Source organism: Homalodisca vitripennis, chromosome 5, assembly GCF_021130785.1.
Source record: "Homalodisca vitripennis isolate AUS2020 chromosome 5, UT_GWSS_2.1, whole genome shotgun sequence".
In the NCBI taxonomy this organism is placed as follows: domain Eukaryota; kingdom Metazoa; phylum Arthropoda; class Insecta; order Hemiptera; family Cicadellidae; genus Homalodisca; species Homalodisca vitripennis.
In genome coordinates this window covers 855,040-1,077,072 of record NC_060211.1, presented here as the reverse complement: position 1 = coordinate 1,077,072, position 222,033 = coordinate 855,040, and the positions used below count along the sequence as shown (strand labels likewise).

General features: G+C 34.7%; 4 protein-coding genes across 7 annotated transcripts; 3 read left to right on the top strand and 1 right to left on the bottom strand.

Annotated features, from left to right (window-relative positions):
* The first annotated feature begins 3,390 nt into the window (after positions 1 to 3,390).
* LOC124361716 (elongin-B) lies at positions 3,391 to 43,116 on the top strand. Its single transcript, XM_046815641.1, has 4 exons — positions 3,391 to 3,593; positions 16,694 to 16,787; positions 22,422 to 22,566; positions 42,738 to 43,116. Exons 1-4 carry the CDS (start codon positions 3,591 to 3,593, stop codon positions 42,847 to 42,849), a joined length of 354 nt encoding a protein of 117 aa, XP_046671597.1. The 5' UTR covers positions 3,391 to 3,590; the 3' UTR covers positions 42,850 to 43,116.
* Positions 43,117 to 59,226: 16,110 nt separating this feature from the next.
* LOC124361715 (esterase OVCA2) lies at positions 59,227 to 109,702 on the bottom strand. The gene is made up of 5 exons (XM_046815640.1): positions 109,173 to 109,702; positions 104,492 to 104,684; positions 95,277 to 95,450; positions 77,184 to 77,330; positions 59,227 to 59,447 (listed from the first exon to the last, which is right to left on the bottom strand). The coding sequence occupies exons 1-5, from the start codon at positions 109,194 to 109,196 to the stop codon at positions 59,308 to 59,310; spliced, it is 678 nt and encodes a 225-aa protein (XP_046671596.1). The 5' UTR covers positions 109,197 to 109,702; the 3' UTR covers positions 59,227 to 59,307.
* LOC124361714 (centrobin-like) lies at positions 86,808 to 214,689 on the top strand. 4 transcript variants are annotated; one of them, XM_046815638.1, is made up of 10 exons: positions 86,808 to 86,938; positions 136,242 to 136,353; positions 142,162 to 142,407; positions 161,741 to 161,974; positions 164,387 to 164,590; positions 187,881 to 188,107; positions 188,842 to 189,055; positions 202,996 to 203,217; positions 209,521 to 209,628; positions 214,456 to 214,689. In XM_046815638.1, exons 1-10 carry the CDS (start codon positions 86,922 to 86,924, stop codon positions 214,522 to 214,524), a joined length of 1,653 nt encoding a protein of 550 aa, XP_046671594.1. In that variant the 5' UTR covers positions 86,808 to 86,921; the 3' UTR covers positions 214,525 to 214,689. The 4 variants fall into 4 exon arrangements, with proteins under 4 accessions (XP_046671594.1, XP_046671593.1, XP_046671591.1 ...); XM_046815637.1 differs by lacking the exon at positions 86,808 to 86,938 and adding an exon at positions 131,079 to 133,114 and having other exon boundaries at positions 142,162 to 142,395; XM_046815635.1 differs by lacking the exon at positions 86,808 to 86,938 and adding an exon at positions 131,082 to 133,114.
* Positions 214,690 to 219,372: 4,683 nt separating this feature from the next.
* LOC124363336 lies at positions 219,373 to 220,329 on the top strand. Its single transcript, XM_046818584.1, has one exon. The coding sequence runs from the start codon at positions 219,373 to 219,375 to the stop codon at positions 220,327 to 220,329; it is 957 nt and encodes a 318-aa protein (XP_046674540.1).
* The last annotated feature ends 1,704 nt before the right edge of the window (positions 220,330 to 222,033 follow it).

Here is a 222,033-nt window from a genome sequence, read left to right as displayed (position 1 = left end):
ATTCATTGTCTCGCTGTAAGCCAAATAAGATCTTTTGACCTTTGAACCATTTTTCAAAATGTTGTAAAACCAATCTTTTGTAAGGTTTCGGCCCTCCCTACCGCTTTTACTCAAATCAGGATTATGATCATCGTTTTCACATCTCCTTTGTATGATGTAACATCTTTGTTTGTCACTAAGCTGAGTTGGCCAAGTTCCAGGGTCATTAAAATTAAAATTGTACTCACATTCACTCTCCTGTTCTTCATGGTTAGGCCCTTTTGAGTCTGAAACTAAAACGGCTTCTTGAAATGACGTAGAAGAGGCCCAAAAATCAGTAGCATGCGAAGTATGTGGTTTTTCACAAATAAAGTCATTGTTGTCTTCTTCCTCTGCACAAACGTCCATGAGATCTTCTCCTCCAGCGTTTTCTTCTCCCACCGCATCCTCTTGAACAGACGGTTTATTTCTCGTTGCTTCAGGTTCGGCTTCGTCTGTAAGCAACAGACATAAATGCACACATGACCAAACATTTTAATTTTTTAAGTAGGTTACATGTACAACATAAACAAATTATTACATTGTGTAACGTTTTATAAATCATGTAGGCCTAACTAAAAACGTTACAAAAATATAATGTTGTTAAATAGTGCCAATAATGCTAAAAAACATGCTATCTTAATTGGGATACTATTACAGTACTAGCCTACAGCCTATTCGATATATTAATTGTTTTAGTAGTAAGGGCCAAGGGGATATTATTACAATCAATGTATTGTTAACATCTTAGTACGTATGTTACCGTATTAAAACTATCGTTAATAATAGCATAGAAAGTAAGTGAAAGAAGCATTTTATGTATATGTTTTTTAATGTATTTAGTTCTGAATATTTAAATGTGTTTATGCTACGCAAGGTGTGGTGGGCGTCGGCCGACGAATGTGAACGGGAGAGGATTTTCATTCAAGCAACGAATCTATAAAATATCTATAAACTAAAACTATATTTACAATTAATGATCTATAACCACTATTTTTAACATTAAAACTGAAGTTTGTTGTTATTATGCCGCTATAGCCTATAACTGTTTTGTACTCAAAATGAATCTTAACAAATTAAAATACAACAAAAATTAGTTACCTTGGTCCTTGATATTTTGCAACCATGATGACATTAAAGTTGACGATTTCGCTGCCTCTTGTTGTCTTGCTTTAGCTTTCTTTCTGTGGAAACACCCTGATGGTTTTTTCGACATGTTGATCTATGTTAGTCACAGGTAGAATATTCATACAACTGCGACATGAAATCTAACCTAAAACTCATCAAAAGTTCACGCTCACGTCAAGCGGGAACACTCACGAGTCACTAGTCAGGGGCGGGAGCGGGAGACTTGCGCTTGCGCTTTCTAGTCCTAGTCAAGCCGTAGACAATGTTGCCAACCCACAGCCTTAGTTATGAAAATACCCTGCCGCTTTAAAGATATTTCTTACTAGGCCTATGTTCTTTTGGTTTGCGCAAATATAGTTTACTGAAGTAAGAAATTGTATGTACGTAGACTATATTGTGCTATTGACACTTGACAGTAGAAATGGTAAATGTTTTTTTATGGTGGCCTCATCCCATCATTTGGCGCCCGGCGCGGCGCCCCCCCTAACTCGGCGCCCGGGTCACATGCCCCCCCTGCCCCTCCCTGGATCCGGCCCTGGGCAAATCTATTTCATAAAAGAAAATTAGACAGTGGGGTTTTCTGCATCCACCGCCATTTTTATTTGCGATTTGTATATAGTTTTGTGAATTTTAATTTGTATATCGTTTTTGTAAAATGACGCAGTCAATCCGGTTTTACCGGTCATCGACGGAGCTACCAAGTATCAAGTATTGTTTAAAAATTATTTTACCTAAATGTCTTTCGGAAAAGTGGTATAAGTCAATTTTGAAAAAACAAAAAATTGTTACTAGGATATTGCATAGATTAAGTACGTATAGTTTGATTATTAAATGATACATCAGGGTATGAGTAACTGATTTTAACATAGTTTAAAAAAACTGATACACTGAATAAATTTATAATACTCCTTTGAGCAAACTCATAATTATCTTAAAATTATTAAAATGTGACTTAGACCACTTTTCCTCTCACCAGCTCAAATATGAGGAACAAACCACTTCTAGTTTATTTGGTATGTTATTTATCTCAGCCAGATCGAATATTTCAATCATCCACGATCGTTCTGGACTGCCTAACCTTGAGACAATCATGTAAGGCTAGTTTTAAGAAATTAAAAATTATCACAGTTCCATCCTTATATATTTTAAGTACTTTGCTTCATGTTAAACAGAATATAGACTCCTTTGCTGCTCAAAACTTGAATCATGACCATTTAACTAGAAATAGAAACAACCTTATAACTCCATATGTAAGACTCTCAAAAACTTTAAATAGTCATGTTTATCAACAGCTCATATTGTATAACAAACTACCATTGCCTATTAGAAATCTGCCTTTTAACAAGTTTAAATGTTTTGTATCAGACTGGATTAAAGACCAAGCCTTTTATACTGTGGCAGAGTACAAGGACTATAATTTTTCCGAAATTAGCTAGGCAACTGATTACTATTTTTATACTATAGCCTATAAGTTCTATAAATTGTAAGATCTTATTATAAGTAACCTAATGATCTCAAAAATGCTGTTTGTCTTCTTGTATTTGACGTATCCAATTACATTGTAAAATGTTTTAAAGGAAATAAATAATATTGTCTATTGTCTATTGTCTATTGTATATTACGAAGATTAAAGTGGCACTATTCAGAGGCTTTTTGTGTGAGGTTCTATTGGTGTTATGTAATGTTAATGAAAAGTATATATTTCATTCCTACGTTCATTCTGAACAGTTCATCACAAAAAAAAACTATAACCATTATTTTTATAAAATGTGGTGTATCGGTTCAATTTTGTCGTGGGTAAAACTCGCCTGATGAACATAACAAGTATCATATGTATGTATATAAATGTATCCTACTCAATTTTTATGTGAACATTTTTAATATATTGATACAAGCGCTTTGCTTAGTTTACTTAGTTTCCCATTAAATACAATTTTACAATAATGTATTATTAAATTTGAATATTACAAAAACCCCAAAATTTTATTCCAAGATAACAATGATTAAATTTAATGTACTTGTTATTACAAGTGATTATTATTATAATAACTTGCGTGTATACACCTTATTTAGAATTGTATGGTTCAAATAATCTATTTACAATAATACAGTTGTTAGGATTTACAGATGGTCGACTTAATAATGTTCGATGTCATGTATTTTATATCTTGTGTTTTTATTTTTTAGTGTTGCATGCACTGGTCAATGGATATTATTTTCCTTATTACGGTTGGTTAGCATGATACGGTTGAAATTACATTTTGGATTTGGATTCAATTGTCATTGTGTTTTTGTTACTATTAGGAAGAAGAGGTAAAGTTGATATTAAGAACATTTTTGTAGTGATCATTGACTTGTAAAACAAAATCACAGTGGCGTAACATATACTTTAAAACTCGCTTGCAATTACATTATTTAGCTGCGAGTCAGTTTTCTTCATTGAAATGGTAATGTTTGATTCATACTATACTATTTTCTTTGTTAAAACTATGATAGACCTAATAAAGTTTTAGGAGTAGCCTTTGTAATATGCATAAATAAAAATCTGTTGATAGAGAGTTAAGTAGGTAGCAGTAAAATAGGTCTGACTGATATCTAGGCTATTTGTACATATTCTAAATTTCATGATTTGGCCTTATCTAAATAAACTACAAACAACATGATAATGAAGAACTGGTTACTGATTATCAAGTTCAAATAATTTGGGATTGGCCGAGATAAATATTTTTGTATTAGATATCTTGGTTACTGTTATATTTTTATGGGACATGATTTAGATTTATCGTAGTTTCATTCATTCATGTTGTTTTTATAGTAGGGGTTTTGAGCAGCATCACATAAATATATTTCCAATGTGAGTACCCATTAACCAATGACAACAACAAATAGTTACTAATTTTAATAGATTTTGATGTGATTGACAAGACCTGGAGCTGGGTAGGTGTTGGTTATTCATCAACAAAGGCCATAATTCAAGTGACTGGGTTTCACTTTCTCCATCAACATATGTTGTTATGTTTAGTAATTTTTTAAGGTATACATCAAATAATGATAAATTTCATGGGTAGACTTAAATAAGCGCCCTACACTCGTTATTCAAGTGCTATTATCGAATGGTTTGATTGTTTTTATCCGTAGGAATAGGCTAATTCGATATTACAATTGATTTAACTTAGCATATGATTTGAACTTATTAGTTATAGTAATTTTAATGTAAACAATAAACAGCAAGAAGCAACTAATATTTGTAAACTTTGAAAATAGCAATGAATATGATGAAAATATGAGATATTTCTCACAAGTGACTTTTTAAGTGGCTTAAACATCTGGATTTGGCTCCATTGGCTCATGGGGAGAATTCTTTCCTCCATTTCACTAAAGCGGTTATTCATTGATACCAAGCGGGGTAAGTTGCAACTTTTAAGGTTTCTTTGATATCTAAGTCTAGGCCATAGTTAGTTTTGTAATGTTATTGTTTCTAATATTTTTAAAATTGTGATGTATAAGATTCTTCTTGTTACTGTTATTTATAACTTATTGTATGTGATTTTTACTTATTGAAGTGGAATAGTATATCAAATTATTCGATAACAGCAATCGAATAATGAGTGTAGGCCGCTTATTAAAGTCTCCCCAATTTCATTTGGGCAGATTTTAATAAACAGTCCACACTCATTCAATTGCTGTTATCGAATGGTTCGATTGTTTTTATCTGTAGGATAATTCTATATTAAAATTGATTTAACTGGAAATTATAAGGTTAAAGGCCGACCTGGCAAATCACGAATTTGACTTTATCAACATATTCTGCTCACCCTCCTGAACAAAAATATATATATATATTTTAGGGGGTGCAAATGACAAATAACATGATTTTAGGGGGTATATTCATAACTAGTTAAGTTTCTAATGTTTTAATGTTCTGTTTGTGTGCTGTGTCTGGATAATCTGTTTACTTAAATATTATCTGCGGCCGGGACTAATAGCGTATCTGTTATCTGAGCACTCCGGGGCATGAGTCAGTGCTTCACAAGATAACGTGTACTGTAGGTTGGATCGAGTGAGTGCGTGACAATCATGGATCGACCATCCACTAGTTCGACCAATTGTGGATTGTGTGTGTCGGAGTGTTTTGTCAGGCAAGTAAAGAGTTGTCTATTTGTCTCAACAACTCCATCTGAAACTGAAGGCCGTCCACTTCGGTTTTCATCGTGAATTTCTGTGCGGCCTTCACTGAATTCTCTACACCATTTCCGAACGTGTTGAACAGATATGCAGTTTTCCTCATAAACTTCGATTAACTGACGATGAATTTTAATAGGTGAAATCTGTTTTGCATTTAAAAAACTTATCACAGCACGAATTTCGCATCTGGCAGTAACAACGAGAGGGAGCTCCATCTTCGAAGGCAACTAGGCCGGCACTGTTGGAAGTAGACTTAGGGAACCTTATTTTTCTAATACCTCTCGTAGAACATGGAATTTTTAATAATGAGTTTATTTGTACGTTGTGCGGTTGTGTATTGTTTTTAAACCGGGATCGACTTTGATGTTTCGTTGCATTAGAAAAAGTTGTAAATGTTGTAATTTTTAAAGATGTTGGTAATTCTAAGCAATATATGGGTCAACCTCGATTTTTCTCATATTACAATATAATGTTCCAATAGTCAATTAGAAAAGGAAATGACTCGAATTTCTTGCCAGAAAGCAGTTATAGGGAGCAGGCAACCGCCAGACGGTCATATATTGCTTAGAATTACCTATTGGTGATCAGGGTCACTGACATGACTCTGGGCTTCAAATTCGGAACTACTCGAGTTAATTTTTTCTCTAAAAGATCAAGCAGCGCAAAGCGCTGCGCAGCGGGCAGGCATTGTGCGTGATCCTTTTTTTTAATTAAAAATTACTGATAAATTGTTATTACATATTACAATATAATGTATGTAAAACAATTTTAAACACATAATTACATGCCGGAAAGCAAAGTAAAACCAACCAAAAACCAACAACTAACCTTAATAGTCGTCAACGTCGGAGTTGGAGTCTGGCTCAATGGGTTGTTCACAACAATTCAATATAACATCCAACTTCGATGTGTAAAAATCATACACAATAGGAGTGTTATAATAAATTACCGTAATTAGAAGAATCTCGTACATTACAATTAAACAGAAAAATTTATGGTAACATTACAAAACAACAAAACCAACTATGGTCCAGACTTAGATATATCAAAGAAACCTTACAATATTTATAACTTGCCTAGCTTGATATCAATAACTAACCAACCGCTTTTATGAAATGGAGCAAGGAATTCTCCCCATGTGCCACAAGCCAAACCCACAAGTTGAAGCCACTTAAACAAATCTTGTCACTTGTGAGAAATATCTTATATATTTTCCTCATGTTGTCGTCAATTACAATAACTACTAAGTTGAAATCATAGGGGAGACTTCAATAAGCTACCTACACTCGTTATTTCATTGCTATTATCGAACAGTTCGATTTTATCCAACTTTAATGTATGTAAAAAATCGTACACAATGGGAGTTAAAATAAATTATTGTAACAGGAAGAATCTCGTACATTACAATTTTAAATACATAAATTTTACAATAACATAACAAAACTAAATATGGCCTAGACTTAGATATCAAAGATACCTTGCAATATTTATAATTTGCCCAGCTTGATATCAATAAGTAACAACCGCTTTTGTGAAATGGTGGAAAGAATTCTCCCTATCTTAGAATTACCAACATCTTTAAAAATTACAACATTTACAACTTTTTCTAATGCAACGAAACATCAAAGTCGATCCCGGTTTAAAAACAATACACAACCGCACAATGAACAAATACACTCATTATTAAAAATTCCATGTTCTACGAGGGGTATTAGAAAAATAAGGTTCCCTATGCCGCCGAGACAGAATGTTATATGTTGGGAGAAATCTGGCAACACTGTCTTACTCATCAGCTGTCCCTCTCTCTATCCATAGGTACCACTCTCGCCTCGCTACTTCCAACAGTGCCGGCCTAGTTGCCTTCGAAGATGGAGCATCCCTATCGTTGTTACTGCCAGATGCGAAATTCATGCTGTGATACGTTTTATAAATGCTAAACAGATTTCACCTATTAAAATTAATCGTCAGTTAATCGAAGTTTTTGGGGAAAACTGCATATCTGTTCAACAAATGTTTGGAAATGGTGTAGAGAATTCAGTGAAGGCCGCATAGAAATTCAAATCAAATCTAATCTGTTTTATTGCTGAGACAATAATACATTGTATGGTAAACGTCAATTAATAATAATATCCTAAAATTTCAGTCATTCATACTATAATACACATACAGACATACAATGTTTAAAGTCACACCTCTTTCATTCATCGCCAATGCAACCCACTTCGAACAGCGGTGTCATTCTTCTAATTGGGCGGCCTCCCAGTTGAAAGCCAAAAACTCACCTGCATTATAAAACGCTTGAGACACCAAGAAGCGTTTTAGGCGAGTCTTAAACGCCTTTGGCGTTGGAGCATCTTTGATTGGATAGGGCAGTCTGTTGAGGAATTGAACACCCGCTTGTGAAGGTAGGCGTTCATAAACCACCGTTCTGTGTCTACCAGTTCGGTAGTTTGCTCTGCCACGTGTCTCATACATGTGTATGTCTTGTCCTCTGGTTAAGGTACATTTATTCACACAAAACATAGTTGTTTCCAATATGTAGAGACATGGCAGAGTCAACAGCTGCAATTTCTTGAAAACTTGCCTGCACGACTCTCTGAATTTGATTTTTGCGATGATTTGAATTCCTTTTTTTTGGAGTCTGAAAACTCTTTGGAACTGAGTGTTAGCGCAAGCTCCCCAAAGGATCACTCCATAGGCCAGGTGGGGGTATATCAAGCCATAATATGCCGTAATCAGTACCTGACTCGGGCAGTATTTTGCTAAAGACCTCAGAACAAAGATGCCTGAGCAGATTTTGGCGCAAACATGATCAATGTGCACATTCCATGTCAGTCCTCGATCAAGGTACATTCCAAGGAATTTTGAAGAGTAGACTTCGTCCAGTGTGGAGTCAGCCATCAAGATGGCAGGTCCGCACTGGTTGCCCGCAGAGCGCAAAGAAAAATTTAAAACGTTGGTTTTTGAAGAGTTTATTGTGAGGTTAAGGCTGTTGAAGTATTGGACACAGTTGTTGATATCAACAAAAGCCTGTTGTTCCAAAACTTCGCTCGATATCTTGCATTGAAAAAAAGAGTCGTATCATCTGCAAACTGCACTGTTCTTCCATGCAGAAGCGATGATTCTATGTCGTTGACATAAAGCAGGAAAAGCACAGGACTGAGCCATGGGGGGGACGACTCCATAGCTAAGATCTATTGGCTTGGATGACTTATTTGATATTTGGACAACTTGGGATTTATGGCTTAGAAATAAGTCAATAAGCCATTTGAAAGGCACGCCTCGAATGCTGTGAGACTCGAGTTTGTCGAGCAATATATTGTGGTCAACGCAGTTGAATGCTCTGGACAGATCCAGGAACACACTCATTGTGTGGTTCCGACTTTCAATCCCCTCTACAATCATATCGACAAGACCAACGACTGCGTCGGTTGTCGATTTACCCTTTCTGAACCCAAACTGTTCATTTGAGAGTTGATTGTATTTGTCCAAAAAGTGAAGTATTCTTATAAGGAAAAGCTTTTCAAAAATTTTGCTGAATAAAAATTGAGACAGGCCGGTAGTTATTTATAGAGGCTGGGTCGTCTTTCTTTAAAATTGGGACAACTTTTGCAATTTTAAGGAGAGAGGGGAACACTCCTGTTTGGAATAAATAATTTACTAATTCAGTTAAGGGTCTCACTAAATGCTTGCAGCATTTTTTAATGAGCCATGGGGACATCAGATTGAGGTCGTTTGACTTTTTGGCAGGGAGCTGCTGGATAATTAGGTAAAGCTCATCCTCAACAACAGGCGCCAACACCATTGATGCTGCTGGGCTTTGCCTTCGCGAGGGGCGTACTTTAGGGTCAGATGGCCGAGAACCTTGCCCGTCAGCAACGGATGTGAAGAACTCGTTAAACCGACTGGCAATCTCAGTCTCATCCTCCATAAGCCTATCCCCATCTTTAATTTTGATTTGTTTGTGTGCATTTGTTTTATTGTTTATGATGCCCCAAGTTGTTTCAGAAACGTTTTTGAAGAAAGAATTGATTTGGAGACATCGAGTGCTTTCGCAGCTTGGATCACTTTCTTATATACTTTTTTATAATTCCTGAAAAATATTTTGAACTGTTCATTAGAAGAGTTTTTATACATTTCGGACATAAATTTCAGTTTCTCTCTAGAAACTAAAATTCTTGGTGTGATCCAATTGTTTTTTGAATTTTTGACACAGACATTAATTGTTTTTGTATGGCAGCAGGTGTTAACGTGGAAATTAAGTGTGTCGGTAAACAATTTAAACTGTTGCTCAACGGATTGAGATGAATTTAGAAAATTCCATCTTTCTTTAGAAAGGAAAGCGTTTAGGTGAGCGATGTTTTCTGGCCTTATGTCTCTTATTGTTTGTTTAATTTTGGGCTCCCTTGTAAGTTGTATCCCACTAATGACGGCCTCTTGGCCGTAGTGGTCAGATATAGCTGTATTCACCACAGACACTGTGACACTTGGGTGATTGATGATTATGTAGTCGATTACAGTTTTGGTTGTAGCCGTCACTCTCGTTGGAGATTTGACTAGCAAATCAAGCTGAAATGACCTAAGTAAATCGACCAAAAGAATTGTAGCATGGTGAGTGTTGTCCAACGCGTTGATGTTGAAATAACCCCATAATGACAAAATGCTGATGTTGGTTAGTCAGACATGTCAGTAATTTTTCGAATTTTGAAAAGAAAGTGTCTTCGTTTCCACTGGGAGACCTGTAAATTCCGATCACGAAGAATTTTGATGTTTTTGTTTGTAGTTTGATCCCGACTGCTTAGAAATCTTTTTCGATTGAATCCTGGATCGGAAAGGGGGCAGACGCGAAATTTTGTTTCAGAAAAATGGCAACTCCTCCTCCTCTGGAGTGGGATCGACAATACGCGGAAACCAATTTATAATTTGGAATTTTGCACAGTGCGATGTTATCCTTGTTGAAACCGTTTTCCGTTATTACAAGAAGATCTGCTTTGAGATCCTCGCACATGAGTTGGATTTGATCTAATTTGTTGGTTGCAAATTGGGAATTTTTATGAAGCAGCCTTACTTCCGTTTGTCTGTGAGTGTTTGTGTGTTCCTGATGATTTTAGTAGTTAATTTTTTCCGCTGATTCAAAGTGGGGTCCCTAAAAAAACCAAGTCAATTCCAGCTTGCACAAGATCCGTAGAGCGTCCATTGGTCATCAACGGTGGAGATTTTACTGCCTCTGCGTAGCTGTTGTAAGGCAGCTTCCAAGGCCCATCCAGGACCAAGCGGTACACGGTCAACATCGGCAGCAAATGCTGTTAGCAGCAGAGACGGTGATGGAGGCGCTGGTGGTGATGGAGGCGGTGGGGGTGGGGGTGGCGATGAAGACGTTTGTGGTGGTGGTGATGGTGACTGGTCAAAATTCACGATGAAAACCGAAGTGGACGGCCTTCAGTTTCAGATGGAGTTGTTGAGACAAATAGACAATAATGCTTTTGATCGACTTTTTGCCTCGTGGAACAATATTAAACTCTGACAGATATTGCGACACATTAAGAAAACTGAGATGCGCGATCCAGAACCGCCGGAGAGGAAGATTGTCCAGTGGTGTGAGGCTTCTCCATGACAACGCTCGACCTCATGTCTCACGTCAAACTCAAGAACTGCTGACAAATTTTGGCTGGACTATCGTGCCCCATCCCCCCTACAGCCCAGCCCTAGCCCCAAGTGATTATCACTTATTCCCAAAATTAAAGGAACACTTGGGTGGCCTACGCTTCAGTACCGATGATGAAATCTAGGAAGAGATTACTTGATTCTTCAAAGGATTGGCGGCAGAATTCTACAACAGGGGGATAGAAAAGTTGGAGCATCGTCTACAAAGTGTTTGGACAGAAACGGTGATTATGTGGAAAAATAGTTTAACTTTTAAGTTTAAATTGATGTATAACACTAAGTAGAAATATTGAGCTGTCTATTTTTAAAAATCATGGGAACCTTATTTTTCTAATACCCCTCGTATTAAAAAGGAAATAATCTCGTTTCGGTCAAAACGTAAACTCTTTACGTGCCTGACAAAACACTCCGACACACACAATTCACAATTGGTCGAACTAGTGGATGGTCGATCCATGATTGTCACGCACTCACTCGATCCAACCTACAGTACACGTTATCTTATGAAGCACTGACTCATGCCCCGGAGTGCTCAGATAACGGATACGCTATTAGTCCCGGCCGCAGATAATATTTAAGTAAACAGATTATCCAGACACAGCACACAAACAGAACATTAAAACATTAGAAACTTAATTAGTTATGAATATACCCCCTAAAATCATGTTATTTGTGATTTGCACCCCCTAAAATATATATATTTTTGTTCAGAGGGTGAGCAGAATATGTTGATAACGTCAAATTCGTGATTTGCCAGGTCGGCCTTTAACCTTATAATTTCCAGTTAAATCAATTTTAATATAGAATTATCCTACAGATAAAAACAATCGAACCATTCGATAACAGCAATTGAATGAGTGTGGACTGTTTATTAAAATCTGCCCTTAATGAAATTGGGGAGACTTTAATAAGCGGCCTACACTCATTATTCGATTGCTGTTATCGAATAATTTGATATACTATTCCACTTCAATATGTAAAAATCACATACAATAAGTTATAAATAACAGTAACAAGAAGAATCTTATACATCACAATTTTAAAAATATTACAAACAATAACATTACAAAACTAACTATGGCCTAGACTTAGATATCAAAGAAACCTTACCCAGCTTGGTGGTATCAATGAGTAACCGCTTTAGTGAAATGGAGGAAAGAATTCTCCCCATGTGTTACCAGGAGCCAAATCCAGATGTCTAAGCCACTTAAAAAGTCACTTGTGAGAAATATCTCATATTTTCATCATATTCATTGCTATTTTCAAAGTTTACAAATATTAGTTGCTTCTTGCTGTTTATTGTTTACATTAAAATTACTATAACTAATAAGTTCAAATCATATGCTAAGTTAAATCAATTGTAATATCGAATTAGCCTATTCCTACGGATAAAAACAATCAAACCATTCGATAATAGCACTTGAATAACGAGTGTAGGGCGCTTATTTAAGTCTACCCATGAAATTTATCATTATTTGATGTATACCTTAAAAAATTACTAAACATAACAACATATGTTGATGGAGAATGACTAATAACACACAACAAAAAATAAATTTTACAATAATGTAATACTTGCATTAAAATAATCACATTTTTTCATAATAATGAAATATTTCAATAAAAATCAAATAGGCCTACATGTGGTGAAAAATATAAAAACTGTTTACTAGGATAAGAAAACAAATAAAGTGTAATATGCTGATCTTGATTAGTTTATAAGTTCATAATAAGCACTAGAAAACGTAGCATTCAAAACTTTAGCCACAAAATCGTCATAATCAGAATCATCTTGGTGATAAGCCTTAATTACACAACAGAAAAGAAACAATAAAAACTTGATTATAACACCTAAAACTGGTAACAATAACTTTTGACAACTGTTTGTATAAGGAATGACAACGCAAGAACACTTCCCATAGGCACAATGCGTGCTCCACTGACAGTCGGTAATGGCGGATAGTATCGTCATCGGCGATACAGACGGGAGTGGGAGAACAGCTGACGGCAACAAAACAATTTATTGTTAACCTACTGCGGCCAGCTGACAGCTGCAACTGGATTATTTGGTCAAGCCAGTACATTTACTTAGTATTGTGGCTTACATATTGAGCTTATAAACTTCAAAAACAGTAATAAAATATATTTTTATCATTCGGCGGATTATTCCGTCTACGGTGTGCTAAGGGTTAATGTATTGGATCATTTACCATCAGCTTTTTATATTAGCTTTGGTCCTCCAATGCAAGGTTTAACAATGAATAATTTATCTTCCATAGTTGCGGTTTAGTAATAAAGTCGCCTTCCCCCAGGATGGCGTCTGACCTTTTCTCACTAAGTAGGTTGATAACTTCTCGGGTTATAGGTCTGATTACGGGGTATGGTCATCTGAGGAAGCATCTTCACAGAGTCGCATCATCCGGGAGGATCCGCTCAGTATAATGTGTGATGAACGTAATGAATCTGCTGAACGCCTGTTCTTTGATTGTCCAGCAATAGGAAGGGAGTATGGAAGTATGCCATCTTTGGTAGTTCTGAAATCATAGACTGGTAGGCCTCATGGTGTGCTTCCGGGGTGCAAAAGGCCATTGAGGCTTAAGTGCATGGAAATAGGCCGCCCCATAGAAGAAGAAGAAAGCGTCAAAGCCGGTACCTTCTTTCATTGTTACAGGCATAAAACTTGGTTATTGTTTGTAAATAATTTGCTATATAAGTCTGGACGCAGAAATAAATAAGCTTAAATTCAATGTAACTCCCATAATTTTAGCTCTTATTAGTTAGTTTGTAGTTAACGTTTAAACTCGAGTATATATATATATATATATATATATGAAATTAAATGTGAAAAAAAATATGATCTTAGTATAGTTGAAAAAGAATATAGAATAATTAAATTAGCGGTGGTTGGCTTGGGTGGAAGTTGACGGGATCAGTAACTTTCTTATACAATTGTACCAGACCCAAAACTTCCATTTTTTGTCTTCACTATTTAAAGAAAACTCACTTGATTTACATATTTTTAGTCTCTACGACGCATACGCATTTTAGATTATAGAAAATAATACAACTTTACTTATACTACATTTGAGTAGCATAGTACTTACAATCAATCTAAATTTATCTGGTAGCATTTAAATCATTCCAATCGATATTTCATCCCAAGTGTTGGGTGCTTATCACTGCAGCGAAATAAAATAGTAATTAATTATTATATTATTTTGATATCTCCACTATTTTCACTTTCCCTTTTATGTAAACAAAAAATTAAATACTGTAATATCAATTGTGGATTCCAGTATTTATTTACTTATAAGTACTTCTAATTGTATTATTAATATTTTTAATTAATTACTTTGCTGGCTTCTTATGGAAGAGTAGCCTATATTTATTTTTTATACCTAAATCTGACATGAAACACATTCAGCCAGTTCAATGTTCTGTTCAAAAGTACATATATTTATTTTGATAAATTGTTTAAAAACTCGTTAACCAAACAACTTAATTATATTATAAGGAGTTGCAGTATAATAAGTGGCATCATGACAATCAAATCATTCAAAGACAAAGACAAAATTATCTTTATTGACATGGACATAGAGTACAGTCATGGCGTCAAGAGTTTTTAGCTTGAGGTACATGGTCATTCAATAAGAAGGTCTCCCCATCTGCAGGTATTCTTCAACAGAGTAGAACTCCCTCTCCATTAGCCAGTCAAGAAGAGCTCCTTTAAAATTCTTGTTGCTTCTTTGTGATTTCAGCTTTGATGGAAGGATGTTGAATAGCCTTGCCCCGATGTAGGAAGGCTTTTTTTCATAGGCAGTCAGGTGGTGTGCAGGGAGTCTATAGTTAACTCTGTTCCTGGTATTATAGGAATGGGTCTCCAAGAATTGGTCAAGTCCTTTGTGAACTGCATATATTATTACCTCGCTGATATACAGGTTGGCCGCTGTCTGCAGCTTTAGTCTCTTAAACACCCCTCTGCAGGAATCTTGAAAGCCCAATTCAGCTATTATTCTGATGGCCTTTTTTTGCAGGAGCATTACCCTTTGTAGATTTCTTTGAGATGAAAACCCCCATATAGTCAGTCCATAGCGCATTAACGACTCAAATAGCGCAAAGTAAGCTGTTCTTGAGGTTTCTGTGTCGCTGATGTGTTTGAGTCGCTTAATGATGTATAGGGCAGTGCTAAGATTTTTGCACAATTGATTATACATTGATATTTCTATATTTGTATTCTAAAGATATTACTGGATAGTCATAAGAAACTTCAAGCCATGTACATTGAAAACACCATTTTTCTAAATCAGCATGGTCCATTACTAACACTTCGAAACCCTCGAAATCCACAACACAAACAATAATAGTAGACAGTAATCCAACTAATGATTCTGCAGAAACAGCCATAGATTTAATTTATAAATATATTTCTAAAGTGGCTTCTAATCTGGATTAATATAACACACTGACACTTCTGGCTCTTCTTCTTCTTCTATGTGGCAACCTATGCCATGTACTTAAGCCTTTTACTCATTTAATTGAGAAGGAGGTGACATGCAGTCCAGAGACTGAACCTTAAAAAGTTGTATGATGCCAATGGTATGTCAACATGGCTATTCAAACCTTTACAGCAAGTATGTTTTGAGACGATTAACAAGGCTTGTGAATTTGTTCTGTACATTAGGCATATTCTCAAACGCATTAAAGACTGTTAAGCCCATTCCTGTCTTCAAGAAGAAGGGTGGCCATTATCTAGCAAGCAATTATCAACCGATTGTTGTATTGCCTGTCTTCAGTAAAGTCATAGAAAAGATTTTTTATTGTGAGATTTTCTAGACAAGTTTCAAATATTGAACGAAAATCAATTCTCTGAAACAAATCAATTATTGATGCAATTATAAAACTTCTGGAATGAGTTTTTGACAGCTTGGAGAGACATGTGCTTAGCATATCTATATATTTCTAAGAAATTTGACTGCATGCATCATGTGGTACTGTTACACATTTGGCTCTCATCATATCTAAGCAATAGAGACCAATTTGTGCAGGTGGGTAATGCTCTATCCATAAATGTGTCCTACTGGGAGGATCTATTCTAGTATTATTTCTGATGAAAGTCAGTATTCTGAAATTGTCAATCTAGAATGCAGAGTGTGCAGATGAAACAACTTTCAGTTTTAAAGCACACACAAAATTAGAGTTGGAAATGAATTCTTTTACCTAACTGCATTCATGTATGCAATTTTTTTTAATAAACCTCAAAGCAAACAGTTAAAAATCTTACCCTATGAATTTTTGCTTTCACCAGGAATACTGTGAAACAAAAACCTGTAGTTTTAATGGATGATGGTATTTTATAGGATGTTTACTCTGTGTAGTTCCTAAGAATATTACCTTAATCGAAGTTTCATCTGGGAAACTCACATTGACCTTGGCCGCTTTAAGGTTGTTACTTCATTACATATGCCTTAAACGTAACTTTACAAAATTCTGTTATCGACAAGTTCTAAGGATATTATATTATTGTCTCATACATTTTCACGTAATGTATAGGCTTAGACTTTGGGGTAGCTGTATCAAATACATATGGGACAGAGTATTTAGACTACAGAAGAAAGCAGTAAAAATAATTGTACTGAAAAAATGCAATCAATTTATTATTATTTATTTCATATATCCAATAATTTGTCAATTGTTTCAGGATGTTTTTCTTATGATCAGACGTAAGAAACTAACAATTTTTACTGATGCCAAAGACACAACATCTGTTTTAGAACTAAAAAAGATAATTGAAGGTAAGGCTGTAATTAAAGATATTAGAAAATAACAGTATGTTACGTAGTTAATATTGATATTTAAAAATCTTAACCATTTTGTCATAAAACTTGTAGGTGAGACAATTGCAAAAAGTTGGTGTAGTAATAAGGTAGAGTAATGTGGAGTTTATGGATGGTCTGTATTAAATTTTAATAATGTTATATATGAATGTTTTTGGTAAAATAAGTAATCTATGTCATTCATATGCAGTAAAAAAATTTATAAACCCATAAAACCCTAAAGCGAAATTTATTTCATTGTGTTAGACTTAATTCATGTTAATACATGTTCATATTTAGTTAAAAATACTCTTTCACAAATAGCTTGAGGTAGTTTGACAGGAAGAGACCAATATTTTATTAGGTCACAAACATTGTAAGAAAATAATGTGTATCACTTTGTCATTTTATAAAGTAACAAATGTATGGCAAAATATCAAATAAGATTGACTCTTCTAAAGTCTCTTAACAAATGATATCTTTGGATTTCGTCTTGAACAGTATGGAGGTGTAATTTTGTAATAAGTTTTTCATCCATTTTCTTTCAATGTATTCTTTAGTTTTTTTATAAACTATACTTAATACAATAAAGTTTAGTTATAAGAACAGGATGAATTTGCAATTGAAGTTTTTTCCGGCGAATCTCTAAAACTTGCTTTGTTGTTTTTTTTTTTAATAAAAATAGATTCCAATTCACTTTTTAGTTTTTACATGTCATTATGGGCGAAAACAGTGAATAACAGTTATTTATAATTTTGTAGTATATTTAAAAATTAATTCTTTTGGCTCTAATTAGTGGAATTAAAATTTTTGCTCAAATGCAATCGCCATCTTCAAATTGTTTCAAGATATGGAATTGTTTAGTTATGGGTATGTATGTACACACACACAAGTGTCTTCTGGAAAGTAGGTCCGATTTCTTCTAACAAATAAATACAAAAGATTTTTTAACCTGTATTATTTGATTCCTGATATCTTTCTTTATTTTTCAACATAGTTTCAATTTTTGTTTAAACATTTGTCAGAGCATTTTATGAGCTTTTGAATGCTGATGTTGTAAAAGTCTGCCATGTGTGAGGATAACCAATTGTTAACTGCTTCTTTTACCTTGTCATCAGCCTTGAAGCACATAAGAGAACTCCTTTATGTAGTTAAGCAAGTGAAAGTTGCTTGGCACTAAATCGGGGCTGCTTGGCAGATGGTCAATTTTTTTCCAACCAAATGATCTGGTGATATTTTAGGTTTGGATGGCAGAATTGGGTCTGGTATTGTCATGCAACAAGAGAACTCCAGATGTTAATAGGCCACGTCGCTTATTCTGTATTGCATGCCGAAGTTTAGTAAGAAAATCACAATAAGCGGCTGCATTTATTGTACTAACATTATTCCATTGTTAGTACAATAAATGTCTATCCTGAAACACAGTCACCATAACCTTGTGTTTGTCTTAAATTTTAATGGTGACGTTGTGTGATGCTATCCCATTGACTGGCGTTTTGTTCTGGAGTTATGTGAGAAACTCATGTCTCGTCACCTGTAATAATGCTCTCTAAAATTATATTGCCTTCCTCGTGATATCTGACCACAAATTATTCTTCTCATTTTGTGTTCCTCAATAAGCAGCCTAGGAACCCAACATAAGCACATTTGCGAAACTTCAAATGTTCAGTGACAATTTTGTGCTAATGATGAAATGGTAAAATTCATGAATCTTGTTATCAACGACATTGACCAAATCTTCAATGATCAATGACGGCCAGCCAGATCACGGTTTATCATGGACATTTTCCTGTTCATGTTCGAAAACTGTCACCCACTTCCACACGTCACACATTGCATTAGGGTCGTACATTTCACTTATCTGTCTACTACTGGAACATTCCTTGCTGTCAAAAACTGATTTCACAGTTGGTAGCTTGATCAGTTGTTTTGAACCTTTTCAATTGGTACTGTAAATATCACCCTACAATGATTTCACTGCAAATGGCGTCATTTCGTACGCAATATTCACTTGTTGCTCATTGATCAAATAGTTACCGGGAAATGGACCTTACTTTCCGGATGACCCTTTTGTGTGTGTGTGTGTGTGTGTGTGTGTGCGCGCACATAGTCATGGTAATTTTGGATTCTGGCGGTCGTGGTCAAAAAGAAGGCTAATAAAATCTCCTGGAAATTTCGTCATGAGGGTGATTACAATAGGCAGATTTGTATTAAATCTACCTAAAAAGTTAAGTACTAGTGAGTATTATTTAGGATTTCTAGTGAAGACAATAAATTAAACAAATAATATGTTTTTTAACAATCTTTAATAGTTTATCCCTTATAATAGCTACAATAGTTGCAACAGGTTAACCCTATAAACATTAGTTTATTTTTTTTTTTTTTTCATTAATTTTGAATTCATTTTTACAACAAAATTTTGTGAGGAAACACAAGAAATAAAACGTTACATTATTTTTAATAACTTTTTCAATGTTCAATACAATGTTCCACCAAGTTTATGAAAACTTTGACTGTTGGGCTATAATTTTAATGTTGTTTCTGCTTAAGTTATTTTTTTCATCATGTTTCTTAATGAGGTTATTAATAATTGATTTTGTATCTTTTACCAGGCACTATCTATTTTGAAGTATTTGATTTTTAAGTAGCACTTTTCAAAGTAAGGAAGATACACTTGATTGGTACTCAATGTATTAACATAGAACAAGACGATTTCTTCACGGTCAGCAGTACTTTATTATATATAATTTTTTCATCATGAGTGCAAGAGACTGAATATTTAAAATTCATATTTATTGTAAGCTGTGAATATAAAGCTGCTATACAGGTGGTTGATGTACATGTTAGCATAATAGTTTTAGAGGGTAGATAAACAATTCTTAGTGATATTTCGTAGATATGTTTGTGGGTTTTGGTGTTAACGATATCATATTTTTACATTTAACAAGGTAAACCAAATTTAAGCTTTGGACTTCCTGACCACAGACTCCAAATTCCCACTCACAAACAGTGCATATACAAACCAATTTGGGGATACAAATATTTTAAAACAAGCTGCAAGCTAAATAAATTGTAAGTGTATGACTGGCAATATAGGTCATAGTTATGAAAAAAGTACTAAATTTATTGCATAGTGAAGTAATCATTGTTGATTAATAGATCACCAATCAATTTCTTGGCAAACTGAGTCAATAACACAACAAAATGAATTTTCTATTTAAAAATGCTTAAGACCCAAAATATTTCAGCTATAATACTATGTTTCAATGTTTCTTCTACTCCCCTCCCCATGCCACCCCAACAACTTACCTTTTGAATAGTTGGGAATTTTCAAATCTCCTTTTGGATATATATACGAGGGCTGTTCATTCTGTCCTCCCGCTTAAACAAATGAAGTGCTGGTGGCCAAGCTTAGTGGGGATGTGGAGGAGACATATCATGCGCGCACAGGCACTGTTTTGTATCATGACAAAGCTTTAGTCACCGGCAGTCAGCCTAGTAGTAAACCTCTCTGTTGTGCTTGGCGGTTTTATCAAGTTATAAAATGACAGAAGAACTTGAGCAGCTTTACTGCATTAAAGTTTTCCAAGAGCTTTGCAATTCACAAGTGGAAACAATTCGCAAGATTCAACAAGTTTTGGGGAGTGCCATGAGCAGTACTCGAATAAAAGAGTGTTACAATCAATTCAAAAATGATCAAACGTTAGTGGAAAAGGAATCGTGTTCATGCAGGCCATTGACAAGCCGGAATGTGAATGTTATTGAAGAAGTTCGAAATTTAGTCACCGAGAACCGTTGTCTTACAGTACGAGAACTAGCAGAAGAAATTGGAGTAAGCATTGGGTCAGTAAATTTGATTTTAACCAAGGGTTTGAAAATGAGAAGAGTGTCCGCAAAATTTGTTTCATAGTTACTGACAATGGAGCAAAAACAACTGCCTTGAAATTGCACAAGACATGCTGAACAGTTCAAACAGTAATCCTGACTTCTTGAACACAGTGATCACTAGTAATGAATCCTGGATTTATGGATACAACCAGGAAATCAAAATGCAATCATCACAGTGGAAACACGACATCTCTGAAGACCAACAGAAGCATAGCAAGTTCTCAGCCAAGTCAAGGTCATGTGACAGCCTTCTTTGACTCCAGTGGAGTGGTGCATCATGAGTATGTACCACACGGCCAAACTATCACAAAAGAATACTATATGAGGTTGTTCATGCCTACATGATGCTGTGCGACCCAAACAACCTAATCTGTGGGCAACAAAATGTTGGCAGCTCCATCACGACAATGCACCTGCCCACTCTGCACATCTAATGCAAAGTTTTCTCGCTAAAAATAACACACTCTGGTTCGCCAAGCTCCATGGTTCCCTGTATCTTCTGGCTATTTCCTAAGCTGAGAATGCCCCTATAAGGAACTCGATTTCAAGATAGAGAAGATATTAAACAGAATACAACGGCCGAGCTTAACAGCATTCCAAAAGATGCCTTCCAGAAATGTTTTGAACAGTGTGCATCACGAAGGAGACTACTTTGAAGGGGATTAGAAGTTTGTAACTGTAGTTCAATATATGCACTTTTAATTAACAAAAGTACGATACTTTTTGAACAGCCCTCGTAATAATATACCCTGAGATTGTTTTGATGAATTTTAAAGCTATCCCAAAATCAAGTTTAGGGAGAAACTATCAACGTTTTAAATTTGATGACCTATTGAATGATACTTCAGATTAAAGATCTTGATGAAACAAATAAACAACATCTAGAAAACCAATTGCAAAAATAATGTTCTAGCTAGACTTGGATGCTATGTTACTTTATTGGATGGAGTCAAATTAGAGACCATTAATTTTTTTTCAAGATTATGAAAACCAATAATAACAACAACAAAAAAAGGCCCATTCCTGCCCCCTTTCCTTTTTATTTCCGCCATCTTGTTTTTGTCTGCCGTGACGATTGCCATTGGCTAGTGCCCTCTGGTCAGTCGTAGGTTGTTGGTAGGCGGATGCAGACGTATTGTGACCTGTATTCTGTAGTTCAGTTTTAATGATTAGTGTTGTGTATAGATTTTTATTAAGTGCATGTTTTTAGAGTTAGTGAAGTTGATAAACAATATGGTGGTTGTGATTCCTGACTTAGGCGTGCCACAACGCTTTGGTATGATTTGTTTATTTTAACCTAGTTTTTAATTATGTATTAGGTTAGTTATTACCTGAAGAAGAGATCAGATTGCAGATCTCGAAACGTAGTGTTACTGATTTCTTGTTTCACTGAACAATGGCAAATGTCCGGAAAAATCCTGTTTCCTTCACAATCCTTCCATCGTCAAAAATAACCTTCAAACAAAGAATCTAAATAAATGGAAACCTACCAGAAAGGTCTGTTATAGCATCTTCTTTTTAGCATCTATACTTACTGTCAGTATTCCGTTAACTGAGTCAAGATAATTTATGCCAATCATATTGGTCTAGCTACCCAACAATAGGAATTTCGGAAAATAGAGTCAACTCACCCAAATGACTTTACATATAAAAATGATACTTTTGAACATTCTACCTATAATCGTTACTGGTATTTGTAGTGTTTTAGTACTGGTCTCATTTTAGGTATATTGAAAGTGCCTCCTGCAAATCAGCAACTGTTTAACAAAGATAATCAAGTAATGGAGGATGAAAAGGCTCTTCAAGATTATGGGCTGAATTCATCTTTAGCTAAGGCCCAGTGTCCTGCAGCTGTGGGTCTAGCTGTTAGGTAAGTCAATAAGGATTTTGTATGTTAATTTGTACTTTTACTATATAAAGTAAACTTAAGTATGAGATCAAATTAATTATAGAGTTAACTAACCCATTAGCGTAACAGTGCTGATACGTGGGATTCTAATTCAATTTGTACTTTTACTATATAAAGTAAACTTAAGTATGAGATCAAATTAATTATAGAGTTAACTAACCCATTAGCGCAACAGTGCTGATACGTGGGATTCTAATTCAATTTGTACTTTTACTATATAAAGTAAACTTAAGTATGAGATCAAATTAATTATAGAGTTAACTAACCCATTAGCGTAACAGTGCTGATACGTGGGATTCTAATTCAATTTAACAAAATTTCAGTTGTATCTGAATCACTGAACATCATGCTAATCATTTATGAAAAATAAATCCAAATCTCCATATCTTTTGTTTATATATATATATATATATATATACTAGCTGTTTCCCGCGGCTTCGCACGCTCTTCGTAAGCTTTGCCCGTGTATGAACACTTCTGGTTCAAGCGAATTATGTTTACAACACCGATGTAGATTTCCACGATCAGGAAAATCTGTCAAAAGTGTATGTTTTAATATTTGTATCCTTACATTTACTTTATTATAAAGTGGTCTTCTATTCAATTTTTAAGTTCAATCAATAATTTAGTTTTAAGACAAATATACACCATCTTAGTGCCTTCAAATAGTTTTTGGCTACTTAATATATGTAAATGTGTCGTGATTGCAGTTTATAACTTGCAGGCCCTTTGAAAACTTTTATGTTTTTCAGCACTGTCTGGTGGCGAATTACATCAATGGGCATAGAATATAAACCTTCTCCATGAAAAAATACATATACATACAAATTTTCATAACGATCGGTCAAATAGTTCACGATTCCATAAAGGACAAACACACAAACATTCATTTATATATATATATATATATATTATATATATATATATTTATTATATATATATTAGAAACAGCCACCTCTCTAAAAGTATGCCTATGTTACTTCCAGGAACATGTAGAATCATCACTGTACAAAATTTCACAATGTTTCGTGCATTGGTTCCAGAGTTATAACGGAACATACAAACAAACATTCGCATTTATATATATAGAAGATATCAAGCGAACCATTGATTTATAAAAATTACTTTTTTAAAGAAACCTCGTCTTTTTATTAATTATTTTAAGTTAAAATATGGTTAATTGTAATTTAGTTCAATAGAATACCCCCGGGCTTGGTGGAGGTATTCCCATGTGATGTTTGTGGTCATGTTGTGCTCTCTGATTTATGAAGAAATTTTACTAGTTTTTTAAAGAAATTGTAAACAAAATTTACACCTTAGTGTTCAGTTTGACACCAGGAACAGTTAGAAGTAAATAGTTTAAATCCCTGCAAGGTAATATCTGACAGTTTTATATTTTTCACAATAAGTTTCTGAAAATATTGGCATAATTATTGGAAGCAAGATTAGATGGGTCACAGATAAGAAGGGCTCTCTCTGTTGATAAGACAGTGCTCACCTTTGGACCTGGCTATAACCTGCTACTGATAACTTGACTTCATCTGTCACTCAGAAGAGCTGCTTCTATTTACAATAACAACTGATTGTGACTGATCCTAGCACACTGTGTTTGTTTACTGAATTGACTTCAAATTTTATTTTAAACTATCTTTAAATTCTATTTGTGAATTGACTTGAACTTTATTTTAATATCAATGATGAACTTTTAATTTATGTGCATTTAATTTAATTTATCAAGTTACATACCCTGCCAATATATAAATTAATTATAAAATAAAAGAAAAGCCATAAATACTAACTTTAATCACATACATAATTCAATAGTTTGAAAATATAGTAAATATTAATTTGTAATATATTAATGGATTGACAATAAAATTATGATATGGACTGACTGATGTATATACTGTAAATAAATATTTCTGTGTTTAAGTGAATTAAAAACACCATTTTAATATTTAACAACAGGAAATAGCTAAACCTAGCACAATTAACTTTTTTTAACCTGAAAATGGCGCCTAGTAGGAACAGTCATAAGTGTGGATCGTGTCCAAAATTTGTTACAAGTAAGACTGGTGGCATCCAGTGTCAAGGAAACTGTAAGTTGTGGTTCCATTTTGAGTGCGCCGGTAAATCTAGTAGTGAATATTCTTTTACTGCTGGTGAAGAATCGAACTTCACTTGTGATAAGTGTGGTAAGAAGTCGGACGAGGTTATGTCAATAACCGTAAGTAAGAGCAGCGAGAACTCTGTAGAGATTAATGACAGGGATGATTGTAGACAATGTAGTTTGCATATTAATATTCTGACAGATCAAATTTTTGAACTTTCTAAAAACCAGTCAGAAATGAGAAAACAATTAACACAACTTCAGAAAGAGAATGTAAACCTGATCGCGAAGCTGAATGAGGTGGGTTTATTGGTGGATACGTCTTTAATATCTCAAGAAAAACAGGATTCGTATGCTGACAAACTTAAACAAAACCCTATTGTAAGAAATTCTCAGTTAAATGGTGCTAATAATTCACACGCTCAAACATTCAGTAAATCCGACGGCAATAATTATACAGTTTTGACTTCGGAAGTCTCGATTATTCCAGCAGTCGATAGTCAATCAAGTGACAGTTCAATTTCAAAGTCAAACACAGTAGTTCAAAAAGCTGGAGAATATACCGAGAGACCGGGAAAAAAATGGAGTCGGAGGGAAAAAAAGTCCCTTCATCATAATCTTGCTTCTTCTGTGCAGGACTTGGAAACGATTTCTCCATGTGCCTCAGAAACTGAAATGGCCGACGGTGGCGAACCTCAGCCAAACAAAGATGAATTTATTGAGGTTGAGAACAGAAAGCGTAAACACAACAGACGTTTCAATAAAAATAATTCTGGTTTTATAATTGGACGAGCTAATAGTGATGAAACACTGAAGATAGTGGACAAACTTAGATACCTGTTCGTATCAAGAGTAGGAGAAAATGTAGATAGTGACTCTCTGAAACAATACCTTAAAAAGAAAGCGGAAGGTAACTATGTAATAACCAAGTTAAAAAATAAGCGACCTGGTTACAGTTCGTACAAGGTAGGTGTACCTATATCTTTATGGGAAAAAATCTTTTCACCTGACTTCTGGCCTTCGGGAGCCTTCGTAAATCGATTTCGATATTACCGTACAAACTCTTCTACTAGAAGGGACTCTTCTTTTTTGGAACAGGACCAATATGTGGAACCGAAGAGCTAGACCTAAGTTCAAAAACAAGTGGGACTCAGAGTAGGCCTATGTCTAGTTTGTGTAACTCCGTCAAAGAACACTCTAAATTGTTAGACTTGAGTATAGATAAAAGTGGGACTCAGTGTAGGCTTGGGCCTGGCATGTGCAACTCTGTCGAAGAAAACTCTGAATTGATAGTTGCACATCTTAATATTCAATCAATAAAAAATAAAGTAAATACTCTGGAAGTTTTTCTGAATGATGTCAAGTGCGATGTACTGTGCATTAATGAACATTGGTGTACTCATGATGAGTTGCACACATACTCACCAGTAGGCTACATATTGGCTGCAAGCTACTGTAGAAATGTGTCCTATGGGGGTGTGGCTATATTTGTGAGAGACTATCTTCAAAGTTGTTGTGAGGTTGTGAACATTGACTCTTTGTGCGAACTGAAGCAGTTTGAGGCAGCTGTGATCACTTTCACTTCAATTAACTTATTAGTTGTGTCTGTCTACCGTACTCCGGATTCCTCTGTAGAAATTTTCACCGCAAAGATGTCCAAACTCTTTGACACTTTTGACAACATGGTAAAATATAGAAACTTTAAAATTTTAATCGCTACTGACATGAACCTAGATCCAAGAAACAATGACAGTCAAGTTAAAAATTTTTTAAACATGCTAAAGTCTTATGACTGTTTTTGTCTGAACTCTCAACCAACCCGTAACTCTTCCTGTTTGGATAACTTTATTTCCAACCTGCAGCCTACAACTTGTATCTGTGAAACAACACCCCCTCATCTCTCCGACCACAGTGGACTTCTTCTGAAAATGAGCTTCCTTGGCCTAACTAAGAAAAGTAAAGTGTTCCCATCAGTTGCAGACTGCACACCGAGAACTATAACTTACAGACTATTGAATGAAAATTGTATTAATAGGCTTAAATGTAGGTTAAGTCAGATTAACTGGTTAAATGTATTTTTACTGGCAAGTAAAGTTGACGAAGCTTTCCAGTCTTTTATGCAAATTTTAACTGACAATTTCAATGAATGTTGTCCTTTAAAAACAAAAACTATCAAACAGAATAGCAATGAAAGCCGTAACATGGTAAACAAAAATTGGTATACTCCTTACCTTGCTAAAGTTAGGCTACTCCTAGATATATGCTACGAAAGAAGTAAGTCTAATCCTAGCCTAGTGTGTATCCACAGAAATTTGAAGAAATATTACAGAGAGCAAATAGACAATGCAAAAAGAATGGCAAATGATAAGTATATAATGGAATCCAATAATCACTGTAAAGCTGCATGGGCGGTTATTAACTCTGTTACTGGCCGCTTAAACAAAAAAAGGTCTAAACCATGATACACCTATTACAGCTGGTGAGTTTAATGACTTCTTTGTAAATATTAATGATATTGTAAATAGAAATAGTGATAGTGTAAGCACTGCTTGTCCTATAGATGTATTGAAATCATCGGGTATTAAATCACCCAATTCACCCTCTTTCACTTGGTCTGAAGTGAGCATTGCTGACGTGTGTAATACTGTAAATAAGCTAAGCAATTCTAAATCTGAGGACGTCTTTGGCCTCTCGAATTTTGTGCTAAAAAAAACTATTGAAAACATATCCTGTCCATTAACGTATTTAATTAATTTTATTCTTAGCATAGGCATTTACCCTCAATGTCTAAAAGTTACTGTCACTGTTCCTATCCACAAGAAAGGAGATAGGTCAAATATAAGCAATTATCGTCCAATCGCCCTTGTGGCTGTTATATCTAAAATAATTGAAAGTATTATGAAAAAGCAAATTGTGAATTTTTTTGAGCATAACCACTTGTTTACACCTGCTCAGTACGGATTCAGGAATAACTTGACAACTGTTAAGGCAGTGGAAACTGTTGTATCTCATGTATTAGAAAGTTTTGAAAACAAGGAAGAAGCCTGTGCACTACTTTTAGACTTAAGTAAAGCATTCGATATGGTACCTCATAATGAACTCATAGAAAAGCTAAGTTACTATGGTGTTGAGCACAAGGAACTGTCTCTGTTCATTTCTTACCTGACTGATCGTTTGCAGTATGTGAGGGTGGGCGCAGACCTGTCTAGTCTTAAGCATGTTACTTGTGGAGTGCCTCAGGGCTCCGTCCTGGGCCCCTTCTTGTTTACTGTTTTTGTAAATGACTTGCCTGCCTTTGTGCCTAACAAAACCTTACTCTATGCAGACGACACAACTCTGTTAACATCAGGTAAAGATCGTAACCTGAATAATGTAATTTTGAATTACATGAAAGAAAGATCCCACATATGGTTTCATGCAAACAAATTAAAGGTTAACCAAGAAAAAACAGAAAACATTGTATTTAGTTTAAGTAGTAGACCTAAAGGCTCTGAAAATAAATCTGTGAAACTTCTAGGAATTAATCTAGATTCTAGCCTTACTTGGGGTGTTCATACCAACTCACTCTGCTCTCGCCTTTCTAGAGTTATCTTTTGTTTAAAGAAACTCAAGTTATGTACAAGTCCTAGTATACTTATCAATGCCTACTTTTCACTTTTTCACTCTCACCTTTTGTATGGCACTATTCTTTGGGGCAACTCTGGTGGTGCAAAGGAAGTATTTAAATGTCAAAAAAAAGCTATTCGATGCCTTGTGAACATAAGTGAAACAGATTCTTGTAAACCTTTTTTTATAGAGCTAGGTATACTAACGCTGCCAAGTATTTACATTTTGCAAAGCCTGGTTTTTATCAAAGAAAATCTGACTTCGTTTAGCCTAAGAAACTCTGTACATTCTTATAATACCAGATCTGTAAACTTAATTGATGTGAAATATACTAGGCTGAGCAAATCCCAACATAGCTATATCTACATTGGTACAAAACTATTTAATAAGTTACCTCTCAACGCCAAAACAATGAGCACTAAGAACTTTAAGAATATGTTAATTAAGTGGCTAAAAGTGAAAGCCTTTTATTCAGTTGAGGAAGTTTATTTAAGTGATTTTAATAACATTGAATGTTGAATTTTAAACTAGTTTTAAGGAATTTTAATTAGTTGTAAATGTTGAATTTTAAACTGGTTTTAAGGAATTTTAATTAGTTATAAGAAATGTGACAATTGATGTGGCCTAACTCATACCAGCTTTGACATTGTTAATACTTTTAAGTGGGACAACAATAAAGATTCTTGATTTCTTGATTTCTAGAAAGTTTATTCCTTACAAAGAGATTTTTGTTAGTTTCAAATAAATCTTTTTCCTTTGCAATACAAAAAATCTGTACATCAGCTTTATATTTTCCTGTTACATAAATTACTTCTCAAACTAACAGGGTTAGATTAAAAAACTATTTCTCTTAATTATTTTGTATATAAACTATTTTGTAATCAAAACAGTTGCCAATTATAAAACGTGTATAAAATTAAAGTGTAGCAAAAATAACAACAAATGAAGCTACAATAACTGCTAACACCAAATATAATGAAATAAAGTATTTATTTATTGTTAATGTAGTCAATTAAGTTAAACAAAACTACTACATTTGTATACTATAATTGAAAAGTGTTTTTATAAAAACATGATGTCATTATGGATTTGTCCTGTAATTATGGTATGAATGGGCCACCTGACTTCGCTACGAATCTCTTCCATGATGGTTTGCAAATAGTTTAATCTTATCTTAAGGCTCGATGCACACTCGCGTATTTGCAAGTAGCGTGCACGCCGCGGGCAAACTGCGTATGACCGCCGGCGGTTTAGCAGTAGTGAGTTGTTAGTTAGGTAGTGCACACTCGAGCGGAGCCGCAGCGTGCACGCGACTAACAAGCGACTTGCAAGCAGCGTGAGCTTGGAAGGACGCCACTACTGCCACGCCGCGGCTTGCACAACAAGTCTGGCGGCTTGGCAGTCTTTGCTAGGCAATCAGCGAGTACACATTGACCGCGCGATGGATATCAACGTCGATACTGAACTGTTTATTGCTGCTGTCAAAAACCAGCCTGTCATTTGGGATACGACATCAGAACATTACCATGACAGGATTAAAAAGAGAGGAGCCTGGTTTATCGTTTGTGAGGAGTTATTCGAGGGATTTAATGAGAAATCCGACAAAGAAAAAATGAAATAGGTAATTTTTACAAATTTATCCTAATCAAATTTAATGTAAAAAAACTTGTCATATTTATGGTTTGGTTCAAGTTTTGCTTCAAGTTCATCAAATGATACTACACTCATCCTAAAATAATTGAAAAATTTCTTCTCATCTCGACGAAGATCTTGGAAAAGCGTAACAAACGCCCCTTTTAACAAATGAGCACTAACTAAGGGATGCACCGACATACTTCGCTTTTTGTCATTGTATAAATAATCACACACAGCAAACGCAAATGCAACACGTTGTCTGTGACCATCCATGCTGCTTGGGAGGTGCAAAGAGACTGAAGACGCCGAAAAACCGCTGTAGTGTGTATAGATGGAAAAAACAAGCCAAGCGCACGCAGCTTGCCCGCGGCGTGCACGCTACTTGCAAATATGCAAGTGTGCATCGAGCCTTAGTGTAATCACTTTGTATTTAAAGTTTTTGTTTGTAAAAATTGTCAGTTATTTCATCCAGTTCTAATCTTTCAGTATAATAATGAAACCTGTTGAAATATAAATTAGAAAACTTGCGGTATTATGGCATCGGTTAAGGGTGCTCATGCAGATATTCAACTATTAACAGATGCTGAAAATTTTAAGTAATTTAGTGAAACAATAGCCACTTTTCGCCATAGTAATAGAGTGCGAATTTTAAGTAATTTAGTGAAACAATAGCCACTTTTCGCCAAGTAATAGAGTGCGTGCGATGGCCATCCAAATCACCATGTTTTTACACTCAAATACTATATGAAAACGTACAGGAAAGTACAAAATGGTTACTTATTCTGAAGGGAATTTAATTTTTTAACCATACATATATGTGTGTGTGTGCTTGCGTACGTGTGTGTGGCATGTGAGAAGGCCCACATATTTGTCACTATTTATTTTGGGATTTTAAAAAGATTTCTTGATTTTTATGTGTTTTGACATAACTTGTACTCTCAATTATATTCCTTAACATTTTGTGGTGTTTCAAAAATCTAATCCAATGTAATGTAAAATTCAGTGTTTAAACTATAATTATATTTAATTAAATAAATGTCTTCAGTCTCCAGATAATGCTCTTTATTCTGAAAGTGCAGGACTCCCAAATGAACTACAGGCAATATCGGTCCCAGGCTGACAATCAGGGTTTCCTGCATCCCTCTGAGAGATATAGAGAGAAACTTTATTTTACAGTTGAAAAATTGAAAATTGTGTCATACAATACAAATTGGGTAGTTTTATACACAAATGTATTCATGGGAAGTTGTTTGGCCAGTCCATATACTCTGCTATGTTGTTAAATGGTCTTTGAAGAAGCCAAGCTTGAAAATGTGCTCTGAAACCTCATGATTCAGTTTTCTTGATTTCAGGAGGCAGTGCATTGTAGAATTTAGTACCAGCATATGTAGGCTTCTTATGAAATCTTCCAGCCCTGTGAGAAACCAAGTTGAAATCATTTTCAAGCCTAGTACCATACGAATGGAAGTATGCATTCTGTACAAGGCCTTTTGAATTAACTACGCAAATGGTTTCCTAGCTATAATAGATAAATGGCCAGTACAGTTAATATGTTACCCTTAAATGTGTCTCTGCAGCTTTCTTTTTTTTCCTAGACCATGGAAGCAACCTCACAGCCTCCTTCTGCATTATAAGTACTCGCTCAAGGTGGTTATGTGATGAGGCCCCCAAAGCGCGATGCCATAACTTAAGTGTCCCTCAAAGAGTGTATGATAGCTAGTCTGAGGTGAGGCTATAGCCAACATCCATCTCAAGACAAAAAATGAGCTACCCAGCTTGCTGCATAATTTGTCAATGTGATCAGCCCAGGAAATATGGTCATCCAGTATGAGTCCTAGATGAGTTGACTTAGCACATTATAAATTAGGAAGAGCATGGATGTCATCTCTCTTGCTTCCAAAGTTTATCTGTATGGTTTTACTTTCATTTAGAACAAGATCATTAGAGCTGCAATAGTTAAGAGCCATGTTGAAAGCTATGTATGCCTGCATTCCAAGATCCTTCATAACCTGCAGACAGTCTTTTTGTAATTTTAAAATAATGACTCTTGCTTGTATTTATATATATATATATATATATATATATATATATATACAGGGGGGTGCAAAAGTAGGTATACAGTAATTAAATATGTTAAAGAATAAGTAGGTTTATTTCTACAAAAACTAAACTTTTACAATCTATTTTAAGAGCGTTAAGAAACAGAAATTAACTCTTAAAAGTGTTGTACTTCACCAATACACTTACTTCCTTTTGTGTTCAAATTGTTTGCCTTCACAGTCAACACACTGCTGTAACCTTGAAGTTACGCTTAAACACACTTTTCGGCAAAGTTCTTTATTTTCATCTATGTCTTGGCAAGCTTGGCGAATGAATTCAACCATCTGATTAAGATCACGAGGTTTTTTTTTCGAAAAAACCTTGTCTTTGACAACTCCCCAAAAGAAAAAATCCATCAGATCGGGAGATCTTGCTGGCCATTCAACCGATCCTCTTCGACCGATCCACGAGTTAGGAAACTCCCGATTTAGTAGGTCACGCACGATTGTCGCATAGTGGGCAGGAGCTCCATCTTGTTGGAAGTAGAATTCCTCATTACCCTGCTGGATTTTGATTTGTGGTATAACGTCAGTCAGCATGTTCCTGTATGCATGTTGGTCTACAGTGTTATGAAAAATGACAGGTCCAATGACACCTTTACATGAAATGCTAGCCCAAACTGTTACTCCAGGTTGATTCAGCTGTTCTTCGAATGTCAAGTGTGGATTATCAAAACAGTAATAGACACAGTTGTGTCTATTGACTGCTCCTGACAGCTTAAAATTAGCCTCATCGCTCCAAACAATTTTTTGAATAATTCCCGCACCTTGAAGTTCCTCGTTTAACATTATCTCGCAAAACTGCAGTTGACGATCAGGGTCGTCCTCTATTAGCCCATGAATAAGTCTTGGAATGTACATTTTCAAACCTAACCGTTTCATTAGGCGTCCTAAAGATCTGCGTTCAATGCCCAGTTCAATTGATGCCCTTTTTCTTGACTTTTTTGGGCTTTGAACATAGGTCTGCGCGACAATCATTTCGTTTTCAGGAGTAGTGACAGTGATTGGTCGTCCAGCCTTTGGACCATTGCAGATAGATCCTGTAAGGTTAAACTTATCTCTTAGTCTATAAATACTTAATCTGGTTGGTGGTGGTGTATCAAACTCTTCTCTCCATCTCTCTCGAACTCTTTCACAGTTTTCTGTCTTCCAATATTCTTTCAAAACCCACTTTCGTTGATCGTTGGTCATGTAACCAGCCATGATGACAGAAGTGTAATAATAACAACAGTAACAATGAGAAAACATTGCTGTTAGTAGCAAACGTATTACACAGCTGATCAGGTGGCTAACTTGGGTATTACCAACCAACTAAAACTGTATACCTACTTTTGCACCCCTCTGTATATACAGGGTGAATTTAAGTTAGTGTCGAAAAATTTTTTGGGTGATACTACTCAGTATTATAGACCAAAATATGAAAATAAAAAATCCCTATCTCATCTACCTTTTAACTACGACCAATTTCGCTATTTTGTTAAAAAATCATGTTTTGTTGCAATAAAACTCAATTTCCTCCATTATTTTTAATGTTTTTTTTAATTCTGAATCCATTTTTGAAATCTACACAAAATTTTACATGGGAATAATGGAGAAAAACTGTCTTGAAAATAAGTTTGATACAAACAAATTGCTAATAAATCAAATTCTTAAGTTTTCGGCAAAAACATTAAAAAGATATTAGACCCGAGGAATTAAATGAAGTTAATTCTGAAGAGAGGCCAATACCACAAAAAACTTTCCCATTTTGTGGGCTTTAAAATGACATAATGCAACGTTACTTTTATTTTCATCTTATACTGGTTATTAAAGAATCAGTATTGGAAAACAAGGTCTACTTAAAATATCACGGTGCCAAATAACCAGTCAAAATTGTGTTTGATTCAATAATAAATCAAACATAGGATAAACACATAAAGAACAGTTACACAAAAGAATAATCATAAAAGAAAGTAATCTACAAATTGCTTTCAAATTGCCTGCCTTCGTTTCTAATGCAGGCTCTCGCACGCTTCCTCATTGCCCTAACCGTCACGTTCAAAGATAACTTGTTACGCACTATTTGGGCAGCTAACTCAATCTGGTTTCTTAAGTCTTCCTCAGAGTTTACAGTGGTCGAGTAAACTTCCTGTTTCATAGTCCCCCAAACAAAGAAGTCCATAGGAGATAGGTCAGGAGATCTGGCCGGCCAAGCTACAGTTCCAGCGCGACCTATCCATGTCGGGTAATTGTCCGTTAACCACTGACGCACTTCATTGCTGAAATGAGGAGCACCGTCCTGTTGGAAAACTATGTTGTCCCTCTGATTGTGGTCCATATCAAGTCCATCCAGAAGTGTGGGCAAGGTATGCTGTAAAAAGTCCAAGTAAACTTCACTATTTAAGGTTCCTTGAAAAATGTGGGGACCCACAAGTTGGTTTCCGATGACTCCTGCCCATACGTTGAGATGAAAACGTCTTTGAAAGGAACTTTCTCTTGAAGCCCTGGGATTTTGTTCGGCCCAATGGTGCATGTTATGCGTGTTAAAAACACCAGCCCTAGTGAAGGTAGACTCATCAGTGTACAAAATGTTTCTCAAAAAATGATATTGTTCAATATCACTATTGAGCAGCCAGCGACAGAACTCTACTCTTGGACCAAAGTCATTTGGTTCTAACGCTTGAACCTTTGTAAAGTGATAGGGGTGGAAGTTATTTTCGTGTAAGATTCCTAACACTTTACTCTGAGAAACACCAACTTCTCTGGCAAGTTGTCAGCTGCTGACCTCAGGATTTTCTTGAACTAAATCTAGAACTCGTTCATCTAAGCCAACATCTCGAAGAACAGGACCTACCTCATTACGCTGCCTGTGAACTGTTCCTCTCTCCAACAAACGCTGATGTAGCCTCGTAAAAACTTTATCACTAGGAACTCTACGATCTGGGTACCGAGCGTGGTATTCTCTCTGAGCAGCCAGAGCATTCCCGCCACAAAAACCATATACAAAATGCATCTCTGCATACTCTCTCGATGTGAAATCCATGATAGCTACGACTCAAATAACTATTTTTAAGTGGATAGAGGTAAAGTCAGCTGAAAGACAAAATAAAACCTGAAACATGGGGTATTCCTTCATACTTGTGATTGTAGAGATAAGATAGTCAGGAGTAAAAACTGATAAGATATGACAATCTGGAGGCAGGCAATTTGAAAGCAATTTGTAGATTACTTACTTTTTATGATTATTCTTTTTTGTAACTGTTCTTTATGTGTTTATCCTATATTTGATTTATTATTGAATTAAACACGATTTTGACTGGTTATTTGGCACCGTGATATTTTAAGTAGACCTTGTTTTCCAATACTGATTCTTTAATAACCAGTATAAGATGAAAATAAAAGTAACGCTGCATTATGTCATTTTAAAGCCCACAAAATGGGAAAGTTTTTTGTGGTATTGGCCTCTCTTCAGAATTAACTTCATTTAATTCCTCGGGTCTAATATCTTTTTAATGTTTTTGCCGAAAACTTAAGAATTTGATTTATTAGCAATTTGTTTGTATCAAACTTATTTTCAAGACAGTTTTTCTCCATTATTCCCATGAAAAATTTTGTGTAGATTTCAAAAATGGATTCAGAATTAAAAAAACATTAAAAATAATGGAGAAAATTGAGTTTTATTGCAACAAAACATGATTTTTTAACAAAATAGCGAAATTGGTCGTAGTTAAAAGATAGATGGGATAGGGATTTTTTATTTTCATATTTTGGTCTATAATACTGAGTAGTATCACCCAAAAAATTTTTCGACACTAACTTAAATTCACCCTGTATATACAGAGTGAGTTTTATGTCCTGGCACACCTGGATGTAATTTAAACGGCCCGAGATATCCATGTGAAACCTTGACCCTACCTATTATAACATATTTTTTTTTATTTTTCAAGTTGTTGAAAATTTTGCCTCCCTTTTGTAAAGGGGGGCAACTAAAAATTTTCAAATACAAACCCTTATCATGTGACCCCTCATTTTAAAGGGAATAAAAAAATAAATCTAATAATCCAAACTAGAGGTCTCTACGTTTATTTTAACAGATTTTATTACAAATTTACAATAATAAAATCAGTAACTGTCTTGTCTTGTTTATTGTAACATGAGTCAACACTAAGGCAAATTCTAAAACCAGTTACCTGTTTTAATGTAGCAGGTGTTCAAACTGTTCACCTTCGGCTGTTTGACAGTGTGCTAGACGTGTGTAAAAACTTGAGACATGATAGGGGTTTGTATTTGAAAATTTTTAGTTGCCCCCCTTTACCCCCCCCCTTTTACTCAATTGTAAATTTGTCATAAAATCTGTTAAAATAAACGTAGAGACCTCTAGTTTGCATTATTGGATTTCTTTTTTTATTCCCTTTAAAATGAGGGGTCACATGATAAGGGTTTGTATTTGAAAATTTTTAGTTGCCCCCCTTTACCCCCCCTTAGAAAAGGGGGGCAAAATTTTCAACAACTTGAAAAATTAAAAAAAATATGTTATAATAGGTAGTGTCAATGTTTCACATGGATATCTCGGGCCGTTTAAATTATATCCAGGTGTGCCAGGACATAAAACTCACTCTGTATGGAAAACACTGTCAAAACATTGCAGGAACAGCTAAACAATCAAAGTTCTATGAACGCAACTAGGCCACCCAATTCCATCTCTTCAACACCCCGGAAAACATTCATAAAACCTGTAACGAACAAGAAGAGTACAAGGAAAGTATACAGTACATCTTTACAAGCAGCCAAGTATAGGTCCAAACATCTAGCCTGTAACACAACAGAACATAGTAACGCAGAATTAAATTCAGCCAGCAATTCTGCAGAACCACCGGCTGCTACAAATGCCCCCCAAGATGCAATTTCTCATCAAAGAGGAACATGCAATTTCTCATCAAAGAGGAACAGTTGATGAGGCTGGACTAGGATATATCAGTAAACCGAAACCATCAGTGAAGAAACCGCCAATAACAGCATTAATTCGGTTGGACACAGAGAACCTTGAAGACTTCTTTACTAATCATGTAGACATCTATAAGAAAATTAATGAACACTATCGAATTGGCCATGTTGCACATTTTTTAGAGGCCTGCCATCTGAAAAAGTTCAAGGAGAAATCGAGCAAAGAGGCCTAAACAAAAAAATGACAGTTTCCCATCTCAATGCAGCAAGACGAACAGCTACCTCAAGTTCAGCAAATCCTCTAAATAAACTTTACATCCTACACCAAAACATGCAAGAAATTAGTAACAAAACAAACAGATTGAATCACTTTCTTGAAGAAATAAACCCAGATGTTATCATCCTAAGTGAACATGGGCTAAAGAAAGACCAACTTGAAAGCACTAGAATACCAAACTACTGTCTAATAACACATTTCAGCCGTACAAACCACAAAAAAGGAGGTGTTGCCATATTTGTCAAAGACAAACTGGAAACATTGGTACAGCCTGTTGACATAGAAAATAACCAAGAACTATTATGTGAAATGGGAATGATTAAATTAACATCGGGGAAAAGACAATTGTACATTCTTGGCGTCTACAGAACTCCTGCAGGACAGCTTGAGGAAGCATTAAGCCTACTTTCAGCAACGATTGAAGATACAAAAGCAGAAAATCACCCAATTATAATAATGGGGGACATTAATGTGGATGGGATGAAAACAGATAGGGACAACCTAATGCTAAATAACACCTTAAGCAGCCACAACATCACAAGGCTACCACTCCCTCCAACACGGGTCACCCCCACATCCATGTCATCAATAGATTTTATCTGCACAAATCTGGATAGGGAACAAATAACTTTAACCGTAATTCACGCTGGAATCTCAGACCATACTGCCCAACTCTGTGAAATAAAACACAATATAAAACCGTCATCCCAGAAGAACATGATACGCAGAGTTTTAAACCAAGAAAATTTAAATTTTCTTAAGGCACAGTTGGAACAAGAAAACTGGGAAAACGTACAAAACGCAGACTCAGCAGAAACAGCTTACAACAACTTTTTATCAACCATTGTTGCAGCCATGAACACAGTGTGTCCAAGGAAGATCGTGCGACAAAGGAAGAGGAAAGCACAAATATATTCAGATGAAGAAACTAAACGTCTCAAAATAATATATCTGGATTGCCTCCGAAGATACGAGCTGACAGGAGCACAGACGGATAAAAATCAAATGTGCAAGGCCAAGAAAGACTACGACATCAGGCTAAGAACAGTAAAAAAGAAAGCAGCTGCAGATCACATAGCTACTGCTGGAAACAAATCTAAAGCCTTATGGCAAGTTATAAACAATGAGAGAGAAAAAAAATATCAAAAATCTTCTCAACCACAACTCAACATACAAGGAGAAATCACGACCAACCCCCTTCTAATAGCTAATCACCTCAACGAGTTCTTCACAAATATAGCAGATCACACCCTAAATAAACAGCCAAGAACAAAAAAACAGATCGCAACTCAACTCCTAAGTACAAATCATGATTTAACCCAACTGCCTCTCACTAATAATCATGAGGTTGAGGCTACAATTAACAGCCTTAAGCCTTCAACCTCAGCAGGGCTTGATGAAATCTCAGCAAAAATTCTGAAACACTGCAGCAAAGCCCTGATTTCACCCCTCACCAAAATAATAAACCTATCACTTGCTCAAGGGCATTTTCCATCAGCTCTTAAACAAAGTAAGGTATATCCAAAGCTAAAAAGCGGCAGCCTCTTAAAAGCTACTAACTACAGGCCCATATCATTGATCCCAACTTGCTCAAAGGTAATCGAGAAAGTAGTTTTGAAAAGATTAATGGACCACTGTGAACGGCACCATCTTTTGACAGACAAACAACACGGTTTTATCAAGGGAAAATCCACAACATCTGCCATTATCCAACTTGCAGAATTCATTGTTGATAACCTGGAAAGAAAAAACATGGTCACTGGCATTATGCTAGATTTTAGCAAAGCCTTCGACTGCCTAGGACATGAATTGATCACACAACAACTTGGAGTCAAAGGGCATGCTAAAGAGTGGTTTAAGAGCTATCTAGCGGGAAGAAGCCAGACAGTTGAAATTCAATACACTCAAAAAACATACTTACATACAGTAAGATCAGAGCCCCTGCCTATCAACAGAGGAGTACCCCAGGGATCGGTGTTGGGACCAGTCCTGTTCATTCTCATGACCAACGACATGCAACAATACTTGGGCACACATTGTGCCCCTCTGATGTATGCGGACGACACAACACTTTTAGTGGCCGAATCATCACCTAACAACTTGGCAATCAACTCCTACACTGCACTCAACATGGCTTATCAATACTGTCATGAAAACGATTTAGTAGTCAACACAGGAAAAACAAAACAACTAGCTTTTGGAAGGAGGCATGAAGACATTCCTGCACTGCCTGATGTGTCAATGGAAAGTCACACTAAATTCCTTGGCATGACAATTGATAGCAACTTATCATGGGACAATCACGTTGACACACTTTCCAAAAAGCTGAATTCTTGCTTATACGTCTTGAAAAGAATAAAGCATGCCAGTGATGATGCAACTACAAAAATCGCCTACCATGCGTTATTTGAGTCCCACATAAGGTATGGCCTTACAGTTTGGGGAGGCACAAGTGCAGGTAACTTGAAAAAAATCCTGATACTACAGAAAAGAGCAGTCAGGATCATGTCCAGCCTTGGTCCAAGTGAAAGCTGTAGGGAAGCCTTCCCCCACCATGGCGTGATAACGATTATCGGCTTATATATCATAGAAGTTATAGTCCACGCTGATAGGGAGCAATTGCAACGAGGCCGCGATCTCCACACTTACAACACCCGCCACGCTTCCAATTTCCACCTGCCCCTACACCACTCCGCCCTGTTCGAGAGGAAACCATCCTACATAGGTAGAAAACTCTTCAATCGTCTTCCAGACGACTTACGAAAGCTTCAAGGAAAGAGACTGAAGACTGCGCTGACCAGGTGGCTCTCCCACCGGCCCTTCTACTCCATGGATGAGTTCCTTAATTGTAGGCTTGCCAGACGTCCCGGTTTGACCGGGACAGTCCCGGTTTTGAATTACGATCCCGGTGTCCCGGCCGGTTCACTACGCGTCCCGGATTAATTGAAATTTGATCCTATCCTAGGCTCTTGTACATAAGATCGCATTCATATTAAACAAGAATTTGATGGATTTTATGACAGATGCATCGCATATTTGAACCTTTGGGAGAATAGCTTTGGACACGCTGAGAAATTTTCCTGGGTAGATCTGGCCACACAAAATGTTCTTTCATAGGAAAATGTTGAACGTTCCGCTGAACTTATCAATGGAAGTCTTCCTAATCATGGCGATCTAAAAGTGAACGTTGACTTTTTGTTTGACGAAGTTATTCTTGCCAAAGACTATTTTCAATCCATCTGGGAGAAGTGGACAGAGAAAGAAGCTCTAAGTGATAAGCGTATTCCAAGTGAATAGAAATGGCTGAGGTTGTTTTCTCACTTTAAAGAAAACCATATAACAGCAAACAACCTATTTAAAATTATTGAGTACGTGTTCTGCACGCCGGGGACATCAGCACCGGTTGAAAGGGTGTTCTCCTTGATGAACAATGTGTGGACTGATGATCGTGGTTTGATGAAAGAGTCAACGGTAAAAGGCTTGATGACTTGTAAAATTAACGTTGGCCTCAGCTGTGAAGAATTTTACACCAAAATAAAAAGCATGAAAGAAGTGCTGAAAATGACGAAAAATACAAGCAAAATGTAAAATCTTAATCTTAAACTTATTTTAATGTGTGTTTGTCTTTTGCCATGTTAACGAGAATAACATTTATTCATTTTCATTTATAAATTATAATATAATGTCTAATTTACTTGTTACTAATTTACCTGCATATACCTATATTTTTCCAGACCCCAGGCTCTTCTGATGGGCGGACCCCCCAGCCCCCCCCCTTTTTTGTCCCGGTTGAGCTTTCAGAAAATCTGGCAAGCCTACTTAATTGGAAAAGAGAAGAACAGAACTTTTAATAAAAACTAACTATGTAAAACTTGACACCATTGCATTTCTTGATGACTTGTGAATAAAGAGTTTGTCTATTGTCTATTGTATATCAGAACTTAGTGTTTGTTAGAGAAAATATCAACACCTTTATCTCTCATGAGTTAGTACATGATTACAACACTAGGTTTCGATATAATCTTGTAGCTCCTCAAGTAAGACTAACTCGGACTTATAATAGTTACAATTCCCAACAAACTAGATTGTTCAACAAACAGCTATAAGAGAACTACTGATTAATAAGTTTAAATTAAGGATTTCAACTTGGCTTAAGACAAAAGCTTTTTATTCTGTTGACGAGTACATGAAGTGCAACATGTTTGATCTCTTACAAAATACATCTGGTTAATGTAACTAAATTAGTAGTAAGTAAATTAGTTTTTATGTGAAATGTTTTTTCATAACAAAGGCTATTGTAACTGAAAATGTTATTTAATGGCCAATAAAGATCTTGTATCTTGAATCTTGAACCCAAGGACAAAATCGTCCATAAGTCACAAGGACAGAATCATCAGCATATATCATAATTCAACAGTATTTTTCGATAACATAATGAAGGTCAAAAGTGAAAAGTGTGAATATCACTGTGCCCAGAACAGACTCTTCGGGTACTCCTCTAGAGATGGGAAGTTTGGTAGATCTTACTGTAAATCTTGCTCCGTTCCTAGATTTTTTATCAATTCTAGTAGCTGTACATGACCATCCAGATAACTTCTGAACCAACATCATAATGTTCCTTCGAAGCCAAGATATCCAAGTTTGTCTAAAATAAACTTGTGGCTAAGACAATCAAGTGTCTTAGATGTCTAGATGGATCCTTATGACATTATCACCTTCTTCCAGTTTCTCTAAGATAAATTCAATGAGATCCGCCAAAGCACTTGAGGTTGATGTGTTTTGAAGGAACCCATGTTGGCTTGTTAAATCAAAGTTGTTTGCTCTCAGATGTTCAAAATTCTTACAAGAATAACATTCTCTATTATTTTTGCAAAGGTTGATATCAGCGATATCGGTCTATAGTTTCCCATTACACTTATTTTTCCTTCTTTGTGCAAGTCTATGATATTTAAATTTCAATTAAATTTGCAAGTGCAGATGGTTTACATTTCATTTGTGTTATCAATTCTCTTTCCGAGGAACGTTGTAGCAGTTGAACGTTATCTTGGCATACACAGGAAATGTTTTTCTTACAGCAAGTTTTTCCAGAAGATTCATTCTATCAGGGTCCGGACAGCTTTGTTTTTATTGACAGATCTATCAAGATATTGGTACTTGCTTGTCATCCTAAAGCCTTTAGTATAAGGTTTTTCTAGGTGATTTCCCCTTATCTTCTTCTAGGCCATGAAACAAGTATTTGTCCAGGAATTGCTCTTGTAGATTTCTTGCTTCAGCATCATACTTTTGTTGTACTGAAGTAATTTATGTTGTAAAACTCAATTGGTCAACTGTTTGTGTTTTATTTGTATATTCTATATATTATATTACATATGTTTAAACCACACCATAATTTTCTTTGCAGATAGCCTACAATATCTATGTTGGTCATGCACATTTCAAGTCTAATAATGTTTAATATTTTAATTTAATAAAAAATTTCCAGGCTAGAAAATGGAGAGTTTGAGCAGCTGGAATGTACGCCATATTCATCACCTCCAGATCTACCTTACGTGATGAAAGCTCAAGAAAGTAACGGCCAAGAGCAATCTTCCTGAACGATCTCTTTAATCGTCTGTTCGTAACTAGGATATAAATTTGACTGTAAATATAATATTTACTGTATATCGATTTCAGATCGTTTTGTTTCATAGTTAAATAGCCAACTTTATATTTTTGTTTAGCATGTAATTTTAAACAATTCGTTAACACGTTGTACACATTGATTTTGCCTTTCTCTTGTACATTTTTGTTTTTGAGCTCCAATGAGCAGTTGTGTGATTCTGTGTTTCACAATATCAATAAATCAGTTGTATACATAAAAATTTAGTAAAATCTGTTTTCAACCTTGAAGATTGGAGTAGCCTCTCTCGAAAATTATAACCTAGAATACTTTTGTCCTTTTTTTCCTGGACATCCTAAGTCTGCCGCACACTGAAAACAAATTGAAGTATGGATGAGATCAGCAACAGGATGGGATTTATTTCCTTTCCTGCACACTTCATGTAGGTAGATAGGGCTGCAAAATGGTAATGATGTAAATAATTGTATTTGAAGTTGGGTATATTTGTATTTAGTCTGTCAAAAGATAAATAAATTTATATTCTTGTACTGTTTGAATATGAAATAGTAGAAATCGGACACAACAGACTAACATTAACCCTCCGACTGATAATAAGAAACTCCCAGGATGATACACTGGTTTTTTTGTCTTTGCTCAGCATATTTTTTAAAAATATGTGCTAAATGCTAAGTAATAAGTGTTGTATATCAATTTTTTTATAGAAACCAATAAAAAACGTAAAACAATACAAATATGCACTTACTAGAGTATTGTTTTTTTTATTACTACTGTACATAAATTGATAAATGTTTATTGTAAATATTTTGTTTTCTAAATTTTATTCCATGTAACATTTACATGACACACAGTTTTGTAGTGAACAAAAATATAATAATATATATACACTTATTTACAACACAAAATTTTTTTTATGAAAATGTTAAATATGTACTACTTTTTTGGCAGTACACATCCATATTGGTGTTTGGTGAATTTTTTGGACAAGAGGAATATCAGATAATGGTGACTTGTTCACTGTCACTATCAATTTTCACAACTCAACTCACATTCCACCGGTTTATTATCATCCAGACTACCTGACAACAAATCTGATAAAGAAATATCATCATGCACTTTATTTGCCAATATTTCACTTTCATCATCAGAACTAATATTTTCATCATCCAATAGTTCATGTATATAATTTGAACAACGAGGATCACCCATTTCACAACATAACAATCAATTATAAACATACATAATAACGTAGCAAAAAAGAACGTCAAGGCCATGCAGCACCAAGCGCTTTACCAGCTGCATAGTCTGTCAACTGTATGCCATGCGGCATTACGAATATAAACTATATAAAATGAATTGGTATGTATAAGTAGAGGATTCAACTGGTGCAAGTTGTGGCTTTATAACTTAAACGGTTTTCGCTTTATAATAATAGCGTTGACCAATGACTGTGCCGTCTTAATCAGTTCACAAGCGGTATTGATGAATGTCTGTGCTGTCGGTCATCAGTTGGAGGGTTAATTTCACTTTCCAACTGAAGACTGAAATGTTGAGTGTAGAAAACTTCCTATCAATTACAAATACAGTAAGAACCATCTGAGTGAGCCAGCACCAAACTCCAGCATGCAGCACTTCACCTCTTCAACAATCCTCAACCTAGTTATGTGTAGCAGGTCTAATAATATATATTTTCCTGATAATTCAATTTTAACTCAGTTTGGTCATTGGTTTGAATTATGCTGATCTTCAAATATTAAAGGGGTTATGTCCAGTCAGCATTTGGAATGTGAACGCTTTCACTAGTAAGGTTTGAATTTTAAGAAAAACTCTTATCGCATTTTTAATTGGTTTATCCTGAAATTTCCCTCCAGCTTATGGATTTTGCCTTCTTTGAAGGAAACAGGATTTTTCCGGACATTTGCCATCGTTCAGTGAAACAAGAAAACAGTAACACTACGTTTCGAGATCTGCAATCTGATCTCTTCTTCAGGTAAAGAACTAACCTAATACATAATTACAAACTAAGTTAAAATAAACAAATCTTACTAAAGCGTTGTGGCACGCCTAAGTCAGGAATCACAACCTACATGTTGTTGTCAACTTCACTAACACTAAAGACATGCACTTAATACAAAACTATACAAAACACTAATCATTAAAACTAAACTACGGAATACAGGTCACAATGCGTCTTCACTCGTCTACTGACCACCTACGACTGACCAGAGGGACTAGCCAATGGCAATCGTGACGGCTGGCTAAAACAAGATGGCGGAAATACAAGGGAAGGGGAACAGGAATGGGCCCTTTCGTTATTATTGGTTCATGCGAGATGAACTTCTTAAAACCATATTGTGACTCCGCATTGGTTTATTACAAATATCCGATCCGTTTGATACTTTTGGTTTTCTCTTTAGTTCATTTTTTAGAATTGGCAACCAAAGCGGCCTAATCTCGACTGATGGTTGACTGATTGGTTGGTCTGCCAATTTAATGTATGTTGCCTCAATTAATTTCCTTTTGAAGAAATGTGGTTCCCGATGTATTATGTGGGCTTCATCCCAATTCATATGATGGTCTTCGGACCAACAATGGTGTGCAATTTTTGACTTTTCTGTGAAACCCTTTCTCGTGTTTTCTTTGTGTTCTTTTATCCTTACGTTTAGTGGTCTTTTTGTCTCGCCTATGTATTCCCTATTGCAGCTACATTTTATACTGTAAACACAGTTTTTGGAATCCTGTGTGCCATTTTTTGGTTTTGTTTTTACGAGACTTTGTCTAAGAGTGTTGTGTGTTTTAAACGCGGTTCTAATGTTGTACTTTCTACCTACTCTTCTAATTTTCTCCGATAATCCCGGCACATAAGGGATTGACATAAACGCAAATTTATCACAATTCTGTTTTTCTGACTCAGGAATGATTCTTCTGGTTCGTTTGCACTTATTAATTACTAATTGAGGGTATCCATTGCTTCTGAGATCCGATTCAATTTTCTTAAATTCTTCTTTTAGTCCATCTTTATCTGAGCACAAGCTCTTTGCTCTATCAAACAACGAGTAGGCTACTCCTTCTTTGACAGATTTTTGATGGTTGGATTGATAATTTAAATATTTTCCTGTGTGTGTTATCTTTCGAAAAACAGTTGTCTTAAGGACATCCCTATCTCTTAATACACACACATCCAAAAAGGGAAGCTTGTTTTGGACTTCCACTTCCATTGTGAGGCGGATGGAAGGAGAAATACTATTAATGTGATTCAAACAAAGAATTGCCTTCTTTATCTATTTAGGGCCTCCTGTACAACCTAAAATCTCCACAATGGTCCTTTTCCCAGTTTTTTATATTGTAACTTTCCTTTGGTAGAACCTCAGTCAGATGTCAGATCACATAACAACACTTTGCTGTAGTTCCATGCAAAATTTCAAGTTTATAGCGCATTTCGAAGAGATAAAAAAAAAAATTATTTATAATTACGTAAGATGTGTAAAAATGTATTGGTTTTTGTGTATGTTTTGAAATTTGTTGAGTTAAAATATTTGCTAGAATGTGAATGGCCAACATCTCGGAGCGTTTCATTGATTAGGACTGGTTAACGAACTCATCTAAGCTATGTACAAATACTGTGTCTGTAGGCCTACTACGTTTAGCCTGAACCTTATTAATGTGTTCACAATTATTCTTGTAATGTTTTTGCAATTATTCCTACCACTTACAATTTTGTACGCCTGCTATTTAGAAACCATCATGTGTGGAACAAACATTGTTATAAATAACCTGGGAATCCTAAGAGTTTGGGTTTGCGCTATAATGCCTAATAACTGATATAAAACTATTCCTTTTCCAAATTTTGAATGGCCGCAATCTTGAAACTTAAGAGGCATAAAAAAAGAGAAAGAATAAAAGCTGTTTATAATTGTGTCATTTATGTAAAATACAGGGTGATTCCGATAAAAAGTGCACATTTTTCAGGGTTGATAGAGGATTTGAATACAAACTTTTGTTGTCCAATACACATTGGGTTGCAAATGTTTCATTTCCAAGAAAATTTAGAATTATTGATACGCCTCCATGTAGGCAACACATAGTTATAACAAAAATAAAGAATAAAATGTATTTATAATTTTGTAATATATGTATCATATAAAATGTATTGGTTTGTTTGTATGTTTTGGAATTAGTTGAGTTAAAATATTTGCTTGAATGTGAATGGCCACCATCTCAAAACTTTTCATTGATTAGGACTGGTTAATGAATTGATTTTTCTGGCCTTTTGAGATTTTGTCAGAAAAACGCAAAGCTACTTAAAATAAAATTGTTTTGTTCTTAATAACAAATAAAAGAACCACTGCTGCATGCAAACAAGATTGTGACAAAATATTATTAAGCAGCAGAAGTGGGAGTAAACCCTGACTCTTTCAAAGTGTATAACAGTCGATGTTATGATGAGCTCAGCTTTGCATAGACACAAATGAGAGAAATGTTGATCATTTGCTGTAATAATAATTTTTTAACATTCTTGTCCACATTATGTGTTACTACGAAGGAAATAAAATTTTGCCTACAAGGAGGCGTTTCACAAATTCTTAATTTTCTCGGAAGCAAAACATTTGCGATTCCATGTGTACTGGACGAAAATGTTTGTATTCACATCCTCTATCCCTGAAAAATGCACTCTTTTATCAGAATCATCCTGTTTATTGGTTTGGAATTAGTTGTGTTAAAACCTTGTGAATGGCCGCCATGTTTTTCATTGGTTAGGATTGACTAATTAACTCATCTAAGCTATGTTCAAGTACTTACTGTCTTTGTGCCAAGGTAAGCCTAGACGTTTAAAAAATTACAAAAGATATTGTGTTCACAAGCTCGTGATATATTTATTAAACAAGTTAAAAAGTTACAAATATATTTTCCCTCAAAATACTCTCCTCTTGCAACATTACACTTGCCACAATTTATATAGCTGTTGAAAATTCGTTTGGAAATCACTTTGTGAAAATTCTTTGTTTTTGTCACCATTTCTTTGACATCCTCAGGACTGATGTTTTATTTGAGGGTCGTAGAAAAAAAATACTGTGTTTCATCACCAGTTACAATATTTTCGTAAAATTGGATCTTTATCAGCCATATTAAGTAACTTACTAGTCATTAACTTTGGAATTATTTGCAAACAACTTCGATGCAAGTTGAAATGTTCATGAAGGATGGTGTGGGACTCTATGATGTTATAAATTTACTCCAAATGCAGTTTCATCAATCGTTTTGTCTGCTGTTTGCTTGAACAATTTGCCACACTTACTCAATGTTTGCAGTTGAAGATGATCCTTCCACTGTGAGGATCATCTTCAGTGCTCATGTGACTTACAAAAACGTTTGTGCCTTTCATAAACTTTTCTTCTTTGCATTGTCTCTGCAAGCATGAATTAACATCTCAAAGTCTCATTAGGTAACTTGAACAGGTTAACACATGTAAACACTCCACAAGTAAACAATGGCAAGTTAGCCATATCGTTTTTTTCTTGTTGGTGCCTATTGTTGGCATAGGCTAGGTGTTAAAACCAAAAAGCCTCTTTGAGCACTGAACACTTTTTTCGTGCTTCTTATTATTTTGCACATTGTTATTTCGATTACTGTGGTTGCCTTGATGTTAAACACAGCTATGAACAAGAGATTTTAGTGTATTAGTGAGTCACATTTATTAGTTATAATTTGAAATGTTAGTAATGTTCATTAATATCTAAGTCATATCGTATGTTGTTAGCTTATCTTGTTAAATACCTACCATCGTGTTTGTCTTTAGTTGTTGGTTAGTAAAAGATATCAGGATTTTCTAAGATCAGGGGGTGTTAGGAATGGTTTTGGTTTAAGGTAAGTCTTCTTGCCAGGGGTCCATCAGGCACCTAATTCCGAAAAAGGATGGGACCACGGGAGACAGACCCATGACCAGGTAACATTAATTTATGTTTCCTCTTAATGAGTTTTATATTCAACTATATTTGTCTCTTACATAGTAAAATATATCTATTAATTTCATTATATACCACCATATCCTCTAGGGCTAAAATTTTTCCTAATGTACTAGTACTACTATTCCTAATTTCTACTACTGATTGCAATTATTACTAGATTGCTGATTTTCTTGAAACATTGTATTCTTATATGACCTTTCTCAGTCAATTCCAAAACTATATTATATGCAGACGACACAACCATTTTAAGTAGTAGTAATGACCTGAATGAATTGAAACAAATTTCAATGGAATCCATTCAACAAGCATCATTGCGGTTTAAACTCCAATGGATTTTTGTTGAATGAAAACAAGACACAGCATATAATTTTTAGCCTGAGACAAGTAAATTACAATATTTATTCTGATATTGAATTGTTGGATAATGTGAAGTTGTTGGGTGTTTGTGTGGATGATCATTTAACATGGGGACCCCACATTGATCACCTATCAGCTAAGCTTTCCAGGATTGTTTACCTCCTAAGATGTCTCACGTGTTGTGTGCACACTGATTACCTCAAACGGCATATTTTGCTTTCTTTCAATTAGTGCTCAGATATGGCCTTATTCTATGGGGAAACTGCAGTAGGATGTCAGAAATTTTTACTATACAAAAGAAAGCCATTAGAATTATTGCATGTTGTGAACCATTAGCTCACTGTAAACCAATTTTTATTGTAAATAAAATTCAAACTATATTTAACTTATATACATTTGATATTGTACTCTACATACTCAAACATCCTGAACCTCTAAAGAGATACAGTGACAGACATATGTATAACACCAGAAATAGAGAAAATTTATCCATAGAATTTTATAGACTAAACAAAACTATTAATAGTCACACAGTAATTGCTTTGAAATTATACAACTTTTTAAGACCAATTATCTCGAAATATAGTTTCAATGAATTTAAACAAAAATTTTATTCCTGGCTTTTAGTCAATCCATTTTATTCATTGAAAGAATTTTTTGACTGTGGAACTGACTAGTTGGTTAGTTTTTAGACATAACGTATTTAATTTAATGACTAGATTTTAAATGTTAATGTCATATGTTTTTTATTTATACAAACTATATTAGAAAATTTATCAATGTTATATAATTCTGTTATTGTAATTTCTGAGGCTGTGTTTTACTTGTTATTTGTTACATACATGTTTTAATTTGTTATTTATTTATTTATATTTTAAAATAATTTAAATTGTGGCGTGACTGTTTTGGCAACTTCATGTTTTGGGTACCAAATTTTCCTTGTCTGGACTTATGCTAGTTTTTATATATTTTATACATGACTTGTGTTGATGCTCGTGTAAGCTCTATGACAATAAAAATATTCTTATTCTTATGGTGATATCCAGGGCATTTAAGTATAAAGTGATCCATGTTTCTCTTTGTCCCAAGGTGCATTTTAAACATAAAGGTGTGAAATACTGTTTCATCATATACAAGTTGGAGTTGACATTTGCATGTAGCAAACAAATCCTAATTATGTTTATTATGTCCCTTCTTCTCATGCTGGTATTGGTAAACCAAGGTCGATTATTGAACTCTTGCTGTATGTCCTTGTACCATTTTCCTTTGTGCGAATCTTGTATTTCTTGGTTGAATCTCTCAGTGTAGAATTTCTTTTGGTAAGCTTTGAAATCTTCTTTACCTATATAAAATTCATCTTCCTTGACTCCATCTATTATTGCTTCCTTCGCAAGCCTATCTGCCATTTCATTTCCATAAATGTCCATATGACCTGGAACCCATTGACATGTTACATTTCTGCTTCCATCTAAAATCACTTTTATAATTATTGTCATTACTAGGCCATGTGCTTTATTTCCTTTGTTGGCTTGTTCAGTTGCCATAATTGCCGCTTGGGAGTCAGAGCAAATAACATATACGAGGTGTGTTAGAAAAATAATGAGACTGATTTCATACTAACCAAAGTTTTTATTATTTTCAAACAACAATGTTATCCCCTTCAAAGTAGTTTCCTTGGGCAGCTATACATCGGCGGAGTCGTCGTTCCCACTCTTGGTAGCAGCGCTGGAAGTCTTCAATTGGTATGGCTTTTAACTGGTCGGTCACAGTCTTTTGAATGTTCTCCAGAGTTCCAAAATGACGTCCTTTTAGGACATGTTTCAATTTCGTGAAGAGGAAAAAGTCACAAGGACTTAAATCAGGTGAATAGGGGGGTTGAGGAACAACAGTAATGCGTTTTGAGTTCAAAAATTCACAGATGGAAATGGCCGTGTGACATGGAGCATTGTCATGATGAAGCATCCACTTGTCTGCAATTTCCGGTCTCACACGGATCACTCTTTTCCTCAAATTTTCAAGGACACTTTTATAAAACACTTGGTTGACAGTTTGTCCTGGTGGAACAAATTATTGTTAAACGACGGTCTGATCTCACAAGCGCCCTCACACGATCCATGTTTTCGTCCGTTCTTGAAGTCAAAGGTCTCCCTGAGCGAGGTTCATCTTCAACGTGTTCTCGGCCTTCCAAAAATGATTTGTGCCAGCGGAAAACTTGTGCTCTCGATAAGCACTGTTTCCCATAGACCTGTTTCAACTTTTCAAAAGTCACACTCGCGGATTCACCAAGTTTAGCACAAAACTTTATTGCACAACGTTGCTCTAAATTTCGATGCTCCATTTCTGTGACGCACAATTAAAACACAACTTTACTAATGGCGCTGTCAAAACTAATGTGTTAACTGTACGGAGTTGTAACTCGGACTGAGGAAGTGGAAGGGATAAATAAACAGGTTTAGCGTCAGCCGGTAGACACAACGTTGCCAGATCTCCCGCAGTGTTACCAATCTCATTACTTTTCTAACACACCTCGTATTTCAAACTGTAGAGTATTTATATATAGCACTTCTTTATAAATTGCATATAACTCAGCTGTATAGTTGGACATATTGTTTTTTCAAAGAGTATTTTTGCCTAACATTCAAATGTGGTATATAGAAGGCTGTTCCTGTGCCTCTGTTATCTCTTGACCCGTCTGTGTACAAAACTAGGTGATTCTTGTAGGTTATGTCAAGACAACTAGTGAATGAATGTTTCAGTAATAAATTGTGGTTATGTGCTTTTTTTAATCTCCTGACCATTTAAGGTATTAACACAACTGACAGTTTCTGGAGTCATAAATAAAGGTATATTAAATTCCCAATGATTGCTTGTATGTGTCTTTCCTTGTAGAAAATTGTGGTCAATCTCTTCCATGGTGTTAAGTGCCTCGATAAATACTGGATTTTTGTTTTTCTGCCAGTATGGAATAATGTTGCAATTAAAATTTGTGTACATGATTTTCTCATAGGCTGGATGTTTAATGTCCGTTATGATCTTGTGAACTAGTCGTTCTGTTATAATATTACGTCGTAATGCGAGAGGTAATGTGGCCGTTTCCATTTGAAATGCTAATATTGTTGAAGTTTTGTAAGCTCCTGTACTAATTCTCAGAGCTTAATTTTGTATAGTGTCCAGTTTTTTCAACACATTCTGAGGTAAGTGTCCAAATAAATGACAGCAGTAATCCAATTTTCCCCGTATCAATCCTCTATAGACTTGTACTACTATGTTTGGGTGCGCACATTTTCTCCAACAAGAAATGATTTTCAATATTTTAAGATCTCTTTGACATTGTAATATTAGATTATTTACATGAGGTTTGAAGGATAGCTTAATATCTATTACAATACCCAACAGTCTAAGATTCTGAACAATCGGGATATCTTGTCCATTCAGTCTATGTTGTCTGTTATTTTCATTGATGGACTTTTTCCTGGAAAATATAATTATTTTAGTCTTTGTCACATTTAATTCCAGGCTTAGTTTTGCAAACTTATTTTTTTGTCATATTGTGGGCATTTTGCATTATGTTGTGTATATTATCATATTTCTTGTCCGCAGTGTACAAAATTAAATCATCTGCGTATTGTAATGAATTTACTGTATTTGGTAAACTTATTTATCTCACTTAAATATATTGAAAATAATGTTGGACTTAGAACACTTCCTTGAGGTAATCCCCTACTAGAATGTCTTATAATTGAATAATTTGAATATTCAATTGTTAAAGACCTTTCAGATAACTATCTGTGACAATGCATGATCTAGACAGCTATTTCCTCTGGTTGCTGTAAAAACTAGTTGGTCGACTCATAAGTGTTTGATATGTATCAACAAAATTAGATTGCTTTAAGAGACATAAATTAATATCACCAATAACAACTAAGTTACAGAATGTTCATGAGATAGAGATAAAACAGTATTTAATTGATCAAGGAAAAGGCCCAAGGGCTGTGAGTGTAATCTATAAAGAGCAATGACTGCAAGAGATACGCTATTTTTATTTTTGGAACAAGGACTTTATCAATATTTATTTTTAACATATCAGCTGTCCACAGGTAATTTGTAAACATTTGATCTGACTAACATTATTGTTTCAAATATAAACATACCTTCTATAAATAGTAAAAATTCCCAATTAAAAACACAGAATCCAGGTGCTTTAAATTCAGTATTATTCTAATTGGCTTTTATTAAAGTTGCAGAATGCTTTGCACATATTTATTACTAATGGTCCCATACAACACACAACACCAAAGGTTATATGAGAATGTATGTAGGCATAATAAATGGTTTTCTGAATTTCTATTGAGCCGTTATTTGAACATGGATTCAAGAGCAAATAATCCAGAAGAGATCTCTTTTGCAAAGCCCACGTGTGCTTATCCCAAATAAGGTTCTCATCCAAAAGTAATCCATGAAATTTGATTTTTGTTGACAGAAATGTTTACACTGTCAATTGTTATATTTGGCATGGTTTTTTATTTTGTTGTGTGCATAAAGTAATTAAATTTATTTTGTTAAAGTTTAATAATATCTTGACTACAAAAATAATTATTGATATGCATGAGCTCTGTTTTAGCTGCAATTTCTGTCTTATTCGGGTTTTTACCAGAAACTATTAAATTAAAATCATCTACATATAAACACAGCTTGCTCTGTTACCGGTCAAAAAATTAGGTAATCCCATCAAATAAACCAAGAAAAAAATAGGTCCTAGGACGGAACCCAGTGGCACTCTATGCCGTGTTGTTTGTTAAGAAAACTTTGCATGTGTAATTTAAATTAATGAAGTAATAAACTGCAAGTCGTTGTGGTCTCTTTAAAATATAAGGAGCAAGCCAATTTAATGCAACAGTTTTAATACCTATATTTTTTATATTTTCTATCAATATTTCATGTGATACATTACCAAATACTTAGTAAGTTCCATAAAAATACCAATGGAACTTACTAAGTATTCCCTTTATCAATGTTATCTTCTATGGTCTCAATAAAATCTGCCCCAACAGTTGTAACAGATTTGCCAGCACTAAAGCCATGCTGTTCTTTGTCAAATTTATTATTCGCCTCTAGAAAATAAACTAATTGTAAATGCATAACACATTGATCATTTCCAGAAAAATTTTGTAAAATTGATAATGTTCGGTAATTATTAGGGCCAGTTTCACTTCCTTTTTTATAATCCGTTATAGTTTTTTAAATTTTTTGGGAATGATCCCAAATACAAAAGAAGAATTCAGAACATATGCAGAGTGCTTGATAGGTACATTTCAGCCTTAATTATGAATCCCCCTGAGAAGATACATTATCCCTACGGGACGGGTGTGAACAGCCAGTGTACGTGGTTCGCGTACGCATCACTAGTCGCAACCATCACTTCACACATCAACCTCTCCCTCCCCTACCCGCAAAATTCATAACTATAATAATGGCCAGCATATGTTTAGGGTTTGTCAGTGGTTGTCGGAACTGCTCGGCTCTGTCTACCTGCTCTTTCGCTATGAGCCATTGCCCGTTTCAGGCCTGTGAAACAATATTCTGAGATGCTTGTGAAAAGCAATCCACAGTCTGCACCTGTAAAGTGTAAAGCCCGATTGCACAATACCACAATTACTACATTGTGTCCAGGACTGTGCCTGCTGTCAGATTAAGTAAATTAAGTTGAACTATTATGGATTTGGATAAACATATTATAAACTATGTTTATTTGTAGGAAAAGAAACTAATCACTTAATGTAAATAAATAGATTTAGAGAATATATTTTCAAGTATTGAACTTGAAGACAGTACTCAATATGCTAAGATATATATTTTTATATTTTATAACTACATTAAGGTGTGAAAATCTGATGGAACTAGTCAAAATGTTCTAAAGTAATAATCCATACAACAAAAATAATTCAATGCAATAATTATATAGAACTACGATGAATTGTGATAACATTTTAAACATTAACACCCAAATTAAGACACTTGTAAATTCCTATTACACATTTAAAGATACATATTTCATATTTATGTAGATTATAAATATTACATTATATGTATTAAATCATTTACGATGTAATATGATGACGTAATATTCAGTCTGGTTCAGAGATTCAACAGTTAATATAATGTATATTGGCTGTTATTTCTAGAGTTGCACGTGAAAGATCAAGATTGTGTATACAACTAAGATTGGATTTATAACTGTATTAAAATCTGCAATACAAAGCTTAACACAGGGTGGCCACTCGACAGGGAATTTAACGGACTGGGAATAAGCCGGGAATTTTTCTGAGAACCGGGAAAATTTCATACATAATGTTTTTGTCTCTAAGAACTTTATATATATATATATATGAAACTGAGTTTAAAAATTCCTGTGGTCAAAATTTCTTAAGATGGTATGAAAGAATAAAAATATATTGAATGAATGAATGAAAGGTTTATTCCAAACAATCAAAATTTTTTGCATAATTCAATAGAAATATATTTTGTTATTGGCTTTACACTTGTACTTATATTAACTCATGTGGCTTACGTATAGTAAGGTTTTTGAGAATCAGCAGATATAGGCACTTACCTGTGTGTCTGCCAGATTCTGTTGTATTGAGATGATATTTTTACCTAATGTGTCAGAACACACACACACAATAAAAATAACACATGTAATATATTTGTATACTTATAAAATAATACAAACATAATAAATATATTGTGTAACAAATTTTATTAGTTTAGTATATTTCACTTTCATTACTTTTACAAATATAAGTTAATGGATTATTTCTTATTAATAAAAAATTAAAAACAAAAAACAAGTAAAATAGAAAGACTAAATATGGAGGTGTCATATTGTAAATTTAAAATTTAGTTCTGTTTAATATTTACCTTATCGATCCTTATCAACCGGAAAAAGGGCAGGGATGGCCAACAGGAGGAACAGGCCAAAGAACTTTAAAACTCGGTATTTTGTAAAATGTTGCAGAACTCTAGTAGTTAGGTAAAAGTGGCATCAAACTGATGACCAAATTAATAATGTCAACAGAAATTCGAGCTCAAACTTCTTCTCTAACAAAGAGAAACTATGAGATAATGAGTACAATATATTAACTCTGCGATCAGGAGGCTCGCTCACTCTCTCTCTCCTCCTCGCCCCTCTCTCTCTCCCCTCTCTCTCCCCTCTTTCTCCCACCCTCTCTCTCAATCTCTCTCCCTCTCCCTCTATCAGCTTGTGACCGGCTGAATTATGTGTCTTCATGCAGTGCTTGCATTACTATGTACGTTGCTTCGACTCAGATTCAAATGGCAGTATTTGACCTTCGGCTCTTTAAATTAAATTAATTTAATTATTATTATATTATTATTATTATTATTATTAATTATTCAATTAATTACATTACATGAGATTTAAATTAAATTCTCAAATAATTTACAAAGTTTATTAACTTTAAGGTTGAAATTTTATTGACTGGTTATATATTATTTGCTTTTAAACAAACCAAGTAATATACAATTTACAGTATAGGTTGATCTGTTTAAAAAGTCTTTACGGTATGTGCTGCAAACAGAGATATATTATTTTATTAACTTATTTGGCTTGTTACTTACATTGCAGCACTTTCCAGCCACAACTGCATAAGGAATGATTTTAAAAACTGCGCAATATAGTGGGCCATACTTAGTGGCTTGGTGAGATTATCAGCAAAACAGCGAGGTCCACTAGGCGGGGTCCACTATGCTGAGAGACAGGAAGTCATAAATCACCGATCTGAGGTAGAGAACACCCTTAGCCACACTTATGGCCTGGTGGATTATCAGCAAAACAGTGAGGTCCACTAGGCGTGGTCCACTATGCTGAGAGACAGGAAGTCATAAATCACCGATCTGAGGTAGAGAACACCCTTGGCCACACTTATGGCCTGGTGAGATTATCAGCAAAACAGTGAGGTCCACTAGGCATGATCCACTATGCTGAGAGACAGAAAGTCATAAATCACCGATCTGAGGTAGAGAACACCCTTGGCCACACTTATGGCCTGGTGAGATTATCAGCAAAAACAGTGAGGTCCACTAGGCATGATCCACTATGCTGAGAGACAGGAAGTCATAAATCACCGATCTGAGGTAGAGAACACCCTTGGCCACACTTATGGCCTGGTGAGATTATCAGCAAAACAGTGAGGTCCACTAGGCATGATCCACTATGCTGAGAGACAGGAAGTCATAAATCACCGATCTGAGGTAGAGAACACCCTTAGCCACACTTATGGCCTGGTGGATTATCAGCAAAACAGTGAGGTCCACTAGGCGTGGTCCACTATGCTGAGAGACAGGAAGTCATAAATCACCGATCTGAGGTAGAGAACACCCTTGGCCACACTTATGGCCTGGTGAGATTATCAGCAAAACAGTGAGGTCCACTAGGCATGATCCACTATGCTGAGAGACAGGAAGTCATAAATCACCGATCTGAGGTAGAGAACACCCTTGGCCACACTTATGGCCTGGTGAGATTATCAGCAAAACAGTGAGGTCCACTAGGCATGATCCACTATGCTGAGAGACAGGAAGTCATAAATCACCGATCTGAGGTAGAGAACACCCTTGGCCACACTTATGGCCTGGTGAGATTATCAGCAAAACAGTGAGGTCCACTAGGCATGATCCACTATGCTGAGAGACAGGAAGTCATAAATCACCGATCTGAGGTAGAGAACACCCTTAGCCACACTTATGGCCTGGTGGATTATCAGCAAAACAGTGAGGTCCACTAGGCGTGGTCCACTATGCTGAGAGACAGGAAGTCATAAATCACCGATCTGAGGTAGAGAACACCCTTGGCCACACTTATGGCCTGGTGAGATTATCAGCAAAACAGTGAGGTCCACTAGGCGTGGTCCACTATGCTGAGAGACAGGAAGTCATAAATCACCGATCTGAGGTAGAGAACACACACTTATGGCCTGGTGAGATTATCAGCAAAACAGTGAGGTCCACTATGCTGAGAGACAGGAAGTCATAAATCACCGATCTGAGGTAGAGAACACCCTTGGCCACACTTATGGCCTGGTGAGATTATCAGCAAAACAGTGAGGTCCACTAGGCGTGGTCCACTATGCTGAGAGACAGGAAGTCATAAATCACCGATCTGAGGTAGAGAACACCCTTGGCCACACTTATGGCCTGGTGAGATTATCAGCAAAACAGTGAGGTCCACTAGGCGTGGTCCACTATGCTGAGAGAGACAGGAAGTCATAAATCACCGATCTGAGGTAGAGAACACACTTATGGCCTGGTGAGATTATCAGCAAAACAGTGAGGTCCACTATGCTGAGAGACAGGAAGTCATAAATCACCGATCTGAGGTAGAGAACACCCTTGGCCACACTTATGGCCTGGTGAGATTATCAGCAAAACAGTGAGGTCCACTAGGCGTGGTCCACTATGCTGAGAGACAGGAAGTCATAAATCATCGATCTGAGGTAGAGAACACCCTTGGCCACACTTATGGCCTGGTGAGATTATCAGCAAAACAGTGAGGTCCACTAGGCGTGGTCCACTATTCTGAGACAGGAAGTCATAAATCACCGATCTGAGGTAGAGAACATCATTGTAATTCTAACCAGCCCAGCAAACATGACTATTACTTTATTTATTGCATATTATTTACAATTTCAAAAATATTATAAAAATATATATTAACATATCTACTGTTATTCTTATTCACTACTTGTGATGTAAACTGGAAAATTATTTCAAGTATTATTAAAAATAAATAACTTCAGCTTGATGACTACAATCAATATTTACGTTGACATTGGTGGGTTCAAGACTGGAGATAACATACTCCCTGATACAGACATTCAGAATTGTCCCGACTTTTTATATGCTTTATGATCAATAATCTTTCTTGTGGAATATCCATCCCGTCACTGCCATATAGAGGCAAATGTACAATAGAGTTATTTAACATATTGTTTAAAATGTTATAAAAATACAGGTTACAAATAAAATTTGTATTCTTATTTAGAAACTGATCGTCTTTTTACACTAAAATGTTTGAATAATTTGGCCTAAATGTGCTATGCACAAGTAGTTACAAATTTCACAATGAACAGTTTGTATAAAACTTTGAGATCCTTTGTAGCTGGTACATAATGTCCACCAGGGTGCGTTACTACTTCACTGTTGTCAAACAGCTCTAACAACTCTCTGCTACGACCTGTAAAACCAGGACACATTGTTATGATTACGTTACATCATTATATAATTTTTAATACTCTATAAATTAGTTCACTACAATCTTTTTGTCTTCTTAGAATCTAAAAGAATGAATAAGGTTTATAACCATAAATAAATTTTAAATTCATTAATATTCTGTTTTGAATTATTACACTAATTCAAATTCAAGACATTTAAAATCACATCACTCATAACGTAATATAAATATTTACATGAATACATTGCATTGCAAAAAATTTGAACTCATGTTATTTTATAACGATTTGTTGATCAAGTTGGTTGTTCCAATAACCACAAGGTAAAAGTACGCCAACCCACGTGTGGCGTAACAGACTTCACTTAAGAAGCTTGTAAATTTTCAAATATACGTCTCATTTCATTTTGAGATATCCTGCGGACAGATAGGCAGACCGACAATCATACAGAAAAGTTTTAGCATTCCCTGACAGACAAAATAGAAATTGTATCAGTCTACTGTGTGGTAGACTTCAATGATATCACCCAAATTACATATTTGGATGGACATACACTATCATAGAACTAATTCTTGTCTATCAACAGCGCAACCTCGTTAAGTCAGACTCCTTTATGTTGGATCTCCGGGTAACCCGGGTAAGTTCAGGAAAATTTAAAATTAGCTTCTTGTATACGGCGACCGTGTTTGTTTGTCAATACTGTTTGTAGAATTCGATGAGTCAGTCGGACGACCCAGGAGAAGGGGAGGAATAGCCTACCTGCTCAGTTCAGGTCACCAATCGCTACGGTGAACAGATTGAGTACTTTACCAGCGCACGTGGCCTTGAGTGTGTGGTGATCGGTGGGAGGTGTTGCGGAGTAGCGTTATGGGCTGAGTACCGAAAACATTTCCTATTACTCATCGATGACAGTCGTATAGATTCAAATAACTCACCTCACTCACTAAAAATCCATCTGTTTTGTGACAATGCTAAGTTTAGTGGTTGCTTGTGTTTTTTTTTACTAATGCCATCTGATGAGTTAAAGTCTAAAATCAAAGGTAGAATAGTCAGGCCTACAAAAATCGTGAGTAATGTTTATAGATTTATGAAGGAAGAGACAGACCCTGAAACTGTTAATATTACGTTGTTGAAGGCTCGTTAAAGAACTGCTGCAGCAACTGGTGTATCAGAGAAGTTGTGATCAAATAAACAGTGAGTCTTATTAAATAAATATTATTGAAGTCACTGTAAATTAAATAACTAAAAAAACCCAAATGATAGCAATAAAGGAAAATACCTGCTAAATAATAGCAATATTCAATTTTGTTATAGTGTCATTTAACGTGTTTTTCAAAGTAACTAATTTGTTGATATTAATCGGCAAATCTAAATCATGAGATTAAACTGGTGTTAAAGAGATTGTTGCGCTTTCATTTCATCGGCTAGCATTTAAGCTCAACCCGCAAAACAGATACAGTAGCATTTATTTGTTGAAAGGGTAGTATTTGGGTTCCATGCACGCACCTAAATTCCTCCATCTGTACATGTTCTGATTCTTTTCACTGAAATATTATGTCAGTTCAGTTTGTGTGTGAGTTCATTTATAACACCAGTAGCTTTTCTTTTCTTTGTTAAATATTGTTTGTTGAATATTGTTTTCTTTGTTTGTTTAATATTGTATATTAAATTCACGGATTCTTGTACTGTTCATAATAATGGTACAGTTTCTATTTTGTAGAAATATTATGGACAAAAACACATATATGATCTAATGCAAGAGATATATTTCATTATATATAACTGTTATGCAAAATTACTACACAATGCAAAAAATCTATTGGAACAATACTTGTGGAATAAAAGTTACATAGTATATCACTAAAATAATAAGATAGATACAACAAAATATAAAATTATAATATATACGTATTAATTAGGATAACGTTATAGATAAGTAAAAAAGGCTTTATCCAATTAGTGAGCTACATTTGTTTACATCCTTCTGCATATGTTCCAAGTTCAATATGTGATAAAATACCTGATTAGTTTAACATATCCTGGATATTTATTTTTATAAATATACAGTATTGAAAAAAAAATTCAAATTCAAAGTATTTATTGCACATTGACATTTGAATAATTACATAAGTAATACAACAGGTGCATGTCAAGTTTTTTAAAAGTATAACTAAAATACAAGCGTTGCAGTGTGTACTGCATGTATTGTCTGTATTGTATTATGTCTAAATAATAAAAAAATCATCCTTATATTACATAGTCTGGGAATTAATATGGTGTGATAATGAATAATTACATTGGTTGGGATTTTTAAATTGATTATTTACAGTTTTACTTACTATCTGAACAATCTTTCAGCACTTCATTTAAACTGTAATAAGCTTTCTCTATGAGCAGGTTTTTAATACTATTTTGAAAATTATTATTTTTTAGCTCTTTTAGTGATAACAGTAAACAATTATATAAGCGAATTCCCATATATACAGGTGTACTTTTTCAAATAAAAAGGTTTTATGAATTGGAAAGGCAAGAAGATTTTTGTGTCTAGTATTAGTATTATTATGCTGATAAGTCAAAAAAATTACCTGCTTAGACCGTAACTCATCCAAAGCCCTAGAAACACTATTGGTAATGGATGTAAGAACTAATTCTGTCCTTCTGTTTTTCCTAAAGCCATACTGCTCATTACATATTAGTTTGTTGATTTCTAGAAATTGTTTATCCTATAATTTATTGCCTTCTCAGAAATCTTTGAAACATATTGAAATACTTTGAATTTAAATTTTTTTGCAATACTGTATATTTATAAAAATAAATAAACAGGATATGTTAAACTGCATAATCAGGTATCTTATCACATATTAAACTTTGAACATATGCTGAACGATGTAAATAACTGCAGCTCACTAATAGTTCAATCCTTTTTTACCTAGCTATGTTTTCCTAATTAATACATATGATTTATTTTTCTATTTTGTTTTATTTATCCTATTTCAGTGATAAACTATATTACTTTTATAGCACCAGTGAATAAGTTACAATAGATTTTTTGCATTGTGTAGTAATTTTGCATAACAGTATCTATAATGAAATATATCTTTTGCATTAAATTACATATTTCTTTTATCTATAACGCCATATGGATTGCACAGAAATATTAAAAAATTAGAAACTGTAACATTATCATGAGCAGTACATGAATCCATTAACTTTAATATACAATATTTACAAGACTCCGCTTTGGTTTGCATGAAAAATTTCAAATTAATGTACAGCTCATTTCATTTTGATAGGCTGCATGTATTACTATAAATTTATTTTAAAATGACGTATGACTGTAATCAGTTTGTTCAATTTGTTTATTCTGTGTGTGTTTTTTTGTTATCATGGCTGCCATTAAGACCATTGTAGAAATGTTTGCTAACCCTCAACTAAATGCTATGAAGAGACATGTATCACTAATAAACTCTGAGTTTCCTTCATAGTAATGAAGCTTCATGCAAAATTTGAAGTTTGTGGGTCAGTTCGTTCTTGAGATACATGCAGATAGAAAATAAATCTGTCCAGCCCCTCGACACTAACACTGACCCAATAAATGCTATGAAGTGACATGTATCACTAATAAACTCTGAGTTTCCTTCATAGTAATGAAGCTTCATGCAAAATTTGAAGTTTGTGGGTCAGTTCGTTCTTGAGATACATGCAGATAGAAATTAAATCTGTCCAGCCCCTCGACACTAACACTGATCCAATAAATGGTATGAAGTGACATGTATCACTAATAAACTCTGAGTTTCCTTTATAGTAATGAAGCTTCATGCAAAATTTGAAGTTTGTGGGTCAGTTCGTTCTTGAGATACATGCAGATAGAAATTAAATCTGTCCAGCCCCTCGACACTAACACTGACCCAATAAATGCTATGAAGTGACATGTATCACTAATAAACTCTGAGTTTCCTTTATAGTAATGAAGCTTCATGCAAAATTTGAAGTTTGTGGGTCAGTTCGTTCTTGAGATACATGCGGATAGAAATTAAATCTGTCCAGCCCCTCGACACTAACACTGACCCAATAAATGCTATGAAGTGACATGTATCACTAATAAACTCTGAGTTTCCTTTATAGTAATGAAGCTTCATGCAAAATTTGAAGTTTGTGGGTCAGTTCGTTCTTGAGATACATGCAGATAGAAATTAAATCTGTCCAGCCCCTCGACACTAACACTGACCCAATAAATGCTATGAAGTGACATGTATCACTAATAAACTCTGAGTTTCCTTTATAGTAATGAAGCTTCATGCAAAATTTGAAGTTTGTGGGTCAGTTCGTTCTTGAGATACATGCAGATAGAAATTAAATCTGTCCAGCCCCTCGACACTAACACTGACCCAATAAATGCTATGAAGTGACATGTATCACTAATAAACTCTGAGTTTCCTTTATAGTAATGAAGCTTCATGCAAAATTTGAAGTTTGTGGGTCAGTTCGTTCTTGAGATACATGCAGATAGAAATTAAATCTGTCCAGCCCCTCGACACTAACACTGACCCAATAAATGCTATGAAGTGACATGTATCACTAATAAACTCTGAGTTTCCTTTATAGTAATGAAGCTTCATGCAAAATTTGAAGTTTGTGGGTCAGTTCGTTCTTGAGATACATGCAGATAGAAATTAAATCTGTCCAGCCCCTCGACACTAACACTGACCCAATAAATGCTATGAAGTGACATGTATCACTAATAAACTCTGAGTTTCCTTTATAGTAATGAAGCTTCATGCAAAATTTGAAGTTTGTGGGTCAGTTCGTTCTTGAGATACATGCAGATAGAAATTAAATCTGTCCAGCCCCTCGACACTAACACTGACCCAATAAATGCTATGAAGTGACATGTATCACTAATAAACTCTGAGTTTCCTTTATAGTAATGAAGCTTCATGCAAAATCTGAAGTTTGTGGGTCAGTTCGTTCTTGAGATACATGCAGATAGAAATTAAATCTGTCCAGCCCCTCGACACTAACACTGACCCAATAAATGCTATGAAGTGACATGTATCACTAATAAACTCTGAGTTTCCTTTATAGTAATGAAGCTTCATGCAAAATTTGAAGTTTGTGGGTCAGTTCGTTCTTGAGATACATGCAGATAGAAATTAAATCTGTCCAGCCCCTCGACACTAACACTGACCCAATAAATGCTATGAAGTGACATGTATCACTAATAAACTCTGAGTTTCCTTTATAGTAATGAAGCTTCATGCAAAATTTGAAGTTTGTGGGTCAGTTCGTTCTTGAGATACATGCAGATAGAAATTAAATCTGTCCAGCCCCTCGACACTAACACTGACCCAATAAATGCTATGAAGTGACATGTATCACTAATAAACTCTGAGTTTCCTTTATAGTAATGAAGCTTCATGCAAAATTTGAAGTTTGTGGGTCAGTTCGTTCTTGAGATACATGCAGATAGAAATTAAATCTGTCCAGCCCCTCGACACTAACACTGACCCAATAAATGCTATGAAGTGACATGTATCACTAATAAACTCTGAGTTTCCTTTATAGTAATGAAGCTTCATGCAAAATTTGAAGTTTGTGGGTCAGTTCGTTCTTGAGATACATGCAGATAGAAATTAAATCTGTCCAGCCCCTCGACACTAACACTGACCCAATAAATGCTATGAAGTGACATGTATCACTAATAAACTCTGAGTTTCCTTTATAGTAATGAAGCTTCATGCAAAATTTGAAGTTTGTGGGTCAGTTCGTTCTTGAGATACATGCAGATAGAAATTAAATCTGTCCAGCCCCTCGACACTAACACTGACCCAATAAATGCTATGAAGTGACATGTATCACTAATAAACTCTGAGTTTCCTTTATAGTAATGAAGCTTCATGCAAAATTTGAAGTTTGTGGGTCAGTTCGTTCTTGAGATACATGCAGATAGAAATTAAATCTGTCCAGCCCCTCGACACTAACACTGACCCAATAAATGCTATGAAGTGACATGTATCACTAATAAACTCTGAGTTTCCTTTATAGTAATGAAGCTTCATGCAAAATTTGAAGTTTGTGGGTCAGTTCGTTCTTGAGATACATGCAGATAGAAATTAAATCTGTCCAGCCCCTCGACACTAACACTGACCCAATAAATGCTATGAAGTGACATGTATCACTAATAAACTCTGAGTTTCCTTTATAGTAATGAAGCTTCATGCAAAATTTGAAGTTTGTGGGTCAGTTCGTTCTTGAGATACATGCAGATAGAAATTAAATCTGTCCAGCCCCTCGACACTAACACTGACCCAATAAATGCTATGAAGTGACATGTATCACTAATAAACTCTGAGTTTCCTTTATAGTAATGAAGCTTCATGCAAAATTTGAAGTTTGTGGGTCAGTTCGTTCTTGAGATACATGCAGATAGAAATTAAATCTGTCCAGCCCCTCGACACTAACACTGACCCAATAAATGCTATGAAGTGACATGTATCACTAATAAACTCTGAGTTTCCTTTATAGTAATGAAGCTTCATGCAAAATTTGAAGTTTGTGGGTCAGTTCGTTCTTGAGATACATGCAGATAGAAATTAAATCTGTCCAGCCCCTCGACACTAACACTGACCCAATAAATGCTATGAAGTGACATGTATCACTAATAAACTCTGAGTTTCCTTTATAGTAATGAAGCTTCATGCAAAATTTGAAGTTTGTGGGTCAGTTCGTTCTTGAGATACATGCAGATAGAAATTAAATCTGTCCAGCCCCTCGACACTAACACTGACCCAATAAATGCTATGAAGTGACATGTATCACTAATAAACTCTGAGTTTCCTTTATAGTAATGAAGCTTCATGCAAAATTTGAAGTTTGTGGGTCAGTTCGTTCTTGAGATACATGCAGATAGAAATTAAATCTGTCCAGCCCCTCGACACTAACACTGACCCAATAAATGCTATGAAGTGACATGTATCACTAATAAACTCTGAGTTTCCTTTATAGTAATGAAGCTTCATGCAAAATTTGAAGTTTGTGGGTCAGTTCGTTCTTGAGATACATGCAGATAGAAATTAAATCTGTCCAGCCCCTCGACACTAACACTGACCCAATAAATGCTATGAAGTGACATGTATCACTAATAAACTCTGAGTTTCCTTTATAGTAATGAAGCTTCATGCAAAATTTGAAGTTTGTGGGTCAGTTCGTTCTTGAGATACATGCAGATAGAAATTAAATCTGTCCAGCCCCTCGACACTAACACTGACCCAATAAATGCTATGAAGTGACATGTATCACTAATAAACTCTGAGTTTCCTTTATAGTAATGAAGCTTCATGCAAAATTTGAAGTTTGTGGGTCAGTTCGTTCTTGAGATACATGCAGATAGAAATTAAATCTGTCCAGCCCCTCGACACTAACACTGACCCAATAAATGCTATGAAGTGACATGTATCACTAATAAACTCTGAGTTTCCTTTATAGTAATGAAGCTTCATGCAAAATTTGAAGTTTGTGGGTCAGTTCGTTCTTGAGATACATGCAGATAGAAATTAAATCTGTCCAGCCCCTCGACACTAACACTGACCCAATAAATGCTATGAAGTGACATGTATCACTAATAAACTCTGAGTTTCCTTTATAGTAATGAAGCTTCATGCAAAATTGAAGTTTGTGGGTCAGTTCGTTCTTGAGATACATGCAGATAGAAATTAAATCTGTCCAGCCCCTCGACACTAACACTGACCCAATAAATGCTATGAAGTGACATGTATCACTAATAAACTCTGAGTTTCCTTTATAGTAATGAAGCTTCATGCAAAATTTGAAGTTTGTGGGTCAGTTCGTTCTTGAGATACATGCAGATAGAAATTAAATCTGTCCAGCCCCTCGACACTAACACTGACCCAATAAATGCTATGAAGTGACATGTATCACTAATAAACTCTGAGTTTCCTTTATAGTAATGAAGCTTCATGCAAAATTTGAAGTTTGTGGGTCAGTTCGTTCTTGAGATACATGCAGATAGAAATTAAATCTGTCCAGCCCCTCGACACTAACACTGACCCAATAAATGCTATGAAGTGACATGTATCACTAATAAACTCTGAGTTTCCTTTATAGTAATGAAGCTTCATGCAAAATTTGAAGTTTGTGGGTCAGTTCGTTCTTGAGATACATGCAGATAGAAATTAAATCTGTCCAGCCCCTCGACACTAACACTGACCCAATAAATGCTATGAAGTGACATGTATCACTAATAAACTCTGAGTTTCCTTTATAGTAATGAAGCTTCATGCAAAATTTGAAGTTTGTGGGTCAGTTCGTTCTTGAGATACATGCAGATAGAAATTAAATCTGTCCAGCCCCTCGACACTAACACTGACCCAATAAATGCTATGAAGTGACATGTATCACTAATAAACTCTGAGTTTCCTTTATAGTAATGAAGCTTCATGCAAAATTTGAAGTTTGTGGGTCAGTTCGTTCTTGAGATACATGCAGATAGAAATTAAATCTGTCCAGCCCCTCGACACTAACACTGACCCAATAAATGCTATGAAGTGACATGTATCACTAATAAACTCTGAGTTTCCTTTATAGTAATGAAGCTTCATGCAAAATTTGAAGTTTGTGGGTCAGTTCGTTCTTGAGATACATGCAGATAGAAATTAAATCTGTCCAGCCCCTCGACACTAACACTGACCCAATAAATGCTATGAAGTGACATGTATCACTAATAAACTCTGAGTTTCCTTTATAGTAATGAAGCTTCATGCAAAATTTGAAGTTTGTGGGTCAGTTCGTTCTTGAGATACATGCAGATAGAAATTAAATCTGTCCAGCCCCTCGACACTAACACTGACCCAATAAATGCTATGAAGTGACATGTATCACTAATAAACTCTGAGTTTCCTTTATAGTAATGAAGCTTCATGCAAAATTTGAAGTTTGTGGGTCAGTTCGTTCTTGAGATACATGCAGATAGAAATTAAATCTGTCCAGCCCCTCGACACTAACACTGACCCAATAAATGCTATGAAGTGACATGTATCACTAATAAACTCTGAGTTTCCTTTATAGTAATGAAGCTTCATGCAAAATTTGAAGTTTGTGGGTCAGTTCGTTCTTGAGATACATGCAGATAGAAATTAAATCTGTCCAGCCCCTCGACACTAACACTGACCCAATAAATGCTATGAAGTGACATGTATCACTAATAAACTCTGAGTTTCCTTTATAGTAATGAAGCTTCATGCAAAATTTGAAGTTTGTGGGTCAGTTCGTTCTTGAGATACATGCAGATAGAAATTAAATCTGTCCAGCCCCTCGACACTAACACTGACCCAATAAATGCTATGAAGTGACATGTATCACTAATAAACTCTGAGTTTCCTTTATAGTAATGAAGCTTCATGCAAAATTTGAAGTTTGTGGGTCAGTTCGTTCTTGAGATACATGCAGATAGAAATTAAATCTGTCCAGCCCCTCGACACTAACACTGACCCAATAAATGCTATGAAGTGACATGTATCACTAATAAACTCTGAGTTTCCTTTATAGTAATGAAGCTTCATGCAAAATTTGAAGTTTGTGGGTCAGTTCGTTCTTGAGATACATGCAGATAGAAATTAAATCTGTCCAGCCCCTCGACACTAACACTGACCCAATAAATGCTATGAAGTGACATGTATCACTAATAAACTCTGAGTTTCCTTTATAGTAATGAAGCTTCATGCAAAATTTGAAGTTTGTGGGTCAGTTCGTTCTTGAGATACATGCAGATAGAAATTAAATCTGTCCAGCCCCTCGACACTAACACTGACCCAATAAATGCTATGAAGTGACATGTATCACTAATAAACTCTGAGTTTCCTTTATAGTAATGAAGCTTCATGCAAAATTTGAAGTTTGTGGGTCAGTTCGTTCTTGAGATACATGCAGATAGAAATTAAATCTGTCCAGCCCCTCGACACTAACACTGACCCAATAAATGCTATGAAGTGACATGTATCACTAATAAACTCTGAGTTTCCTTTATAGTAATGAAGCTTCATGCAAAAATTTGAAGTTTGTGGGTCAGTTCGTTCTTGAGATACATGCAGATAGAAATTAAATCTGTCCAGCCCCTCGACACTAACACTGACCCAATAAATGCTATGAAGTGACATGTATCACTAATAAACTCTGAGTTTCCTTTATAGTAATGAAGCTTCATGCAAAATTTGAAGTTTGTGGGTCAGTTCGTTCTTGAGATACATGCAGATAGAAATTAAATCTGTCCAGCCCCTCGACACTAACACTGACCCAATAAATGCTATGAAGTGACATGTATCACTAATAAACTCTGAGTTTCCTTTATAGTAATGAAGCTTCATGCAAAATTTGAAGTTTGTGGGTCAGTTCGTTCTTGAGATACATGCAGATAGAAATTAAATCTGTCCAGCCCCTCGACACTAACACTGACCCAATAAATGCTATGAAGTGACATGTATCACTAATAAACTCTGAGTTTCCTTTATAGTAATGAAGCTTCATGCAAAATTTGAAGTTTGTGGGTCAGTTCGTTCTTGAGATACATGCAGATAGAAATTAAATCTGTCCAGCCCCTCGACACTAACACTGACCCAATAAATGCTATGAAGTGACATGTATCACTAATAAACTCTGAGTTTCCTTTATAGTAATGAAGCTTCATGCAAAATTTGAAGTTTGTGGGTCAGTTCGTTCTTGAGATACATGCAGATAGAAATTAAATCTGTCCAGCCCCTCGACACTAACACTGACCCAATAAATGCTATGAAGTGACATGTATCACTAATAAACTCTGAGTTTCCTTTATAGTAATGAAGCTTCATGCAAAATTTGAAGTTTGTGGGTCAGTTCGTTCTTGAGATACATGCAGATAGAAATTAAATCTGTCCAGCCCCTCGACACTAACACTGACCCAATAAATGCTATGAAGTGACATGTATCACTAATAAACTCTGAGTTTCCTTTATAGTAATGAAGCTTCATGCAAAATTTGAAGTTTGTGGGTCAGTTCGTTCTTGAGATACATGCAGATAGAAATTAAATCTGTCCAGCCCCTCGACACTAACACTGACCCAATAAATGCTATGAAGTGACATGTATCACTAATAAACTCTGAGTTTCCTTTATAGTAATGAAGCTTCATGCAAAATTTGAAGTTTGTGGGTCAGTTCGTTCTTGAGATACATGCAGATAGAAATTAAATCTGTCCAGCCCCTCGACACTAACACTGACCCAATAAATGCTATGAAGTGACATGTATCACTAATAAACTCTGAGTTTCCTTTATAGTAATGAAGCTTCATGCAAAATTTGAAGTTTGTGGGTCAGTTCGTTCTTGAGATACATGCAGATAGAAATTAAATCTGTCCAGCCCCTCGACACTAACACTGACCCAATAAGTGCTATGAAGTGACATGTATCACTAATAAACTCTGAGTTTCCTTTATAGTAATGAAGCTTCATGCAAAATTTGAAGTTTGTGGGTCAGTTCGTTCTTGAGATACATGCGGATAGAAATTAAATCTGTCCAGCCCCTCGACACTAACACTGACCCAATAAATGCTATGAAGTGACATGTATCACTAATAAACTCTGAGTTTCCTTTATAGTAATGAAGCTTCATGCAAAATTTGAAGTTTGTGGGTCAGTTCGTTCTTGAGATACATGCAGATAGAAATTAAATCTGTCCAGCCCCTCGACACTAACACTGACCCAATAAATGCTATGAAGTGACATGTATCACTAATAAAGTCTGAGTTTCCTTTATAGTAATGAAGCTTCATGCAAAATTTGAAGTTTGTGGGTCAGTTCGTTCTTGAGATACATGCAGATAGAAATTAAATCTGTCCAGCCCCTCGACACTAACACTGACCCAATAAATGCTATGAAGTGACATGTATCACTAATAAACTCTGAGTTTCCTTTATAGTAATGAAGCTTCATGCAAAATTTGAAGTTTGTGGGTCAGTTCGTTCTTGAGATACATGCAGATAGAAATTAAATCTGTCCAGCCCCTCGACACTAACACTGACCCAATAAATGCTATGAAGTGACATGTATCACTAATAAACTATGAGTTTCCTTTATAGTAATGAAGCTTCATGCAAAATTTGAAGTTTGTGGGTCAGTTCTTTCTTGAGATACATGCAGATAGAAATTACATCTGTCCAGCCCCTCGACACTAACACTGACCCAATAAATGCTATGAAGTGACATGTATCACTAATAAACTCTGGGTTTCCTTTATAGTAATGAAGCTTCATGCAAAATTTGAAGTTTGTGCGTCAGTTCGTTCTTGAGATACATGCAGATAGAAATTAAATCTGTCCAGCCCCTCGACACTAACACTGACCCAATAAATGCTATGAAGTGACATGTATCACTAATAAACTCTGGGTTTCCTTTATAGTAATGAAGCTTCATGCAAAATTTGAAGTTTGTGGGTCAGTTCGTTCTTGAGATACATGCGGATAAAAATTAAATCTGTCCAGCCCCTCGACACTAACACTGACCCAATAAATGCTATGAAGTGACATGAATCACTAATAAACTCTGAGTTTCCTTTATAGTAATGAAGCTTCATGTAAAATTTGAAGTTTTTGGGTCAGTTCGTTGTTGAGATACATGCAGATAGAAATTAAATCTGTCCAGCCCCTCGACACTAACACTGACCCAATAAGTGCTATGAAGTGACATGTATCACTAATAAACTCTGAGTTTCCTTTATAGTAATGAAGGTTCATGCAAAATTTGAAGTTTGTGGGTCAGTTCGTTCTTGAGATACATGCAGATAGAAATTAAATCTGTCCAGCCTCTCGACACTAACACTGACCCAATAAATGCTATGAAGTGACATGTATCACTAATAAACTCTGGGTTTCCTTTATAGTAATGAAGCTTCATGCAAAATTTGAAGTTTGTGGGTCAGTTCGTTGTTGAGATACATGCAGATAGAAATTAAATCTGTCCAGCCCCTCGACACTAACACTGACCCAATAAATGCTATGAAGTGACATGTATCACTAATAAACTCGGAGTTTCCTTTATAGTAATGAAGCTTCATGTAAAATTTGAAGTTTTTGGGTCCGTTCGTTCTTGAGATACATGCAGATAGAAATTAAATCTGTCCAGCCCCTCGACACTAACACTGACCCAATAAATGCTATGAAGTGACATGTATCACTAATAAACTCTGAGTTTCCTTTATAGTAATGAAGCTTCATGCAAAATTTGAAGTTTGTGGGTCAGTTCGTTCTTGAGATACATGCAGATAGAAATTAAATCTGTCCAGCCCCTCGACACTAACACTGACCCAATAAATGCTATGAAGTGACATGTATCACTAATAAACTCTGGGTTTCCTTTATAGTAATGAAGCTTTATGCAAAATTTGAAGTTTGTGGGTTAGTTCGTTCTTGAGATACATGCAGATAGAAATTAAATCTGTCCAGCCCCTCGACACTAACACTGACCCAATAAATGCTATGAAGTGACATGAATCACTAATAAACTCTGAGTTTCCTTTATAGTAATGAAGCTTCATGCAAAATTTGAAGTTTGTGGGTCAGTTCGTTCTTGAGATACATGCAGATAGAAATTAAATCTGTCCAGCCCCTCGACACTAACACTGACCCAATAAATGCTATGAAGTGACATGTATCATAATAAACTCTGAGTTTCCTTTATAGTAATGAAGGTTCATGCAAAATTTGAAGTTTGTGGGTCAGTTCGTTCTTGAGATACATGCAGATAGAAATTAAATCTGTCCAGCCCCTCGACACTAACACTGACCCAATAAATGCTATGAAGTGACATGTATCACTAATAAACTCTGGGTTTCCTTTATAGTAATGAAGCTTCATGCAAAATTTGAAGTTTGTGGGTCAGTTCGTTCTTGAGATACATGCAGATAGAAATTAAATCTGTCCAGCCCCTCGACACTAACACTGACCCAATAAGTGCTATGAAGTGACATGTATCACTAATAAACTCTGAGTTTCCTTTATAGTAATGAAGGTTCATGCAAAATTTGAAGTTTGTGGGTCAGTTCGTTCTTGAGATACATGCAGATAGAAATTAAATCTGTCCAGCCTCTCGACACTAACACTGACTCAATAAATGCTATGAAGTGACATGTATCACTAATAAACTCTGGGTTTCCTTTATAGTAATGAAGCTTCATGCAAAATTTGAAGTTTGTGGGTCAGTTCGTTGTTGAGATACATGCAGATAGAAATTTAATCTGTCCAGCCCCTCGACACTAACACTGACCCAATAAATGCTATGAAGTGACATGTATCACTAATAAACTCTGAGTTTCCTTTATAGTAATGAAGCTTCATGCAAAATTTGAAGTTTTTGGGTCAGTTCGTTCTTGAGATACATGCAGATAGAAATTAAATCTGTCCAGCCCCTCGACACTAACACTGACCCAATAAATGCTTTGAAGTGACATGTATCACTAATAAACTCTGGGTTTCCTTTATAGTAATGAAGCTTTATGCAAAATTTGAAGTTTGTGGGTTAGTTCGTTCTTGAGATACATGCAGATAGAAATTAAATCTGTCCAGCCCCTCGACACTAAGTAACACTGACCCAATAAATGCTATGAAGTGACATGTATCACTAATAAACTCTGGGTATCCTTTATAGTAATGAAGCTTCATGCAAAATTTGAAGTTTGTGGGTCAGTTCGTTCTTGAGATACAAGCAGATAGAAATTAAATCTGTCCATCCCCTCGAGCAATAGGGTTTCCTAACACTGACCCAATAAATGCAAACAAGTATATAAGAAACATAAACATTTAGACTGTTCCTGATCTATTGAATGATTGGATGAGTCATGCTCATTAACATTCACTGTGGGATACACACCGGCAATTAACAATGCAATTGCAAACTTTAAGCCTCTTTGTTGCTTAGCTATCTGTTGAAGTCAGTTGGGACCTTTCCCGCATAGTTGTTCAAATTTGTATTCATATAGGATTATGTTGGTTTGGTTTTTGAGAATTTTTGGGTTTACAGCTAACTTATAAAATAACACACACTATTTTTAAGGGTTTTATTTCAGAAACATATATAATAATATAGCGGTATAAAGTGTTTTTATTATCAGTGTTTACACAATAATCAGACTGGGTCTGACAAGTGGCACCCTACACGGTGGCAGAATGGAGTGGAACTAACAGAACAGATGTAGGCCTTAGTTTCAAATACCTCTGCTAGACCCTACTATAGTTGCTCACCATTTTTGTCGTGTTTACACTGTGCTTCGTGGAAGTGATAGTAACTTATTTTAGTGTATTTGTGTTTATTGACTTGCTTAATACGACACAATGGATCCTGCCCTACCTGGACCATCTGTTTTGCAAGCCGGTGAAATAATGCATAATGTTGAAAATTTAGACAGCGATTTGAATGAAGACTATGATGTTCAACAGGTTATGGATGGTGAATCCAACGACACTGATGATGGATATGGAGAAATAGTGAACCTGATGAAGATCTACACATTTATTACATTACTCCTCAATGATCTATAACAAAGACATGCATGAGATCAATCGAGTTTACGAGAACTGACATGTTATTAGTGCCCATACCAGGTGAGGGGAAACCTATTGATTGGTTTAACCTTTTGGTTGACATTGATTTCCTTGAAAAAATTTTTAAGTATACTTAAATAATGAATTATGCTCTTTAGGTTTATTTCAAACCTACTCTGATACCCAAAAAGTTTTTATTGCTTTAGTACTGCAAATATGGGTACAATTCGCCTAAACAGAATTCAAGATTACTAGAAAATTGATCCACTATTTGGTCTACAGTACTTCAGAAAAAGTATGAACATTTTCCATTGCCTTCACTGTAGCATAGAGCAGAACGAGGTACAAAAGGAGAACTAAATCAAAAAAATGGAACAGGTAGTGAATTATTTTAACTATAAAATTAATCAGGTTTAGTACCCTCAAAAAGAATTATCTCTCGATAAAGTGATAGTCCTGTAGTGTGGGAGGTTGTTTTTTTCGCCAGTATATTAAAGGTAAACACCATAAATATCAAACTTTATACATTGACTGAGCATCAAGAACTAATTTTGAAATTATTGGTCTGTGCTGATTCTGGTGATGAAATTATTGGAGGGAAGAGACACAGAAAAAGTAGTCATACATTTGTTGAAGAAAATTATGGAACAGGCACTCTGTCTAAGTGGACAATTTTTATTATAGCTATAGTTTGTCCTCTAGGCTCCTCGCACACAAACCTATTCAACAGGAACTTTGTGGCAAGACCTTAAACTTGTCCCAACTGATGAAACAATTGCCAGAGATGGGAATAGCGTTATGATTGACAAATGGAAGGACAAGTGGGTCATGACGTACATCTCTACAGAGCACGAATACGAGATGGTAGATTCTTGAACAAGAGGTAAAAATAAACTAAAGCCTCTCCCCATTATAAAATATAATGCATTTATGAGTTACTACCCCTGTGACAGAATGTTGATGCGATGGTATAAAAATATTGTCATCCACATTACACAAATGTTGTTGTTGAATTCCCATGGCTTACACAATATGTACAGACTAAAGAAGACATTATATGATTTCAGATTACAAGTGATTAGATCGTTAGTGCCGGCGCAAGTAGAACTGGTAATCTCCAGCACAAAAGAGACTACGTCAAACTGCACATAAGATTAAGAAAAACACTGCTCGAGACAACAGAAACCAGCTACAAAGGAAAATATGTTGCATGTGATGGAAAGATGGGAAAAGAAGTAAATACATCTTACTACCGTGAGACCTGCCCTGACCAACCTGGTATGGTGTTGAGAAGTGTCTCCAAACATACCATGAAAACTTGTAAATTTTGCTGAGTTATGGGTGGTTGAGGGGGGTGTAGTAAATATCTATATAAAAATGTTTAATGTCTAATATTTGTAATAAATGTGTAACATAAACGTTGAACATTGAAAAAGGCAGTTTTTAAATAAGAAAAAAGATAACTGTGACTGAGACACGGCAGTGGAGTGTGACAGAAAATATCAAAATATACGGGTTACACTCCGGCAGTTAACAAAACATCCGTTATTAACGGAAAGACCACTTTTACTACAAATGGAACCATATTCTGATCTACAGAACACTTACAATAAGTTTATATGAATTTTTATTTTATTGCGTTCTCTTTAACGTATGTTTCCGCAGCGAATGAGTTAACATGTGAGATGGTAGCAACCATGTGCAACTCCTACACTATGCATATAAACAATTAAAACACAAGAAAGCATAATAAGTGTAAACTACAGTGCATGTATCAATTTATAATAACTGATAAATATTTTCAATTTTTTTTTTATTTTAAAACAAATAGAATCCCTAAGAGCCATGGTAAACCTATTTGTATACTACTATACTAACCATTCTTAATAGTTATTACTAATAGCAATAAATACCAACACCATTAATCTGAAAGTAATCAATATTTGTACTGTGTAGACTCTCCCCCTTGAGAACAGTATTTGACATCTCACTTTATTACACTTGAACTGTTACACTTCAACCGCATGTAAATTGTCTGGATTTCAATTGAGGATCACAATAATTTATTTGTAATTCATCAATATCATGTTAATACAGAAAATTATACATTCACAGATAAGCAAATAATGAATTTAACACAGTTAACAATTTAAAACTCACTTGAACTAATAACTTCATCCGTATCTCCAATCACATGTAGAGATGGAATGTTAATTTTTGTTTGAGTATCGTAGAATTTTGTATGAAACGGTATATGGGACTTGAATCCAGCCACAAAGATGACGAACTTCACTGATGAAGAGGACACTGAAAATAAATAAAAAATTACATTTCATATTTCAAATTAGGAATATAATTTGAATGATTGTATGACATGTTAGCATAACTATACAGAATATCTAACCCTATTTTAATCTAATTGTTTTGTGTTGTGGAGGGTATATTCCTAGCCTTTAATCTTAATGAATTCGTAATATATGCAATAGCAGTCTATAAAGTAACTTTACTTATAAAAAATGCAAAAATAAATCTTAACATTGTTATATTCACATTACAGAAAAAATAATTCTATCTAATCTATAGTTATTCACATTATTTGTATCCACATTAAATAATTTACTACAATGTAGTACACTAGTTTTTTATAATGTTCTCATAAAATAAATGTCCAAATTCCAATGTTTCGAATTGTTATTATTAAAAGAGGGAGGCAATTCAGCTTTCACGATGCAAGATAACCAGGTCTCAACTTAACTATGTCGTAAAAATAATCCAAAATTCTGCAGAAAAAAGTTGATAACTTCCACGACTTTTAATTCTCTTATTGAGCTAATGTTTTTTGAGCTATGGTTCGCCAACCACTTTTACCCCCCATTAATTGTTCATCCATTCCAAGAACATGTCACTATAGAGTAGCACTTAATCTGTCAAATCCAACTGCACCTAGTTGGTGAGAATCTTTGGCTAAACAATAGACAATATCCTTTATTACAATTTCTTCAAGAAATGTTACGGCGTCAAATTTAAGTCAAATTAGTACAATAGGTACAAAGTGAAATGAAAAAGCTTCTTCAGTGTTATGTGGGGTCTCCCCATAAAGAATTCATTTAGGGTGTAAAAAACCATCTCTGTAGCTTCCTCTTCATCAGCACAGAGCCTCCAGCTTTCAAGTGGTCTGGTATCTTGTTTAGCATCTTCACACCTGCATACAATGGTTTCCTTTCATACATGGCTGTTCTGTGACCTGGCAGCACATAGTTTCCTGCATATCTGGTGTTGTATTCATGCAAGTCACTTTGTTTAGGGGGGTCTTTGGTCACACAGTAAAGGACAGTATCTAGGATGTAGATGAAAGTGACCGTAAGGATGTTCAGGTTCTTGAAAACATCTCTACAGCTTTGTCTTGGACTTAAGCCTGCTATTACTCTGATTGCCCTTTTCTGCATACCCAGGACGCGGTTGAGATTGCCCATAGTGGATCCACCCCAGACAGTAATATCATAGCATAAATGGCTTTCAAACAATGCATAGTATGCAGTCCTTGTTGCATCAGGTGTACTAGTTACCTTGATTCGTTTTATGGCATAGAGAGCTGACCCGAGTTTTAGGCAGAGATTGTCGACTTGATTATTCCAGGATAAATTTTCATCAAGTATGACACCTAGATGTTTGATTTTGTTAGCTGCTGTCAGGTTGGGCATTTCAGATACTGTAGACTTTTTATTCCCAAATGACATTTGCTTGGTCTTACTTTCATTGAGAACTAAGTCATTTTTCATACAGCAGTCTTGTGTCATATTGAAGGCAATAAAAGTGTTCACTTCTAGTTGATCTACATTTCTGTTTGCAGTAAGCAGCACAGTGTCATCCGCATACGTGACCATCTTACTGTATTCCTCTAGATGTTCTGGAAAATCATTAATAAACAGCACAAACAGAATTGGCCCCAGGACAGAGCCCTGGGGAACTCCTCTATTAGTCGGTACCAATTCAGATCTGACAGTACTTGTAAATCCTCTTGTTGTGTGTTTTAGTTCTACTATTTGGCTTCGTCCTTTTAGATAACTTGCAAACCATTTTAGTGCTGTTCGTTGGATTCCTAAATTTTGAAGTTTAGCTAGAATAAGGTCATGTCCCAGGCAGTCAAAAGCCTTGCTTAGGTCAAGATACAGGCTGGTGATAGTGTTGCCATTTTCTATGTTCTCAATTATATACTCAGCAAGGTCTATCAGTGCAGTTGTGGTTGATTTTCCAGTAACGAACCCATGTTGGCTGTCTGTCAATGATTGGTTTTGACTAAGATGTTCCTGGAGTCTTACTTTAACAATCTTCTCAATAAGTTTCGAGACAGATGAGAGCAGTGAGATAGGTCGGTAGTTAGAAATGTTTTGTAGGTCAATCAATCAATCAATCAATAATATCTTTATTCAAGACATACATAAAATGTACATGAATGCGTCATTCTTAATAAATAAATTTAAGGTGATGTTATATTAGTTGTACATATATACAATCCTTTTAATGTAAATTATTTTCAAAATCTTAACATAGTTAAAAAATAGGTTTAATATTATTTAAATTAATTTTATTACCAAATTATAATTAATTCCATTAGACTTCAGAAATCAAAATCAAAATACATGGCTCAAAATACATGGTCCCCTTGCTTGTGTTTTGGAAATACCTTGGCTATCTTCAACTTGGATGGAAAAGTGCCCTCTGCCATGGACATGTTGACGATCTTCACTAGAGGCGATATTAGCTCATCTGCACATGTTTTCAGGATTTTTGAAGATATTTAATCGATGCCTGAGGATGTGGAGTTCTTTAATGATTGAATGGTTCTGCCTATCTCGTCAGGTGTTGTTGGACATAAAGAAGTAAGAGTATTGTCTGTGGTAGCTGGAAGATTTTGAATTATTGGTGGTGTGTTATATATTTTGTTCTGTTTTAGTGTTTCCTCAGCTATGTTTACAAAATAATAATTAAAGCGATTTGCTACATCTGTAGGGTCAGTAAATTTTATTCCACTGTCATTTAGTTCTATTGTAGGATTGTTGTCAAGTTCTTTCCTCCCTTTCCTCTCACTATTGATGGTGTCCCATATGGCTTTGGCTTTGTTTTCTGCTTGTTCAATGTATGCAGCACATGTTTCCTGCCTTGCTTTCTTTAATTTTTGGTCGTAGGATTTCTTTTTATCTGTGGCTGTCTTCTTGTCATCGGGATGGCCAGTTAGGAGAAATCTGTCTTGCGCTTTTAAAAACTCCTTTTTAAGTGTCATAATTTCTTCATCATACCTCAGTCGTTTATCCCTTTTTTGTGTAGTCCGAGATCTTTTTTTTGGACATGCATCGTCAAGTGCAAACTGGAGCGTTTGATTGAAGTTAAAGTAGGCCTCTTCCACATCATTTGCTGTCAAAACAGATTCCCAGGTAACAAGGGAGAGTTTATTTTTTAAAAACACCAGATTGTTGTAGTTAAAATTCCGTCTAGAAGTGTATGTCGTTTCTGCTTTCATTTTTGGAAAGTCCAGTGTGCAGTATTGTCCTGTGTGGTCTGATAGACCTGTGTGAGAGACCACTACTTTAATCCTGTCATGAATGTTTGAACACACCATATCAATTGAGGACACTGAGGTCTCTGAGATTCTTGTGGCTGGGAGATCAAGTCTTCTTATGTTGTAACCAGCCAGTAGCGCATTTAGTGCAACGGATTCTCTAGAGGCCTCGTCTAAACTGTTAATGTTAATATCCCCCATGATAAGTGTGTCATTTCTCTGAGTAGGAAGGCTGTCGAGGGCATCTGCCAGAACTTGTAGTGATGTATCAATGTCAGCACAAGGTGGTCGATACACTCCAAGGAGGAACAAGCTCTTCTTCTTGTTTATGTGCATTTTTACTGCCGTTACCTCATATACCATTTCTAAGCTGTACTCTTCAATCTCTAAATTTTCAGTTTTGTTGGCTATATTGTTATGCCTATAAATAACAACCCCTCCTTTGATATGTTCTTTCCTTCCATATGCACTGATAAGTGAGTAATCAGCCAACTTGGCATGGTTTATTACATTGCTTTTTAGTCCATGTTCTGTAAGAATTACAAAGTCCGGGTTAGTGCTATGCAAAAGGTGTTCCAGTCTTTCAATTTTGTTTGTCATCCTGTCCATATTTTGGTGGAAGAAGTTAAGCTGATTTGTAAGTTTACTTCTTGAATTTATTTGAACTTGTTGTTTTGTGTGTAGGTTAGACTGTTTGCTGGGTGGGCAGAGTTTAGAAATATCATAGTTTTGAATTTGCTCGTTTTTCTTGGGTAAAGGTCTAAAAATTCTTATTTTGATGTATTTGGCCATCCCTCCATTGTTTTGGTGGCGAATAGTTGTTTGGGAAATCAACCTGTGCTTGTGTTATTATGTAATGACTATTGTGCGCAGGGGTGAGTGGTGAAGAAAGTTGGTCAGATGGATTTATGTAGTAGTCTTGTGAGTTGGTCAGTTTTTTGGTTTGGCTGGCTCCCCCACTCTTCTGTAAGATCTGGTCGGTTTCAGTAGAGAGACCCTGTGTCACTGGAAGATCGTTCAGTTTTTGTGACGAGGTTTGTCTAGATCCCCCACTCTTCTGTAAAATCTGGTCAAAGGAGAATCATTCAGATGAAGTAATGAAGTTTGGTAAGCTTCTTCACTTACCATGGCCGGCTTGTTAGCAGAGTCTACTGTCGCTTTGGAATCTTTCAATTTTTGAACTTGCAGTGAAACACTGAAAAAGTTCCGAGGTGATTGAACTTGTTTTTGTGTAATATTTTTATTTAGTTTTGGGGTTGATTTGGCACTAGAGTTTAAACATTTGTGTAGCTTCATTTGGGTATGGGCTACCTTATAATCTAGTCTTGTTTTGTCTTGCCTCTTCTTGACGTCAGGTTCAAGAACTGTTGTAGATGGGCTGTTCATTTTATTTCTCAGTTCTATTATTGATTGTTCCATCAGGTCCTGCTTCTTTTTGATGCAAGCAATATCTAATAGAAACGTAGAGTCAAAGTGTATGTTTTTGCTAAGCATAGGATATGTGCCAGTTGTTTAGTGTTTCCATATTATTGAAAGATTTTAAGTCATGGGTGTGGGAGGCCTCTGCTACCCTTTTTAATTTTAAAATGATTTTTTCCTGTTCATTTATTTTATTAGAGTAATTATTAAGCATTTTGGTTTGTTTTAGGTGATATTCCTCAAAAATAGTTTGCTGTTCAATTTTATCTTTTTTACATTTTTCGAGTTGCTGTTCTAGGTTTTCTAGTTTGTTGAGGAGAGTTTCAATTTTCTGAACATGTTTGGATTCTAATTCTGTGAGTTCCTCGATTTTTGCCTCCAAGCCTAGTGTTTTAATTTCAAGTACAGATATCTGGCTATTACAATTTTGGACGTTGTTCTTTAGTTCTATATTCTCCTGCAACAAAATAGTAGCTTCAGCGGCCAATGTTAAAGACGTTTCCAAGTCTTATCTCCTAGCATCCCGTGGTCCATAACTTTTGTCTTTACTTCTAATTTTCAGTCGATTTGGAAGGAGTTTGAGTTTTCTACATTTTTAGTTTGGTCAGAACGTTTACCAAAAGTAGTGGGAAAAATGCTTGGATTTTTAGTTGGGCTTGAATTGACTGGTAATAAAAAATAATAAGTAAAATCAAATGTATTAAATTAACCCTCTGACTGCCGTTCAACAGATATCCGTTGTTTATTTCCGTTCCTTAAACACCGGATATCCGTTGATTTGGACTACCTGTCTTATTTCATTTGTTATAATACATAAACAATTAAGATCAGCATGATTCATATACCATCGGAAAGAGTTGCCGAACACAAAACTGGTTTTTTTATTATTCAATGACAGCAGAGTAATTTTAGAAAAGAAAAAATAGTTCCACCCACTTTTTTGTTTTTGTACGTGTTTTATGGTTTTTAACAAAATATTACTATATACCTACCGGGTGTCCCAAAAGTCCCACCCCCCTTCTAACTTTTGAACAGAATTAAAAAAACCAAAATCCTTTGGGGGGTAGTTATATAATGACTAATGATGATTTTGCGCTACATGAGAACTTGGCCTCTCGACCCAAAATGGGGGATTGGGGATCAAGTCAAAATTTTTAAATGCAAACCCCCATCAAATGACACTTCATTTTAAAGGTCTTTATAAAAGAAGAACAATGCCACAGACTAGAGGTCTCTATCTCAATCCAGTACGAAACAAATCAAATCATTTATTGTCAAGATGTAATGTACATACATATTTAACAATGTCAAATAACTAGTCTAAAATAGTCTAGACTATTGTCTCTTAATACAGTATAAAAATCATTAACACTGTACAGGTAAGATTTGAGTAACAATTTTTTTACACAGTTCTTAAAATTAGTTCTACTTAATTCTTTTATATCTGAAGGCAGTGCATTGTACAGCTTAATTCCTTGATACTTGAAACTGGATTGGGTACTTGAAAAATTACATTTTGTTATTACTAGATTATTTCTATTACGTGTATAGTAACTATGGATATTACTATGGTTAGAGAGATAGTTAAAATTATTTTTTACATACAGGAGCACATATAATATATAAATAGAAGGCAGTGTTAAAATATTAAGTTTTATAAAAAGAGGTTTACAGTGTTCACGGTTTCCTACATTACATAGCAGCCTTACAGCTCTTTTTTGTAGAATAAATAGCTTGCTTGCAGCTTGTGAGTAACCCCACAAAACAATCCCATAGGTTAGAAAACTGTGGACATAAGCATAGTATATATGCAGCCGAAGGTCTGAGGAAATAACACCCTTTAGAGATCTAATTAAGAAAATGCCCCGAGCAATCTTTGAAGTAGCATAATCTATGTGAGCTTGCCATTTAAGATTAGATTGGATGTGTACTCCAAGAAACTTGAGACTGAAATTATTTTCACTGGGCCTATGAGCTAGTGTTATTTGTAAATCCTGAATTTTTTTGTTATTAACACATAACTTGTTAGCTGCACACCAGTCGTTTATAATCGTCTTAGAACCATTAATACTTTTACATTCAACGTCTGATTTAGAGCTGACTATAAGCCCCAGGTCATCAGTAAATAAATAAGTGCTTACACCGCTCTCGCCAAGATTAGAAGGCAAGTTATTTATATATGCAATAAATAGAGTTGGACCTAAAATGGAGCCTTGTGGAACTCCATAATTAACAGGGCGAGTTTCAGAAATAGAACCATTTAAATAAACATATTGACTCCTATTGGAGAGATATGGTTTGAAAACATGTACAGCAAGTTGACTGAAACCATAGTAGCTCAACTTACTTATTAGGATTCTATGGTCGACCGTGTCAAAGGCCTTGGAAAGGTCATACGATCTAAAATTAACAGCATTTTTCAGTTCCAAACTCTCAAAACAGTCATTTACAAAAGACTGAACTGCAGTAGTGCTCCGTTTGGCCCGAAACCCAAACTGACAGTTACTAATTAACCCATTAGTTTCCAGATAATAAACTACCTGCTTGTGAACTAGACGTTCCAAAACCTTTGACACAACTGGAATTATCGAAATTGGTCTATAGTTACAGATTTGATCTCTAGGCCCCTTTTTATGTACTGGAATAACTTTATTAACTTTCAATACATCAGGAAAAATACCAGACTTAATACATTCATTAAATAGGTAAGTTAATACTTCACAAATATAGGCAGCACATAATTTCAAGATTGGAGCATTTACACCAAAACAGTCTAAGCATGTACTGTTATTTAAACTATAGCTGCATAAACATCTCCGACTTTAAATTCAACAAAATTAAAATCAACATATGGAAGGGTCAAGTTGGAATACCTGTTAAGATAAAAAGAAAATGTATTATCACTAGTGGGGATATTATTACATGTATCTTCAATTGAACAAACAAAATAATCATTAAAACTATTGGGTTACCAGTGTCACAGAAGAACTCACTGATTTACTATTAGGTCTGGCTGTTTGATTTATTAAACCCCAAGCAGCTCTACTCTTATTTACAGCATTGTCAATTACACCATTATTATAATTAAGTTTGGCCTTTCGAATTTCATTCTTATACACTATTTTAAGTTTCTTGTAACTAATTTTGAATTCAGTGTTACTCTCAGAGTTGGTGTTATTAATTATAATGTGTTTTATTTTACTAGGCTATCATGGTACCAAGAAACATTAAAATTCTTACTTTTCGGTTTTTTAGTCTTAAGAGGCAACACAGTTTAGTGCCCACATAAACAGATCCAGAAAGAGCTTGAACTTAGAATTAATATCAGATTCTAAACGGTATACATCATTCCAATTTATAAGGTTAAGATATGATAAAAAAATGAGGTACCAATGGAACAAATGGGTCTAATTATTGACTTTTCAGAGACAGTCTGTGGTATTTTATACTCCAAGAACGCCTCGAAGAGGATGGTCAGATGATCGGAAGCAGCCGTGTGAATAACTGAAGAGTGTACTCTGTCTAGGTGAACAGTAGTCAGTAGATTGTCAATACAGCTACCCAAGGTTTCACTAGCACCAAGCCCTGGTCTAGTCATTTCTGAGACAGTAATATTAAGTCCAAAGCTATTGATCAAGTTGAGGAGTTCTTTGGTTTCCACATGGTTAATGAGAAAGTTTACATTAAAATCACCAGCAATAATTAGGTTCATTTTGTTGCCATTCAGAAAGGAAAAAATATCATGGAGTTTATCATAAAATAGACAAAAGCTACTTGCTGGAGATCTATAAAAAGCTACCACTAAAGTTTCTTATCTTGTTCCAGTACTGTTACGACAGTATTGAAGTTCTTTATTTCTTCTTTACAAGACCAACTCCTGAAGGATAATGGTTGTTTGAAAGTCTCTATGTGGGGCTGCCTTAAGGATGTCTTGCACTTTCGTGTTGTGTTTAGAGTTAAAAATCCTTTGATGCTCAGAGTCTATATTATTCCCAAGGTCAGTGTTACTTTCTTGTTCCACTTGAGTTATTATTTTGTCTGTTAGTTGTTTTTCAGTTTTTAGTTTTTTTTTCAAGAGATGTTATTATTGAATTAAGTTGGCTTTCCTTGTTGCTATGCATCCTTGCCATAATTTCCATCGCTTCTTTATGTTGTTGAATTGTGTCCTTCAATTCTAGCTCAAGTACAGACTTTTGATTTTTCATATCATACAACTCCTGCTTTAAGGTTTCATTTTCTCACAGAAAGGCACTGCCTAGTTCTGTCGCCAGTGAAATGTCTTCATTACCAGAAGTAGAGTTTAACGAACTCGTATCTAACTTTTCATTGCAAGTTGGACATATCCAGACTTGAATTTCTTTGTCTGACATATTTTTTACTTTTGAGTATGCCAAACCAGCACATTTAAAATGGATCCATTTCTTACATAAACCAGTAAAAAAATGGCTGCACTCCTAGCATTTCTGCCACATTCTCCACAGTCATTTATCCTAGATGTATTCATAATAAACTCAAACAGAATACAATCAGGTTTTCAGATTCTCTAAGAATTATTTACTTTAAAATGTATTTACTTATAAAAAATAAAAAAGATATCAGAATACTGAATATATTAAGATTTACTTATAGCAGGATAGTTAAAGTAGAATAATGTTTTTTATAACAATCCTACAATAGTAGCTGTGAGATCAGTAGGAGAACTAGATATTTCTTTCAAAACTGGCAATTCCTTATCAGCTTAGACTTCAGAATGTTAGTCTGAGATAAGAATGCTTGTCTGAGATAAGAATGGTCCTTGTTTGGAATGTGACCAGACAAGAATGTACAGGACTAGTTGTAAAAAGTCCAGTTGCAGATAACCCTAGACTGTCCCTTACTTATCACTAAATACTTTCCTTCAACCAAAACAACACTTCACTAGAATGACTAAATCTCAAAGGTATGTAAAAATAAAATAATTTTCTGTACAAATAACTTATTAAAAATATCGTCAAACCACTTAAAATATCTCTCCAATGTCCACCAATTTACAAGTTACTAGTCACAGTCAGCCATCTTGCAGTCAAACAACGGCAAGTCAAAGTTTTATTGAAAATTTACGCTAAAAAACACAATTTTTCTTAACTCATCTGTTCAGACTTATTCTTAATACTGAGTAGTGCTAAATTAAACTTGAAATCTTACCTCAACCTTTTTTAAGTTCAAAGTAAATTCTCAAAATGGCCCATAAAATTATGTCTGCTTTGGGGTACATCAGTATTATTTTTGTATAATGTAGGCATTGGGCAAAGCCATACGTAAAAATTTTACCAAATTTTTGAAAAGTTTTTTTTTTCAGTACTTCTTTGTTGGGCATGTTCATGCTGTGTGATAAATTGATTTGTCCTTGAAATTAAGAACACCCATACACAAATTGTTTTCATTTATTAGGTCTGGCTTTGGAGCCTCAATCCCACATTTTGTACTTCTTATAATTTTAATACTGGCAGGAAATGCTGTTGATAAAAGACATACTGGTTTATGTGTTTTCTTCTGCTTTATATCCTACAAGCAGAATCTTGTTCCTTCTGTAATAAACAGATAATAGAGGTTCCAATTTTTGTGACAAGATTTTTTATATACAGTGGAGTGCCGCTAATCTGAACACGTGTAATCCGAACGTCGGTTAATCCGAACAGGTCCAGGAGGAATTATTTATAACGATAATGAACAGTTATAGGAACTAATTACATAAAAAATGAAAATGGGTGCATCATTTCGTACATAAACAAAGAAAACTTTAATTAAATAGACATACAGTATTTTATTAAGACAAATTGTGTACGGTACAGTCAATGATTACATAGTATAAAACCTAGATAGGCCGTGGACTCTAACAAGCATTAAAGCAGTTGAAGCCAACGCCACCATCTTGGTCAAGTATAGAAGCGTCAAATGCAGTCTTTACACGGAGAAAATGTTAATGGGCGCTTTTCAAATACACTGTCGTTTGACCGACTTACAATGAAGTTAAAATTTCAAAACTTCGTATGCAGACAAAACATTAGTTTTGGACAGAAACGGTGCAATTTAAAATTATAAAATAATTTTATTACTAATTAATATTACAAGTTAAAGTTAAAACTGTTGTATGGTTTTTAAAAATGTGACATGAAAAAGTTGGTCTGCGAGGATTTTTTTTATTTTTTGGGTAGAGAAGTTTTGTAAACGACAAAGTTGTATATAAACACTTGAATTTAGCTTATTTTGTCATAAAAATTTTTTACGAACTATACTCTGGACAGGAAGGCAGGTTGAAGATAAGCGTATTCAACACGGCCGCAGCACTAGTCGCGTCAGGATTGCACTCCGAACCTGGCCACTGCTCCGTAGGCCGCTTCCTATCATTGTAACCAAAACTCTTATTATTAACTATTACATAATTATTAAATACTTAATTACAACACTACATTTAACTGTTCATAATTTAAATATTTGCAAAACAGGTACTTTTCGCCCTGTATATTTCATTTTGTATTATGTGTTTTATATTTGACACATTTATTAAAAGTCTCAATACGACTCAGGAAACTTGGTCAGGTACAAATAATGAAAACAACTCATTTCAGTTGCAAATACTGTACACTTAATGGAAAAAGAACATTGTTAAATAAATGACAAAAGATTTAAAACTAACTCAGGAACTTACTGTTGTTGAGTTTTAATTTACTGTCCTAAAAACGTTATTAGACTACTTTAGTTAAATGGCTTCTAACTTTATTTTTATGTAATAACTCATTAACATTTTTTGCATACTTGTGTAAGCGAACTGTGAAATACTTCTTACACAACGCTTTCATTAACAAAATAATATGGTTTTGTTCCGGTTCTTGGTCAACACTGTGGTTTCCGACAAATAAGTTAATGTCAATACACTTTCTTATAACTTGCACAACCATTACTAGAAGCAAGTTTGTTGTTGTCATTAATTTATTTGTTTTTTTTTTCATTAATGTCATTAATTTCAACGGCTCTGGACTGGTTAGCGGGTGGCGTTGGCGCTCGGTACTAGGGTGAGTCATGCTCCGCGCCGCCATCTTGGTCTAGGTTCGGGCTGTCGAGGCTGCTTCACCGAGCGCCTCCCATGGCCTATCTAGGTTTTATACTATGTAATCATTGGGTACAGTACATAAATAATGAAATTAAATACAGTACCAAAATTGAAACTTATAGGTTAAGTATGAGTTAAATTACTGTATTAACCCATTCACCTACTAATATTTTAGCACACAGTTGGGCCAAGGAATTCCATTATTTTTGCCTATTATTTTGGTGTGCAGATATTTAGCTGTAACTTTCTAGTAAATCCTAGTAAATAATTGTTTTCAAAAAAAAATTTTTAGCAGTGTTTTTCTTAAGCTTACCTACCATTTAAAACTCCCTGCACAAAAAACAAAAAAAAACTTTATTAAGGTATCTATTATGAGATATAACCTATAACATACCGGTAATAACATAAATTTATTTTTAAATAAAATTTTATTTCGCCCACCACCAATATTTTGTTCCCAAAATGAAAACCTGAAATGGAATTATTATTGTGTAGTCTACCTTATTTGTCCTTAGAAGTCACACACCAAAAGAGTTTTGTATATTTCATAGTATATTTACACACAATTATATCATTTTTATATTATATACTCTTCTACCATATTTATATTTATATTCATAAGAATTTATCTGCATTGACAAGGCCTACGAAGTCAGTTGCCGGTCCGATGTCAGGAGTTGGTCATTCCTCTTCTGAATCGAAAATATCGGAGTTTTAAAACTGTTCCCGTGTCACACGATCCCATTCCACATCTGATTGATCACTTTCGGTACTGAATTCTTCACTACAATTATTAGAATCGTTCATAAAACGATTTATTTCACTGTCACATAACCTATTACCAGCCATCTTTACGGACACTAACAACAACAGGTATCATATGGGGTAAATCCATCTGTTATTCTTTGTTTACGTCAGTTTAGCCAACTAATGAAAAAAATATTGTTCTAAACAAACAAGTAACCATAGAAACGAAACATAGTTTGATTAGTGCAGCTATCTGTCCAGTTTAAAGTGAACTATTACTGCCGCGGAAGCGCTCCGTCGAAGTATAGCAGGGCCCGCGGCGGAAGCGGCGGAATGGCTCCGTCGACGTAGGTGAATGGGTTAAGAAGTGAAATCAAACAAAAATTGGACCTACGGTACTGATATTATTATTGAGTACAATGTTAATTGTTAAAAGACATAAATTCAGTTATTGTCTTCTGTCGCATTGAAGAGAGTCTATTGGATGACACGTAGTTTCATACAACTATTGAACCCGTGGACCCGTACAATATCATACGCTCACATTGCTTAACAATAGAACTCTCACACTAAATACGGTAAATGTGCTTAGTATTCGCAAACACGTTTATTTGTCAAGAAATACAATGCAACAGTCAGAAAACATGTTTTAATAAACAATGTTGATAATTCTATAACAAAATAGACCCATTCTCAAGTTTAAAACCGTATTTTTCTGTAATTCTGGCTAATCCGAACAATCACATAATCCGAATAGGACTCGGTCCCAATTAGGTCGGATTAACGGGACTCTACTGTATACCTTTGGAGTTTTTATTGATAATTCCTGTCATATAAGTTTGGTTTTGAATAAGTTGTTCTGCAAGTGGCATCTTTGTTTATAAATTATCAGTATACAATTGGTATCCTTCATTTAGTAGGTTACTTACTGTCAATAGATGCATCACCACTTTCTAAGTGAATGGAGTTTCGACTTGATTATCCTCTAAAAACCCTTTTCCATTATACATCTCAGATTGAAGAACACAGATCGTTTCGCTGTCAAATAATTCAAATTATTACTCCGAAGCGAGCATGCCGCTTATTCAGCATATACTGAATGAAAGAACACCTGTTCTTCATTCTATGGAGATATTTTACCCTGCTACGAAATACATTTCAAAACAAGTATTCAAATGGTCATAAAAATACCTCAGAGTCGATCAATAAAGTTTGTAATTATTCTTAATAGCTCAGGCCCATATTTATTATGATTGCAATGTAACGTTTCATTTCTGATTTGGTGACCTCGATCCATTTTGTCAGTCCACTGAACCGAGACATTATACATTTCCAACTCGTCCAATAAAGTTCGTAATTATTATGGCTTGAGCCCATATTTATTATGATTGAAATGTATCGTTTCATTTCTGATTTGGTAACCCCTTTTTTTAATGGTTTTAATGGAAAAGAGAGAATACAAAGCAGAAAATTGCAATGATGAAGATAAATCAGCAGCTGGAAAACCTTCCAAATTTGTGCCTACATCACTGTTCCGTCCATTGTCTATGATTCATCACATGAAATATCTACAGGCTTGTATTTTACAAACAGCTTAGTTCACTCATATTTACAAACTATAACTAACATCCTAATAATATTATAAATGGGAAAGTGCCTTTGTTTGTTTGTTTTGTTTTCACATGTTAACTTCTCAACCGATTGTTCTGAAACTGTACAAGAACTTTCTCATGGTTCCTGGGATGAATATAGGCCATTTATTATTTCGAAAATCCTTCCGGACTAAGCCCCACTGGTCTTTAAAGTTGCAAAAAATCCCATCTTGGTCTTCAAAGTTGAGTTATTACACAACTCATTTGTAATTGAATGATCCTGTCAAATGTAATCTGTAAATTTAAAGTGTTTTGCGTAAACATTATTTGTTATTTTCAATTTGTTTACATTTATAGTGAGAAAATTGTCCTAAGACTGTTTTTTTTATAATTTTTCACCCCATTTTAGATTTTAGCGATTAGGTAAGAATGAATCTACTTTATAAAATATCCTAAAACATAAGATGGTCATAACTTAACTTCGAATACTCCCTTTGAAACAGTCAACAAGAACTATACTAGATGAAATTTTGCTGGACTGTTCATTTGAACTAATGTACCAATTCTAGTTTTAAACTTTCTAAAACATTTAAAAACTTTTGTTATAAATTTAAGTACTGATATAAAACCCATCTTTTGCCTGAAGTAGGCTTCTCTGATTTGTGATGTATATTTTATTGATCGGGAAACAAATCATAATTAACTGTGGAACAAAACAAACTAAGAATGAAGTAAATAGCCGTAATAAAATTTAACTGAATTCCGATACTAGTTATTATTTTACGGCTCGGTCTGAGCTGTTAACGATTCAGACAGAATCCCTAACAGCTCAGACTGAGCCACTATCACTTGGAGGGTTAAGGAAAAAACTAAGGGCAGTCTGAGGGTTAAGCAGGATTACTCAATAACTTCTGTTAATTTTACTATCTAAAAAAACTGTCTTCTTTACAATACACTGAGATGTAAACTGATCTGAACTTGGTAGTTGCAGTGTAATTTAACATAGTATTACATAATCTTCACTTCAAGCACTAGTATGAAATGAAGGTAACTTTGTGAACAACTCTCATATTGTACTTAACTTTTTCTAGAGCATATGAATTTTAATGTACAAATATAGATTAATAATATAGATTTAATAATGTAATATAGAGGTGTGCCTTTGGAGCTGGAGCTGTTTCAAATCAGCGCTCCGCTGCTGGAGCGGAGCGGAGCAGCGCTCCGTGACTCTCGAAACAGCTCCAGCTCTAACCTTATATATTCATATAATTACTCTCTCGGAGCGTCTGTGGAGCTATCAGCTGTGGCCTACAACTTGTTGACAAACCAAAACAAACCAGTTTTCAGTTTCAGTAGGAGTTCTAACGTAGACACAGTGAAAAGTGATATTTTTGTGCGGTTTACGAGTATGACTAGTATTGATTGGTTTTTGTGCAGTTAATTAACATGGCATCAAAAGTACAGAAATCTAAGACAAGTTCAATTTGGTCTCATTTTACAGTTATTGATGCTAACCTTAAAAACTGTAGATGTGAACATTGTGGCTTGGTTATGTGCTACCGTACATCAACGTACAATTTGAAGAGGCATATTGAGAGAAAACATGTCGGAAATTACTTTGAGTGTTATAAGTTCAAAATCAACAAGTGTAAGTGATCGTGATGTGAATGTTACAACCAACACTGGGACCTACGATTTCAGCCGCTTCATTTAGTAACTTTTGCAACTGAAAATGAACCTCAACCTGGTGAGTTGCCTTCTAATCAATTAGATAAGCCAAAGGGAAGTGCTAAAACAAACCACTCTATCGAGTTTTATACCAAAAAAATGAATAACAACCAAAAGAAAAAAGGTAGAAGCTGCGTTTCTAAAGCTATTTTACAAAGATTTTCACAACCGTTTTCTATTGTGGAAGGACTCTGGTTTTCGGGAATTCGTTACAGCTTTAAACCCTTCTTTTGAAATTCCATCAAGGAAAGTGGTTTCAAAAAACCTAATACCCACCACGTACGACAAATGTAAGCTTCAAGTAGCTGAGTTAATGAAAAATGTGGAAAACATCTGTTTAACGACAGATGCTATGGACATCTACGATCAATGAATCGTATATAGCTGTTACAGGGCATTTCATTACCAATGATTTTGTGTTGAAATCAGTTCTCTTAGACTGTATTTTAATGGAGGGCTCACATACTTCTAGCCATTTAGCCGAAGAAGAAATCAAGAAAATAACGAATTTCTATAAAATCTCAGACAAAATCTTAGTTGTTTGTAACAGACAATGCCTCCAATGTCGTTGGAGCCATAAAAATGTTTTAATGTGGAGTCATTGGCCGTGCTATGCACATACTCTTAACCTAGTGGTTCAAGATGCCATATCAAAGGTAGATACAGTAATCACCAAATGCAAAAAAGATTGTCTCATTTTTTAAGAGAAGCAACGCAGCCACTGAAAAACTATTAAAATACCAAATCAACAATGGCGTTAAAGACCCTAAACGCTTACTTCAAGATGTAAGTACGAGATGGAACAGCACATATTACATGCTTTGTAGATTTGTTCAGTTAAAAGAGGCTGTTAATAAGCACTTTGGCATTGCTGGACAAAGACTTGCCATCTTTAATTTCTAATGAATGGAAACTTTTGCAGTGACCTTTGCAAAGTCCTAAAACCATTTGAAGAGGTCACAGCAAAGATGGTGGGGAATCCTACTTCACTGGAAGTCAAATAATTGTTTTGACGCTTGGGCTGCAAATGTTTGCAGCAAAAACTATGTACACTAAATTTGCACCCCTGATGCAATACAGGTAGTACAGAACCTGCTCATGGGGTTATCAGGCCAGATACCATGACATTGAGTACAACAAGTTAGTAGTACTTAATACCTTTTTGGACCCAAGGTTCAAATTGTATGCATTTTCTGACGACCAAATGTCAACAGTTTGCTAAGAATCATGTGATTACGGTCGTTGCAGCTATGATTTCCGCCACTTCTGCCACCGCAATGGAACAATCCCCTCCTGGTACACCATCTTGACTTTGACCAACCAATCTGGTCCATCACAATTTGAAGAAGAAGAATGTTCAGTATTTTCTATGTTTGATTCTGTAATAAAAATCTGTACAAAGGCAGACTCCCGGAACTCCAACGATTGTGCTACCGCCGAAATCGACAGGTACATCGCTGAACCACCACTTCCCAGAGGAAGGCGATCCTCTGTCCTGGTGGAGGATTCACGAGGCAGTCTACCCAAATCTCAGCAGACTCGTTAAAATAAACATGGGGTTTGTGGGTACGTCAGTACCTTGTGAAAGAATTTTTTCCCGAACGGGAATAATAATAAGTGACCGAAGATCACGTATCAAATCCATGAAAGTGACTCAACTTGTGTATCTAAATGCAAATCATGAATACTTGTGTAAATAATTTGTATATTATTTTATATTTTCTGTTACCGTACTATTTTTTATGTTTTATTACTACAGTGTGAAAATAAATATAAATAAAATGTACGTGTAGTCTTCTTACCCAAAAAATTAGATTTTCATAATACGTATTATAAAAAAGTAAGTAGTAATTAAAAACTGTCAGCACCTTAGCATATTTGTTTACAGTAGTATTTGCTGTTTATAACATCATAACCAAGCAATAAGCTCCAATCTACAAGGGAGCAGACAGATGCCGCACATCGCGCCGGAGCGGTTGCCGAGCTGGAGCTGTTTTAAAGAGCTAGCTCCGCAAACGGAGCCGGAGCTAGTTTGGCTTCTCCGCTCTCGGAGCTACTTGGCACACCTCTAATGTAATAGAGTATAACTTATAACGATACAAATAATAAATTGAACGTACATTTGTCTTGGAGTAAGATGCATGCCAAGGCTAGGAAAGCAGCACCTTGTGAAAATCCCATAACACCATCAAAAGGACCATTTTCTTCTAGAGTTCTCATAAAAAAATTTAGGCTTTCTTGTAATCCATCACTTTTCTCGTCAGAAGCTTGTTTAAACCACCAACCACGTCCATCTGTACATACGTCAAAGAAAATGAGTACATATGTTAATTGTTGTTATGTTCTGGATGAGAAACTCAAGTAAAATCTCTTTAGTTAATTTGCATATATAAGAATAAAGAAATTAATAAGCATAATTAACAATACATGTTTTAAATGATATCCATATCATTTTATTTTTGGAAATCATGAAAAAAATCAAAACTCTAATAGTGCACCTCATTGAAGTATTTAGCATAAATAATAAAAAATAAAGTAGAAATTCCTTATTAAAAGTCCATAATAATTTCCAACTTATCAAGATTATGAGTCCTAGTGTCCGGAATCTACAAAGTAGATTCAATTTCAAATTTATTAATACTAGATTTATTCTACCAAAAACAAATAATAATTCTGCTATTTTATTAACATTTTGCTCCAATTCTTTTAACCCTTTTACTACCAATATCAGTAAACTACTGAAAAATTCCAACATCCGTGTATAAGGACGTTCACAGTAAAAATTCTACTGTTATAATTTTTTTTACGTATAACATATGTTTTGGTATATGAACAATCAAAATGAACCAAATTACAAGAAAACATATTTATAGCTATTTTGTAGGATCAATTAGATGTTTAGTTTAAATCTAGTGTAAAACAAGAAAAACACTACAAATGTTTCTTTTTCAGTTTTCAAAATATTAATCAAAACTTTTTATGTTTGCATTTCGTTTAATTTTCTCCTTCAATTGATAATAATATCATTACATCAACAAATTAATTGCTGTGATCAAACACTCATTTTTCACCTATATGCCGACGATTTACAGTCACTTTCCCGTTTCTAACTATCTAAACGTTGTTGCTGACATTGACACCATTGCAATGTAGACTTTCAAACATGAACTGAAACTTAACTGAAGCAAGACTTCCACACTTCTGAACAGTATCAACTTGAACAACTCTCCTACACTCATTTCGAACAGTCATCCTCTTTTATACAGTGACAAGGTGAAAAATCTTGGACTTACTATTACAAAAAATCTTAGTTGGGCCGATAATTTTAATGAAAGTTGTGGCAGGTTATTTGATGGTATTCATAGTCTTAAACAATTTGCTATTTATTTACCCTTGGATTTGAAAATAATGCTAGTGAAGACCCTGATTTTCTGCCATCTCAATTACTGTAACATAGTTATAAATGACATGAGCTTTCGAACAGATTACGATGTGCTCATAAATATTGTGTTCGCTTTATCTTCAACCTTAGACGATATGACCATATTATTATCAATCAGATATGACCCCTTCATCAATCTATTACTTCTGCTAAAGTTGAATCTTCTCCGTCAGTTCTACACTCTTAGCATACTACTTTCCATTTTGTACAATGATTATTCCCCATCTTATTTGTCTGAAAGGATTTCTTTTATTTCTGAAACAAGCAATTGTAATACTCGACGACGTGGAGCCTCTTTGTTGTCTATTCCTGTTCATAGATCTAATATTTTCAGTAAATTATTCATATTCTCTGCTTGTTAACTCTGGAATAATCTCTCGGATCATATCAGAGGTATTTGTAGTCGAGAATGGTTTCCAGCGGTGGTTAAGGACCATCTGTCTCAGGCCTCATGCCATGAAATCGTCAACGGTTTCATGTCATAGGGTAAAGAGACGATATGAATTGTGATGGGAGAATGTCTGTTAATTTCCTTTTATTTGAATCTATTTATTTATTTTTTAATTTCATAAAGAACCATCTTTCCATTTTATTTATTCATATTTATATTATCATTTTTGAATGCACAACAGTACTGTAGAATATATTGTGGCTCTGTTTTACACAAAAAGTGTCATTTATAAATTTATGGTTAGGTGTAAGAAATTACATAATTAGTCCTAACCTTACCAACTGAATACGTTTTTCTTTGTGTTCAATAAAGACAAATCAAATCAAATCTGTTTTATTACTGAGACAATAATTACATTGTATGGCAAACGTCAATTAATAAGGATATACTAAAATTTCTGTCATTCATACTATAATACACATACAGACATACAATCTTTACAATCACACCTCTTTCATTCATCGCCAATGCAACCAACTTCGAACAGCGGAGTCAGTCTTCTAATTGGGTGGCCTCCCATTTGAAAGCCAAAAACTCACCTGCATTATAAAATGCTTGAGACACCAAGAAGCGTTTTATTTAGGCGAGTCTTAAACGCCTTTGGTGTTGGAGCATCTTTGATTGGATTGGTCAGTCTGTTGAGGAATTGAACACCCGCTTGTGAGGGCAGGTGTTCATAATACACCATTCTGTCTGCCAGTTCAGTAGTTTGCTCTACCATGTGTCTCATACATGTGTATGTCTTGGCCTCTGGTTTAGGTACATTTATTCATAAAAAACATAGTTGTTTCCAATATGTAGAGACATGGTAGAGTCAACAGTTGTAATTTCTTGAAAACTTGCCTGCAAGACTCTCTGAATTTGATTTTTGCGATGATTCAAAACTGTTGTTACAAAACTTTGCTTGATCTTGCATTGAAAAAAAGAGTCGTATCATCTGCAAACTGCACTGTTCTTCCATGCAGAAGTGATGATACTATGTTGTTGACATAAAGCAGGAAAAGCACAGGACTGAGCCATGGGGGACTCCATAGCTAAGATCTATTGGCTTGGATGACTTATTTGATATTTGGACACCTTGGGATTTGTGGCTTAGAAATAAGTTAAGCCATTTGAAAGGCACGCCTCGAATGCCGTGGGACTCGAGTTTGTCGAGCAATACATTGTGGTCAACGCCTCTACAATCATATCGACAAGACCAACGACTGCATCGGTTGTCGATTTACCCTTTCTGAACCCAAACTGTTCATTTGAGAACTGGTTGTATCTGTCCAAAAGTGAAGCATTCTTATAAGAAAAAGCTTTTCAAAAATGTTTCTGAATACTAGCAAAATTGAGACAGGCCGGTAGTTATTTATAGAAGCTGGGTCGTCTTTCTTTAAAATTGGGACAACTTTTACAATTTTAAGGAGAGAGGGTAACACTCCTGTTTGAAATGAATAATTTACTAATTGAGTTAAGTGTCTCACTAAATGCTTGCAGCATTTTTTAATAAGCCACGGAGACATTACATTGATTTTTTGACTGGGAGCTGCTGGATAATTAGGTGAAGCTCATCCTCAACAGGCGCCAACACCATTGATGCTGCTGAGCTTTGCCTTCGTGAGGGGCGTACTTTAGGGTCAGATGGCCGAGGACCTTGCCCGTCAGCAACGGATGCGAAGAACTCGTTAAACCGACTGGCAATCTCAGTCTCATCCTCCACATGACTATCCCCAACTTTAATTTTGATTTGTTTGTGTGCTTTTGTTTTATTGTTTTTGAAACATTTTTTGAACAGCTTGGATCACATTCTTATATATTTTTTTATAATTCCTGAAAAATATTTTAACTGTTCATTTGAAGTGTTTTTATAAATTTCGGACATAAATTTCAGTTTCTCTCTAGAAACTAAAATTCCTGGTGTGATTCAATTGTTTTTTACATATTTTTCACAGACATTAATTATTCTTTTTTGTAGGGCAGCAGGTGTTAACACGGAAATTTAGAGTGTCAGTAAACAATTAAAACTGTTGCTCCTACGGATTGAGATGAATTTAGAAAATTCTATCTTTCTTTAGAAAGGGAAGTGTTGAGGTGAGTGGTGTTTTCTGGCCTTTATATCTCTTATTGTTTGTTTAATTTTGGGCTCCCTTTTAAGTTGTATCCCACTAATGATGGCCTCTTGGTCGTATTGGTCAGATATAGCTCTATTCACCACAGACACTGCGACATTTGGGTGATTGGTGATGATGTTGTCGATTGCAGTTTTTGTTGTAGCCGTCACTATCATTGGAGATTTGACTAGCAAATCAAGCTCACATGACCTAAATCAACCAATCGAATTGTTGTATGATAAGTGTTGTCCAACGCGTCGATGTTGAAATCCCCCATAACGAGAAAATGCTGACGTTGGTTAGTCAGACATGTCAGTCATTTTTCAAATTTTTAAAAGAAGGTGTCTTCGTTTCCACTGGGAGACCTGTAAATTCCGATCACGACGAATTTTGATGTTTTTGTTTGAAGTTTGATCCCGACTGCTTCGAAATCTTTTTCGATTGAATCCTGGATCGGAAAAGGGGCGCACGAAAAATTTTCTTTCTGAAAAATGGCAACTCCCCCCCCTCCTCTGGAATGGGATCGGCAATACGCGGAAGCCAATTTATAATTTGGAATTTCACACAGTGCGATGTTTTCTTTGTTGAAACTGTTTTCGTTATTACGACCGACCGGCTCTGATGTCATTCGCTCCGGCAATCAAAACGTTACAGCTTCCCAGGGGAGGATGACTCCCCTCAACCACACCCAACAGTCTGGCTCCAGACTTGCAGACGCCGAGTACAGCCGTTCTCGCGGTCACTAGGGACTGGACCATCCCAGCCATGAAGCATGCATGACTATCACCCTCAATAGTCACTGCACGAAAAGCCACTGGTACGGTAGATGTGCTATGTGGGGGTTTTTTAGATTCGATTTTGTGACCAGTGTTAATTTTTTGTTGATCATTAAAAGTAGTGTGATGCAGCTTGGGTTTACGTGTTTTCTTTTTTCTTCTTCTTTTCCACTCTGATGAACTTATCATTTTCACTACTTCGGACAAATCTTCCAGCACCTCATAGTTATTTGAAACTGCTATGTTAGATCTAATGATTTCTTTAACAAAAGTTTTATTTTCCTCCTCTAGACATCTTATTGAGGCAATCATTTTTTTTTCTTTCTTTTTCAAGGTCGGCTATTTTCTTAGACTGCACTATATTATTTTCCAGGGAGTTCCTCGGTTTGAGCTGATACATTTACATAATTCGTGCAAGATTTTTTTTTTTTTGAGGATGTAAATATTGCATCCATGAATTTGTAAAAGTCGTTGCTCCGATTCAATTGAGTGATCGAGGATAACTTTAACCTCGGCCTCAAGCTTGGCGACTTCTGCTTTCAACCTTGTGTTTTCTATTAATAATGTGTTTTCTGAAGCTGGTTGGAGTGGTGTTGAAGGCAACGTAGATGACAGCGCGATGTCGGGGCCGAGTGTGGTAAAGGCAGGAGCAAAGTCAGGCGGTGGTGTGGCGGGTGCGGGTGATACAGAAGCAGCAGGCTGCTGCAGCGACTATGACAGTGTACGTATGGTTACTGGATGCACGCCGCTGTGTTTATCATTGCACACAGTCACTTTAGTCATGTTTATATCTGATTTTATTGATGCGCCACAATTATGGCCTAAACATTGCCAAGAACTTTATCCAGATTTTAATACTCTATGTAGTCTGTATCTGTAATTGTTGAATAATATACATGGTTAGCCAGTTTTGGTTTTTTTCTATAGAAAACATCATCCAGTCGTAAAATAAATATATTTACATCTTTATTACAGATTAAATATAGATATTATAGATTTTATTAATTACATAAATAAGACATCTTTTCTTAGATAAAAAAAACATTTTATTATGTTTTATAGTGGAATAATTTTTAAAGTGCTATTTCTCATGAGAAGCTAAAAAAATATATACTGTAAATAAATATTTTATTATTGTACTATTAAAATTGAATTACAATTAAATATACAGGTATGATTTGTTTTATAGTTTTTATGAAGGAAAATTATTTTTCTGCTAACTTATTCTAAATGAAATTTAATTTATTCAAAGCTCAGTGATAGCCTGTGTATTTTATAAACTTTACAGTTTTGTGGATAATAAAATAATGTTTGGTATATGAGTACAATTTTAGTTGTACATTTTAATGTATAAGTTGTTTTGAGTAAATATTTTTCAAGTGCTATTTTGCATACAAAACCGGAAAAATGTTCAAAATATTTTGGTAAGAACCATTTTTGGAATTTCTTTTAATATAATAAATTATCAGTATATGCATGTTTTAACTAAACCATTTATGTGTAAAGAAAATAAAATAAAAATTAAGAAGCTATCAAAAATGGTTTTGATTTTATGGATAGTACAATGTTACTGTCTTTAATTGAGATGCACAGAAAGTTTTCTGATAAAAATTTTGAAATCTTTAAAAATAGGTTGAGCAATGAATTATGGTTGGAGGTGTACAATGCAACAGTAGACACTAAATACAATGTTTTTATAAAATATTTATGTACTGCTTTGATATAAGTTTTCCATTAGTCAAGACCAGAGTAAATTTAAGTAAAGGCAAATTAATGGCAAAATTATGACCTTAAAAAAGAAAAAAAAAAAACAAATTATGAACTTAAGTCAAATCATCAGATTAACGAAAGATACAACACAAAATAAGCTATTCTGAAAACATTTGCAAATCTATACATAGAAAATAATAATGATCCAAAAATTATCAGAATATTAATGTAATTTCTTTCTGCACAAAACAAAATAGGAATAAAAACCCATGCCAAATATAACAATAGAAAATGTAATAATTTCTCAGTTAACAAAAACCAAATTTCTAGGATTACTTTTGGATGGGAACCTAACTTGTGATGAGCAAATTTTGGCTTTGCAAAAAAAGATCTCTTCCGGATTATTTGCTCTTAATCCATGTCCAAATATTGCTCAATAGAAATTAAAAAAAACCATTTACTAAGCCCACATACATTCTCATATAACCTTTGGTATTGCGTTGTATGAAGCCACTAGTAATAAACATCTGCAAAGCATTCTGCAACTTCAAAAAAATACAATTAGAATAATACTAAATTTAAATTAGTATTCTGGAAAGATTAGAATTCGGGATTCTCTGAAAGATTACTTTTCTAAATTGGGAATTCTATCTGTTTATGGAATGTATATACTTGAAACAGTAATGATGGTTAGATCAAATGTTTACAAATTACTTCAATTAGGGTCAAGTCACGACTACTTTATTCGAAATAGAAACCAATTGGCAGTACGTAAACACTTGTTGGAATTTCATTACAAGAAACCAATCTCGGCAGGAATTAAGTTTATAAATGAAATTCCAAAAGACTTACTCAGTATAGATAAAAATTTATTGTTTAAAAAACACCTTAAAATATTTTTAACCAATAAAGCTTTATATTCATTTGAAGAATTTATGGAAACATAGAAATATTTTAAATAAAATTTTACTGATGCCGTTCTTTATATGTACGAGGGCCATCCGGAAAGTAGTACCCGTTTGTGAAATAAAGACACAGAAGTAAATATTAACAAATATAAACATTTTTATTGAAAAGAGCATACCTTAAACTACTTCTCCCCATAATCTCCAAGCAAATTTAAGCATTTGTCATAACGTGTGACGAGTTTTTGTATTCCAGCGTCATATTCCTCCGCCGCCAGCCGATTGAAATACGTAGTCACGCCTTCTTTAAGTTCTTCATCGCTGTCAAATCTTTTTCCCGCCAAAAACTCTAAGTTTTGTAAAGAGATGAAAATCTGAAGGGGCCAAGTCCGGGCTATACGGTGGATGGTCAAAAATTTCCCAATTGAATTGCTGCAGAAGTTGTTGTGTTATCCCCGCTGTATGAGGCCTGGCATTGTCATGGAGGAGAATGACGCCATCAGACAATAGACCTCTCCGTCGATTTTGTATTGCCCGCCGTAATTTCTTTAATGTTTCACAATACGCATTAGCGTTAATAGTGTCTCCACGGGCCATAAAATCAATAAGCAGTACACCACGTCGATCCCAGAAAATGGTTGCCATAAGTTTCCTGGTGGACAGAACAGTCTTGAATTTTTTTTGTTTCTTTGGTGAATGAGTATGATGCCACTCCATTGACTGTCGTTTACTCTCAGGTGAAGCATAACAAACCCACGTTTCATCACCAGTAACTATGCGATTCAAGAACGTGTCTGCTTCATCAGAATAACGTTCCAAAAATGTGAATGCAGCAGCCATACGCTTGGTTTTGTGCTCATCTGTAAGCATGCGAGGGACCTACCTTGCACAAATTTTTGAATAATGCAGATGGTCTTTGACAATTTCATGAAAAATTGTTCGAGAAACATTAGGGAAATGTTCACAGATGTCATCAATTGTGATGCGCCGATCGTTCCTCACGAATTCGTCTACTGACCTCAGCAGTTGATCTGTAATGACAGATGGTCTCCCTGAACGCTTATCATCATGTGTGTTCCCCCTACCCAAGTTGAAATTACGACACCAGCGCCGAACAGATGACTCTTCCATCACATTGTCTCCATACACTTCCTTTAATTGGCGATGAATATCACAAGGTCGAACGTTTCTTGCGCTGAGAAATTTTATTACAGCCCTCACTTCACAACTGGCGGCGTTTTCAATTTTTTTAAACATTATGAACTGCCACAGAAACAACACAGGCAATGCTAGCGTCACGGAACTTGTAACAGAGAAGGCAGACAAGCCACTGAAACAATCTGACCTTGACCGGCGGCTACTCGCGTTGTCAGCGCCTCACGCGGCGGAAACAGGTACTACTTTCCGGATGGCCCTCGTATAATTTTAAATGTAATTGTACAAATTATATGAATAAAGTTGTTTTGAATTTGAATTTAAATTAACAAAATTGCTCAAATAGGCTTGGCATTCTTCAGCAGTAACTTGAGAGAAATCTTTGGCATTTATTGGACAAACTTATTTCTTATGTTCCAGCACTAAAAGGGTTCCAGCCCTCTGGTTTCCTTTCAGAACGAATAAATCTTTCACCTTTTACAAAAAGGGTTAAATTCCAATATTGTCAATACCATACAATAAATAAATGATATTTATAAAAATAAGGGGACTGGAACAAACAATTTGAAAATAAAAGAAAAAATGTATTGAGCATCCGATAAAGTTCAACCCATACTTCCTCCCTTGTAATTTCTGAACGGTTGAGGATTTTCTAAACTCTGAACGGTTGAGGATTTTTAAACTCATTTGGAACTATGTATTTCAATCACTGAAGAAAGTTTTAAATGAGTTCTAAAACTTGTACTCACCCTAATACTCTTTCTTTACTAAATAATTGTGTTAGAATTAAATCTACTTACCTGTACAAATATTGTCAGATCTGTTTGGAAGGTATGCCGAATCAAGTGTGCCTTCTTGTGAATTAGATCCATTTAGTAGATGAGGAGCATCTATAAAATGAAAATCTGCGTATTTCTTTAGAGGTTTCCGAAAAGAGCCAATTTTCTTCTTGAAAATATCTTTGTTTTGATGGTATCCATGGAGGCACAATATCTGAAAACCAGCAAATAATCTGATATGATTGGTTGTCTTATCAGGAATATAGAATATAGTTATAGGTTACACACCAGAAAGAGTGTGTGTGTGTGTGCGCGCGTGCACGCGCATGTACATGTACAATGCAGTTAAAACCTTTATTAGCTCAGTGGCATAATTAGGACATGTGTATGAGGGGATGAATCTGATTGAAGACCAGACCACACCAGAGGTTATGTAACAAATCTGAATAAGTAAATTGGATAGGCCTAATTCAAATAAAAAATAACGATAATGTATTTATAACGAATATATCAAAATCGGCATGTACGTTTTTGAGGTACGGCTATCCATAGATTGGTTTTTGTCAGCAGATAGCCTGTTAAATCGGTGTGGCTCAGAAAATAGACACGGCCTAATAATTAGGGCTGTATTGTAGTATAATAGGTAGGTAGGGTACGATAAGCGGACCCGGTTTTTTATATCAAAGAATGTAATCATCGATACCTAATATTCAAATCTCAAATCCTAGACTATCAATCGATATAAAAGTATCTATAGTCCGCAATAACAAACATATTTTTTAAATTAAAATGTGAATTTAATATTAACGGTGATCAAACAAATTATTATAACCGAAATTAGGAAAACTGAAGACAACCATATTTGCTCCTCTCACAGTTAGATTTGTTTCTTTCCCACAAATTTCACATAATGGGTTTTTCGGTATGAGTCCTACATGTTGAAGCCACGAAAAACGTTTCTTATCATCTTTCAAAGCAATGTTGTGTAGTTTACTAAAATTGACTGCCATTTTTAATAATCAAATGTTACTTATGTAAAATTGAAATATTACCATACATGTATTATTTGAAAGTGTTTACAGCTGTTGATAGATTATTTAAGTTAATTGTTCAAAATAATTAATTAGTATCGATGGTTATGATTAAGTACTATTGTTTGCCAATTTCGATATAAAACACCGGGTCCGCTTATCGTACCCTACCCTCCTAATAGGTAATGTATTGAATGAGTATATAAAGTTTTATTAAAATCGGCTTGTACGTTTTTGAGGTAGGCCTATAGCCATTCACAGATTTTGTTTTTCATTATTTGACATGTAAAATCAATAAATCTCTGAAAATAGGCATGGCCTTTTTTTGCATTTGGCCTACGAACACTTTGTTCATGAAAACCGATATTTTTAGTTTTAGAATGCTAGTTAAATAGATGCTATAGATTTTTTTTGTATTTGTTCTTTTTGTTTTCAAATAATAAAAATAATTTAGTTTTGTTAATTGAACTGGTTCAAGAACTATGTTAGTGGTAAGTAGTTCAGGAACTAGGTCAGAAGTATTTCATGATCCAGGTTAGGATTTGTGTCAGAGGACTACCTAGTTCTTCCTATAGATGGAATTATAGGCAGTTTCACACTATTTAGCAGACAATCAATGTGATTGTTTTTGTACTGCAGTGAAAACATGTGTTAATATTTCACAAGCGACTGAAGATCCCATGGATGCTAAAAATTATAAATTGGCCAAGATCAATTACAAGAGTGCTCTAAAACAAGCTAAATTTCATGCTAACCAAGAATTTATTCAGTCCTTAAGCAAAACTTGCAAAGCTGCGTGGCAAATTATAAAACATGAGACTCAACCGAAACAACAACAACATGCTACTCCGGATGCTGATTCTTTCAACGAATACTTCATTTCGGTAGTGGATGAAATCCGAGAGAAAATCCCCGCAGCAAATACAAAGCCAGATGAGCTCCTAGAGGTGTAACACTTACCCTCACATCAGCCTGGCAGCCTATAGAGTATAGTGATATTGTGAAAGTAATTTTAAAGTTAAAAAGTTCCAAAAGCTGTGATATTTATAATGTTTCAAATAATTTAGTGAAATTGGTGTGCAGTGGAGTGAATTTCCCTCTCACCATGTGCCTAAATGCAATTTCAATGCTTAAAGAGGGAATCTTTCCTAGTAAATTAAAAGTGTCAAAGGTTGTGCCAATCTTTAAGAAGGGTGATCATAGAAGTGTTAAATCGTACAGGCCTATCTCTCTGGTACCCGTTTTTTCTAAAGTCTTTGAAGCCATCATTAAAACCCAGGTTAACTTATATTTTGAAACAAATAATCTCTTTAGTTGTAGTCAGTTTGGATTTAGAGCCGGAATGTCGGCAACCGATGCGGTTGGGGGACTTGTTTCGGGCGTCTTGGCTGGTTTCGATGCAGGCTTTGACACCTGCGCAGTTCTATGCGACCTCTCCAAGGCCTTCGACTGTGACGATCACGACATCCTGTTGAGAAAACTTAAATACTATGGTGTAACAGGCATTCAAAATTCTTTGTTTAAATCCTACCTCAGTTATCGGCAACAAAACATTTTTACTAATGGCAATCTTTCCAAATCTTCTGAGGTAAAGTTTGGCGTGCCACAGGGATCAGTTCTGGACCCTACTTTATTTCTAATTATGGTTAACGATCTTGAGTACAATGTGAGTTATAAATCAGTAATGTTTGCTGATGATGTCACATTTTTTCCAACAGTAAATAATCAGAATGAAAGAGAGCTTAAACTAAGATGTATGATTAATGAAGCAGATGAATGGTATAAATCAAATGTTCTGTTGTTGAATTTAGAAAAAACTCGAAATATGGTTTTCTCCTTAAGACTTCAAGCTGATTGTAATGATAATGTGGTTAATTAATTAGGTATCACTCTGGATTCAAAGTTGACCTGGCATTCTCATATAAATAACGTATGTAAAAGATTGAGCAGGGTCATATATCTCTTGTACCATTTGAGGCACTGTGTACACAAACACTATCTTAGAATGGTTTACTTTGCCCTTTTTCAAGGTGTAATTACATATGGACTATTATTATGGGGTAACTGTAGCAGTATAAATGAAGTATTGATTATTCAAAAGAAAGCAGTCAGAATTCTCAACAACGTCCATTGTCTTGAGCACTGTAGACCCTTCTTTATTTGCAGTAAAATACTAACTTTTGTAAATCTATACATTTTATCTTGTCTACTTTTTGCAAAAAATAATGTTAATAATTATGTCCTCAATGAGCATGTTCACTCTTATGCTACTAGAAATTCTCACCAAATTCATGTACCTTTTGCTAGGTTAAGTAAAACTAAATTCTCTTATGAAATTGTTAGCATAAGACTATTTAATAGACTACACATTTCTGCTCATTATAGTAGCTTCAATAGTTTTAGGAATATTTTATACAATTGGCTGTTGAACAATCCTTTTTACAAAATTGACGAGTTCTTTAAAAGTGATATATCTAGTCTAGTCTTCCAAAGTTAGTCTGTAGGTAGTTTTATCTGTATATGTTAATTCCTTTTATTTGTATGTATCTGTATGACGTAGCCTATTGCATAAATATGTATTTAATGGCCAAATATATGACTTATGACTTAAGTGCACCTGTCTGGGGAGATACCTTTTCTCCATTTGACAATAATGTAGTTTCTCACTGCTATTCAGGCAATCTTAATAATGTAACATTTCTCTTAAATGTAAGTCTAAACAAAAGTTGGTTTTGTTATTTGTTAATAACATTGTCATATTTATTTTGGGGAGACTCTAATAAGCGACCTATACTCGTTATTTGATTGCTATCATCGAACAATTCGATATGTGATCCAACTTTGATGTATGTAAAATTCGTACACAGAGAGTTATGATAAATCATCGTAACAAGAAGAATCTCGTACATTACAATTTTAAATACACAAATATTTCAATAGCATTACAAAACAATAAAATCAACTATGGCCTAAACTTAGATATCAAAAAAACCTTTCCATATTTATAACTTTCCCAGCGTGATTTCAATAAGTATTCTGTGAAACGGATGGAAAGAATTCTTCCCCACGGGTTACTAGGAGCCGAACCCACATGTTGAAGCTACTTAAACAAATCTCGTCACTTGTAAGAAATATCTTACATATTTCCTCAGATTCACCGCCATTTTCAAAGTCTCAAAATATTAGTTACTTCTTGTTTATTGTTTACATTAAAATTACTCTAACTAATAAGTTGAAATCATATGATAAGTTAAATAAATTGTAATATCAAATTATAATTCCGATAAAAACAATTGAATCATTTGATAACAGCAATCAAATAGAGTGTAGGCCCCTATTAAAGTCTGCCCGTGATTTTACTTTGTTTGAATTAATAAGAAACAATAATATTGAACCAAATTAGTCATAGGCATTTAAGATTGTAATAATCAATATTGTTATTCTATAAAATAAAAACAGGTGGCAATTAATTATCAACTATGAATAAATAAATATCTTTTGCCTATTTAGAAGTAAATAGGTTAAAACATTTAATGGTACCTGGAAAAAGTAAACAAACCATACTAGGCCTATCTAGAAATTAACAGACCATATTGTCAACAAATTAAACTGAACAATAAAAACAAGGCTACTATTGACTTGTTACCACCGAAACTAAAACATAAACTTACCTGCAATCTCTTTTCAACACTCATAGCAAAGTCTGCAAGAATAAAAAAAAATTGCTAATTAATACAAGTCTGGCTTTATAACTGTCAGAAATTCTGTAATGTATGTATGAAATATGTCATACATTATCATTTTTTTTTTATCTTTTTTGCCTGGAGGCTGGCTTTGGGTTACATTATCTTATACAACCTCCATCGTTAATACGGTAGGCTAACTAAATAATATAATTATATAGGTTACGTTGAGACAATGTTTTTTATTATCTACATGCCTTACGGCTGACTTGGAATTACATCATGTAGTCAATTTTCGTTTTAAAAAATTATTGCATTAATTTCATGTACGATTGCCTTCGATCATTATTTCTCGATTAGACTATATGTTTCTTTTTATGATTGTCAGAAATCGACTGATTTTCTTATATAATGTTGCGTTACATCTGGATAATGTTTTTTAGTTCTTTTGAGATATCGTCATCCGGTATTCTTCTGATTTGTTGGAAACATGAGTTCTTTGCATAGTCAAATTGTGAACATTTCATTAGTAGATGATCCGCAGTCCCAATCACTCCTGCAGTGCAATTTCATCACAGAGGAGTGAAATAAAGTTTCATTAGATAGTTAGTCTTGTTCACTGTGACATGTAATATTCTTAGTCTGATTATATTTACTATTTCACTTCTGCTAAGTCTCATATCTTGGTACCATGGCAGTAAAGGACTGATAGGTTGTATACTCCTGTACCACCTGGACTTGGTTGTATTAAGCAACAAGTTGTTTTTTTTTTCTTTAAGTATCTTCCTCTTTTGCAACGGTTTGAGGACACATATAGTGCAGTCATTGAAGCGAAAAATACGGTCTTACCTCCGAATTTTTTTTACTGTGAACCGATTTGCATGAAATTTTGGAATTAGGCTCATCTTACCCTTAACTTCAAAAGTGAAAATGATCTGAACTCCGCCTATTATTTTTAAGGGGTGTAAACAACCCCTTAATGGGAAAATCGACATTGAGCCATTTTATCGCTAGAAAACATGTTTAATAGTAAGTGGTGAAATTTTAAAGTGTTTTATAACACAATTACCTCATATTAAAATCATTTTCAACCCCTTGAACATCTTATAACCCTTGCAAACAACCCCTAAATTGAAAAAATTCACAAAAAAATACTTTGGTATGATATAAAAAGATGTAAGTATAGAGTTAGTAATATTTTATATTTTCTATAATAATTATCAAACTTTTAACCCCCTTTCAACCCTTGAAAACTACCCCTTGATAAAAAAACTGTTAAAAATTGTTTTTGATAAAATGAAAAGGATTTAAATATTACTCCACACTCTCGAAAATGATTATCATATTCTTAAGCTTTTCTACCCTTAAAACTACCCCTAAATTAAAACAGTAAATATATATCATTACATATTATTTAAAAATAATTTAATTTAGAGTAAAAAATTGCCATTTATTGGATAAAATGTTTACAAATTATACAAAATTTACTCAAATGTGTTATATATACATATAAGAAAGTTGGTATGTATTCATGCCTACGTTTCCAAAATATATGAGCCATATTGTGTATATATATACACATTACAATAGTTTTGGGTCTCTATTATACTGCGTACTTTCACATTGCTCCAAATATTCACAGTCCGAAATTTTCAGTTACTAAGTATCAAAAAATATGATAAGTTTTTGACCATAACTCCTTCAATTTTTATGCTATCACAATTTACAAAAAAACATTGTAAAGTTAATTAAGAGAGCTACAACATCCTTCATTGCAGTATATAGTAAAAAACCTTTTTCTCAAACGGTGAAGGGTTAGAGGGCTTAAGAGAGGCTGTGATTGCGCTGCCACGCGCTCTTTAAACAATCATATTTCCGTCAATTTTTGTTTTACTGAAAAATAAAAAAATCCAAATTGTTTGTCAGAAATATACCTACATTTTTCATACCTACACTTTTATTCGTATGTGTCGTCATTTTTGAGATATTATGAAAAAAGGTGGTTTATTAAAATTTTGAAATTTTTTTTAATCGTGACTTTTTTGAAAAACATGTGTCCTGAAGCAGCCAAACTGATACAATCTATTAAACTCTTCATAATAAAGTTTATTCTAGGTGGAATACGATTAATTTTAATTTTGGTGGAAATGGCACTTATGAAACCCATTGATTTAAAAGAAAAAACATTAGATGCTCCTCTTATTTGCAATACAGCTCACTTATTTTACGTGCAAAAGACTTTTAATAGTGCTCATTTTAAAGCTTATTTCAAGCACTATAAAACTTTTTTATTAGAATGCCTAAAATGCATCTGCTCGCCGCTAGATGGCATTGACCACATCGATTAAATTTCAGGCAAAATAAAAAACGGCTTTGATTTTTAATATCTAGCTTAATATTGCACTTAGAATACTTTATAAAAAACAAAATTGTTCATTGTTTTACCTGCTACAATTGTGTGCCTTATAAAATTTTCGATAAAACGTATATTTTTGGAGATATTTGCAAAAAACCGATGAAAAACGTGTAACAATTGCGAATTTTCAATTGCCAATAACTTGAAAAGTATTGGATTTTTCGAAAAACGTTATAGATGATTTTTTTGCTTAAAATTAGGCCTTCTATCGATATCCGAGATTATTTTGAAAAAAATAAATTCACTCCCGAGAAGGGGTGGCAACCACCCCCAGGGTGGTTGCGGAGTTCAAATCATTTTCACTTTTGAAGTTAAGGGTAAGATGAACCTAATTCCAAAATTTTATGCAATTCGGTTCACAGTAAAAAAATTCGGACCAACAATGCTTCAATGACTGCACTAATAATGGAAGGGCCATGTTTTGAACATATATTCCATTAACCACTGCCTCTTTTGCAAGCTTGTCACCCGTTTCATTATATTTCAAACACATATGGCTAGGTATCCACTGAAAGGTTATTCTGTTTTTAAGGTGATTTTTAAGATTCTTAAGCTGATTAAGATTGTAAGGCGATTATAGGAGATGATTTGAGGGCTCCTAAAGCTATCCAAAGTGCTTGGTTTTGAATCTTTTCTATTTTAAACCATCTACGTTCTGAACAGTTCCCAATGAGGAACGATCAGTAATCAAGTTTATATCTAATTAAGCTTTTATAAACTGTAAGTGCGAAATGAGGATTAACACCATTTCTTCCACAGGTCACCTTGATGATATTGAGATCTTGACTGCATTGGTTTGTTAAGTTGTTTATGTGTTCATCAAATTTTAATTGATTATCGATCGTTATACCGTGCATCGTTATACTCTTGACTCAATTGGGGAGTTGTTGACCTTCAACTTTAATATTTACAACATTGTTTATCCTCTTCTTTCTAGATACAACCATAGCTTTGCATTTATTCACACTTAAACTAAGGCTCATATTATTGAACAAGTTATCAATATTTGTGAGTGCAGTCTGCAGACTGGTTACTGGTTAAATGCATTTTAACTAGTACTTGATCAATTTTCTTATTACTTGAGTACAAAGCCACATCATCAGCATATTGTAGGGATATGACTTCTTCAGGCAAACAGTTGTTTATTTTTGTCAAATACAATGAGAATAACAATAGGCTCAAAGTGTTTCCCTAAGGCAGACCTCTACACGTCATTCTAAATACGATGCCTTGGTTTAAAACTAAATTAAGTTATCTATCCACAAGCCACTTTTGACAATAATTGATAAACTTTTTGGGAACACCATAAATGTACATTTTTCTATACAGATAGAGTTAATTTACACTATCATATGCACATGATATGTCTAGACTTACTAACATTAATGTTTCGTTAAAAGTTTGAGCAGTTTCCATATCCAGTATTATGTTTAGTAGACAGTCGGCGCATCCTTTGTTTCTCCTAAATCCATACTGAGTTGTGGGAATCAGATTTGACGATGTCTGTTACACAATATTCTCTTTTTTGTATAGTTATAGTATACCACGGTGCCAGCTGAAGCTAACAAAAGTGAGATAGTAAAATATAAACATGTCTTTAATTATAATTAATAATTTTCTACTTATCTTGGTACATTTTTGGCACCGACCTAGGTGTGTCCATAAAGCCCCAAGGTATATCTCAATCGACTAAATTTAATTTAAAATAAGTGGCTTGTTTCTTTGATTGTATTAGTTACCCATATATAAATAGGCTCATTTACCAAGGACAATACTTTTTATGGTGCTTTTTTATTTTCTATCATCTTTCTGTACTCTTAAAAATGTTTTCAATAAATTTCCTTATTTCATATATTTTCAATGGTTATGCTAACTTTTACAGAGTTTTGTAACGCTTAATCGATGGAGGTAAAATTTTGCTTTGCAAAACCCGATTAAGAAGGTTACATTTACATTTATCTTAACGAAATGTAAGTTTTCTGAATACTCAGCGTACCAAGGTTCGTTGATTGTGCGCTTCTTGTGGTTGTCACTTAATCCCAAAATATCCTAAAAGGTAAGGAAGGATTCTACAGGAAGATTGTCTATTGACTCAGTCTTAAGTCAGCATAGAATCATCCTCTATCATTCAGCAAATTGCTGTAAGACTCATAATTGTCCTGACAATCTAAAAACTGGTTCTGGAATATACCTGTCTTAATTTTAACTTCGGACCCAACGGACGTCAGAGGGGTAGTTCCCAACTGTCGTTGGCTAGGAAGTAGGTAGTAACGGATAAGCGGGAGTATAGGTTTCTAAAGCTAGTTGGTTAGGAATATCGGATTGGTGTACTAACTATCGTTGGTGGGAATATCGGTTCGGTTTCTAAACTGGCGTTGGTGAGGAACCGGGTGAGTTCGGATAAAGAGGTGTGTGGACTCCCAACGGTCGTCGTAGGAAATATTGGATCGGTTTCCCAACCGATAGGAATTTTCCCAACTATTGGATCGGTTAGTTAGGAAGCCGGTAATTTCCGGATGAGTGTGTATTCCCAACGATAGTCAGTGGTAATATTGGATCGGTTTTCCGACTGGCTTTGGTTAGGAAGCGGTTTGGATAAACAGGTGAGTTTGGTTAAACGAGTGTGTGGTAAATGAAATAGGTTACCGTAAAAACCGTTAATTAGCCTGAAAGTCGTAAATGGTTAACCTATAAAAAAAAATCGTACATTGTAAAACTACATGTACCGCCTAAATAATAAAATTAAGCCCCTTACTAATATTTTAAAACTAGCCTACTGTAATTTTCTGAGACCGGAGTCTGCAAGGAAGGGCTTAGTTTATAGACCAGACGCACGTCTGCAGGATGTCGTTCTCTACAGGGCTGGGTAAACAAGTAGGATAAGCAAGTATACAGTAGGCACAGGCATAAAATGTACTACAGCTAAATAAATGTGACAATTCAAGCGACTACATGGTGAATAACAGTTAATTATTCAAGGAGCTTGGAAACAAAACTTGGGATAGAAATCAGCTAATTAGAAATCGAGAAATAATAAAATCTTAGAATTAAAAAGTGGCTTCAAAAACAAAAGTTGAGGGAAATAAGTTCAGCAACCGATACATCCCTTACAGTGAAAGCCCAAAATCGCTTGGACCTCATGACTCTGGCTTCTAAAGGAACACACAAAATTATCTCAGTTGTTTCAGCATAAACAGCTCGCAGGAAATAATCAGAACATTCAAATGATTAATGTTTCTATCTGGAGTTTTAGGATTTGTAGCATATTAAATTCCGTTTGCGGGATGAGGATTTTTCGTCTGATAACTGTATAAAGTTTCTTGGCATTTAGATTGACAATAAATTAAGCTTCCACGATCATATTGAGCTCGTCTGTAAGGACCTAAGCTCAAGCATTTTCGTTATAAGAAACCTATCAAAGTTTGTTGATACCAGAGTAAACTTGGGTGCTTACTATGGGCTGATCTACCTCTTTTCACATATTATTTGGGGATCTGAAAGTGTATGCAAAAATTCGTTTTCAAACTCCAGAAAATATCGTTAAGAGCGGTTTTTTGGGAACCCTGTCAAACTTCATGTAGGTCACCTTTTAGGGAGGGGAAAGTTCTAACATTCCCATCGATTTATATCTTAAATGCGAAATATTTGTTCACAAAAACATCCACTTTTTCAAATCACATAATCCCCAACATCGCTACAATCTACTTCACTCCAATATAATTACCATTCCTGCCCATAAAACAAGGTTTTTGAAAGACATTTACTAGTCAGCGGCATTAAACTCAATAATGCTCTCCCAGACTCTATGAAAATAAAAACAATTCTTTTTTGAGAGGCAGGTCAAGCGGCATTTGGTACAGCGAGCTTATTATGTTGTCAGGGACTTTTTTGAGTGCTCTGGTCAGAGTATTTTAATCTCAGATGAAAGGCCACCTATGCTATAGTTTATTTTGGCATTAACAAAAACTTTAGTGCAATTTTAAGTAGTCTGACTGTTTTTTAATATTTTATTTTATTCGGTTATTTTGAATCACCTCATGTAAATAAATATTACATATTATTGTTAGCGCTATTTTGTAGTGTGATTCTGTCTGCCAACAAAGAATTTCTGATTGGCCAAAATTAAAGCAAAGAAAATAAGAAAGCCATTGTAAGGTGTTAAAAATAATTAATTTAGTTTTAACAAGTTACGGTTGAACAAATTTACAATAAATGCGGATACTAACATCAAGATAAATAATAAAAATGGAAAGAAGTACCGGAACTGACCGATAGAATATGTAACTATGTGAATATGTGACCGAATTATGAGACTACTTATTTTAACGGGCTGTGAATACATATCTTGAAAAAGTACGTTTTTAATTAAATTATTAAATGGCACTTCACATATTACAATTCTCACTGGCTTCTAAATATTATGGTAATAAGCATGTATACATTTTCATTATTATTGTGTCTCTGTATTGTTTTCTAATTTTGTAAGCACCATTTTCACTACAATCTTGTGTTTTCAAAATAATTATTTCCTAGTCATTGTCATTATATTCTAAATATGAAATTATGGGTTTGTAATAACTTCAATAAGAATTGTGGAATAAGGCCTTGCTAAATATATTATAAACACAGCGTCTATTGTTGTTCCACATCTCGATGTAGTTATGTTTTTATCGTTTGACATTGTTAAATTTTAGTTATCTTTTAAAAAGTCAATTAATGGTTTTCACGTTAATTCAGCAAAATTTGTATTAAAATAAGTTTTTAATGTATTTGTAAATGAATGTAAAGTAATACCCACAGTAATTGAGTAAAGATTATAATTATAATCTACAAAAAGACGAATTAATTTTCTTTTGGGATTAAGTTACACTACGGCTTTATTAGCTAGAAAAGACCCAATTATGCATTTTAATCCTTTTTTGAATATCGTCAGAACAAAACTAGTAGTGAACTGAACTAGAAATTAATATTAACCATGCTGAAATTCAATTTAGAATTTGATTAGCTTTAAATACTGCTATTAAATGATGCAATAAGTTAATATATTTTATGTTTGATTCATTAATAAATAAATTAGTAGTTCGTAGATGTATTCAAACCAGTATTTCACCATATATTTCAGTCTCTTTGCAACGATCGTTTTTGTTTTCAATTTGTATGGTAACTCCCAGTTTTAACAGACGCATTAGTGAATTGGGTCACCGCTGCAGGAGTGAAATGATGTTTAAAATCACATTTTTAAACATATTTATTGGAATACTGTTGATATTAACTCCGCTAGATTTTATCTCATTCATTGCTTATAACTTATTTAACTTCTTTGTCCGTCACAGCTGTAAACTGCAAATCTTTCTCAACATTGTCCATTTTCATTTATACTAGCAGTTACCCATGGCTTCGCACGCAATGTTGTAGGTTTTCCATTTGTATGAGCACTTCGGGTTAGAGTGAATTATATTTCTGACGATAATGTTGAGGTTGATTTCTTCCTACGATCAAGAAAATACGTTAAAACGTGTATATGTAATATTAAATTACAATAAATTTTATTGTCATTGTAATTTACTTCCATTTCTGGTTTAGCCTCTTTTCTCAACAATAATATATATATATATATATATATATATATATATATATATATATATATATTCATACATATACAGCTCTGAAAACCATACTTTTGCCATACTAAACCATACTAAAAAGACAACTGATTTCGATTAGATAACAGTCTTTAAATGTAAAGTCAAGGTTAGACTAACTGTCTCTTATATCTGCACTGCTATAGGTCAACCGCTATTAAAGAAACCTGCGCAGAAGCAAATTTCTGAGCAGTACCGCGCAGGAGGGGCCCCCTCCGGCGACCAGCACCTTCTTGTATCTGTTTATCAGCTGTGTGGATCGTACCTCGTTCTCACAATTTTATTTACACTGCAGCTACTCTACCTGTTCTATAACTATATATTTTTGTGTTTAGGCAATTATACAAGTGTCGAAGTCTAAGCGTAAAATATTAATTAATGTAGCCATAGATGTATACAGGAAACATTTTTATTTTGAGGTTAGCCGTGCAGTGGCAGTGGCCATTAGAAATGTGTCGTTCAATTCGAACGGGTCAGTCAGGTGAACGAGTGATCCGGATCAGAGTGTTTCAAAAGACCCGTTCACTTTGAAAGTTTTGTTCAATTTTGCCTGACAACTGAATAAATTTGATATTTTTCCAAATCAAGTATATGAAATGACATAAAAATGGTTCATTTCCAAAAATAGTACAATAAAACACATATACGAGTACATAAACACGTAGTGCACATACATACAATGTCTGAAACCATGTATGTAACAATACGGTATTGTAGAGAAGTTATAGCATGACCGGTGACTTCGAGATGCGCCGTAGTCAAAGACGGAACTAAAGTGGTGGGGGTGAAGCGGCTCAGTCTGTTGCCGTATTTAGCCTTGTGAACTTCGGTCACCAGTCTTCTATACGTGCCGCCCAAAAAATATTCGCTTGTGTCAATTCACGAGTTGTAATACAATTTGTGAATTAATTGCGTTGTGCTCATTACGTTTTAAGTAAAGAGTTTCTGATAGATCGTAATGTAAAAAGTAAAATTGGAGGTATAAAGGTTATACACAGCCAAACAAGAGAAGTGATTGCAAATGTTTACCATTTTATGAAACGGGAACAGAAACCAACACACTTATAAATTTGAAGAAAGTTCAACAGCGTGTCGTAGAGGCAACTGGAATTTCTGAAAGTACGCTGAGACGAATTTTGAAGGAGGAAAAAATAAGTCCAATTGGCAATTCTTTTAGTACGCCCAACAAAGTAAGAAAACGCAAACATACTAAAAGTGATCTGGACAATTTTGATTTGGGTTTAGTTCGAAGAACAATAAATAATTTTCATCGACAACGGGGTTTTGTTACGTTAACTATTGCGTGTGGATCGTTGGCGTTATTGTTATTTTAAGTATACATCATTAAATTAACTTGATACAAGTTGGTAGATAAAACTGAGTTTTTTCTTATTCTACTGTGTATATTGACAGATTAGTTTAACCAGTTTTATATTAATTTTTAATTTAGCAGCTAGGCTATGTCAGTTGAAAATTTTGTAGTGTATAATTGTATCTACTATCGTAAATCCTGAAGCTTACACGGTTAGTATATGATAAATTGAATTTTAATGGCTAACAAACCGTAACAATTACAATTCTGAACTGTTGTCGTCGTTGGAGACCAAGAATAATATAAATTCCTACCCCTTCCCAATTTATGAGAACCCTTTCTTACCACCAGGTATCTCTACTGCGAACTCATTAAGAAGGGTGAGCTATGAACACAATTTCGGCAGAACATAGTCATTCTTAAGATCACGTACATCCGGTCCCAAGATTTCCTGTATTGAATTCCCCATCATAAAAGTCCATCGCCGTAACTACAAAAGAGTCTAGAAATGTTCAAATATTCTCAAGGTCTCCTATACTAAATTGCTCATCATAAAAGACCACCGTGGTAAGAACATAAGGGTCTAGGAATGTTGGCAAACAGTACAATATTCGGCTCCCGCCACCACTATGAGCCGGGAGCCGAAAACTCTCAGTAGGGGTAGTAGCACTGTATTCACTCCCCTCCTCTAGATTGTGCCCCCACGCGCATCCATTGACCTAGGGCCTTTGCTAGGTTCTGGTCGTGAATATCGGAACTCAAAACTAATAATAGAACAAATTATATTATCAGTAAAAAAATAGTAGTTTTGTAATTTTTGAGATTATTAATTTATGGTTATAGAATGTATTTTTACTCCAGCTGGATGGCAATGACAACAGTGACCACGCAGGCAATTGATAAGTCACATTGATAATGATACGTAACCGAGTATAAATCTAGTTTTACTGCACTGTCGTATGAAGTATTAGTTATGGTAATTATAGTGAAGGACAAACCTCAATAAATAGTGAGGAAGGGTTAGAAGTTCAGCGATAATAAGGGACAACAAGTCTATATACTTCTTCGCCATCTAACTATAGTAACCAATCCTTCACGCGTTTTTTAAACCAGTAAAGATTAGGTACGTAATTGAAACACATAAGCGAAGTTGTAACTCAAACACACGTTACGGCACAAAACATGAGAAATATAATGCAAATTTGTTACGCTGAATGTTTTTTTTTAATATACAGGGTGATTGTGATTCAAAACTAAACGGCAATCTCTCGGGAGCTTATTCTATAGCTAAAAGCAAGTAAAAAAGTTCATATAACCATATGCCCGTAAACGCTTCGTTAGCGAGTTACGCCTAGCGAAAGATTTCGCCCGGATTTCAGAACCCTTGGTGAAGTCAGGCCGTATAAAAATGGTAAAGGTAGTTACAAAGATACAAATACGATTGTTTTTTATGTTTTTATATCTGACAAATTTATTAAAATTCGTCCCAGAGCTGTAAATGCAATACTTTCAGAGATATCTTACGTAAAACACAAGAATTGGTGCAAAGAAATAACACATTTTTGTGTTTAACGTAAGATTACTTCCATAAATGTTAAATAAAGGTCATTTTTTTCTTAAACAGATTTGTATAACATTTAATTCTGAAAAGATTCATGTGAATTACTTAGGAAAAAAATTAATAATAGGTATTGAAATTTAGCTTTATTTAAAAATAAAACAGACGCACAAAAATGCATATTCTTATCTGCATAAAATATTAACTAATGTTTAGGTTGTGAGTAACAGCTGATAATTTATTCTAGACTGAACATTAACATAAAATGTATTTACCTTTATAAAACTGTAATAATCACCTATAATAGTTGCTCAAAGTGTCCTCCGTTGTTAGCAATGCACGTTTTCGCACGACGAATCCACTCTTTTCTAGCGCGTTTCATAACGTTTGGAGCATTCTTGATAGTTTCTGCCGCCTCTGTAATGCGATTACGTAACTCCTCTATGGTGTTAATCCGTTTTGAATAAACAATTGACTTCATCCAACCCCATAAGAAAAAGTCTGCTGGCGTGAGGTCAGGAGAACGTGGTGGCCATTTTACTGGTCCATTTCGACCAATCCATTGTCTACCGTATGTATCATTTAAATAGTTTTTCACATCATTAGAAAAATGTGGAGGTGCTCCGTCGTGCGTAAACCATGCATTTATTCTGTTTTGAACAGGAATATCTTCCAAGAGGGTAGGCAGGTTTGTTCTTAAAAAATTTAAGTACGCTACCCCATTAAATCGATTAGGGAGGAAAAATGGACCAATCAAATTATCACCCAGAACACCAAGCCATACATTGACTGAAAATGTATGTTGAAAATGCCTCGTCGCAGTTTCATGTGGGTTGTCGTACGCCCAAGTATGGGTATTACGAAAATTTACAATTCCATTTCTAGTAAAACAGGATTCATCAGTAACGAGAATACGCCGAAGAAAATACTGATGTCGTAAACAATTTCTTCTTAACCAGCGGCAGAACATCTTCCGTTTATTAAGATCTTGCGGTAATAAGTCTTGAACACGTGTTATATGGAATGGGTACAACTGTGCTTCATGAAGTGTCCGCCATACGCTTGACTGGCAAATATTTAACTGACGTGATAATCGTCTGGTGCTTGTGGTTGGTGATAATTCTACAGCATTTATTATTGCTTGTTCATTATTATAGTTCCTTGCGCTACGTTGACGACCAGTATCTATTCGCTTCGGTTTAAAGCTACCAGTTTCTCTAAGTCGTCTCTCCACAGCTTCAAATGTTTTGCGATCAGGTGTTCTTCGATGTGGAAAAGTATCACGATATTCCTGAACTGCAGCTAAACCATTCTTGTTAACTTTGCCGTAAATCAGTATCATGTCCGTATACTCTTCAAACGAATACATACCATTTAAATTATCTGCCATTATTTACTAAGATAATTACATACACTTTTATAAAAATATTTAATAAAATATTTTATAAAAATATTTAATAAAATATTTTATAAAAATATTTAATAAAATATTTTAAAAATAAATATTTAATAAAATATTTTATACACTTGTATAAAATATTTCCAAATAATCACAGGATCTCACAAAATACAATCTTCACACGCCACAATACAAAAACCTCCATAAAGGTTTTTTTTTTTTTTTTTTTTTTTTTTTTTTTTTTTTTTTGACTTTAATTAATTTACAATCTGTTTATATACAACAAACAATAAGTAAATTTGATGATAAATCTTAAGGACATGGTTAATCAAAGTTCATTAACCTTAATTAACATAAACATTTAAGAGATTGTTCATCTTTAAAATCGATCAGCTAAGTTTAAGAAATCATGTCTTTTTAGCCGAAATTGATGGTCACTGTTGTCCAGCAGATTAATAGCCAAGTAGTTTAGGATGAGAGTTTAATTTGTTTTGATACTTGATGCAGAACTTTGGAATTTCTTCAGTAACAAAAGGGATATTCGTGTCTCTGTGAATGACTTCATTACGAAACATACCATGGGGCCTGTAATATCTTTCGGAGAACTTTAGATTGGAAACGCTGTATAATTTCAATATTTGATGTAGAAGCAACTCCCCACAGTTGAATTCCGTACGTCCAGATGGGCTTTAGAACAGTCTTGTACAACAACAGTTTGCTTTCTATTGATAAATGGGATTTGTTCCCAAAAAGCCAATTTAGTTTTTGAGAATTTTGAATTTAATTGGAGCCTTTTGTTCCATATGTGTGGTTTCCAAGTCAGCTTCCTATCGAGATGTACACCCAGGATACTTAGCTTCATTTCTTTGAGGAATTTGAATGTTGTTTAAAAACACTGGTGGACAGGTGTCATGTTTCAACGTAAATGTGACGTGAACAGATTTAGTTTCATTCACTTTAATTCTCCAAGTTTTAAGCCAAACTGTGATAGAATTTAAGTTAGTTTGTAGAATTTGTGACGCTACAACATGGTTGGAGTGGGATGCCAGTACGGCAGTGTCATCGGCGAATGTTGCTGTCAAAGAAATTTTGATTAGTTGGAATGTCTGCAGTGAAAATTAAGTACAGCACTGGTCCTAGTACACTTCCCTGAGGTACACCAGAGTTTATTTCTTTCAGATCTGAAAGACAATCATCAAACTTGATTTGAAAATACCTTCGTTCTAAATAAGATTTTATAATGTTTGTAAACAGTGTGAGGTAGATGACTTTTTATTTTAAATAGAAGCCCTTCATGCCACACTTTGTCAAAGGCTTGACTCACATCGAGAAATGCTGCAGAACAAAATTTTCTTGATTCCAAATCTTGCTTATTATATTAGCTACTCTATGGACTTGTTCGATAGTGGAGTGGTGCACTCTGAAACCAAACTGATGATTGGGAATTAAATTGCATTCAGTTATAAAAACCTGTAGTCGTTTTAAAAATAACTTTTCGAATAATTTAGAAGGTATAGGTAGTAGACTGATTGGCCTGTACGACATTACTTCGTTTTGAGGTTTTCCTGGCTTAGGAACAACAATAACTTGAGCCACCTTCCATTGTGATGGGAAGTATTCAAGCTCAAAAATAGCATTAAATACGAAGGTAAGAAAGAGTATGGCTTTCCTAGGAAGCTCTTGTAGTATCTTACCTGTTATTAACTCATAACCAGGGGCCTTTTTGGGATTAAGATTTTTTAATCTCATCATATATTTCAGATGGTTTAAAGGAGCCAATAGGTAGTGAGAGTTGGTTAGGTGAATCAAGAAAACTCCCTTACAACATGTCTATTATCAAAGTTGTTATCTACAGGGTATGGTTTGAAAACATTACTAAAATATGCAGCAAACAAATCAGTTTTCTCTCTGTTACTTTTCGCCCAAGAACCATCTGGTTTAGATATTGGAGGAATGGGCACTTGCGGTTTCTTTGTGCTTTTTGTTACTTTCCATAAAGAATAGTCTGTTGCTTCAGTTGGGGAGAGATTTGAAGTGAATTCTTGAAACCATTTGTTTTTTAAGTTTTTAAGCAAAATCTTTAAACTGTCTTGATGCTCTGTTAAACATTGTTTTATCTCTTACATTTCTAGAATTTTGCCATATTCTTCGTAAGCGACGTTTTTGAGCAATGTGCTGCTTAATATATATTGGGTAATTGATATTGCCACACGTTGTATTATTAAGTTCAGGCGTTGCACTCCAAGCAGATTTCTGAACAGTATAATTAAAAATTTCCACCAGCGTTGTCTATTTCCTCTCTTGTTTTAAGTGATATATTAAGACTTAAACTGTCATTTAACGTTTTCACGAAACTTCACCCAGTTTGTGCCTTTATTCGATAAGGACGGTGCCTTTTCTTTCAATACAAATGATGAACTTATTGATAGGATGACCGGAGAGTGATCGGACGACAAATCAAGAGATGAAACAGCCTCCATATAGTTAGGAGAAATACCTCCCGTAACAAAGAAATCAAGAAGATCTGGAATTTTGTTGGGATCTGAAGGCCAATAGGTTGGTTCCCCTGTAGATACGTAACTCAAGTGATTGTCATTTCATGCAATTTAACAAATTTCTACCTCTAGGGTTAAATCAAACCTTGAACCCCACATGACATGTTTGGCATTAAAGTCACCACCTGCTACAAAAACGAGGCCCTAAAGTTTCGAAAAATTCGTTGAATTGAAGTTTGGTAATATTGTGCCTCGGGGGACAGTAAACACCAGAAAATGTAAGTGGTCCCATCCAGTCCTCAACCACTATGCTTGTAGCTTGAATATGATCTTCTTGAAATCTAGGTAATTCATAATGTTTTATTTGTTTTCTGATTAGCACAGCGCTACCTCCATGCGCCGTATTGTCAGGGTGGTTTGTAGAATAAAAAGTAAAATTTGGGATTTTGAAAAAAATTTAAGTTTGTAAAGTGGGTCTCAGAAATTAACATATTATGATACACAAAATAGATATTTAAATATCTATTTTGTGTATTGAAATAAAAAGTTGAATATCTTGGCCATGTCGGGCCAAGCCATTGGCATTCCAGAGTCCAAATCCTATAAAATCTATTCATTTTAGTTTTGATATGACAGTTGTCAATAGGTTAATCAATGTACCTATTTGCTGGGCTTGTTGAGACATCATCATTTCGAACTTATTTAAAAATCCATCAATTATTTGATTCAGATTGTGATTTGCTTCTACATTTGATTGACCTGATGCCACTCTAGCATAAGATAAGGTTGGTGGATACTGGTTGAGACTGATTACCTGTTGAATTTTGAGTACGAAACAGATATAGGTCTATCTACTTCTCGATCTTGCACTGGAGGAGGAGTGTCTTTTTTTAACGCTGGTCTTAGAGGTGGAAAAGCCTTTTTCTTAATATCTTTGTAAATAGAGCAACCTTTATAGTTGGCTGGGTGCTCACCACCACATAATACACATTTTGGGAGGAACATTTACAGATTTATTACAGCTGCTAGTATCATGATCTGAGCCGCATTTTACACAGCGGTTTTGGTACCAGCAGTAAGCCTTTGTGTGCCCATATCTTTGACACTTTTTGCACTGCACCACATCATTACGTTTGTAAGGGGGCTCAAGTACAATTTTGGCATTTAGTAGGAATTCAATTTTAAAAATGTCTTTGTTGTTTGATGCTGGCTCTAAGTCTACAAAAAAAATTGACAGTGGATCTTTAGATTTGCTACTTCTAAGGTTCGACACATTCCTAACTTTGTGGTTATAAGCTTCTATAGCTGTTTTAATTTCCTGGGGTTTCCGTAGAGAAGTGCATATTCTTAAGCACTACTCTATAAGCTCTGTCACTCTTTATTTGGTTATGTATGGAAGTTTACTTTCATGTTAGTTAAATGTTTGACTAATGCGCGGTAGGCTTCAATAGGTATCAGTGTTAATTTTTACTTTATCTCTAGCTATGCATTTAAATGAATATGACTCTTTTTTAATTACTTGTTCAATGTTTACCATCATTTTACTTATGTTGACAATGTTGGGGACAAATATAGGTGGAGGCCTCACCTTCGTCCTACATTTGTCGTCATTCATCGTTTCTTCTTCAGAGCCTAGGTTGGCGTTACTCAGCATTTCAAATTGTTGTGCAATTCAATAGGTCTAGCAGTTTTTGCAACGTACTCTGTAGGTCTACAAGGTTTTCTTAACATCTGAAACGTTGGCTGTTGACAAATGTCTTTTGTTTCTAGTTGTTTCGATTTGCCACTCGTTTTGATTATTGACATCGTCATTAGAAATAGTTTTTCCTGAAATGATGTTCATTGTTTGCTTATTAGAACAATAATTGTGATCATTAGTTTATGGTATCAAAATCCAAACAGTTTTGAGTTGTTTGAAGGGGCAAATTTTAAGTTGTCCATTACCTTCTCACTTGAAAAACTACTAATAGTAAACAAACACTGAAAACAATTAAAGTTAACGGGTAAGGTTAGTTGTAGGAAAAGTACTGGAAAAAAAAGATTACGAAAAAAATCTAAACATTTTTATGTAAATTATGAACAAAAAAAATGTTTTAAGAACTGTTTTATATAGTTTTAACCACTAATTGGGTAAAAAAAACTACATTTTAAATTAAAATAAAGGACACAACACTGAAACAGCACAGCTGGGGTTCACAGTCTTGGACATTACTTTCCATAAAGGTTTATTCAAATATTACTTCATGAACTTAATTGTTGATCAGCTGATATTGCCAACCTTTGCAAAGAAAATATGACGATAAAAAGTGTTGAATAAATGATCAGCTGTTGTTACTCACAACCTAAACATTAGTTAATATTTTATGCAGATAAGAATATACATTTTTGTGCGTCTGTTTTATTTTTAAATAAAGCTAAATTTCAATACCTATTATTAATTTTTTTCCTAAGTAATTCACATGAATCTTTTCAGAATTAAATGTTCTACAAATCTGTTTAAGAAAAAAATGACCTTTATTTAACATTTATGGAAGTAATCTTACGTTAAACACAAAAATGTGTTATTTCTTTGCACCAATTCTTGTGTTTTACGTAAGATATCTCTGAAAGTATTGCATTTACAGCTCTGGGACGAATTTTAATAAATTTGTCAGATATAAAACATAAAAAACAATCGTATTTGTATCTTTGTAACTACCTTTATCATTTTTATACGGCCTGACTTCACCAAGGGTTCTGAAATCCGGGCGAAATCTTTCGCTAGGCGTAACTCGCTAACGAAGCGTTTCCGGGCATATGGTTATATGAACTTTTTTACTTGTTTTTAGCTATAGAATAAGCTCTCGAGAGATTGCCGTTTAGTTTTGAATCACCCTGTAGAAACTGTAATGCCGACTTGATGCGAGTATCGTGTGTTATGAGTATAAGTTGTCAACGCAAAAAGAGTATGAAAATTAGTGTATAAGTAAATAAGAATAAAATTGTTTTGATAAACAAATGTCTTATAGTCATTAGTTTTACCTCGAAAAAAGTAATTCTGAAGAATATTTTGTACTCTTAAAGTACATTATTTTTAGTATTGTTTTCTGTTTAATAATTAATGGCTCAAGAATAGTTTTGAAAGCAGCACCATAGACTATAATACCAAATGAAAGTTGGGATTGAACGAAAGCAAAATAGGCCACTTTAATTTCCTTATCTGTGACTACATCTCGTAATTGTCTGAGGGCAAAAATGTACTTGCGGATTCTATTTTTCACTAAATTAATGTGTTTTGACACATTCATATTAAGATGTGATTTTTTTAAATATATTTGCAGGTATTGAACCGTGTCCAGGAGCGAAATTTCTTCTCAACTGGATACATATCGTATAACCTTTTGTAACAGTGCGTAGGTTGAAAGTCGAATTAAGCCTATAAGACCGGTCATCGAAATAAAATGTTATATTTGAGCCATTAGAGTTCGCCAAGTTCTGACCCACATTAGTAAAGAATTCATTAAATTCGTTGGCTACTTCAAGCTTAATTTTGTCATTGAATAATTTGGTATTTGGCAAATATTTATTAGGTGGAAAGAAACTTTGTTAACCTCTCTACCACTCAATTTATTTACAACCCCCCTCCCAAAACATTTTTAAATCCCCATTAGCTCGGTCGAATTTATCACAAAAATAATGTTTTTGTTGCTTTAAATTTCTGCTTAATATGTTCCTGTAATTTACATAGCGGGGTTTAAGCTCCACTTTAAATAGTTGCTTTTCCACCAATTTAATTTATTTCTTTCTTTCTCTTATAGCTTGGATTAAATCTGAAGTAATCCAGGTTTCAGCTTTTTTGACCTAGTTTTACATTTATTCGACTGGCTATTGAAATTGTAATAATATTCTGAAGTTGTAGTGCAAAAACATTTAAATTACTGCTGTTAATAATTTATTGCCAATTAGCATTTAAAAGGTTTTCATGTGGTAACACATGGTCGATGTAGGTGCGATGTGCAGGGTCGATCTGAGAGGAGGCGTTCTGTGTAGTAGTGTGCGTAATACCTTTTTAATGAATCGTTAAAACTTATAGTCAACCTGGGTATTATGAAAAGTGGTGGGAACCTAATCGGTTAAATATATAAAATGTGTTATTTATAAAAATTAATTATTTTCAAACGAGCATGTGTCTGTTTGATGTTTAGTTATTTATTGAAACATTTGTAGTGAAATAACCTTATGATAAATCAAAGGCATATCAATCAACCATGTCCATTGTTCATAATTATTAACATTTAAAATATTAAGTAATGTATATAGTAACCTACAATTAATTTTTTTAATCCGTTTTAATAATATATATTTACATTTACTAGATTCCTGAAACAATATATTTATTGTTATATATCTATCCATTTACTGTAAGATATGTTGTTTCTTCCTATATTCGAACACTTTATTGCAACCGGATCCTTTCGTTCACTTGGTCATTCCGTTCAGTCGTTCATTTTGTTGAACACGATGACAGGTAAAATACGCTCTAGCGGGAAGGCTTAGTAACTCTGTACTGACCGGTTCAACTGAACGGGTCGCAGCAGCGAACGATACCGACTAAGCCGGATTAGTCAACTGATCAAATAGGGGGGCGGCGGAGGGGTATTTACCCCACCCTGCGTGAACTCAAATCAACCAAAGTTTTTTTGTTAGCGGTTTACCTATAGCAGTTACTCGCTCCTTTGCACGCAATGTATTAAGAGTTGCACGTGTTTGACCACTGCTGGGTTGAGTGAGTTATATTTCCAAACCCACTGTTGAGTAAGCCTTGATGCCACATTCAAGACAATAGTTTATATTTATGGCCATTTTAGTGTAATTTGTTAGATAGCAATATTGTCTTTTAAACTTAATATTTGATAAAAATGTACAGCTAAAAGTATATTAACAATGACAATACTAGTTTGTTTCTTTATAAACTAAAAATATTGTTAACATCTTAGAACATTTAGAGCTGGAATTAGTATATTAGTTCAAAAGCACAGACCAGCGAACTTTTCGAATCGAGCGAATTGCTGTTTTGATCTCTTGACGTCGATCAAGTTCTTAATCCATGTTGCCCATGAAGTATATTTGTAAAATAGTATGCTGTGCATCTTCAGGAGGTTGCAATGATCCAATTCGATGTTGAGTCTGTCCTTGTATCTATAACATCAAAAGCAAAGTTAGCATTACTTGTTTAAAACACTTTTGATTTAGAATTTTATATTATAATTTTGTGTTTACTGGAAGATATTTCTAGTGCGAATAAGTATAGTATGTCATTTTTCTATAAGTACCTTGAATTTTGAATATTTATGAATATGTAAGTTCCTCAATATGTGTTCCAAATGAAGTCATTTGGAAACAACTATTGTATGTATGAGTATTCGCTACAAATGTCATTATCCTGATGTTTCGCCACGAAGCAATGGCTCAGGTGGTTGAGTACGAATTGGCAGTTTCACTTTGCCACCATGGTAGCACAATCTTGGCGTTTCTCGAGAATACTGCAATGAGTCCCAATGCTCTTAAACAACGCCCATTGCGAACTGAAGCAAGCTATAAGTAGTCGATGTTGCAATCGTATCGAAATGCGCTCAAGGAAAAGCACTACTTGAATAAGGACTTCTTGCACGCAGAAAATTATCTAGATGTTAATCTTTGAGGTTTGCTGGTCGATTTCGCATTGATAATCAAGTCATTTAACAGGATGCCTCTCTTTGCTCTTATAAAATTAAGAACCACGAAGTCTGGCCTTACTAACGTGGCACTCTTCTCGTGCAACTTCTTGTTCTTCTTCAGTGGTTTCATTTTCATGTTTCGAATATTAACTGCATTACGGCTTTGTAGGAAAAAGATTATATCTTCTCGGTCGTGGTATTGTTAATAAGAATAATCCTTGCACACAACAAACACATTACCTGTAGACTTAGCGTTAATTCTAAACAAATCACAGACAACCTTACGTGAACTGTAACTTGCAATTTTGTTATAACACATCACTATTAACTATCACAAATATTTGATTATTTTTATTGATAAAATATCATATTATTAATACTTATTGCCCTATTCCCAACGAAAACAAATCAAAAAACACAAAAATCATAAAAATCGGTCCATTTGTTCTTGAGTTATAAATGGTGTAACTAACACGACATTCTTTTATATAGTATATACAAATCAACATACAAGTTAATGTTTTTGCGCTTATTTCGCCATTAATTACCATTCCAAAAAATCTCATTTATTTTATTAATCGTCATATCAGGGAATAAAAAACTTCCATTATTATTCCAAACGATAACACATAGAGACGCTCATGGGTTGTTAGAAGCCAAACTTTCCACAAAGTACGCCTTTTGCTTTAGTCCATTGAATTCATTGCTAGTGCACTCGTATGTTGGTAAATTTTAACATCTCTTGGTTTCAGGGTATTTATTTCGTGCTTTATTTTTAAATTTAGTTAGTTTTACAATTTTGATGTTTCCTCAATGTGCGTTTTGTCACTCTCTTGCAGACGACTGGAGCATGTTCGTCAAATCATTATATATATATATATATATATATATATATATATATATATATATATATATATATATATATATATATATATTAAGTAGTAAATCTGTTTATGTCATCAACATCCTGCATGTGTCTGACACTGCTTCACTGTATTGTTTTATTTGAAATATCATTTTGATCAAAACTGGGGAAATTTCATTAAAATCAATTTAGGACCAATCTTCATTTTTCTAATGTTTATGATACAATACACTAGTTTGTGGTACGTTATCTTTACACTTCTGTAAGGTCAAGATGATCTATTTGGTTACGGAATTGAATGTTTAGATATGCACGCTTTTCAAACAGTGTTTTCATGCCTATTGCTAATACCGTTAATCATCTTATATTTTGTTATGAGTTTATTCCAAATTAATACATTTTGTAGAATAAACTAACATATTAGCAGTACATTTCTCCCTTTCCTCTTTGCATTCTGATTATTTTAGCTTTTGTTAGCCGTGAGATAAATATACAACATTTTTTGGTTTTTATGGTTGTTTAATTTGTTTGTGTTGTGAGAGGTTGATACATAATTAATAAATAATTTAAATTTGAGTGTGTGGGTTTAAATAATCCATTATTAGAATTGGATCTCTTACAGTGGGTTGATAATAGGATTTAATTATTTTAAATTGAATAGCTTTTAGTGCATAATAAAACCAATATTCTGTTTGGCTTTAAGGTTATATCTATTTCAATGAACATAAGTTTATGCACAAAACATAACATCATCCTACACTGTATTGCAAGTTTTCAGTGAATTCCTTCAAGAAATTGAACAGTTTCATAAAATAATAAAGTATTCATGTCTAGGTTATTGCTTGAGTCAGTTCTTAAACATTTTTCTCAATCGAACCTGCATCAAATTGAGTTTTTAGATGTATTCAAATTTCTATATTTTGATATGTAAGTAATGAGTGATACAGATGACACAGATTTATTGTTGCTTATACCTCCTGAATTTTACTTAGTTCAGTCTCCAGATCTAAGCCAAGTTGAATCTGACTGTGATATAGATTTTAGATTAGAGCCTAACGAAATAAAAGATTCAATTGTGAGCGACTTGATTACTCAAGTAAATGATTTAGAATCTAGGATATGTATGATTGAAGGTATTGATAGATCTGTAACACTTTGTTCAACCTGCAACGAAGATTCTTTTGCAAACCACTCTGTTAATTCATTAACTGAGTCTGATATTCTGAGGAGTCATATTAAAAGTAAATCTGCATTATCAGAAGACAAACTAATGCTTAGTTTTGTTGATCAGAGCATTATAAGTGATACTGAACCTTCTTTACAAGAACACTTTCCTAAATCACAAAGGGAATTATCATATGAAAAAATCAAAAGCGAACACACACAACCTTTAATTGTTTACAATACTACCATACAAAATACTGGTGGATTAAGTAATACTGAGGAACAAGAAAACTTAGAAGTAGTTGAAGAATGTAACAAACCGGAAGTGAAATTATGTAAAACAAGCCAAGAAGAACTATTGTGTGAGGTGGATTCTTTTCTTGGAGTCAAAAAGAAACATAAGTTAACTGATCTTAATATTGATAAAGCTTTTGGTACTAAAGAAATAGAAGAAAGGCATCAGGATAAAGAAAATGGTCCAATAGAAACTGAAGAGTTATATAATTCTAAACAAAAGTGTTTAACTGCACTAGATTGTCAGCAGCCAGAGCAATCACTTGCTTTACCAGAAGTTTATGATTTACTCAAAGAAATGGAAGAAACTCAATATGAAATGGAAAAGAAGTTAAAATTACGTAATTTTCAATCTAGTATTGAGACTCAAGATGAAGTGGAGAGCAATGAACTTAGAAATAGAGTTATTAATAGCGGTAAAATGCATACTCTAAAATCATTAGAACTGGAAGACTTGTATGCAAGAACCTCAAAATCATTATTTAATAATCAAATTGAAAAATCTGCCGAGACAAATAAGAACATTCAAGGGATCAAGTATCAAGCGACAGATAATCCTCATAGACCAATTGCAAACACTAGTACCCAAGTCAGTTATATATACAAACCATCTTCTTCAACTCTAAATGATGAAAGACGATCTTATGGTAAGGATTCAAAATTTAAATCTATATCTCCAAGTAGAACCTCAGGCAACTACAACCCAATAGATGTTGCTAGAGCAAATCTTCCTAAAAATGAAAATAAAAATATTGTTTCTTTGGAAGCAAATAAACGTTCACCCAGAAAATTTCCTGGATTTAGAAGACAATTAAATTTTGAAAGACCAGATGTTCCCCTTAGATCATCTAAATCCAGATCATCTTTAAGCATGGAGCAAAGCAAACTAAATCCAAATGATATTCAAGAAGATGATAGAGTAGATTTAATCCAAAAAACAAATAGAACAAGTGGCAGTAGTCAAAGACTTGAAGAGCAGTTCAAAGCATTCGCTTTACAGCGATCTACAGCTGACAATATCAATCCAAGTATTAATTTTGATATGGAAAACAAACATACTTCTAATGAGGTTCCTCCAAAAAAAATAAGGTAAGTGTGATTGGATTAGCCTATAACTGATTCCAAGTAATGTTAATGGTTATTGATAAATATAAAATATATTCATTTGCAAGTTAAAAACAGATAACATGTTAGAATGTCTTAATTTATTTTTATAGGCTTGCTTTCTAAAATTAATTTTTTTTAATATTGAACTTCACATATACGTCCAAACAGATGGAAGTCTGATGGGGCGAGGTTGGGACTTCCTCTTTAGAATCTCAGATTGACATGTTAATTTTGGACAATAGATCGAACTAATAAGTGTAAAAATAAACAAGAGTGTTGAAACTGTCTATAAAAGTATTCATAACAAGCTGCAGTACAAAGAATTGTGCGAGATGGGTGTTCAGACAACTCACGGACGCTCAGAAAGAAATCGGGCTTGAAATCAGTCAACAGTTGAAAAATTCATATTCAACTGAAGGGTCATTCCATGTCAAATCAACCAATGGTCTGGACCTTGACCTCTCAGATTTTTATAATTTGTTGCATAGAAGTTGTACTGACCAAGACTAGTTAAAATGGAAAATTTTAAAATTTTCCGCCTTTTAGTTTTTGAGTGACTAGCTATTAAAAATTCACAAAAAGGCAGTTTTTGGCCATGTCTTAATATTTTCTAAGTAATGTAGCTTAAATAATATTGAAGCTAAAGTACTCGAATTTTTGCATTAATTTATATTTGAAATGCTCTTTAATTTGATATATCACATGACTGTTTCATACATTATGAAATTTAACAATGTTTGAAAAACCCCAAATACGTCCCCTCTGATTTTTTTGTAAAAAAAATTATTTACACTAAATGACTACATACATACAAAATTTCAGAATGGAACTTAAAAAAAATGTTTTATTGCTGGAGTATACAGTTGTTTGGTGTGAGCTGCCATTGCTATGTACACTACGTAAGATACTGTGTTCCACCATCAGTTAGGTTTGAAATAATAAAGTGGGGCCACTTTGAAACTATTGTACCCACTTATAAACGTTCGATCGATTTAAACATTTGTCTCCATACACTTTTAACATTCACATGTGGATTTTACAACCTTTCTCACTTCCTACTACTATTTAATATAAATAAAGAAAAATAAAGATAATTGCAAAATATATAATAGTTTTAAATATAAAAATATTTTCATTATTTGTAAAAATGTTTGCTGGTTTATTATTCCTTATGAACTGTGGTAAATTTCAATCATTAAAAACATAACAATTGAGATCAATCATGATTTGAAGATGACATCATTTAAATGAAGTCCATCCTCACCATATATTTTTCAAGAGTTTGATCATTAAAGCTATTTTCACTTTTTGCAGCATCTCATGTAGTATTTAAGCAACCTCAAAGCTGATAGCCTGTACTTTGTTCCAAGTTTTGTTGTGTAAGAGATTTATTGAGTATTGCATGCTCTTTATTTCAGCTACTCAAAGAGTAGTCTTAAAAAATAGTTAAAAACAGATCAGGTAGATATGTGGGCGATGTATCACCAATTGTCAGAGACGAATTGCGGTCAAGAAACTTTCTCTCTTTAAGTTATTAAAGGTCATATTTACTGCTCGGGCAGGTGGTTCATTTTATTGGAACAAATGCTCACATTGTGTAACAGTACAATAAAAACATCACTTTTAAAGTACGCTATATCAAAACAACAAAGCACGGTGTACACAGAACCAATGTCCATAACTACTAAAATGGCATCGAATATAAACTTATTCTAGAAGATGATAGATTTGACTGTATATAAAAAACAACTATAGAACAAATTGCATGAGTCAAAGAATTGCCTGTAAAACAGCTGATTGCACTTAAAAGGTGGTCGGATCAACTGAAAAATGGTTAGTTGATGCATCTAGGGTTGAAATTAATTTGTATGTTTTTGCTATTTATTTTATTGTATTTAACTCTTGAGAGGTCACGTACTATCCACATACGTAGCAGGTCCCCTATGTAGCTGCTATCTAACATTGTATTTTTGTATGTTACCTTTGTTTTTATGCTTCTAAATGGTATTTTACACTTATTCAATCTATTTTAGTGTAAAGAAATAATAACAGTATTTTATCAAATTTTTTAGAATAATGCATTTGTAAATTTATAAATATATTTGGTATGTAAGTAACACATTTTAGTTTATTTAAGTACAAAAGACAATAAATAAATTTCTTTACCAAACAAACATAGTTTATTAAAGATTATAAATTAAATATCAAATATTTGAAAATACATAACAAAGACAAATGCAGAATAAATTGTTATCATTTTTCTTCTGTTACACAATTATGGCACTAGTACCTGGTTTTCGCAATATTTTCCTTGTAAGTACACCTTAACTACTTAGTAGTAAATGACCAAAATACTGAGAAAATACTGTTTACTTTAAATAGGAATTGTGAAGTTAGTAAACCTGTAAAACTATTAAGGGTATACCTCGACAGGAAATTAAGTTGGGAACATCACATAGATCAGAACTTATTGTGAAAGTTTTTTTAGTTTTGTACAATCTTTAATTTGATGAGGTGGAAACCCCTTCATAGCATTTAAAAATTCTGGGTAAAAGCATTTTTTTTAATTTTTAAAGTAGTAATTTTTACAGTGGCACAATATTTTTGTAAAATCCAGCCGTTCATGGTATCATTTGAAAGCTTATGTCATGAAGTAATGAAAATAATTTATTTTGATTTGGGTTAATATCACAGGAGTGGAAATAAAAAGCAAAATCATGTTTTTTTATACATTTAAGGCGTCTATTTTTAAACGAATAAAGATAATAACATTTTTTTCTTTACTAAAATGTATAGGTCAGAAAGATCCTTAAATGGTGTACAACATGATGTATGTTAACAGTGAATGTTTTGTGATTTGAACATAAGACCCTTTGTTTTGGGGACACTCTTTTATTATTACAGAATTGAAATTATTTCAAACAAATTCTTCAGTGTCGGTTTATTAAGGTATCTGTTAAAACTAAATCCATGCAGTTAGTTGTTTTACTGTTGGACATTTGAGAACGGTGGTCTGAAAAATCCTGTGTATTCAGTCTTTATAGAACAATGGTATATAAATCTATGTCTAATATCCTTCTAAGTCTAATATTCTGTATCCATGTTGCAGCTCAAATAACCTACTAAGTCTTTCAGAACTTTGGAATAAGGAACCAACGTTTTATTCAGATGATCCAAGTAAACTTCGCCAAAAATTAGAAGAAGAAAAGTACAGGCGTCAGGTAGTCAACATATATATGATAATGTAGAAATATTTAGAATATTAGAATTAATAGATATAAATTGTAAATATTTTATGTAGTATTAGTATTCTTATATTCAAAGTAAAGTAAAATTTATGTCCAGCATCCAGCATAGTAGGTGAAAATTAATGTTATAATTTATTTATAGTGATTCATCATAACTGAAATTGGGGGAGTCAAGTGCCCCAAAAAGTTGGGTAAACTTTGTGGTAAAATGTTTGAAACAATAAACTGTATACTATGCTTATATGCAATCAATTCTTCAGTATGGAATTTAGCATGGGGTGGCTGTTTTCAAAATAACCTTGTTCCCTTAGAAGTCATTCAAAAAACTATTATAAAAGTAGCTCTGAAGCGAAATTGTACTTATCCAACCAATTTATTATTTGAAGAATTTAAAGTTTTTAACGTCTCGCAATTATATATCCGAACATTAGTTTTGTACATTTTTCAACATTGAGATTCAATTTTCATTCACAGTAACCACAGCCATTTTAAGCGTTCTTCACTTCATAACAGAATTATTGTTCCTAGACTTGTTAAAGCCTTTAACTCAACATCATCTCACTATATTGCTCATATAATTTTCTCAAAATTACCATACTTTATAAAAAATCCAAGACCTTGCACTATTAGTACGTACAAAAAATGGTTAGTAGATGCTGGGCAAGATGGGTTTCGTCAGTATTTTTCCTCATTCTACACCTAGGTATGCTGTTTTTTATGTATTAAATTTCTGTTATATTTTTGTATTACATTCAATGTTAGTCTGAGTGTTTGGTGAGTTTGTATAATCGTTTTAACTGCAGGCCAATGAGAGCGTGTGGTGCGTGCATGTGTGCGTGTGCGTGAGTGGTGTGTGTATGTGTGTTTGTGTGTAGTGTGTGCGTGAGTGGTGTGTATAATGTGTGTGCGTGGGTGTGCAGGATGTGCAGATGTGGTCCAAGTCTCTCTCTACTTATATTGGTTAATTTTTAATTAAGTCTTTCTGATTGCTCTTTTTTATGTAAGTTACAAGTTTTTATACATTACCTTTTTAAGTCTTCAAATTGTATTTCCTAAATAAGTATATTCCTTTCAAATTTTAGATTATTTATTAACTAAATTTACTCAGGTATTCCATGCTCTGACCTTGTATGGTTTATTTTAGAGGTAAAATCTTCATTTTTCATTTGTTAATGAAAATATAAATAAATCAATCAATCAATAAAAAAAAGAAAAAAAAAATATATATATATAATCTCAGCTATAACACTAAAAATATTCCAGACCAAAGATTGTAGATTACAAAGGCCAAAAATAGGTGCTTTTCGACCAAAGTATGGTTTTGATACCTACATTACGTATATATTTCCTTGGTTGGGGCAATAAGCCAAACTGAGCTGTGGTGTCGGAATTATAATTTAATCAAACCAGAAATGCTCATACACTTGCTAAACCCAAAATAAGAGCCAGTCGCAATTTGTCTGTTTCTAATACTCTTAACCATAAACACTGAAGTAACAATATGTACCTGATATGTGCCTACTTCCTTTAGAAAAATATACAGTTCATTCATAAGTGCTTTCGTTGAGAAGGCTGGAGACTTCAGTTCTGAAAATTGTGTGAGAAGCCTCAGGTAACAGTTAGTTATAAATATACCTTTTGTAAGGTGGCAATATCAATATTGATGATTTTGTTCCTGAGCAATGAAGTTTTACAAAACAAATCTTTAAAACTTAAATAAACTTTTGAAACATCCTTCTAAGTTTGTAAGTTTAAAATTTGTTAAGTGATTTTTGAATACAAAATTTATAATTTAATTCTGTTTAAAGAAAAATAATATTACATTCTATCTTTAATACTAAATATCCATGTAATACAATAATGAAAGATTAAAACTCTTTCAAATTTTCATTCATTGTGATTTTTTTTATTTTGTACATTACAAATCCAATACCATTAAGAAATGGGTTCATGTCAAAAACTGTATTGCTTCAGTGTAGTAGTCGCAGGAACTCGTATAAGGTGTACACTGGATTGTCCTGTAGATACTTTTGGAGTTCTTGAGAATTTTTCCAATCACGCCTTGGAGATTATTTGGTAGCAGATTTTTCAGTTTGCGTCCAATGTATGAAGGAGCTTTCTCAAAGAGGGCTGTCCGGTGTCGCCGGAGAATGTATCTTGCTGCACGTCTCATGTTTTAATTGTGAACGAACGTCCTGGTTTGTTTCGAAATTAAGGTTGTCAACACGAAAGATTACTTGAAGGATGTAGAGGCTGGTGACTGTTATGATGCTAAGAGTTTTGAATGCTTGCCTACAGCTTTCTTCTTGATTAAGGTCAGCTAGAACCCTTATGGCCTATTTTTTAGTAATCAATACTCTTCTGAGATTACCAGCTGATGATCCACCCCATGCCGCGATTGCATATCTCATGGGGTAGTCAACTAATGCCAATCTTAGCAGCCTCATAGGTTGCTGGCCCGATTTATTTGCCTCACCACATATAGTCTAGTGCTCATCTTTTTGCAGATATTATTAACATGTTCATTCCATGTGAGGTTTTTGTCTAGAGTGAATCCTAGGAACTAAGAACTTGTTTGTTCCGGGATGTCGGGAATAGGGTCATGTTTTGTACTAAAGTTGATTTTGATGGTTTTAGCTGGGTTCATAACAAGATCATTGGTATTGCAGTAGTCTAGGGCCTTAATGAGGGATGTGATGTGACTGCAATGTCATTTATGGTGTTTGCCATATTGCTGTTCAGGAGTAGTATAGTATCTTTAGCATACATGATACAAGTGTTTAATAGTCAGGGAGGTCAGTCATTTGATAGAAGGATAAAGAGTATCAGGCCAAGGACGGACCCCTGAGGGACACCTCGTGTCATGGGTTTAGAGTGAGACCGGTATGTGGTGGTGCACTTGTCAACTGTACGTTGTACCTGCACTACTTGATGTTGTCCTTCGAGGTAGCTCATAAACTAGTTGTTTGTTCCTTTTCTGACTCCCAGTTGTTTTAGCTTTTTTGAGATTAGGTTGTGTCTCAGGCAGTCAAAAGCTTTACTATAATCCAGGAAGAGGCCAACAATGTACTGTTCCTTGCCGATTTCAAATCAAATCAAAATCTTTATTGTCTTTAGGCAATATAGCAATCGACTTGGTCATAATTTTGTGTTACAAATCATAACTTGTCATAGGTATTGTTTACATTGCTTAGGTTGGACTAGACTAGTGTAAATTGATAATATACAACATAAATGTATTTTAATATTATTTTACTGTAAGAAATCTTTAAATTAAAACAACATTTATAAATATCAAATAAAACCTTAAACTAAGTCAATAAACTAAAATAAATAATCAATAAATAAAATATATAATTCTTACATATTTAACAGACTTACAATACATTTATTTCTGAATTTGGCATGTTTAAAAATTCATTGATACTATAGAAGGGATGAGCAGCCAGCCATCTATGTACCTTACATTTAAAGAGACTAAAAATAAATCTTTGGTTGAGAGTGGTAACTCATTGTATAGTCTAATATACATTATAGTATGGCAAGATCTAATGTTTTCCAATCTTGTAAAGTGTATAATATACAGTTACCTTGAAGATTTTTCATGAATTTCATTCCTTACATTACATGATAAAATATCTTGATGAATATATAACAATAAATAAAATATATTGAGATTAAAAACAGTTAAAATACCTAAATTAATAAAAAGTGGTTTACAATTAGCCAGGTAGTGAGACTTGATAATTATTCGAACAGCTTTCTTCTATATCAAAAGGATATCTTTAAGGTTGCTGGAATTGCCCCAGAAAATCAAACCATAGCTAATTACTGACTGAAATAGACCATAGTAAACAGTAACAATATAATGTTTATTAACAAAACTCAGAAGACGTCTTAAGAGATAAATCATACAAGATAGTCTATTGGATAGTTGTTCAATGTGTTTTGCCCATGACAGCTTACAATCAATGTACATACCAAAACTTAACACAATTTTCAAACTCAATATCATCTGTAACAGGCCTAAGACTAAACAGAACTGATATAGTTTTTCATTATTAAAAAGTAATTTATTAACTGAAAACCAATTTGAAGATAGTTCTAATGTATTACTGACTTGTAATTGTAAATAAATGAAGTTTTTATCTATAGAAAGAAAATTGGTGTCACCAGCATACATACAAGTTTTAGACTGTTGAATATTAATAGGTAAATCATTTATTGCTATTAAGAACAAAAGTGGGCCCTATATAGACCCCTGTGGAACACCACATCTAAGTTCCCTAGCTGAAGACCACCGACCATCAAGATAAAGAGTTTGACTCCTCTTAGACAGATAAGATCTAAAAAATTGTTTTGCAGATCCACTGATGCCATACTGTTCCATCTTTTCAAGCAACAAGCTATGATCAACACAGTCAAAAGCACGGCTTAGGTCAATAAAAATGCTTGTGACTTGGAAAGTTAACTGCATTGAACTCCTTGAATCATTAGATTTTTCGAGGGGAAATGTCTGATCTTTCTATTTCTTCAGATGTGCATGGCTTCGTTGTTCCTGCTATCAGTTACATTTTTTCAGCTAAAAATTATATATATACTAGCTGTTTCCCGCGGCTTAGCACGCTTTACGTAAGCCTTGACCATGTATTTGCACTTCTGGTTCAAGTGCATTATATTTCTAACACCGATGTAGAGTTTGTCTTGTTGTCACGATCAAGAAAATCCGTGTATGCTTATTATATAGCCATTATACACGTACATGTATTTTATTATAAAGCAGTCTAATAGTCAAGCTTTAAGTTCAACCATATATTTATCATAAAGACAAACATATATTCTAACTTAGTGCCTTCAAATAGTCTTTGGCAAATTAATATATGTAACTGTCTTGTAATTGCAGTTTATAATGTGCAGGCGCTTTGAAAACTTTTATATTTTGCAGTGCCACCTCTTGGTGAGTTTTATAAATTAATGAGTACAGCATATAAACCTTCTCCATCGAAAAGTACATATACATTCAAATTTTCATAATGATCGGTCAAATAGTGTACGATTCCATAAAGGACAAACACACAAACATTCATTTTTATATATATAGATATATTCATTTTTGAAAATATTCAGATTTGTTTGAGAAATTATTTGAAAAGTATTATGAAACAGATCTAACTTTCAAACTTAAGGATAATTTATTTTAATCTCCTAACTACTAAAGTACGTCTTCAATTTAATTAATGAAATTATTAACCTTAATTCTTAGGCTTGCATTGCTGTTATCATGAGTATAGTGTCAAATGTTCATAAGAAATTTTGAGCAAGATGATCACATGACTGATTGTAATTAATACATTTTTAACAAAATGCGCCTGAATTAGCAGTTTTAAAATCATAATTTGCCAATAAATTGGTCCTAAAGTCATAAGGACCATTCTATTAATCCTTTATAGATTTGTTGTAAAAATTGTACATAAAAGAACTTTTATTCTTATCTGAAATAAGTCAAATGTATTTTAGACGGTTATTTTATCAAAGTTATTGGAAATAGCAATTATTACGATTAATTCACATGTAATAAAAACTGCCTTCTACTTATCGGAAACCTACACGAAAATATTTTTTGTATAAATAAAATTTGAAATCAATTTGGGTTTAATGATTAGAAAAGTTACAGAAAAGTTATGATTTTTATCAAAGACAGTTTTGCTACTATTATCCTAATCTTAACTATAGTGGAATAAAATAAGTGTAAAAATGCTTAAGCGGTATAATTATTTACAGCACTGTGAACAACAGATTCAAGTACTTCAGTTGCGAGTACTTGAGGAACAGGAGAAATTGGCAGTTGCTGTAAGAGTCGACCAGGAGAAAGACAGGGTGATAATACAGATAACTGAGTCTTGGAGAAAACTGAATGATCATTGGGGTGAACTGGAGGAGCAGCGGCACAGGTTGGCCCAGCAGCTGCAAGAGGAAAGGGAATTGGCAAAAGTCAAGAGCAATGAGTTGACAAAGGTAGTAGACATGGTCAGTTTAACTTATAATTCGACTTGAGGTAGCAGTGAAATTGAATGTTAATTCGTGAGATATGGTTGCCAAGAAAATCAATTTGTGAGTGTAGAGAGATCCACAAAATCTCTTTAAATAGTTGTTTTATTAGTTTATCAGCACTTATTATTTTAGTTTGAATACCAATTAATTATATTTGTTAGGGAACATAGACCGGAGAATACTTTCTCGAATTACTTTAAAGATTGTTTATTAATAAACTTCAAATTAAAAGTAATATTTAAATAAGTTAACTTCGTATTAGTGAAATATTTAGATTTAATCACTATATGCTTAAACAACCATTTGTCTTGTAAAAGTTTTCTCAAGAAAACATTTTCTTGTTTCAAATAAAAAAATAAATTTAAGTTTACTTCTGGATTCAAAATTAAAATCAAAGTAAAAATGTAACTTTCTTACAAAATTCCAATAAAATAAAATATATAATTTAATTAAAAATAAAATGTACTTTTCTTTATTATAAATGAAGCTGCAAAAAACTGATGTAAAATCTCACTGAAAAATCCTTCGTACTACGTGTGTCACTTCCTGTTACTGTTGGTACAGATTCTAAGTTAAAACTGTAATTTATCTATATTTCATCCAAAAATATTTACTAAAAACATGATATCGTGATGTATTAAATTTATTCTGACTGTTGTATGTTAAATTTCTATTGCAAGTAACCTTTGACTAATATTAAAATTTAAAACTACTTGAAAAATTCTTGTAACAACTTGTAGTCTCTTGCAAACTTGCATTAATTATTTTTGATCTTCCAATCTTCTTAATTCCCTTTGTATAAAAATAATACAATAATCCGTGTAAAATAGAGCTAACATTAGTTGACAACAAATTTCCCATATGAAAATCGTAATTTGACTATAAATTTCTACTTATGCAAAATCCCACACAGATGTATAGAACAACCAGGAAAATCACCAATTAACACCATTGAACACCTAAAATACACACACTGAGACACTGAGATGTGTGTGTCCCACACAGATGTGTAGATCAACCAGGAGAATCACCAATTAACACCATTGAACACTTACAATACACACACTGAGACACTGAGATGTGCGTGTCCCACACAGATGTGTAGAACAACCAGGAGAATCACCAATTAACACCATTGAACACCTAAAATACACACACTGAGACACTGAGATGTGCGTGTCCCACACAGATGTGTAGAACAACCAGGAGAATCACCAATTAACGCCAATGAACACCTAAAATACACACACTGAGACACTGAGATGTGCGTGTCCCACACAGATGTGTAGAACAACCAGGAAAATCACCAATTAACACCATTGAACACCTAAAAGACACACACTGAGACACTGAGATGTGCGTGTCCCATACAGATGTGTAGAACAACAAGGAGAATCACCAATTAACACCATTGAACACCTAAAATACACACACTGAGACACTGAGATGTGCGTGTCCCACACAGATGTGTAGAACAACCAGGAAAATCACCAATTAACACCATTGAACACCTAAAAGACACAAACTGAGACACTGAGATGTGCGTGTCCCATACAGATGTGTAGAACAACCAGGAGAATCACCAATTAACACCATTGAACACCTAAAATACACACACTGAGACACTGAGATGTGCGTGTCCCACACAGATGTGTAGAACAACCAGGAGAATCACAAATGAACACCATTGAACACCTAAAATACACACACTGAGACACTGAGATGTGCGTGTCCCACACATACGTGTTGAACAACCAGGAGAATCACCAATTAACACCATTGAACACCTAAAATACACACACTGAGACACTGAGATGTGCGTGTCCCACACAGATGTGTAGAACAACCAGGAGAATCACCAATTAACACCAATGAACACCTAAAATACACACACTGAGATGTGCGTGTCCCACACAGATGTGTAGAACAACCAGGAAAATCACCAATTAACACCATTGAACACCTAAAAGACACAAACTGAGACACTGAGATGTGCGTGTCCCATACAGATGTGTAGAACAACCAGGAGAATCACCAATTAACACCATTGAACACCTAAAATACACACACTGAGACACTGAGATGTGGGTGTCCCACACAGATGTGTAGAACAACCAGGAAAATCACCAATTAACACCATTGAACACCTAAAAGACACAAACTGAGACACTGAGATGTGCGTGTCCCATACAGATGTGTAGAACAACCAGGAGAATCACCAATTAACACCATTGAACACCTAAAATACACACACTGAGACACTGAGATGTGCGTGTCCCACACAGATGTGTAGAACAACCAGGAGAATCACCAATGAACACCATTGAACACCTAAAATACACACACTGAGACACTGAGATGTGCGTGTCCCACACATACGTGTTGAACAACCAGGAGAATCACCAATTAACACCATTGAACACCTAAAATACACACATTGAGACACTGAGATGTGCGTGTCCCACACAGATGTGTAGAGCAACCAGGAGAATCACCAATTAACACCATTGAACACCTAAAATACACACACTGAGACACTGAGATGTGCGTGTCCCACACAGATGTGTAGAACAACCAGAAGAATCACCAATTAACACCATTGAACACCTAAAATACACACACTGAGACACTGAGATGTGCGTGTCCCACACAGATGTGTAGAACAACCAGGAAAATCACCAATTAACACCATTGAACACCTAAAATACACACACTGAGACACTGAGATGTGCGTGTCCCACACAGATGTGTAGAACTACCAGGAGAATCACCAATTAATACCAATGAACACCTAAAATACACACACTGAGACACTGAGATGTGCGTGTCCCACACAGATGTGTAGAACAACCAGGAGAATCACCAATTAACACCATTGAACACCTAAAATACACACACTGAGACACTGAGATGTGCGTGTCCCACACAGATGTGTAGAACAACCAGGAGAATCACCAATTAAACACCATTGAACACCTAAAATACACACACTGAGACACTGAGATGTGCGTGTCCCACACAGATGTGTAGAACAACCAGGAGAATCACCAATTAACACCATTGAACACCTAAAATACACACACTGAGACACTGAGATGTGCGTGTCCCACACAGATGTGTAGAACAACCAGGAGAATCACCAATTAACACCATTGAACACCTAAAATACACACACTGAGACACTGAGATGTGCGTGTCCCACACAGATGTGTAGAACAACCAGGAGAATCACCAATTAACACCATTGAACACCTAAAATACACACACTGAGACACTGAGATGTGCGTGTCCCACACAGATGTGTAGAACAACCAGGAGAATCACCAATTAACACCATTGAACACCTAAAATACACACACTGAGACACTGAGATGTGCGTGTCCCACACAGATGTGTAGAACAACCAGGAGAATCACCAATTAACACCATTGAACACCTAAAATACACACACTGAGACACTGAGATGTGCGTGTCCCACACAGATGTGTAGAACAACCAGGAGAATCACCAATTAACACCATTGAACACCTAAAATACACACACTGAGACACTGAGATGTGCGTGTCCCACACAGATGTGTAGAACAACCAGGAGAATCACCAATTAACACCATTGAACACCTAAAATACACACACTGAGACACTGAGATGTGCGTGTCCCACACAGATGTGTAGAACAACCAGGAGAATCACCAATTAACACCATTGAACACCTAAAATACACACACTGAGACACTGAGATGTGCGTGTCCCACACAGATGTGTAGAACAACCAGGAGAATCACCAATTAACACCATTGAACACCTAAAATACACACACTGAGACACTGAGATGTGCGTGTCCCACACAGATGTGTAGAACAACCAGGAGAATCACCAATTAACACCATTGAACACCTAAAATACACACACTGAGACACTGAGATGTGCGTGTCCCACACAGATGTGTAGAACAACCAGGAGAATCACCAATTAACACCATTGAACACCTAAAATACACACACTGAGACACTGAGATGTGCGTGTCCCACACAGATGTGTAGAACAACCAGGAGAATCACCAATTAACACCATTGAACACCTAAAATACACACACTGAGACACTGAGATGTGCGTGTCCCACACAGATGTGTAGAACAACCAGGAGAATCACCAATTAACACCATTGAACACCTAAAATACACACACTGAGACACTGAGATGTGCGTGTCCCACACAGATGTGTAGAACAACCAGGAAAATCACCAATTAACACCATTGAACACCTAAAATACACACACTGAGACACTGAGATGTGCGTGTCCCACACAGATGTGTAGAACAACCAGGAGAATCACCAATTAACACCATTGAACACCTAAAATACACACACTGAGACACTGAGATGTGCGTGTCCCACACAGATGTGTAGAACAACCAGGAGAATCACCAATTAACACCATTGAACACCTAAAATACACACACTGAGACACTGAGATGTGCGTGTCCCACACAGATGTGTAGAACAACCAGGAGAATCACCAATTAACACCATTGAACACCTAAAATACACACACTGAGACACTGAGATGTGCGTGTCCCACACAGATGTGTAGAACAACCAGGAGAATCACCAATTAACACCATTGAACACCTAAAATACACACACTGAGACACTGAGATGTGCGTGTCCCACACAGATGTGTAGAACAACCAGGAGAATCACCAATTAACACCATTGAACACCTAAAATACACACACTGAGACACTGAGATGTGCGTGTCCCACACAGATGTGTAGAACAACCAGGAGAATCACCAATTAACACCATTGAACACCTAAAATACACACACTGAGACACTGAGATGTGCGTGTCCCACACAGATGTGTAGAACAACCAGGAGAATCACCAATTAACACCATTGAACACCTAAAATACACACACTGAGACACTGAGATGTGCGTGTCCCACACAGATGTGTAGAACAACCAGGAGAATCACCAATTAACACCATTGAACACCTAAAATACACACACTGAGACACTGAGATGTGCGTGTCCCACACAGATGTGTAGAACAACCAGGAGAATCACCAATTAACACCATTGAACACCTAAAATACACACACTGAGACACTGAGATGTGCGTGTCCCACACAGATGTGTAGAACAACCAGGAGAATCACCAATTAACACCATTGAACACCTAAAATACACACACTGAGACACTGAGATGTGCGTGTCCCACACAGATGTGTAGAACAACCAGGAGAATCACCAATTAACACCATTGAACACCTAAAATACACACACTGAGACACTGAGATGTGCGTGTCCCACACAGATGTGTAGAACAACCAGGAGAATCACCAATTAACACCATTGAACACCTAAAATACACACACTGAGACACTGAGATGTGCGTGTCCCACACAGATGTGTAGAACAACCAGGAGAATCACCAATTAACACCATTGAACACCTAAAATACACACACTGAGACACTGAGATGTGCGTGTCCCACACAGATGTGTAGAACAACCAGGAGAATCACCAATTAACACCATTGAACACCTAAAATACACACACTGAGACACTGAGATGTGCGTGTCCCACACAGATGTGTAGAACAACCAGGAGAAATCACCAATTAACACCATTGAACACCTAAAATACACACACTGAGACACTGAGATGTGCGTGTCCCACACAGATGTGTAGAACAACCAGGAGAATCACCAATTAACACCATTGAACACCTAAAATACACACACTGAGACACTGAGATGTGCGTGTCCCACACAGATGTGTAGAACAACCAGGAGAATCACCAATTAACACCATTGAACACCTAAAATACACACACTGAGACACTGAGATGTGCGTGTCCCACACAGATGTGTAGAACAACCAGGAGAATCACCAATTAACACCATTGAACACCTAAAATACACAATGAGACACTGAGATGTGCGTGTCCCACACAGATGTGTAGAACAACCAGGAGAATCACCAATTAACACCATTGAACACCTAAAATACACACACTGAGACACTGAGATGTGCGTGTCCCACACAGATGTGTAGAACAACCAGGAGAATCACCAATTAACACCATTGAACACCTAAAATACACACACTGAGACACTGAGATGTGCGTGTCCCACACAGATGTGTAGAACAACCAGGAGAATCACCAATTAACACCATTGAACACCTAAAATACACACACTGAGACACTGAGATGTGCGTGTCCCACACAGATGTGTAGAACAACCAGGAGAATCACCAATTAACACCATTGAACACCTAAAATACACACACTGAGACACTGAGATGTGCGTGTCCCACACAGACGTGTTGAACAACCAGGAGAATCACCAATTAACACCATTGAACACCTAAAATACACACATTGAGACACTGAGATGTGCGTGTCCCACACAGATGTGTAGAACAACCAGGAGAATCACCAATTAACACCATTGAACACCTAAAATACACACACTGAGACACTGAGATGTGCGTGTCCCACACAGATGTGTAGAACAACCAGGAGAATCACCAATTAACACCATTGAACACCTAAAATACACACACTGAGACACTGAGATGTGCGTGTCCCACACAGATGTGTAGAACAACCAGGAAAATCACCAATTAACACCATTGAACACCTAAAATACACACATTGAGACACTGAGATGTGCGTGTCCCACACAGATGTGTAGAACAACCAGGAGAATCACCAATTAACACCATTGAACACCTAAAATACACACACTGAGACACTGAGTTGTGCGTGTCCCACACAGATGTGTAGAACAACCAGGAGAATCACCAATTAACACCATTGAACACTTACAATACACACACTGAGACACTGAGATGTGCGTGTCCCACACAGATGTGTAGAACAACCAGGAGAATCACCAATTAACACCATTGAACACCTAAAAGACACACACTGAGATGTGCGTGTCCCATACAGATGTGTAGAACAACCAGGAGAATCACCAATTAACACCATTGAACATTTAAAATACACACACTGAGACACTGAGATGTGCGTGTCCCACACAGACGTGTAGAACAACCAGGAGAATCACCAATTAACACCATTGAACACCTAAAATACACACACTGAGACACTGAGATGTGCGTGTCCCACACAGATGTGTAGAACAACCAGGAGAATCACCAATTAACACCATTGAACACCTAAAATACACACACTGAGACACTGAGATGTGCGTGTCCCACACAGATGTGTAGAACAACCAGGAGAATCACCAATTAACACCATTGAACACCTAAAATACACACACTGAGACACTGAGATGTGCGTGTCCCATACAGATGTGTAGAACAACCAGGAGAATCACCAATTAACACCATTGAACATTTAAATACACACACTGAGACACTGAGATGTGCGTGTCCCACACAGATGTGTAGAACAACCAGGAAAATCACCAATTAACACCATTGAACACCAAAATACACACACTGAGACACTGAGATGTGCGTGTCCCACACAGATGTGTAGAACAACCAGGAAAATCACCAATTAACACCATTGAACACCTAAAATACACACACTGAGACACTGAGATGTGCGTGTCCCACACAGATGTGTAGAACAACCAGGAGAATCACCAATTAACACCATTGAACACCTAAAATACACACACTGAGACACTGAGATGTGCGTGTCCCACACAGATGTGTAGAACAACCAGGAGAATCACCAATTAACACCATTGAACACCTAAAATACACACACTGAGACACTGAGATGTGCGTGTCCCACACAGATGTGTAGAACAACCAGGAGAATCACCAATTAACACCATTGAACACCTAAAATACACACACTGAGACACTGAGATGTGCGTGTCCCATACAGATGTGTAGAACAACCAGGAGAATCACCAATTAACACCATTGAACATCTAAAATACACACACTGAGACACTGAGATGTGCGTGTCCCACACAGATGTGCAGAACAACCAGGAGAATCACCAATCAAATGAACACCTAAAATACACACACTGAGATGTGCGTGTCCCACACAGATGTGTAGAACAACCAGGAAAATCACCAATTAATACCATTGAACACCTAAAATACACACACTGAGACACTGAGATGTGCGTGTCCCACACAGACGTGTAGAACAACCAGGAAAATCACCAATTAACACCATTGAACACCAAAAATACACACACTGAGACACTGAGATGTGCGTGTCCCACACAGATGTGTAGAACAACCAGGAAAATCACGAATTAACACCATTGAACACCTAAAATACACACATTGAGACACTGAGATGTGCTTGTCCCACACAGATGTGTAGAACAACCAGAAGAATCACCAATTACCAAGTGCTGCTGGCAGTGATTGAGTTCAGTTGTGTTTGCATGTGCTCCCAACTTAACCTCAAAATGAGTGATATTTTATGTTCTATTTGTAAGGATCTAATACCTGATGAAGTAGATTTTGCATTGTGTTCAGTAAGTGAATGTAAATTGCATTTTACTTGTGCTGGAATTACGGAGCACAATTGGAAGAGAATTGGTGCCAAGAGAAGGAATGAGTGGAAGTGCAAACTTTGTTCCAGTAAGACAACTCCAGCTTCAGGTGGTACCTTGGATGTTGTGAGTAAGTTACATGCAGATTGCCTTCAAGTTATTGAGGCTACCATTAAAGAACAATTTGCTTTGCAATCAGTAGAACTTAAAAAAGAGATGGATGAATTTAAGAATTCACTTGAATTTTTTTCAAACAAGATTGATGCATTTGAGGCACAGACAGCTGAATTTACTACAAAAATTTTAGCTCTTGAAAAAACTAACACTTATCTCTTGTCCGAAAATAAAAAATTGACCAATGAAGTTGAAATTCTAAAGTTGCGCTTGGAAAACCTTGATCAGTATAATCGAAATCGAAATATTCAACTAGATGGTGTCCCTGAGAAAATTAATGAAAAAATTGTTGATATTGTTAATAAACTTTCTGAGGTGATCAATGTACCCATTAACTATAATGAGGATATTCAGGCCTGTCACCGTGTTCCTACAAAGCGAAAATCTGGTGTTAAATCCATTATTATACAATTTTCAAATAGGCAAAAAAGAAATGATGTTCTCGCTAATAGTAAAAAAAACAGGGAAAACTTGAAGTCTACAAGTTTTTCTGGTGGTGTTCCTGTATCAAATGTTTATGTAAATGAGCATCTTACTGCTAACACTCGAGAATTGTTGTTCAAGGCGAAAAAACTCCGGGAGCATGGTTATACATTTATATGGGTTAAGGAAGGAAAAGTGTTCGTCAGGAAGGGTGATGGTGAAAGGGCATTTCAAATTGTTTGTGAGTCTGATATAAACAAGCTATTTGGATCTGTTACTGCAGATAAACAATAAGTCTCTCAAGCATGATTTTTTTTTTCCTTATTTCATGTGTGCAGACAGACATATTAGTGGACTGAACATTTTTCATTTAAATATTCGCAGTATACGTAAACATTTTGATGAGCTGTTGATTTACTTGCAATATCTCAATAAAAAGTATGATGTTATAATTCTGAGTAAAGTGTGGATTGGGCTGGGTGAAGAGAACAGATACTGAGTGCCAGGTTACAACATGTTATTGCAGCATAGACAGGAATATAGAGCGGGAGGTGTTCTTGTCTACTTGGACTCTGGGCTCAGCTATTCTCACAGTCTTATCTCTCTAGCCACAGCTGATGTAATCAATGTCATACTGTCTGTTCCAACTCTCAACAATGCTAGTTATAAAGTATCCTTATTTTGTTTTTACCGTTATTGTAAATTTACATTTGCTCAGTTTAAATATGACTTCGAAAATATTTTAAAAACGTCAATAAATCCTACTTTAATAATAGGCGATATGAATGTCTGTACAATGAAAGAAATTGGATCGGGTCCAGAATATATTAATTTAATATCTTCCTATGGGTTTAAAAATTACATTAATGTGCCAACTAGGGTGTGTGGTGACTCCCAGTCGTATCTAGACCATGTGTTAATCCGTAATTCTAAGCCTTTTAAGTTTGAATGCCAGGTATTAAATACTGATATAACAGATCACTTCGGACTGGATGTTCTAATAGAATACTCAAAACAGTCCTCTTTGATCAAGGAAAATTTTTGTAAGATATTAAACAGCAACAAGCTTAATTTACAATTGAAAAGAGCTGATTGGACACCTGTTTATCAATGTCATGAAGTTAATATGAGTCTGTCTAAGTTTTATAATATTTATAATAATTGTTACAATGCTTCATGTGACTTAAAGAGGATCACTAGTAGCAATAGGAGGAGGTGTCCATGGATAACTGACAATTTGGTTTCCCTAATAAATGAAAAAAATTGTTTGTATAAATTATGTTGTAAAAATAAAACAAATTATGAATTAAGAATACAGTATAAACAGATGTCTAAAAAAGTTAAGAAACAAATTAAAATGACAAAATTGAATTATTACTCTCAACTTATTAATCAAAATAAGGGTAACACCAAACACTATTGGAAAGTTATTAAATCTATTTTAGGTAAGAATAGGAAAAACATTGATCAAGTCTATTGTGACGGCACAATTGTTGATGTAGATAAAAATGAGGAATTTGTAGCAAATCAATTTAATAAATATTTTGTGAATATTTCGGGTAAATTAAAAGAACAATTTTTCGGTTATGATTTATTTAGTGAAGATCAAGCAGTGAAAGAGACAATATTAGAATATTTTAACATTTCAATTGATGACATATACAATGTCATAATTAAGATGAAAAGCAAAAATAGTTGTGATATGGATGGCATCAGCATAGTCACTATTAAAAATAACTTGCAGGTATTTGTACCAATTTTATATAACATATTTTCTAAATCTATAGATCAAGGAGTATTCCCGGAACAATTAAAAATTGCTTGTGTTGTTCCTATTTTTAAGGGGGGGTGACGGCAGGGAAATGTCCTCATATAGGCCTATCTCTTTGATTAATACCTTAGCAAAGATATTTGAAAGCTTAATAAAAACTCAATTGTTAAATTATTTCATCAATAGTTCATTAATTTCACAAAATCAATTTGGCTTCCTACCAAACAAAGGTACGGATATGGCAATTGAGAAACATATACAATATATCGCTGAATCTGTTGATAAAAGTAAATATACAATTGCAATTTATCTCGATTTTCAGAAGGCCTTCGACCTGGTGGATATTGACTTATTGTTAAGACAGTTAAAGTTATATGGGATAGGAGGTAGGGCCGGGGAATGGTTAACCTCATTTTGTAAAAATAGAAGTCAAGTTGTAAAGATAGGTAATCATGTTAGTAATGTTTTACAACTGAGATTTGGGGTGGCTCAGGGTGGAGTACTGGGACCTCTTATGTTCATCATTTATATAAATGAATTATTGAAACTAAAATTAAATTCTAAAATTTTTGCTTATGCGGATGATACTGGTCTAGTTTGCTTGTCCTATAATAAAAACAGTTTGAAAAAACTAGTAAGTAGTGACTTAAAGTCTATATCAAACTGGTTAATAGAACATAAACTATTAGTAAATACCAACAAATCAAAATGTATTCTTTTTTTTGATAGAACTAAAACTTGTAGCAATCTTCAGAATGAATATGAACTTTTTTGTCATAATCATCAATGTATATATGACTGTAAATGCATAAGAATAGAAATAGTCGAGAAAATAAAGTATCTTGGGTTAATTATCGGTAGAAATTTAAAATGGGATTGTTATGCATTGGATTTAAATACAAGGTTAAGTAAAATAAACTATGCCTTGTATCATATGAGGGAATTTCTCAGACCGGAGCATCTTAAGCAACTTTATTTTTCATGGTTTGAGGGAAAAATGCGATATGGTATTATCCACTATGGAGGTACATACAGTACTATCATGAAAAATGTTATTATGATTCAACGATTTGCAATTAGAAATGTTTATCATCTAAGAAAATTTGACAGGGTAACACATATTTTTGAGGAATGTAATATATTTACTTTCAATCAACTATATGCACTGTGCTGCTTATTGTATATTCATAAAAATCTGTACAGATATGAATTTAATGAGTATTCTCGAAATACACGCCTGTCTTCTAAATTTACAATTAAAACTGAAAACCTGAACAAGGAAATGGCTAGAAAACAGTTTACTTATGCAGGAATTAAAATATTTAATAATTTCATCATACAAGGCAGCGACAAGTTGTTGTTTGAAGGCAAACCAAAATTTAAGATGAAAGCTAAACAATATATTCGCCAAATTATAATATAATGAAATGCTCCATGATGTGATTCCTGATTATGGCTTTCCAGTTGAACAGTTTTATACATTTAATTATATTTATTGAGTTCTGTTACTGAATTTTTTTGGTTTAAAGTTTTATTATCCTGTTATTGAATTTAGAAGTTTATTATTTGTTATTATTGTTGATATTTATTGCTGTTATGAATTTAGATGTTTATTGTTAGTTATTGTTGTTGTTCATTGTCATCATTATTGTTGATGTTTATTGCTGTTATGAATTTAGATGTTTATTGATAGTTATTGTTTGTTTATCTTGTTGTTATTTATTTATTTAATTTATTTATTAATCAATAACTTATACATATGGGTGTAGACTCATGAGAGAGCTTACATGTACTGGGAGTCACTTGGAATATCTTTTAGTCAGAAAATGTGTGTTTTGTTGGTGTAATTGTAATAGTATTTATTGTATTTTGTTGGGGTGTAGTTTTGTTTTAAAATTTTGTATTTGATAGTTTTAAATTGTTATTATGGATTGTTATTGTTATTGTTATCATTATTAGTTATAAAAAGTAATTTCATTCTAGAGTAGACTTTTCCTATATTGGAGTATTGCACTGTATAATAGCCATATAAAAAAATTGTATTAAAGATGCTTGTTTTTTCAGAATCCCGCACGTGCTGTGTCAGGCACATGGGATCATGTATAATAAAAAAAAAAATAAAAAAAAAAAAAAAAAACCAATGAACACCTAAAATACACACACTGAGACACTGAGATGTGCGTGTCCCACACAGATGTGTAGAACAACCAGGAGAATCACCAATTAACACCATTGAACACCTAAAATACACACACTGAGATGTGCGTGTCCCACACAGATGTGTACAACAACCAGGAGAATCACCAATTAACACCATTGAACACCTAAAATACACACACTGAGACACTGAGATGTGCGTGTCCCACACAGATGTGTAGAACAACCAGGAAAATCACCAATTAACACCATTGAACACCTAAAATACAGACACTGAGATGTATGTGTCCCACACAGATGTGTAGAACAACCAGGAGAATCACCAATTAACACCATTGAACACCTAAAATACACACACTGAGACACTGAGATGTGCGTGTCCCACACAGATGTGTAGAACAACCAGGAGAATCACCAATTAACACCATTGAACACCTAAAATACACGCACTGAGACACTGAGATGTGCGTGTCCCACACAGATGTGTAGAACAACCAGGAAAATCACCAATTAACACCATTGAACACCTAAAATACACACATTGAGACACTGAGATGTGCGTTTCCCATACAGATGTGTAGAACAACCAGGAGAATCACCAATTAACACCATTGAACACCTAAAATACACGCACTGAGACACTGAGATGTGCGTGTCCCACACAGATGTGTAGAACAACCAGGAGAATCACCAATTAACACCATTGAACACCTAAAATACACGCACTGAGACACTGAGATGTGCGTGTCCCACACAGATGTGTAGAACAACCAGGAGAATCACCAATTAACACCATTGAACACCTAAAATACACACACTGAGACACTGAGATGTGCGTGTTGGTGGTTTGTATACTGAAACCTTTACTAACCAAAACTACCTCATCGCCAACGCCCTTGATAATCTCGACTAGCCAAGACAAGGCTAGAGAAATTAATTGTCAATTACACAACCCCTATTGTAATCAGTAGTTATCAGGTAACCGATGAGTGAGGACCTCGCCTTATCTTTGTCCAATGTTATCTGATATCAGGCTTCAACCTACCATTTGCAATATCTTGGAAGTGCCTCTCTATTTTAAAAATAAATTCATATTTATATATGTTGTGAGTATTGACAGTTAATAATAATGCCGGAAAAGTGTTCAGCATGTACTGTGGAGTTCGTGTCCGACGACATAGTAGCTAAATGTGTCGAGTGTGGTGCGTCATTTCATCCGGCGTGCACTCGCGTTCAAAACACAAAACATTACAAAGCTTAAGTCGAGGTCGTGGAGGTGTGATGTGTGTAAGGACGAGTCGTTGTCGCAGCGGAGCACCGAAGATTCTTCAGATATAAAACGCTTTTATACCGAGGCGCTAACTTCAATGAAGGTCTAAATAAATTCTGTTTTAAATAAGAAACTCGGTGAAGTTCAGGGTGCCATAACGTCACTAACTGATGAATTTAAGACACTGTCGAAGAAGTTGGTTGTTCTGGAGAATGAGCAGCAAGAGCTGAAGAAACGCTGCGACAGCCTGGAGCGCGACAAGGCGAACACTCAGCGGCGAGGTGCAAGAGCTGAGGTAGCAACTGCGTGATGCTGATTAGTACTCGCGGGCCGCCGACCTGGAGATCGTGGGGTTGCCTGTCACACACGGCGAGAACATCTACGAGTCTACAGAGGGTCGCCGCAGCCGTCCAGGTTCCATTTCAGAGGTTCCATCTCCATAGCACACCGCCTTTTGACTCTTCTCCAAGAAATACGCTCATCCGCCTGTCATCGCTCAGTTTGTTTCGCGTAGCGTCAAGGAGTCGTGGCTTGCGGCTGCCCGGACCAAGAGGAATCTCGACACCAGGGATATCTCTTCAGCCGAGCCGAGTGTACATCAAAGATCATCTGACGAGCTTCAACAAGGCGCTACTAGGACGTGCATGCAGACTGGTCCGCGAGAAGAGAATACACTTTGCCGGCTATTTTAATGGTAAGGTGTTGATCAGGCCTAAGGAGGGTGATGATGCGGTGAGAGTGTTGGAGATGGATGACCTGGACCAGTTTGACCGCCAGGGTTGAGGTGGCATGTATGCACCTATGTATGGCAGGTATGTATGGCACTGATGTATGGCATCAGTATGTATTGATATGTCGGAGATAGATAGGCTTTCATAAATTTCATTCTTTTTCATACATACAACTATTATTTTTTTATATTCTTACTTCAGAAAGTTAAGTGTTATTTTTATCTTTGTTTTGGCCAGAAATTGTATGTTTTATTAAAAAGTGTTTAAATTTATGTAATATCATTGAGTAAATACATATATAAATAAATTTATTTAACTGTACTCATTTAATTGATGGATCAAATGATACATGCTGCACTATCAGTATGTATTTATGTGTCAGAGGTATATAAACTTTTTTTAAATATTATATTATAGACTTTTTATCTATACACCTATTATTTTGTTGCATTTCTTACATCAGAAAGTTAAATGTTATTTTGTATTTGTTTTAAATAGCCAGAAATGTTATGTTTTTATTAAAAAGTGTTTTAAATTTATATAATTATTGTAAAGTAAAATACAGATAAAAATTAATTTATTTTATTGTACTCATTTAAATGCATACTGCATGAGTCCATGAATACATGCTACAGTATCACTTGGTATCTATTGATGTATCAGAAATATATAGACTTTATAAATAAACTTTGTAAAATATATTATTCTTGTTTATCTATACAACTATTATTTTGTTACAGTGCGTACATTAGAAAGTTAGATGTTATTTTGTATTTGTTTAAATAACCAGAAATGTTATTTTTGTATTAAAAAGTGTTTTAAATTTATATAAATATTGTAAGTAAAATACAGATATAAATATATTTATTTTATTGAACTCATTTAAAGGCATATAGATTAACAACTTAGTTAAAATATATATGTATATGTGTATATAGGAATATGTGTTTATATGTATGTGTATGTGAGCATTTATAATATACATATGTATAAATAAATGTTCTTATTATTCAATTTTTTTGTTGTAGTTAAGCTAAACATGTAAAGTTACTACTAATGTATTTTAGGTTTACCTCGTATGTTATTTCCTCACATAAAAATTTGTATTTGGTTTGTTTGTTTTAAATTGGTTAAAATGTTCCAAAAATGTGTATAAATTTATCAGATCCTATTGCCACAAAATTACAGAAATTACTAACTTATTTATATTTACATATTTATACAAATTCAATAATTACTTTTGTGGAGAAATGTGTACGTGTGTGTGTGTGTGTGTGTGTGTGTTTGTTTACTTGATATAAATGTTCACCTTTAAATGTTTGGTTAAGAATAGAAATATTGTCAAACAATTGTGTGGACTAATAACGTAATAAATGTATACATTTATTATCAACAGGTAATCATCATATTGTAATAAATACTCTATCTCTTTGCCTTTATTATTGATGTTTACATGAATTTAAGTAAACTAACTTAGTCTAATTTTCCATATTAAGGCAATACTAATGAGTACCACGTCTTTCAAATATTATAAAAGTCTTTTTGTTGTTTTTGTTTGTTTTAAAACCTTAATCTATAAAGTATGTTATTATGATCACATTTTAAATATTCATTTAAGTATAGTTTTTGCGGTTTTTTTCTAATACGTCTAAATTGAAATTATATTAAATTTATATAATCTGTTAAAAGAGGCATTTCTTGTTAATATTGAATGTTCTATGGTAAGGGCGGGTGGTCTGTGGTAGCGAGGACATGTTGCCCCTGGACAATGACAATGCTGATTGTGCGTCTGTCATTCATTGTTCGCAAGTATACAATTATAATCAATATTATGACTTTTGTTTGCAACAATAAATTGGATGACAGCCTTAAGCTGTATCTTATTAATATAAGAAGTTTTTAAAAAAACGTTGATGATTTATTAGTTAATTTAGATTCTTTTTAAGGAGCAACTCGATTTGATTGTGTTGTTGGAGTGCTGGTTGGGTGGGGGGGAGGAGGAGGGAGCAAAATTTGATGGTTTTAACTTCTTGAGCACCAAGCGCGGCTCCAGAATGACTTCTCGGGGGGGGCAAACCGTGCAGGTTGCCTACTTACAGGGGCAATAAAACCCAAAAAAATCGTAAAATGAGAAACAGGGAATGGGGAAGTGTTTACACGAAGAAAAATGAGGGCACATTAATGGTACAGTGCAATAAGAGTATTTTATTCATGAACAATTCTAAAAACATAACATATCGAATTTCCAATTTCTACTACTACACTGTCAAGCTTAATTAATCCAAAGCAAATTCTAGCCGATGCTTACCACCTCTCGTCTTAGCAAATCTATCTATTACTTTTTCAATATCTACATTAACATCTCTGTGCGTAAGCATGAGGGCCAATCCAGTTAAGCGGTCTTGGCGCATTGTATTTCTTAGCCACGTCTTAAGACGCCTCAATCCTGAAAATGACCTTTCTGGGGTTGCGTTGCTCACAGGGAGGGTAGTCAAAATAACTAAGAGGTGGTTAATTAACTGGTATGCCTCCTTATCGTGTCAAGCCAAGCCAGCTAGCCCCCAAGCGCGCGCGCGCGCTGGCCGCACACCGCGCGACCCGCCCGACCGCCACGCGCTTTGGCGCTCTCTGTTCTAGGTCCTAAGTCTCGCGTAAAATGCCTAATTTTTGCCATCCGAGCCTGATTCTCGGGGGGGGGGGGCAAAAGCCCCGTGGCCCCCCCCCTGGAGCCGCGCCTGTTGAGCACTACTACAAAACAGAACAAGAACGACGGAACTATAATATTTATAAACAAAAGATTATCAACTACTTCTAGACAGGTAACCTTGGGAGTCGTGCACAACATCGCTTTGGACTTTACATACAGCAATAAACACTTCCACCAACTTGCACCACCAAAAAACAGAGACTTCCACTCCTACCACACTCGTCATGGCTCAAGATATAACTTGCCAGTCCATCGCACCACCCTATCAGAGAAAAAACCATCTTATGCCGGCTGCAGATTTCAAAACCATCTACCTGCATTCATGAAGGACTTCACTGGAGATCGGCTAAGACGAGAATTGAAGACATGGCTAGTGAGAAGACCATTCTACAGCATAAGCGAAGTCTTCAAAAACAACGGAGAACCCCTACAATCTGACTAAAGCTGAAATTATTTGTTTATTGACAATATTGTAATTCTTGATGAATGTACAATAAAAATATTTTGACTTGACTTGACTTCAATTTTCTAGCATTATATAGGACTTTTGACAGTAATATTCCACAATTTTTAACGGACTTACAAGAATACTATGCCAACATACCTAAAAATGTAATGTGTATTTTTATTTGAGATATAAATGTTGACTTGCTAAAAAATGACTTCATAACACGTTTGGTTATTGTGGTTATTTTACTAAGGGGAGCATGTCAAATTACACCTAAATTTTGGTACTAATTTGCATGATAAAATGTTAGTGTTTTCAGTTAAAAGAATATTACTTAAATATAAAATTCGTGATCGTCGTGAGTTGCCGCTATAAGGCTTGCGCAATTCTCACTCGTGTGAACCACTCCTACGGGCCAAATATTAAGAGCTCTGATATGATACAAGTGGGAAATTGTATCCCTTTTTATGATCATTATTTAGCAAACCATACCTTTGGACGCATCTAAAAATCAATGCCTATTTTGTAGATGCATCCGTCCATTTTTGCACAAATTGTCCACATCATTAGTGAGATAAAGAAAAGTTTTTGAATAGTTTCACTATTTCGCCGTGTCCGAGAAACAAAACACACCTGCATACAATCTGAGTTGAGACGCGAGAACTGGCAACAGACGTCAAAGTGCCGAGCCCTAGACCACTGCTTGCACTTGTGGCGCGTTTTTGGTGCTAGGTACTGAAATTTATTGATTGCTGCATGTCAAAAAAAAACAATCTTTTTCTATTTTTATTTCTAATATTTATAAAAACTATCAACCGTGAAACTATTACTTTTGTTCTGTAAAAACCTGAAAGAGCTGCGAATTTGATGATTAAGACTGCGTGGGAACCCTGGTTTAACTTTTAGAGTAGATTACCAAAAGTGAAGAATTTGTGTTTTTATGTACGGAAAATAGAATTGTTAATTTTTTAAAATATTTACTTTATAGTTTTTTTTCACATTTCTAATGTATTTTACACAGACTAATACAGAACTATATATGTGTGTGTGTTTTTTAATAGTTTTGAGGTTTTTTTTAAATGTCACTAAAGAAAATGTAATTTTATTTTAGAAAATTGAGAGATGGGAAAAAGAAGTAAGTCAAGCTCTTGACCTAGCCGCTGGATACAAGGAAAAAAGTGAGGTTGTACAAAGTCAGATGGAGTCATTTAAGAGGGATACTGATGGAAAACTGGCTGAAATGAGAACTGAGTTAGAAAATTTAAATGAAGAAAACAAAAGAATTTGTAATGAGAATACTTCTCTACTTAGACAGCTGGAAGCCTTTCAGGAAAAACTCAAAGAGGTAAGATGTATAAATCATCAGCTATTTTTATTCTTAATTGAGATTTGTCTCGTAATACTAAAGACTTGTTTAAACCTTTTTTAGTCAATTTATTTGTATAATGGGTTTCAGCCAAATCCGGATTAAATTTGCAAGAAGTAAGAAAAATGCTTTTAAATTATTTGTGTTGCGTTTTTAATTTAGCTGCATTTGAATATCTTTTATAAGTTATATATTATAAATTTATATGAATTGTTAATGGCTATCCTTTCATATTATCCACTATCAGTAACAAACTTAGTATAGGATGTCGTAAAACCTTAAAATTACTGTGGCCAAAAATGATTAAATTTTGTGTTATTAACCATCATTACTTTACATACCATAGCTATGGTGTGAATGGTTGATTCAATGTGAATGTTGAGTTTAGCATCCTCTCAATGTAGGGTCAGAAATCTGATGCTGTCACAGATTTTACTCCTGGAAACTGGAATCATTTTCATATTATGAAGAGATAAAAAAGTAAATCGGTGACAAAGAAGCTCAAAATGAATAAATAAATAAAAATGTCTTTATTGGTTGAGCGTTCATCAAAGTATAATCTCTGCTTTTAATGGCAAAGTATACAAAATGCATTATATAAAGATCACACAATAATAAAATTACGAGTAACATTTATCACTTAAAATTTAAGACAAGTTTTGCAGGAATATTTAAGAGGCTGAGATTTTTTATTGCAGAGCATTATATTCTTTTGGTCCAAAGTGTCTAAATGCCTTTTTCCCTGTCTCTAAACTTGGTAGGTTTAATAGACCATCCTGTTGAGTACAGCGCTGACTCACCTCATGCCTAAAAACCAGCTTTCTCTTAAGTTATTCTGGTCTTCCCGTCTGAAGAACCTTATGAATCAGCTTAACGGTGGGAGCAACCCTCCACCAATATCACCCCAGCACTTAATCGGTACTCGCTCTTGTGATCAAACTTCCTCGAACCGTAAACAAATCTCAATGTCCTATTCTGTAAACGGATGAGGACCATCACGTTTCCCTTTGTTAAACAAAAGGCAAAGGTTGGAAGAGTATAGATTATTAATGGGACATTGTTGATCTTATAATTTCTAATTTAGAAGACTTGGAGTATTATGCTTAGTTAGATATAAATTTTAACTTTGTTGTAACATTTTTACTTATAGATTTCATGTGGTAAGAAAAGTTGATTTGGCAATCAAGAGTGACGCCAAGAACCTTCAAAATATTGCATGAAGTCAAAGTCTACATGGTACAACTTTCAATGATCACTTTACCGATTGGCCATTCAAAAATGAGCCATTTACTAGCAAAACAGAACATTTATTATAGTTTAGCCGAAGACCATGATCATCTGACCACCTTTTTACTCTCTCCAAGTCATTGTTGACTTTACGTGCAGCTTCAGCCAACTCACTGGTTTGATAAGACAAATCTGCGGTATACATAAGGAAAAGAATGGGTCCCAGGCAACTGCCTGAGGAACTCCAACAGATCTAGGAATTGCCGATGACAATTTCCCGTCAACCTTTGTGCTCGGGGTTCACCCAGATAAATAAGATGAGAACCATCTAACCAAAGTTTCATCAAATCGATAAAAAGCTAGCTTTGCCAGCATCAACTCAAAGTTTACCAAGTCAAAGGCCTGTGAGAAGTCTAATGCAGTCATCAAACTGTTTAAACCACCATCCTTAGCTGAAAGCATGTCATCCATCAGATTAAGAAGTGCTGAGCATGTACTAAAATCCCTCCGAAATGCTGACTGAGACTCCAGTAACAGCCCCTCAAATTCCAAAAATAAGACCAACTGCAAGGAACTTTACATTGTTTCACCATCAGAGATACCTAGACTACAAAATTTAGTGTAATCTAGGTGAAGAAGTATTCTCATTTTTCCATCTGGTGCACAGTTTTGTGTGCTACGGTAGTTTGGACACTATCTCTAATCACAGTGGAACAACCAAGTTTCCTACATATAACATAACTATTGTTGGAAAGGTTGATTCAATGTGAATGTCGAGTGGAGCTGGAAGTGCTATTAGTGAAGATTGGGGAATAAAATTCAGTTTTACTGATTAATATTCTATATTGATATGTTCAGCTCATGGGCTTTTTTTACATCAAACATCAAAGTTGATCTCATCACCTCTTCGGACTCAAAGGATTAAGCAATACTTTATATTTTGACACAGTTTTCTTATATAATTTTGTGAGAATACATAATAATATTTACTCATCAAAATATAAAAAAAACGAGTTTATATTGTACTTATTGAAAGTTAAGATGTATTTGATGGTTTTACATTACAAAACAAATCCTGTACTCAAAATATGATTGTATCGAAGACTCGGTAAACTTTGAATTTTTGTTGAAATCAATTAATTTTACTAATGTTGAATTTTTTAGGAGGAAGATTTACTATCAAAATTAAAAAATGAGCTTGAGAAGTCTAAAAAGCAAATATTAGATCAGGAGGCAGAAATCAGTGTAATTAAAGAACAAAAGGAAACTGTTTCATTGATGCTGAAAGAAGAAAGAAACCGAAGCAGTATGTTGGAACAACAAAAGGTTGCTTTACAACAGGCAGCAGATGAGGCTGTGAAAAGAGAGGTATGTATTAATTTGTCAAATTAAAACATAAACAGCTTGTTTGTGTCGGGTTTGATTTGTGCCCAAAAATTACAGATGAGTATGGTGTTCCTCAGGGTTCCATTTTAGGCCCTTTTTTTACTGATTGCTATTAATGACCTGCCTAGTAATATGGAATGTGCTTCACTTTTTATGCTGATTATACAACTTTTCTGTGTTGTTGTAAAGATCTCAATGTTCTTGAAAATTTGGATACAGCAGAAGAGTGGTTAACTGCTAATGGTGTCTTATCGAATAGAGACAAAAACTGCATAGTGTAGATAATATCCTTTGTTTTAGATGGAGCTTATATTGGTTAGCTTAAATATCCTATGTTTCATAATGTAAAATTGTTGAGACTAATGCTGAATCATAAACTTACATGGGGGACTCATATTAACCCATTGGCCTAGAACTACGAGTTATCTCATAGTATGGAAAAAGGACTCATATGTACAACTACGAGTTATCTCGTAGTTGGGTAATACGTTAATAAAATCCAATATTTATTATTAATACAAACAAAAACATAAAAATTTATGTTTGTCTGTTAATCTACATTACTTTATCTATTAAAAAAAGGTTTTTTAAACGAAATAAATTACGTCATTGATGAGAACAATAAAGTATAAACAATGCAACATCCTAGGTCAGCTGAGAGCAGCGGACAGCTGTGTTGCCGTCTACGTCGCAATTCATTAGCTCTAGTTGCCGGTTCGCGCTAACAAGGTTATGTTATTATTTATGTTCATTTTATTTTATTTTGAGTTTCAAAATGAGTCAAAAACGTGTAAGAAATGATTTTGAGATTAATAATGTTTGGTTTGGAAGTGAGTCAGAAGATAGTGAATTTGAGGAAAGTGAAGAATCTATTGTTATTGAAAGGCGTAAACGTGACATCGATTGTGAATCAGATTCTAGTGATGAAGATATTTGTGATGGTGATATTCATCCAGAAAATAGTTTACAAATAATTGATTTGGATCTTGATAACAATGTGGAGGTAGGTTTTGGTTTTTTTAATTTTTTAAGAATTTTTTAAAAATCGCAAACATTTTTATTTCATGTTAAAAAAACATTTTATACAGCAAAATTATCATTTGTGCCCTATTTTTGCATAAAAGTATGTTTAATTTATAAAATAAATGAGTTTTTATGGGGCATAAATAATTTTCAAAGTAGAAAAAAAATATTTGCTTTAAAAATTTATGTTCAAAATATATAATTGTAAAATTGTTTATTAAAAATAAAAAAGTTTTTCTTAAGTAATTTGTAAAGGTGTCTATATAAAAGTCAGTGTAAATCTGAACAATTTAGTAAAAGTTTTATGTAAATATGTTAATATTTACTATTTGTACGAATATTTATCCAAAACACTACAATTTGTGTAATATTTGCTGGCGTAACAGGGCCCAGCAACGACAGATATGGGAGTATGGCAATGGGTTAACTTATTGTTTCAAGAATTCTATTCTTACTCAAAAGATGATCCACCAAATTCCAATGTTATATGTCCGAAAATTTATTTGTTCAATCTCTAATTGGGTATGGTCTCGTTTGGGGTTCTGAGAGCAAAAATGTAGAATAATAGTTATTCAAAAGAATTTTGTTTGTATATTTACAAATGCAGATTGCAAACCTCTTTTTATAGAAGCAAATATTTAACCGTTTTTAATTTATATATTTATGATGTTGCCTTATATGTGCTTAGTAAGATAGAATTATCTATCCAGAACATGTAATATACATTCTTACAACATTAGAAATCACTTTTCTCTGAAATTTTTTTAATAGGTTGGATAAAGTTCACAAGTTTCATATTTATATTGTAATTAAAGGAAAAAAAAAATGTCACCAAATGTCATTCATAATTTTGTGATTCATTGATACAGTAGGACCTTGATATATCGAACCTCAATATATCGAATTCCTCGATAAATCGAAGTTTTGTCATTCCCCTTCAATGTCCCATTTACTTCAATGCTAATTTTACCTCTACATATCGAAGATTTGAAGTAAATAACCTCAATATATCAAATTTTCACCAATAATTTTGCCTATTTTTCACCTCTATATATCGAAGTTTTCTTATAATTACCTCAACATATCGAAGTTTCAGTTTATCAACGAAACGAACTTTAGTACTGTATTGTCGTGTTGTGCAAACGAACAACCATCAAAGTAGAGTAGGTACCGTATTTTTCATGTCGAGACTTGAAACCCCCACCACCGACACTCCTTTGTTTTCTGTAGACGCCAGTGGTGGATCACCACTCCACCCTCAGTTTAATTTGGACGTTACCGCGATTAGTGCGAGTTGAGGTTATCTTAGTGAATTATTGTGCGTGGCAGATTTTCAACTGTGACACTGTTTTGTTTAAAAGTGCGATGGCAAAACGGAAAACTTTATCTTATCAAGATAAAGTTAAACTTATAGAGACTGTGGACGCCGGGAATAAGAAAAATAGTGACATTGCAAAGGAGTTTGGTATACCAGCGAATACTCTCTCGACCATATTGAAAAATAGAGAAAAATATGAACGCCAAGGAACTTCGTGCAAGAGAATAAAAGGACCCGAATTCAAGGACGTAGATGAAAGTGTTTATCAGTGGTTAAAACAGTGCCGTGATAAAAACCTTCCTGTAAGTGGCCCAATTTTAAAAGAAAAAGCAGCACAGTTTGCTGCGCAATTAAATAAACCTGACTTTCGAGCAAGCAACGGTTAGCTCCAAAACTTTAAAAAAAGAAATGAAGTGATTTTCAAAAAGGTGAATGGCGAAAGTGCGAGTGTCGATGACAATGTTTGCACAGAATGGTTGCAAAACTGCCTGATCTTGTCAAGGGATACAAACCTGACAATATTTTTAATGCCGACGAAACAGGTCTTTTTTACCAGTGTCTTCCTGACAAAACTTTAACTTTTAAAGGTGACACTTGCCACGGAGGTAAGAATAGTAAACAAAGAGTTACATTGCTGCTTGGAACAAATCAAATTGGCACCGTGAAGCTTAAATCATTGATGAAAAACTAAAAATCCAAGGTGTTTCAAAGGGGTTCAAAGCTTTCCAATGGACTACACATCAAACAAAAAGTCATGGATGAACTCAGGGGTTTTTGAGAAATGGCTAACGGACTTGGACAGACAAATGAAGAAAAAAATACTCTTGTTTATTGACAACGCTACTGCTCACGGTGACATCCCAAAAATGAAAAATGTAAAAATCGAGTTCTTTCCTCCAAACATCACATCCAAGCTACAGCCATTGGATCAAAGAATAATTAAGAACTTTAAAGTTCATTACCGGAAGGAAGTTGTACGCCTCTTCCTTCGTGACCTTGAGGACAAGAACCCTACAAAAATAAGCATACTTGATGCAATGTGGATGGCTTCTAAGGTGTGGAACAATGTTACAGAAAATACTATAAAGAACTGCTTCAAGAAAAGTGGCTTTAAACAGCAAGTTGACGAAGAAGAGGAAAGTGTTGTAGAAGACTGTTCAATTGTTGAAACGGATAACGGTGAACTTGCTAGTCCTGTACTGTGGAGACAAGTGACTCAGGCCCTTACTTTGGAAGGGCTGTCTTTCGAAGACTTTGTGGCCGTCGATGGCGAGCTTGCTACTTGCGGCCAATTAAGCGATGCAGACATTATTGCATCCGTTTCCAAGGACACGAGTGTAGAAGACAGTGTAGTCGAGGACGGCGAGGATGATGACGACAACGAAGTCGAAACGCCTGACCCCACCCTTCATGATGCCCGGTGTGCCATCAACACGTTGCGAAGTTTCCTCCAAAAGAAGACGTCTATGGATGACAAAATAATCCAGTCTTTATCCATTTTAGACGACGCGTTGGACAAAGTGACTTTCACAGGTAGACAAACTACAATTTCAGATTTTTTTGAACAACAGTAAATAAGTTTTGCAAACTCTTTATAAAATGTACGTAAGCCTACATTACAGTAGCATTTTAAACATTTAAAATACAGTACAGTAGAACCGTATTTCAGACTTGTGTATTTATACTGTACAACATAACTTTTTAAGACGTTACAGTATTTCATATTCATATTTATGTAATAATATTACTCTATACGTTTAGTTAAAAAATAAATAAATTTAAATTGATGTATGGTGTACTTGTTATAATTTCTTATTTACATTTCCCGATAAAGTAATGTACGATTAAAAAATCTGTCAAAGAAGGAGTAGCCTACTCTTTGTTTGATAGAGCAAAGAGCTTGTGCTCAGATAAAGATGGACTAAAAGAAGAATTTAAGAAAATTGAATCGGATCTCAGAAGCAATCAATGGATACCCTCAATTAGTAATTAATAAGTGCAAACGAACCAGAAGAATCATTCCTGAGTCAGAAAAACAGAATTGTGATAAATTTGCGTTTATGTCAATCCCTTATGTGCCGGGATTATTGGAGAAAATTAGAAGAGTAGGTAGAAAGTACAACATTAGAACCGCGTTTAAAACACACAACACTCTTAGACAAAGTCTCGTAAAAACAAAACCAAAAACTGGCACACAGGATTCCAAAAACTGTGTTTACAGTATAAAATGTAGCTGCAATAGGGAATACATAGGCGAGACAAAAAGACCACTAAACGTAAGGATAAAAGAACACAAAGAAAACACGAGAAAGGGTCTCACAGAAAAGTAAAAAATTGCACACCATTGTTGGTCCGAAGACCATCATATGAATTGGGATGAAGCCCACATAATACATCGGGAACCACATTTCTTCAAAAGGAAATTAATTGAGGCAACATATATTAAATTGGCAGACCAACCAATCAGTCAACCATCAGTCGAGATTAGGCCGCTTTGGTTGCCAATTCTAAAAAATGAACTAAAGAGAAAACCAAAAGTATCAAATGGATCAGATATTTGTAATAAACCAATGCGGAGTCACAATATGGTTTTAAGAAGTTCATCTCGCATGAACCAATAATAACGAAAGGGCCCATTCCTCTCCCCCTTCCCTTGTATTTCCGCCATCTTGTTTTAGCCAGCCGTCACGATTACCATTGGCTAGTCCCTCTGATCAGTCGTAGGTGGTTAGTAGACGAGTGAAGACGTATTGTGACCTGTATTCCGTAGTTTAGTATTAATGATTAGCGTTTTGTATAGTTTTGTATTAAGTGCATGTCTATAGAGTTAGTGAAGTTGACAAACAACATGTAGGTTGTGATTCCTGACTTAGGCGTGCCACAACGCTTTAGTAAGATTTGTTTATTTTAACCTAGTTTGTAATAATTATGTATTAGGTTAGTTCTTTACCTGAAGAAGAGATTAGATTGCAGATCTCGAAACGTATTGTTACTGTTTTCTTGTTTCACTGAACGATGGCAAATGTCCGGAAAAATCCTGTTTCCTTCACAATCCTTCCATCGTCAAAAATAACCTTCAAACATATTGAAGTTTTGTAAATCCTCTTGAGGTTCGATATATCAAGGTCCTACTGTACTAAATTATTAAACAAAATAATTTTTAAACAGGCTTGTTCAACATCTTTTTTATTCGTTGAATTACAAGATTCAAGATGTCTTTATTAGTCATTAAGCAACATAATAAGTTACAATAGACTTCGTCAAACTATTGGGCAGTAATACTTAAAAAAATAACAATTTTGGAATTGGAGACTTATTTTAAAATTAACAGGAACGTTGCAGAAGACATAAGGAACTTACAAAACTAATAACTGGTATAAATTACTTTCTTCCATGCCAGTAAAATAAATGAACTTTTAATGCTATATTAGCCACCAACTCACGATAAAAACTGAATTTTTAGTCTGAACTTAAACTGAACATTATCACCACTCAGTCATTCAACCTGTGTAAAAAAGCGTGGTTACATAGCCTATACTATCACAAATAGCTTCAACATATCTAAAGAAGAGATGGAATCGCTCATGAATTGTGAATGTAGAGATCAGGGTGTGAGCAGTAGTGTAAGATCAGAAGCAGGACAACAAAAAACCAAGGAAAGCTCAGAAAATGAAAAGTTATTAGAATCTAAAGAAACCAAAACCTGGTAGAATTTTCAAAAGAAAAAAAGAAATACACCAAATAGAACTTCTTTGTCAAATAATAAATAAATATCCCTAAATTCAAAGAAAGAAGATCGTCACATTGACATGCCCTTACAAACTTGTTCAATAACTCCAGATAATAGAAATAAAGTTTTTATTTTCTCAGACAGCGATGGAAAAAATATGTATGTGCCTCTGATTCAAGCTTTAAAGAATTCAGTTAACCTCTTTATATGTTCAAGTTCAGGTGCTCCAATTATTAATGTACTGAAAAATGCTAAGGAAATGCCAACTTCAATGCCAAGGCTGATACTGGAGTTATAATTGGAAGTACCTTATGTAGGGGTACAACATTAGAGGTCTTCATTTTACTCGGAAATAGACCCTGGCCAAGGCTGAAATTGCAAACATGTAACAATGGAGTCAATAATTCATAACGGCAGTACTTGATCATCAGTGAAGAGAAATCGTCCAGGCCAGCAGATGTCTTGCTTTTCATTGAAGAGATAATCCTAAGTAGCTCTTTCCCAGATGTTGGCGCCCATGTTGACGTGGGACTCTCCACCTCTTAGTCTTTGAATTGAAAGCAATGTCCTCCCTCTCCCGGATTCGCCTTCAATGTCTCCTCTGGCAATATCAACAGGCTCAGTCAACAATAAATCTCCAAACTCTAGGCGTCTAATGTCCGCCGGCTCAGCTTTGCCTTTCCTCTCACTATTGATCACTCTCCAAACTGCTTTGAACTTGTTGTCAGAATCAGCAATAAAAGCAGCACATGCCTCTCTCCTGAGGGTCCTGAGTTTTAAGTCATACAATTTCTTTAATTCAGATGATATTTTTTTGTCTTCATTTCGTCCACATATACTTTACTGAGCCGTTCGGTCTCTGCCGGAGTTTCCTTAATGGACAAGTAGTGTTAAGAGCTAGGGTGATAATCATTAAAAATACCCATATGCTCTATACAAGTTGTTACATTCCAAGACCTCTTTCCAGGAATGCAACGAGAGGAAGATCCTTAGATTTTCCAAGGAGTTACTATTTATGTATCTGCATGTTGATGAAATTGTAAGCGTCCTCTTTCTGATAGTCAGGCTGCACTGAAGGCACTTGATACCTGTTCGTTTGATTCGAAAGCGATCTGGGAATGTAAGAATGCTCTAGCAGAGCTGGCAATGAATAACAGAGTAACACTAGGCATTCATGGAAATGAAAAAGCAGACAACCTCGCCAAAAAGGGAGCGGAATCCACAATGGTGGGGCCTGAGCTAGGTTGCGGGATAGCCTTCTCCATCATTAAAGCTCTGGTCAAAGATTGGGAAAAGAGGATAAGACACAATAATTGGAGTCGTGCCTCAGGATCCAAATTGTTCATCTCTCCTTACGTTAAAGGGTGGACAGCTCTCTTAAATCAGAATAAGGAGGATATAAGACTAATATTAGGAATGTTGACAGGACATGGCCCTCTAAGGAAGGATCTTATGAAGTAGGTTTTAGCCAGACTAACAAGTGTAGACTCTGTGGAGAGGAGGAGGAGTCAGCAGAGCACGTTTGGTTAGATTGTCCTGCCATCGTAGAAACTCGGAAAAGATACCTGGAAGCATATCTCCTCAGCCCCAAGGATATCAGAGAACAGGGGCCCTCAAATTTGATTGGTTTTTGCAAAAGCCTCGGACTTTGAAGACACAAAATTAAAGTAAGGGAGGCGCAAAGGTCCTTTTAGGACTAAGCGTGGGGACAAACTGTCCTTTTGCGCCTCCTCCAACTTGAAATTTAATGTACATAGTTGCCCAGTGTGATCTGAAATTCGGGTATTAGTGATTTGGATATTTTCATAATCTTTATGCTCAGCAGAAATGCAGAAGGTGTCTACAGAGGTGCTGCTGGTGTTAGTGATTCGTTTAGGAGGGAGATCCAACCTATGGATGTTGTAGGTCGCCGGGAGTTCCACAAGCTGCCTTCCTTCAGGAGATGGAACGATGGAATCTACGTTGAAGTCTCCCATGACAATAATAATATTATCCTGAGATATCCACATGTCGAGCACTGAGGAAAGAGTACGCAGCGCAGCAGTATAAGATTGTTTGTCATTCTTTGGAGGACGGTAAATTCCTAGTAGGTAAAATAGTTTCCCTCTTATTAAGTTTGATTGTGACTGCTGATACCTCACATATTAAAGAAATGCTTATATTTTCAATGTCCAACGATTCTATTTCATTCTCCAAGCTGATGTGTTTATAAATATCCACTCCACCCTTTAGGATATTTTGCCGACTAAAAGATGAAACCAAACTGTAACCATCACCAAGCCAAGTGTTAGCCATCTCAATATTGTTCTGGCCATGTGGAAGGACGGCTGAGGAAGGAGGCTTACACTCCCTTCTAAATGAATGAAAGGTTTTTGTAAATGCAGCGACATTGTGCTCCAATTTCCTGGAATCTATCTCTCCATAGTGTTCATTATTATGCTTCAATGCTGGAGCAGGGTGATGAACCTGGACAAGGACAAGGACAGTTTTTCTGTCGGGGTTTGACTGATTCCCCCTGTCAACCCTGTTGCCAGAAAAGTTGTCTTGTGGCTAGAATCCTTTGTCAGAGTTTTTAAGGACAGTTTTTCTGTCGGGGTTTGACTGATTCCCCCTGTCAACTCTATTGCCTGAAAAGTTGGCATGTGGCTAGAAGTTTCTCTTAAATTTGCCAGGTTGTTGGAAATCCCTGCTATTGTTTTACTTTTGTAAATGCAGGTCAATGGAGGTCAAAACTTGTTCCACACTATTTAACGATATAGTACAGAAATCAATCGAGAGTGCCACAAAGTTAAGTAATAAAATATCTACTAGATCTAAGAAACTTAAGTCTTGGATATCTGCGGGATTGATTTGTTCAATAAGAGCGAGGGATAAGCTAAGTAAAAGAATTAAAAAACAACCTTTTAATGTGTCATTAAAACGTTATTACCACAACTATAGACAAACTCTAAGCACTTCATTAAAACACGCTAAGAGAGAATATTATCGTTCTAAAATTACTGAAAACAGAAAAAACTCTAAAATGTTTTGGGGAATAGTAAATTAATTAGCGGGTAGGGTGCAAACCAAGGACTCATTTCCAATACGAAAGTTTCTGCCGACAAATTCAAACATTACTAACGATAAAATTACCCAAGTAGCAAATGATTTCAATAATTATTTTGCGTCTGTTGGGAAAACGTTAGCCGATACAATTAACCCGGTGGGGGACCCAGTGGTGAGCGATAGCGACTATAGACTGGATGCGACATTTACGTTACGTACGGTGACAGAACTGGACATAATACGGCACGTGACAAATTTACGTGGAGGCTCTGCCCCGGGTCATGATGGCGTTTCTGCACGGGTCCTCAAGGACAATTTAAGCACTTTTATGAAACCATTGCTATACTTGATCAATTTAAGTATTACCCAGAGAATATTCCCTGATAATTTTAAGTTGGCTAAAGTGTACCCTTTGCACAAGTCAAACAGCTTTACTGATAAAAACAACTTCCGTCCGATATCCCTCTTGAGTGTCTTTGCTAAGGTACTGGAGAAGGTAGTTAAGGAACAGCTTGTACACTTTCTCCAGGTAAACAATGGGCTTTCTCAGTGTCAGTATGGGTTTAGAGACGACAGGAGTATTTCAGATGCATTGTTTGATTTAAATAAAGAATTAAATAATGCAATCTCAGAAAACAAAAAATCAATGCTAATCTTTTTAGACCTCAAAAAAGCCTTTGACTCTGTTGATAGAAATAAGTTAATGAATAAATTAGAACAATTAAGTGTTAGGGGCATGGCCCTTACTTGGTTCCAAAGTTATTTTACCAATAGAAAACAATATGTCTCAATTTTTTATGTTAGTAGCGATGCAATTAATGTAGACTACGGTGTGGTTCAAGGGAGTACACTTGGGCCAATTCTGTTCTTATTATATATAAACAATATTGCCAAGCTAAATTTAAAACGGAAAAATAACATTATTTGCCGACGACACACTTATTTTACTGAAAGGAAATATATGGGCGGATGTGAGACGAGAAGCATTAAGTGATTTAATGTTACTGAAAAAGTGGTTTGATCAGAATGTCCTTTCCTTAAATATAACTAAAACAAAATTTATGCCAATCTCTTTGAATCCTCAGTCGGATTATGTTTTAGAAAATCTGATCATACATAATTGTGGAAATCATAATAACAGTACCTGTAATTGCGAAGCAATCGAAAAAATAAACTCGTATAAATATCTTGGCGTTATTATAGATTTCCGTTTGAAATGGTCAGATCATATTGAATATCTCAAACAAAAGACACGAAAGTATATCTTTGCCTTTAAGAACCTTAGGGATATTCTTGCTGTTCAAGAAATGAAAATGGTATATTATGCATACGTGCAATCTCTTTTTGCATTTGGGATAATTTCTTGGGGGGCAGCTAAAAATCAAATCTTGATCCTCTGTTTACGGTTCAGAAATTAATTTTGAAAGTAGCTTTTAAAAAATGTCATAGATTTTCAACATCCATTTTATTTCAAGAAACTAAAATTTTTACAATAAGACAACTTTTTATTTCTTTTAATACACATGAAGTATAAAAATTTAGATGCTTTATTTGAAAGAACTCAACACACCCATAACACACGTTATTCTAGATCAACAGGAATTCTACCACTGCAATTAACTAAATCTTATTCAAACACCAAGTCATACTATCTAGCTCACGTGCTTTTTATTAATATAAGTAAACAGTTTCCTAATTTTAGTGTTTTCAATGAAATTTCTACAATTATCTTTAAAAGGAAAGTTAACCAGTGGATATTATCATTGTCTATTGAGGAGGCCGAGGCAGTGTTGTCTACGAACTACAGGCGGACAGTTTGACATGTGAACAGCCACCACTCCTATCCCATCATTATTCATTATCACTACCCCATTATAATCTGCGGTGACCCTGCTTATTTACCCTTGTTGCTAATATGTGAATGTTTTTAAAATTAATAATATTCAATTCTTTAAAACAGGTACATATTAAAACTACACAGTTTTTACCTTTTAATATATTCATTCCATATTCACGTATGTATGTGGTATATAATAGTGTATTATTTTGTATTATATATTATATTAATTTTTTTTATGTATATCCAGTCCGTTATTTCTTCAGGCGTGTGAGCAACTCGAGTCTGCGCACAGGCATCATAGCCCATGCAGGCTCATTTCCTGAGGACAATGTTTTATACATGATGTTATTTTTATGATGTTTATTTTATGATGATTATTTCTTATGATATGTATTCTTTGTTCTCATTTCAAACTCCGTTCGGTAATGTAATAAAAATTTTTTTAGAAGTTAATTGTACAGTTTGGATTGTAATATTGTGCATATATTTGGGAAATAAATCAATTCATTCATTCATTCATTCATTCATTTTTTGCTACCTGCAGAGAGACACTGAAAATATTCTCTTTTTTATTAGATGTTTTAGGTTTTATTAACCTAGGGATTGCCTGGACTTTTGGTTTTGTTTTACATTGTTTTGATTTTCTTAGATCTAGCCTAGAAATTTTATTGTTTTGATCATGTTCAGTTTTGAGCTTTTCACTAAGCTGAGCAGAAAGTTCCTTAATCCTTTAGTTCCATTTCATCTTGCCTCTTACCTAGCTGCATCATTTCAAAGAATAGGGGTGTGCCTGACAGAAGCCAAAATTCCGTCATGTGTTTGGGTTTCTACTGTCTTGTAATATTTAGGATTTTTTGTTTTAGTACTGAAAAGTAAATTATTTTATTAATTTTTAATTTTTACAATAGTTGCTAACTTAATTGCTAACCTAGTTGCTAACCTAAGCAATCCAGATTGCTTATCTTTGCTGTATATTGTGCTAGCAGTTGAATTTGAGACTGATCATGGTCCTCAAAAATATTTTGTACCTCTACCTGGTGTTGTTTACTTTTCTCTAGCTGTAGAAGTGTGTCCTGTAGTTTATCTTGAAGCACTTCAATTTTAGTTATATAGTTTTCATGTTCATGTTCAGTGGAATCCATTTCAAAACAGCCCCAAAGGATTCACAGCTTGGAATACTGCAGAACAGTTGAGGGCCTGTCATAATTGACACTGAGCCCCGGTTGGTGGGGGCATCAGCTCTTTCATTCCCAGGGATCCGCTCATGACCAGGAACCCAACAAACAGTCACATTGTTGATTCTGGCAAGGGAAGAAACGAGTTGATAGCAATCCCAGACAGGTTAGGTGTGAACACACAAGAGTCACAATGCCATGAACACACAAAGCCATCAATGGGCATTGAGGGGATGGCGGGAAAATGGTTCCAGAGCTATCTAACTGACAGACAACAACTAGTTGAAATTCAGCATGTAGAGAACAACACTCTTCATAAAATACATTCTGAAATGACTGCCGTGCAAAGAGGAGTGCCACAGGGATCAGTTCTGGGACCGGTCCTGTTCCTCCTCCTCACAAATGATCTCCCAGCCTATCTTCAGGAACACTGCCAAATCACAATGTACGCAGACGACACGGTCCTCACATTAAAAAATAAATCGGTAGAAACTCTAAACAGAAACGCCAACACTACTTTCAATAAGACTAAACAGTACTGCACCCACAACAAACTTGCACTCAACGAAAAAAAAAAACTGTCCAAATCAATTTCACTACCAAAAATAAAAACACAAACATAACACTTCCTGGGCTAGAAGCACAACATAATACAAAGTACCTTGGAGTCATTATGGATTCACATCTTACATGGAAGCAGCACATCAACCATCTCTGCAAGAAACTTAGTTCCGGCATTTATGTCATAAGGCGAATAATACAAGTAAGCACCAGGAAACTGCAAGAACAGCCTACCATGTCTTATTCGAGTCACACCTCAGATATGGCATGGTGGTATGGGGAGGAACTTCCAACAACAACCTCGAAAGAGTCCTGATCCAACAAAAAAGAGCTGTAAGATGTCTTGCAGACCTTAGATACCGAGAAAGCTGCAGAAATACCTTCAAAGAGCTGAAGATTCTTACAGTAACTGCACTCTACATCCGTGATGCTATTCTCCATGCCATTTCAAAAAGCCAAACCAGACATAGAGACATACATCATCACAACACTCGAAATGCTGCAAGTTTTACTCTGCCACCACAACACCTAAGTCTGTACAAGAAAAAACCATTCTACAAAAGAGCACTTCTCTACAACCATCTGCCCGAAGAACTCAAAAAAGAACCAGCACAACGCCTCAAGATCCAGCTCACAACATGGCTACAAGACCGACCTTTCTACACTGAAAAAGAATTTTTGATAACCAGCTCTTTTTTTAACAAACTGACTGTAAAATAAAAAAAATGTTTGACGCATGTACTGTTCTCAATGAATACATAAATAAAGATTATTGTCTATTGTATATTGTCTATTGCCATCAGTGCTGCCTGGCTATTCGTGAAAATATTGATTGTCTTACTCCTATAATGCAGGCAAAGGTTCTCACGAGCACATTCCATAATGGCTATGACCTCCACCTGAAAACTGTTGGATAAGGACCCATAGAAACCACCAGCTCCCTGTATGGTCTCACCCCCACAATTCCAGTGGCTGTGCTGCTATTTGTTTTAGAGCCATCTGTAAACCATTCAAGCTCTGCTGGTGGAAGAGGTTTCCTTCCTTCCGACCAATCGTCCCTAGGAGGTATCCCAACCCTAAAGGTTTTGTCAGAGGAAAACTTTTGTGGCATCTGATCAGAGATCATGTGCAGAACATCCACTTGAATCAGGATGCTAATTCCACAGTGCCCACTGCTGCAGTCCGACCAGAGTCCTGCTTGCTGAAGACAGTAAGCACTCCTCCTGGACATAGCCCGAATGGCAATGTCCAGGGGGGCGAGGTTGAGGCAACAGTCTAGAGCTAGGAAAAGCCCCAGAGATGGCAAGGCAAGCCATCCTTTGGATGCCAGCCAGACAAGCTACTGCCATCTTGGCCTCTGTTTTTGGCCACCAGACAACAGCCCCATACATTAGTGCAGGCTGACTACAGAAACAAAGCCAGTACAGAAGCCTCGGCTTAAGTCCTCAAGACTCACCTATCGCACGTTTACATTGAATTAAAGACCATTTTCCCCTAGCAATAACCCTTTCTAGATGAGGTTCTCAGTTTAGGAACCTATCTAGGATCACGCCCAGGTACTTGACCTCGGACTTCAACTCAATGGAAGAACCTGTGAGTAGAAATGGACCAATACCCTCCAACGGACGCCTCCTGGTAAAGGCACTACATCAGCCTTGTTGGGGTTGATAGTAAGGCCCACCCCATCATACCAGTTTTCCATCATGTTTAGAGTAACATTGGTCAGTTCCATGACTGTTGTGTTGAACTTGCCACTCACAAGAATCACAATATCATCTACGTATCCCTGTGCAAAGACTTCACTACTGTTCAAAGACATTAGCAAGCGTCCACAACTAGGTTTCACAAGATAGGAGAAAGGACGCAGCCCTGTGGACAGCCCCTCGTAGTCCTTGCACTGACACTTGCTCCCATAAGGGTGGTAACAACTACTCTGTCTGCGAGCAAGCCCTTATCCAATCATATATTTGACCATCAATACCACCTGGAGAGGTACTTTCCCAGTTCATTGGGGATCACCTAAAGTGAGGTCAGTCCATCCCCTAGGCATCAAAAATACTGAAATAAAACAACTATAACTATTAGCTCAAAATATTATTGATGAAGCCTCAACCTGGTTTGAAAACTAATGGATTCCTTTTGAATGAAGATAAAACTAAAAATATGTTATTCAACCGTAGACCTTGTGGCATTAATTCTTCACAGGGATTTATGGGCAATGTTAAATTCCTTGGAATTCATTTGGATAAGGCACTTTCTTGAGGAGTCAATTGTAGATTACATTACTTCCAGGGTCCAGGGTATTTATAAGTTAAATTACTCTGGATAGTAATTTATCTTATAAGATGATTAACTCAATTTATTGACCAAAATTACATTAAATCTGCATATTTTGCTTATCTCCAATCGGTCTTTAGATATTGTATAATTTTTTATGATAATTGCAGTAGGATAGGAGAAATTCTGATTTGGAAAGGAAAGTAGAGTAATGTCCTAGGCACCGTCAATGGAACATTGTAAGCCATTGTCAGAAAAATTGCAAATCCAAACTGTAATCAATATTTACATATGATTTGGTGGTATATGTATTAAGAGTGGGGGACGCCCCTGTTGTTACAGTTCATGTGCAAGTCAGCTCTTCAATTTTGTGCAATTTTATACAGTTTTTAGTGTGTTTTTATTCTAATAATTGGTACCTAAATTAGCAGTTTTTTGTTGTGAAGATTTTATGAACTATAACAAACAGGTTTGACTTACAATAAGAGATAAAATTCAATTTATTTGTCAAATTTGAATATAAGTGAGTGTTTCTAACCAGTTTGATAGGATAGGCTTTCAGATAAGGATACATTTCCTGAGAGCTGACCTTTGACCAGCAGATAAGATAAGCTGGAGCACCAGTGTTTGAACACCTGCACACATTCTTTGATATTGGGCAATCTGAGTATTGTGTGCCCCTACCACTGGTTCTAATTGAATATCACATCAACTAATACCAGCTGTAGTGACAGCTGACTATCAAACTGCATGAGACTGTCGGCTTATATAACAAACCTTTGAAGTTGTTATTGTTCAAATAAAATTTATTGTATTTTGCATGTGATGAATTGAGTAGTTACTTGTATAAATGCTAAATTCACTCTTCTAGCTTATTTGCTGGAATATTATTTAAATAAAAAAACATAAAACCTACAAATTATTAACATAGGTAAAGTCTCAGTTTTGCTAAATGATGACTCCGAAAAATACTAATAAGAATTTTAAAATCAATGAAGTGGTTTTTGCCAAGGTCAAAGGACACAGTCACTGGCCTGCCAAAATAATTGAAATTGACACAACATCTTTTAAGTATACTGCTAAGTACAAGGTATGCTTTTTCAAAACTAATGAAACTAATTTACTTAATATTGAAGACCTGTGCTCATTTAAGGAAAACAAAATTAAGTTCTCTCAAAAGAAAATTAATAATAAAGAATTCCAACTTGCTATTAATGAAGCTGAAAAAAGCCAGGTGCTCAGTCCTACAGTGATAACTAAAACTTTGACTCACACTGCACCCAATAAAAAATTTAAAATGGGACCCGTGACTGCTCTGCCTAATAGTACAACAACCAACTTGATAAAGACTCCAAGTGTACAGTCTGCTACTAGTTCCAAGTCAGATGGAATGCGTCCTAACAGATATAATGATGTTATTAATTCTAATGATAAAGCTGTTAATACCCCAATCTACATGGATACTCAATATCAATTAAATGCACTTATCGAAAAATGTATGAGCTTACAGAAAAGTGTAGATGACAAAGATAATACCAGACCTGACTTTCAAACTCAAATTTTATTGAATGAATTAAACAAGTACAAGGGTGAAAATGAAAGTTTGAAAACGGCTATAACAATGTTAAAGGGCACCTGCTTTAATTGCTTTCCACCTATGCAGCTATCACAATCTACTTCAAAAGCATCTGCTTCATCATCATCATCCACCTGGACTCAAGTGACACAATCAAATAAAAAACCCAGTAGGCCTAGGAGTCCTTTGTTACCTTCAGCTCTTCCATGTACAAATACTTTTGCATCTCTAACAGTGGCTGATGAGGAGGGAGAAGAAGAAGATGAGATGGTCAACGTTGAAAATGTACAACCTGAAATTCTCATTTGCGGGGATAGTCATGGACGAGACTTGGCCTATCATCTGAACAAAGCACGCAAATCCAATAAGGCTTTTGGTTTTATCAAGCCTGGTGGTCGAAGCAAGGATATTTTAAATCATGAAAATATAGAGGAATTGAATCTAAAGGAAAGAGACATATTGGTGTCAGTATGTGGTGCAAATGATGTTGCAAAAAATGAAGCCAATTAAGCCTTGAAGAATATAACAGACACATTAAATAAATTTTCATAAATGAATATCGTACTAGTTAATATACCAAATAGATATGATCTTGCAGAATGGTCAGTTGTGAATAAAGAGGTCAGAAAAACCAATAAGTCTCTGGAAACTCTTTGTCAACAGCATCCAAACGTCACCTTAGTACAGGCAAGTGAGGCTGAAAGACACTTACACACTCAGCAGGGCTTACACTACAACTACAGGGGTAAAATGTGGCTGGCAAGAAAGATATCTGAAGCAATACAACGATTAGCAGAGAAGTCTACCAAGAAAAGCCCTGAACAGGGACTGGTAGCATCAATGGTGACTGATCAACAACCAATACCACCTGGATGTGATGACTATGAGGAACTGGAACCCAGGCTGCCTACTCCTGCTGATCTGGGAAACTCAGAACCACCACCTGCAGATCCTCACCCTTAGTTAATAATAGAAACAACCTAGGTCTTAATGGTTTCAAGGTATTTCATATCAATATTCAATCCATTAGAAACAAATTAGATATGTTAGAGTTATTTTTGAATTATATTGACTGCAATGTTGTTACAATAAATGAGCACTGGCTATGCTCAGAAGAAATTCCTCTGTACATTCCAGAGGGTTTCAGTCTTGCTGGAGTTTACTGCAGGCAACCACCGCTTAGGAATGGGGGTTCATCTATTTTTATCAAGTCTCACCTGGAGTTTTCAGTCATAAATGTCAGTAAATTTTCTATAAATAGCATATTTGAAGTCTCAGCTGCCTACATAACAAAGTTAAACACTGTAATTATTTCAATTTATAGGACACCACAGTCTAATGTAGAAATTTTTTTTCAATGTCTTGATATTTTTCTGGAGTATTTAAGCAAAAAATACTCATCTAATTTTATTTTAACAGGGGATTTTAATATTAATGTTTTTAAAAATGGCCAAACAACAAAATCTTTTCTTAACTTATTACGATCATATAATATGTATTGTGTCAACATGGAAGCGACTAGAGGCCAAGCTTGCATTGATAATATAATAACTAACATAAGCAATGACGAAGTGCAGAGCAAAGTTGTAGATGCTTGTATGTCAGACCATTTTGGTGTTTTAGCAAACTTTAGTAGCCTTGACAATCTCAAAAGTAGAGCTAACGTAATCACTAAACAGGTTAGATCTTTAGACTCCCAGGCTGTATCTTATCTTAAAGAAAATTTAAATAACTTTAGTTGGAATTACTTGTATGGGTATGCTAATGTAAACGAAGCTTTGACTTATTTTTTGAGCATATTAAGTGTTAATTATGATGAATGTTGCCCTGTAAAAAATGTAAAGGTAAATGAGTCCAAAAGTAAAAATAAAATAAAAAATAAGTGGTTTACACCTCAACTTAAATCATACAGGGATTCTGTTATGGTATTTTATGATAGATATAAAAATCACAAAGATCTTACTGATGAAAATGTTCACAAAACTGCATACATTACAATCAGAAAGCAATACAAGGCTGAAATAAGACGGGCCAAACAAATTGCTTTTGAAAATTACATTCTATCATCCAAAAATAAGTGTAAAGCTGCTTGGAATGTTATTAAGTCTGAATCAAACTGTAACAAGGAATATCAAAAGACTACTATTGATTCTGATACTTTTAATAATTATTTTGTAAATTGTGTTAGCCAAATGAATAACCTACATCCAAATGATAACTTTGATTTAGCTATTCAAAATGTAAACAGTTTTATCTCTTGTAGATTCTTTGAAAGAAAGTACTTTACTTGGAAACCCATCACTGTCAAGGATGTCTTGTTGTGTGTATCTAAATTTAGCTCATCACAAAGTGAAGATTTCTATGGGTTTTCTAATAAGATATTTAAGGAAATAATAGACACAATAGCTGAACCTTTAGTATATATATTTAATATGATTTTGGATCAAGGGATTTTTCCTAGCAAACTTAAGGTAGTGAGGATTACACCAATATTCAAGAAAGGCTTTTGTGTGAAGAACAGTTTGGATTTTTACCAGGAAAAGACACATCAAAAGCAGTTCAATCAATTGTTGAAAAGGTCCTCATAAGTTTTGAAAACAGAGATCCATGCTCTGCTACTCTAATTGACTTGTCAAAAGCATTTGATAGTATACTACACAAGCTTCTTGTTAAAAAATTACACAGCTACGGAGTTAGGGGTAAAGAACTTTTCTTGTTATCATCATATTTAACAAACAGAAGTCAAATTGTGATTCAGGGTTCCGATTTCTCAGATTACAAAAATGTGCAAGTTGGTGTACCACAAGGATCGGTACTTGGTCCTTTTTTGTTTATTATAGCCATTAATGATTTTGCCAATAGTATGCCCTGTGCATCAGTTTTATACGCGGACGACACAACTTTATTCAATTCAAGCAAACACCTTAATGACTTAGTTACATTGCAAAATCAATCTTTACAAATAGCGCTTGAATGGTTAAAAAAAAATATGTTGACTGTAAATGCTGGTAAAACCGAAGAAATATTTTTCTCTTTGGACAACAACAGCACAAAGAGTTCTGTTAAACTTTTAGGAATTCACCTGGATAGCAAACTAAGCTGGGATAATCATACTAGTCAATTATGTGTTAAGTTATCTAGAGTTATATATTTGTTACGTAAATTAAGTCTCTGTGTTAGTAAAAAAATGTTAATTATGTCATATTATGCTTTTTTCATTCTATATTATCATATGGTATAAATCTATGGGGGAACAGCTGTGGGGTTCAGAGTGTTTTGATATGGCAAAAAATAGCACTAAGGGTTATCAAAAATACTGGTAGTAGAGAACACTGTCGTCCTATTTTTAAAGAATATAAAATAATGACTGTTATAAACATATATATTTTCTCCGCTCTAGTCAATGTTAGGGAAAATATTGATAATTACCAGCTAAGACAGGACGTACACAATTATAATACAAGATCTAAGTATAAGCTAGAATTACCATTTGTAAGGCTCAAGAAAGCCCAGGTCAGCCATTATTGCATGAACATTGCACTTTTTAATAAACTGCCAAAGGAATGTTGGTATCTTGAACTAAATAAATTTAAATTATTACTCAAGGGTTGGTTGGCAGAAAATCCATTTTATAATATTGAGGAGTACATGACATGTGACACGAACGCTTTAGCAGGATCAATTTTACAAACTTCATAATAACTGTTAATTTATTTTATGTAATATTTTATAATGTCTGTGTTATATGTGCTATTTATTTTTGTATGTATCTATATGTTTATTTATGATATTGAACAATCATGTTTGTAGATAATAACAAAATGTAACTGACGATGCCTATTGTAATCACTGTAATCACTGTATTACTTAATGGAAAATAAACGATCTTGTATCTTGTAAAAAAAAAAGAAATTGTCATCTTATCAAACATAAATTACAAGAATATAACACCAGGAAAAAATAATATGATGCTTTAATTGATTTTTATAGAGTTTTTAGTTAAACTTTAGTCATTGCTCTTCCTCCTCCTCACGAATGATATGCCAAACTGCCTGGATGATGCCTGTTCTACTATAATGTATGCAGATGACACTGTGCTTACCATCTCTAATAAAGTCAATGAACACGACTGCATGCTTCAACCAAACTAAACAATACTGCACAAATAATGACCTAGTATTAAATGAAAATAAAACCGTACAAATAGTTTTCAACACAAAAAACAAAATTACAAACCTAGCACCTCTCCTGGACCTGGAAGTAAGCAATGTGACCAAATATCTAGACATCACAATTGACTCGAAATTGTCATGGAAGCCCCACGTAGACCAACTAAGTAAGAAACTCTCCTCAAGTATCTATGTAATTCGCAGAATTAAACAAGTATGTAGCATGGAGGTAGCCAAAGTTGCCTACTTTGCTCTTTTCGAAACGCACCTAAGATACGGAATAGTATCATGGGGAGGAACAACAGCGTCCAACATGGGAAAGATTCTTACTCTACAAAAAAGAGCAATTAGATTCCCAGCAGGACTACATCACCAGGAAAGTTGCCGGGAATCTTTTAAACAACTAAAAATTCTCACAACAATCTCACTCTACATCCGGGAAACCATTCTGCATGCAGTCACTTCACAGCAGTTAAGACATCAGGAACTACATCCATATAACACAAGAAATGCCACAAACTTCACCCTGCCCTTACACCGCTTAAGCCTCTCTGAGAAGAAACCCTCATACCAAGGAGCGCTGTTTTTCAACCACCTGCCCGATCATCTAAGAAACCAGCCACCTCAGTGTTTCGCGAACCAACTAACAAAATGGCTGCAAGAAAGGCCCTACTATTCAGAGTCCGAATTCTTGAGCACCTGACTCAGTGCAGCGGAAGACAAGAGCTCCCTCTGGACATCAAACTTTGTATCAACTTTGCATTATATAACTATGACACAAAAACTATTTCCATTGTATAAATTTTACTAACCACAACTTTTGTTTTATGATGCATGTACTATTCTCTATGAATATGTAAATAAAGAAATTGTCTATTGTCTATTGTCATATCAGTTAAAATCTACAATAAGTTAATAACCTTAATAGCTAAATACTCTATAAATACTTTTAAAACTAAATTTTCCAACTGGCTTCTTGATATGCCGTTTTATTCACTGGATGAGTTTTTCAATGGTCTAACATTCATTTTTAGCAACTGTAGGCCATATTCTGATTACATTTCAAAACTGAAAACGCATCACTCTTTACTTTAGTTTATATTAAAATAGTATATAGTAATCTAAGTTTTTAAAATCTATTTTAACTGTTATGTTTTAAAGTATGTTTAATTTCATTTTTAATTCTTGTATAGTCTTAAGAACGTATTTGACTTAGTCTCAACTGACTGTATATCTCGACTTTGTTAATGACTCATAACAGTTCTTATGACAAATAAATATTATTTATTTTTTTAACTAACCAAATTGGTTCAGTTCTCGAGAACAACACTTTTAGTGATTTATTTCGATTTCTAAGATTATTCATTAACCTGTTAATTTTGGACTATAATGATGAGATGAGGTAGCATGAATTATTTGGTTTGTTTTTATTGTTTTTGTTTAATTTTGTATTTGTTGATTTTGTCCCTATTTTGTTATTTGTTGGATTGTTAAATATTTTTTGAAAACATTACTTTTGACTTATTAAAAGTTAGATTAGTTCTGCAGAATTAAGTTTTTCAAAAAATATACTATGTAAAACCATTATTATTTCATACATAACCAAAATAGGTGAAAAACGAAGCTATAAATTCTGAAGATACAAAATACATCAATAATAAATTAGGGATATATCAAATACACTTGTTTGACTGCAGCAAGAAATACATAGAAACTAAAATTATTCAAAATTGAGAAAATATTACTACTGTTTATTATTTAATAGAGAAAAAAAGTTGTTTTATGTTAATGACTGTATTAGTACTAAACGTTATATCTTAATGAAGAGTAAAATTCTTAAAAATTAGTATAGCAAAAACTATAATTTGATATTCGAATACATACCAACCATACTACAAAAATCAACTAAACACAAAAGACTTGTTATAATCTAGAGAATGGACCAATTCATAATTTTGTTTTGCTATTATGAATACTAGGAATATAAAATTAAATTTTTATGTTATTTACATAGTGTCATTCAGTTTACTGTTTTACATAAAGTTTCCGATAAAAGCTAACCTTGTTATTGAAAGATGTCATAAAATAAAACGTTTGCAATAATTAGTTTATATGATTTGTAAATACTGTTATCTGTTTTTAAATTGTTTAGACTTGAGTGTTAAAAATAAAATATAAAGATTTAGTTGTTAAAGCTATCACAGTTATACTAAAAGAACCAGGGGCTAAAAATAATGTTTTCTATTTAAAGCCATCAACAAAATATCCTCTACCCATTGTGTAGCATATGGCAAAAGCAATTTTGTTATATTATTTGTTAAAAATATATGTTAAGTATTTACAATACTAAGATTTGTAAATTGTTTTAATTTAATTTTAGTCATTACATTTATGTGACTTTGCTAATATATAATCTTTATTATGTAGTTTTATCATGCAATGTGCTGTTATGTAGCTTATTGAGTTTAATTATGACTATCTCCAAGTTGTTCTTAGAAAATTGATGCATTCTATACAGTTACATACTGATCACTCTCAAATTTTAATTGCAACCACAGAAAGCAGCAAAAGAGGAAGTGCGGATGAGCAGTGAACGGGTGGAGGTGGCACGCACTGAGCTGAGAGCGTTCTACCAGGGTCAGCTGGAAACTGTGGTGAAAGAAAAGTTACAGGAGTTTCAGAACCAGCTAGAGGCGGCTGAGACAGCTCTAAAAGCTGAATTACAGCTGAAAGAACAACAGTGGATAGAGAAAGCCTCTGAACAGTGTAAACAACTGAAGGAAAAGTAAGTTTTTAAGTTTAAACGTTATTACTCAAGTAGCCTAAACCCATTTCATTTTTATTTTTTTCCAATGTGTAAAGTTGTACCGGTATATAACTTAAAATGTTTAGCAATAAACAATAAACTAACAGTGATGATATTAAAGTTACGACAAATCAAAGTAAAATATTTTCACTGTTTTAAAAATGGTTTTATTTACTTGGAAACTAAAAGTTTTAGATTTAATATAGTAATTTATCTGATTTAGACTCACAGTATATTGAGGTGGTACATGGATATATGATTTTGTGGTTGTGGTTGAGAATGCTGAGCATCCTGAAATAACAGACTGTCTGTATGAAATTCCTCCTTAAGCTACATTATACTAACTGTAGGTAAAAAGAATGTATCAGACACTTCTCATCTGTAGAATTTAATTCTGATCACATATTTTAGTCTAGTCTAATGTAGGTCAGTGTTTTGTATAAACTTTGTGACAATTTGAAGGACTGTGAAGGCAACAGGCCTTTCTTGGACTTTTCCTGTAATTCAGTGATGCAAATCGTAATCTGCCTGTGTTACTGAATTGTAGTATCACTGATACTAAGTGTCAGAAAATATCCTGTTACCAGTGTTTTGTAATTATATTTATTGTGTATTGTTTGTAATAGGTTATTGATGTACAAACTCGGGCATATCAATTTCAGTATCAGGTGACATCTTGATGTGCCCTAAAAAACTTCTCTGTTTGTGTTTAGATACAGGAAGGACATACAGATGGTAGAAGAGTCTCGGAAAGAAGAAGTAAATAAGTGGAAAATGAAATTGATAGAAAGTGAGAGATTGAGAAGTGCTGTACAAAGTAAACTAGAGGATGAGACGAACAGACGTGCCGACATTGCCCAACGTTTGCACACTGTGATGGAAACCCAATGGAGGGAAGCACTCAATATAATCAGCAATCCAATGCAGGTAATGTAGAGTAACAGACGTTTTAAAATTTAAAAAATTAACAGACTTAAAATACCCAGTTTTACTATATACATTGGAAAGATACATTTCTAAGCTACATAACAATAAACTGTATAAATTAAAACACTTATGCCGTGTCACAAGTCTTTCAATATCATTTCTGTAGAAATCTGCCACCTGTGATATCAACAACATATAATTTTACTGTCTTCCATCGACTTCCTTTTTTAATTGGCATTTTGTGGTCTTCTGTTAACCCTGGAACTGACCATCATTTTTCCAAAATGGCGGCACTTTTTGTGATTTTGTAAGGGTTAAGTTAATCACTGCTCATCTATTTTTCAAGATACAAACATTTTTTAAATATCAGTATTTTTAAAAATAAATTTAGTTTACAACAAAAGAATTAAATATTGAATTGTTTGAATTTTACTTTTAAAAATAAATTGAATAACATAAAAAGTAGTATAAAAAATGTTTTTCTTCAATGTATAGCACCCTTATAGCTAATGAAAAATGTATTTAATTAAATCCAAAATATACAAAAGTTTTGTTATATATCTAACTAAAAATTTTAAAAAATTTAATAAAAAGAGTTTATACTTTATAATAGATTTATAAAAACTACAAAATCTGAAAAAAATGCGCTATTTGTTATGTAGTTATGATGGTTTGATGAACTATTTTTTTTATTAAAATGTAGATATGTGTTGAGGAAAAAATACATGTATAGATGTTTGTTATATAATATCTTTTTTATGGTAACATGTTTTTTATTTTTACAAAAGTAAAAATTGTGAAATAAAGGCCTAACCTTTTTTAGGTAACAATTTTATTTGCATTCAAAAATGATTAAACCTATAGAAAGTACATGTATACGAGTATAAGTTTACAAAAATGTACAACAATGTATTTTTATCTCTATTATTTTCAAAGTCACAATTATTTCACTAGGCAATGGTTCATCTGTCAGATAATTCTTCATTCATACCTACTAAACTAACATTGTCTTCTGATACAATACCCAGTAAGTTCCTAATGCCACTACTGTTCAAATTAACACTCATTGTGAAATGTACGATAAATTATTTACTCAAAAATAAAATATTAAACTTAAATGAAAATAGGTGGAACATATGCAGTTCCACAAAAATTTAATCAATTCACTCAAACCTTACACAAACTTCTACATTTTCACTTCACTAAGTTATAAAACAATACACAAACGTTCATTTATACACACTAGTAAATTTCTTTTTAATCGAATAGATACAATAATAAGTAGCAAACAATACACTAGTATTGACAATGGTGTAATAACAACTATCAGAGAAATCACTTTGGCAATCAGACAATGCGTAATTCTTATCTAATAGCTGAGTCGGTGATTATGATTTTTAAAACTTCCAGGTAACAATAAAGTTTAAAAAATTATAAACTTTAATGAAGTAATTTTTGATGCATTAGGCATTTTGGGATTTTGCAAAACGTAACCCTTTCAAACTACTAGTGTATAAACATTTATATGCTTACAGGCTATTGTAACGATGTTTCTGAAAGCCAAGAATACACTCTTTTCAATAACTACACTCACAATTGTGTAAAACGTAAACTCTGAACAGGGAATTTTGGCAAACATATGGTAATTTTTTAGTGTTCAAAAATTATGTGAATAATCGAAATCGGAAATGTGAATGCCCAAGTATAAAATGTTATAATGAAAAATATAATGCAGCTATAGAATTTTTTACAGTATAATATGAAACCTTGGATATTTATCTTTAAATTTACGTAAATTTTAGTTTGAACAAAGTAATAATAGAATTGCTGTGTGTAGCCTTTATTTCAACTACTTGGCTGTGTCCACTTAAGTACGATTGAAACCGAGATTTTGCTGCTCAATATATTAGTTACTTGATGTAGGTAAGATTTGTGTAACTATTCGCCGCCAATTTGGTAAAAACTAGTTTCATTAATAAATATAATATTTGGGTAAACAATCTTATTTCAATAAGAAATAATTTTAAATAAAACACACATGTACAACTGTTATACGTCACTTGCACTGTTGTTAGTCACCCATCCTTTTAATTGATTTCATATATAATGTAGCAGTCATTCTTGGATTGATAATATAAATTAATAGTTTTAAATTTTTAGATTTGATTTGATATAATTTGAATATCAGATAGCACAAATGACCTACTCCTCACAAATGACCTACCAGACCAGCTACCAATGTATTGCCAAACTACAATGTATGCAGATGACACTGTCATCACACTAACAGATAAATCAATAGAAACTCTGAACCGAAACCAATATAACCTTTGTGAAATTTTATTTTTTTATTTACTGTTTTTATTTTTATTCTATTTATTTTGTTTTTACAGTGTATTTTTTTAGTGTAGTTCTGTGTTTTTATATGCAGATTGTGTGGGAATGCTACAAAATCTGCGACCCGTACAAACTGATAGAAAAACTGCACTTGATGAGTACTCAAATATAATTTTTTTTAAACAATAAATGTTCAAATTAAAATTGTAATATCATTTATTTTTCATGACAAAGAGTTACTGAACAGTAATATATATTCAGTCAGGGAGGGAGGGAGGGGGGAGGGACAGAGAGGGAGAAAGAGAGAAAGAGAAAGACTTTATTTTACAATTATCAAAATTGAAAATGGTGTCATACAATACAAATTGGGTAGTGTAATACAGATATTTCATGGAAAGTTGTTTGGCCAGTCCATATACTCTGCTATATTGTAAAAAGGTCTTGGTCTGAAGAAGCCAATCCTGAAGATGTGCTCTGAAACTCCTTGATTCAGTTGTCTTGATTTCAGCAGGCAGTCTATTGTAAAATTTAGCACCAGCGTATGTAGACTTCTTTTCAAATCTTCTAGTCCTGTGAGCAAGCAGATTGAAGTCATTTGCATGCCTAGTACCATAAGAATGGAAGTGTCCATTCCATACAAGGCCTTTTGAATTAGCTAGGCAGATAGTTTCCGATAGATAAATGCCCACTACAGTTAATATTTTACCCTTGAAGGTGTCTCTGCAGCTTTCCCTTTTTTCTAGACCATGCAGCAACCATCACAGCCTGCTTCTGCATTATCAGCACTCGCTCAAGATGGCTGTGTGACGAGGCCCCCCAAAGCACGATGCCATACCTTAAGTGTCCCTCAAAGAGTGCATGATAGCTAGCCTTGGCTGCCTGAGGTGAGGCTATAGTCAGCATCCGTCTCAAGACAAAAAGTGAGCTGCTCAGCTTGCTGTGTAATTGGTCATATGATTTGCCCAGGAAATATGGTATCCAGTATGACTCCTAGATGCTTAGTTGACTTAGCACATTGTAAATTAGGAGAAGCATGAATGTCATCTCTCTTGCTTCCAAAGTTTATTTGTACACTTTTGCTTTCATTTAGAGCAAGATCATTGGAGCTACAATAGTCAAGAGCCATGTTGAAGGCTATGTATGTCTGCACTTGAAGATCCTCCACAACCCTTGATGAAGTCACAAGGACAGAGTCGTCATCATACATCACGATTCGACAGTATTGTTCTGTAAAATAAGGAAGGTCAAAACTGAAAAGTATGAACATCACCAGGCCCAGGACAGACCCCTGGGGTACTCCTCTGGTAATGGGAAGTTTGGTAGATCTTACTGTAGATGTTGCTCCATTCCTAGATTCCTTCAATTCCACCAGTTGTTCACGACCCTCCAGATAACTTCTGAACCAATTCCATACCGTTCCTTCAAAGTCAAGATGTCCAAGTTTATCTAAAATAAGCTTGTGGCTAAAACAATCAAATGCCTTACTCAAATCTAGATGGATGCTTATGATATTATCACCTACTTCGAGTTTCTCTAAGATCAATTCAACAAGATCCACCAAAGCAGTTGAGGTTGATCTATTGCAAAGAAAACCATGTTGACTTGATAAATCAATGTTGTTTACCCTCAGATGTTCGAAAATTCTTACAAGAACAACCTTCTCTATTATTTTTGCAAAGGTTGATATTAGCGATATCGGTCTGTAGTTCCCCATGTCATCCATTTTTCCTTTTTTGTGCAAGGGTATGACCTTTACAGTTTTCAGCTTACTTGGGAAACAACCCTCACTCAAACTGAGGTTTACAATGTGAAGTAAGGGTGGAAGTAACTCCTCCATGCAGTATTTAATCATCATTGAAGAGTACTCATCTAGACCGGCAGAGGGTTTGGATTTCATTTTTGATATTATTGTTTTCAATTCAATTTCAGAGGTAGGATGTAACACATTTAGAGGTATCCTTATATTCAGAGGAAATATTTTTCTTATTGCAGGTTTTTCCAGAAGATTAATTTTTAGTGTTTCATCTGCCATAGAAGTAAAAATTGTATTAAATCTGTTAGCAATTTCTGTAGTGTCCTCAATTTTTGAATGGAAATCATGATATGGTCTAAGTATGAGGTATTGGAGGCTTTCCTTTTCCTTTCACTGTTTACCAGTGTCCAGAGAGCTTTGTTTTTATTAACAGATCTGTCAAGATAGTCTGTACTTGCTTGTTGTCTTAAAGACTTTAGTTTCAAGTCATAAGTTTTTTAAGGTGATTTGCCCTCATCTTATCTTCTTCTAGGCCGTGAAACAGGTACCTGTCCTGGGCCTGCAGAAATTGCTCTTTCAGATTTCTTGCTTCAGTATCATACTTGTGTTCTACTGAAGAGGCAGGTCTTTCACGAGATTTTTGCAAAGGGCATGCTTTGTTAAGGGATGCTGTCAATATATAAAGAAAGACATCATAAGCTTCTTCTGTCAGGGCTGTCTCAAAAACCTGTGTCCAGTCTTGATTAGCAAGAAGCATTTTCAGAATCCCCAAATCTCACCATGGTAGTGCCGACGTGTGGATGAAGTTGGTTTAGTCATGGCCGCTTCAAACTGCAAAGTTGTTCTGTGTGATCTGAAATAGCTGCAGGAATTATCTGAACATTAATATCATCCCTGAAGGCTGAGTATTCAAGTCAAGTCAAAGTCAAGTCAAATCATCTTTATTTACATGTACATAGAGTACAGTATTGCGTCAAGATACAATAAAATAAATTAATATATACAATTAAAATCATTTAGCAAATGACATAGGTTGTTATTTTTTCTAAGTCCTCCAGTTTAGAAATTCTTGTAGGGTGTAGAAGGGTCTGTCCAGCAGCCACTGCGTCAGTGATGTCTTCATGTTTCTCACTGGTAGCTTCTTCAATTCTTCAGGCAGACAGTTGTAGAAGACAGCGCCTCGGTAAGACGGCTTTTTTTCGAAGAGGCTGAGGTGGTGTATATTAAGTGTGAAGTTGTGCCTGTGTCTTGTGTTGTAGTTTTGCTGGTCTCCCAATTTGGCTTGGCCGGAATTCACGGTGTAGAGAATAGTTTCAAGGATGTAGAGTGATGCTACAGTCAGTATTTTGAGTTCCTTGAAGGCGTCTCTACAAGTATCCCGTACACTCAGGCCCTTAAGTGTCCTTACAGCCCTTTTCTGTATTATCAAGACTCTTTGAAGGAGTGTGGCACTAGTTCCTCCCCAAAATATCAGCCCATACCTCAGGTGTGGTTCGAAAAATGAATAGTATGCTGTCATGGCTGTTTTTATGTTGCTTATTTGTTTAATTCTTTGTATAACAAACATGCCCGTGTTAAGTTTCTTGCAGAGCTGTTCTAGATGAGGTTCCCATGTAAGGTTATTATCAATTATTATGCCTAAATATATACTAGATTTGACTGTAGTAATTTCTGGGAGTTCTTGGTGGTAGTTTGGATATGGTGTAAAAATGAGTTGGTAACTTTTGCTTTTGTTTAGGACTAGATAATTTTGATAGCAGTATTGTCTGGCCATGTTGAAGGCTATAAAAGTATCTACTTCCAGTTGTTCTTTATTTTTATTTGCAACAATCAATGCGGTATCATCAGCAAACATCACTGCTTCACAGAGGTTCTGTAGGTAATTTGGAAAGTCGTTTGTCAAATGAATGTATAGGTCAGGGTCAAGGACCGATCCCTGGGGCACTCCTCTACTGATTGGTAGAACGTCTGATTTTGCTTTATTTACTATTTGGTTGTCTTTATATGTGATCTCTACCAGTTGTTTTCTGTTGCTGAGGTAGCTGTCAAACCACAGAAGTTCTTTTCCATTAATACCAAGATTTTGTAGCTTTTTAATGATCATTTTGTGATCAAGGCAATCGAAAGCTTTGCTGAAATCCAGCAGTATCATTGTTACTATATAGCCTTGTTCCAGTTTATATATTATACTTTCAAGTAGTTGTATTACTGCTGTTACCGTTGATAATATTTAATTTGAAACAAAATCCACTAACTCCAATGAACAATAACTATGAATCTATAAAATTTTTGGGAATTTATAGACAGTCAGCTATTTTGGAGTCCATGTAAAATTATAATAAGTTCTGACAGTCAGCTATTTTGGAGTCCATGTAATATTATAATAAGTTCTGGCAGTCAGCTATTTGGGAGTCCATGTAAAATTATAATAAGTTCTGGCAGTCAGCTATTTTGGAGTCCATGTAAAATTTTAATAAGTTCATACAGTCAGCTATTTTGGAGTCCATGTAAAATTATAATAAGTCCTGGCAGTCAGCTATTTCGAAGTCCATGTAAAATTATAATAAGTTGTGACAGTCAGCTATTTTGGAGTCCATGTAATATTATAATAAGTTCTGGCAGTCAGCTATTTGGGAGTCCATGTAAAATTATAATAAGTCCTGGCAGTCAGCTATTTTGGAGTCCATGTAAAATTATAATAAGTTCTGACAGTCAGCTATTTTGGAGTCCATGTAAAATTATAAAAAGTTGTGACAGTCAGCTATTTTGGAGTCCATGTAATATTATAATAAGTAATAAGTTCTGGCAGTCAGCTATTTGGGAGTCCATGTAAAATTATAATAAGTCCTGGCAGTCAGCTATTTTGGAGTCCATGTAAAATTATAATAAGTTCTGACAGTCAGCTATTTTGGAGTCCATGTAAAATTATAATAAGTTCTGGCAGTCAGCTATTTTGGAGTCCATGTAATATTATAATAAGTTCTGGCAGTCAGCTATTTGGGCGTCCATGTAAAATTATAATAAGTCCTGGCAGTCAGCTATTTTGAAGTCCATGTAAAATTATAATAAGTTCTGGCAGTCAGCTATTTTGGAGTCCATCTAAAATTGTAATAAGTTCTGGCAGTCAGCTATTTTGGAGTCCATGTAATATTATAATAAGTTCTGACAGTCAGCTATTTTGGAGTCCATGTAAAATTATAATAAGTCCTGGCAGTCAGCTATTTCGAAGTCCATGTAAAATTATAATAAGTTGTGACAGTCAGCTATTTTGGAGTCCATGTAATATTATAATAAGTAATAAGTTCTGGCAGTCAGCTATTTGGGAGTCCATGTAAAATTTTAATAAGTCCTGGCAGTCAGCTATTTTGGAGTCCATCTAAAATTATAATAAGTTCTGGCAGTCAGCTATTTTGGAGTCCATGTAATATTATAATAAGTTCTGGCAGTCAGCTATTTGAGCGTCCATGTAAAATTATAATAAGTCCCGGCAGTCAGCTATTTTGAAGCCCATGTAAAATTATAATAAGTTCTGGCAGTCAGCTATTTTGGAGTCCATGTAAAATTATAATAAGTTCTGGCAGTCAGCTATTTTGGAGTCCATGTAAAATTATAATAAGTTCTGACAGTCAGCTATTTTGGAGTCCATGTAATATTTTAATAAGTTCTGACAGTCAGCTATTTTGCAGTCCATGTAAAATTATAATAATTCCTGGCAGTCAGCTATTTCGAAGTCCATGTAAAATTATAATAAGTTGTGACAGTCAGCTATTTTGGAGTCCATGTAATATTATAATAAGTTCTGGCAGTCAGCTATTTGGGAGTCCATCTAAAATTATAATAAGTTCTGGCAGTCAGCTATTTTGGAGTCCATGTAAAATTATAATAAGTTCTGGATTGTCTCGAGTTATATATCTAATTAGATGTTTGAATGATGTAGTACCTGAAACCTATGTCAGGACAGCTTATTTTGCTTATTTCCAGTCTGTTTTTTAGATGTGGTTTAATTCTGCGGGAGAGCTGTAACACAACTCAGGACGTCTTGATTCTGCAAAATAAAGTTCTTACAGTCGTGACTAAGTCAGGTCCATGGGATCACTGTAGACCACTTTATGTACAGTTACAAATTCAAACTGTAATTTATTTGATCTTAGTATGTATACCTTTATTCATCAAGAGAGTCAATTCAATTACAATTGCCATCAACGTGATACCAGGAAAAAAGTGACGCTGTTATAGGATATGACCGCCTAAGTAAGAAGACCTTAAATAGCCACATTGTTATGTCTCTCAAAATAGTTAATGTGCTGAGACCTATGATCACTTTGTACACTAAAAGTACTAAATTTAAAAATAATTTATATTCTTGGCTCTTAAAAAATCCACTTTATAGCATGGATGGTTTAAAAAATATATAAACAGCATTACTTTTTAAACATAGATTTGTATTCAATATTTATTTTCTTGTCTGTAAAATTGCTTAAAAGTCTTTTTTTCTTACATTTAAAAGTAATGATTGACATTGTCAGTGATTTGTAAAAACTGAAATGAGAAATAAAATTTACTATTATGTATGTGTGTGTAAATATTGTTTTGTATATAACTATTTAAAGCTTAATTTATCTGGTAATAGTTCATTTTAAATAAACCTCTAATTATGTATACATTATTGGATAGATAATTTTTGTAATCTGAAAATGTAAACACATAAGAGCCATTACATCTAATTTTAGTTTGTGACATAAATCTTTTAGGTTAAAGGTTGTAATTAAAAGATAATTATGTAATTTAAATGTAAGTTAGTTATGTTTTCACTTTGCCTATGGCTGTATTGTGACATTGTCAATGATTATAAATATCTGTATGACAAATGAAGAATTATCATTAGTGATTATTAGACTTTATAGGCGCTCAGCCAATAGACTTTATGCAAAATCACAAATCTGTAGCTCAATTTATTATGAGATATTATAGAACTACAGAGATGTAAGACATATGTTTCAGCCCCCTGAGTGTTAGACATCACAGGCGCTCAGCCAATAGACTTTATGCAAAATCACAAATCTGTAGCTCAATTTATTATGAGATATTATAGAACTACAGAGATGTAAGACAAGTCCACAGTAGAAGAAGTGAAAAAAGTAATTTCCTCCTTTAAAACCAAAACATCATCTGGAATTGATGAAGTGTCTTCAAAGCTAATAAAGGTGTGCAGTGAGGAACTTGCTGGACCACTAACCCAACTTATTAATAAGTCATTTGAAGAAGGAAAGTTCCCAACTAGACTAAAATTGGCCAAAGTAATACCTCTTTTCAAACATGGCATTACCACAGAGGCAAGCAATTACCGCCCTATTTCCCTGATTTCAACGTTTTCTAAGGTGTTTGAAAAAGCAGTACTCTCTCGCCTCATGAACCATGTTGTAGAACATGGCATGCTTACAAATCATCAACATGGTTTTATAAAGGGCCGATCCACAACAACTGCTATTACTAGTTTGGTGGAGTTTATTGTGGATCAACTTGAAGCTGGCAACACAACAACTGCAGTACTATTAGACTTCACCAAAGCTTTCGATTGTCTTGACCACAACCAACTCTTTAAGAAGCTGGAAGCATTTGGGATTTTTGGAACAGCAGCAAGATGGTTTAAAAGTTATCTGACAGACAGGCAACAGGTGGTTGACTTGGTGTGCACAGACAGAGGAACGTCCCGTTCAATAAGATCTAGCCCTTTACTAATACCAAGTGGCGTACCCCAAGGTTCAGTTCTGGGGCCTGTCTTATTTGTTCTTTTTACTAACGATCTCCCGGGTTACTTGGAAGAATTTTCAAAAACCATTATGTATGCAGATGATACGGTTCTACTTTTAGGTAATAAACATCCTGAATTGCTGGAAGTCTCTTCATACACAGCAACGAACATGGCTGTTCAGGATTGCCATAGTAACAACTTGGTAGTCAATGAAGCCAAGACGCAACAACTGATCTTTGGAAGAGGAAAGAACGATTTTGGACCATTGCCAAACATTGACACTGTGGAAGAAGCCAAGTATCTGGGGATCGTAATGGACAATGGAATGAAATGGACACCTCATGTGGACAACCTCTGTAGCAAACTAAGCTCTGGACTTTATGTTGTTCGTCGAATAAAATCGATAAGTGATGTCACAGTTGCAATTACTGCATACTATGCACTCTTTGAAGCACACCTCCGATATGGTCTCACTGTTTGGGGAAAATCAAGTGTAGCCAACTTACAAAGACCCTTGACTCTACAGAAAAAATGTATCAGGATACTGGCAGGCCTGCAGCCTAGAGACAGTTGTAGAACATCTTTTGTTGAGCTGTCAATCCTCACTGTGGTTTCATTGTACATCTTAGAAACAGTAATGTATGCTCATGAAAATGGCTTGACCAGAGGCATTGATTTACATTCTTACAACACTCGTCGAGCAGCAGATTTTACACTACCAGAACACCATTCAGCATTATTTGAAGAGAAGCCTTCATATATGGGTGTAAAGCTGTTCAACTTCCTACCTACCAACATTAAGACAGAACAAAACCCCAAGAAAATGCTGAAAAGATGGCTCCTCCAACATCCTTTCTACTCAATTGACGAGTTTTTAAACTGGAGAGCTTTGAACATCAACCAGTGACTGGACTATCATTTACAAAGCTTAGATTTGTAAATTGTTTTATAAAATTTTGATTTGTATAATTACCTTTTTTATGACTCTCTTACTGTTCTCAAAGAATATGTAAAATAAAGTATATTGTCTATTGTCTATATGTTTCAGCCCCCTGAGTGTTAGACTTCATGGGCGCTCAGCCAATAGACTTTATGCAAAATCACAAATCTGTAGCTCAATTTATTATGAGATATTATAGAACTACAGAGATGTAAGACATATGTTTCAGCCCCCTGAGTGTTAGACTTCATGGGCGCTCAGCCAATAGACTTTATGCAAAATCACAAATCTGTAGCTCAATTTATTATGAGATATTATAGAACTACAGAGATGTAAGACATATGTTTCAGCCCCCTGAGTGTTAGACTTCATGGGCGCTCAGCCAATAGACTATGCAAAATCACAAATCTGTAGCTCAATTTATTATGAGATATTATAGAACTACAGAGATGTAAGACATATGTTTCAGCCCCCTGAGTGTTAGACTTCATAGGCGCTCAGCCTAATTGTAAAACTTGTAACTTGTAATTGTAACTTGTAAAATTATAATAAGTCCCGGCAGTCAGCTATTTTGAAGCCCATGTAAAATTATAATAAGTTCTGGCAGTCAGCTATTTTGGAGTCCATCTAAAATTGTAATAAGTTCTGGCAGTCAGCTATTTTGGAGTCCATGTAATATTATAATAAGTTCTGACAGTCAGCTATTTTGGAGTCCATGTAAAATTATAATAAGTCCTGGCAGTCAGCTATTTCGAAGTCCATGTAAAATTATAATAAGTTGTGACAGTCAGCTATTTTGGAGTCCATGTAATATTATAATAAGTAATAAGTCCTGGCAGTCAGCTATTTCGAAGTCCATGTAAAATTATAATAAGTTGTGACAGTCAGCTATTTTGGAGTCCATGTAATATTATAATAAGTAATAAGTTCTGGCAGTCAGCTATTTGGGAGTCCATGTAAAATTTTAATAAGTCCTGGCAGTCAGCTATTTTGGAGTCCATCTAAAATTATAATAAGTTCTGGCAGTCAGCTATTTTGGAGTCCATGTAATATTATAATAAGTTCTGGCAGTCAGCTATTTGAGCGTCCATGTAAAATTATAATAAGTCCCGGCAGTCAGCTATTTTGAAGCCCATGTAAAATTATAATAAGTTCTGGCAGTCAGCTATTTTGGAGTCCATGTAAAATTATAATAAGTTCTGGCAGTCAGCTATTTTGGAGTCCATGTAAAATTATAATAAGTTCTGACAGTCAGCTATTTTGGAGTCCATGTAATATTATAATAAGTTCTGGCAGTCAGCTATTTGGGAGTCCATGTAAAATTATAATAAGTCCTGGCAGTCAGCTATTTTGAAGTCCATGTAATATTATAATAAGTTCTGGCAGTCAGCTATTTTGGAGTCCATGTAAAATTATAATAAGTTCTGGCAGTCAGCTATTTTGGAGTCCATGTAAAATTATAATAAGTTCTGACAGTCAGCTATTTTGGAGTCCATGTAAAATTTTAATAAGTTCTGACAGTCAGCTATTTTGCAGTCCATGTAAAATTATAATAATTCCTGGCAGTCAGCTATTTCGAAGTCCATGTAAAATTATAATAAGTTGTGACAGTCAGCTATTTTGGAGTCCATGTAATATTATAATAAGTTCTGGCAGTCAGCTATTTGGGAGTCCATCTAAAATTATAATAAGTTCTGGCAGTCAGCTATTTTGGAGTCCATGTAAAATTATAATAAGTTCTGGATTGTCTCGAGTTATATATCTAATTAGATGTTTGAATGATGTAGTACCTGAAACCTATGTCAGGACAGCTTATTTTGCTTATTTCCAGTCTGTTTTTAGATGTGGTTTAATTCTGCGGGAGAGCTGTAACACAACTCAGGACGTCTTGATTCTGCAAAATAAAGTTCTTACAGTCGTGACTAAGTCAGGTCCATGGGATCACTGTAGACCACTTTATGTACAGTTACAAATTCAAACTGTAATTTATTTGATCTTAGTATGTATACCTTTATTCATCAAGAGAGTCAATTCAATTACAATTGCCATCAACGTGATACCAGAAAAAAAGTGACGCTGTTATAGGATATGACCGCCTAAGTAAGAAGACCTTAAATAGCCACATTGTTATGTCTCTCAAAATAGTTAATGTGCTGAGACCTATGATCACTTTGTACACTAAAAGTACTAAATTTAAAAATAATTTATATTCTTGGCTCTTAAAAAATCCACTTTATAGCATGGATGGTTTAAAAAATATATAAACAGCATTACTTTTTAAACATAGATTTGTATTCAATATTTATTTTCTTGTCTGTAAAATTGCTTAAAAGTCTTTTTTCTTACATTTAAAAGTAATGATTGACATTGTCAGTGATTTGTAAAAACTGAAATGAGAAATAAAATTTACTATTATGTATGTGTGTGTAAATATTGTTTTGTATATAACTATTTAAAGCTTAATTTATCTGGTAATAGTTCATTTTAAATAAACCTCTAATTATGTATACATTATTGGATAGATAATTTTTGTAATCTGAAAATGTAAACACATAAGAGCCATTACATCTAATTTTAGTTTGTGACATAAATCTTTTAGGTTAAAGGTTGTAATTAAAAGATAATTATGTAATTTAAATGTAAGTTAGTTATGTTTTCACTTTGCCTATGGCTGTATTGTGACATTGTCAATGATTATAAATATCTGTATGACAAATGAAGAATTATCATTAGTGATTATTAGACTTCATAGGCGCTCAGCCAATAGACTTTATGCAAAATCACAAATCTGTAGCTCAATTTATTATGAGATATTATAGAACTACAGAGATGTAAGACATATGTTTCAGCTCCCTGAGTGTTATACTTTCATAATGCTCAGCCATTATCAAAAGTTAGAATTTAATTGGAATGTAATTTGTTCAGAAATACCACAAAGTAATCTCTGCCACCCGACCATGTGTGAGTGTATGTGAACCAATAAGTGTTTCGTGTAAGTTTTATGTACCTCTTACAGAGACATCATATTTTCCAATCTATATTTTATTGTACATTTCAGGACTGTATGTCTACTTTAAACCCTGATTATTGCCTCTTCATGAAATATATTTATAAATTGAATTTGTTTTGAATTTTAACTCATATGTGTTTTTTTGTAGCAGAACATGTATGAAATGCCAAAAGAGGAAGACCGAGGTAGATGGCCCTGCAGCCAACAAGGGTCGGAGAGAGGAAAGGGGGGGGACATGAAGCCAAGCCTTACTAACTCCACTACGAGCCTTGCTCAAGCAGAAGATACTCCATTTTTTAAAGAAGGTGTGGTGACGTATAGACCATCTGAACCAATTCAAGAATCCCATCTTAAAAAATACATCCAAATGGTAAGTTTTAATTGTATTTTTTTATTGTTTAGCTTTCTTTATAGTAGCTAACTCATTATTTTTGCTCTACAAACATGAGATCAATTGTGGTTTTTTTTATATTTTTGCCTCTCATTGCACTTAGTTTTAAACGGATTTTTGCACTTACTTCCAGAGTGATAGGATATTTAGGATCGTTAAGGTTCTATTTCTTCTAAGGGGCGGGCTATTTCCATGCACTTAAGCCTCAAGGGTGGTTTGTGCACCACGGATGTATACTTTGAGGCCAAGCAGTTCTACTAACCTATCAATTTCCTCCTGAGGAAATTCACCATCTTTGTCAATACTAACAAAGATGGAATAGTGCTGCCTTGCTATTACAGAGCAATCAAAGAGCAGGTGTTCAGCAGTTCCTTCCTATTCATCACTCATTCTACAGACCAGATCCTCCCGGAGAATGCTGATTCTGTGAAGATGTTTCCTCAGGTGACTTATGTCATGTAATTAGACATTTAATTTGAAACGTCACCCTGGGGGCGTCTGTAGGACCATTCTGCTAACCCATACTGATGGAAGAAGGTTAGCTATAGGGGCTGCCTCCAGTTGAGATCCAATGAAGAGAGATAACAGGCTGTATTTTAGTCATGTCACCTTAGAAAAAGGGAAGACTAGCTGTATGACAGTGAAAGCAGGTAGCCGAAAAGTAGCATAGCAACCCTCCTTTCTTATCTACTTGACCATTAAAAGATCCATAATTGACCATCTGTTTTTTCCATAGTTGGTTTATCAATTGGATGGTAAATTATATTTAGTTGATTGTATGGAATTATAGGAATTATAATAAATCCTTCTTTCTTTACATTTTCTTTGTTGTTATTTAATTCTATAACTTATTTTTTAAAAGTTCTTCAATAAAATATACATCTTTTTGCCATATTTTTCTGCTAAAAGACCAACATAGCTAATTCTAGTTTTATTATTAACAGCAAATGCAGATATATTATAGTTTCCTTTTGTATTTAAAACTTTCCATTGCTTCAAAAAATAATCAATTAACTCATTTTCTATGTCTCTAATTTTTTCTTTATCTTTTTCCAAACTATCTTTTTATTTTCTGTTCTTCTTTTAAATCACCTAAAAAACTGTTTACTTTCTATCATTTTCAACAGGAGCAACCAGTCAAGGCTTACCTAAAAAACTGTCTATTTTTTATCATTTTTAACAGGAGCAACCAGTCAAAGCTCACTTAAAAAACTGTTCACTTTCTACCATTTTTTACAGGAGCAACCAACCAAAGCTCACTTAAAAACTGTCCACTTTCCGAACTTTCTTAGCTCAAAAACTGCACTGAACTGTTTATATTGACAACTATTGTTACTCTTAAATGTATTGATTAAAAACCAGCCAAAGTAAAAATGCATACTAAGTATGCCTCTGGCTCATGTAAAATAGGGGTGAGTTGCAACATGTGGTATCATGCAGGCTGCCAAAATTTAAAAGAAAAAACTTTGATAAAACTAAGCTCTCAATATATAAAATCATGGACATGTAAGGCAGGAGGCTCAGATTATGACAAACATTTGGTCAAAAATACAACAGACAACTCTTCTTCTTCTGACTTAATATCAAATTCTCATAACCGAAAAGACAGCCTAAACAATTCCATTAAAACTCTAGAAAGAAATATTTTAGAAAACGAAGATGATAAGCTCACTATGGCTGCTACAATAGGATCAGCACTGCTGGAGGAAAACATGTTTTTAAAAGAACAACTGACTATTGTAGAAAACAAGTTAGCCTGTTTACAGTGCAAATTAGCCAGTAATGAAGCTAAGATTGAAGAAATGGCTGAAGAAGAGGAAAAATATCTTGGGAAAATTGAAACCTTATCCCAAAATTAGCTAAGGCTCAAGCTCAGATTGAAAAAGAAAAGAAAAATGTCATTGAAATTCAAAACATATTTGAAGACCATGACAGGAAACAGAAGCACATCATTGACAAACACGTTACAAAAAGTAGGGATCTTGAGAAGCAACTTTCAGTTTTGAACGCAGGACTAGCCAAACAACACTTGAAAACCTCAAGCAAAACTGACAAATGTGAATCTTTGACACAAGATAAGCCGCAAAACTTAACAGCTATCTTGCTAGAACTATCCCAAATTAAATCCAGACAGAACAGCATGGAGATCGCCCTCAAAGATTTGAGTGCTAAGCCTCAGTATCACTGTTCGTCAAGTCAAAAAAATCTAGTTGTATATGAGCAAAGCACCCAGACTGAAAATATCCCCTTACAAACACCACTAGACAGTACCTGTCTACCACAAACACACATGGCAACTTTCGAAGACCTCAAGTTATAAAGACCAATGGGGGTAAACACAGAGACAAAATAAATGTCTCCCTTCAGTCTGCAAAGTTTAAGTCTTTCCAGAATAAAAAATACCATCTTCCAAAGGAACAACCCCAAGAAAGAGACAACTTGCCAAATCCCATTTAAATAACCGCAACATCCACTCCTGAAACCCCTGCCATTGTACCCCCTACACCGATGAGAAGGCCACCCGTAACTGCTATACAACTTGACCCCTCAGAAACCTTCTTAGAGTTTTATGAAGAGAACATTGAACAATTCAAAGCCAACTACTACAAAAATAATCTCTCTCTTATATAGAAACGAATATCTCACTTTTTTCAGAAACAGGCAGCAACATCAGACCTCCAACATAATCAAAAATAAGAAAAAGGATGGTAAACCAATGACAATATTTCATCAAAACACTGAAAGTGTCAAACAAAATTGAAGGACTAAATGAACAGCAAAGATCGTTAAAACCAGATATAGTAATTTTAACAGAGCACGAAAAGCAAGAATACGACCCATTGACGAAGACCTGGAGGATTTTTTCAGGAAACACATTGATTTCTACACAAAAATAAACCACTCCTTTAATAAACTGACTAGCCTGCATTCCAATACCGATCAAGACTTCATGTCTACTGGACACCATGTCAACTATCCCAGCACATCCACCTATTTTTTTAGAGACAAGCCAGCCTCAAAACAAACCAGATTAAGTATCCTTCACCAAAATATCCAGGGTGTCTCTAATAAAATAGACAGACTCCTCCATCTAATAGAAGATACCAATCCTGAAATTATAATCTTGACAGATCATGGCCTTAAGCAAGAACAAATCGAAGGATGTTGCCACATTCCCAACTACAGTTTAAAGGCTCATTTCAGCAGGAAAACACACAAACAAGGCGGTGTAGCTATCTATGTTAATCAAACCTTACAAGAATATTCAGAATCCATTGACATACACCAGTACTGTGAAGAAATCTCATGTGAACTTACGCTGATAAAGATCAAGGTAGACAGAAGAATTATTCATGTAATGGGAGTGTACAGATCACCAGCAGGGAACTTGGATGATGGGTTAAACATACTCTCACAAGTAATTGAGGAAACAAAAACTGAGAACTTACCATTAGTCCTTATGGGTGACATCAACATTGACAGCATCAACCCTGACATAAAGACAATTAAACTGAATGAAGTTTTAGCTCTCCATAATTTGACAAGGGTGGACTTACCTCCTACTAGAATAACAGCTCACTCTGATACATCCATAGACTGTATTTGTACTAACCTTGACTCGACAGATGTTGATGCAAGTGTAATAAATGCTGGCCTCTCAGACCACACAGCCCAAATGTGCAATATAACTTACCCGGAGAAACCACAAAGACCACAAATACTTTACCGATGCCTAAATCGACGAAATCTTGACACGTTGAAAGCTTTACTTCAAGAAGAGGACTGGCAACCTGTCATCTATGCCCCGACAGCAGAAGAAGCATATAATATTTTTAGCGCTAAACTGTCCCTATCCTTCAACACGGCCCTAAAATAAGGAAAAGGCAAAAACACAGACTTAAACCCAAACACTTCGCAGATGCAGATGCTTTAAAACTAAAAAACAATTACCTAAAAGCTCTAATTTAGTATGAAGTAACAGGAGACCCTAACGACAAGAGGCAAGCCGCTAAAGTGAAAAAAACGTATTACTTGAGGCTCAAGTCATTAAGAAAGGAGGCATCTAAAAATTACATTAATGATTCTGACAACAAGTCCAAGGCTGTTTGGGATGTTATAAACAATGTAAGAGTTACGAAAAAACAGTCACATGAAATAAATCTCCAAATAGAAGGTGAAATAGTCCAAGATGCAGGAAAAATTGCAGACCATCTAAACAAATTCTTCACCAGCATCGCGGAGGAAACCTTAAAAAGTCTCTTAATCTCTTGAACTGTTCAAAAAAAGGTACAATGATTATAAGCGAAACAGCAGCAGCATGCGATCCAATAAGGTCTAAACTATGTACAGCACATGGCACAAACCGAGCACTGTCATTTTATTTCAGCTTGCACACCGATATATATTCCAGCTATATTGTGGCCATTATCATAACCCTAACCTCTTCAATTATCTGGTCTGTTCTTTACACAATAATGCCCGTTATTAATGTGGATGGTTCATTGTTACCAGTGCGAATGTAACAGAAACTTTGGTTCACACCTGATAATACCAGCTTTATATACAACAAAAATTGTGAAGGAATCATCGAAGTCTGGAGGAAAAAAGAGAAACAAATATAAGAGAGAGATAGAGAAACATCTAGCATTTATCACACGTCAGGCTTTATATCTGTTTTAAAGAAAGTTATTGTTGGTGTTCTGTGTTCTGTATTCCATACAAATGCTTTGAGAAGTGCATGAAAATTCTGCTGAATTTCATTAACTCGGAGTCTCAGTGGAATGCAAGGACACTCCGTGCCTCATGTGGCAAAACAGCAGATTATGACCACTATGGTAGTACAGTGGAAAACATTCAGAGATACTATTAATACCTCGCAACTAGTGAAGCAAATTAAAAACTTAAATTATTTACACATGTCTTACTTCTATTTGGCATGTACATTAAAGTTGCTTCTTTAATGCTGCTTGCTTTTATCAAATACATCCATTATAATGAAATAAGCATCAATTTGATATTTATCAAATGTGATGACATTTAGGATAAAACAACTAATTTCATCTTCAATACTCTTAAATCTTTTGTGTAATTTTAACTGGTAAGTCTGTTATAAACAATATGACAAGTATGTACTCCAGAGGTAAGGAGAAATGCCTACTTTGCCTTTTTTGAGTCTCACATAAGATATGGCATAGTATCTTGGGGTGGAACAACTTCTGCAAATTTAGAAAGAGACCTCATACAACGAAAGCGTGATGTTAGATGTCTTGCGAGTCTTGGATACGGAGAAAGCTGCTGAACTTAAAATTCTAACGGTGGTGGCACTGTATATACAAGAAGTTATTTTGTACACAGTCTCTACATGCCTCCAACTTTGTCCTATGTTTGGGCGAAGTTGTTCAACCTGCTGCCATAAGAACTAAAGAACATACCTGCACAACTAAAGAAGTGACTGACTGGCTGATAAAAGACCTCTCTTTTACTAAACAGATTAGTACATGAAAAAAAACAATATTTTTAATAACTAATCATTATTGTAACCACATGACGCATTACCAATCTTCAAGATTATGTAAATAAAGAACTTTTCTATTGTTTATGTCTAATTTTCTGCAATAATCCCAGCACATAAGGGATTGAGATAAACAAGGGGTAAAAAGTAACCAGCTAGGTATGCTGTATTGTTTCATTATAGCAGCTGATCAAACTTTAAAAAAAATTCACAACTCTGTTATTTATAAATCTACAGACAAAATTAAGTCTTCTGGAATGCTTATAACATTTTCTGAACATTCATAAATATTTTTTTAATCTCTAAAAGTTTTTGATATATTGACTCATGGGAATAAATTAATTTCAGTTGTCATAGCCGTCTACCTATTTAGTATGAAAGACTATTTTGTATAATAAACATTGTATTCATAAACCATCTTTACCTTTTTTGATGGTTATAACAAATAAGAGTCATCCTTTACATTTTTGTATTTTATTCACTCAAAAATCTTGAGTGTCCTGGCAATCGCTCCTGGGCTGGCCTTACATAACCAATGTGTGTTAATACATAACCTGAATAAGTTAATATTAAAATATAACGTTCCAAATCGTCAATATTTTAATGCTGATTCATAAATAACGTTCTGAATGTCTATATTAGTAACCAACACATATATTTTCTTATTAAAGGAAAGATTCATATAGGTGGTGGATTAGTGACTTAAAATAAGTTAAAATTCTTGCAAATTATGATAGTACTACTTTTATATTAATGTTTGTTGTAAACAGTTGCTAGAGAGAGGTCCTGGCAATCCAATACCACACCATGATTCACTGCAAGACAGCTTTGACCAGTCATTTGCTCCTGAGGACAGTCCTAGTCACAAGTGGATTATGGTGAGTTGTGTGTAATAAATATCCTATATTCATTTTTGGAACACAACAATTTTATCTCGGGATTTCTGAATCCTTTTGGACATTGAAGAACCAGGCTTTTCAATATTAAAATTCACTATCAACAATAAGTTCAAATACCCTTTTCCATAAACATTAAGAGATGTACAGTATATATTTAGAACCAGAGATAGTTTGAGTAAAAATCGGTTTTAATAGATGCAGTTTTTTAATTGGAAACAGCACTATTCAAACATCCCATTCTGGCATTTGTTCAGTATTTTTAGATGTGCTATGACACATTAATTTTGGACTGTTACAATATAGTTACAATGTAGTTAATGCGTCGATAATCGCTTGAAGTCAGTTGCAGGGTTATCGTATTGACAGCTTCACCAGTTACAGGTTATGTACAGCCAGTTATAAAAACCTAACTATTAAGTCCTTAAAAATAACAACCATTTATATTGTAACAGACCAAAATTAATGTGTCATAGCACATCTAAAAATATTGAACATATACCAGAATGGGATGTTTGAATAGTGCAATACTAGATTATAGATATATTATTCAAAAGTACCAACAAACTTTTTGCAATTATTTCAAATATTTTTTATAATTTGTGAGTTATATATTTTAACATTTTTATATATTTTATATTTATTCAAATAAATTTCACATTAGCTATGAGGGTGCTATACATTGGAGAAACATTTATTTTGTACTACTGTTTCTTATTCAATTTATTTTAAAAAATAAATTTCACATTATTCAATATTCAATTATTTTTTTGTAAATTAAATTTATTTTTAAAACACTGATATTAAAAAAATGTCTGTATCTTGAAAAATAGATGAGTAGTGATTAAACAATAAAAATACACTACTCAAAAAAAAATAAAATCACAAAAAAGTGTCTCCTATTTTGGGAAATGTTAGTCAGTTCCACAGTTAATTAAAAAATTAAAATGTATTTTAGAATAATAATTTGCAGTTGTGAGGGTGATGTGTTTTAATGTAAAAAGTAGTGCATTTTACTAAAATTCAACTTTAATTACCTAAGTGTGTTTTTGTAAATAATAATAGAAAAATCACGGGAAATTTCAAAATTTGTCAAGAGAGCATATTGTACTTGAAAAGAAGGAAGCAGCACTTATTAACACTTATTTTGATTGTAAAACAAACCATAATTATTGTGTAAACATTAGTATAAAAATGTCCACTAAAAATCTAAAGGCTTGTAGGGAGTAAAACATTAGAAATGGTATGAAAATACTGTTCATGTATCTTTTTAAAGTAAATATTAGATAATGTGGGTCCTTTGAGGGTAGGTAGGTCCATAGCATGTAACATCAGATTGACTAATTTTTATTGAGCTAGGCAAAACCATGTAAAAAATTGTGTAACATTATCAAAATGCTTTAAAGTAAATTTTGTGAAATTGTCTGATTAAATGGACTATACTTTTCTTTTGTAAGGCTTAACAAGAGGTCTGAAATGGACAGCAATTTCATTTAAATTAGGATGGTAAACAATGCATTCCTCCATAACTAAACATATATGCCATTGCTTAATATGGTTAGCACCACCTAATTAGCAAAAAGTACACCAAGTTGGTGCAATAGATTAAGAGTCTTGGAGATGATTTTGAAATCTATAAATTCATTTATAAAAATACAAAATTTAATTGCTTTCTGTGAATTCTACTTTGTTATTCTATTACAAACTTGCATATTCATCGCTAATTATGAAACCTAATTTAAAGTACGCTTAAAAAATTAACTATACTGTACAAAAACACTTTGAGTCCCGGGTTCTTAGTAATATTAAATTTATATGTGCTGTCACAGCCATTTCAAGGGTTTTTTAGTTAAATTGTAAAAAAATTGTAGGTTATAGTTTCTTAGCAACCAATATATCAAATTAAAAAGCAGAAAAATAGAAATAAAAAACTATTAAAAATGTTACTTACCTTTTTGAAATCAATGAAAATGTTGAGTCCATAAAAAGTGTGTAAAATACTGAAGAATAAAAATTGGAACATAAAGCATAAGTTTGTTTATACATTTTTCTTCATGATTCTTTTCAGCTAACCATAACATATTACACATCAAAATAAAGCCAAGAAGTTGTAGTTCAAATATATTTATTTATAATCAAGGTAAATAACACAGATGAAAAGTTGAATAGAAAGAATGTAGTCCTATTTACAAGTAGTTAGCTTTAGTGTGAAATAATTTGAAACAATCAGGAAGGCAGAGGGCAGTGTCACACTCTGGGCAAAACCACACAGTTTCTTTTCTTCCAGATTTGCCTGTGGTTTGTTTATTTTTCTCTGAACAAACTTTACACACTCTTGTTGGATGGACCTTCTTATCAGTCGGTGGAATTTTTTGGGGAAAGTGTCTGCCTGTAAGTTTGCTGGCTTTAGGCCTGTCCCCTTGCCCTTGTTCTTCTTGATAAAGGGGGACAATTTTATAAGTCCCGTCTAAAGTTTAGTTTAAAAATATAGTTAAGCTATTATAACTTAGATTTATACAAATTATATACTTTGTAAAAACAACATTGTACAATAATGGTCTGTAGACTAGACTACAACTATTACAATCTACCTCTTGTACATTATTATGGGTTTATAACTAAAGCTATCCTGGGCAGTGTTACGAGTTAAATATCCTCAACTTCAATTTATCTCTGTGCATATCACTATTACATTTAAAATTATGAAAGATTTTCTGGCGTAAATCAAACATTAAAAAATATAAATACATGGAAGAGTCATAATAATATTTGATGAATAAAGCTGCAACTAGTTCTCTCTGGTACATTATACAGTGTGAGTTAAAAGTATGGATGCACTCTGTGTAGTTTTTGATGGATAAAGATAGAGGGATGGAACTCGGGACACCTTTCTAGGAAATAGAAGTGAATATGTTTGTTACTGTTAAGTAGCACTATTAATTAAAATTACAATCAGGGTGCTGGGTATGTTGCTCTCTCATCCAATGAGAGTTAACATCATCCCAATAACGAGCATTGTGTCTGGTAACGTTACTGTTTAACATGAAAGGTGCTTCATCTAAGAAAGCAGTCTTGTTTGATCTAATTGTATTATTATTAACGTTCCGCAACATTATTTCACAAAATTCTACTTGACGATCAAAATTGTCCTCACTTAGCTCATGAGCTAAACGAATTTTGCACACTGTAGTAACCAGTGTCATGTAAAACTTGTGAAGGAAACAGGATTTTTCCTGACGTTTGCCATCGTTCAGTGAAACAAGAAATCAGTAACACTACGTTTCGAGATCTGCAATCTGATCTCTTCTTCAGGTAATAACTAACCTAATACATAATTACAAACTAGGTTAAAATAAACTAATCATACCAAAGCGTTGTGGCACGCCTAAGTCAGGAATCACAACCACCATGTTGTTTGTCAACTTCACTAACTCTAAAAACACGCACTTAATAAAAAACTATACACAAAACTAATTATTAAAACTGAACTACAGAATACAGGTCACAATACGTCTGCATTCGTTTACCAATAACCTCAGACCTCTACTGAGGTCAACGCTTTGGTATGATTTGTTTATTTTAACCTAGTTTAATTATGTATTAGGTTAGTTATTACCTAAGAAGAGATCAGATTGCAGATCTCGAAACGTAGTGTTACTGATTTATTGTTTCACTGAACGATGGCAAATGTCCGGAAAAATCCTGTTTACTTCACAATCCTTCCATCGTCAAAAATAACCTTCAAACAAGGAATGTAAAACTACATTGACTTATACCTAATAGTTAAGAAACAATTCTTGTTGATGCATGATCTTCTACAACAGACTGTAAATGTCAAGTGACAATGCTTCGTTGTAGCCGGTTTTGGTCACCCAGGTTTGGGGCGGTCTTTAATGCTGCATGTTTCCTGGAAACATTGGATTGTTTTTTGAACTCCTGATTTAGATACAGGGTTTTGAATGCGATAAGTGACATTAAATAAATTACGTACTTCGTCATAAGATCTCTCAGTCTCCATAACCTCGCATCATCAGGATCATAATTCACTCTTGTTCACTTAAACACCCAATTTAAATGTAAAATTATCACAAAAATACTCTTTGTTAATTCCAATCAGAAACTGAACATGATACTGGACTCCATGAACATGAAGATAAGACAAGAGAGGCCTGTCCTGCAGCAGGTAATAACTGTTAAACAGGTTTGAGTTTGCAAGGAAAGTGGAAAATGTTCATGTTTTGACTCCATTAAATTCAGTAAGCTGCTATTTTTACTGGGTTGAGATAGAAAGCTCTAGTTTGCCCTGTTCTTCTTCTTTTATCAATACTTTTCATCACTTAATGGGTCTTTAAATTCGACCCAGAAAATCCATAAAATTTTAATTTAGTGATGAAAATTTTACCATCAACACAATCAAAGGCTTTGCTCAAGTCACAGAATGTAGCCTGAGCAAAGTCCTTGTCCTCAAAATGATGAGTGTACCTGTCTAACAAGCTGATCCAAAGCACTGAAAGTTGATTTGTTTCTAAAACCACACTGTAAAGAATTTAAAAGGTTAAAATTTTGAAAAAAAGATGTAATTTGTTTGTAAACCAATATTTAAATTAGTTTACCTAAAACAGGTATTACAGAAACTAGTCTGTAGCTTTCAGGTTGGCTTATATCAGTAGCCTGCAAATAATAAATATAAATTGAATATATGTTTGTTATAAATTAACTATTTCAGCCAGAACCTATTTCAGAGAATTTAAAAACGTAATGGTAAACTAAATGTATGGATGTGTTAAGTTTATTTTGTTTATTTTTCAGGAAAATACAAAGAAACAACCTGGTCAGGTTGAGCGATTTGGTCAGTCGAGCAAACCTCCTTGGAAATAATATTGAATTATATCTGTTTATAAAATTTGTATGATAAGCTACCACAATAAAGCTAGCATAAAATGTCTTAATGTAAAATTGTATTTTTATATGTTTATAATTTGCAATATAGAAGTCTGTATAACTGTAATATAACATATTAAATTATTTTATAACATTAATATATTATGTTGTATACAATTTTTACCTATTTTTAACATGTTCAAATGTTGAACATTCCTCTGTCTATAAATAGCTTAAAGTGTCTTAGAGTTTAAAAAAAGTATTATCTGTATAACATTTGGAAAATATTTATTTTTTAAATATATTTATAGCTTCACATATGTTTAAATGTACATGTAATGCAATTGTATGAATAAATGTAAATAATATGCACTTACAACTACCATAAACTTTAAAAATTTATGAACTATTCAACACAAACAAATTAATTATCCATCATTTAAAGATTCGGCCACAAAGTAAAATGCCTTGTACATATTTTGAGGTTGTGCCTGAGAGAAGTTTTAAAAGATCTCATTCTGTCTTCACATCTCAGATGGATTGGAAGGGCGTTGAACGGTTTCATGGTGGAATAATAACCTCCTCCCTTATATAGTAAGTCTGTGTATTGGATACTGGTAATCATTATGTCGTAACAAGTTATAAAGCAATTTTAAGCAGTTTTTAGCAACTTACCATCTTGGAGACCAATCAGTTTTAGTTCCTTTGTTGAAAAGACATGGACAAGGTGCTAAACTAATTTATTAGAAGTGAATTTGAATCAAGATCATTGCTTCATAAATATACATTTTTCTATCAGAAAGGCAAGTCTACAACCACAGTTCTATATAATCTAGTCAGAAGACTCTAGTCAGTTAAATTAAAAACAAAATTACAAATAACAAACCAATTAACAATAACCAATAAGATAACAGATATAAAATGTTGAGTCATCACAGAGCAACAATTCAAATTAACAAGAACATTAACAATAATAGAGGCTATAGATTAATAACAAGTAGTGTAACAAAGAACAGATAGCACATTAACATATATTAAAATTATAAAATAGGCCTATTATATTAGAAAACAATTTCACATTCAAGAAATTCATCAACAGAATACATATGATTCAGTTTAAGCCATTTATACAGTCTGTCGGAGAACATCTTATCACATATTAATTCTACCAGGCGCATTGGAAACTTATTATACAGTTTTACAGCAAGTGTATGGTGATATTTTTGTGTCCTTGTCAATCTACATCTTGTTACATCGATTTTATTTCTAAACCTAGTATTATGGACATGGATATCCGACCTGGACTTAAAACTATCAATATCCTTTCTCACAATCTTAATTATTTCATAAATATACAAATTAACAACAGTAAGAATTCCTGCTTCTACAAACAAGGGCTTACAGTGTTCTTGCATCAAGGAGTTGGTCAAGATCCTGAGATCTTTCTTTTGTAAAATTAAAACATTGCCAATTCCTACACCATTACCCCAAACAATCAAGCCATACCTCAGAGTACTCTCAAAAAAAGAATGATAGGCCATTCTTAAATAGACCTTAGGAACACTTTTCTTTACTACATAGTAAAAATATGACTCTAACAACTTCTTGCACACAAACTCAATATGGCATTTCCATGATAATTTACAATCAATGTGTATACCCAACAAATTTACATTCTCAAAGTATTCATCAGATTGATATGTACTATTCAATGATACAATCATCTTTTTAGTTTTTTCAGCGTTTAAAAAAGACCATTGACAGTAAACCAGTTAACAGCTTTGTCAAAACTCTCCTAAGAGGTATGTTCCAGAGAATTAATCTTATTGTGACAAGAAACCAAGGAGGTATCATCTGCATAAACAGTGGAAAAACAATCAACATTACAAGAAACATCATTAATTAAAATTAAGAAGAGCACTGGCCCCAAAATTGAGCCTTGTGGGACACCTTGGTTAACATCTAATATCAGAGATCTCTTACCATTTACCTCAACCAGCTGTGTTCTATTACTAAGATAAGACTCAAAAAATTTAAGTTCACAGTCTTTGAGACCATAATAATGCAATTTTTCAATAAGAATATCATGTGCCACACAATCAAATGCCTTGCTCAGATCACACAGTGTGACCCGAGCGATGCGCTTCTCCTCCACAGCTAAGTACAATTCAGTCACAAGTCTATCCACTGCCATTATTTTGGAACAACCCTCTCTGTAGCCGAATTGATTATCATTAAATAATTTAAATCCTTCAAAATAACTACACAACTGTATCTTTATGATTTTTTTCTAAAGCCTTTGCCATAACAGGAATACAAGAGATGGGCCGATAACTGGCTGGTAACTTAGGGTTGCCCTTTTTAAAAATGGGAACAACTCTTGAGAACTTTAAACAATTAGGGAATACCCCTTCAAGAATACACAGATTAAAACAATAAGTTAGAGGGACTTAAATAGAATAAATAACATAAATAAATAACTTACTGGTTAGACCATACACATCTTTACTTTCTGATATTTTCAGTGACTTCACTACACTTAACACTTGCTCACAAGAGACCTGAGACAAACTAAAACTAGTATTAGGTTTAGCAGATTTTTCAATACACTTTACAGCCCCATCGACACTACCCCTCACTTTAGCACTAATTTCTTCCACTGAAGACAGGAAGTAGTTGTTGAAGCAGTCCGGAGAGACGTCACCCAGGTTCCGCTTTGAAGGCTTCCCAACTGCCTCACTGATGATACTAAGGATTTCACCGTTTTTGTGCTTTTGGAGATGTCTAACAGAAACAGAATTTCATCTTTCATTTTTCTATGGTCATCATTGTACCACTTATTGTTTTTAAAACTCATCCTGGATCTACATGTATTACTACGCCCAGGAACTTTCTTGGTTGTGCATGGGACATATTCCTCAAACGTTGACAAAAACGTGTTAAAGAAGGTATCAAAAGTGGCTTCTGCTTGTCCTATTCCGCCCTCATTAAGATTACGTATATTGTTTAAGAGATAGTACCAATCAGTCCTGAGCAATGCCAACCTAAAACGTTCACAGTTAACGGGAGTAACCTGACGCACTTGAATATGTTGAACAGTGGTATTTTCAGGCTTGTCACCGGGAGTATAGTTACTTAGAACCAACTTTAAATCCACTTCAAATTGTATACCATCATGGTCCGACAAACTTGGCTAGATCACCTCAATATAGTAACAATCTGGTGTACAATCAGTCATGATGTTATCAAGGCATGCCTGCCCACTTGTAAGCTCATGATTTGCACAATACAAATTAAATCGTCTCAATAAATTAGAAAACTGAGTAACTGTAGATTTATTTGTATTAATGTTGAAATCCGCATTCACATCTCCACAAATAAGCAATCTCCTCTTGTAGCCTATCAAAAATCGCAGTAATTTTTCCAGCTGCGTGAGAAAAAGTATTGGACTACCTTTCGGTGATCTGTAAAGACAGGCTACAATTAAGTTGATGTTATGTATTTCCACAGCCGCTACTTCAAAGTTAAGTTCATCACAAAAGGTGTTGAGGTTAATTGCAGTGTAAGTACCTGCTAAACTTTGATTAAGGAATAATAAAACACCACCATGAATATGATTCATGCGACAAAAACTGCTCCCAATATTGTAGTTGGCAGGAACACACAAATCCACCTGCTCATTACGGAGCCAATGCTCGCTGAGACATACTACACTCATATTTGCATCAATTAAAAATCCCTCCAACTCTTCAATTTTACTCCATAAACCTTGTATGTTTATATAAAATAGCTTAAAGCAGTCCTTTAACCTGGAATTTTTGTACTCATCATCACTTTTAATGTCTCCCCCTGAATTGGCAACACTAAACCGCCCACCTTTTGGGTCTTCAAATAAAGTACTGTCCTCCCTTTGAACATTAGCCAAGTCCAGGCCTATCCTTTTTGCACCGGAACTTGATGTACATAGTTTAAATTAGACCCACTCACAGCATGCAGGGATCTGCGAGGTGCCACAAACTCCTTGACTAACACCCCATCATCCAAAATTCAGCATTCAACACTTTTTCAAACACATCTTCTTTCACTCCAATTTTAAAAGATTTATAGGTGTTATACCTAGAGCGAACATCTTCACATACAAAGTTAGTGACACCACAATCTGATAGATATGATTCCATTTCCACCTTAGTTTAGTACAGGCCGTGTCACCGTGCTCGGCGCCTCGTTTGAGCATGCGCACTACTGTCCTTCCCCCACTAGCAGTCACGGTACAGTCTCACTGGAAAGCGACCACTCCAGCTAGGCTCACAACGCTCATTATTGTTTTCTTGCTCCCTGTGTGCGGTCAACACCCTGTGTTTGTGTTGTGAATGTTGTGATACTTGTGGAAGTTTTGGAGCTGCTGGCATGGCAACACCGACTGTATTTAAGTCGAAGCTGGATGGCAAGGTTCTGAAAAGTCAGACACGTGAAGTTATTTCTAATGTGATGGATTTTATGAGTAGAGAGGGTAAAGAGGGAACATTTGTTATTGACCCTAAGAAAGTGAGAGAAAGAGTGGCAACAGCTGTCGGTGTTTCGCGGCGAACTCTAACCCGTATAAGTGCCGAAAAAAGAAAATAAGCTGAAACAACGACTTCCTTTGAAACTCCAAACAAAGTGAGAAAGGTGCCAAAAAAGGTGACTGGACTCGATGATTTTGATCTTGGTGTTATAAGACGGACAATCAACAATTTTTATTTGACCGAGAAATGTCTACCAACACTGAAGAAAATTTGTTCAAAACTCGAAACTGAAATACATTTTACCGGGTCTATCTCGAGTTTGAGAAGAATTGTTAGGAAAATGGGCTACAGATGGAGAAAGACCAAATCAAACAAACATATTCTCATGGAAACCCAGGATGTTGCTTACAAACGATTTGTATATTTGGGAAAAATTCAAGAATACCGGAAGGAGAAACGCCCCATAGTTTTTACGGACGAATCTTACATCGATTCAGCTCATGTTTCCGGAAAAGGTTGGTCCGATGACTCAAATGCAGGAGTGGCGGCCCCATTGTCCAAAGGCGAGCGACTTATTTTTCTACACGCAGGAGGAGAAATGGGCTTCGTGAAAAACTGTTTGACAATGTGGAGAGCCAACATAAAAACAGGAGATTATCACGACAATGTGAACGGCAAGATGTATTTTAAATGGCTGACGGAAAAATTAATTCCAAATTTACCTCCTCGGACTGTTGTGGTTATTGACAATGCATCTTATCACAATGTCCAAGTAGATAAGTGCCCAACTTCGAAGAACACTAAATCGGAAATGCAAGATTGGCTGATACAGAAGAATATTGCATTCTCATCGTCATCACTCAAGGTGGAGCTCTACGAGTTGATTAGGCAACACAAACCGGCGCACATTCGCTATCAAATTGACGAGATTATGAGAGAACATGGACGCGACATCCCTAGGCTCCCTCCATATCATCCCGAACTCAATGCCATAGAGCTAATCTGGGCTGATGTAAAAAACTGGGTTGCAGCTCACAATGTGACTTTTAACATACATGATGTTGAGCGCCTTGTGAACCAGAAGTTTGAAACCATAACTGAAACGGACTGGAAAAAAATATGTGAAAATGTGAAGAAAATGGAAGAGAAGTTCATAGGAGTTCAAAGTCAACTGGAAGATACCATTGAATCTTTTGTTATCGATCTTGGTGCAGAGTCCAGTGAAGAGGACAACAGTGACTTTTCTGAAGATGACATTGAAGACGGGAATTTGTCAGGGATCGAAGAGTTGATTTAAATATTTATTTCCAATCTACACCCATTATTGTTTATGGACAACGAGGAGGACAATATATCACTTTGGAATCTTTAATCCCACAATGTTGTAATTATTGTATATAATAAATATTGTTTTGTGAGTATGTAAAATATGTAAATAACTTTTAATGCGGCCTCCGGCAGTCTCAAGCCTGCAATCGAGTATTGAAACTCTGAACGCAGAGAGAAAGTTATTTGTAACCATCAGAGGGAAATACCTTATCACAATAATTATGTCATGGATTTAAAGAAATATTATTTAAACATTTCTATGAAATCAATTTAAAGAAATATTTTGGTTCATACTGTTTAATATAAATGTGTTTCCTCCATTGATAAAATAACGAAGATATTTTAATTTGTTGTGGAAGACATGAGGGCCAGAGGGACCTGCTAGAGTTGACTGTACCGAGTAAAAGTAGGGGAGGTGGAGTGGGAGCATTGGCGTTGAGAGAGAGAGAGAGAGAGAGAGAGAGAGAGAGAGAGAGAAATCTTTATTGACAATCTTCAAGATTGAAATGGCGTCAAACAAAACATTTTTTTAAACTTGATAAAAAGACATACAGTTTTACAGTTAAAAAAATTAAAAAAGTTCACAGTTAGGAGACACGGTTGTGCCAGTCCAGGTACTCTTCCACACTGTAGAAGGGGTTGATCAGGAGCCAATGGTGTAGCACCGCCTTCAGCTTCTCAGGGTTGGACATCTTAATATTCTCTGGCAGATGGTTAAACAGTTTGGCGCCAATGTAAGAGGGCTTGCCTTCAAATCTTCTGCTGTGATGCGTTGGTAGGTTGAAGTCACGGGCACGACGAGTGTAGTGTTGGTGGAGGTCTTCATTTCTTGGTGGACTGATTCTGCAGGCTGTTGTCACCACTTCTAGAATGTAGGCATTTATTACAGTAAGAATTTCCCACTCAACAAACGCCCGCCTGCAACTCACCCTCCACCCCAAGTCAGCCATCACACGCACAGCCTTTTTCTGCAGCACTAAAACCCGCTGCAAATTGCGTTGTGCTGTGGCACCCCAGAGCACTATGCCATACTTTATGTGGCTGTCCAGAAGAGCCGAGTAGGCAGTTTTAACCGCCTCTGTTGTGCTGACAGCTTTAATGCGTCTCAGGGCATAAATACTACTGCTCAGCTTCCTGCAGAGGACCTCGACGTGATCATCCCACTTAAGATTGACATCCAGTATAATCCCTAGATGTTTAATGGCTTGAACAGAATCGATGTTAGGGATTCCAGCAACTTCTTCTTTGTTCTTGCCCATTATGAGCTGTCTGGTTTTACCTTCATTGAACACTAGATCATTTCCAGAACAGTATTCGACGGCAAGCTCGAGGGATATGAATGACCTCAATTCTAGCTCTTCGACATTTCTGTTGGCTGCCACCAATACCGTGTCATCGGCATACATGATCGTTTTGGCAAAGTTCTCTATGTGCGCCGGAAGGTCTAAGGTGAAAAGTATGAAGATGACCGGGCCAAGGACGGATCCCTGAGGCACGCCCCTGGTCACTGGGAGTAAAGATGATCTGACAGCCGTAAGTGTTCCATTGATCTTCTGCCTCAGTTCAACGAGTTGGTCCCGACCCCGCAGGTAACTTTCAAACCAGGACAAAGCCACGTTTTTAAATCCAAGGTTTTCCAGTTTGTGCAGAATGAGATCGTGACTGAGACAAT

Excerpts from the sequence above, each read along its gene's own strand:
- LOC124361716 (XM_046815641.1), top strand. Across the intron at positions 16,788-22,421 it reads ACTAAAAAAGATAATTGAAG|GTATATTGAAAGTGCCTCCT; the intron begins GTAAGGCTGTAA and ends GTCTCATTTTAG. Across the intron at positions 22,567-42,737 it reads GCTGTGGGTCTAGCTGTTAG|GCTAGAAAATGGAGAGTTTG; the intron begins GTAAGTCAATAA and ends AAAAATTTCCAG.
- LOC124361715 (XM_046815640.1), bottom strand. The coding sequence starts at position 109,196 with ATGAGTGTTGAAAAGAGATTGCAG. Across the intron at positions 77,331-95,276 it reads CATCTTACTCCAAGACAAAT|TGTCCTCTTCATCAGTGAAG; the intron begins GTACGTTCAATT and ends ATTTATTTTCAG. Across the intron at positions 59,448-77,183 it reads GGATGAAGTTATTAGTTCAA|GTCGTAGCAGAGAGTTGTTA; the intron begins GTGAGTTTTAAA and ends CTGGTTTTACAG.
- LOC124361714 (XM_046815635.1), top strand. The coding sequence starts at position 131,502 with ATGAGTGATACAGATGACACAGATTTATTGTTGCTTATACCTCCTGAA. Across the intron at positions 188,108-188,841 it reads TGTAAACAACTGAAGGAAAA|ATACAGGAAGGACATACAGA; the intron begins GTAAGTTTTTAA and ends GTTTGTGTTTAG. Across the intron at positions 203,218-209,520 it reads TTAAAAAATACATCCAAATG|TTGCTAGAGAGAGGTCCTGG; the intron begins GTAAGTTTTAAT and ends TGTTGTAAACAG.
- LOC124363336 (XM_046818584.1), top strand. The coding sequence starts at position 219,373 with ATGGGCTACAGATGGAGAAAGACCAAATCAAACAAACATATTCTCATG.